Here is a 283,254-nt window from a genome sequence, read left to right as displayed (position 1 = left end):
AGTGGGTGAAACCGATGCGCTTCAATTTCTTGCATAAATAATAAATCAGAATGAACAAGCAAAATCCAACTGTCCAAATGGAGGATACATCTGATTACACTGGGAGATCTGTGCAGCAAATGTCCAACCGTGCAGGGTTGGTAGAGAGAAACACTGCTTCTCCTGAGGCAGCATTTGTCACGCAGGTAATTCATATGATGGAGGTGACCTAATAGAAGGCTTTTAGGTAAGATTTAGTTAGAAATTTGTAAGTTCTAAGTTAGGAGCAGCCACTATAGGGATTTACAAAAGCGGAGATTTATTTCCTAGTCTAAATCCCTATTGATCGACTACAGGGAGCGGAATTCACAAGACTGTCCTCTACTGCGCATACGGTGTTGCCCATTTCTCGTGCTGGAGGACAGACAACTACCACAGGGCTGACTGTGTCCTGCCTCAAAGTGCCCACTGTCCCTCCTACAGAAGCACCAGCTGTAACAGCTCAGACCGAGTCACTGCCGAGCAAAACAACAGATATGTGACCTTTCACAACTGGCATCGCCAACGCCTTCACCTCTTCTCCTGCGTACTACAGCAAGCCTGGCATTTTTTAGAGCACGCCTCACCACTTGATGTGGTGGGCTGCTCTAGGAGACCTACTACTGTGAAATGTAAAATTTGTCCTCTCTGGAGCCAAGCGATATCATTCAGTTAGTCAAAATTTGTTCTCAGTCAAATTCTAATTCAATTTAAGGACAATTAAACTTAAAAGTCAGGACAGAAATGTCTTGCCATCTGCTGTGAGGTTCTTGCCAGTAAACTCCAGCTGCAAACTCCATCACATCATATTTTGACACATACCTAATTATTACAAAGGCCACAGGACTTATAAAACAATTCCTTCAAATATTTATTGGATCAGCCTTGGACTAACAAGTCCCTGGTGAATGCTGATTGGAGATTAGAATTTATGAGACAACATAAAATGTTAGAACTCCCCCTAACTCCAAACCAACGCTATCTGTTCAGCAAAGCATCCTCCATAAGGCAGACCCGTGCAGCTGCCAGGCCCCTACGCGCGATTAACATCCTGTGAGAACCAAACGAGCAGCACAGCTGTGGGATATAAATTCACTAAACATGGGTGTCAGTGCTGTACGTGGCCACGTCTGAGCCGGTGTCCCTTCACAGTTTATAGTGACTGAGTCAACCGAGGGTAAGGAGGTGGGGACTCAGTTGATGGGAGGGCTGGAGCCCCTCTGCGGGGAGGACAGGCTGGGAGAGGTGGGGGGGTCAGCCTGGAGAAGAGAAGGCTCCGGCTCCACCTTATTGTGGCCTTCCAGTGCCTAAGGGGGCTCCAGGAGAGCCGGGAAGGGACTTTTTACAAGGGCATGGAGTGATGGGATGAGGGGGAATGGCTTCAAACTGGAAGAGGGGAGATTTAGATGAGATATTGGGAAGCAATTCTTGGCTGTGGGGGCGGTGAGCCCCTGGCGCAGGGTGCCCCGAGAAGCTGTGGCTGCCCCATCCCTGGAGGTGTTCAAGGCCGGGTTGGACGGGGCTGGGAGCAACCTGGGCTGGGGGGAGGTGGCCCTGCCCAGGGCAGGGGGTGGGACAAGATGGTCTTCAAGGTCCCTTCCAACCCAAACCATTCTGTGATTCTATGATTTATCTCGTCCTGAAGCAGACACCTGTACTCGGTCACAGGCTCTTGATTGTACCAACCGGATTTCCACTTTCTATAAAAGGAGCTCAGAGTAACTAGCTGACATGTAGACTCCTGGGAAGTGACTGCAGAGTGTAAACATCGGCATCTCGCACTAATCTGAACACCACACAGAAAAATGTCTTCAAGGGACATGCAGATCTGAGACAGGACATACAGAAGATTTCCATCTGGAGTGGCAGCTTGAAGCCAGCTTTGGTATCTAAATAACATTTAAAATGGCTCCAGGCGCATATGTTAAGGCATCTGAACTAACACCTCTATAACTGAAGTGGAAGCACAGTGCAGAATCCCACTTTGCTCAGAAGCTCCCAGCCAGTTGGGGCAGGAATGCTGAAGACAAACATAATGTACGAATAAGGTACAAGGAAGGAAGCTTCCTTGTTCTAGCTACAACTTTTCTGGTATTGAGCATAAACAGATTGAACTTCGTTTTCTCAACTCATTGTTTTTTCCTCCTTTTACATGCAAGTGCAACATTTGTTCTTTTCTAGTCTCTTAGTATCATCCCTTCCTTCCCCAAGCTGCTGAAGAAAACCGCTGTAGCGGTGAGGTCGCTTCAGGCAGTTCTTTTATGTACCCCTGAGGATGAAATTCAGCAGGTCCAGCTGAGCTGAAAATAACTGTCCTATCCAAAGAGTCTCTTGGCCCTTCTTTCAGTGCTGAAGGCTGAGTTCTTACCCCCTTGTCACTCACGTTAATTGTTCCAGTTTAGCGAAGAGCTTGGCGAAAACCTTCCCTGTTTGTGCCCCTCCCAGCGCAGATGAACCCATTCCTCTCCACTGAGTACTCTTCTGCTTTTTCACATCCCTCTCCTCACACACAAAGAGGTCTTAGACAGCCCACAAAAATAAGCTGCCTTCAAGGCTGGCTGACACTGCCTGCTTGGTACCTTTCACCCAGCGCCTGTTTCAGGGCAGGACACAAGCTCTTTGGAGCAGGTCGAGTCTACTCTGTGATGGGGACAGTGTGAATATGCACTAGAAAACTAAGGCAGTTTTCACTTTACCAAATTCCGCCTCTGACAGCAGTCACGCAAGGTGGCGAGAAATGAGAATGGTGGAACTAAATGGCTGCGCCTGCTCAGGTGTTCTGGGGGAAGGCACCAGTCTGAAAGGCTGCAGGGTTAATCCTGCACTGAAGAGCCTGGGAAAGGGCAGGAGAAGGGAAGATGCTGAAACCGCTGCACTGCCATCGCTCCTGGCCCTCTTCAAGCCCAATGTAACAGGAACACTGCTCTCGCTGTGGCCGGGAATATGGAGTTGATTAAACAGAATTAAGCCACTGGTTTATCAAACCTCAATGCTTTTTTTTCTGGCAGCAGCGATTACTCAAACAAATCACTGAAGAATCTTCCGATTTTTTCACACATTGCACGGAAGAAAAAGTCTATCCTGCTAGACATAAACACAGTATTTGGATGACTAGTCTGAATTACTGCTGGAGAGGCTCCCGACTGACACCTAGGAGCCCAGCTTCTCTCCACAACAGAAACCCCGCCGTACCTGCCTGTCCACCTCCGGCAGCAGCAGCAGCAGGCGCTGCTGGCATTCTGTAGGCAGAACAGAGAACGTGTGCTTGTTGATCAGCGCCCGCAGGTTTGTGTTCACGAGGATGGAGTCGGGAGTTTCCACATCAATTTCAGCACATTTTGTTCTCTTCAGCTGCCCTGCAATGAACCACAAAGACGTAAGTAACATCTTACCTACGAGAGGATTAAAGGTTCCACTGTACCTGAGATTTTCAAAATCCCACCTTAGTATTCCATTTCATACCTTGACTTGAAATATATGTTTTACTTTTGCACAGGCAGTTACAAACAACATGTGGGAGGTCCTTCCCAGCACAGAAAATTTCCATACCTAATATATTGTAGCCTGTGTCAGTTCACCTAACTTTTGGTGGAATCCTGGCTGTCTGGGGACTCGCAAGGAGGCTTTTTCAGGAGGGTTTCTAGAACTGCTTTTAGCCACATCAATTTTCTATTTTAAGCCTCTAGTTAAGGTCAGTTTGTTCCTCGGGATTTCTTCTTGGACTCTCCTACTTCATTCTCAGCAAAGGCACTTCAGAAAAAACCATCAGCTCATTGTGCTCGGGTAAAAACCACAAGACTAGACAAAGCAGTAAAAATGAGTAACTATTCTCTTTCCTTTTCCGTGTTTGAAAGCCAGCAAGTCCGGCATTAACCCGCATGTTGCAGCCAGCTTCACGTATGTGCTGCAAATTCAGAGAGGAATCATGAAGAAGGCATTTGTATTGTGTACTTTATTTCCTTTGGATTAATCTACCGTCTACTACTGGCAAAACACCGTGTGTTTTGAAGCTTACATTAAAAGTGCGTTCTTAGCAAAATGGGTAATACCAAGACAGACCCTGGCTCCCCCTGACTTCAGGGATGACAGCAATTATTTTTAAGGTGACAGCACCTAACAAAATAAATGCCCCCTGTTTCATCAGGGGAAGCTTGCTCTATTAGAAGTCATTCAGAAAACAGCTCTGCAGGTTTATAATCAACTGAAGTTGCAGAATTTCCTAGTTACAGGGGACAAATGAAACACTCCCTGAAAAGTGCTCGTTTTCACCAGTGACAAAGGAAATCTGGGATGATTAGCATAGACAGAGACCTCAGAATAGCCTTAAGTTCACTGAGGTCAGTTCCATCATTGGCATCCGTAAAAGAAACCACAAAAGGACAAGAAAGCTGAGAAAGACCTAACTTCAATAAATGGGCAGGAAGCCAAATAACTGTGGGGTCTGAAGTATAAAGATCTGGGAAGGAATTTCTTTTTTCTTTTTAATGTTATCAAAGTGTCTTAAGTACATTAAAAAGCCTGCTAAATAATGCAAGTCCTTTTTTGCTTCTCGAACAGCAAGCTGCAAATTCGCAGGCAGAAGCCCCTGATGACAAGAAATGAGAAAAGGCGTATTTGCATACGTAAGGTTTGAATTATTTATCCTAACTCACACAGCATACCAGCAGCACCTTCCAGAGTTGTCCAGAAGCCACTTCAGCAATGCAATTAATTACACATTTCACCCAATTTTGCTGTTTAGGCTTTTGTTCTGTCATCAGAGCAACCAAATCTCTGTAAGCAGAAAAATAAATATCTTACTTGCATGGAGCCTGTCAGATCTCTGGAATGGTTTCTTCCCCAGCCCTGGCAAGGAGTTATCAAGCTTAACAGAAGGAGAGGAACTGGAGGTGGAGTTCTGAGGGCTGCTTGACTGTCCATCTGACTGCTTGCCTTCCCAAGCTGCACAGGAAATTGAAACATTTAAACACCGGGACGTACAAAGAAATATCACACGAGACATCTGCTTGGACTGAAATAAAGATTCCTTAACGTGCACACCCTAATCCCAGCAGCTCTGGGACAAGCACTTCTAGGACACCACTTCTATTCTTGCAGCACTCAGTTCCCAAGGGGCTGAAAGTAGAAGACCCCTTTGTAGCTATCAGACTATCACAAAATAAAGGGACGGACGGCCATTTCATTTATGGTTTGAATCTATTTCCCAGTTAGCCCCATCTTATTTCCCACCCGTATCCAAATCCAGTAATGATCTTGTTAAATTTTCCCTTCAGAGGCAGCTTTGGTTTCTGTCAGAGTTCACTGTTAGGAAAAATCTTCATGTGTACTTTCTAAATTTTAACGTACTATTGTAGCTTCTCTTCTTTTAGGCCACCCTCAGTAATTCCTCCTCCTCTTTCAAATACTCAAGAGGTATTTTCACGTCCTCCTCCAAAGTCACTACTTAGCCAAACTAGACAGATTTCACCACTATGATTCCTCCTTACAAATCGCTGCCACCCACGTTCTCTTTTGTATAGCAGTATTTTTTCTGCTGTGGGAAGAGCTTCGTCCCCAGATTCTCCCTGCCTGCCTTTGCCTCCTCCTCTTCCGTGAGATGAATTAAGAACATGAGCTGGTCTTCGCTCTGCTCTCTTTAGGTTTACGTGTAGTAACAGGTACTCACTCAAGTATGGAAAGGTACTGAAGCCCCATGCCTCAAAAGAGAAACTCCACAATACACGTGATTAAGTCACAAAACAAACGAATGCTGGCTCTGATTAACGACTTGCAGTAATCAATTCCTTCACCCACTCTGTGCCAGATTTGTTCCCCATCTGCCTCTCTTACTCTCCTCTCTGCCTGGTTCTTTTCCTCTTCCTTCCCTTCCTTACGGTAACTGTTCCAGTTCTGACTAAATACATCCCTGAAATTGTGGAATCAGTGTGTTGCCTTCTATCAGAATATTGTTCTCTTTCCACTTGTATGCTTAATTTACTTCTCCATCTCAATATATCCCACTGTCCCAGCTGTGAGCTATTTCTATGTACTATCACGTGGACAGGAGCGGAGAAGAGGACTCCATGGATGCTGATGAAAAACATACAAACGCAGTTTGTTGCAGTAATATTCAAAGGCTTTTACAGTAATCAATTTACAGTCTAACCGGGGACTGCATAAACACACGCTGTTCCTACCCCACCTCAGCCGAATAAGGCCATAGCAAAAGCTGAGGAATACGGCTTTCCCGAGACCACACGTGAAATGAATGCGATCCTTCACTTCTTTCTGTCCCTCACAACATTTAAGGTAGGAGAGCTCTCACGGCTGGATGCTGGCATGGGTAGATACCAGCTCTTCAGGAGAGACAGGCAAGGGAGACGAGTCAAGAAGGTCGTCTCTACCCATACAAGCCTACGGAACAACACGAGTTGAACGCACGGGTCCTGGGGGAGCCCACCAGCATCCTTACACGGCCGCTCTACCATCTTTGAAAAGAAATGAAGATGGCAGGAGATTCCCCACAATTAAGAAAGGCAAATGTTGCTCCCACTTTCAAAAAGGGACAAATACACAACGTGAGAAAATATGGACTGGTTAGGCTCAATTTGCTCCCTGGGGAAACCACAGAGTGACCCCTCTTGGAGCACATTTCTGATCACACACAAGAGATAATGACGACTGCAGGCAGTCAGCAGGGATTTACCATGGGTAAGTCACGCCTGACCAGCCCGACTGCCTTCTGTGATCAAACGACTAGATTTATGGATGGGGGAAGAGAGACGGATTCCTTTGACATTCGACACTGTGTCCCACTATAGTGTGCGTGAGCTGGGACACTGGGGTCTGGATGGGTAGACAACCAGATGGGTAGGCAGCGGGTGAGGTGGCCAGGCTTGGAGTCATGCTCCATCCTCTGCCTGGAGGCTGTTAACGACTGAGCGCCTCAGGGTGCCGGTCCTGCTTCACACTGTTATTGAGGGAGGCAATGGAGCATTTGCTCAAGTTTGCAGGTAGTGCCAAATTTGCAGGGACCAGCCACTCCCCTTGAGGGCAGAGCTGCCACCAGCAGGACCAAGCCAGGCTGGAGGATCAGATCAGGCCAGCAGGAACCTTGCAAGGACAAAGGCCAACTCCTGCCCGTGGAGGGCAGAGCCCCTGGCAGCAACACAGGCTGGGGGCAGCTCTGCTGGAAGGGACGTGAGGATCCTGGCAGACACAAGCTGAACTTGTTCCCTGGCACAAAAGGCCAACAGCATCCTGGGCTGTAGGACCACAGCCAGCAGATGGAGGGAAGTGATTATCCCCCTCTGCTCAGCGCTTATTAGCCCACACCTCAGCTCCGTGTCCTGTCCCGGGGCCTGTAATACACAGAAGACATCAAAACCAGGAGCGAGCTCAGCTGAGGGCCACCAAGATGCTGAAGGACCTGCAGCGCTTGCCCTGTGAGGACCGGCTGAGGGACTGGGGCTTGTTCAGGCTGGGGAGGAAAAATAGGTAACCTGATAGCCACCACCCTGCTCCTGCAGGGAGGGCAGCAGGAAGATGGAGCCAGGCTGGTCTCAGTGGTGCATGGCAGGAGCAGAAGAAAAAGCAGGCAAGAGTCAGCCACGATACGAGGAAAAATTTTATCGCTGTGAGGACAGGCCGGCAGTGGAGCGGGGCCCAGAGAGGCTGTGCCACCTCCAGCCTTGGAGGTTTCCAAGAGCCGACTGGCCAGAGCCCTGAGCAACCTGGGGGAGGCCAAGCTGACCCTGCTGTGAGCCGAAGGTTGGACTACGGGCCTCTTTGAGGTCCCTACCAACATGAATGGTCCTGATTCTAACATATTTTTAGAGTAGTACTAGAAAGGCTGGGTAAGTGGTCACACAGAATGGACAATGCCTTGCAGCCGTAATGCAGCAGCAAAATATGGGGAAGACAGAGAGAAAAAAAACCCAAAAAAACCAATAAAAAAAATTAAATAGCGATGCTGGAAGAAAATAGTTCACCCATGATTAGAGTGCATGTGGCAATAGTTTGGGAAGCGTGAAATCAAAATAAGGAGAGCAATCGATACGCCGTGACCTCCTGCCCCAGAGGCCTGACACGCAGTGCCTGGGAAGGGCCAGCAGGTCTCCAGCAGCCCCATTCTGGCCATACCCGGGAAAGGCAAAAGCCTCATTAGAATCACAGAGAGACACCAAACAAAACTTTAAGTACTCTAAGTAACATGAGTTTGGATTGCTTACTCCATTAGTCTATTTTAGTAATTACTCTATGTTAGCTAACAATCTTACAAAATATCCTACCTGTTTCAGTCCCTCTTAGGTCTCCCCTGTTCCTACTTCCCTAAGTGGAGATGCAATTCCTCCTGGGGCAGGGAGCTCAGGAGATGGGGTCCTCCAGGAACGATATCTGCCTGTTGTGCTAATGAACCATTCAGGTTTAATCCTAGTCAGCAGAGAAATTGCAAAAGGCTTTTAAACTATCGTTTTATGCTAAAGACTTCATACACCCGCACTGCATTTTCTTAATACCGTCATGGGAAATGTGTAATTTTCTACTGGATTAATTTCTGCTTCCTTCTCAGACCACACCAGCCTAGGTGTAAAGGGCACAAGCACAGCTTAGGACTGAATTTCAAACAAGCAAGATTATATTAACCTTCTTCCCCTTAACCTTTTTGAAAGGGTCTGAGCTACAAAGCTGCCTGGCAACAACAGGCAACCTCATCAACTGTTCCATACCTACTCTGCTATTAAACGATGCATGAAGTACAGCTGATAAATACGCTTGTTCCTTTCAATTGGCTATATGGCGCACAGCCGCAACCTTGCATATGCCTGAACAGATGTTACAAGAAACATTCCAGCAGTACATAACCAGCAAGCCAGGACAGACTGGTCTAGTTTTGGTTTGGATTTGTTTAGAGCTATTTGGAAAGGGAGAATAAACAAACACACTGAAACAACCAAAGAATTTTATACTAACGAAAATCAGCATGAGATGAGGAACCATCTCCAATTATGTAAAAGGCAGTAGGGAGAAGAAATCAAATAACCTGCACTCTGTGTCCAGGGTGGATAAGAGAGGAAATCTCGGGTTTAAACCCAAGGAAGCAAGAAAAGATTCTGATGAGAGGCTAAGAAAAACATTTTAAGGATTAAGTTCACAAAGCAGGAAGGGCAAGACTTGCTGGGAGTTCTTGGTCTTTGCATCAGTGGCACCTCTCAGAACAGACTGAAGACAACATCCACCAGGAATGCATCGGAGCTCCTGCCCTGAGGAAAGGATGTAGACTAGATGAGCTCTCAAGGCTACTCCTAGGCTTAGTTTCTGATGGCTCTAATGACATTTCTTGACCTGACCAGTGAATTTCAGCCAAACATTCACATAATTACACCAAGAATATCCAAGAGCAAAATGTTTTCCATGCTAACATTGTCTTACGGCTGCTGTCTAATCATCTCTGACTACTTCTATTCTAGTAAACAGAACGGTGACAGCGTGCATTCCCCTGGCCCTAAGAACAACTGCCCGTGTTCACACCCTTATGCTTTCTGCCTCCCCCAGGCGGGGTTGCCCCTGTTCCAGTTGCCCGCAGGGAATGATGGTTGGCCTGTGCTGAACACCAAGCCATGCCAAGGACCGCCTAGGAGACTGCTAGCTTGTCCTGAGCCAAAGCGACGTCAAGGAATTTAGCAGAATGCACTGACTGAGTTCCAGTTCCTACGCCCATTACTTTGGTGGTGATTAACTCAGTAGCAGAGATGCAGCTTCTCCCTCTCCACCTGCAGGTGCCTCTTGTCCTAAGCACAGGCTTGTTGGCTGAAGTACTGGCTGTTCGGATGGGGAAGGAGTTGTGGGACTGGCAACAGCTGCTGCTAACAGATGCTATAAGAAGAAAGAAGGCACACCTTTGTTTGGTAAGGTAATGGGTTGGTATTACTCACGTTACCAAGCTTTACCAAAAAGGAATTTTTAAGACTGAAAATAATTTAGGATTTGGGGTTGGAAATTTAGTTTTCTTGTGATCTGATTGCTTGCTTTCCCTTTTCTTGGGCAAGCTTCGTGACTGGCCAGTCTCAGCCACTCCATCTGTGAGAGTACACCCGACAGAAGTCTTTTAGAGTGAGCATTCCTGCTGCACCTTCCCCAATGGTTACATTTCCATGATCATCATCTTGGTGGGATGAATCAGGGCCAGTCAAGCAAATCAAGCGTGAAGGATGGAGAAACAGGGTAATTATTGAGGGGGAGGGAATTTCCACCTCGTAGAAGGGCCTGAGTTTGACAGATAGCACTGCATTTTACCCATGACAATTAGTGTAACAGATGGGGTCTAAGGGACTTCAGAATTACACATAGCTTAAACGGACTGGGACTGCGTATGTGCTGCAGAAGACAGTGAAGCAGGACTGGAATCAGCAGGACTGTGAAGCAGAGAAGGAGATTGTTGTTTTTTGGAAGAGATCTCAGCCTCAAAAGGCCAGCCCTCTTTTCCTCTTGCACACAATGCTGTTGATCCTGCCTCTGCCTCTCCCTGCTCCGTACCGCATGTACTAACCCCGTGCACCTAAATTCTCTTTATTTCTAAGGTCCCAACACCTCCCCTCCCCATTACAGCTGCAGAAGGACTTAATGACAATGAATGGCTGAGCGATAAAAGCACAGATGTGATTCACTGTACAGAAATATGAAGTGATGTACAAAAAGTACTCCCCTAACCTTACATACATAGCCTTGGGTGCTAAAATAGGAAATGACAACTCAGGAAAGAGTCTCAGAATCTCAACAGTTCTAGGAAAATGCCTGCTCTTGGCAGAGTCAAAATAAAGCAAATTGAATGCTAGGAATTGGTAAGAAAAGATGAACAAAATATAGAACACCAAAATGATGCCATACAAATTCAGAACGCATCTCGCACCCTGAATACTACGTACAGTTTTCATTTGCTATTGCAAAAAGCATACAGCCTTCCATATGAGGAATGAGAGAACACAGTAGGATTCTTCAGATTGAAGAAGAGATGTCTACAAAAGTCACGAGTGGCAAGAAGTTGTTGAATAAACAATAGTTGTTTATCGCCTGTTTGATAATTAGAAGGAATCAAATAAAGGTATAAGGAACCTGGCTCAAACCAAACAAAAATTAGTGTTTTTTACAGCGTGGTGTTTGCCCACCCCTCCGGTTAGGCAAATCCACTGAGGAAAATCCCACCGAGTCTGTGAAATACAAAGGCACCTCCTCTTGCTTTGGAGGTCCCCGAGTACACCACACCTAATTCTGGGAGAGCACTATCTGTGCCTCACGCACTTCCTGCATGTGCCAAACGTGTTTGATTTGGTGTGAGAGGCCCACTGCTCTGATTTCTGCCATAGAGCATGAAGAAAAGCAAATTGGTGCTCAGTGATGTGGGAGACAGTACAGAGCCACTACTGGTAATGTTTACAGATGACTTGACAAATTGTGGATTGATAAAATAATGATGGCGTTAGTCTACAAAGTCATTTATTTGTACAACATGACAATCGGTCTATGCAAACAAAGAGGCATTTCTTGCATCTAAAAGCAAGTCACGCTCAAGTCTAAACTTGAGTCGTGCTCACAGAACCAGGAGCTTATAATGGAAATCAGTTACACTGAAAAGAATTTAGAGAAAACTAACTAGAAGTAACTACCAAGAATTTATGATAACCAGTGAAATGTTGCTGCTGGTAAGGGAGCTAATGCACTGCTGAATGAAGAGGAGAAAAGCAGTGATCTCATTAATTTCTACTGCAGCGTAAATGCTGGAAACCACTCGGGGATCTTTCACATCAGAACATTCTTTGGAACAAGACATGAAAGCCACACTACAGAATGAGGAGCCACTTTGGAAAGAAATGAATACTAAGAGAAACACCACCTGATTTGCTTAGCCATGAGAAGAACCTGACTGCAGCACACAGGCAACTACTGGGGAAGACATTTATCACAGAAAAAAGCTTTTTAACCAGACAGTGGCACAATAAGATCTATTCAAGATCTATGCTTAACTGAATGCTTTCCTAATAAAATCAAAGCCAGGAGAATAGAAGCTAGACTATTTCAGAAACAAAAAGAATGCCACAAGAAAAGAGCACTTTCTTCCCTCATCCCCTAAGAGGAAGAAAAGGCACGTTAGAGAGACAGGACAGTAAAGAACACATAGGAGCGTCACTGCCACGTACCAGATTTTGCTGAGGTGGAGTCACTGGCTGCCTTGACAGCCTTCAGAAGGACGTGCTGATTAGAGGACACGGGCATGCCGGCTCTGCATTGCTGCTGCTGTTGCTTTTGCTGCTGCTGTTTCAAGGCCTGGGGAAGAGGACAGAAAAACATGACCAAAGAGAAATTCAAAATATTCTTAGAAATTACAAGCACACAGTACAAACCGCTTGTTTAGAGCGGAGATACTTGGATTCCGATTCTAACCACGTCAAAAGTTCAAATGACTTTGAACACACATTCAGTTTGCGTGGGACACTGCTACTGTCTATGTAAATACTTTAGTACAAGTAGACAGATTCCCTACCTTTGCATCTAAAGCAAAAAGTTAATGGTTCCAGAATATCTTAAGTTGTGTCGTTTCATGAAAAAAATGATCTCTAGAGAATGCAAAGAGAAAGGATTCCAAATCCAGAGTTGGTTCAAGAAGTAATTATAGAAATAACTTCAAAGCACCGTAATATAAGTAATTTCCATCTCCTTGAGAAGCAAGTAGCAACTTACTAAAAAGCCTTCAACAGAGATGCTACTCATTAGGAAGGACTTTTTTAATTAGCAGAGTAACAGCAATCACAACACTAAAGGGAAGAAAATAAAATCCTTTGTTTCAGAAAAGACTGTTAAAGCAACCATAACACAGCCTAAAAGGCACACAGGACTAAGACAAGGAAGTAAGAAGGCATTTGGTTAAACTGCAGCATTTACCCAAACCAAAGTGTCTGTTTTCAAAAAATTAAATCCTAGCCCAAATAAACTGAACAGCAGAATAAGTTACGACAGATCAAGTATATAGTACGATTTCAAAATAGGAAGTAATGGGAAATATGCTGCATATACAGAAATGAATCATTGCTATCTTAATAACAACAACAACAACAATAATAATAATACAGTTAAAACTAGAGGAGAGAATAAAAATCTGCAGAAACTTGCAGAATCTGCCATATCAGGAAAACATAAGACAGACAGGCTTTCGGTTTGTAAAGACACAAATGAGGGAGACCGACAACAAGAGGATACAGATAACGAACGGACACGTTAGCTTCCTATTTTCCAATTTATTAAATAGTTCCTATTCAGCCACTTCTACCACAGGTTAAAAAAAAAAAATATTCAGCCAAACTGAAACACAGCAAAATCGAAAATCAGTAAGAGAAAGTATCAACACACAATTAACCTCCTGTTATTGAGGTCAAAACCTTTTACAAAAACAGAAAGATAAAAGACAGACCTTGCATTCATACGAGCAACAAACATCCATCAACAAGTTCAAGAAAGCTTTTACAAATTCTTCTTTGGTTTGAAGATGAACCGCAGGCAACAGAGAATGTCCAGAAAGTGTTGGGCTACGAAGACCACTAGTATGTTCAGGGGTTGTGTGAATCCCATACTTCCACTATGCAAATCACCTCAAATATTTAAGGTTTTGTGCATTCAGTTCACCCATTCTGTATGCCATTTCATTGCGGCCTTTTTCTCAGCTTAGGTAAAAGAATTCTGCTGTTGTTCATTGTGCCACCTCAGTTCTCAGTCACGCAGCACCTGAGGTGCCCACGCCAGTGGTGGCCGAGGCGTGTGTGGGAAGAGGAGGAAACAATTATTCATTAGACACATCTTTTTAAATTCCGCGTCAGCTTTGCACTTATGTTCTCTGTTATAAATTTTTGGGGGCTTCTTTAATACATCTAATTTATATTGAGCCTTGTCATAATCACAGAATAATTCTGGCGGGAAAGGACCTCGAGTGGTCTCCAGTCCAACCTCCTGCTCACAACAGGGTCAGGTCGGCCTCCGCCAGGTCGCGCAGGGCCCTGGCCAGTTGGGAGACCTCCAAGGATGGAGGTGGCACAACCTCTCTGGGTCCCTGCTCCACTGCCAGACTGTCCTTATGGGGATAAAGCTTTTCCTTATACCATTCAACTTCTGCCCATTGTTTCTCATCATCACATTACCGTGATGCACCTGTCTTGGTCTTCTCAATAACCTGCCTGTAAAGGCCCAGCTTCCCCGTAACACCCTATAACAGGTCCAGCTCTTCCATAACACCCCATACCAGGCCCAGCTCCCCCAGAGAAGCTGTGGCTGCCCCATCCCTGGAGGTGTTCAAGGCTGGGTTGGATGGGGCTGGGAGCAACCTGGGCTGGGGGGAGGTGTCCCTGCCCAGGGCAGGGGGTGGACTAGCTGGTATTTAAGGTATCTTCCAACTCAAACCATTCTATAATACCCCACACAGGCCCAGCTCCCCCATTAACACCCCACACAGGCCCAGCTCCCCCATTAACACCTCACACCAGACCCAACTCCCCCGTAACACCCCACACAGGCCCTCAGCTCCAGCCATGCAAGGCCCCACTCTCCCAGCCCACCTGTCAGGAAACAGCCAATCAGGAATGATAGAATCATAGAATTGTCTAGGTTGGAAGAGACCCTTGGGGTCATCAAGTCCAACCATCTACCCTACTCTACAAAGTTCTCCCCTACACCATATCCCCCAACACCACATCTCAACGTCTCTTAAACACATCCAGGGATGGGGACTCAACCACCTCCCTGGGCAGTCTATTCCAATGCCCGACCACCCTTTCTGGGAAAAATTCTTTCCTAATGTTCAGTCTAAACCTACCCTGGTGGAGCTTGAAGCCATTCCCTCTGTTCTGTCATTAATTACCTGTGAGAAGAGACCAGCACCAACCTCTCTACAGTGTCCTTTCAAATAGTTGTAGGGAGTGATGAGGTCTCCCCTCAGCCTCCTCCTCCTCAAACTAACCAGTCCCAGCTCCTTCAGCCGCTCTTCATAGGATTTGCCTGCGAGGCCCTTCACCAGCTTCGTTGCCCTCCTCTGCACTCCCTCCAGCACCTCCATATCTCTCTTGTATTGAGGTGCCCCAAACTGGACACCATACTCGAGGTGTGGCCTCACCAGTGCTGAGTACAGGGGCACAATCGCCTCCCTACTTCTGCTGGCCACGCTATTTCTAATACAAGCCAGGATGCCGTTGGCTTCCTTGGCCACCTGGGCGCACTGCCGGCTCATATTCAGCCGCTTGTCAATGAGAACCCCCAGGTCTCTTTCTGCCCGGCAGCTTTCCAGCCACACCTCCCCAGGCCTGTAGTGCTGCATGGGGTTATTGTGGCCCAAGTGCAGGACCCGGCACTTGCCCTTGTTGAAACTCATACCATTGATGTTGGCCCAGTGATCCCATCTATCTAAGTCCCTCTGTAGAGCTCCCCTATCCTCCTGGGAATCAACACTCCTGCTTAACGTGGTGTCATCTGCAAACTTGCTGATGATACACCCTATGTCCTTATCGAGGTCATCAATAAAGACGTTGAACAGAAATGGTCCCGACACTGAGCCCTGAGGCACACCACTTGTGACCGGCCGCCAGCTGGTTTTAAATCCATTGAGCACCACTCTTTGGGACCTTCCAGTCAGCCAGTGCTTGATCCAGTGGATCATATGCTCATCCAGGCCGTGCGAAGCCAGTTTTTCCACGAGAATTGTATGGGGGACAGTATTGAATGCTTTTCAAAAGTCCAGGTATACAATACCAACAGCCTTTCCCTCGTCCAATATTCTGGTTATCTTGTCATAGAAGGAGATGAGGTTCGTTTGGCAGGACCTGCCTTCCATAAACCCATGCTGACTAGGCCTGATCCCCTGGTTGCCCATTATGTGGGTTTTGATGGCACTCAAGATGACCTGCTCCATGACCTTCCCTGGTATCGAGGTTAGACTGACAGGCCTATAGTTACCTGGATCCTCCTTTTTGCCCTTCTTATAGATGGGTGTTACATTTGCCACCCTCCAGTCCATTGGGACCTCCCCAGTTAGCCATGATTTCCTGTAAATGATGGAAAGCGGTTTGGCGAGCACGTCTGCCAACTCTTTCAGCACTCTGGGGTGTAGCCCATCCGCTCCCATAGACTTCTGTGCATCCAAGTGGCATAGCAGGTCACCGATCTCTTCCTCTTTAATCGTGATGCTATGTCGGGGCACTCTCTCTCTCTGGGGGTCTCTCTCTCAGAGGGTCTCTCTCTCTTAGGGGGGGTCTCTCTCCAGAGCCCCCTGAGCACAGCAAACCCCACCGCCAGCGCCAGCCCACGTCCCTCCTCTAACCCAGACCTGCCTGCGTGGGTACTCCCCCTGGGCCCCTGTGCAGGGGCTCATTATTTTCATTTTGTTTGCCTTTAAGCTGTCCTTTGTTGCTGGGCCGCCCTCAATGGAGGGCAGATGTTCCTCAGCACAGGTGCGTTCACACAAAGGGCAGCTCTGAGGTAAACTCCCGCTGTCAAGAGCAGAAACCACCACTTTACAGAGTTGAAGAAGAGCATAATTCAAAATGGTGCCATTCAGTCAGTATCATCAGCACTGCCTTTAATTGTTATTTAAACAAAGACCTTACGTCAGCAGCACGCTCCTCCCTGCCCGCTCCACTGCGGGTGACGGCAGCAGGACCGGGAGCTGCTCCCTGAGCACCCACCTCTTGCTCTGCACCTGCCGATGGTCTCCGGTAACGACAGTAAAAACCCACGGGGATGCACTTAATGGGGAAAAAATCTGCATTGTACAGCAGCTCCCTTCTTCACACACAAGGTGACCAAGTGACCGTTCAGCGACCGGAGAGCTTTCGTAGGGTGCAGCCCAGCCCAGTCCCTGGCCTTAGTCGTTCCACGTATGCGGCAACAAATAAAAGTGTAGTGGATAATGATGAAAGCCAATGGTATAAACCACAGCAGAGGGTGTAATTTCTAATCTTAAAACACCGTGATGAGATCTGGATGGAGAGAGGGGACCCTCCCCTCTGCGAGGCCACCCTGGGGGTGGTGGGTCCGGCGCTGGGCTTCCCAGTGCAGGAGGGACATGGACGGACCGGGGAGAGCCCAGCGAGGGGCCACCGGGACGCTGAGGGACTGGAGCATCTCTGCGGTGGGGAGAGGCTGAGGGGGCTGGGACTGCTCCGCCTGGAGCAGAGCAGGTCGGGGGCTCCAATCCGTGCGGATGAACCCCTGCGGGGGGCATGGAGAAGAGGGAGCCCGGCTCTGCCGGTGGTGCCCGGTGCCGGGACCGGGGGCCGTGGGCACAAAATCAGAAATTCCATCAGAGTACAAGATACACTTTTATTATGAGGGTGCCCACGCGCTGGCACAGGTTGCTCAGAGAGGCTGTGGAGCCTCCCTCCTTGGAGATATCGAGAAGCTGTCTGGACACGGCCCTGCACAACCAGCTCTGGGTGACCCTGCTTGAGCTGGGGTTGGACCAGAGGGAACTCAGAGGCCCCTTCCAAGCCCAACCCATCGGGGTTTCTGTGATTCTGTGAATCCTGATGGCACTGGGATGGCTGCTGAGGCTAGGTAAGGATGGGATGAGGTCAGTGGATTGGAGAGGATCAGAGGAGAGAATTCGAGTAGTACCTGCATTTTCCACTGATGGGTGAGAAACCACCCATCTTCCTGGATCTGGATTATAAATGTCAGAGTCTCAGCATGGTGGTTTCTCGTATCAGCACACACTCACTGTAACAAAGGGGGTTTCTCCCCACGACTGTGGCACCTTCCCAGCAGGATGAGCACTGACGTGTCTCTGCCAATTTGGATTCAGGTATTTCAAACCCCTAACTTGGGATTTTTCCAAATGATTGTAGGAAATGCAGCCGTCTGCTTACTTACTGTACTGCGTGGTGGCGGCGGCACACCACTGCACACCATATTATTTGGCTATATTTTACAGTCTTAACTCTGATGGGTTTATGAACTAAATTCTGATCCGTATTTCTTAAAGGACCTGATACTTATCATCAGTACAGTGGCAGCATTGTGTTCCAGGGTTAAAAGTTCTCACTCAGAAATCTCTCTCTTCCCCCCAGTAATATTATCATCACTTAGCGCTGAAGACGGGAGTGCACGCTAGCAAATCGTCTGGGTCGCAGACATAATTGAAAATACAAAAGCTTTCTTTAACTCTCGCTTCCCTCAATATCTTATGTTTTTCCTACTACTCTACTCATAACACTGCTGTCTCCTTCCTGCTAGCTATATTTGCTCATTTTATCTACCTTTTATAACTTTTTCTGACCACAGTGTCAACCACGTTTAGGAAGAGGTGGAAGATGCGGTATTTGGTCAGAATGGCAGAATTCCACTAGAACTAAAATTAAGCAAAGTATTAGACATGCAACATTCTTAATTTGATGCAAAGCTCGAGCAAACTTTAGACAGGTACATTAGAATGACTGAGTGGTTATGGTGTTCTTCACCAACACCTTTTACTCCTGTGTGCCTAGAAGGCAAATTATTCACTATGCTACAATTTGATGCTCTACAGAAGAGTTGAGTTCAGGGAGAAGAGCTGTTGTGATGGAAGATGATGACCATCAGAAACAGCTTTCTGCTGTGCAGAGAGCTGCAGAACTGCTAAGTACAAACAGGTATGCTGTGCAGACATCAGGGCCTCCATGTGGTTCCCCATTTCTCTTTCAGGGTTTCTGACTTTTTCTCCCCAAACCAATGAGATTAACAGTGAAACTGAGCACGCTGTCTCAATTTTGGAACTCACTGTCTCTGACGTATTTCATTACACTCAGAGACAGTGCTGGGACAAGGATGCTGGGGAAGTAGACAGCTCGGAGTCGGAAATCTGGGGAGTAGAGGAAGGAGAGAGCAGAGACAGACGGGAATGGATACAAAGGTGGGGGAAAGCTGGTGGGAGCAGGAGCACGGGGAATTCATAGATGAAAAGCAGAAAATTATTAGGCATGTAAGGACAGAGGCTGGGAAGGGAGGACAAAAGTAGATGGAGTGTAGGTTTGGGAATAGTGTAGGTTTGGAAATGGAATGTGGCTTTGCTCAGAGGTCCCTTCCAACCTGTGATTCTGTGAAACAGGGACCTGCAGACCAGAGAGAATGAAGAGGAACTGCTGAGCACGAGAGGGGAAAGAGGACTGTTAATAACAAACCCTGAGTCTGTTTGATCACTCTCTTAAAAGAGAAAAGCCTTTGCGGATGTTGGAGAGAAATGATTGCCAGGCAGGCTTAAAGAGGGATGAGGAAGGGAAAGCAAAGAGTATAATTAATATCTTGCTGAATTAGTGAGAAGCAATTTTCTGAGGATTCAAATGAAAGTGGAAGCTTGACTCTGAACTTCAGAAGAAAATCAGCCTGAAGTGACAACACAATCTCGCTCCTTTATGGTGGCTATCAGCAGCATGCAACATCACGGTAACACCAACGCTTCTGTCAAGAAACAGCCAAGCGGGAAAAGAAAGAAGCGAGCAGATTCCCTAAAGCTGGCACCTCATTTTGACATCAACTCAACTCTCCCTTGCTGGAAACAAAGCTCCAGTTTGTCCAGTTGCCTAATCTTCCCCTGTAATTTTCTCCTCAATAATATGCCCTAATTAGACCCTTCTTTCTCACTGCAGACCCTTTTCCCAGGGCCACAGGCATCTCCGTTAGCTGAATGCCATCCTGAGTGCTGCTTCTCAGCTGGAAAAAGCCAGGGAAACAGGCTGGGCTGGAAAAGGTAAATCCTATCTGGAACACATCACGATTTCATCTGTCTGTGACAAGCTTCCGTAATCCCTAGGCTAGCACCTCCTCTGCAACTTGATTCCTAAGTCCTTACAGATTTTTTACTTTACTAAGGAATAAATCTAACCCTGATAAAGCATTTCCTTTCTGAGGATCATGGAAAACTAAACAATGCCACTGGGGAAACACCTGCAAGTAAGACACTCGGGGGACTAATTCATTTTGCATTTTTCATTAGGAGAAACGAATCATTTGAAGTACAAACCCTTACCCGTTCCATCCTGCGTGCACACAATTAACGCTATCTACACAACAGTCATTCCCCAAGCACGGGAAATAATCAGCCCTCTTTCTCTTGTGACACCCAGCAGAGGTGCAATGCAAAGCCAGCGTGCTCTCCTTCCCATCTTCCCTCCTTATACACACACACACGGCACCCACAGAATTCCCTGGGAGGGAAAGCATGCCGCTAACCAGGGGAAGAAGTCAGTGGATTTAATTTTTTTCCCCAAAAGACCTTCCATTTACTAAAATAGACTGTAGAACACTAAGCACATTCATCAAAAGGTTGGGAGAAAAGAAATATATCTGTTCTTTAATAATAATAATTAAAAAAAAATATCCAGATGCTTATTTAGGGAAAAAGCAGAGAACTAAATAGCACAATATCTTGAACCGCCTTTAAGAGAGAGGGATGTTTTAGTGAAACTCTGTTTACTGTGAGGCAGCCAGGAAGTCCTGACTTACCTCCCGGCAGAGCGCAGTTTCACTGAGCCAGGCGATTTACCAGAGAAATAAAATTACTGCAATGATACCCGAACCCGGTCCCAGACCAGGCTACTTACCTGTTTGAGTGCCTTCTTGCTGTGCTTCTGGGATGAGGAGATGACTTTGCCTGTCTGGATGGAAGGTGACGGGCAGCCTGACTGCGGGGAAGACGTCTGTGACAGTCTAGATGACACTACAAAAAGAAAAAAAACCATAATCCGACCTTTATCCATTTGCCTGCAGCACGTTAGCCAGTCCTCACCATTTCAGATCATCTCATCAGGCTCATGAAAACTGCACCTCTAGCAAATGTTACTTTTCGCACGAAGAACCATTCCTATCTCCTCCCCACCACCAAGGCAGCTGCTCTCCTCTGAAAGCCAACAGCAATTCCTATGACCATCTTCAGATTTTTCATCTCTTGTCCACCTCTTCTTTTATTCCTCTTGTAAATAGCTGATACCAAACAACACTGCAGCTTAAGAAAAGGCTTCAGGTTCGCGCAGGTTTAGCCAATTCAAATCTAACTGGAAATACAGACACGGGCAACGGTTGGCTTCATCTGGAACGCCCTGTGGTCAGACACCTAACTGACAGCAGTTTCCGACCAGATTAAATCCGAATCCCACGCAAGAGCGAAAAGATAAATGACATGCAAAGGAAGTGCAACTTGACTATCGCTTGCTCCTTTTTAAAAAGGACTATGGGAATACACAGGATATCCCAGCAAAGGAACGTATATTCTCAGTGGATGAGCCTAGACGCTTAAAGAAATCTAGTCCTAGCCACGCGGAGTCCTACAGCAAGGCTTCTCGTTTCAGGCCATTTCGACTTTTCAATGTTCTCATTACAACCACCAAACCGGGGGTGGGAATTAAATAACAGCGGGTCACGTGGCTCGAACATACCTGTTTGGCACAGGATACTCAAAATGCTCTGCTCTGGCAGCAGTGGGGTGATGGGACACCATTCGGTCCCAAACTCTCCCAGTCATTTGCCTCAACTGTCTTGGCAAACGCCGACCGCGCGGGCCAGCAGGCGAGGAGAACCCAGCCCGGGCACCTACGCACAGCCCGGTCATCAGCACTCACGGCTGCGCAAAGCTGTTTGGCTGCTGACACTGAGATAGTACAGCAAAAAAAAAAAAAAAAGATAAAAGCAAAACGACATCAATTGGAATGCCTTCTGTTGCACGACGGCCGTAACAAACCGAACACCACGTAGGCATAGCCAAGGGCATCAGTGCGACGCGGCTGCACCTGCAGTGAGCTCTATAGGTAAATCTCTGAGGCCGCCTACGGGGGCCGCCAGCTAAACACCACCAGTTAGCAAATTTGTGGTCTGTATTCATCTGCACATGAATTTGTACAGATAATAATGCCCCCTGTAAGCTCAAGGAAACAAAACAAAGAGTAAAAGAATGCTTGATCCCAGGGCAGGGAGAATCCCTACCACAAAAGATAATAGAGATTCACATGTAAACTATTTACATTATTGCTTCTTGAAGCAATTAGTTCCAGAATACATAAGGCTAAACTCGTATCCTTCTGCAACAGAAAGGAGGTAAGAGATGATAAGGACAGCAGCTCTTCGTTAACAATAGCCACAGTGTGATCCCGCTCGGTGTCCAGAGAAGGGACGCTCCCGGAACTAACGCAGTGACAGTAGGCGTCACAAAGCAACATTTCAGTAAAATGCACAGAATTAGTAACAACAAATTATAACAAGTAAAGTTCTCACATGTGACATGGGCATTAAACGAAAAGAGCAAGTTTTTTAGAAGGCGTACACCACAGAGATGAGCTAATAGCAGACTCTGAAATGTCATTAAAAACAACAACAATACAAAGGTATGGTAGGGAACCGGTAATGTAAAAGTCGCTGACGTGATTACCAGACCCAGATGGTCCACGCACATGACAGAGGTGACACAGTCGCACAGCAAGCAGAACGACCCCTCAAAAGACAAAAACCCCAAGCCTGATGTTATAGCAAGACCTGGAAAGCAAAGGTTGCATCTGTGCTTTGAAAGAGCAGTAAGAATGTAAACTCGCGTTTGTCTCTCAATTTGGCTGAAACTGCAGTTCAAGAAGAATAAGAAGAAGCTGGAAAGGTCTGATCAGCACCTGGAGGGGGAAAGCAGATCTCACAAACTCAGTGGAATTCTCTGAATGCATCGATAAAGAGAACTGGAAGAAAAGACAGCTTTTTGCTAAGAGTTCACTCACGCTTCCAGAGATTTTCAACAAAAGGCTTCTAAAAATTATTTGGCTATTGTTTAAAAACCAAAGAGCTGGCATAACTAATGCTGGATGGGACAGAAGGCAAAGAACAGAATCAAATGGTAATTGGGCAAGAAATCATCAAAAATTCTGCAAGGTCACGAACTAAGTAGGGAGCAGTTTAGTGCTTTGTGGCAGACCGGAAGGCAGGAAATGATAAATATTAAATATTTAGTTTAATTAAGATCAGACCAAATTGTGTGGAAATTCGGAGAAATATAATCCAGAGAACAAAAGACCAAAAATATGAAGTAAAACATCAGAAAAGGGGTAAGTAAAGTTTTGGAGGAGAAAACCCAAGATGCTCATAGGACCTGCCGTGATCTAAATTAACGGTGTCACGTTAGGAAAGGGATCCATTACGGCCGACAGGCAAATGCATACGGCCAGCGAGGCGACGCTACGTGTAAGGATGGAAAGATGAAGTACGTAAAGTTCTTACAGCGCATTCAGTTGACTGTCTCACATACTGTAGTGCTGATCACACGACACCAACAAAATCTGACGGCATTCAGGAAAGTAAAGAAAAGGGTTAAGGACACAATAAAACTACGGATATTGAGGGATTTGCTATTATTCTCAAAGGAAGGACCGCCAGTGAAGAGTACAAAACGAAAGGATGTAGCTCTGTGTCTGGACGCCCCGGTTGCGGGGGAGGGCCCTGTGCTCGCAGCCCCCGGGGGCCGCTGTCGTCACCCGGCGAGCCCGGGCACAGCCGAGCCACAGCCCTCGCTCCTGCCCGACCCCGGCACGTGCCCAGTCCACCACCGCTGCGAACGCAGCCCGCGGCCAGACGAACGCTGCGCCCCGTCCTTCTAAAGCTAATCCTTGCTTGGAGGTGTTAAACGCGAAGAAAAGACAAGTTTGGTTTAACATTTACAACGCAGGCAGAGAAGCAGACTGTTACTGGGTTTGAGACATTTGAATAGCGGGAACGTAAACCACATCCTCTTCGAAGCCTATCGCTGCCGAAACAACACGTTCCACGTCAGATAGAAACATTAAGCCAAACACAGGCTACTCTTCTCCAGCCTCATATTCTAGCCACATTTTGATTTTTCTGCTGTCTTTGGATAAAGAAAACTGATATTTTAAAACCAGGGTGGCAGCCCAGGCTAAACCCCACACCGGGGAGGACAACTCAGCCCTGGAGCAGATACAATAAAGCCGCATTAGGACACTTTGCGCATCCTCTGACGGTGTAAAAGCCCGTGGTGCCACAACGGCTGCTGTGTTGGTCCGACAGCTGTAACCACAACAGATTCTCAAGAACAAACCGGAGAACTTGAGAAAGGCAACCAAGTCACAGCTGCGGGCCCCCAAAGCGAAGGGGGGGAGGGATGGGAGGATAAACCTGCGCGAATACACCCCTGGGTCCTTGGGCCCAAAAGCTCTCAGAAAGGTTACAGCCTTCTAAGAACCCTGCAGGCAGCCGAGCGGAGCTCTAACACAAAGACATGCACGTGTAGCGAAATATTCAGACTCCCATAAGGACGAGGCTTGACAAGCTGGGTTTGTTTCCTTTAAGCAGAATTTCGGGAAAGTTTAGTTCTGCCTTCACTTCAGGCTTTCGTATAATTTGAAAAATGTGTGGAGCTGAGATTATACCTCTTCATTCCCTTAAATCCTAAGAGCACTTTTGGAGAAACTGCAGAAATAATTACAGACTGTAAAGCGACACCCGGAAAGCAGCGCATCCAATGAGACACTCTGGTGTTACAATAGTCGATGAGTTGCTTTGCGCTTCTTCTGTGTAAATAAGGATTTCCTTGATCAGCTAAAGATTAGGGACGACCAAGATTAGGGCCAGTATCTGGCAGAACCGAGTTTCGGTAGATTTGGTGGATTAGAAGCGGTAAACAGAATGCCCTCGTCCCAAGGAGGCATACGAGAGATGGGATGGAGACATCACCTCGGTAGTAAGTGGCAAGGACAGAAATGTGACTAAAGGGCAGTGACAAAAAAACCCTCGGGTATTTGAGAGCGCTGGCTCGGAGGAGCAATTAAACATGCACATCCATAGCCAGGACAGCTCCAAAACGAAGAAGTCTGCACGCTTGGCCCCAAGTCTCCGCGCCGGCTGGTTCCTTCACGCGGTTTCATTGCTTCCTGGCCGGGAGAGGAGTTTGCCAGGTGAAATGTTAACAGTTCTCTAAGACTAATGTGGATGAGATAAAGTGGAACATGTGGCAGCCAAACCTCACGAGCCCTGATTTGTTAGATAAACTACGAATGGATCCAATATAGTCCCATGTCCCAGCTGCAAGAATAAATCCTGGCGGAAGATCGTCTGCAGCCAATTACAGCTGTAATTTGTGGGACAGAGACGCCTTTACACTTTAGACTTACTTGAAGTGTCATTGACACAAGAGCATTTCTTCTGAGAAGTGCAATTACAACACAACTTTAATTATGTTAAAGGTCAATTGCATCAGAAATTTCAGTCTGGCAAGATCTGATGACTTTTGACAAGATATTGGGTTCCCTGAAGAGTTGCAAACCCTAAATCGTTGGCCAATCACTACTCTCATATACATTTACAAAGAAACTGTGCTAACAGCAGCAAAGAGAAGTATTAAGATTTATTTAACAATAGTTTATTGAAGGTGAGGATTGGCTAATCCTTTTCGAAAAACCGCAGTAAATTGCCGCAAATGTTAAATGCGGGATGTAGCCTCGGGACCCCTTCTCACAGGAATGGTCAGACTGCAGAGCTTCATCAAGACGCCGCCTCGTGCCTTTCCCTTTGGGGTCCCGATTCAGGTAACGCCGAGGACTTTCTGCGTGACCCTCTTGGATAAAGGAACGCACCGATCAACCACAGCCTCAGAAAAGGCAACTGAAGTAGGATTTGACCCCACGTCCACTTTAGCAGCGTACAACACCGTGTGTTTTCCCAGTGTTTCCAAAGGCAATGGTGGAAGGAACACCACAAGCCTCCCGACCCCCGGGACTGAGATCCCACCACGCGCTCTCTGCTGCCACTGCCCAGCACACGACCGGCCCACTGCAACGGGACTTTAGCCAGTACCCGGCTGAAGGCCATCCTACCACCGAAGCAGCAGCACCAAGCACTCATTCTCCTCTGGTGTCAGGTACCAGCACAGTTTGCACACTGCATGAGACCGAAAATAACAAAGGTGAAGATGCCCAAAATACTTTTTCTCTTTTTTTTTCTTGGATGTCTCATCTCGCACAGGTTATTTACCTTTTACGGTGTGAAAGTAGTGGGATATTTGTTTGAAATCCCTCTGGCTTCCAGTATACATCTGCTTACTTGCCCAAGATGATATTAAATAATAATATTCTGGCTAACGTTTGCTTCCACAAATAGTGTCAGATAAACAACAATGAGAAAATACACGGACACAGCTGATCCTGCTGCGGGGCGGCAAAACTGACCGTACGACTGTAATGTCCCTTTAAGCTCAACGCGTCTGTTAGACACAACTAGGGAGATCTTTGCTCACTCAGCCACTAATTTACTTTTTGATGTATTGCCTTCTCCTCCCTTGTCACCGCACGGAGCGTAGCCGGCTGCAGGACCGGGCTGTTCCCAGCCCAGCGGTTGAAGCCAGTGCAGGAAAACACCTGGCGCAGCGCTGAGCCAGAGAGGAGGGAACAGAAGAACAGAGGGAGATCGTACAGCGAAACGATGGGGATGATGACAGAACTCATACTTTTTTGGCAGGCACTCAGGCAATTCCTAAATCAAGATTAAGACTTTCCTAAACTGATGTAGCAGAAACGACTGCTGGGTTCCCAGGCTTGTTTCAGAAGAGATGCAGCGGACGCTGCCGAAGCGAGCAAGCGTAAAGGACCTTGCGTTTATCCAGCAGTTTTATTTCAGTGGCTCCAAAAGACAACTACTCTTAGTGTCAACCTTGGCAGTTCACCTTACAGAATACTGGCATATGGGTATCTTGACTAACACGCTAACTGTTTAACAGCATGGAACAAAATAAAACCATTAAAAACGCGCTAGAAGCAAAGCAAAAATATATCTGCAATTGTTGGGAGAATTTGGGAGTCAAAATGCTTCCAAATCAGAAAGGAAAAAAAGATATAACAGTTTGCAAAACCAAAATTAATCTGACAAAGAGTCTTTTGCTGGAGCAGTGGCTGAAGACAACCAAAGCCAACCCTCCCAAACGCTACCAGCGTAACATCTCCATACAGCTCTCGCCACTGCACGAGGCTCAGCGCAGGCACCGGGCGCAGCCGCCCGAACCCTCGCACGACAGCTCCTGGAACTGCGGGGTTTTACCGGGTCTCTCATCCTTTATCTTTTAAAGGTCAGAGCTAATTATAGTTTCAAATATACTATGTAATAAAAGAAGCTCTCATCTTTGGGTAAGCGGAATGAAACTATTTTGGACCAGTGAAACCGTTTTGCTAAATTTATACTCAGAGCATTAGATTAAAAAAATCTACCAGGGCTAAAAAGCCTTTTGCTGGCTAAGTGCTGCATGAGCGTCACCTAACAAACTGCTCTGGCTGCACGCGCTGCAGAAATCAGTGCCGTGGTATGAATGGGTAACGCATCCTGGTCATTCATTCCACCCATGAGGAGTCTGAAATCTGTAATCCCGCTGCCAGCGTAAATCTGATTTATTATTTGGCGCAGAAGCAGCGCTCTTCCGTACAGTCTTCAGGCACGAGGTATTCACTCTTTGCCTTTAACAAGGACCAAAACGCACATGATCTAGAAACAAGCCACGTCCCAGCGGCAGGCGCTGCCGCCAGCCCCGCGCCTGCTCTCCTCACTCCTGCGGCAGAGCTGGCGCAAAGCCACGCGGGCACACGGACCAGGTACTCACCTCTGCGTCCCGGCTGGAGCTCGGGGGCGGGAGCTCTGCGGGGGGACTGTCTCGGATTTTGTTTGGGCTTGGGGGGAGTACAGTATGAAAAGAAATTCATAGAGCAGATCCAGAGTTCCTGCTCACGGGGCGGCACGCATTTCCACGGGGTGTTCTGCCCCGAGACCTACACGTTCACGATGAAAAGGCCGCACTTTACTCACTTGGAAAGAAAGTACAGTCAAGCTGAACTAAAAATACAATATTTCCCCCTTCAACTATGTGCAGTCATAAGCTTAAAATAACCCAATTTTCAACAGCTAATGGGATCCAGATGTATTGCATGAAAAACTTCTCGTGAAAGAGAAAAACACGTTTTGAGAAGCACAGAAATGTTTCCTGTTAATCCAATGCCCTTCTTTTCTACAGGCATGGAGTTTGCCGGAACGAGAACAGGAACTCGACCTTGAATTCCTATCAAAACTGTATCTAACTCACAAGTGAGACAACCATTTTAAAAGAGTTCTCCCCCACATGACCGTTCCTTGCTAAAACGAAGGAAGAAATAATGCCCCAAAATACCGTCCAATTGCAAGTTCCCAGAACTCCCCCTCCGGCACTTACCCTGGGTAAAGCTGGAACTTGCACTGCTCTGACGAGGATTATGCATTCCTGTTACCCAACTGTGTTTTTATAAACATAAAAACATCAACCGCTTGCTTCGTATGGAGACTGGAGCGTAACTTGCCAGTGCAAGAGAAAGCTCTGAGAAAACAAACTCAACGCGCCTGTGTCTGATCGCCCACACGTCTCCAGGCTCCGACGATCCCACCTAAGCTCTCTACCCTCATCTACGAGGATGATCCGAGGGCTGGAGCACCTCTCCTATGAGGAGAGGCTGAGAGAGTTGGGGCTGTTCAGCCTGGAGAAGAGAAGGCTCTGGGGAGACCTTCTTGCGGCCTTCCAGTCCCTAAAGGGGCCTACAGGAGAGCCGGGGAGGGACTTCTTACTGGGACATGTAGCGATAGGAGGAGGGGGAATGGCTTTAAACTGGAAGAGGGCAGGTTCAGACTGAACATTAGTTTTTCCCTGTGAGGGTGGTGAGGCACTGGCGCAGGTTGCCCAGAGAGGCTGTTGCCCCATCCCTGGAGGTGTTCAAGGCCAGGCTGGAGGTGGCCGTGGGCAACCTGGGCTGAGGGGAGGTGTCCCTGCCTATGGCAGGGGGTTGGAACGGGATGATCTTCAAGGTCCTTTCCAACCTAAACCATTCTATGATTCTACTCTCTTTCTCTCCCAGTATAAAGCTTTCTTAGAGTAAATTTATTTATATGTGATTTCTTGGTTACGCTGGGTAGTTCCTCCACTCTAGGAAACGATGCCAACTACACACTAACAAACACCTTAAGAAAGAGGAGGGAAGAGAAAAGGAAAGATACACCTCTAAAGCTCTCTGCTCTGCAGAAGAAATGAAGTTGGCACCAATCAGCTCAACACCATGAAGAGTTTAGTATTGGATCGCTTAGAGAAAGGTCTGACAACCTGAGCTGCCAACAGCAGCCAAAGACTCTACATCAAACACCAGAGACACTGCCACCAAGACCTCCTCTGCCTGTCCATGACGGCCCTTTGTCAGAGGGACGGGTCAGTGGGACACAGGACCAAGCACAGCGCTTCCAAGTGGCTGCGGCACTCCCCAGCCTGGGCACGGGAACATCCATCAGCACTGCAAACGTTTCAGACAACACCTCCGCCATAGAGCCTTATCAGCCACGGAGATCTCCCAGCCAGCAAACCCCAGGCTGACCTAAATGACACAGAAGTAGTTCTGGTTTCAGCCCAGGCACGGGGCGGGCACACGCCCGGGGTTATTGCTCGCAGCGCGCAGCACATCCAGGAACAGCAGGCACGGGCTGGGAGAGCCTGCTGCAGAGAGGGTACGGGCCAAAGGAACGAGCGGCCCCCAGCCCAGCAGGCTCGGGACCTCACTATAAAACAAAGGAAACTCAAAGAAACAGTAAAAAGAAATGCTCGGTAATTTCTACCCCTATCTCTTCCTAAGCCGAAGCATTTTCAGGTTTCCTGGAGGACACGCGGCGATGACAAAGGCAGCCAAAGGCACAGCTCTCTGCGCGTTCCAGAAGTCAATCCATGATCATCAGAATGTTCTGAATTTAGAGGGATTTTACTGATCCAAACAACAGTTTTTCAGCTGTTGTACTGGAAGAAAGAAGAGAAAGTATTTTACATAAACTCGTTAAAAAAAATTACAGCTATAAGTGCTAATTACCTCAGCTGACATCAAACCAGCCAACATCAATGAGCTGTTCTGCTGTTTGGGTTTTTTTGTTAAAAAACAAGCATTAGAGCGGATGTGAGCCCGTAGGAAGAAGTCAAGACTGTAAGAGTGAGTGGAAATGCGAGTTACTCACGACAGGCACGACGGTAGCCCAGGTAGCCGACAGAAGCAATCGGTCATTCCCCCCATGAGAAACACCCAACGCTCACTGGAAGTCATTTGACAACCGACCTTGGCAGCTGCCGCCTTTGGTCTCAGTACATTACTGCAGATTTCAGTTTTTTACTTTACCCAAAATACAAGTCTCTATGTCAAGAACACTTCCCTAAAAAACACCTTTAGAGCTCCGAGTTCTTAGCAGTGCACCTAAACTTCTCTCTTCTTGGACGCTGAGAAGCAGAAGTTAAATTACTCAGGTCGAGGCCAGTTGTGTAAAACCAAGAATTGAATCTCGTGGTCCATCCCATCAACGCTTACTGCCGCAGAAACTTCAGGTACTTGTGTTTCTGGTGACAGCAGACGGGTACTTCAGGCCCGTCCCTGCAGGTCACCACAAAGGCAGTGGAGAAAACCTGTCCCAAATGTGTAAACGATGCCTGTGCAACTCATGGTAAGAGTGAGAGCTGGAAACGCAGGCTGTGAATAACAGCACTGACGAAGAAAAGAGAGACCCTGGAACGGTGGAGGAGCTGTTTTCTTCACAGCCACCCATCCGATGAGCAAAGGCAGCCAGGTGACTCCTGCTGTGAGGTCGTCACGGAGAGACGGCCACACTCCATGAGTGCGCTGGACACCAGCGGCCGATGACGGCCTGAAACAGAGAATGAGGACACGTTGCCCCACGAGGAAAAAATCTTGTTATGCGGATGGTTTTATCTGATGATGCAAAAATGGGCAGAAACACCTACGTTAAAGCGAGGGAAGACAGGAAAATCTTCCTCTCAGCACACCAGTGTAAGAATTATTTTGTAAAAGGCCAATATTTTATGCTCTCGCACCAGAACACTAACATTTTTAGGGACATGGTTTAGTCGTGGTCTTGGCAGTGTTAGGCTGATGGTTGGACTCGATCTTAAGGTTCCTTTCCAACTTAGACGATGCGATGATTCTCTGATTCAGCTACTAAAGCAGCCAGTTTTGACGTGACCGAGACCCAAATGAGAGCACTCACTCTCCCGGTACCCTTCTGCTGCTCAGTTTGAACACGGCACCTGCTTCGAGGAGCCTCTAAAGTGACCCTCGTCGTTCCTGGCAGGTATTCTCTTTCTCTGGATGATGTGCCATAGCCCGGGAACAGCTGTCATTTCAACAGGTTGTTCCTCGAGTTCTGAGTCCTTTAGGAGGAAAATTTACAGCAACCTTACAGGCAGCGAGCTGAGTAACTGCAGGTCAGGCAGGACACGGACTTTACCGTGGCAGCACCTCCTGCCGTCACGCACAGAAGGGCAGAAGCAGCAGCGCATCTCTTCTCCCTCACTTTTCAGGCATCGCAATCAAAAAAGGGGCATGAAAGGTATTTCCGTATCAGACGTGTGAAGAAGGGGAGAGATTAATTGTGCAACAACACGCCCACTCAGCGGGTTCCCGCTGGCTGTCAGGGCCCGCGAGGGGAACCGCAGGCAGGTCACGGCCACCTCCGGCGCACCGAGCATTTGGCAGCTCTACAGACACGGTCACTCAAAAGCCGGCAGCCTGCGCACGCGAGATACAGGCTTCGGAAAGACTTCTTCTCATACGTCCTCAAAAGCAAGGATGTGAACTGAAGCACAGCATCAATAAGGCACCACGGAAGCAGAAGCGGAGGCAGATCTACGGCGAAGCAGGAAGCAGCACCAACGCAGCGCTCTTCTTGCGCTCCGTCCTGAAACGTTCACCTTGCAACGCAGTTTAACCCTCTGACTTGCAACAGCAACACCAATTAACAGCAAGAGGAAACAGAGAAACTGATTTGCTCGAATGAAGCGGTACCAGTGCGTGTGCCTGCGTTAGTCGCTGCTTTCCTAGGAACGCAGTATTTTATAATATATATTTTTAAAAACACACAACAGAAATTGCAGCACACACAAAAGACACCAATGGCACTCGCTGTTGAGTACCTTTTCAAGCAGTGCCACCTCCCTGAAGAGCTTGTCAGGACCCAAAGCTTTACCTCACGGTGCCAAGTGTGAGATGCCCACAAAGCTCCAGGGAGCTTCTATCGACTGCCGTGACCGGTATCGTTGTATTTTTAATAACAACCGTTTTTTAAGAAAATGCAGTTTCTATATAACTCATTCTGTATGGGATTATTTGCTCTGAAGAATGAACACACCTGCAACCAAAACACCCGCCCGCGCAGCTCGTCCCTTGTAAAGCAGCCCCCTTTGGGCAGCGTGTGGTTGTGAAGAAACCCCCGTAAGCTATAGCGAGGATTCTTCTTACGCTTCTTTACAGAATCCTCCAGTAAAATATCTTCTTTTTTGAGTATTACTCGTGACTGCCTACTAACACCACAGCACCCTGAAGGCACGGCTGTCCCTGAGCCAGAACAACGGATGCGTTGTTTGAGGTACACAAGCGACAGATGTAATGGTTTGCTGTCACCAGAAGGAGGTCTTACGCCCGTCCCTTCCCTGGACGGTCCTGGCACGCATCAGGTCCTTCCATGAGCTGATTCAAATTGCTGATCAAGTCCTTTCACGGCTAGGTTCATTTTCCCAGGGCTGGCGAGGCGTGCTGGCTCACAGCGGGGCCCCGCGGCTGCCCAGGTCTACGCGGGGTCAGTAACGAGAGGGCAGAGACCGGCGTGCTGGGCAGAGGGAGTCCCCTGAGCAGCTCAGCCGGCCCTCAGCCTCTCTGCCGCAGACACTTAGAGCCAACCTACGCGGGACCGTATGCTTCGGGCGCTTTGTTTTGGGGTAACAGAACACGTTTCTAGGTTGCTGACTCAAACAGAGCCGATTAGAGGTGGCCAAACATGACCCATATAGGAAGCTAACGTAGGCGTTCGAAGAGGGGAAGATGTGGTCACGTTTCTTTGAATTCCCCTCTGGGCTTCGGCGTGACTGCATCGGGGCTGCTCTCCCCCAGGCTCAAGAGCTCCGTACAGCTCATTAGCTCTCGGGCCTCTTTGATCGTTGTTACTGCAGCTTGCCTCTGCCAATATACATTCTAATAAAGGAAAATAAGCAGTTTAAAAATCTCATCTCCTTATGACAGAGGATCTCCAACTCAGCAGCACAACCTGGAACCGGCAAAGGTTTGCAGGTCGCTCTCCCAGCGACCACCCCACCGGTGCTGGTGGGGCGTCTCACTGACTCGTCCACCTAAGGAGGACTGCGGGATGACTCACCGACTCGTCCCCCTAACGGGGATTTGTTGCCAAGATACACACGCCTGAAAACAAGCCTCCGAGGGCAGCATGAGCGCCTGCCAGAGGATTATTTGATTACTGTGTGTTTCAGGTGCACGTGAGAGGGAGAAGCCGTTGTGCCTGGGCTGTAGCAGCATTTACCGCCGAGACGGCACGAGCACAAGGGTTTAACTTTTTAGAGGAGAACCATGAATTACCCACTCCACTGGAGCTTCCTGGTTTCCCCCCTGTGAAGTAGTGGGGTTTTTTTTCACTGGTGAAACCACACAGTTGACCTGGAAACAGTTGACTTAAGACAATTTAGGAATTCGCGACATAACTTTTAGGCAGAGAAACTGCTGAAGATAATACGACGCTGACGAACACATTTAACAGCAGCTCTCGGGTACTTGGCTGAAGCACAGGCTGAGAGTCTTAAATTAGTACAGCCAGTATAGATGAACTGAAACTGCTCCCTGTCTTCCCTTCTCTGCATTTACCTACTGGCACTCGAGTGACACGACCCCAAGCTCCCCGGGGCAGGAATCCTGCGAACAGCATCCAGCACGGCGGCCTCTGACCATGCCAAAGCAGGGCTGTAACGTGCCCAGCCGAGCTATCGGACTGCAGGAAACTTAGTGAAGATTAAACTTAGTTTCTTCTCTGCTGTTGAGAGACCAGTTTCTACAGACCGCTGTCAAAAGATATCAAAATGAAGGTATTGCAGCTCTTCCTCGCAGTTGTTTGTGATTAACTCTTCCTGACTCTCTCCGTATGGGAATGATCGCTCGGGAACAGCAAGGTCCGCATGTGGAATTAATTGTCGGCAGCACTGCCAACTCGCACCCCAAACCAATTTTCATTAATTTGCAAACGTATATCAAAAATAGCCGAGAAACGTTAAATCTTGTCAGCCGCAACCCGGGAGCGCGTGGGGCCCATGGGCAGCGGGAGCGGAGGCCGCTGCAGCGGCGCAGCCAAAAAAGCGACTCCCGCTGTGGATTCCACAGCTCTGAACTGAAAACAGAGAAAGAGCCACGCTGAGATACTTACAGCTCCGGTGAAACACAAACAGCGCTTAAAAACTCGCCTCTCCATCGACCCCCAGGCTGCGCTCCCCGTTGCCGTTGTTGTGCCCTCGCCCATCGCTGCAGACCGGCTCCTCCGAGCGTCCCGGGAGCTCCGACATGCAGACGCAATGGCGCAGAAACAAAAAATTGTTGGTCTTTTTTTTTTTTTTTTTTTTTTTTCCCCCAGCAAGAAACTACGCAGTCAAATTTGAAGTCCTGGGCTGAGGCACGGCCGTGGCTGTGTATTACACTGGCAAAATAAGGCTTTTAAGAGGACACAAAAAATCAATCTCCCTGCACTTTATTCTCAGGAGCAGTTGAAGAGATCCTGCTGATGTGAAGGACACCCCCCCTTCCCCAGGCAGGCAGACAACCAAGCTCCAAAATTAAAGTTTGGCATGTGAAAAAGCTCTTTAAAAGCAGATCGCTGGGCAGCCTGAGCTACAGCCCCCCGTAAAGAGGAGGCGCTGCTTGCAGGAGGACCAGGCGAGACCCCCGCGTCCCCCTGACTGCCACCAGCCCCCCCGGACAGGCGCAGGGACGGAGCGGAGGGGCAGGGAAAGCGTCCTCACCACACACAGCCGTTTGCTTCAACTGACACAGATCTTGTTACTCGGAGTGACCGCCTGCTTGGGAATCAAGGTGGTAACCGGCGGGTGAACCTCCTCCATCTGTCTATGATATACGGAAAGAAACTGCAAAGTCTTAAAGACATCAGCGCACGCAGCCATGAGACCATCAGCAAAAGCTTTAATGCTTCCAAAAACTAGAAAATTGCTGTGGGCCATGTTTTGAGGGGAAAAGAATTAACTACCGAACTAGAAGACGGCACACTGCTGAGGGCACAGGGAGCGTGGCCGCATTGTCGTCAGTAAGGAGAGAGACAGCCTGAAGCACTGAGACACGAGACACGGACTTCGTTTTAAAAGATCTGATTTCCCACAAGTGATGAAGACACGAGCAAATCTGGTAAGAAAAACGTTGCCGAGAAAGCAGAAGTGAAAACTGCAGATCGTTAGAGAGATGTTCATTAGACCATCAGTAAGTCACAGGTAATTGCATTACCCATTGGAAATATGGAATAGGATAATTCTTCTCCTAGAGGAGTAGTGAAGGAAGCAATTAAAATAAGAAATGTACTATATATTGCTACGAGTCCTTCACAGCTGAAGATGACTACCAAGCTGTAGCAACCACTGCAAGTTCCAACTTTGCTACTATTGACGCTGAAAACACGACGAGGTGGTTACGTGGCCAATACTGATTTGGAAAGCAAAGTGCAGGGAAAACGCCAGTTCCTCTGCGGTAAGCACAGGGCACCGCTACTGAGCTGGGACTTTTAGAATACATGTTATCCAGTTCTTAAAAATGACATATCAGTATGGCTAAAAACATTTTTATCCTCTATTGGATGTTTCCGGTCAGTCTGGGCAAACACTGTACAACACCCATCAACGGCGAGGAAGATCCCCCACCCCTGCATTTCACCAGTGCGCGCGTGTATGGATGGTTTATACACGGTCGGGCAGGAAATTCAACCAAATTCAGTGCGCTTACGACAAACACCATAACACAGTCAGGTCCCGTTAGAGACGCCTCATTTGCACGGAGCGGGTGCTGCGGCCGCGGCCCGACGCGCTGGTGGCAGCGCGCTTCCCAGCCGAGGCGCAGACGCTCCCGGCTGCCTCAAACACAGCTCGCGCCGCGCAGATCGACAGAGCCCCCGCCGGCGGCAGCGTCTGCCCCGCACACCGGGCACTGCCGCTGCTCTGCCGACGGGGTTTCGCGGGCACGAGCCATTTTACTGCAGGAGACGGTTCATCTCCTTGGCAGACTGACTGGACAGAAACAGCGCTGTGCTTGGTCCTCTAATCACTAACACATTGTTTAACCTGGTTTCCCTCCAGCAGTTCCGAGTTACACAGTGACACATCTCTTTACCACGTCTCTCTGGAAACTTTTGTTTTTAATGGTTTTTGCAACGGCGACAGAAGGAAGCAGAGTCTGAAGATGTCTCGGTCCGCCGGCCCGGCTGAACGCCACCGGACCTAACCGCTGCGCACCACGCGTCCTGGCTGCTCCTCCCGCGGCCTGGTCAGCAGCACGCTACTCCACGTGTGGAGAAAAAACCTGTCTGACAGCAAAGAACATCAGGAGGCTGTCAAGATATCCAAGCAGCGTGTTCATAAATTGTCTGGAAAAATAAGCAAACAGTGAAGTGGCAGAGTTCACTGATGACACCAAGGAGTTCAGGGAAAAATACCTGGGCTGATGGACAACTCGTACAATGACCACAATGAACGTTATCCAGTATGACAATAAACACTTGCACAAAAGCCTCAGGTCAACAGTGGTCAAAGCGAGCAGAATGATAGGAAATACCACAAAAGAAATACCGAACAGAAACGAAACATAAATGCATCTACTTCTTGAAGGCTGTGTGCCATCTTCATACTGGCTCTAAGTACATCTGGGTGAGCTAGAAAAGCCCAACAAGGATGGGATGGCGCTTACACGAGGAACAAGAAGGGTCATTCACCCTGGAAGAGATAACTGACGAGCGATATGATGAGTGTGTAAAATCCTGGATGGCACGGTAAAGCGAACAGTTCCGACTCAAACACAAGAGCCGGGGAGCATGAAAGCAATTTAGACAACGCTAGGTTTTAAAATCCAGCCCAAGCAAAAGGAGATACTCCTTTGCACAGCACCTCAAGCAGCGGAAACCCTCACTGCGGGGCAGTGCAAGTGCTACAAATGTACAACACGTCAAAGAGGCGTTGGACCGACCCATGGACAGGCATCAAGCGAAAGACAGCCTCTGCGCCCAAAGTCCCGGAGCCACAGACCGACGGATGATGTGAAACCCCTTGTGATGTTCTGGTGCTCTTTTTGCACCTTCTCTCTGGGTTACCGCTGTTGATCAACGCTGGAGCAGACTACCGGGCTACGCAGGCCTGCGATCGGACTCTCGATTGCCGTTCCTGAGCACACCGAGCTTCAATGAGCGCAACGGAGACTGAGCTGGAGTCTTCATTCCTACGACCTCGAGCTGTCAGACTGCCAGTGCTGCGGACTGTGATTTCTGCCTTCAAAAAAACCACCCAGCAAAGTTTCTTCTGCATGCAGACATGGAAGACACACAACCTCAGTATCGCAGCACACACAGTTCAAAAAACACCCAGTACTGGTTCAATACAGAACAAGTTTAAGATGAAAGGGAATAAGGAAAAAATAGATGCAGAGAGGTGAAAGCAGGATCCGGTCATGGCAGTGAAACGAGAAATTCAGGCTTTATTCAGAAACGGCTTCACGTGCAGAGAGATCAAACATCTCCTGAACAGGCGTTTTGCTTTGAAGAACGAAGCAGGTCCTCGGCTGGCAGAACGGGCACTGAGGTGCCAACCACACAAGTGCCATGGGCTGGGAGGCCGGCAGCCCTTCAGCCCACCACTCTCAAAGCAGGAATTCCCACTGGGTTTTCCTAGTGAGTGGCCCTCGAGCCTCTCCCGTGCCCTGGCAGCGAAGGGTGCCTCCAGGGCAGGCGGCTGCCCAGCTCCCCGGCAGCTTTCCAGAGACCCGCAGGAATGCCCGGGTGGGCAGGGACCTCAAAAGATCATCTGGTCCAAGCTTCGTGGGCAAGGCAGGCCAGGTGAGATTACCCAGCACCAGTGATAGGAGGAGGGGGAATGGCTTCAAACTGGAAGAGGGCAGGTTCAGATTAAATATTAGGAAGAAGTTTTTCCCTGTGAGGGTGGTGAGGCACTGGGACAGGTTTCCCAGAGAGGCTGTTGAGGCCCCATCCCTGGAGGTGTTCAAGGCCAGGCTGGATGTGGCCGTGGGCAACCTGGGCTGGGGGGAGGTGTCCCTGCCCAGGGCAGAGGGGTGGAACGAGATGATCTTCAAGGTCCTTTCCAACCTACACCATTCTATGATCCATTCACCCCAGTTTGTCCCCCCAGTTGGATTCATGCCATGCATGATGAGCGTTAGAAGCGTTAGATGGGACACCAGGAACTCTCTGGAGGTGGAGGATGTCCAAGTCAATTATTTTCTCTCCCAGGAATTTATCCTGTTTTCATCAGGAAAATGCTTTTGTTGTCGGGAGAGTGGCCCGATGAAGCAGAGGTACATTATTACCCACGTAAACTACCCGCTCTGCCCCCCCAGCTCCTCACAAAGCCCGCCAGCTCCGTAGTTCCCACCCTGCCCTCAATTACACATAAGCCTGATGGGAAACTGGACGATCTTCAGGGTCGCTTCCAACCTAAACCATTCTATGATTCTATGATTCTCCAACTGCATCTTGAAAGTCCCCAGTGGGGGCTCCACCACGTCCCCGGGGAGGTTGTTCCAGCATAGATTGTTCTGACTGTAAAAAATGTCTTTCTTATGTTGAAATTGAGTCTCTCCTGGTTCAACTTGTACTCATGGCCCTTTCTCTTCTCCATGCAGCTCCTTGAGGAGGAGTTTGTTATTTCCAAGTTTCTGTTCTACTTCTACAACAGAGCTTAGAAGAGCAGCAGGTCACAGATGACCTTTTTTCCTAGAGAGGAAAGGCACCCGGCATACGTTTTTGTGGGTAAAAATTGAACATGACACTGTATGTGAGGCTAAAATGCAAAGTCACCGAGATGTTGTTTGACAGGGAACGACAGAACGAACTGCAAAAATCTCAAAGGCCAGCCAGAGAAGTGGAAGCAATGGAGACACAACCCCCGATGAGACAGCTCATTCACAGAGCAGCCCCCGCCCAGACAGGGCTGCACGCGCTTCCCTTTGCGTACCCACGCACGGCTGGTGACAGGAGATGGGACACAGACTTGTAGAATCATTCAGGCTGGAAAAGACCCTTAAGATCATCGAGTCCAACCATCAGCCCAGCTCTGCCCAGCCCCCCACCAACCCACGTCCCTCAGCACCACGGCTGCCCCTCTGTTAAACCCCTCCAGGGACGGCGACTCCACCACGACCCTGGGCAGCCTCTGCCAGTGCTTCACGACCCTTTTGGGGAAGACATTTCTCCTAATCTCCATCCTAAACCTCCCCTGGCGCAACTTGAGGCTGTTTCCTCTCATTCCATCATGTGCCACATGAGCCAGCCCATCCTCTGCAGGTACTGCACAGCAAATCCTTCCCTGCTCCGCGTGCAGCCTGGTACAACCAGCTCCTGCGCGTCCTCGCAGGCCGGCACCGAGAGGAGACTTCATCGCTTTGAATAAGAGCATTTCCACCGCTCTGGGGTCCTGAGGTCGAAGCAGGCTGCCCCTCAAGCCTGTCAGTGTTCGTCTCCTACCAGCCGGAGACCTCCTGAGCGCAGAGAAACGCCTGGAGGCGCTCCTGCCCCGTCCCGCACCGCAGAGCCTGCTCTCGGGCCTGCCGGCCAGAAGGTTTCTAGTTGTAATGCAATATAGTTGGAAAGTCCGGATGAAATAATACATCGACGCGCAGCGACTCGTAACAAACATGCATGCGCCGGACCTTCCTAAGCCTCCAGCTCAGAGAAGCACCGGAGAAACCTGCTGAGCGCCACCAGAAAGCATCAGGACAGCAAAGCGCAGGACTGGGACAGAAGGGGTTTGCTGTTCCTCCGCCCGCCCCGCGCAGCTGCAGCCACACGCAACAGCTTCCAATTCCTCTTTGCTCTCACACTCCAGCTCGCTGGCTGACTCCTTCCAGCTCATCACGCCTCCAGTGCACATGGATGTCCCCGAGGGCGCAGGGACGGCACTGCGCGGGGGGACCGCTGCCAGAGGACCGGGCACCCTCCCCAGCTACCGCACGCAAGCGGCCGAGCTCCCGCAGGGCTGATGCTGCCCTCCCAAACGGGCACCTCTGGGGCCAAACACCCCTGAGAAAACTGGCTTTTTCCAAAAAATGCCTGCCGTATCAAATGGCTGCCCACTCTTCAGCCGTCTGCAGAACAAATTAGGGACTTACAAGTCACGTTTCCTTGCATTTCAGCGGAAATAATTTTGGAGCCATACAGTACCTTAGAAAAACTGTGCTCATGGGAATAACCACCCCAAAAGGGCTGTCCTCCCCACGTCGGTCGGGGACAGAGGGCAGGAGCGATGCCCGAGGCTTCTCTGGTCCCTGCACCGAACAGCCGTACGATGCCACCTGTTCCGAGCACGGTGTGGTTGGTCCCAGCCCGTGAGCTGAGCGTTGGTTAAAGTGCTGGGAAAGGACCCCAAAAGTTTGCTCGGTAAAAGCACAGACTGAAGGTGTCCCGCAGAAAAGCCACCAGTCCTTCCTTCAGGAAGCCTGAGGATTTTTAGCTGCTGAGGAAAACTCCCGCATGGGAATCTCCATGCAAAAAAAGTCTTCTACTGTAGATTTTAAGTTTATAACCCATTTTTCTACATGTCCAAAATGCCTCCCAAAGGCAGAGCCACGGGGAAGCGCCTGTGACCACGGCCTAATGACTGGTGCTCACACAACTTAAAAAATACGGTGAAGCCTAATGGAAATACAACTTCCTGACTGCTCCAGAGCAAGCCCTGGGAGGCTGTATAGCCCATTAAGAAAAACTACAGCTCACTCAAAATCTGGATACTATGGAATACTAGCTTCAATAGAAGACACACTAACTTAAATAAAGGCAAAAGGAACATTTTTGGCTTCGCGTCTGCAGATTCCTTGGTAAATTGCATAATGTGATACTCGGGAAACAGCTTCCTCGTGAGTCACGAGCGCAAGCAGGAATCGGCTGTATTTAGAAAAGCTGATATTTCTACCAAATCTTTAGCAGGAAGAAACAAAATGACATAACCCAAACAGAATTCTTTTTTAAGATTTTTTTTTGGCAGCCGTTAATGGGTGCACGGCAGCAAAGCGCTTTGTGAAGACAGTGCGGTGATGAGGCCGGGGCTGCTAATTACGGAAGCTGAGAGCCACCATCACAGCACAGCTCTTCTAGTAGAAGCAGATCACACCCTCCAACTGTGAACTGGTATTTTGGCGCGTCCGGACTCCCGAGGTTTTCCTCCACACTAAGAGATAATGCACAAAATTTTAGGTATAGAACAGTGTTTTGTTTCTTATTCCTATTTTCCTAAGCATAGCCACTGGCGGTGAACATGGTGTAGAAGTTTAATTACTCCAGATATTCTCCTTCATTGTCCTATTTAAGAAGAGTTTATGGTGATATCCTATTTTAACCTTACTAAAACCTTCTGATCTATTTTGGCATCTAGCCAAACATAGTTCCTTTTCACTAGAGGAGAGCTCTCTTACTGCAGTGCCTCTCCCAGCGGTGTCAGTTCTAGAAGCCAAACAAGATCCTTCTCTTTCAGGATGACTCGGATTAGAAAGGGTACACCAGGGACATGGCACAAATTATAGGAAAATCCAATTTTGACAGCCATTTTCCTTGCCAGAAGCCGTGAAGCCTGGGCAGCTCTATACTGGAACCAAGTGCCTTTGCTTTCTGGTACCCGGTTGCAGAGCCGGTGTAGGCACTCATCGTGGTTCCACTCCAGTCAACTGAAGCTTTGCAGCTGACTGCAGAAACACGACTGTGTCATAGGCGTTCTGTTTCCAGACAGGGTAAGGACAGGCTGCATTAGCCTCCCTGAGCCCAGAAAGAACCCCGGCTGCACAGCCGAGGCGCGCACACGGACAGTGGCACCCAGCAGCTGCCTTTCACCGTCACACAGTGCATTGCAACAAACTACTTGCAAGTTGTCCTACAAAGTGAAATGGTGATAAAAGCATCTGGAACGAGGCATTTACACCGAGTTTCGGGATGATTTAACCCAACCCAGAACCCAAGGAGCCTTGGCGGCACCCCTCCACAAGCACCACACGCAAACAAAGCTTTGCTTTTACTGTCAAACTCCAAAGGCGACAGCCGAGTAGCTGCCTCAAAGCCAAAGGAAAGGTGTCCGTCTCAGCTCCGATGGGCAGAGGGACCCCCCGCCAGGAGCGCACCCGCTTCACTCCCCAGAGCGAAAACCTGCCGCAGCTGCCTGCCGAACCAACCGCATCTTACCTTCCCGCGGAACGGCACACAGCTGCTCCATGAACATCACCGCCGCCGCTCCGCCACCGGCGCTGCCCCTGGCGCCCTCCCGCCGTCGGCGCCCGCCCGCAGGTACAGCCAAGGCCGTAGCGGGCTTGGTTTTAAACTTTTCCCCCTGTGCTCCTGATTGGTCCTGTCCGACGCCCATGTGGGTCTGCCAACGCACAAAGGTTTCGATCCTCTCTAAAATCAAAGTGTCAGTTTTGCTGCTGTCAGAGCACTTTATTTTTGTACATATAAGGAAGTGACTGTTGATGTTATCTGAACGCGCTTCCTGTTTTATATGTATATGAGCAAAAATAATGTCTCGTTAAGCTAAATTGCAGTCTCCAAGAGCTCAAGTCAAAGCCTCCAAGCAAAATAACACGAGCAGAGCTCATCTGTTCGCTGTCTACCCCAGTTTGCGCTCACTTTGTTGATTTTTATCAGGATTCTGTATTCTCACAATAAAACCTGTCCTCCCCAGTCCTTGCCAAAAAAAGAAGCTGCGCCCTGCACTAACGCCGCTTCCTACCGAGGCTCTGGGGATCGCCCAATTCCAACGGCCTCGGTGGACGCCGACACCTCACCCACCACGTAGGTGACAACACGGCCAGCAGCCACGCCACGCCACGCGACAAGTCTGGCTGAATTTGGGCTATTCTTAAATTCAAGTGACTAGATTTTTTCGTTAATGAGGAAGGAGGCTTTTGTGTGTTTCGTGTAAGCACAGACAGCCCAGGAAGCGGCCGTGTAGGAGTGCTGCATTCCAGAGCTGATGCTACACAGCTCAGCGCTGAGGGAACCTTTCCAATTGGAAATTCATGGTTTTCCGGTTACTTTAAAGCAGAGTAAGCAAAGTACCAACTGCAAATAAAACCTGTTTCACCGTAGAAACTCTTCTACCCCTGTAGAAGCAAACAGCAGTAAAAGGCACAAAGGCACCACGGAGGAGAGCTGCCTGCATGAGCGCCGTGTCTCCTGTCCCCCGGGACCAGGACTGTCCCCCCCGGCGGTGCCGCGAGGGGCAGGTGCTGCCGCTGCCGCCCCGTCCCTGCGACCGGGAGCGGGTTACCAGTAAGCGGGTTACCAGACCCAGATCCACAGCGCCGAGATGACCCGCGGCTGGGAGTGAGCTGAAGCCCTTCGCGCTTTCTACTTTCATCGCGCTTTTCGTGGCGGCTCCTTGGATATTAAACGCAAGTCAGTTTTTATACGCAGCACGGGTATGAAACTTGAGGTCGTGCTGGAGGAAACCAAAAGAATCTTTTCGGATGCATACAGTGAAATACTGAAAATGAAAGAAAGTTTCCTTCCCCGTGGACTTCAGAGCCCAGGGGTTTTTATATATGCCTGAGACTGTCGGCTCTGCGTACAGCTGGTCTGCGCTCTGAGAAACTTGAACTGATGGAAGTGTAGGTTCCACTTAGAGAAAATGACTGTCTCCAAAATAACAGTGAGTTACAGCCTGTGACCTAAGACAGATGTCTTAAAAATATTAGAATTTAAAAATGTTTCATGCAAAGATTTGTTTTAACCATTTACCATCATAGTGCCTTATTTTATCTCATTAAACACTTTTGGATCACTTAATTTTATTGCAAAGTCACATGGGTGCACCCAAGAAATGGCTGTGGGAAGATAAACTAAAGGGGCTACAGGAGAGCTGGGGAGGGACTTTTTACTGGGGCATGTAGCGATAGGAGGAGGGGGAATGGCTTCAAACTGGAAGAGGGCAGGTTCAGATTGAACATTAGGAAGAAGTTTTTCCCTGTGAGGGTGGTGAGGCACTGGCACAGGTTGCCCAGAGAGGCTGTTGAGGCCCCATCCCTGGAGGTGTTCAAGGCCAGGCTGGAGGTGGCCGTGGGCAACCTGGGCTGGGGGGAGGTGTCCCTGCCTATGGCAGGGGGGTGGAACTCCATGATCTTCAAGGTCCCTTCCAACCTAAACCATTCCATGATTCTACGAAACTAGGTGCCTTATTTAGTGAGAGAAGAGTGAGAGCTGCCACAGCAATACGAACTCACGAGCCCTAGAACTAGCAAAGTCCAATTTGCTGGACATTATGTCCTGGCATCGATTGATTTGAATGTCTGCAAACAGCCAAGCTCCAGAAGTTTCTTCTGCAGCCGGGGCAGCTGCATCGCCCTTGCGGATATCCACACGTCTACTAAAGCACGAGGAGTTCCAGCTACAGCTTTTGCACCGTGGGAGCAGCTCCGGCGCCTCTTCCCCCTTCCCAGCCAGCGAGCATTGTGAAAAGCAGGGACGGAACGATCTTTTTAACCCCTCCAGCTACTCACTGAAGTTTGGGTGAAATTAGTTTTAAAAGCTACAGTTCAAAACCAGACCAAAAAGCAAGAGCCAAATCAAGAGCCAAGCCTTGTTTCCAAACCTGAAAAAAGATAACATCATGGGTGCACCCAACCCTGGACATGCCGCAGGACCAGCTCGGTGGAAGCATGTGCGTTTCTGCAGCCCGTGACAGAAGATGACGGGATCAGCCTCACGTTCAGCCACCTTGAATTTCCCAGAAAATGAGCAGGTTCCCATGTGCTGCCTCACCCGGGATGGCTTTTGCCGAGAATCCCTAACAAAGCTCTCTCCCGCACTTCAGGGCTCTTCATAGCTCCTCCGCTGCGTGGCACAGCTGCACCAACATCAAACAAGCTGCCTGGGAACAGAGGAGTCAATCCAGACATTCACTTAAATCTGCTGTTGTTAAGCATCCTTCAGGAACTGACGGTTCCCCCAGAGCAGCGTGCCGGTGCCAAGCTCTGCGGCAAAAGCCTCTGCCGCTAACACGGGAGCCCTCACTCTGCCCGTGTGCCCCTCCGCGGGCATACCCGGGAAGGGAAAGGGGCACCATAAATTTGTAGGGTTTTTGGAATTTAGTGTATCTTTTCCTTTTTTAAAGACATTTTTTGCAAAGAAGTCTCTTTTGTTTATGTATGTCCTTCATTACATACTTCTAAAATCCCTCACGAAACACGTGGACTGACACAACACCCACCAAGTGTCTCGAACCCAGCGGTCAGGATACCGTTCATTCAAAGTGAACATCAGACATCTGACGGCGTTTATTTATTAGAGTGCACCATATGTGCCTAAGTTTTTCAGCTTTTGTCCTTTCATTTTAAATGTCCAAAGCAAACCTACGCTGCGGGGGAAAAAATAAAAGAAAGAGATTGAGAAGACATTCCTCCTGCTTCTTCTGGAGGGTTTTTGCTTTTGGAAAGGTGCTCGTCAGACAGGATTCAAAGTACTGGAGCTGAATGGGCACGTGAGTGCCAGCAAGTCTCAACTATCTACCTTAACAAAAATAAACCAAAATGAATTGCTGTCTTCTTGGATACCAAAAGGATATGCTCATTGGCGAGCGGCACTGCAGGAGTCCCCGGGGACCTCTAAAGCACTGTGAGCGGGGTGGCAGAGGTGGCGCCTGGGGACAGTCGAAGCGGCACAGCACCGCTGCTCTCCATCCTCACGCAAAGCGAGAAAGAGGAAATACGCGCTGCAGACCAAAAACTCAAGAAGTGGCTGAAGCAGCAAAGCGCCCCTGGGGAAAGCCCCTGGTGCGGTCGCTCCCTTTCCCCGGCGATGCCTGACACAGCAGCACCCACCGGCACCGAACAGGGCCCGTCTGCCCCGTGCTGAGGGACAGCGCACGGCCACGCCGCACAAGCCCATCGTCTCGTTTTGCTGTAAGACGGAGCTTACCAGGGAAGTCCCGACAGCACACGTTTCCTGACTGGAGCTAACCCCGGCAGCTTCGGGGGGCACTGCCAGCTGTGCTCCTGCTCGCCCCACGGCCCCCTGCCCACCGCAGCAGGAGGAGGGGTGCTCAGAACTGGCAGGATTGGACCTTTCCTCAGTGAAATCCAGCTAATATTGCAAGCCAAAATCCCAGCTCTGCAAAAAAACAGCCATCCATGAAAGGGCCCCGGAGATGCTGGGAGGGCTGAAGCATCTCTCCTATGAGGACAGGCGGGGAGAGGTGGGGGGGTCAGCCTGGAGAAGAGAAGGCTCCGCGGAGACCTCCGAGCCCCTTCCAGTGCCTAAAGGGGCTCCAGGAGAGCTGGGGAGGACTCTGGGTCAGGGAGGGGAGCCGTGGGACGAGGGGGGACGGTTTGACACTGGAAGAGGGGCCATTTAGATGAGATATGAGGAAGAAATTTTTCCCAGTGCAGGCGGTGAGCCCCTGGCGCAGGGTGCCCCAAGAAGCTGTGGCTGCCCCATCCCTGGAGGTGTTCAAGGCCGGGTTGGACGGGGCTGGGAGCACCCTGGGCTGGGGGGAGGGGCCCTGCCCGGGGCAGGGGGGTGGACTAGATGACCCTTAAATGTCCCTTCCCCCAAAAACTACTCTGTGATTCAATGAACTTAGCTCGGTACTTGTAAGAACAGTTGCAGAAATGCTCAATCATTCCAGCTATGCCAAGGAGCAGTTAAGTCATTACACACCTCTCATCCCGCACCTTCCAAAGGGTGCAAACACGGCATCTTGTCTGGAGAAGGCAACAGTGGAGCGGAACACGCAGTTACAATACGTTAGCATGTTAAGAGAAATTTCCATTTTACTTGGGAATTTTGTCAGTGCAAAGCAACTCGTGGGTGATTTATGTTTGGAAGCATGAAATTCAGGTTTGGCATCTTTGGCAACTGACCTCTGAGACCCAAACACATCCAGAAACATCACTTTTCCTTCCCAGTGTGACATGGGGAAGTACATTGTAACCACCCACTTCTTGATCCTACTGTGAACCAAAACAGAGGCGGGTGGATGCCGAGCTGTCCTGCAGTGGAAAACCTCCAACAACGTGATGTTAATGTCCTTCTCCCCACTGGTGGCTCTACTGCAGCACTGAGCAGTCACTCAGTTTGTTGGTTAAGGACACAGTGCAATGTTCTTGGGAAGGCAGGGGGGCGGCAGAAAAACCTGGAAGAACTAGATGCACTGCTCCTGGGTGTGCAGCACAGTCCGCTGGTCACTGACCTGCGTAAAGGCCTTTTTACACCGAATTACAGACACCTTCTCCCCTTCGCTGCCCACAGCAGTAAAATAGCAGTGGCGTCACCAGTTCAATCCATGCGCACAAATGGTACCGGCAGATTTTAGGCCACTGTAACAGCCTGTCTTTATAAGGCAACAGATGTGATGGAAAAAAAACCCAAAGTCCTTCACAGACACAGATTATGTTAAAATCATCGCTCCTGAAAAGGAAATTACCTTTCCTTTTCCATCTGCTTTTCTTCCCATCTTTGTTACTGCACCCGTCGCTGCTGCTGCTGCTGCTGCTGCAGTTCTCAGAGCTCTGAGAGTCGGACTGGGCATCGCTGCTCTCCTCTGAGCCATCCGAGAGCTCCTTCAGCCCGTCTGGAACATCCTTCTGCAAAGGGAAGACACAGAGACAGTTACCCAATCCACAATAAACTCTTCCAATTAATAAAACACTTAGAAGTAGCAGTTTTATTTACCAAGCACCGATTGTGGATGTTTTTTGTCAGAACTTAAACACTCACGCTGTCTTCTGTGAGTTCATATAAAGTATTTACCATCTTTTACACCGCCCTCGCCATCACTTCACGGGTACGCCCTTCCTTACGCACCCGCGTACCCCTACCCTAATCACCAACTCCAACGCGCTCCGGCTTTACAAACGTCCACTCAAGTTTTGAACTTCATAACAGAAGAACAGTTGGACGGCTCGGCGTCCCACCGTCACAGGCAGCATTATTTTCCAGCCAGGTCCTCCGCAGCCCCTGCCCTGCCGACACAGGTCCTCGCAAAACCAGCGGCCGGAGCGCAGGCTGGGCGGTGGGGCTCCACGCACCCCGGGGGTTTCAGCCCCGCAAGCGCCAGCGGAGAGAACCCCAGCGGTTTTCGCCCAGTCCACACCTAAACCCAGACTGCCCTCTAGTGATTATCCCGCCGGATTCAGATTTTAACCTACACTGCAGGTTAGTGCTAATCAGTGCCAACACACTGTTTTCTGCGGATGAGGTCTTCAGCGTCACCACTGCCCAACCGCCCAAAACCGCTGGGGACGCCCCGCAGAGGCGCTGAGCCAAGGTGGGCAGGACCGCGGCCGGAGGCAGCAGCTCATCCCCACCCGACACAGCATCAGACAGCACAAAATCCTCCTGTTATACCCACTGGAAAAAGTAAATTTAACCACCTCTCCCTTTAACCAAAGACAATCGATTTCTTGTCCTTTCTCTGGAATAAGAGCAATGACTAATTTCCACGGGTAGTGCCAAGAAGTACCTAAGACAACACAAGTGTTATCAATTTAATTAATTCCAGACTTCTGCCATCAGCAAGGTGGACTAATAGGTTCAGGTATTCAATTGCATTTCCATCTGGCGCTTCACAAATAAAGTTATTTTAACTGCACATTAAAAGTTACTTGTAAACTGCAGTGGAAGAGAAGATATGACCAAAAGCAGGAAAAAATCCTTTCTTCATCAAGCGCCACCGAAGTCGACAAAGATTAAGCTTGTGTATTCCTACTGCTGACACTCCCTTCATTACACCCCCTGCATAGCTTAACCTTCGCAAAGATAATTTAGTCACCTGAGATGCAGTAATTACACATTTATCTATTCCTGTTTTTTCAAGGTGCCTCTTTCAAAGTCTTCTGCTGAGAGGAGAGGAAGCCCCGGCGTGGGGTGCCTCCCCCTCCTGCCAGGCACCGGGAACACACGTGCAGCTGGAAAACCTGGACTCCTTGGCTTTTCCTGACCTGGCATTTCTGGGGGAGGGGGTAAAGATGATGGGGCCAGACTCTTCTCAGTGGTGCCCAGAGAAAGGGAGAGAGCCAACAGGCACGAACTGAAACACGTAAATTCCACCTCCACATAAGGAAGAACTTCTCTACTGCAAGGGTGATGAAACACTGAAGAGGCTCCCAGAGAAGCTGCAGGTCTCCATCCTGGGGGTGCTGATTGACGAGAAGCTCAGCATGAGCCAGAGTGTGCGATGGCAGCCCAGAAGGCCAACCGTACCCTGGGCTGCATCAGAAGTGTGGCCAGCAGGTCAAGGGAGGGGGTTCTGCCGCTCTGCTCTGCTCTCATGAGACCCCACCTGGAGTACTGCCTCCAGCTCGGGAGGCCCCAACAGAAGAAGGACATGGACCTGCTGGAGCGTGTCCAGAGGAGAGCCACAAGGATGATCCGAGGGCTGGAGCACCTCTCCTATGAGGAGAGGCTGAGAGAGTTGGGGCTGTTCAGCCTGGAGAAGAGAAGGCTCCGGGGAGATCTTCTTGTGGCCTTCCAGTCCCTAAAGGTGCTACAGGAGAGCTGGGGAGGGACTTTCTACTGGGGCATGTAGCGATAGGAGGAGGGGGAATGGCTTCAAACTGGAAGAGGGCAGGTTCAGGTTGAACATTAAGAAGAAATTTTTCCCTGTGAGGGTGGTGAGGCACTGGCACAGGTTGCCCAGAGAGGCTGTTGAGGCCCCATCCCTGGAGGTGTTCAAGGCCAGGCTGGACGTGGCCATGGGCAACCTGGGCTGGGGGGCGGTGTCCCTGCCCAGGGCAGGGCGGTTGGAACTCCATGATCTTCAAGGTCCTTTCCAACCTAAACCATTCTATTATTCTATGATCCTTGCAGGAATTCAAAACTAGACCATGACTGAACATGATCCTGAGCTACACGCTCTAGTTGACCCCCCCATTAAACAGTGAGTTGGACAAGATGATCTCCAGAGGTCCCTTCCCACCACCACCACCATCCTGCGAGTCCAACCTCCCCTTGCTTCTGCAGACAGCAGCCCCGATGGCTCACAGAGGCCGTACAATGTCAATGGCTCTCACAGAATCATAGAATCGCTGAGGTTCGAAGGGACCTTTAAGATCATCAAGTCCAACCACTAACCTACCCTGACAAAACCACTTCTAAACCATGTCCCCAGGTACCACGTCCACCCTTTTTTTAAACACCTCCAGGGATGGTGAATCCACTCCCTCCCTGTGCCAATGTTTGATAACCCTCTCAGTGAAAAAGTTTTTCCTAATATCCAATCTAAACCTTGCCTGGCATAGCTTGAACCCATTTCCTCTCATCCTGTCACTTGCCACTAGGTAGTCTCCTTCCAGCTGGGCCTCTTCCTCCCAGTGAAAGGTCTTCACCAGTATCTTCTGATGTGGTATCCAGTCTGCACTGTGGATCCTCCGTTTTCTCAAAGTTTCCATGCAAGACGTCAGTGTAAGAGCTCCACTAACACCAACTCCGTGTGTACCTGCAGCTCACTCTCCTGCAAGTTCTGCTTTCGAAGCAGAAGTGAACTCTCAACTGCAGAACCATCTTCTCTACACTATACTTCTTCTTTCAATAAGTGAACTTATTCCTTCTAGTGAACCATACTCAATAATCACATAAAATTTGGTCCCTTAGCTGTCAGTCCTAGAAATGCAGCCGGTGAGATGGCGTGCACTGGCTTTAGTATCTGCGGTAAAAGCTGAACGAGTCAGACTTCTCCAAACATCACGTTAAAAGTATTCCTCCAGACCGGAATCTTCCAGCCCGCTGCTCAACAGCAAATCCACCGCACAGCGGGGAAGACTTCAAAGGTGAATGCCCACGGGCAGAGCTACAACACCTTCACCCAAACAGGGACAGATGCTACTTCGTATTCAATGTCAGCAATGACTTTGGGACCAACAAACCTGAAGGTGACAGAGAGAAACACACTTGGAAATCATCATGCGCAAAAACTCAGTTGGGGTGAGAGGTCTACCTGAAGGTCAATGAACTGACGTACTGGACTTCTGACTCGGCACGGCGGGTGGTTGCTGGGACAAAGGCAAAGCTCAGTGCAAGCAGGGACCCCGTGGGCGCTGCCGTGCCACGGGACGGGGAGCTCGCGGGCTGCCCCAAGGACAAGCGTGGCTGAAGGAGGGGACAGGGAGCACCTGCAGCCGCCCCACATCCCTCCTCGGCAAAGGCACCCCCAGCGTTCCCCCGCCATGGCAGCGACGCAGAGGAATCCAGGAGAAATGAGGCCACCCAGGAGTGAAAAAAGTCTAAGGCAAATAGACCCATTGCGTGTGTGCCTCGCACGTCGGTTTTGATTAGATTTTTCGATTTTACTTTTTACTTCTTTAATCTTTTTTCTCTCAACCTCTTGCCAAAATGACTCCCGTTTCTCAGCGTCAGCACATCAATTTTCAGTCTAAATCTTACGAGGGTACACGGAAAGCGAGAGCATCAGCCCCACTAACATCACCCACTCACGGGTCTTTGCAACACAAAGCACAGGGGGAAGCAATAAATACAAATACGGAGACACAGACCGGCTAAGTGGGGGTACCAGGGACAACGCCGAAGACCAAGAGGCTCCAGTCACTAACTGATGGGCCACCCGCCCCCTCCAGATGCTCCAGAGAGGGCCAACATGAACTTTGGAAGTAATACGATGGGGAAATGGAGGAAAATGAGGATTTGGGATATTGGCGGGGGGCTGCTATGGGATGATGCAAAGCTTAGAAAGGAAAGCTGAGGGGAAGGGGGTGGGGGAGGATCCAAGTGGGGGAACAAAAAAATCAGCCCCCCCAAACTCACCCCGCACGCGCAGCCTTCACAAGCCATGAAAAATACCAACTACAAGAAATTCAAATATGAGAAGTTACCAGAAATTCAGCACTTTTGCTACAAGTCCTTAAAGGTCACGGCGATTTGTTTTATTCTGTAGCATTTAGGAGTACTTGAAGTTCATCTTCCCCAGGGGACCAAGCAGACCGTCCCAGCTGGATGACAGGCCACCAACACATCCTCACTGGGGCAAATGCAGCTCACCTTGAGATTCAGAGCCGCCGCAGCGGATCACCGCTGGCTGATTTGGGGTGTTACACGGCCCTTCAGCAGCAGAGCAAGTCTGGAGCATCTAATCATTTTTAAAGAGATTAAATGTTACTCTTTGCTTCCCCCTCCCCATGCAATCACGGAATCACGGAGTTTCAGAGTTGGACGGGACCTCTCGAGACCACCCAGCCCCACTCCCCTGCCACAGCAGGACTGCCCAGAGCACATCCCTCAGCACTGCATCCAGGCGGGTCTGGAAACTCTCCAGAGAAGGGCACTCCCCCCCTCCCTGGGCAGCTGTGCCCGGGCTCTGCCACCCGAACCGGAAAGAAGTGTTTCCGTGTATTTGAACGGGACTTCCCATGTTCCAACTTGTGCCCATTGCCCCTCGTCCTGTCACTGGGAACCATTGAAAAGAGGCTCCATCCTCCTTCAGCCCCCCCTTTAGATACTTGTACGCCATAAGAAGGTCTCCCCTCAGCCTTCTCTTCTCCAGGCTAAAGAGTCCCAGCGCTCTCAGCCTTTCCTCATACGGGAGATGCTCCGATCCCTTCGTCATCTTCGTTGCCCTTCGCTGGACTCGCTCCAGCAGTTCCCTGTCCCTCTTGAACTGGGGAGCCCAAAACTGGACACAGTATTCCAGTTGTGGCCTCACCAGTGCCGAGTAGAGGGGGAGAATGACCTCCCTCGACCTACTGGCCACACTCTTCCCTGTGCAGCCCAGGATTCCATTGGCCTTTTTGGCAACAAGGGCACATTGCTGGGCCATGGATAATTTACTGTCTACCACAACCCCCAGATCCTTCTCCTCAGAGCTACTTCCCAGCAGGTCCGCCCCTAACCTATACTGGTGCCCAGCGTTCTTCCTCCCCAGGTGCAGGACCTTGCACTTGGTTTTGTTGAACCTCATTAGGTTCTTCCCTGCCCAGCTCTCCAGCCTGTCCAGGGCACGCTGGATGGCAGCACGGCCCTCTGGGGTGTCAGCCACCCCTCCCAGTTTGGTATCATCAGCAAACTTGCTGAGGATACACTCTGTCCCCTCATCCAGGTCATTAATGAATATATTAAACAAAATTAATAGCAATGCTTGGCTATTATCTCTAGACCACTGAAACAGTCATTTTGGGGTTCAGTTTGCTGCCTGTATCATTACTGCCAGGCGTGAGCTTCTCCCAGGTTGTACGTCCCCCGCAAGCACCCTGCTTGCTGCTGCCCAAAATACACTGTGCCTTGCCGAAGACAATCCTGTCCACCAGCTCGGGACCTGACCTCAGCCCTCCTTAAACAAAGCCTTGCAGCTTAGTCGGGAAAGCAGCCGCGCTGGTCGGGGGCCGCGAGCCACGCCGTGTGTGCTCTGCCTTGGCTGAGCACCCGCTCACCACCACCGAGGCACGCAGTGCGCGCCGCAGCGCGGGTCGCTTCTGATGACTATAATTAGACAAGGTTCAGGGAAAGGAGAGGGTTAGGGGCTTGGAAACAAAGGGACGAAAAAGAGGAACAATAAAACCACGTTAATAAAAATTAATGTGAAATTTAGTTCAATTGCTAGCTGCCATTAGCAGACCTCCTCTGGAGCATCTCCCGGCCACCTGCGCTAAGCGAACACCTCCAAAACACCCAACCCTTTGAATGTTATTTCACAGAGCTGACGTACCCCCTGGGTACGATTCTCCGATCTGTTTTACGTATCTTGATCATCAAGTCTAAGAAAAAAAATGAAAGGAAGATGCCGGCAGCGCACCAGCATCCTTCCTACTGCGTTCGGTGCCCGTAACCCAGCTCAGTGAGGCAGCAGAAATGGAAGTGCACCTTTGCTTCTCCCACAAGTCCTTTGCCATCAGCTTTCTCTTCTCGGAAGTGCGATTTCCGGGACACCTGGCTCTGCTTCACCCCGCGGCGCCGCAGCAAGGGGAATGGTCAGTCCTGCTGGCCAAAAGCTTTCTAATTGCTACGTAAGCCATCGGGTTTTGTTAATCCTGGATCCTCCACAGGATTCCTCATTCAACGCACCCTCTCCACGAGGCCCAGGCCCCTCCTGGCGCTGTGCTGGGACGGAACGCGGCACAGGGGACGTGGCACTGGTGCAGCAGGGCTGAACCTCTCCCTCGTCCTGCCATTCTGGGTCTCTCGCTGCTCCGTAGGTTCCCACCTCCAGACTACACAGCCCCAGGGAAGGAAAGATGACAACAAAACCGCGGTGTCTTTAGATACGCAGGATACGATATGCCTTTGGAGAAGTCGGCAGCCAGTCTACCCTCCCCATTAATCCAAATCATTACATGTAATCAACTGACTCCTACACTGACTTAAATAATGTTGCGGTTTTGCTGAAGTTTAACATTAGGAAATATAATCAGTCTTCAGTTGCAGATGTCATGACCAAAACAAACTGAGCTACCACAGTAACTCAGACAGCCCCTCGCGTTGCTCAAATGCACGCTTAGCCTTGACTTGGCTTAGATTTAACCTCCAGACACTGACTTTGCCTATGATCCACCCCGCTACAACGTGCTCGCAATCTTTCAAACGGGACATTTTTTTTACATCGTGAATTATTTTATTCTTCTCTGAAACTTTTCAGCACAGCTTTGCCACATCACAACACAGAATTCACTGACAGTGACTCGATTACTCCCAGATCACAATTTTTTTCCAAGTCACAACGTTCTGAAAAAACACTCCTTTCCCAGTCCGGATTTAGGGCCTGCGTTCTTTATTCCTAAAATCTAAAACTTTATACCTCCCTGTAGGGAAACAAATGGTGCAAGAATTAGTCCAGTTCACCAGCACACAGATAACTACTTTCCCTTCTGTCTCTGATAGTCCTTACCTGAAACATACATGTTATCGAAATGGAGCTTTACGTATTTTCACTGTGGTGCACTGAAATCAGCTCAGCCTCTGCTCAGCACGATGACGCTCAAAGCAGGAAGTTTGCCGGATGCCTCGCGATGGCATTTTTGGAAGCTCTGAAAACGTTTCACTCCAACAGCACATCAGCACCAACGCACCGCCCCCAATGGGGCGTCCTCTGTTGTCACGTTACATACAAATACCCAGGGAATAACGGGCTTTTACAGGGTGCAGGAGACAGCCAGAACAGGGTTCAGCTGAGCTCAATTTTGGACAACGAGGACATCTTTTTCTGGGCAAGTCGTAGTCGATTTCCTTGGTAAACTAACCGGCACTTGTAAAGCAGTTTCTCATATATTTTGAATATTTAAGGATGAGATGAATCTCCTCTTAGAAACTATTATTTCTCTCTATTGAGCATGGAAAGCGGTTCCAGGGGAGATACCTACACTGGAGAGGTCTCCGTGCAGGGAGAGGAATCCTATCTTATGGAACAGTCTTCCGAGAAAAAGTTACAGAAAATCAAGAACAGTGTGAGCTGGCTTCCTTCTAGTAGTTTAACTGGGGGGAAAGGTTTCAAATAAAGATTATTTTTAAAGATGTTAATCAGATAGATCAGGGAATCCACACTTTTCCTCTACAAACGTTCTCTGCCTACTATTAATAGACTGAGGATAAGGTAATTTTTCATTTCCAGAGACGAGTTGAGATCAGCGACGATGAAGTTACCCTTTTAGGGCTAAAATTTCATCACAATTTTAATTACTCTTTTATTTCTGGGATAGCAATTAATATCAGCAAACCACAGCACTGAGAATAAACCCAGCACCTTCAGCTGTACTTTCAGCACCCAGGTGCTCACCAGCAGCAGCACGAAGACCCAGTGCTTGCATCTGGAAGGAAAGTTTACACTACAATTCATGCTAGTGAGGAACAGTTCCTTCTTCCCTCTATTAGGATGAAATTTTTCAGGGTGAGGGTGGTGAGGCACTGGAACAAACTGCCCCGAGAAGCTGTGGCTGCCCCATCCCTGGAGGTGGTCAAGGCCGGGTTGGACGGGGCTGGGAGCAACCTGGGCTGGGGGGAGGTGGCCCTGCCCAGGGCAGGGGGGGGCACTGGATGAGCTTTAAGGTCCCTTCCAACCCAAACCATTCTATGGTTCTGTGACTCAGGGTTATCTTTATCCAGCGGATTTTCAAATGGATAAAAGTCACCTGAGCATTCAAAGGAGATTGCCCAGCCAAGACACTTACCTTCAGAGTGTAGACTCCCATGCGCCCCGGGACCTTATAGAAAATGCCCTCTTCCCCTCGGGAGTTTGTATGTAACATAGCATTCAGGCATGCAAGAGGAGAGGTCCCACTGAAAACAAAAACACGAGGTTAATGTTTGAATGTATTTGGTCAGCGTTAATCTGCTGCTGGGAGACAATCACAGCCCCTCGCCCGACCATCACGCATGCAGAGGCAGAAAGATTCCAGATCCAACTTCTATTCTCAAGGAGAATACAAGTTGAAGCTGCCGTAATAAGCAACAGTGAAACCAGTCCCATCCATGTACCCACACTCCAGACCCAGATAAAAAAAAATCAAACAAAAAAACCCCAAGTTCAGGCTCTCCAATACTTTTTTGTGGAACATCAAAGCAGTCATACATTTTCAAAGCTCCACATAGTCAACGTTGCTCGTCCGAAACTCAGAGCAGGTTTGTTGTGAGTTAACGACTGACTGCAGAGCTCTTTAAAGTTTGGGGGGTTTTTTAAAGAAAACCCACAGCATACTGAAATGAGAGTTGTCGGATAAAGAATGGAAACCATTTATGCAATTTTCCCTGAAAAGAGCGGAGCTCTTCGATCCCGGCCAAAGAACCGAGACAGAAGACCCACCGCTTCACCGGTGCTGGTGGGGTTTCTTTGTTTGGTTTTTTCCAACCCATCCCGCTGTAGACAGAAGCAAAATCAGGTGGACATGGCACGGCACGTGACTTTTGCTCTCGCTGCAGGGTCAGGCTGATCGCCCCTCACAGCAAATAGCTGTCCCTGCTCGTAAAGCGTATCGGGGTCGAGCACAACCCCCAGACAGCGGGAGTGAGATTGCGTGAGTCGTTTTTGCCCCCCAACAGCCTGCCGCAAAGGCTGGAACCAGAACCACCACATTGACTAAAAACCTAAATTTGTGACTGATTAACTGAAATCCCTGAGCGGGAGATGCAGCTGTTTGTCTGTAGTAAGTTTTGCTGTGAACATTCAAATAAATCCCATCAAAAGCGGTGGAAGAGCCCCTGGGAGGGAAGGGGGGTAAAGGCGAGGACGAGCACAGCCCTCCGCCGCGCCGGCAGGGCACACGCGCTCCAAGTTCTGCCTAAGAGCAGCAAAACAGCTCAGTTCATTACCGCTGCCTGGTACAAGGAGAAGCCGACATCCCAAACGGGTCTGGGACCTGGACCCCAGCGCCTACAAGCTAACGGGCTGGGGACCCTACAAGGAACACTGGCCAGATAGCGTCGCTTGTGAGCTGCAGGAGAGACCCCGTTCCGAGGGGAGCGCTAGTATTTCTGTGGCTAGACCCAATGCCATCTCTGCTGACCGTCACACAAATGTACAGCGAGACACCGGTCCCCATGGGAGGCACCGCCGCTGGCGGGGAGCCAGCAGGGCGCCGTCCTGGTCCTCCCTGCCCACAGCACCGCAGACCGGGATCCTGCGGGCTGCTCGCTCCTCCAGTCAAGAAACGGGCTTAGAGGAGTACTGGGAACTCTGGGGGAGCTCTGGGGTCACGCTGGGACACCCCAGAGCTCGGGCAGAAGCCTGGGCAGGGGCGTGCAGTTGTCCTCCACCAGCAGAGCTGCAGCCCACAGTCAGAGCAGATGACCCCTTCAAACCCACGTTACTCCGTGCAGGGGGCGGAAAACAGCCTCTACAGCATCTCTGCTCTGCAGGACCTTGTGCTTTCTGAGTTTTTGCCCGCATCGTTTGTTAACAAATACTAGCGAAAATGGTGATGAGGAAGGAATTTTCCAAACCCCAGTCCAAAGCTCATGTGACCGCCTTCGCAGACGGCTCAGCCCCACACTCAAGCGAGACGCAGCGGCGCTGGAGGAAGGAGCTGAGCCTCAGGCACGCCGGGGACCCCCCGCTCGGCCCACTTTGGTTCTTACGTGGCAAAACTCAGTGTCACTCAGGTACTCCTACGCTGACCCAGCGACTCCTCTGGCCAACAAACGTCTTTTGGAGAGACAGCCAACCATGGCACAACAGAGAAATCGGTAACGTCAGCGCCTCGCTTCGACCCCTGCTGTCTTCAGCCAGCCCGGTTGGCAGTCCAGCCGGAATCCCTGCCGCTGATATAAGCTTCTCCTAAACACAGCCGCATGCCATACACAACCTCTCCTCATCGCCTCTGTGACGGACCCCACCGAAACCAGCTCTTGGCTCCCGCCGCTCCCTCGGCTATTCCGTGCCCCTTCCCCAGCGCTGCACCAACCGCTGCAAACGCCAATATGCCACATCTGGGAGCAACTCTTCTCAGACCAGCTTCTCCGAGGCTACGCGCTAACTCCACGGGGCTGACCCGCTTCTCCAGAAAGCCACGGGGTCTCCCTGGAAGCTCTAATTCAGTGTGATTTCCTACAGCGACCCCAAATTCTTTCCAAAGGGTACAGCCTTCCACTCTTCTCGCCTTTGCTCCTGGCTGTGGATCCTGCGCACAAGTTCTACGCAAGAACTGCGCACAAGTACACTTCATAGAGGCCCGGCAGCATCTGGCAGTATAAACCATGTACCCGTCCTTCTCCCATCTACGTTCGTCATCGCCCCTCCTATCACTACATCTAGAAAATTATCATTTTATGCTTCTTCCCAGATCACTACTAGCGCTGGAGGCACCGAGGCGTTCCCATGCCCGGGAAGCTCCGGGGCAGGGAGGAGAGCTCTGCCACGTACCCGACCTCTGGGTCACGGAGGACGTTCTTTTTAAAAACTGTATCAGAGCAGAATATCAATGTTAAGCCAAACATTTCACAAAAGTCTCGGCAGAGCTGCAGTTTGGAAGCTCCCCAAGGAACGAAGCCTTGGCAGGACCGATCTTTACAAAAGCTGTACTGGTCTGGCACCGACACTGCTCCTACTGAATTGATTCCATTGTTTAACAGCTTAGCTGCTATTTTTGCTTCTTTTTTCCTCGTGTTTACCCATCTATAGTTACGGCTCTTCCTCTACAGACTCTTCTAAGCAAGCTGGCACAAACCTAACGCCATTCTAGGCTTTCATAAAGCTTATTGTGAAAATTTTAGAAGCAAAAATCAGTTGAAAGTCCCACTTAACTTTCTTTAAGAAAAAAGGGGGGGTTGCTTCTTTTTGGTGTAAGATGCATGGTCTTCACGTCGTATCACATCCTTTCTGCCTTTATGAGCGAGTACTCATGAGCACTCGAACCTTTCCTCTACTTATTTTGATGGCTACCGCTCAATTTAAGGCAGCGCTCTGGGTGCGGGGAGCAGTCCGTGCTTCCGAGCAGTGTCCCCCACGGTCACCACCCCCACCCCCGACCCGCAGCTCTGTTTGCTAACAGATCAGTGTGCCGTGAGACTGTGGTTACCTTTATTCTCGGAGAGGAAACTTGTTCTCCTCCAAAGGGCAAGACCTCACCCCTCGCTGTCCTCTGCTGCCCTGGGCTCAGAGCACCCTTCTCCCACTCCCTGGGTCCTGCACCCAGCCTACCTTCCGTTGTTTTAAATGCAATAGCTGCCTAAAACTAGCCTTAGGAACCAGACGTTACTATGCCATTTATTTTATTGCTGGTGGGTTTTTTTTTAATAATGAAGGCCATCTCCGTTTGGCAGGAACATACACCGCATCATCAGCTCCACCTGATGGTCCCTGTCACTCCACCTCAAAACCAGTAGCTCAAGCAGCAGACGAAATGAAGGGGAGTTGCTGCCCGCTCCAGATTCATCATTACCCACTATCTCACTTCCATCCCACCCAAATCCACACTGCGCTGCACGCAGAGCCGTGGTCACTATCCCACACCGCTGACCATCAGCTCCTACCAAGGTGATTGGTATGGGATCGCCCTTCTGGGGGTCTCAGAACAGGATTTGTCCTTCAGAAAAGACGAAGTGGGGCTCAGCAGCACCACGACGTGACCAGTTTGTAACTGCTCTGTTCCTTCACGTCCCCTTTTGGGAATCTGTAGCAGATCTGTTAGAGCTCAAGCCCCTCACTTGATTTCTAAAGCTTCTGAACGGAAATGTTCCCCAGCTCCGTGACCATGGTCGTCGATCACCCCGGGCTCTAGGTAAGCTCAAGTTGTGGTTGTTGGTTTGAAGATGAAGGGTGTGAGGTGCAGAAGCACACCCCTTCTCAGTTTAGAGAGGTGGGAATTATATTACTGCTTTTGAGGGCCATCTCACAGCAGGCTCCTGTTCTACCAGTCCTACCAGACCTACAGCAAATGGGCTCACCAGCTCATTGCAACATGGACAGACACCACAGCACAGTTACGGTGGGAGGAGAAGGAAGAAAGGTATAGCCACACTTGTTAGCGTCAAATTCTCCCAAAGGGACCTGAACAAACATTATCCCTTCTACCAGCTCCGCTCCACCACCTTCCCCAGCTAACGCCCGCCGTCCACAGGCTGCTTTGCCCCTCCCCGTGAACAGCTGTTTTCATTTGATTATTTAATTAAGGATCTTCCAAAATGAGCCAGAGCCCAATTATTACTCTTCCCATTACGTTACATTGCCGTATTCCCCCGTTGTCACCCGACATTAATGATGGCCCCAGAGAGGCGGTGGGCAGCAAAGGGGTCTCACTCTCAGTTAAATACAAATTAAAATATTTGGCCAGATGCTGGCGCTTTGGGGCAAATGCCGGCTAAAAGCAGAGCTATTCCCCACGCTGGCTGTTGGGGTACAGAGGCTGAATGTGAACGCAGGCAGCAGAGCCCCAGCGCCCCTCCGGGGCTCCCTTCACACGGGGGGGAGTGTGGGGGGCGTTTGGGGAGTTCTGTTTGTTTTCAAAAACAAGGGAAGGCTTTTGAATCAAAATTGCATTTTCTTCCACCACTGCAGTTTGTGATGTTCCTATGAGGGACGCGGTGTGCCCTGTTGACCAAAGCCGCAGATACAACCCCAAACGCAGTTTTACGGCACCCAGTCAGAAGTTTTTTATATCACCAAACGCACTGGAATGAAGCTGCTATGAAGCTGCTCCATGGGGACAGGGCACACTGCGGACTGTACCGAGTGAGCCGCTAGGGTTTCCCCCAAGAACCACCTACCGTACAATGAGTTAGACGTGATGTTTGATTAAAACATGATGTCACACCCTGCATATGTACAGCTGATTAAGCAGAGTTCCAGTGCTCGTTCCAGCCAAGGTTTTCAATAAATATTTTTACATCACACGTGCTTAAAAAATAGTGTGAAAAACATAGTTTCCCATCAGGCTTATGTGTAATTGAGGGCAGGGTGGGAACTACGGAGCTGGCGGGCTTTGTGAGGAGCTGGGGGGGCAGAGCGGGTAGTTTACGTGGGTAATAATGTACCTCTGCTTCATCGGGCCACTCTCCCGACAACAAAAGCATTTTCCTGATGAAAACAGGATAAATTCCTGGGAGAGAAAATAATTGACTTGGACATCCTCCACCTCCAGAGAGTTCCTGGTGTCCCGTCTAACGCTTCTAACGCTCATCACGCATGGCATGAATCCAACTGGGGGGACAAACTGGGGTGAATGGATCATAGAATGGTGTAGGTTGGAAAGCACCTTGAAGATCATCTCGTTCCACCCCTCTGCCCTGGGCAGGGACACCTCCCCCCAGCCCAGGTTGCCCACGGCCGCATCCAGCCTGGCCTTGAACACCTCCAGGGATGGGGCCTCAACAGCCTCTCTGGGCAACCTGTGCCAGTGCCTCACCACCCTCACAGGGAAAAACTTCTTCCTAAGGTTCAACCTGAACCTGCCCTCTTCCAGTTTAAAGCCATTCCCCCTCCTCCTATCGCTACGTGTCCCAGTAAAAAGTCCTTCCCCAGCTCTCCTGTAGGCCCCTTTAGGGACTGGAAGGCCGCAAGAAGGTCTCCCTGGAGCCTTCTCTTCTCCAGGCTGAACAGCCCCAACTCTCTCAGCCTCTCAAGAGGATTCCACACTGCTGCTCTTTCCATGCAAATATTTTTCAGAATTTTACATTTCAGGTGCACACGTACATGAACTGCATTTGTGCTTCTGTGAGCGAACAGGATTTTCAGTTGTATTTTCATTTATGCGCTCACAGCAACGCGGTACCTAAACTTTTTATTCCGCTAAGGAACGGCACGTCAGCTGACAGCTACAGCAAAAAAGCAAACCTGTTTTAGCTATTGTGCTAATAAGTGGGACGCTCACCTTTATCAATTAGCCCGTGCTCCGTGCCACCCCCTGACAAATAAGCAGCACCGTTGGGGAAAATCAAGAGAAATGTGCCTTTGTTTACAGTGGTTCACATCCCAGCGGAGGACCGCTTCTTGGGGTGGTGCAAACCAGAACAGAGTTCATTACTCTGATAAATTCAGCTGATGCAAACAGGCTGTGCTCATTGAAACCAGCTTGCATTAAAGTTAAAAAAAAAAAAATCTATTTGCAACAGTTTAGAAGCTGCAAAGGTAACTATAACAACATTAAGCAGGATTAATTTGGTTTCCATAGCGTTACAAGTGCATACTGAAACCTCCTAGGTTGTACTTCTCAAAAAGCTAAAAATACCACAGCCCTTCTGTAAATCTGCCAAAATCCGGGCAGCAAACTCCGCATCAATAGGAGTCCCGGCGCCAGTGCCGGGGTCACAGCCCGAGCTCTCGTGCCTAGCCCCGGGACCTTCAAGAGAACTGGGAAACACCAATTCGTTCACCATTTGAAGTTTTAAATCGTGTTACTTTCCCATACCTTGCCCATTACCCTCACTCACAGCGTATTTCACCTCGAGAAAAATTAGGGAGTCACAGCCACCCACTCACAGCTACTTCCAGCAAAAGCAATGCTTTAGAAGTGCTGACATAGGTTTTAAAGCACAGCATCAAGAATATTTTCATTTTCAGATGCTGTCGAGAAGAGAGCCAACGCAAGTACGTACCATCGATACCTCCTGGGTGAGCATCTGCCGACCAGACTGAGCAAATCCACGTTCTGAACCCCCGCCCCGGGCAGAGCCGGCACCCACGCTTCAGCCCCCCCTCGCCAGCGGGGTCTTAAATACGCTTATTTTGTCGGACAGAAGTGTGGTACTTTAGGAGCCTCTGCCCGAACCACGCCAAGCATACTGCGTTGTGCCCGTGAAACGGCTGTCTGGGTTACGGACTCGGTTCCCAACCGTTCTGCTGCTACTGCTGCTCAGCAGCGCTGCTTGCCACCGAAAACGGGGTTTTAGTAATTATTCCCATCCTACACTGATTTCCCAGTTAAAAACAACCAATTTAACAGCTTGCTGGAACTTATAAACCTGTTTATACTTACAAACCTATGGCTGCAACTATTTTTTTTTTTTTTTTTTTTTTTTTTTTTTTACATAGTTGACTAAACGAGGGGGTTTGGTAGCTTCTAAGTATCTATTCTGTTTTGAAAATTAATGTTTTTCACATCTGCACTTCCATTTCAGTAGTAAATCAGGAAATTGATCTCCAAGTGATCAAGTGACAGCCCTTCCACATGTGGGTGCAGAACACCCACATTCTTTACCTATTTTATTGGATCGCTGAAAGGGCTAAACCAGTATAATTGTCATTTTCGCAGTGAAGAGGTCATAAGGCCAGTCAGTGGCGTCCCCAGGAACGCCTATTCTGAGCTCCTGCCCCCCCAAGAGTTTCCCTACGCTACCTGATGTTTCAGACAGACACGTACATACCAGGTTTTCCTTCTGAGAGCTGCCAAGTTTAAGCCATCCTTAAATCATGGCATTTTAAACTCTGCATTAAATTCAAAGCTTCTTCAGACTGAGCAGGAAAAAAGGGGTTTGAGAGCGGCGAAGGCACAGAAGGCTGAGGGGAGCGCTCTCTACGCTGAGCAGCTGCCGGCTGAAGGGGAGGAAGGAGGTGGAGCGCTTCCTCCCACACTTGCAGTCCCGCTGGGGCATCCCTTCCCGCACCCGGCTCCGAGCGCGCAGGCACCGATTTGAAGACAAAGCCTGACCGAACCGCTTGTGTTCGGCCGCACGTGGCGTGAGATTTTTCAATCGTGCAGCATTTGAAGGGACGAACCTTGCCCTCAGAGCATCGCGCAAGGTGCATTTATCCATCAAAAGGTTACTTTATATTAAAGCTCAATTTTTTATTCGGTTAGCAGCTTTTACAGGATTTCTCCGTGTTCAGAAGCCTTCCCTTGTTTCCAAAAACAAGCTGGGGGCAGAAACGCCGCTCGGCCCTCTCTGGGTCCGCTCCACCCAGGCGCCGGAGCACGCAGCAACCTCGGCACCAGAGGAGGGTTAATTATTGCCTTCTGCTCTAAATGGAACCTTAAAATAAAGTGCATCCCACAGCGAGTGTCTTCATCCCACATCGCCACTGCGCACTGTCGTAACTGGGTAAAAACGCCCAAAGGAAGGGTTTAAGGGTGAGGGGTTTTCCCATTTTGGTTTTGTGTTGGTTTTTTTTTTTGAGCATCCCCTTCTTCTCCACTTTCCATTTGAATCAGACATTCACACAAATAGCTTTTTGTTTATTAGTATATTAAAATATGATGGTTTAAAAAAAACAAACAAGTTTCAGATCTACAGAAGCATCAGAGCAGAGCGATACTGTAAGCAGACAGCACCATACCAACTTCAAGCTTGTTAAGCGAGTTTTTGATTTAGAAAAGCGGCTTATTTGACATGTTAAATTTTGCTTCACCCAACATGCACTGCCAAGTGTCCCCGAGACAAAAGATGCACAAAAACACATCATGCAAGTCAAGCATCACCCTCCCCTCCCCGAATCGGGGCCGGCAGAGCACAGGGTTAGGGTGTCAGAGGCCAGCGGTCCCACGCCGTCCGCCTGACGTTTTCCACAGACTGTACAAACAGATTAAGAGTTCAGGTTTGCATCGCACTGAAGCGCTAATGCAAACGGCATGCAGGAGAGGCAGGGTGAGGTAACAGCAGCGTTAACGCTAGATAGACTGGCGTTACTTGGTTTCTAAGTGCGTGAAACAAGCGGTTGCTCTTAATCAAGGCTTTTGCAGCTCGCGTTAATAGAGAGGAGTAGCTTTAGAACAATCAGCAGTGGTTCTTACCTTCTGGAGTTGGAGTGCAACCCAAAAAAAGGAGAGAAACACCCCTTTAAAAACTTGAGCAAAACAATTGTCTGATCATTAATATGAACCCTCCCCCCCCATCCACCAGAACCGAATTCAAGAAGTTTGGGGCAGATCTGCGGCAATACTAAGACCAGGTTATACCAAAGGAAAGACACAGACCACTCAGGTTTTTCCAGCCTGTTTCTGCAGGAGCTGGCCTACAGCTGCCAACCCCCGGCAACTCCCAGATGCATTCATTTCAACCTTCACCAGTTAATGAACTCTGGGTAAGAGTCAGGCGGACCCTTAGGAAATCGCACATGGGGGCAGACAGCAGTATGGGGATATACTTCTCTTACTCTTTCACACCCCCTCAGCACTACTCACCGCTGCGGGTAAGACATCAGCCCCCACCCAGAGGGGCGAGACAGAGCGCCAGCAGCTTACCGAGGCCAACAGTCCCGGTGCGGGAACGAGCACGGGCTGCTTCCATCACCCCTCCACGGGGAAGGCATTCATGGTGCCAACCTCATTTATGTATTTCCACAGCAGTGGCACTGGGGGCAGGTAACGCGTTTGATGCTATGAAGCGGATTTTAACACACCGGTGCTCGAAGTTCACAGGAACTTGGGCAAGATGAAAACACGGTGATGGCAGCAAGCTGCGGCGGAACCGCGGGGAGCAGTGTGTGCCGGGGCCCAGGAGCCATGGGGAAGGGGGGGAAGATCAGCCTGGAGGACGCTGCAGAGCTCTTGGGCACACGCTGAAGCTGGGCTTTACTTCCAGCTCTAATTAACGGGCTACCAGGATAACTGAACCTGACCTGCGGGAACACCAGTAGACTCTGACTGCGAATGCTGAGCCCTGCGTAAGACTAAAAACCCTTGTAGAAGTCGTCTGACTGTCCTAGAGGTGGTTTCCAGATGTAAGCAATACCTTCAGGCTCACAGCACTCGATTAGCCCCGCAGCATCCACAGATAAGGCACCTGTTTATGTGCTGTTCACACCCTGGAGGGACTACGCAGAAATCAGCATTTTCTGGTTTTAAAGGAGGAATCCAGACAGAAGTACCTTCCTCTAAGGCTTTGGGGGCACAGAGCTAAAACTGCAAAGGTTTTGAGTTCCACCCCCCTTTATTTCGGCTACAGAACCATCAGCCAGTTCAAACTGGAGATAAATCCTACATCTAGGTATTTTTTGAGACCTCGGCTCTAGCATTTTTTAGAAGAGAGTCAACCTGTTTGATTCCTGCAGCGCTCATCAGCAGAGCATTACACCCCACGTTTCTCCCGGCAACATCTAATATACTCTTTCATGTGATGAAAGCCAACATGTAATTTTATTTTGAGGAGACACCAAAAACTACTACTACTGCAGTCTCAGGGTTAGAGGAGTATTTTGTTAGTCCCAGATTTGACACCTTTATACAAGGGAAATGGGAAGAGGCACCTAGTCAGAGCTTCTCCTACATATAACAAATGCATTTAACACTCCCTGCTAATGGTAACTTATTTTTTCAAACCAACATTTTCCCCTACATGTGTCATCTATGGCATCCACTGAACTTATCTCCATGTTTTTGTACAGACACCGAGTGGTACAGAAACCTGTGGCTACTTCAACTTTTAGTTGAGTCAATGCTAAGGAAGCACTGAAGACCTGCCGTGTCCCTCAAGAAGATGAGCTTTTCATTCTGTGGTCTACAGGGGAACCAGCACGGCCCCCCATGGAGTACGGGCACCATCTGCAGGCAAAGGTTCCTGATATGGAACCAGAAGAGAAGGTGGCCTGGAGCTGGTGGTTGCTCAAGGGGCAGAAGTTGCGTCTCCAGCTTTTCCTCCCTTCAGGAGAAGCCCTGGTGGGGAGCCTGTGCCGCATTCGGAGCAGAAGATCCTGAACAACAGGATAGTCATGAGCGTCCAGAAGAGACACTCACCGAACATGCCGCTAACCTCGTTAAACATTAATCTGTAACTGTCACTGTGACTAATACTTGACAGCTGTTTGACCCAAAATAGCTTTAACCTGGACTTTACACCAGAGACTTTACACACAAATTCCACTTCGATACAAAGACCTCATGAAGGTCTCAAAGAGAATACCACGTTCTGGTAGTCTTCCATTAAAAATGTAAGTTGATAACAGTTTTATTTTCTCCAGAAAGAGCCAAATCCAATTTTCAGCTGACTAAAGGGAAAAAAACCTGCAAGAACTTACTGCACCAGCATTTACTGACCTTTTCTGCCGTCAGCCCCTTCTCCTGAAGGCTTACAGAAATTAGTGGAGCAATTACAATGCGCAGGCCTGTGAGGCTGGCCCTATGGCACCACCTTCCAACAAATGCCCCTTTCCCATCAGCAAAACATTGAGAAAGAGCCCCAGAACCCCAGCTGCGAGGGGTTACAACCCCAGGAGGTTAGTAACATCTTTATGGACATTTTAAGACCCGTCTTCCAGCAGAGCAATGATATCTAACTAGAAAGAGCAGAGATTTGAGGTAACCCAACCCTGGTGGTCCTTAAGTGCGGATGCCCCTGACCTATCCACCCCAACACGCTCAGTATTATCAAATCCATGAGACCTGAACTCAAGGTGTTCCAGCTCCTGCAGCTCATTTGAAGGTTACATGGATTAAAGAATGCATAAAGTAATTTAAATGTTTGTCAGCTGATGGCTTCAGCTAGCTACAGCATCTTCCAAGCCAGCTCATGATTTGCAACTTCACACCCCGAGAGCAGGGAAAACCAAAGCTGCTCTGTGCTACCAGAGCATGACCTGTTTGACGCGCTGTACCCCAGCGGCACAGACTGGGAGCAGCCCTGTTAACTGCACTCCCTGCCCGCAAATACGTCTATTAAGGCTTCGAGGTACTGCAGTGACTCACAATCTTACAGGAGGCACTGCAGCCACAAGGTCCTCACTGAGGACCAGGAGGCTGGGAACCATGACAGAGTCCTTTAGATGGGGAGGAACTTCTGGAGGTCACCAGTCCAACCTCCAGCTCAAAGCAGGAGCAGCTACATCAGGTGTCTCAGGGCTTTTTTCAGTCCAACCCTAAATACCTCCAGCAGTGGAGGTCACACCACCCTCCCTGGTCCTGCTCTAGTGTTTTATCACCCTTATGGTGAAAAAAAAATTTCCCCTCATATTCTAATCAGAATTTCCCATCTCACAATTTGTGTTTTTTGCCTCTCAGCCTGGCACTGTGCACCTCCACAAAGAGTCTGGCTCCATTTTCTAGAAGCTACTGGTAGAAGTGAATGCTCACCAGAAAATGCTAACCACCAGATTACAAAAAGCAGATTTAAATACAGCAACTTTAAATACAATCGTACAAAGAGGTCAAGCAGAAGTCTCCTGGTGTGGTTAGCTACGGACTGCCAGAGCAATGAGTAGCTTCAAATATTCTAGACCAGTCTAGACAGAAAGGTGGTTTTTTGGCAAACGTTGTGTTACCTGACCTCCTCACTGTGGGATGACACAGCTCTCACTGGGCAAATCTGATCACACATATTCTTTTAATAAGCTGTGAAAAGCTTTACTCAACTAAGTTAACACTGTAAACAAGCCAAGGACAAGTCCTTCCAGCGTCCCCTCCCGACGGGGCGCGGGCGAGGGGCCATGATGCCCAGGCGTCAGCTGCTGCCACCAAAGTCACTCAACTTGTCCTGGGATGCAAACAGGAGCCTTTGGGGAAGGCTATATGGGCACGGGTGGTGTAAGCTGAGAGGAGGTGCCTGACGGATTGTTCCCTGCAGTCCCCTTGAAGACAGAGCACTTGCTGCTCCCACCTCCAAACAGCTCCTGTACGGAGCACTGGCTGGTCAGCACAGCTGGTGGTGTGGAAAAGCCTGCTCGTGCGACATGGAGATGCTACAGATTACAGTCTTTGCCGCTAGAAGAAACTTGCTGGTGTGCTTAATTTGTACTCAAGAAGCCACGTGGTTAGCCAAGGTCAGAGAATACTATAGCAACACACGTGTCCTCTTGAGGACGCTTTGCTCTTGGGCCATCCTGAAGCACTTCTGGCAGGTTCTCCCATCCCCGCTGTTCCCACCTCCGCTACCCCACTCCCACCAGGAGTGGCAGGAAAATCAGCTTCAGACTGGTTTTCTCACTTCAGCACAGTATTTCCCAGCTCCCTGCTGTGGCGAGGAAGCAGGAGGCAGTGCATGTGAGTGGAAAACACAAGCCTGCAGCAGGTCCCATCACCACCTCAAGAACCTTCCCCTCCTGGGTCCTGCCTGAGCAGGTATTTTCCAGCCAACAGCTCAGATGATCAGAGGATGCCGAGGAAACACTAAAGATGAGCTCACCAGCATGTCAAGTGGCCTGAAGCCATTTTAAGAGCGACACCATGAAGGTTGCTCAGACCTGTGATTTCCTTCATCAAAATTTGAGTTCCAGGTAATATTTAAGTCACTAGTAAAAATATACCATCTTCAATACAGAGACAATTTCAAGTTGCCAATGCACAGGTAAGTCATTAAAAGGAGACAGCAAGCAGACTGCAGAGCCAGAAGTTGTTTCCTTCGCATTTTGACTACAGACATTGAGGATGAAGGCAAAACTCTGGACACACTTACTCCACAAGAAATTACCAAAGGGACTATCAAGTATTCCACCAAGATAATGCTGTATATTAGCCAAGCATGGCCAAAAGGGGGACAGTGGTCTACATATGTTCTTCAACTATAAGGTCATGACCTGAACCAGACTGAGCTGGTGAAAATGCTTCGTTTCTTAAAAGCAAATGAAAATGTCCAGAGCCATTACGGAGTTTGCTGAAGGATTCGGTCTATACTTAATGTCCTCCGGGCTTGTGAAAACGCTGAAGAACTGGAGACTACAGAGGAAGCGAGTTAGCACAAGATTTGCTTTTTGGGAGGTAAAATTACATTAGTAGACTCAAACCCAAGATTCAAACTCTCACAGCAGACTCAGACCAGCAAATCTTCATGCTGAGTTTCGCAGAGGCACCGTTCCTGCAGGGACAAGGGCCCGGCTGGGACCCCTGTGCAGTGGCACGAGCAAGAGGAGAGACTCGCCCGCTCTCGGCCGGACACGGGATGCCCGTCTCTTTCATTGCTGCATAGTTTGTTTTACCATTTTCCTAATGTTTTTTAAGATAGAGAATATTTTTCACTGGCTATCAATTTCATTCTCTTCACCTAAATGAGATCTATTTTGCCCGGGAGAGCCTTTTATTGTAGACCCATCCCGGCTTTAAGGAGCAGCTTTTACAAAGAGGACAGTCTAATAGTTTGGATAGAGGCAGCTTTTGATTGCGAGAGGGAACCCTGTAAGAGAGAACCTATGCTCACACCCAGTGTCAGTGGGAACCTATATCAACTTCATCCTTTTCAAAATAATTTAAGAACCCTGCATATCCTTTTGAAAGCCCACCTTCCACCCCTGCCCTGGGGCAGTGTTGGGTTTGTCGTTTTTTGGAGAGGAGTTATGGTGGAGGAAGAGTGGAGCATCAAGCTGTTGAAGTGCTGAAGGAACAACTGCTCTGAGAATCCCAGACTGGTGAGGGCTGGAAGGGCCCTCTGGAGCTCCCCCAGTGCCACCACCCACCAGAGCAGGGGCACCTCCAGCAGTGGCACAGGACATGTCCAGGCGGGCTTGGAATGGCTCCAGAGGGGGAGACTCCCCCCCCTCTCTGGGCAGCTGTGCCAGTGCTCTGCCACCCCCACAGGAGAGAAGGTCCTCCTCAGGTTGAGATGGAACTTCCTATGGTCATGTTTGTGCCTGTTCCCTCTTGTCCTGTCACTGGGCACCACTGAACACAGACTGTTCCCATCCCCCGGCACCCGCCCTTTGGGGATTGATAAGCATTGATAAGATCCCCCCTCAGCCTTCTCTTCTCCAGACTGAAAAGCCCCGAGTCCCTCAGCCTTTTGGCATGGAGGAGTGTGCAACTTAGGTCCCCCAACCCCATGTTACTCACTAGCTCTGCAGCGGAAGACAGGGAAATCAGAGTACTGAGGAACAGCTGGGAAGTATTTTGGTGGCAAAGCCTTCTGCCAAGAATGGGGAAGGCTCACTTTGTTGGTCCCTCAACTCAGTCTGAGATGCAAGGACATCCCCGAGCAGGCAGCAGCCTCCCTCTTCCTACACACAGCATCACCTAGCCCAGAACCCAGCCTGACCTTTGCTCGTATTTCTGAGCCAAGTCAACGGGAGACTATTTGCCTTTTAAGTTCATCCTCTGTCCTCTTCCAAGACAGTGACCAAGTATAGAGATTTTTCCCCACTCCGGCAAGATCCTCGTTTCATAATACACAGGCTACTGGAGGAGTGATGGAAACGCGATGCTGCTCTGAACCGCGCAGAAGCTAAAAGCCCCGTGTTTTCTTTCCAGACGAGGGCAATCAGTGTCACTGCACTTCTCATCGCTCAGGTGAGACAGACTGTTCCCATAACCAGACTCGGAGCACAAGCTAACCGCAGAACTACAGCAGGCTTCTGATTTGCAGCTAGCTAAGGGGAGGAACGTAGGAAATTGGTTAAGAAACCTTATGGAAATCTAAAATTACAGTGCTGGCAGCTCATTTATACAAGCATCAGACCGAGCAGCTCCAGCCCCCTTCACATAACCACCTCCTTCTCAGGAAGGAAATCACGTCCTCAAGGATGCTCCGAGCTGGATGCTCAGAGCATCTTGCAAGGAATTTGGAAGGACCAACTTGCCAGTGAGAAGCATAAATTAGCCACTGCCTGGAGGGCAGCTAAAACTTGAAACCAAACTGGTAATGACACACTTATCTCTAGTCCAAAGACGACTACTGAAAATGGGACTCTGGCTTCTATACTTCTTTTTTCCTCCCAAAGTGGTTTAAGAGTCTTTTTTGGTTTATGTTAGAAATCCCATGAATACTTGAAATAAAAGTAGCCAGCTCACCACATCTGTTTTCATTTCCACTGTGACTGAGCTAGTTTCACGATGTATTTCCTGGCTTAATTAGTCTTTGGGCAAAAAGGCTAATTACCATGTTTGGACAGAGGTTGACAAGCTAGTATTTTACACAGCGTCCCCTATAAAACCCAAGAAAAACAGAACATTCGTGGCTATTAAGAGAGAAGACGATGCAAGATATCTTTCAAAGATGCTAATGCTTCAGATACTCTTACACTGATTTTAACACACCCAAGGGGAGATTAAAGAAATCCAATTACAAGTTAACAATTGTGATTTAAAAAGCACAAACGCGACTCTCTCTTGCTAAATCTTGATGCCCGTCTATCCCATGCATTCAAGTTTAGGGAACTCTCACAGCTGGCACTGCTTGGATTAACACCATGACCCCCCCGTGCGTCTTCAAAGGCTCATTTGGAAGCGTAAGTGTTACAGCACTCTCAGACCTCCCCAGGCTACGCTGCCACCAGCAATACAGGACACTTGACAAGTCTTAGATATGGTTACGCTGCCAATTCCTCAAGTGTTTATCCACATGTATTTTATTTTCACAGATTGCAAGCAGTGACCTGTAGGTAGGAAAGGATCTCATAGTGTTTGGGCAGCCTGTCAAAACAGGCAAAATGAGAAAATTAAGATGACATCATGTGAAAAGCACAGTTCTAGCTCTAGGATGCCCCAGGTCTCCAAAACTGACACCTCAGACTACTGGTCCTGGGCTGACCCTTAAAAATTTCACGATTAAAGTTACTTATTTGAGTATTAGGATAAAATTATTAATACAAGTAAGATAACTGATCAGTATCACCCCAGGTTTCTGTACTGCTAAAAGAAACATCTTATGAAAGCTCTAGCCTTGTCCAAAAAATAGTCACACTGGCCTGCACGAAGCAGAAATCACTGTCGCTGGTTTTTCCACGCTCATCTCAACTGCCACCTTTCTTCCCTGCAATTCCAGATGCTCTACAACAATACGGGTGAGAACTCTCAACTCTTCCAACATGCCCTCGAGCTACCTCCCAAAGTGCTGGCCAAGGGCAGCCCATGCCAGGACTCATCAGAGCAGAAGGGAGGCGGACTGGCCACGCGGCCAGACAGAAAAAAGCCTGTGGACACTAGTGGGGCTCCCCATTCTCTCTGCCTCATTTCAGCGCATCCACAGGAAAGTAGTTTGTCACTTCTAAAACCATTCTCTATCTGGAAATCAGAGATTTAAAAAAAAATTGATATATCCAAGGATGTGATCCTGAATTAAAAGCAGTGCTGCAATCAAAACTGAGAGTTGAAAGATTGTGTGGTTTGTGTAAGTAGATTAGTACCAAAAAAACCCCTGCCATTTTGGTTATTAAAAAGAAAACTGCACTGAGAAACAACTTAAGACTCCAATACCTTGACACACACTAAAAGAGAAGCCCAGGTCCCGCCTGCGAACCTACGCACCGTGTCGCCAAGCTCCGAGCTCGGTGGCCGCCTGCTGCCTCGAGGCAGCCCAGGGCGGGGAAACCGCTGCCGTCTGCTGCCAGAGCCTCCACGCAAGAGAACTCAAACTCCGGTGAGCCCAGCATGCTCATCCGGCAGCTCTTCTACCTTCTCTAACATCATTTTTCTTCTAATACGTGCTGGCTTATGTTAAGCCCATCTTGTCACAGGCTAGGACTTACCGGAAGCCCAATGCAGCCATAAACACAGTACTGGCGCTAACTGGAACTGCACTGCTCAAGAACTGACAACCTTTTAGGTCTTAAACTAAATAAAGCTTTATTACACAGGCAGGCAGAAAAGCCAGGAGGCCTGCATGGATGAACAAGGAGCTCCTGGACATGACCAAAAGGACAAAGGAGGCCTCTAGGGAGTGGGAACAGGGGTGGGTAGCCTGGGAGAGACTGGGGAAACTGTGGGCCCTCTCCGGAAGGAAACGCAAGAACTGGTTACCCGGGACAGAGACAGAGCTGAGGTACTCGATTTTTTTTTGCCTCAGTCTTCCCTGGCAAGGACTGCAGCCACACTGCCCATGACGCAGAACACAAAGGCGAGGAGTGGGAAAATGGAGAACTGCCCGCTGTAGGTGAAGATCAAGTACCAGACCACCTGAGAAATCTGAAGGTGCACAAGTCTATGGGACCTGATGAGATACATCCACGGGTCCTGAGGGAACTGGCAGATGAGGTCGCTAAGCCACAAGCCATCATATTTGAGAAGTCATGGAGGTCTGGTGAGGTTCCTGCCAACTGGAAAAGGGGAAACATAACCCCTATTTTCAAAAAGGGAAACAAGGCAGACCCAGGGAACTACAGGCCAATCAGTCTCGCCTCTGTGCCTGGCAAGATCATGGAACAGATCCTCCTGGAAACTCTGCTGAGGCACATAGAAAACAAGGAGGTGATTGGTGATAGCCAGCATGGCTTCACCAAGGGCAAGTCATGCCTGACAAATTTGGTGGCCTTCTACGAAGGGGTTACAGCGGCAGTGAACAAGGGAAGACCAACTGATGTCATCCATCTGGACTTGTGCAAAGCATTTGACACTGACCCACACAATATCCTGGTCTCTAAATTGAAGAGACATGGATTCCACAAATGGACCACTCTGTGGATAAAGAACTGGCTGGATGGTTGCACTCAAAGAGTTGCGGTCAATGGCTCGATGGCCAAGTGGAGAGCAATGACAAGTGGCGTTCCTCAGGGGTCGGTACTGGGACCAGTACTGTTCAACATCTTTCAGTGACATGGACAGTGGGGTCGAGTGCACCCTCAGCAAGTTTGCCGATGACACCAAGCTGTGTGACGAGGTACACACGCTGGAGGGGAGGGATGGCATCCAGAGGGACCTGGACAGGCTGGAGAGATGGGCCCAAGGCAACCTCATACAGTTCAACAAGTCCAAGTGCAGGGTCCTACATCTGGGTCGGGGCAATCCCAAGCCCAACTCCAGGCTGGGCAGAGAATGGCTGGAGAGCAGCCCTGAGGAGAAGGCCCTGGGGGTGCTGATTGACGAGAAGCTCAACATGAGCCAGCAGTGTGCGATCGCAGCCCAGAAGGCCAACCGTACCCTGGGCTGCATCAGAAGTGTGGCCAGCAGGTCAAAGGAGGGGATTCTGCCCTTCTACTCCACTCTCGGGAGACCCCACCTGCAGTACTGCATCCAGCTCGGGAGGTCCCAACAGAAGGAGGACATGGAACTGCTGGAGCGTGTCCAGAGGAGAACCACAAGGATGATCCAAGGGCTGGAGCACCTCTCCTATGAGGAGAGGCTGAGAGAGTTGGGGCTGTTCAGCCTGGAGAAGAGAAGGCTCCGGGGAGATCTTCTTGTGGCCTTCCAGTCCCTAAAGGGGCCTACAGGAGAGCTGGGGAAGGACTTTTTACTGGGGCATGTAGCAATAGGAGGAGGGGGAATGGCTTTAAACTGGAAGAGGGCAGGTTCAGATTGAACATTAGGAAGAAGTTTTTCCCTGTGAGGGTGGTGAGGCACTGGCCCAGGTTGCCCAGAGAGGCTGTTGAGGCCCCATCCCTGGAGGTGTTCAAGGCCAGGCTGGACGTGGCCATGGGCAACCTGGGGTGGTGGGAGGTGTCCCTGCCTATGGCAGGGGGGTTGGAACTCGATGGTCTTCAAGGTCTTTCCAACCTAAACCATTCTATGATTTTATGATTCTATACCCAGAAATGTTAGACAGGTGAAGACCACCACACAGCACCCCAATGTAGCTATGTCAGTAAGGTGGATAGTTGAACAAGAGAAATCGAGTTTCACGTGTGTCTGCTCCCACCAACATCCCTTTGGATTTAAGATCCTGAGGAGTTTGCGCTGTTCTGATGCTCAGCAGCAGCTCTTTTAGAGAGGGAAATAACTGACTACCAGCTCAGGCTAAATCCCCAAATCGACTCTAAAATGAGAACTTGAGATCAAGACAGACTATATGGCAGCATGGCATTTCTGTTCTGCCTTTTTTTTGGCTGCTCAGTCTAAAATCTGGCCTGGGCAGCCAGAGACTGTTTCACACCACATCTGAGTACCTGCCTAAGGCTCTGCCTCAAAAAGAGCACTCAATTGCTAAAAAGGTTCACCACATCACCACATGGTGATGGCTGTGGATGTTATTTACCCGGTCTTCAGTAAAGCCTTTGATACTGTTCCCCACAGCATTGTCATGAAAAAACTGTCTCCAAGGCTTGGACAGGCGTATGCTCTGCTGGATCAGACACTGGCTGGGTGGCCAGGCCCAGAGAGTGGTAGTGAATGGAGCTAAAACCAGTGGGCGGCCAGTGACGAGTGGTGTCCCCCAGGGCTCAGTGTTGGGGCTGCTCCTGTTTCATATCTTTATTAATGATCTCCATGAGGGGATCGAGAGCACCCTCAGTAAGCTTGCAGATGATGCCAAGTTGGGCAGGATTGTTGATCTGCTGGAGGGCTCTTCAGAAGGACCTGGCCAGGCTGGATCAATGGGCCAAGGACAATGGTGTGACGTTCAACACAGCCAAGTGCTGGGTCCTGCCCGTGGGTCACACCAACCCCATGGGTGCTACAGGCTTGGGGCAGAGTGGATAGAAACTGCCCAGCAGAGAAGGACCTGCAGGCGTTGGTCTATAGCAGCTGAACATGAGCCAGCAGTGTGCCCAGGTGGCCAAGAAAGCCAACAGCACCCTGGCCTGTGCCAGGAAGAGTGTGGCCAGCAGGACTGGGGCAGTGATGGTCCCCCTGTGCTCAGCACTGGTGAGGCCCCACCTCAAGTGTTGCATTCACTTTTGGGCCCCTCATGACAAGACAGACATTGAGGTACTGGAGTGTGTCCAAAGAAGGGCAACGGAGCTGTGAGGGGTCTGGAGCACACGTCTGGTGAGGGGCGGCTGAGGGCCCTGGGGGTGTTCAGCCTGGAGAAGAGGAGGCTGAGGGGAGACCTTCTTGCTCTCTACAGTGCCCTGAAAGGAGGGGGTAGCGAGGGGGAGGTCAGTCTCTTCTCACAAGTTACAAATGATAAGACAAGAGGGAATGGCATCAAGTTGCACCAGGGGAGGTTTCGGTGAGACATTAGAAAAAATTTCTACACTGAAAGGGTTATCAAAGACTGGCACAGGCTGCCCCGGGCAGCGGCTGAATCACCATCCTTGGGTGTATTTAAAAGCCGTCTAGATATGGTGTTCAGGGACATGGGTTAGAAGTGGGCACAGTAGAGTTAGATAACAGTTGGACTTGATGATCTTAAAGGTCTCTTCCAGCCATAATGATTCTATGACCCAAGTGCCTGGATGTTTGCTGGACTTGTGCGTTGCCATCAGTGAGCCCACCAGTACACACAGCCGTGTTTCTGTCCTTGGGAGCATAGGAGGGGCCGACGGGGACAGTTGCTGCTTGCAGATACACCGCAGATGGACTAACAGTATTTAACACAACACTGAAGCTGCCCTAAGGCTGACTGACTGTAGTACTGCCCCAAAGCGAAGTGCATCCTCAGGGCAGGGACTAAGCCCCACTTCTGTCACCTTCCTAAGGCCTAAATGAGTGTATTTGGTTTCCTTACTTTGAGATAAATTGACTTTTCCAAAAAGGAAACAACCTTTGTGTTATCCAGAACTTGAGTGGAAGATCTTGTTATCGTCAGCAGAATTTCTGCACTTGGGCCCTTGAATATTTCTGTCAAAGCAGATGGATGGCTGTATTAAACTGGGAAAATGGAGTGGAGAACCTAATTAAGTCAAATTTAGGATGGTTATTTCGTTCCATGATAGATGAACTGGCAAATCCAGTCACCTTCCCTCCCTGCTTTTCTGTGCTCTTAGAAAACAGAAGTATAAATATTTTCTTCTTCATATGGATAGTTGTTCCCTATCTCAACAAATAAACCTGTCCGTCTCTGAGAAATACACATGGCTCAAGAATTAAGTTATGGGAATGCACTTCAAGAGTTGTGATCCGAGTTGCTCTGTTTCTCTAAAGCACAGCAGTACCACTGAACCCTTTGCCCAGCACACCAAACACTCACTCTGCTCCTTGGGGGAAGAGGAAGATCGCTAGAGCAGAACCACACACTCCTCCAGACAATACTAAGAAAATAGCATGAGGCATAAAGTTTCTGCAATAAAGATTTGTAAGTGAGGCTGCTTTTTTACTTCCTGGATATATTTAAGTTTAGGTCCTTTCCATTAAACTGACTACTAATCTTTTTATTTCAGCTTTAAAAAAAAAAAAAAAGAAAAAAGTAATGAAGTCTGAACTACCTGATGAGGTCCAGTTCACCTTACACGAGAGCTGCAATAAGAGGCGTGCAGCTCCTCCCTGGAAACCAAGTATGACCCCTGCCTAGTTTTCTTGGTGAAGAGTACCAGTGACTTGAGAGCTTGTTTGCAAACAGGACCTAGAGTCCAATTCTGCAGCTATTTAACATTTCAGTCCCCCAAATACTTATGAGATAGGGGTTAACAGTAAACTAAACTAAGCTGGAACCAAAGTATGAAGTACCCACACCAGTAAAACACGTTAACTCACCTGATTTCTTTCAGTCCTTCTTTCTGGATAACTTGAAGGATCTCTTTATGGCTCATAGGCGTATTAGGATATTTCTCCAGGACCTGGCAAGCAAAAACAGATTGAGAGGAAGTTACTTGTTTGCATTCTCACCTTAATGTTCAACTGCACAGAAAACTACATTTATTGGTTTGGATATCTCCAAGGATACAACCAAGGGAGAACTACCAGCCTTCTCGCACCTCACGAGCTCCCATTCCACCTGAAGAATATAGTGAGCAAAGAGACTCCAGGAGACTGGCAAAAGTGCAATTCCCAAATTTTATTTCAAAAGCGTTGCCCCTACATAACATTTCTTAAGGAGAATGAAACACTCCACAGCAACATGGTGGCTTCACAGCCATCAGCATCACCAGCACAGTGCTTCAGGAACAGCTGAGGTATCTCAGACACAAAACTTCCAAAACCCAAATCCTTAATGTTTGCAGAGCTGAAGCAAGTACCGCTCAGATTGGTTGTAAGTACTAAAGAAGTTTAGGGAAATCTGGTGTTTAATACTGCTAGGGCTGTTTGAAAACCTCTGCACGCAATTCAGGCTTAAAGTTCATAACTATGGTCTACGAAAATGGTTCCTACACCAAATTGTCAAATACACTCGAGCTCCTTCCAAAGCCTTCCCTGTGCACGTCCCAGTGCCTAACCAGCACTCACCTCCCTTTCCAGAGGGCTACGATGCAAAAGCACAACCCACAACAGCAGACAGAGATGCTGTAGACTTCTGAAGGAAGATGCCAGTTACTACACGTCATTTGGATATTTTAAGCAATATTCGTGCTGGGGGGCTGGGCAGGAAATGCCTCGTTTCCTTCTTAATCATCCGCTTTTGACCCATGCCCAGCACATCAGCCCTCCAGCGCCGAGTGACGTCTTCAGCCAGAGCACAAATCCGCCGTATAGAAACCCACAAGTGACTTCGCCGAAGAAAATAACCAGTCTGAATTTCCCTGTTCAGCAGCTGTGCAGAACACACGGCCTCCCCCAAAGCCCGGCTCCTCACTCCCTCCAGGAACACCCCAGCTATCCCCACGGCTGCAGATTTACCTCTCTGGGAACGGACTCTGAAAAGACCTTGCTGAACTGCAGCATCTCGCTGCTTAGAGAAACGAAGACCTACCATTAGCACCATCTTTAGCTTTGCAAGCCCCACCCGATGTCCTCCTCTCGGTAAAGTCTCTCGTTAAGTGACATTAAAGCCCGACTTCCACAGCCACTTAACCTACCCCCAAACCTGCAGGTGACTGACTGCGAGGAGGCAGGCTCTGGAGCACAGCATCCGTCTTCAGGGATTGCTGGAGTAGCGTGTGTATAAAAAAAGCGAGTTTAAAACAGATTTAAGTGGGATTTGTTTACACTTCCTCTAGTATCAGCCTCGGTGAGTCATTCCGCTTCATTTCTCACTGTACTGTAACTAAGGATGCCCACAGCAAAAGGATGGGAAATAAAGGTGGCTGAAGAGTGATTTAAATCAGGCTACCACAGGTTATGGATTTATATCAGCTCCCAATTCATGTTCGCTCAGCACTGCCAAGAGCCAGTATACATATATACCATTAACCAGGAACAAAACCCGAAAGCTTGTCCTGCAGTGTGCCGAAAGCCCTCAGAGGGCAAGAAGAGTCAAGGCTATCTCAATTCCCATCTGTGGTGTCACCCTCGTCATTGCAGCTAGCAAAACAAATTAGGAGAAAAATAAAGTAGTGCCATGATTCCATTAACAAGGAACTTTAGGGCATTTGCCTTTTCTCACAATTCTATATGTGCATTTTTCTTCTTGGGCACTGGGTTTTCCTCTTGACTTTCACTGCATAGACTCAGTCTTGACAAGTCTCATCTCACTCATACCTATAGAGGCAACACCACATTTCATTAATATTTCATTAATATTTCATTAATTTTTCACTAAGCAGAACTGCAATGCAAGCTAATACCGTGTTCGGCCACAGAGCCTCATCATTAAGAGCAGAAAGGAAGAAAAGCTTTTCTAATTATACCCTTGCATGCCCACAGGATGCTTTAAGTATTTCTCCAGGTAGCCTGTTCCCACATCTTCCTTCCATAGGACTTTTTCCTGTAGTCGAGCTCAGCGAGATGATCAGTCTGGCCTCCTGCCACACCCGCTCAGCATCCTGCAAATCGTGATGGACCACTCCTGAGCTTTGAGAAGGTTGCTCTTGAAGATCAACCAGCTCTCCTGACCAGGCATTTTTATCCTTCTGCTCACTTCTTCATTTCCCACGAGATCTTAAACTCTCACTTCACAGTCACTGAAGCCAAAGGTGACACTTGTGCCCCACTCTTCATATTCCCAATGAGCTCTCCTCACTCTGCCAGGTCTCCTCTAGCCCAGTTTGCCCAGCACCTGGCTCAAAAAGTTGTCCTGAAGCAATTCCAGAGGTCTCCAAGATTGTGCCCTAGGTCGTGCCCCATTAATACCTTGTGCTTCCAGCAGATGCCGGGGCAGAGTCAGAACCAACCCTCCATTCATACGGCTTTATCCAGTTGTCTAAAGAGGGTTCATCCACATCATCTCCCTGATCAGCTGGTCTGCAGCTAACATCCACCACCACCTCTGTCCCCTTTGTCACCCTCCCCTCTGAACTTAACTGATAAGCTCCCAATTGAGTCATCACCAGTTCTACAGCACAGCTCTGCACATTCCTAAAGCTGCTCTTTAGCACAAAAGGTAAACCCTTCTTCATTTCCACATCTCTCCTTCCATGCAAAGCACTCAAATCATCCATCTCTCCATGAGTTTAATCTCACCAACATCATAGCTCTGCATGTAACAGGAACTAATCAAGAGGGAACTACATTACTTGTATCAAAACTGCACCCAGACCTCAATCCCTTACATCCCATTCTGAATGCATTTACAAAAATGCATTTCAGAGTGGCCCATGGGTGTGCTGAGGAGGTGCAAGAGTTTCTCTGCAGAATTGGAAGCAGCTTCTTTGTCACAGACCCCCAGGTGCCTCCCTTCATCCCACAAATGTGTCTCCCAGTTTCAGTCTCAAACTCACAACAAACTTAGTTAAAAGCCTCCACACACTGTTAGCAACCATGGTGGCAAAGACGTCCTTGCCCTTCTTCATCAGATGGATCCTATCTCCCGCCAGCAGTCTCCATTCCTTCAAGAGGCCCATGCTCATAAAAGCAACCAACCTGCCTACAACCCCCACTGTGCAGGCAGAAGCTGATGCTCAGAAAGGATCTGGTTCCTGCCCAAGGCCTTTCCATTCCCCACAGGATGTAGGAGACCACCTGGGTCCCCAGATCTCTCACACTTGCTCCCAAGGCCTGGCAATGACCTTTGATCTGCTCAAGGTCTCCTTTGGGAGATCTTTTTCTTTTTCTAATATAGGGACTACGCTGATTAATTGGGGGGAGAGGGATAGAGGCAGGGGAGCGTCAGCAATAGGCCCCCCAATATGCTCAGGGGGGTAGATCACTTCCCCTGTAAGAAAGCTATGGGATAGAGGACTTCAGCCTGGACACTGAAGAAAGCTGAAAGAAAAAAAAAAAAAAAAAAAAAGGCTGAGAGTCAGACGACATAAAAGCCTTCCAGTACCTGTGAGGTTATAAAAATGGAGCCAGACTCTTCACCATGGCACCTAGTTGGAAGAATCAGAGACACTGAGCAAGAGCTGAAACAAGAGAAGTGCCAAGTGAGTACAGGGAGTAACACCCGCACGATGAGGGCAGTCAAGAAAACATAACAGGCTGTGCTATTTCCATCCTTGGAGATTTTCATCAAGACCTGACTGGATAAAGCCCCAAGCAATGTGGTCTGACCTCAAGCTGACTCTGCTTTGAGCAGAAGATTAGACTACGGCCTCTCAAGGTCTCTTCCAACCAAACTATCCTTGATCCTACAGGTGCCCATGGCAATGTAGTAGTAGGGGTAGTAGTCTACAAACCGGAAGAACTCTACCAACTTCTCTGCAACATCCTGGATCCAATGTCCTGGCAAGCAAACTTCCCAAGGCAGCAAGTCTGCTTCAGGCACAACTAGCCCAAAATTTGCCAGTCTGTCAGAACCCAGTGCTCCTCTTGGGGTGCCAGAGCCCTATATTTGTTCTCCATCCAAACAGCTGCAGGCAGAAGTCATCATAGAATCAGTGAGGTTGGAAGGGACCTTTAAGATCATCAAGTCCAACCGTTAACCTACCCTGATAAAAACACCACCACTTCTAAACCATGTCCCTAAGCACCTCATCTACCCTTTTCTTAAACCCCTCCAGGGATGGCGACTCCACCCCCTCCCTGGGCAGCCTATTCCAATGTTTAATAACCCTTTCAGTGAAAAAATGCTTCCTAATATCCAATCTAAACCTGCCCTGACATAACTTGAACCCGTTTCCTCTTGTCCTATCACTTGTCACCAGGGAGAAGAGGTCAGCTCCCATCTCTCTAAAACCTCCTTTCAGGTAGTTGTAGAGGGTGATAAGGTCTCCCCTCAGCCTCCTCTTCTCCAGGCTAAACAACCCCAGATATCTCAGTCGTTCCTCATAAGGTTTGTCCTCCAAACCCTTCACCAGCTTTGTAGCCCTTCTCTGGACATGCTCCAACACCTCAATGTCCTTCTTGTAGTGAGGGGCCCAAAACTGAACACAGTACTCGAGTCTTTTTGCTGCTGAAAATAACCAACACTTCCATCTTCAACATTGCCCCTGACTCCGTAACACAGCTGTTTTATAATCTCCTGAGCAGTGTGGGGCCCCGGCTCTTGCCCTGCAGCAACTCTGCAGATCACCAGATAGGCCCCCCTCTGTCCTCCACAGTCTGCTCACCCCTCCTCCTACAGGTGGTTCACCCATGCTCCACTGGTGAAGCTGCCATCATCTTCAACCCTGGCCTCCAGGAGGAGCACCGGGCACTCCCTGCAGTCCTGGACCTCCTACGTGTCCGGGACAGGGCCTCTCTGTACGGGCGGTGGGGTGTTCAGCCAGTGCAGGGACTGACATCCTGCGGTGTCCACACCACACCGCTGCTGTGCCGACTGAAGAAGTAATCTGCTATGAGTAAGCAGAGACTCTTTTTGCTGGCTCAGCTTGATGCTGTTAGAGCTCCCGGGGTCGAGGCGAACTCTCTTTTGTAAGAATACACCAAAGAACACGAGATAGATCAGGAAGATGACAGATTAGAAATAAAACTGATTAGAGGTGCCCCAGTAGCAAGGGGGCCCACATTATTTTTTCTTCTTGCCTACAGTTACTCGTCTTTGAGAACACGCATGAGTAACACTAGGCTGTAACAAATACGGCACCAAATGAGAGACGACCGATTCAAGGGGTGACACAGCTGCGAGCACCCTTGGAGCAAGCTGACAATGGGATTTGGGCTGCTCGTTTTCCCTCCCCAGCTTGAACATGCTGTTTCTGAACAGAAAGCCCAAAAGAACAAAGAACATATTAACAGAATCACCAAAAGGCAATCACGTGTCTTGCAAAGGAAGCTCATAGCTCTGCTGGGTATCTACAGACCAGCTTCATGCACCCAACATAGATTTTATTGACTTGATTCACCTGGCATTCTACTCAGAGACGCCTTACAAATTCTTATCAGCATCCTTGAAAGATAGCTTTATCTGCCAGATCATAGTGCAAACTCCAGCTTATTTTGCATTGGGCAGCACGTACAAGAATATTCACCCGAGGACAGGACTCTCGGGTGGCTTCTAAGTATAGAACTGCGGCATTCTGCTGGAGCCACTACTGTAGTGCCACCAGTCTGGGTACTGCGAGAACAGATCAATACCAATTGCTCTGTTCTCAAATGCACAAGAAAAGTGTTTTAAGTCCATAATGCCGACTTCAAAATAATGCAAATTCTGTACCTCAAGACATTTACTCAGGAACACACAAGTAGCCAAAGAGGTTGCTCGTCCACTGGGAGAGAAGACTGAGCCCTCAACATCTAGACCCTTCATTGACTCTTGACCCCAGAAGGTCAATAGATGGATGAGAAACTTCACTATGCCCCTCTCCCCACCCCACAACACATCAATAAAGACAAACTGTGTCAAATTAATGCTGCTAACAACACAGCTTGAGACTTTTAAGGTGTTGCTTTGCTCACAAAAACCAAACCAAACTGGCCACGTCCACTGAGGAAAGACTTTTAAATAGTCTTCATAGACACGATTATCTGCTATCTGATTATCTGCCATTTGGCAGTAGTAGTAAAAAAACCCAACCTTCAAAACATTGGGGCTGGTACTGGGTCCAAAACTGTTTTCCATTAATGCCCAGATGACAGCACAGAGTGCACCCTCAACAAGTTCACAACCGATACAAAACTGGGAGGAATGGCTGACGCAGAAGATGGCTGTGCCCCATTCAGAGGGACCTTGACGGGATGGCGAAAAAAGGCAGACAGAACCTCATCTCAAGTCCACGGGGAAAAGCCAAGTCCTGCAACTGGAGAGGAACAACCCCTTGTTGACCATGAGTGCGCCCCTGAGGCAAAGCGGGCCACTGGCACCCTGGGCGGCCCCAGGCAGGACGCTGACAGCAGGCTGATGGAGGTGATCCTTCCCCTCTGCTCAGCACTGGCACCTGAAGCGCTGTGCCCAGTCCCCGACTCACCAGTTCAAGACAGACGACTGGAGGAAGTCCAGCAAATGGCCACAAAGATCATTTTAAGGGACAGGAGCACCTTTTGTATGAGGGGGGGTGTGAGAGAGCTGGGGTTGTTTAGCCAGAAGAAGGCACGGCCAGGGGATCTTATCAATGTGTATTAGCACCTGACCAGTTTAAAGAAAACCAACCTGGACTCGTCAGTGGTATCCACTGGAAGGACAGGAGGTAGTGGGTACAAGTTGCATATGGTGATCTTTGGGTTTTTTTTCTGTGGTTTTTTTTTTTTTTTTCTCTCTCTTCTGACAGTGGTCAAACACTGGACAAGGTTACCCAGCACAGTGGTGGAGTCTCCATCCTGGGACTGGACAATGTCCTAGGAACCTCACTGTCAGCAGAGTGGTTGGACTAGACAGTCTCCGGAGGTCCCTTTGAACCTCAGCTATACTGTGATTCTATGATATAGACCTTCCTCAAGTAATCAAAAAAGTCAATTTAATCACTAAAGAACTGAAGTTCGGTATGACCATGTAATTTTATGTTCCCCGTGCTTTCCAGCTGACCAGGTTAAATGCACAGGAGGCGTTTCCCAAACAAGGCTGTGAACCACTTTCCACAGACTATTGCGAGTGCTCAACAATGCATGGCTAGGAATGCGGAAACTGCAGCAGTTCTTAATACAAAGTCAACACCCTCAGTTTAGGAACTCCACTCAAAGACAGCTGGGAGAATATTTTGAGGAAACCAAAACAAATCAAGAATCACTCCACACTTGCCTTTTTTTTTTTCTAAAGAATTTTCCTTAGCTATCTGTTATTATCTATTGTCAAGACACTATTTATAGAATCATAGAATGGTTTACGTTGGAAGTGACCTTAAAGACCATCCAGTCCCCCCCCTGCCCCGGGCAGGGAGACCTCCCCCCAGCCCAGGTTGCTCCCAGCCCCGTCCAACCTGGCCATGAACACCTCCAGGGATGGGGCAGCCACAGCTTCTCGGGGCACCCTGCACCAGGGGCTCACCGCCCCCACAGGAAAGAATTTCTGAATATCTAATCTAAATCTCCCCTCTTCTAGTTTGAAGCCATTCCCCCTCGTCCTGTCACTCCATGCCCTTGTAAAAAGTCCCTCCCCAGCCCTCCTGGAGCCCCTTTAGGCACTGGAAGGGACTCGGCAGTCTCTGTGGAGCCTTCTCTTCTCCAGGCTCCCCACCTCTCCCAGCCTGTCCTCCCAGCAGAGGGGCTCCAGCCCTCCCAGCATCTCCGGGGCCTCCTCTGGCCCCACTCCACCAGCTCCACGATAGATCAATTTGATTAGATAATACAGATATTCTTAAGATGATAGAAATAGCCTTCAGAAAGTATCTATAGAAGTAGTGATCCACATAATCTAATCAGCTACAGAGCAAGAAGGAATCTCAGACTTTCACTTATAACTGGAAACATGGGAAGGAGGGACAGAAGGATGCAGAAGGGGAAAACTATTCGAAGAGCTCCTTCACCTCATAATAATGGAAAAACTAGCACATGATGTTGCAACTCTAACAGAAAGTAAGTTACAGTCAGGAAGAGCAGTACAGATCCAAAGTTTTATGGATTTTGGTCTAAATAGCTACCTGTAACTTGGACATAAGGCATAACTGCAGAAAAGGGTCCTCAGATTCACCCGTCCTATCCTGTAAAATAAGTATTGAAAACCCTTTCATCATCTGCAAGTTCAAGATGACATCTATCAAGGAAAAATAAAACACCGCCACTATTGCAAAAGCATGAACAGAACAGGTCATTGTCAAAAGGCTTTTGGATCACTGAAAACATCCCATGAATACTGAGCAATTATAGAATCTTAGAATGATCTAGGTTGGAAGGGACCTTTAAGATCATCAAGTTCAACCATCAACACAACACTTCCAAAACCAACACTAACCCATGTCCCTCAGCACCACATCTGCCCATTTTTTAAAAACTTCCAGAGATGGCAATTCCACCACTGCCTTGGGCAGCCTGTTCCAGTGCTTGACAACCCTTTTCATGAAGAAGTCTTTCCTACTCCTGTCCCCCATACAATTCTCGTGGAAAAACTGGCTTCGCACGGCCTGGATGAGCATACGATCCACTGGATCAAGCACTGGCTGACTGGAAGGTCCCAAAGAGTGGTGCTCAATGGATTTAAAACCAGCTGGCGGCCGGTCACAAGTGGTGTGCCTCAGGGCTCAGTGTCGGGACCATTTCTGTTCAACGTCTTTATTGATGATCTCGATAAGGACATAGGGTGTATCATCAGCAAGTTCGCAGATGACACCAAGTTAAGCAGGAGTGTTGATTCCCAGGAGGATAGGGGAGCTCTACAGAGGGACTTAGATAGATGGGATCACTGGGCCAACATCAATGGTATGAGTTTCAACAAGGGCAAGTGCCGGGTCCTGCACTTGGGCCACAATAACCCCGTGCAGCACTACAGGCCTGAGGAGGTGTGGCTGGAAAGCTGCCGGGCAGAAAGAGACCTGGGGCTTCTCATTGACAAGCGGCTGAATATGAGCCGGCAGTGTGCCCAGGTGGCCAAGGAAGCCAACGGCATCCTGGCTTGTATTAGAAATAGCGTGGCCAGCAGAAGTAGGGAGACGATTGTGCCCCTGTACTCAGCACTGGTGAGGCCACACCTCGAGTATGGTGTCCAGTTTTGGGCACCTCAATACAAGAGAGATATGGAGGTGCTGGAGGGAGTGCAGAGGAGGGCAACGAAGCTGGTGAAGGGCCTCGCAGGCAAATCCTATGAAGAGCGGCTGAAGGAGCTGGGACTGGTTAGTTGGAGGAGGAGGAGGCTGAGGGGAGACCTCATCACTCTCTACAACTATTTGAAAGGACACTGTAGAGAGGTTGGTGCTGTCTCTTCCAACCTAGACAATTCTATGATTCTAATATCCATCCTAAACCTCCCCTGGCACAACTTGAGGCCATTTCCTCTCGTCCTAGGTACAGCAAAATCATGACAAATGTCCAAGATTTAGGAAACTCGCCCAATACTTAAAGTCAGTCTAGACAAGCTCATCTAGAAAAACAACTTTTCTGGTTGAGCAGTTATGGCTTCTTCCAACAGCAGAAAGTTTGCACAAGAATTTAGAGATTTGTTTACAGTGGTCAGATGCTTCCAAAAAACCTCAAAGTGCACACATCTCCTGTGCAACTTGATCCCCAACCAGACCCAAGGACAAAGGAGAAATGAAGAGGCTGGACAATCCACCCCTCAAAGTGGTCAGGGGGCTCCGAGTCACCAGTTCCGTCTTCTCCAAAGGCATGCAGCCCCCCATCAAATAACTTCAAACAGCATGCCAAGCGCTGCAAATACTCCAAATGGGGGTAACAAACATTTACATCTGCAAAAGCCACAAACTGGCACACTTTTATCCACAACTGCCTTTAAAGAAGAGGCGGAGAGGCCAACAGCAGCCCAGTGGCATTAACCCTGGCACTGCTCCACGGCTGTTGTGGCTCACTGTGGTTTTGCTAATTTTAGCTAATCCTGCACTGTAGGATCAAAGTTTCTTGTGTTGGGCAGCCACCACCTAAGGTGAAAGCGATAGAACAACTAGCGTTGGCTACACAGGAGCAAGATTAATGCGCACTATCCCGATAACAGTTATCATCTTGAGTTAAGAAACACGTTTAATACTAACTCTCAGCCTACTTAGATAAGCAAAGCAGTTCCCACCTTCAGATGCAGTAATAACTCTGTGCTGCTTTACAAGCTGCTCCAGAAGAACCAGGTACAAGGATTAAAGAGACTTAAAAAAATAGATGCACCTTAAGTACCTTCTCCTGTCTCACCTGCCCTTTTAATCCCATATCAAATCTTTCATTTGAGTCTTTTTTTAGTTCCTGTGTGTAAATAAATAAAACCTACTACTACTATCTGCACAGAAGTGATTTGAGAAGCATTTTAAGCTTCAGAGTCAGGATTTATAAACTACCTTTGTACTACGCTCAGCATTAACCAAGATGAATCCAAAGAACAAACCTCCAAGTGCCAACACCAGTTATTGAAAGAAACCTCAGTACTTGAACCTAGCTATTACTGCAGAAAAGGGTCGGCGTTCAATATAGGTGAAGCCGTATACTTGAGATGGCGTCACTGATGCTCAAGTTATGCCACCTTAGGTGCTGAAATATTCTAGTTGGCTCACTGTTAACAAAGCCCATTAAGAGTTATCTATTTTATAGTCCGCATAGGACAGCTTAAGGGCGCAAAGCTGAGTTCTGCAAAGGTTTCCAAGAAAACAGGATCATCAGAAGAAAAGATATTTCCTAATTTCACATCTTGGAAGAAAGGCAGCCTTCTTAATCTTACACTATTTATGGTGTGAAAGATTTGTTCACACCACCTGCAATCAAATTGAAAGCACTACATTTCAGAGGCAAGGTAGGTTTTGCAAGTCTCCAGCAAAACATGTTAAAAACCTTTGCTCTTCCAAGCAGCTCAGTTTTTCCACATTTCCCATATATCACAGCTTTACAAGCATTAGCAAGAGGAGAAGATGGTGTCACACCTCAAATCTACAGAATAAGCAAAACCGCATTTTCCCCAGGCTGTTACAGAACAAAAACATAAGCTTCAATTGATCCAAACTGTTGAAGCAGACATTTGACATGTTTTTTTCTTCCTTAGCTAAGGGGAGAGAAGCAAGGGGCGGTTTAGGTGTTTCAGAGACCCACCGTAAGCAAGGGAGTAAAGGGAGTTGGGGCTCTTGCTGCTGCATGAAATCCTTGTCATTACAGTATCCCTTTAAAACAGAAGTGCAGTTCTGGAATGTGTGGTAAAAACAGGGAAACATCTGAGTGGAAGATGTTTCAAGGCAGGAGATACTGTAAAAGAAAGCAAATTTGACAAGAGAAATTACTTCAAGGCTTATCTCTCTTATCATGCTTTTGCTGAACTCAAGCTCAAAGTCCATATTCTGCTTCCAGGTCAAGCTACTGCAAGAGGATCCAGAAGAACGCTCAGCTCTGGCCGTGCTGCCTACCAGCATTCCCAACTTTCAGAATGAAATGCAGGCTCAAGGATTCCCAACACTTTTCCATCACCTCCCTATACGGCAAGGATTTGCCCATAGGCAAGTGCCCTCTTAACCTTAAAGGAACATACTTCTACTACAAATCTGAACTTGCTGCTCAAGCCAGTTATGAGGACAACCAGGTCCCAACCAGCAGGACAGAGGAGGAAGATGGATGGGGTTAGAAGTGCAGGCGAAGGGGGGGCATACCAGCATGCATCTGCTCATGGGTGGCCCAGCCCACAGTTGGGAGCAGCCTCCACCCCTGGCGTGGACCTCAGAGAAGACCCGCGGTGACCAGCAGTGATGGCTTCGGTAAGGCTGGTGACCCCAGCAGGGAGCTGCGGGACAGGAACCATCAAAATCAAAGAGCTCACGTAATAAAAGTTTACAAGAATCAGTGTGCCAATATATCAGCATTAAGTGCAAATGGGAGGGGTTTAAAAGTTAAAAACAAACAAACCAGCCTCTGAACATGATTGCCCGGGGTTGGCTGCTTTGGGAGTAGTTTGGCATGCGTTTTCCAACATTGTTGACGCCAAAACCCAAAACAATCTCATCTCTACATCAAAGCTTTCACCTTGTTTTTAGAAATCTTTTCAAATGAAATCAACAACCCTTCTCGCTCTAAGCCCCACGAACAGCAGTCTGTCCTCAAGGGGAACTCCCCAGAGCTACGGCAATTCCCGGGTGTTGCAAGGCAACACACACTCATACACGAGAGAGACAGACTGAACAGGAGGGATGACTGTCCACACAATTGAATTTTTTGGTACTGGACATTGGTACAGCCAAGGTTTCGCTCTGAAAATTCACCAAACACTGACCCGCATGTCACGGCCACAAACCGACCAGTGTTAGCAATGCTATTTAAATGGACGCAGTGAAGAGAAACGTGTCTTGGGCCACCGTATCTGCAAAGAGTGGGACACTTATCTCCTCTGAACCACACTCCAAGACTCTCTAGTCAGTAGAGATCTTTGGTTACACAGAGTCACATCTTTGGTTTAACAGAGTTAAAACTGTTATATCTTCTCATACAACACCAGACAGACCAGATAATCTCTCCATTTTGGAGTTCATTCCTTTCTTCAATCCTTTGACAGAAGAGGAGGAGGGAAACTACAGGAAGATAATCTTAAAGCATAAGCGCAAGACAAAGAGCTAGGATTATATTGATTGACTGATGATTAACTGAAAACAGCTTAGGAAGAAAGCAATGAGAACCTCAACTCTCACACCTTTGTGTTTGGTCTGCAGTTGTCAGTAAGAGCAACGGTGCTGACTTGGAGATGTAGTCAGAAGCTGGAGACCCAGGCTTAGCTTCAGAGGGATTTCCACATATACTATTTCATCCAGATTCTTTCTAAAAAAAGATGCAGACTAAAATTATGGTTCCTTACATTCTACATTCTCCTACAGCTTCTTACTAGGAAAAGTAAAGTTACTCTTCCTTTCGAGCTTATAATGACACTGCAGTGAACCCCCTCATGCTAGCAAAAGGTGGAAATTCACTAAGCCCACCACTGCGCTTCCCCTTCCCAGTTTCACCTGCTCTCAGCTCCCTGTGAACAACGCTCCAGTTAGTGGAGATTTCCATCCAGAAAGCTGGACCATTAGGTATCACTTAACCTCTGCTCTCCTGATGTCCCAATACACCACATAACAATCCAAACAGCACCAAGTTGTTGGGAATCAGATACTTCTCTCCAGCGAAATACTGGAATACATCACTTGGCTGCATGTCCCTGAGCACTACTGCTAATAGATGCTTCTCAAATGTTTACCCCCAGTATGACTATCAGAAGAAAGCCCACCACCAAACACACGTCGGCTTCCTTGCACTTAGTCCTGGAAGCAGAGTGGCTTGATGCAAATCCATACAGTATGGCCTTCCTCCTCCCAAAGCAGGACTGGCAGGGAGGGAAGGACAGAGGTAGCAAGTTAACTTTTAAGAATTGAGAGAATGATTCTAACCGAATTTAAAAAACCAACTCAGCTGTGATGAAGTTACCAGCTTATTACAACTCACACTGTTCAACAGAATATATTATCCTGAGCACCTCCTGTAGTTATATTTCTAGGGAGGACAAGTTACAGTATGACATCTTTGTAACTCAAAGATAAAGAATTGATTATTCAGAGGCAGGAAGACTTTTAGGTGGTAAAAGTTGTAAAACTGTGAGAGAGACCACAGGCAGCCAAGTCTGCTTGAAACAGGAGGTAAGACAGGATCTCCATCTCCTAAGCAGCTCTGGAACAAACAGGTTTTTCTTTAGCTGAAAAGATGCCGGGTCTTGGCACCAGCAGTGGTCTCGGTGCTGGCTCACACATATGGAGAGGAAGAGCTACATCTTCCTCCCCTCCCCACTCCGTGGCTGTCACCTTGGGAACCCCTGAAGCTCTTCTGCTTGTTCTGAGCCCAATGCTTGCTTCTGCAGCTGAAGTGCAGGTCTTGGGTCTCCTGCACGCAGCCGTGAGCCGATCAGAGAGATAGTGTTACTGCTGCACGAAGCCCGTGTTTGACAAGCTTGCCCAACATCCCAGTGAAGGTTGTAGTGCTTTCGTAACACAAGGAGCTTCTACTGTTCCTTTGGCTGGTGCACACACAACATTTCATGGCTCACTTAAACAAACATACCATAAATGCAGATGCACACAATGCAATCCTGTTTGGTTTTCACCCTACCAGTGTGCCCGATGGGGATCAAAGGAGAGAAAATGCAGTTTCTGGGTACACTCCACCCATACCTATCTCACCTCTTAACTGCGTAAGGGAAAGCTCAAAACAACCAGAGTACCTTTGGGACATCCATGTGGGAAGCTTTGCATCTTACAATACATCGGCCAGTGTTTAGGCCTATCTCATCGAGCTGCATCATTTGCAGCAAGTTCTGCCAAGCAGCCCTATTCCCACCTCAATACTCTTTAATTACCAGTACTTCCAACAATTAAGTGAAACTTTCTGAAAAAGGTATCTGTATCATTCAACTCCACATGAGTCAGTGCTCCAGAGTGCCACAGCACCACCGCTTCGCTGTCAAGGCACTGCCCATTCCCTCCTCTCTAAAGCCACCGGATTGTAATTAGGCTAAAATTGATGCAGAAGCAATCTATGATTCCTAATTACCTGTTGCTTGTTTCACATTGCAAGCCCCTATGTTTTGCTGAGAATAAAACTGTAGCACCTGGGAATCTGACCGTCTATACCAGCAGGAACAGCGGAGCAAGAAAAGCAGTCCTGGCAAAGCCGTTTCAGTCTCATCTGTCAGCAAATCCTCCCCCGTGCCTTTTCATAGCCCCGCCGCCTCGCCTCGTGATTTGTGGCTCTTGAAAGTTCAAAGGATGGGAATTTCTCAGCTCAGCTTTCACCAACTCTTCTGTCTGAAGAATTTCTACAGTTCTCCTTATGGTCTGGTATTTTACTGACAAAACAGAAACATTACGTTTCAGCAGGACTAACAGCATCCATATTAAGTTTTGTTGAAGCAGTACACGACCATTTCCCCCACCCCAGAAGTGCCACACCACCAAGCTATCTGCCTCTCTCCATTACATCGCTGCTTTTCCCTCTTTAAACACCACAATGACAAAAGCTAATAGAAAACTAAAACGTACTGTTAGAAAGTACGAGCTGGAAAGAAGGCTTTGAACGCTTCCACTGCCGTGTCCCTTCCAGCAGATTACATCAGGAACAAGCTCCTTCCAGGGAGTTCCAACGCCAGGCCCTCGGGAAACCCAGCAATTGCTGAACAAAACCAAACGTTCAGTGTCGATTGCCAGGCAAAGAAGGATGAACATTATGACAGGGAACCCACTCATTTATCATATGAAATTAATCAAGTCCTTCATTCGTACGTACCAGGGTTCGAGGCTAGTTAACAGCTTCAGAGCACTCTCAGGGCACCAAATTAGCATGCACCTCACTAAAACGCAGTCACACCACGGGCAAGCAGCTCCTTCGAAGGCTGCAATGAATCATTCATGAATACGGGAGCTGAAACCCTCGTTAAGGGAATTAAAAAAAGACATCCCCTCCCCCAGATCCATCCAGCACAAAACGACTCTCACTGGGTGCTACTGTTAAGTTTTCTTGTAGAGCTCATGCAGTGCCAGCAGGAAGAGCTGGCCGGACTTTTCAATTTAGGAAAGCTCTAAGTGATCAGGGTAAGTTCTGCCCATGGAACTATGACAGTGTATCATGCCACTACTCAAAATTACAGAGGATAAAAGCCTCATGGAAACTTGTGTTTCAAATGGTTGGGATTTTTTGTTTGTTTTTTGTTGGGTTGTTGGTTTTGGGGTTTTTTGTTTCTGTTTTGGGGGGTGGGGTGGGTGTTGTTGTGGTTTTTCTTTTGTTGTTTTGTTTTTTAAACAGCAATCTGTCCACCAAGGTGTAGAGTAAGAGATTCTCCAAGACTGGATATGAAAGAGCACTTTAATCCACTCAAAGTTTTCAGCAAGCTTTGGTAAAAATGCACTTTTGAATTCTTGCTATCGATTATTCCCTTATATAAAGGAGGAATTAAAATTGGGCAACCTAACGCTGTAAAGGTAACCGTCACTTACACTTGGGCTTCTTCCTGGAAATAGAATTTAAACTTCCTGAGAGCCATGAACTCACAGCAACCTGAAGAGGCATTAGCTCACCCCCCCGCGTGCTCTGGAGGCCGGCAGCCGTACCTGCTCGTTAGGCTACACCTCAACCTCACGCTAACGGGCACCGCGTACCCTCCGGCCATGCCGTTCTAGCGGGAGAATCCCCGCTGCAGCGACAGGCACCAGCCATAGCTGCAAATTTCCTTATACACTCCTTCAGCAAAAAATAATCTTTATGCGATGCAAACCTTCTACAGAGAAGTGGGTCAGCTATAAAAAACCCAAAGTGTATGTGAAATTCCTTCTCAGTCAGTCACCGCAGAGCAGCGCTGGGCAGAGGCAGCGTGCAAAACACCCTTCCACTCCGGCAGCAGCGAGAGGAGCCAGGAGGGGGCTGAAGGACTTGACCTAGATCCCAGTATCTTTTCTACTCATCCAATTAACCAAATGCTATTCGAGGCTTTAACCAGAAATGAGGTCAAGAAGGAATGGACAAGTCCATGTTATCAGAAACCAAGTGCCGTCGAATGGCAGTGCATGTTGTCATTTTATGCAGCATTTGGGACTGTAGCATGTCACGCCATCTTTACGTGTGTTTGAACAGCAGCGTGAAGAGGCGAGATCCAAGAGCCAGGTTCCACCTTGAGGACCCGGTTAGGCAACTGCACAACTGGGAGCTCCACATGAACTTGGAGGAGGACACGGGAGGACACCAGGCCACACTGCCACAGCAGCTCCACGGGTGCTCGCTGCTTGTTTCTGCTAAGATACACCCCTGGAGAGGAGAGGCTCAACAGGGGGACAGGTCTAAGAAGTCGTACACCACTACTCAGCAGAGACAGGAACCAAATCGTCTGTATTTGTGACCGTTTCATTTCAAGGATACGGCTGAGAGGAAACTGAAGTGCTGCTTCAAATAAACCATTTCTGGATTTGTGAAAAACTTGTCCGAGGAAGGACATGACCCCTCTGCAGGCCACCCCGTGCTCCCACCAATGTCCACAATTCCCACGCAGAAGCTTGATAAGCTCAGCTTTAAGTGAAACAAAGAACAGTTTGAGAGAAGTTTGACAGGATTATATCAACCTCAAAGACTGGGAGAAAAGTTTGCTGTCTACGATTTGAGGGCGGTGAGCCCCTGGCGCAGGGTGCCCCGAGAAGCTGTGGCTGCCCCATCCCTGGAGGTGTTCAAGGCCGGGTTGGACGGGGCTGGGAGCAACCTGGGCTGGGGGGAGGTGGCCCTGCCCGGGGCAGGGGGGTGGAAAGAGATGATCTTCAAGGTCCCTTCCCACCCAAACCATTCTGTGATAGATTTTTGTGGGCATAACTAAAAGCACCCATCCCTACAAAACAAGTCAAAGCTTCTGGACTTGGAGGTTACATCCCTGAATTTCGGTAGCAGCAAACAAAGTGCAACAGCACCTCTGAGGCGAGGGCTTGCGCACAACACACCTTTGGCAATAACACGCATATGAAGTGGGAGAGAGGCCGAAGTCTATAGGTGGGCACTAACAGAGTGACCTTTTCCAAAAAAAAAAAAAAAAAAAAAAAAAAAAAAAAAAAAAAAAAAACAACAAAAAACCAAACCACCAAAAAAACCAACACACACCCTTGGCATTACCTCTCAAGTTTTGAAAAGGCTGAGTTACACAGTAGTGATCCAAAAGTGACATGAGAAGCTCACAATTATTAGCAAGAGACAGTTATTAAACAAGACTTGCTCAACTGCTCCTGGCTGTACATTTTGCCTCCCCCACGCAGCACAAGAGTTCAGGATTTAGATGCAAAGTACTACAAAGTTGTCATCTGTGCACATATATGCTTTTTTTTTTTGAGTATAAATGGTCTTAAGCTCCCAATAGGTATTTGTGGAAACAAAATTAGTAAGTTTAAGCCCAGTAGTTGTGCCTATGTTCAGCTAGTGAAAGGAGACCGCGGGACAGGCAGCGGCGGTGCTGGTCAGGTGCAGATCACTGGTTCCCAACCAGAAGGTAAATGGCAACACAACTGGAGACCAAACACAGAGGAGGTCAGAGTCCCAGAAGCCGTGTGTGGCCACCCAATGAGGAAGTCTCAGGAATAAACAGCCTTCAGACAGCCACCGCTGGCAGAGCGCTAAACCGAAGCCAGCTCCTGAATGAGGTGGCACACCAGCCTGCGAGGGGGAGCTTTCAGTGTTTGTATATGAGAGCACGGGCACACTAAACCCAACGTGACCAGCTACTAAACTTAGACAAGTTATTTCACCTAACTTACTGCCAAGAAACCGCATTTGTCTCAAATGACTGAACGTCCTATTAAAGCACCGAACTTCTGCGAGCCGAAGCGTCCACGCTGATGCTGAAAGATGGTCCCGCACCTCTGGCACATCTCCCTTCCTCAGGGCTGCACGGCCACGTGTGCTGGCAAAGTGGTAAACAAGATCAGGGATCTAATCCCAGCTAAAAATAATCTTACCTTTAAAAAAAACACCAAAGCAAAACAAACACGCAACCCCACACAGAATGGTTTTACAATTGAGTTTGCCAAGGAGCTTCACGCAGCCCTGTGGGACCAGAAAGAGTCCAGAGCTGACACACGCCTCCCCATCTGGCAGCAGCTGGAACAGTCGTAACAGCCGTTGACCGGCCAGCACACAGGACCTGCAGGAAGGAGGTAACGGCATCTCCTGCAGGTGCCAGCCTGGGATCCTGCCCCGGTGCATCCTTCTACTTAGGTAGGGAGAGTCCAAAACAGAAAGTATGAAACAAGCGTTCATGACAGCACGTGGCACAGACAAAATCATCCTGTTGTATGGTGTGGTTTTATGGATTTGTTAACTTTTGCTTAGAATACAGTACTTCTCTTTAAGTTTTACCATCTGGTGCAGTAAGGTCTGAATGCAAGATGACTGTTCGGCACCTCAGGCACACATTTGCCGGCTGTTCTTCAAATGCAAGGAGCACACCAGGAGCCAAAGCCACCACAGCTATTGTCACCCGGTGCATCAGACCTTGGGCGCCTGTGCTGGGACGCATGGGGACAACCAGCATCTGTTCAGGATGATCTGGAACCATCAACTTGATTTGCACTCCTGGCTGCCAGAGGCGAGACAGCAAGCCTTTTAGCAACAGCACTGACAAAAGCCATGGCAGACTGTTCCCACTGGACAGGTATTTACAAAGTCTCCAACTGAAAAGTGTCCTTAGCCATGAACACTATTGCGCCAACAATACTTAAGGTTGTTTAAATGCACTAGCTTAACTAGAACATGCACCAATAGACTAATACTTACTACCAACTATGAGAAAAACCTTTGTTAAAGCACCATTTAAGAACTCCACCTTCTTCTAATAATTAAGAGTAGTTTTAAGTCAGATTACCAGAAGAATATCAATGCCACTTCAACTTCTAAAATTTGTCCTTGGAGGCAGGATAGGATTATCAACCTTTATTCCTGTAGTAAAACAGTTACCACCTTTCATGTTCTTTTACTGCTGCTGGAAAAAAGGACTCTTCCTCATTTCAGCTTTCACATCAGTCAGAAAGCTGAAGCAGAGACACCGTGGGAAATTTGCTGCCCACTGACCTGACGTGAGAACTAATGCTATGGGCCTGCACTTGAATTCAAAGCTGATGTGGAAGCTATTCACCTAGCTCATCTCCTCTTCTGAAGAGAAGAACAGCAGAACAGCAGCTCTTAGAGCTCCTCACAACCTCATGTGAGTACAGTTTGATAGACCTTGAAATGCAGAAGTCTCTCTTGTTACCATAAGAGAGAGTTGTTGGGTGTTGGCGAGATATTCACACTGCCTGGCAGAAAACCTCAGCGGCTGCTCTGAAGTCAGTGCTCAGACATGTCTATCTTACCCCAAAACCGCTGCTGTGTACCTCCCCACCTGGCTGGGGGAGCCAGCAATGAGAGGTAAGGTTGCTGAGCTACGCTGGTTTTTGTTGTTTTGTTTTAAACACCGCAACCAAGGCTTCTGCATTCCACTTCACCCATTTTGCCACTGGTAGAGGAGGCACACAGCAGAAATGCTTTTCACCAAATCCTGCGTGTCAGCACTGGTGAGTGCTCTTTGAAACAGACTTGGGGTTTAAATACAGCTTTAAAAAAAAGTAGACATACAGCAGGGAGGAGCAAACTTCTGAATCTGCCAGCACAGGAGGAGGTGGCTTCTTCATAGAATGGTTTGGGTTGGAAGGGACATTAAAGATCACCCAGTCCCACCCCCCTGCCCTGGGCAGGGACACCTCCCCCCAGCCCAGGTTGCTCCCAGCCCCGTCCAACCCGACCTTGAACACCTCCAGGGATGGGGCAGCCACAGCTTCTCGGGGCAACCTGTGCCAGGGGCTCACCGCCCACACAGGGAAGAATTTCTCCCTTAAATCTCATCTCAATCTCCCCTCTTCCAGTGTAAAACTGTTCCCCCCTCATGCCATGGCTCCCCTCCCTGATCCAGAGTCCCTCCCCAGCTCTCCTGGAGCCCCTTTAGGCACTGGAAGCGGCTCTAAGGTCTCCCAGTTCCGATAAGCCATGGACAGAGTTTTTACAAGCCACTAGTCAAAGCTTCCAAGTGAAGTGGCATGTTTTACACCAAGAAATTGTATCTCTCCCACCTTTCTACTCTTCTGTATTCCTGTATGAGTGCCACACAAACAGCGATGCTCTCCACGTGTGCTGGCACAAGACAGATCTTTCACAGACTTCACTCCCCCCACCATATCCCTTCAGTTCCATGGCAAAAAAAAACAAACAAAAACACACAGCAGAAATGCAGGAAAATTCAAGGCAGGACATACAAGAGGTTTCTTGGCAAGAGGCACAGAGGGCTGAGCAGATTTCCTGCACGACCCCAGTATCTCACAAGCCTTCGCTGTACAGGCCAAGGGGTGGGAAGCCCACGGGGACAGAAGGCAGGAGGAGACGCAGAAGGCGAGGGGCCATCGCCCGCTTCCATGCGGATGGGGCAGAAGACAGTAAGGTCACTGCAGCTCCAGCTTTTGAAACACCCACAAAACAAGAAGATAAAGAGATGACCCCGAAAGTCAGGGCTAACTGGAGCCATCAGATTTCCATGTTCAAGTAACCATGGAAGATACAGGTAGATAACAAACCAGCGCAGCTCTTTTGAAGGATATTGGTTTTTTCTACATTCCTTCCCCGGAGCAGAGAGGAAACCTTAACGCTTGTCCTTTCAAGACTGAGAAACACTCAGCGATACACAGCTCTAGAGGAGACATTAGGTCAAAGATAGACAGGGAGCCTCAGCAGCCTGAAACATCAAAATAAAAGGCATTTGAAGTACATTAGCTGCTTGGTTACCAAAAGTACACTATTTGCAGAGAATTGTGTAAAAATTAGTTTGTTACTGGAGCTAAGGGCTCATCTACAACTCCAAAGCTTCATCAGAAAAATTAACAGATTTTTGCAGATTTTATACTTGCACAGCAAGGAGCTGAGAGCCTCCAGCAGAAGCCAGGGAAGGCAAGGTAACCCCCGCAAACACTGTCAGCATAAGGAAAATCAATATCTTAAGTGTTTCAAGTAGCACTCCAAGATTTAAGACAGCCACTGATAACAACCAGGGCTCTCCGTGGGTTTCAGGTTAATTCACCGTATGTCCCAAAGCAAGAAGGTGAAATGCAAAGATGTGGGTGTTATTTTACTTCCAAAACAGATATTTACTTCGTGGAAGAAAAACCACCCAAGTTCAGACATGAATGAAAATCTTCCCCATTAAGGATAAACCCACTATTGCAACGACACTGCTGATAGGAGACGATTTTCTTCACTATTTTCTGAACAACTCTGGTGTTCAACCTTCCAACAAGAACCGGGATCTGTGAGTTCAGATGGAAACAGTTGCAAGGAGGTGAGCAGAGACCCTGAAGACCTGTACCTGCCTTTTAAAGGCTTTACACAAGAGAAAAGCAGACTTTTCAAGTGTGGTGTGCACTAATACTGTAAAACAGGGATTATCTAGCTCAGTGAGACACTAATCTTGGTTGAAACCCTTAAACCTTACTATTCTAATGGCAGACAGTCGTTCACACAACCTGCACCAGGAGTGTTTCATGTCTTCCTGCCCACTGGCTGCTGAAAGATAATTAAAATGATGTTACAACAGTACCATGAAACAAACACTGACTCTTTCATGGCAGTAAAGATGGGATCTACCCTTCAGTGGGGGTTAAGGAGAGCTGAATTAGTTCTGGCTGATACACCGATGGGCGCACTGGGGACAGGGCAAAGATTGTGCCATTTTAGTTCCATGACAAAGTGCTTAAGAAGTTATTTGCTGACCTTCCACCACCCAAAAAGCTATGTCCGCATTATGTAAAGACAAAGTAAACTTCAAATTCAGTAATTCCAGAAGTACACTGACATTTAATAAGACTGTGTAGGAGAAAGCGGAACTACAGTCATACTGCACACACTACAGGAGCCCTCTCAACGCTCGCTCAGTCCCACGGTGGCTTGGTAAGAAGGAAGAAATGCTGAGGACGGGTGCAAGTTAAACACTGTCACCGAAAGTGGGCATAGTACAAACTGTGGTGCCTTTCAAAGTATTTGCACCATGCACCAAGTACTGGGCTGGAGCCGACTCCGGAGGAATCCTGCCTAAAAGCCCACAGGCTCTCAAGACGACAGCAATTAGCCATTTTCACCCCTTTGCCTTGCTCTGTGAGTGATTTCTGCAGAAGTTCCCAGAAGGAGTTGTAAGACAGAGCTGTGGCAATGCCCAAATCCAGGCTGGCTCGTTCCAAGCGCAGCCCGAGAACTGCGAGCTCTAGAGTTGATGTCCCGGGTGACAGTGGAGCAAAGCCCTCAGAGGCGTATGGGGACACCATCTGCCACCAGACGGACGGCGCACAAGCCCCACGCACGCTCCCAGCTACAGCAGGCAGGGTCCAGCCCTCTGAGGCACGATCGGCGAGGTTTGCCAAGGGCTTCATGTGTGAAACTCTCCTTAATGCCAAAGCGATGGTCATTTTCCAATATGATTCTGCTGAAGTGTCCACCGCCTGCCACAAGGAGACAGGATCAGTGCAGGCAGTGCTCCGCGAGTAGCACTGACCATTCACTCCCTAACGTCTTTTTAGACTGCACAAGCCACTGCTGCCAGGGACACCAACCTACCGCAGCTTTTCAGTGGCCATAAATCCCCCAACGCACCCTGTTTGCGCATCACATGCCAGAAAGCACAGGGGAAAAGAGGAGTAAACAGGTTTTGTTGGTCTCGGGGGATGATATATTGGGACAGAGTGTAGACTGCGCTCAGAAAAAGCTTCCAAACAGTAAAACTGCAAGCCATGAGAGATAATGCTTATTCCTGCGTCTTCTAAGAGGGTTAAGAGTAAATTCAAATTTCCCTACGTGGAAAGCGGGGAAGAATTCTTCCCAGCAGAACACAAATTGCATGACTGGCCAGAAAAAGAATAGGGACGTTTTTATGAAGCGATCTTATCAAATTAATTTTGAATCCAGAATCCAGGAAAACACAAGTAGGTGCACTCAGACTCCAGCGGAGCCAGTGCGGGTTTTAGAAGGAAAAACAGTGTCCAGTATCTATAAAGCCACTGAAAACAGTTTTAGAAGAACATATCATTCTCCGCAGTGGCACTGCAGTATTTTGTGGTCTCAAAAACAAAGTTTTAATCCGCTCCAAAAAGAGAAGTTCAGTTCCTGCCCCAAAGCTGCATCATCACAATGACATCAGTAGGGTGTCCTGGTTGGAAGCAATCAGTAGCCACATGAGTTTGGCCTGGAGTGAACAAAAATGTATTTAAGCAAGGATTCCTTTGGATGTTCTTATATGGAACTACTGTAGAACCACACACAGTCAGAATATTGACCAGATATGAGGCAGAGTGTACACTACACGGGTACGGCTGTTGCTCTTAGCTTGACTGAGCTCTCCTACACTCTCAGGTTCTTTCAGTTGAATTTACCTGAAGACAAAAGCATTCTGAACCTCCCGGAGAGCCGGAAACAAAGCCCAGTCCTGTTGATACTTTTTTTTTATGCATACTTCAGCAAAAAAAAAATTCTTGGGATTTAAACAAAATGCACATACATACATAACCTAGCTGCAGAGTCTATAGGTATATACTTGGTTTTAACCAGGCTAATGATTTAACACTAATTTGAGAAGAATTGGGAAGTTTATCGTGCACATTTATAATCACATTGTGCACTTCAGAAGAGTGAGCACTTAGCTACTAAAAAACTAAATTACATTTCAGTATCTAAAAGATACCCAGCTCCTAAAGAATTGTCTTAATGGGGCTGTTGCTTCCCCTAATAGGGACTATGATAAAGTCACAGCCGCTGTTGAAGCACTTAAACATGTCACACTACGGCTACAACAGACAACACGGAAATACTCCTGCAGCACAGCAATCCGAACCATGCTTCGCAACGCAGAACACGCTACTTCCCCAGTTTGTTCTAAACGCAGAGGAAGGACAATAAACTTGACCGCCCACAGACAGTTCCCTAAGTCACCGAGCCCTGCTGACGGACAGATTCGGGTTCCAGCCATCACAGCAAGAACCTGCAGTGCACATCCCAACGCTGACACAAAGCATCAGCGCAGTATCATTCTCAGTGCCAAAACCCGAGGACTGCCACTGACACGCGGTGGTCGCGGACCTCGCCTGGCCGTCCAGGCAGTTCAGCACCAACCTTGTCACCTGCTCACCCAGCCTGTGTCTCACCAGCTTGGTCATAAGGATACTATGGGACAAGTCACACCAAAAGCCATGTTAAAGGCAGGGTAAACACCATCCACTGCTCTGTCCTCCACGGAGCCAGCCATCTCATCACCTTGTGCAGCAACAGTTTATCTTTGGTAAATCCACACTGGCTGTCCCCCAAAAACCATTTTTCTCCTATGCGCACAAGAAAGCGGCTTCCAGGAGGATTTGTTCCATACCTTCCCGAGGACCCTGACAAGGATGACCAGGCCTACGTCCCCACATCCTCCTTTTCACCCTTTTGAAGATGAGCATGACATTTTCCCTCTTCCACTCACAAGGAGCTTTCCCCAGTCACCACAGCCCTTTAAGGACAGTAAAGAATCAACTTGCAATCATGTTGGCCAGTTCCTCCAGCACACCAGGAACAGCTTTTGTTTACACAGAAAAGCAGGAAACCGTTCTAGTGGCCCGAAGTTGAACTCAAACACCAGTCCATACAGGGCCACAGCAGATCTCGACGGACCTTCTTTCTGCACGACCCTCTAGCCTCCCAACATCCCAGGAGGCTGCTCTCCCATTCTCCATGCTTTCAAAATAAGACGAGTTTCCAGTTTACTAAGGTAACATGCAACAGATTTCCACAAGCCCATGCAAGCCTTTAGCACCCACAACGTCCTACAAAATCAAGTTCCACAGCTTACATCTCCTCCTGCGCTCTGCAAACACGAGGCTGGCAGACAGCACTTGCTGCCTCTTGGCTTCTGCACTGAAACAGAGTGAACGCTGCATCATTGGAGGCTTTTTCCTTTTTAAAAAAATAGAGATAATTGTGTAATCTTACTGCCACAGCTGTCAAGTGATAAGCTCACACGCTTAGACCTCCAAATTTTCATCTCTACTCACCTCCACAACAGTAATACTGAGCTCCTTCTCAGTAAAGCTGAGTTCTGTAGCATCTGCAGAACATAAGTGATAGGCATGATCACTCAATTTCTCACATTTCATTTGAAAGGCTATTCAATAACAGTGAAAGTATTTTCAACACATCCAACCAAAGCTGCCTCATTTGGGAGATGAAGTCAGATCAGACCTCAGAGAAGATCCCACAGCTGGTTACAGCAGTGATGTTTTAGATACACAGGAAGAATTAGATGGAATGTCTCGACTGTTCTTGGCCCTCTATTTTTACTCCTCTGAACAGTTTAGGTTAACCACATAAGCACAGAACCTGACAATCATAGAAAAAAACAGATATATCAAGCATCCGCTTCTGGTGGTTTTAATAGGCAACAGACATACATGCAGAATTGAACCAAAAAGCCACAGGGTGATCTTCATTCAGCAGTGGCATATTTGGACAATGACACCTCCCCCCCGTCACAGCTACATTATTCAAGTTGTATAGCTCTGATGAGGAGAGCACTGGCGATGCTGGCTCTCAACTGTCCCCACTCACCGTCCTTCAGCTCACTTTGCAGAGCAGCGAGTGGAGAAGGCACTGGGTTCTCCTTGGAGGAAGCCAGAGGAGCACCTTTGGGCTCAAAGCGCACCCAGTACGTGACAGGCAGTAGGAAAAGTTTAGCCCTGTGGGTCAGACCAGAGCTACCTCGACGCAAAACCCTGCAGCAGACATAGCACCGATATCAACTCCTCCTCGCCACCAATTTCCCTCCGCAGGGTGATTTTATCACTGTGCTACTTGCTAACGCGAATAGCACTTGGTACATGCAAACACAGACCATGTGGCATGGATTTTAGGCACAAAGTATTGGAATGTCCCTCTTTTTATAAAAGAAGCATGCATGATACTCAGAGTCCAACTACATTTTAGTAAAAGATGATTCTTCCATTTCTTTAGGACACTAGACAACCCATTGGTTACTACACAGCTGTTAGGTTCATTTTAACCATCTTCTGCAGATGCCACAAAAACTATATCCGGGAAACAAAACTGGCTTTTGCTCTCAAACATCCTCACTTGGAAAAGCCTTGCACAAAAAAACGCTCAAGACACGCTTGCACGCCTACATTTCTCAGCTGGTTCAATAGGAGACCACAACTTTTGCAGAAAAGCCATTTCAGTGCTTTTGCAGCTTTAGAAGTGAGCTCGCTCAAGGAAGTCCACATGATACCTTTAAACCCTGTCGTGCTAAAATAATGTTAACACAACAGACCAAGCAAAAGCGTATCTAAGCTCTGTATTAAAATTAATATCGAAACTGCATGTATTGCTTTAAATAATAATAGAAATAAAGAAAACACGTTCAAGATCCTTCAGTACCGCTGCAGTTTCCTGCAGGAACACAGAACAAGGTGAGCATATGCCCACAGCTCCGACGGCGAGCCTGGGGCAGGGCTGCGATGCTCTGCGGCTGCTGGGGATTCCCCGCCTGGCACCGCCGCTCTCCGTGCCCTCTTCCGCGTTGCGCTGCCCAGCTGGGTGCTCCCACGTCCGCCCCCACCCCGCTTTGCAAGGGGGGAGATAACACTCCAGGACTTTACCAAGTGCATTGCTGCTTCGGGACAGAGGGACTCCACTGCCCTCAAGCCAAGAGCCAGCACCCGCAGGCAGCTTTTAAAAGAAGTTGTCCTAATAGCAGCAAAATTAACTGCCCCTTTGAACAGCCTTGTGTCCTCAGCCCTGTGGATCGGCTACGAAGCTGGCAAATGCTCCCGCCAGGGCAAGCACAACTGCGCATCCAAAGCAGCAGGTATGTGTAACAAAGGCATCAAAATCCCTATGAGTTAAGAGGTTAAAGTTCCAAGCAGGAACACAAGGTAGCACTTGGAAGTTAGTTTTTAAAACGGCAGGCAAATAATTGGAATACTGTGATGGGAAGAAGGGCAGATTCTGTAGCCTGCCCATTTGCTACAGCGCTTAAAGTGGATTACCCTTCCACCTCACCCTTTCCAAATTTTATTGCCATATCAGAACAAAGTTTTTTAAGCCCCCATTTGTCTCCTATGGATTCCCAAGAGGAGTTTAAGGCAGCTTTCAGCTCACTAGAAGTTCCAGCATCCAGAAGAGCAGATACCAAAAGATACAACTCATGCTGGGCCAAAACAGAGTTCACATTTGCAGAGCAATTACTGACTCTACAGGAAAATTCTTAAAAAAAAAAAAAAAAAAAAAAAAAAAAAGCAGGAAAAATACATCCAAGTGCTGTGGTCAATAGAAGATGCATATGAGTAAGTGGCGAAGAAAACTGTGGTTCTCTATGAACACGTGACAAAGTTTGTGCCAACTTTTGTTCGTCTTGTGCAGCCGTGAGTCTCTTTCTCCCAAAACACTGCCAAGGTATTTTCCTGGCTAGCAGACATGTAGACGCGTCACGTGGCAGAAGGACACCGTACGATGGCTTGGTCACCAGAGCGGTGGCTACCGACTGCACTGCGCCCGTCCTGCAGAAGTCTCTGCAAAAGCATTTAACAGACACAGTAACAGACCGACCTTCGCCACCGCTTCTTGTCCTCAGTGGAAACAGCTCTTGTACCTGGACGCAGACTGAGAACGGGGAAGGAAGCGCTGATAATACTTAGGGGATTAAAAAAAAAAAAAAACAAACCAAACCACTACCAAAAAACCAAACACACCACAACAAACAAGTCCCTCAAACAAAACAACACAACAAACAAGAAACCTTACCCAGCTTCAACAATGAGCTCATTTCACAAGCTTTGATTAATCATTTAACCTTCTACAGTGCTACCTCACTCAATACCTTCCTGAAAATTGAAAAGCCAGTTCTCGGGTTCACCAGGAAGCGCCTGCTGTGCTCCAAATCATCCTCCAGGTTTTTTTCCGACAGAGCGACCAGACCTCCAAAGGACTGGTGAAATGAAGAAACCCATCTCAGACATCACGTGCATTTGGTACCCAGTTAAACCAAGTACTACTCTTCTCTCAAAAAACAGTCTGCAAGCGCACACACTTCAGCTCTGTGCACTTATACACTGAAAAGCTGTAGTGGGGCACTTGAAATATGTAGTAGTAAAAATAACAGCATCATCTACCAGGCTGATCAGTCCCTCAAATCGATGCTTTACAGAATCCTCTGAATTTCTGCATATTTTTGCAGCAGTCTTGGAACCTTTGCAGATTTTCCAGTTTGTGTATACGGGTGAGCAAATGGACTCAGGTGCTTGCAGACAAGTGGGTAACTCCTATGATTTGAATCCTTCCACCCACTCTTCGGTGCACATCTTTTAACAGAGAGCAGGGACACCCCCCCCCCCCATCACTCCCCAGAAAACTGCACCTTAACGAAAAGGACAGTCTTAATAAAGCCAACTTGCAAAAAGCACGCCGTTTGTTTTCCTAATAAATCAGCTTTCTACTCAGTTTTGCCTTTTGACCTCACTACAGTATCTCCTGTTTGACACAGCAGATGGGCCCACGAACACCGGATCAGATCGTATGTTCTGCACTATCAGTTTCTGAGATGGCACGTCTTTTCATCTTAATTCTTCAGTTGACACAAGCGATGCAAACAAACCCCTACAGCAAGCAAGAAGCCGAGATCACATCACAAGAGCTGCACAGCAACCCCCAGCATCAATCATAACAGGACCTGTACTTGGACATCTATGCCTCTAGAGATGTCCACCACAACATGTTTAGGCTCTGTCTGCTTTCCCAAGGGCATTCTCCCACTGGATTTCCACCAGCCAAAGCCAGTTCAACCCAACAGGAAATCAGCACACACGAAAAAACACAGCTGCAGCAGCTCCCTCTTGCAAACAGGCAGCATTAAAAACTGCATTTTGTGTTCCTAGATGACCCGGCCAAGGAGCATTTACAGAGACCACCTCCAGCCCACATTCACACGGCCCCTACGCCTCGGTACTCAGCGGCTGTACAGCAGAAAACTGTTTTGTCAGGTCACACACGGGGACTTCCTGTGAAAAACAAACACCAAATGTCTTCAAACTTGGCATGTGACAGCTTACATTTTCCTCCACGCAAACAAAGCACAAAGACAGCCTGTTTGTGGCTTCTGTCCAGCGACGGGACTTCTTGTCTGGATCTAAACAGGCCACCAGCGCACCACAACAGCCCGTCCGTTCGCTGCCGCATGTCACCACACAGCAGTGCAGCAGCAGGAAGATGCATGGAGCATTCGGCTGTGCTCCCGTCCCACTCGGTTTTGGAAAGCGGCATCACAAGGGCTGTGTTAAACAAGAGCAACAGCAACAACTCAGGGACCTGAGCAGTCAAAATGAAGCGCAGAACTCCTCAGACTAAAGCAAGTACTACTGAATATTTGTTCTCATCTGCCTGCACCAGCTTAACAGGCACCAGGTACAGTTTTCTGACCACCACTGGATGGCCACAGCCATATGTTTAAGCTCAGCCACAGCAGGGCACTGCACAGGCACCAGCCTGGCTGTCCACACTGTCAGGTTAGTACAGGGTCCCTGGCACAAATCCGAACACAAGATCGCAGGCTGAGCCCAGACACCAGTTTACGGCGCAGCTCCAGAATGAGCACAGGCCAGCCTGCCACAGGCAGTGCAAACCCAGTCACCCAGCTCAAAGGATGGAGGTTCAGCAGTACAGATGCATATAGATTCTGCGAGGTGGCCCTGGGGGACAGAAAATAAGCCCTAAGTCTCCAGTTTACCAGGACAGATGTAATCTGCCAGTTCTAGTCTTCAGCAGAATGGATAAGTCATCTCTTTTCTTTAGACACACTGTCCCACTGGGTGTCTCTCCAGTCTGGTTGCTCCACAACAAGACTGTATCTGAAGAGTATCCTCCAGGTTAGAAACACGCAGTGTATTTATCTTAAAATTGTGTACTATTATCTTAAACTTTTGTACTATATAGTATCAGCTTCTTACCTTAACAAAGCTTTTTACTTTAAGCGCAGGGACACCCAGCCGTTGTCCCAAGAAAAGTCACAAGTTAACAGCCATCTGCAGCTGCAAATTTACTGAATGAGCCAGGAAATAAGAAAAAGGTTGTTTATCAACAGTAACTTCCTCCCTGAGCGCGCTGCCCGCTGGGGCACCCTTTCCTTCCTTCACACTGCAGTTCTGCTCCAATTGGTAGTCCTATACACCTAAGAGCAAGTATAGCTTGGGTCCCACTGAATCCACCTTCTCCACACACCTACCCAAGGTCCTTCTATCGAACGGAAAGGCCACGCTTCTGCTGCTCAGCACCTCGTTTCCTGCTAACGCTGAACTGCTACAACAGTAACAGTAGATATTACCTGGGTGCTCTCCCTTCCCCACATTCCCATCACCTCCCTTGCACTGGAGGACACCTGATCCCACGTACCTGGTTAAGAAGACTAAACTGGCACGAAGCCAGATCAGCACCCTAATAATGACGATGTTTTTTTCCTGGTTTAGCTCCCTGAACTACCTAGGAGCACCAGCGGCAAGGTGACAGAGTGAGCAAGGAGGCAGAGGGGGGACAGAGTCACCATCAGCTGCGGTGACCTTACGCTGCAGTTCAGGGCAGTTTGCCAGGACAAGCAGGTCTACAGCCAGCTGCCACCAAATCCCGCAACCCCAAGGCCTTTCCCCTGCAGCTCCATGCTGACCTGTGACACTGGGGCTCACTCCACCCCATAGTGAGTCGGCTTAGAGAGCTCAGTGTGTGAACTAACGCCGCAAAAGATCGGAGGGATGCAACACTACGCTGGAGACAAAATGGAAGGTTTCTCAAGCTTGAGGAAAGTTTTATGTTACCTTTCAGAAGCAGAAGAATAGGGCACCTCAGAGCTGCTGCATTTCTTAATATGGTTTTATAATATACCCTACAAATTTCAGCCACCAGCAACTGAGAAGCCAATACGAACACACAAGCTAGGACAAGAATCAAAAGACATTATTTCAAACCAAAAACACAGGAAAACTTTTTGAAGATTGGAGTTGGAGTTTGACCAGAACATTTTAACATTCCCGCTGAATACACAAATAGAAATATTTGCCAGAACTGAGCAAACTTTTGGCAAGCTTTTACTCATCTTTTCCTAGTTTTGGCTGCCTCTGCCATGAATCTAGGTACACAGCCCAGGGTAATGTGTAACCTTCAGTTTTGATAGTTTTCAGTGCAGCTTTTCTAAAGATGTGTTTTCGCCTTTAACTGGATTCTGGAAGAGATCAGTGGATGAGCAGCAGTGCACATAGGCTGAAAATGAGCTGGTCCCGCTTATGACCTACACTGGAGATTCTTCCACTCTTTTTTCAAAACAAATTGTTAAAAAAAGATACACAAAGCCAGTGTCCTGGTTTGAGGTGAAACAGAACCAATTTTGTTCAGTAACTTTGCTTCTTAGCTAGGCCTCTCTATACAGAGAAACCAAAGTGTCCACCCGTGGAATAGCTTTTTATATTCTTAAAATAGTTAACCATATCTCCTGAAAGAAGAGCAGTTATTTTGATGCCTTTCAAACTGTAAATACAAGGTTCAGATAAATTACTATTTATTAAAATAGTGCTTGCAAGTCTCAGCCGCAGATGCCTACTTACAATTTGCTTTCCAGCCAGACTTTAAGTTCTTGTTTTAACAAGACTCCCCTTTCAGAATGGTTATGACAGAACCCCAACTCCTCCCCCTCCCCATTAGGTAGATTTGGATCTGCACTGCTAATACAGATCTCAAAAGCACATGCTGTACTTTCACAGCTCAACACTTCTGTTCAGCTCCTGCAGGTTGCACTTGCTTTTAGTTTCCTCTCTCTCACACTTGTCCCACTACTCAACTTCCCTTTTCTTTTACCCACCCTCTAACGTGCCTGCCCCGCACAGAAACTACAGTAAGTCCATCTTGAAAACAGTACAGTAACAAAGATTGCCAGAGCTGAAAGATAAAAATTCTCCTTTTGGGGTTCACAACTCGCTACTGACTACTACCTGAGACAATTCAGCAACTCCTACTGCAACAAGTTCTGATGCACGAAAGACACTGATACACTGAGAATACTTAAAAAAAAAGCACTGTGCTTGTTTGCTAATATTGTTTACAGCCTCATTAATCACAGCATTTTGCAAACCTGAAGAAGTAATCCCTCCCCCACAAAGCCTCCCATATAAATTTGTACCCAAACCATTAAGCAACTAGAGAACAGGTCAAAAAAAATTTAAAAAAACTAAACAAACAAACAAAAAAAAAACACAAAAAACCAACAAACAAACTACCGATGCAAGTGCGCGGCGTGGGACCGAAGCGGCCGGAAGAGCCGGGCCAGCAGCGGGCACACCCCGGCGGCACCTCGCCCCTTCCCCCCCGCCCGGCCCGGCCCGGCCGCCCCCCGCGGCCCCGCAGGCGCGGCCTGCGCCCACCCCCCGCTGCCCCGGGCTCCGAGCGGGGCCCGGGCGCCACGGGAGCCGGCCGTCCCCCCGCAGGAGGGAGCCCGCACGACCCGGAGCGACCGGGAGGCCTCTGACCCGCCCCAGCGGCCTCCCCCGGCCGCAAGGCCCAGCGTACCGTCCGGGCGGCCTCTGCCCAGGTCCTGCCCTTCTTCCTGCGGCCCTTCTCCCTCATGTCGGACGCCACGGGGCGCAGCTGACTCCGAGGTACCCTGGGGGTTCCGTCCGCCCGGGAGAGGAGGAGGGAAGGGGGAGAGCCGGAGCGGGCGGCGGCGGCGGCCCTAAGAGCGGACAGCCCCAACCGCAGCAGCCCCTGCGCCCGCCGCCGCTGCCATATTGGGATCCTACTGTAAAGGGCCCCGGTCATGTGACCCCGCCCGCGTGACTCCACCTACTGTACGGGCCGCGAGCGGGGGGGAGGGGGCAGAGAGCCCCGCCCCCTCGCCCTGCGCATGCGCACTGCCTGCCCCGCCGCGGCTGCCAAAGGGCGCGGTCCCGCCCCTCCCCGCGCCCTGAGGGGGAAAATGGCGGCGGCGGTGGGGTTTCCTCAGGGCACCCGCCCTCTCCGGCGACAGCGACCCCGTGCAGCCACCAGCTCTCCTACCACCCCTCCGACCTCCGGCTCCACTTTCCGGTGTCTCCTTCAGCCCCAGTCGCCCACCCCGTGGCGCCCAAGGTGGCCAACTGCCCTGCTGGCGGCCTGCGCCCGGGTGCCCGCAGTAAGCGGTCGCCACGGGTGGCCACCACCCACCCCACACCCCAGTGCCATCACTGCGCCCCGCCTCCCGGTCTCGATGACCGCCCCACACCTCATGCCAGCCCCTGCCCTAGCTTACACCCGAGTTCAGCCCCTCACAGGCCATTGCTTCAGAGCTCCCTGTGTGTCCTTACTGCTCGCCACCACCCAGCTGGGCAGCCGCTTCCTGCTGCTGAATACCCCAACTAACCACGCACCTGCCAGCCGGTAACTACCAGCCGCGTTCATAGAATCATATGGTTTGGGTTGGAAGGGACCTAGAACACCATCCAGTCCCACCCCCCTGCCCCGGGCAGGGACACCCCCCCCCAGCCCAGGTTGCTCCCAGCCCCGTCCGACCCGACCTTGGACACCTCCAGGGATGGGGCAGCCACAGCTTCTCGGGGCACCCTGCGCCAGGGGCTCACCGCCTGCACAGTCAACAATTTCTTCCCAATATCTCACCTAAATCTCCCCTCTGTCAGTGTCAAACCATTTCCCCTCGTGCCATTGCTCCCCTCCCTGACCCAGAGTCCCTCCCCAGCTCTCCTGGAGCCCCTTTGGGCACTGGAAGGGGCTCGGAGGTCTCCGCAGAGCCTTCTCTTCTCCAGGATGACCCCCCCCCACCTCTCCCAGTCTGTCCTCCCAGCAGAGGGGCTCCAGCCCCTGATCATCTTGGTAGCCCTCCCCGACACCATCACCTGCAGTCAGAGCTGCTGTCCCCATCCTCTGGCATCCAGCTCCCTCCACTCTGGGGGAGTCCCAGGTGCCATCTTCCTCTGGTGGCACCTCCACACATCCACATGCATGGCTGCTGCCGAGCTGCAGCTCCCTTTGCTCTTTCCTGCAGCCTCCCCTATCTAACCACCTTCTCCCTCACCATGGCCATTACCTGCTCCCATCCACGCACTGCCACGACAGGCGGTCCCAGCTGTGGGCCGTTCTCCTCCTGCACCGCTGCTCCCTGTACTCCCAGTCCCCTTTTCAGCACAGCTGTCCCCTCATCCCACCTCATCCTCCGGAGCTGCAGTCCACTCCCATCTCCTCTCAACCAAAAGCCACTTCTGCCCTTGGAAGCCCCAGGAGTTCCCAGGTGACACTCGCACCCCACCCAGACTTGTGATTTTATTTCCATCTTCTATTAAAGGAGGAATATCGCTGTCTGGATAGAAAAATGAATTATCGTTCTATTTGAAAGCCAGCCCTTGTTACCTGCCTGCAAAGGATGTATGTCTATGCAGCATCTCAAATAGTTGCTCTTTCCATATCGTGATTTCATAGAAAAATTAGCAGCTTCTCACAGCGTGCAGCATCATATGTCCCTCTTTCTATGGGAGGAGAATGTAGATCGTAGTATGTGTCTGTATATGAAAGCCACTGTCAGTGAATGCCATGCCAGGGATGAAAGAAAGTTAAGACCAGTGTCCTTCAAGGTGTTTATACACCTTAATTCTCACAGAACCTCCAGTGGAGTGCAAGCTTGTGTACAATGGTTAGACAACGAAGCCAAAACAGAGTAATGGGCATAAATGTACAGCATAAATGATCATACAAGACAATGCTGAACTGAGCATCAAGGGAAAGGAGCAAGTTCTCATTTTGAACGAGTCTTTGAAGAAAAATCACTTACCGAGGCTGTGAAAGAGGTAAACCAGGGCAGGATCTAAGATTAAACACTTCTCCACCTCCTAAGTGAATCTCAAAGGGACTCCCAGAATTATAGCTTGCTTCTGTTACTAAAAGGTAATATGGGATATGCTCCAACCCGTGATGTTAGAGTGGCATGGTGAGTCATAAAGTGGTCGAGGCCTTGGCTGGAAGAGACATCAGGAGGTCTCTCATTCAATCTCACCTGAAGCAGCACTGCCAGCAGCGTTAGGCTGGGTTAACTGCGGCTGTGTCCGGCCGTGTCCTGAAATCATCCAAGCTTGGGGATTCCCCCACCTACCTGGCTAACCTGTGCTGACCTCCTGGGGGAGGGTTTCCTGCTGTCCAACCTGAACCTCCCCACTGCGGTTTGAGCCGCTGCCCCTCGTTATGCCCCAGCACCCAGAGCAGTTGGGCTCTGCCCTCTTCACCGCCGTCCTTTGCGTATTAGCAGGCTGCTGCCACAGCCTCTCCTTGCGCATCACATGCCCCAGGACCTCAAGCATCTCCGTAGTCCTGTACTGGCTCTCTCCAGTTTCTCCCCATCCCTCTTGAACTGGAGGGAGCCCAGATTAAAACTTTATTCAACATGAGGCCCCAACAGTGCCAAATACACAGGGAATAGTGATTTTTTTCTCCCATAGCTGGCATGCCGCCTGTCCAGTTTGTGGTGAGGTTGCACCACCAGCTCATACTCAGCCATCTGACCTGTTTCTCTGGGCTCCACGTGTCCCCATGTACCTGGTGAGATGCCTTCATCATCTCTTGTGGCTTAGCGTTGTTAACCATAACTGTGAACTCTCCAGGGAGATGAGTTAGAAAGGGGACCGTGCTAGTGGACATTCTGCTGTCTATCCACACTTCACTCTGGCTTATTTAATAGTAGCTTCCAGGGTTTTCAAAAAGAAAAAGTGCACAGTTTGGATAAATTAAAAGTATATAATTCATCCAGTAAGCTACGGAAATATTTGTGGTGTAAGATAGTCACGTACCAATTGACTCATCTTAAGGACGTGAGCCATCACGGCATTCCACTCAGGATTTACAGTAAGCCTGGAGTTCTGAATCTTAAGTTACCATCTGAAGGTCATTTCATTTCCAAATTGGAATTCAGACAAGCTGGAAAATATTAATCACTGTCTTTCTGATTGACAAATGACATGGCTACAGCAGCAAGCAACCCTGTCCGATAGCAACTGACTGCAGGAAAGGACAGAGTAGGAATAGAAACATTTTCTGCAAAATTTTATGCAAAACATGAAGCTTTTAAGAGGGTTGGTGAGGGGGGCACCTATCCCAGATATGCAAACAGAATTTAAAAGTCTTTATTGAAGAGATTTTATGTTATGACCATTATACTCTTTCCACACATCAGCAGCTGGGAACCATCAGCAAGAAACAGAGGTTATCTGCGCCAGTTTTAGATGTTCTGCCCTCTTTTGCTGTGGATTAATGACAAAGATTCTTGCAGATCCTTAAATTCTGTAGTGATCCACCTAGCAATTAGGGCATACAAGTGAGGTTCAGGTACCAAAATGCCTTTCAAAACCTGAGAACTAAATCACAGGCCCATTTAGGGCTTTCTCTGCTCTGACAAAGAGGCCAGATTCAATTAGCAGATGTGAGTTAACTCCGTCTCATCTCCACCTTGCCTTGACTTAGACAACATCTTTAAGTGTAGGGCATTCTGGTCCAAGTCAGCCTCCTATCATCCTATCCTGTCCTCCTGAAAATAGACCAAAGATACAAGATATGTGCTCAGTGCATAGAAACAAATACCAAGATCATATTTTATAAATATTTACTCTTTACAAACAAATTCATTTACTTAGGTATGGTTGGCAATATGTAATCGGTTTTATAAATTACTTTTATTTAACTTAAACAACCAGTTAATCAAATAAAATAAAAACCCCACAACACGTGCATGCTTCAAAAGCTCAACACACCATTAATTATAACTCTGTCTTTTGAAAGTACCCCTAATGTTTCCAGTCTGTCCCAGGGTTTGTGCTAGACTCCATCCAGCTGCAGCCGTTCAGAGCACTGTTCCGCAGTCTCGGGCAAGAATCCTGTGTGTGGCTAAAAATGCTAGAAAAATCAGGTCTGGCGACAAAGTGTCCTTTGCAACTTACTGTGCCATTGAATTCAATATTTCTGGGGAACTCATCTCCCTATACTATCAAGTTCTTCAAGTAAAGTACGTCAGCCCATACAGCCCTCCTCTGAACGGGTTGAATCTATGCGTCATGCTGGAGCGCATGGCCTGAATTCTCCCCTCCTCATTTGAACCCTGCTCAGGGTGACCATTCAGAAGTTCACAAATGGCTTCTGAGCAGAACAGAGTATAATTTGCACCTTTGATGTAAGAACCCACTGATGCAGAGACCTTATATCAGCAGATTCTAGGCATGGCAGAATTATACATACCACCTTCATCAGGAGGGATGGTCGTGGGTGGGTAAAATATCTAATATAGCAGCTTTCCTCTCGATCAAATAGAAATCTCATCCAGGCTGTCACATACTGTACCTCAGTTACTGCAAAACCCTTCTCTGATGCAGTCATGCCCTGATTAAATCTGTCTGTTTTCATTTCGTCATTTTCTAACCCAGAATTGCTCTTCCCCATGCAGCTCTTCGCTGGCTGTTCTCATCTTAAAAATGAGATCCCCTCTCTTCATTTCCAAAAGCTTTCATATCCTACCCTACTTAGCATCTAACATTCAGCTCTATTCCCGAATCCACTCAGCTTATGATGCGAGCCGCCACTGTCCACTTGGCCGATTTTCAAACCAGCATTTGTCTATGCCTCAAAACGTTACCTTTGTCTCCCGTAGCCATCCGCTGTCTCTTCTTTTATGCTGCGATAGTCGTTGCCCCCTGCACGCGTGCTGTATCTCCGAGCTCACGGGGAGATTCTGCTCGACGGCTAAGAGGTCTGAATTCTACAATGTGAGCAGCAAATGCTTATCATTTGAGACCGAGCGTTGGAAAGCCAGCCCTTAGTTTGTGTTTCTCACGGCGCTGAGTTGCCATAGCCAGAATATTCATCTCCCGATTTTCAGTCAGCTGAAAGCTGGACACTGCCGAGCCAAGACCTCAGCAATTTTCTCTGGCACTTCTAGTTCCAAATCAGGACCATAAAGTTCATGGTCTTCCTTTCGTCCTAATCAGTTCCTGTGGCAGAACAAATCTACATTTTTTAAATGCTAGGAGAGACACAATTTGGCATCAAAATTCCTTTCAGAAGACACTCTTTCTGCTTATAAGTCATGAAAGCACAGCTCCCACAGCTGTTGTCTACCACATTCCCCACATTATTCCTTTTAAAGTATAAAATCAAGGATAAGTTTGTATACTGCCCTGTTTAATCCCCCCACATTGGCACCTGGTGGTGCACACGAGAGGAGGCAAAGTTTGGACTTAGCGTGCTCCTTCAGCCTTGGGTCTGAGCGGGGAACGTTCCTCCAGGAAGAGAAACCCCTGTAAAGCTCAAGCAGCCGTGGTCTGTGTTGCACTCTGGGGCCTGAAAGCTCATATTCCAGAGCAAAAATAAGGATAAACAGGCATGACTCACAAAGGAATATATTTTTTATTATTATTACTACTACTACTACATCTACTGTACCATAGTTTCCTTGTTCAGAGGAGCGTATAAAGCACATAAAGCTGGTTTTAGAAGTAAAGCCAGTAGCTGTTATGACGAAGTAATGTAAAAAAAAAAAAAAAAAAAAACAAAACCCAAACCCCAAAAACCCCCAAACAAAGGTCCTGGTCAGCAAGTGAAGAGGGAACTCACTGCCCAGGGAGTCTCGGTGCATCATCAAGGCAGAACAGCTCTCTGCGCTCCCCAGGGAACACCTACAGCTGCGCTCAGGACCTCCCGCTCCGCTGCGTGCAGGGATGTGTCAGTTCACAGCTGATACCAGTAGCAAACTGGGTCTGTTTTTCAAGCGCTTCCACTGAGGCTTGCACAAAACTACCCGAGCCTTTCCTGGGAAACCTGGGGAAAAGAATATGCTCCATGGGCTTTCTTAACAGTGAAGGCTTCCCTCTCACTCTTCCCACACAGAAGAGATGAACAGAAGAGAAAAAAACCAACTAGGCTAGAAGAAACAGTGACTCGGTTCAACTTGGAGCCTGCTAGATAAAATTCTGTCCCTCAGTGTATCTTAGGACGGGCTTTATATTTACCATTGCCTTATGCATTTGGTCACCAGGACAACACATATTAGTGCGCACCATTCCTCTTCTCTTTTGTAGAATCACAGAATGGTTTGGGTTGGAAGGGACCCTAAAGACCACCCAGTCCCACCCCCCTGCCCTGGGCAGGGCCACCTCCCCCCAGCCCAGGTTGCTCCCAGCCCCGTCCAACCCGGCCTTGAACCCCTCCAGGGATGGGGCAGCCACAGCTTCTCGGGGCACCCTGCGCCAGGGGCTCACCGCCCTAAGAGTGCAAAATTTCTTCCTAATATCTAATCTAAATCTCCCCTCTTCCAGTTTGAAGCCATTCCCCCTCATCCTGTCAGTCCATGCCCTTGTAAAAAGTCCCTCTCCAGCTTTCTTGTAGGCCCCTTCAGATACTGGAAAGCTGCTGTAAGGTCTCCGCGGAGTCTTCTCTTCTCCAGGCTGAACAACCCCATCTCCAATTGTACCCCATTAACAATTTGCTGTAAGGGTGGGGTGAAAACCACCATTTTTCTCCCTTGCAAGAAAATCTGCTTGGGGCATGACCTTATCCCACTGGGTAAAAGGTGGGCAGGAGTTGGGCGCTGGGAGCCCCAGCTGCAGTTGGAAGGAGATCATCGTTTTAAGCCAGCTGAGAACTGCCTTTGCTTTAGTCTGATGCTCCAAACATGCTCAGAAACCCCCCATCTGCCAGTCTAACAAATTCTATTCCAAATAATTTTGTTTCTCTTTGCTCCCACCCAAAGACGAGTACCCCATCTCCCTGGCAGTGCGTTGCAGCACGGGGCAATGCGCGCAGGCTGCCGGGAAGCCTGCTCTGATACCGCATTGCAGGCAACTGAGACACGTTATTTTGGCTTCTTTTACCTCGAATGCCTGCACTCTGCAGGATCATTAATGCGCCTTGAGTGCTATAGCTGTACCCACAGACTCTTCCAGGAACAGCCACGCTACTCACCCAACTCGCTTTTCTTCCAGTATTGTATTTGACTTCCACCTGCTTTTAACAGCACGCACGCGGGCGACTTCAGTTCTGCCTGTTACAGTGGCCATGGTTAATAAATTTGCATACAGTGCTCTCATCTGAAAGTTTGACTTGTCCTGGATTTGCACCTGCACCAAGCTGAGCGTAAAACACTCCTGAATCAAGATTTTGCCTTTTTAGAGACAGAGCTTATTCCAGCAGGGTTATCTGCAAAAAACTAACGAGAAAGAGTCAGAAAACCAGCAGCCTGCTAAAAAGGAAACAAGGCTAAAATTGATTTTTTGTGAAGTTTTAAAATGCGCTTTGGGCATTTTTCAACTTTGTCCCTGTTATTTCAAGGGCTATAAAATTATTCTCGTAAAACAAATTAAAATATTAAAGCTAAAATTATTATCCAGTCTTATTCTTGATGATGATGGGTTTTAAGAGTACATTTGAGTGTTGTAAGGCTTAGAACCAGTTTGTGATTAGCAAACTAACATTCGTTTTTAGAAGTCACTTTTTTACCATTACCATCAAAAGGCAGTAGGAATCAAGAATCTTTTTTGCTCCATATCCATTTTTCCTTGCTCCTGCTTACTTAATAGAGAGCATCCAGAGAGCGCTTTGCCGGCATACTGCCCTTGCTTCCCTGAAGCAATCACAGGGTGGTGGCGATTCAACGTTCAGAAGTTGTTGAGTATGTTCTTGAAGATACTTGCTTACTCTCTCCTGTGGGGACAGAATGAGTTTGACGCTAAAGCTGTCCTGCGAAGGGCAGCCCTGTTCCGCACCGTCCCAGAGGGGCCGGGTGCTTGGCAGGAGTTAGACCCGAACACGCAATGGCGGCACTGGCAGTGCTGGTAGCTCAGAGCTGCACAGGCCAGGCTGTCCGGTTCCAAACCTGCTGCGGGAATCATGAGCTCAGGGAATGCCACACCACTACTCTTTGTGCGCCATAGACATATCTGAACGCCTCTTGGAGACCTGAGGAGATCCTTACCTGTTCAAGAAGGACAGGGAACTGCTGGAGAGGGTCCAGCAAAGGGCTACGGAGATGATGAGGGGACTGGAGCGTCTTTCTGATGAGGAGTGGCTGAGGAACTTGGGGCTGTTCAGTCTGGAGAAGAGAAGGCTGAGGGGGATCTCATCAACGCTTATCAATCCCCAAAGGGAGGGTGCCGGGGGATGGGAACAGGCTTTGTTCAGTGGTGCCCAGTGACAGGACAAGAGGGAACGGGCACAAACGTGACCATGGGCAGTTCCATCTCAACCTGAGGAGGACCTTCTCTCCTGTGGGGGCGGCAGAGCACTGGCACAGCTGCCCAGAGAGGGGGGGAGTGTCCCCCTCTGGAGTCATTCCAAACCCGCCTGGAGGTGTCCTGTGCCACTGCTGGAGGTGCCCCTGCTCTGGCGGGGGGTGGCACTGGGGGAGCTCCAGAGGGCCCTCCCAGCCCCCACCACTCTGGGATGCTGGGATTCTTACCAGAGCAAAGCAGGCTTCTTTGTGCTGTTTCCAATATTATTGCCCAGTATTCTTCTCCTGCACTCGGAGAGCCCTACACAGAGAAGTCCCTGCATGGCAGATAGCGCTGAATGCCCACTACCTCAGGGACTGTTCTCTAGTCCGGGCATGTCAGGAGATGGAGCAAAGCCCTACAAGTCAAGCAGGAGCTACACTCAAGTGGATGTTTGCCCGGCATGCCAGCGCCTCCAAGGACCCACGCTCTGGACAGGTCCGCCTTTCAAAAGCAGCTGCGTGAGCCGCAGAATTGAACTGTCGGTATTTATTTCAAAAAGATATCCCTCAATCCTTTTTCAATTTATCATTTATCTAGCTCGCAGTGTGGCAAAAAGTGTAATGGCTGCAGTACAAATTACAGCCTATTAGAGCCGTTTCAGAGCAAGAGGCTCGGTCGGCCAGCTGCTCTCGGGGTCATGCTCCTCGGGTCTAATTTTATCTCTTGAAGCTGTATAGGAGGAAGTGAAGCACAGCTCATCGTAAGGGGATCAGGTCGTCCCCGATGGTAAAAGGAAGGACTGACCTTATTATAGACGAACCCAGCACTATCCACTTTGTAAAAATCAGAAGCAAGCTTATTATGAGCATTTTGCTTTAAGCTTAAATAATTCATATTTATTAAATGGGAATTAATGCTAAAGCAGCATTGGTAAGTCTGTTTAAATCCTGTTTCTAAACTCAGATTCAAAGCAGGCAATGAGCTGGCTGCAGGTTGATACTTCCAGCCAGGAAAAAGAACATGCAAATATCAAATTGCTGAGCTAAAACAATGAGCAGATGGCCTTTCTCGGGGGGGAGGGTTATGGGGCTACAGCTTCACAATAATTATTTTAAGTTCTGAAAGTGAAACAGAAACCAGGAACCCAAATCTTTGTGCAAATCAATGAATGCAACCTTGAATGAAAACGGGACACTTCACAACAGGGTGGTGCGTTGGCTCCTTGACTCTCGTCATGCGTTGGCAGATGTCCGGGATGCTGGGAGCGCAGGCACCTCACCTGGGTTATGCAGAAGCAGCTCAGGTCCCGCAGGACTTCTTTGGTCAGGCAAAGCATTATGCCCGTGAAATCTAAGCAGGCCTGTTGCCAAATCAACTCAGAAATCTCCGCACGCTCCTCAGCAGTTGTGTTATTACATCTGATATACGTGTGATGGGATGAACCACATTGCCTTAGTCCATGTACTGCTTCTGGACTTGAGCTGACACATGGTACTTTCTAGAATATGAAACAGTTGGGAATATGGTGCAGTGGCAATCAAGCTAAATATTTAGGAGCCAGTTTTGCTGCAGGAGGAGTAATGTCTGTATTACATATGTAGATGTGGTGCTGAGGAACATGGTTCAGTGATGGACTCGGCAGTGTTAGGTTAACCATTGGACTTGATGATCTTAAAGGTCTTTTCCAACCTAAAGTATTCTATGATTCTGCTTTGAATTTGTCACTGTTCATATCCTTACCTTCCATTACTTCTGATGGTGAGGACCTGATTGTTCTTCCCAGGCTCAAGGAAAGATTTCTGGCAGCATTTCTCTCTTGGTCAGTGACGAGCGTGAGGATTACTTCCTACTGCCACGAGGTATGTCTGCGGAACTCCCATCACAGACACAACTGGATCAGCAAAGCCGTACCCCTTGCTTGAGAAAGCCGACGTTCCTGTGTCAGGAACTGCAGTCTGCAGGTGGTGGGGAGATGAGGTCCTCAGTCTTTCCAGTGGCCCTAGCCACAGGCATGGCCATAAGCTGCTTTGAGAGAGGCTCATCAGAGCTCCGAAATACTGCTATGGGCACAGCCCACGTGCCGTCTGTACCAGGGCAGGGCAGAAGACAAGCTCCTGAAGCGTGGACTTCCCTCACCACATTTGGTTTGCTCAGCGAATCCCAGACCGTCGTGTTGGCATGTGCGACCAGCTCTGGTGCTGCCTTCAGAGCATCCCCTTTGGTGCCCACACTCAGTCCAGTGAGGCTTCTGTAGGTCACAATCACCTGGCAGCGTCCCTTACGGCTCCCTTGCCGCTGCTTCCCAACCGATTACCCTCCTTCGCTGTGAGGTGCTGGGGATGCGCCGGTGTCCTCAGTGCACCATCACTCCTGAAACTTGCACTACCGGCAGAGTTGTCAGGAAAAAGAAGAATAAACCCAGGAGCAGGCCTTTCATTGCCCATCAGTTCTTCTACCTCAGCAGACATACAGAGAGGGGCTTTCTGTCTCCCCGATGAGTGCCTACGGAGGGCATCTTCGCACTGTAAGCAGCCTTATAAGGCAGTTAGAGGCTCCTCTTGGCTTCAGTCCTCATGCTTTCCTGGAGATACATACAAAGAAAAGGAGAGCGTTCCCTTTCATAGAATCACAGAGTGGTTCTTCCCAATATCTCATCTCAGTCTCCCCTCCCCTCTGTCAGTGTCAAACCGTTCCCCCTCGTGCCATGGCTCCCCTCCCTGACTCAGAGTCCCTCCCCAGCTCTCCTGGAGCCCCTTTAGGCACTGGAAGGGGCTCGGAGGTCTGCGCGGAGCCTTCTCTTCTCCAGGCTGACCCCCCCACCTCTCCCAGCCTGTCCTCCCAGCAGAGGGGCTTCAAAGGAAAGACTTTGTTTAGTGCTAATAAGGGAGAATTTGTTAACTCAGCTTTGAACTTGCAAGCTATCTTATGATCTTCTGGGCTCCTCCCTTTACCTTGCAGACATCTTACCATATCTCCATTGTTCACCAAACGCCCTACACCTCTCCCTGCCTCTCAGCATGCACCAGGAGCTCCTAAAGACATTGTGCCATTGACAAGTGGTGTAATGACAAATGGGCCCATTCCTTTGGTACCTCACTCCTCCATAGCAACAACCTGAAGTTACGCCAAGGGTGCAAATGAGGATGCAGCCCTCCTACCCACCATCTCCTGGGCTCGGTTAGTCAGGAAAAAGTTTCAGATGATGAACTGTCCTGGCAGTCTGCTGCCTTGAACAGTTGGGTACCAGGACTCCCCAGCTGAGGGTACATCATCAAATCCTACAAGTCCTCCCATTCCAAACCCCTCTTTGATCTCTTCCAGGGCCTCTTCCCACAATGCCTATTTCAGGTGAAAGTCATTTTATCCCAAGAAATTACAGAATTTTTCTCTATTTCAGGAAGAAAGAGTCTTGCCACAGGCCATTTCCTGGTACAGCAGTGAACAGCCGTTGGGGATTGATTCTGGCCTCGGGGAGGCTGAGCCTCTTTCTTTGGAAATTCCAGGGCAGAGTGGTGACACAGCCTGGGGCTCAGGAGGAGACACATGAGAAGAAGTGCGAAAGAAGGGAGCAAAGAAAACACATGGAAGGCAACATTGCTGGGGACACAGCTGGAGATGCAGTCTTGGAAGGTGGCACTTTGTGCCCAAGGAGGTACCTCTGACAGCTCTGCGGTGTGTGGATAAGCCGGGCCGGAGCAGGGCCACCCCCAAAAGGACTGCAGCTCCCACAGCAGAGCAGGGGAGGTGCAAGAAGCGAGGGGCAGCAGAAGAAAAGAGTAGGAAGCAAGGAGCGGTAGACAGAAACCGTTAAGCACTGACCCCAACCTCCTGTGTTGCTCGTTGCCTCACCAAAGAGAGTGAGTGCAGTGTGCGGAAAAAAGATGGGGAGCTGAGATGTGCAGGGAGAAAAGCTGTTGGACTGAACTCAGCCCGCGGCAGGGGGAGAGCAACGCGCCCGAGCTGGTCTCAGCCTCTCTATTCCTTCGCAGGGACTGGGGATGCTCGGGGTCACGATGGTGAGTGTATTATGGAGACTGGTAATGGGGATCGTAGAATGGTTTGGGTTGGAAGGGACCTTAAAGACCATCTAGTTCCAGCCCCCCGCCCTGGGCAGGGCCACCTCCCGCTAGACCAGGGGGAATCATGTTTGTGTTGTGATTCAACGGTATACTGCAATTGCTGCGTTCTGCTAAGTATGGTTTGTACTCGTATTGAGATTTCGGTTCATTGCTGCACCACTCTGCTTAGTCAGAATCACATGTAACATCAAATATCTTCAAATAAGTAAATTTGGTATTAAACATTAAACCCTCCACGTGTGGAATACGTATAAGATCCTGTTCAGAGAGCACTGGGCTCTGACAGGCTCCAGGTGAAGCAGTTGGCTTTGGTGTCCGGAGTCACCGAGCTGTCTGTAGCCACACGATCCCTCATGAGGGACTTCACCTGATCTCCACAGGTCTCACTCTGTTTAGTATAATTGTCCAAATGTCATTTAATAACCACATGTTCCTTCAGACAATCACAACTGTCTTTGCTGAGGGCACGTCTAGAACAAGATAGGCAACAGGATGACTTTCAGTGTGTGGCCACGACCCGAAATGACGGTGAAACGTGCTGTAACGCTCGGGAGTGAGCTCACTTCCACGGTGTGAAAGCTCAGAGCTGGCGATCTCACCTGTCATACAAGATACATCGGCATCCTTGAAACCAGGGAGCGATGAGAGCAGCAGGTCTGGCGTTTCGCTCACGCACACAAGATTGTCATGCGCGATAAGGAACAATAAGATCGCTTTGTTCTATTTCCGTGAAAAGGATGCAAACTTCATTTCCCTTTCCTTGGGAAGTGATGCACTAAGCACCGGGTGCCACGCTCTGCAGCCTGGGCTGCGGGACGCGTTAGCGGCCGGGTCGCCCCGTGCAGCTGGGCTGGGAGCCGTCTGCTGCGCTGGAGTCTCCCTGGCCGCCTTCGGCGTGCGCGGGGGGAGGAAGGGCAGCCTCCAGAGCCAGGCTGCCAGGGGGGCTGCCTCTCCCTTTGTAGGGGAAGATGATGTGCTGCTTTTCGCCTCGGTTCCAAACTTAGCTGAAGGATAAGGCCGGGAGCAACGTGACTCATCGTTTTGGTCTCTGGTGGTCTGACATCGTCGCAGTACCCGGAACCCCGCTGACTGGCTGCTCGGCTCGGCTCGGCTCATCCGTCTCGGTTCAGCTACATCTTCCGACAGCTCACAGCGGGGTGCCGCAGGCTTTTGTGAGCAGAAAACATTCCCATTCCAGTGGACATCTAACCAAAGGGGCTGGAATGATTTCCCGATGAACATCCACCCTAGTGGCCTCCACTCAACTCATTCCACCTAACGTTTTAAATGACTGCTGGGGCTGCAGTACTCCGAGATCTTCACCGGCCTCCTGCGATACGCTGGGTGGCTGTATCCGCCCCACTCCCAGGAGGAACGTTCCTCTCTTTTTTCCATGTTTACGAGTTTGATATTCCTTCAAAGGTTTCCCCTCATTACAGGCAGAATTCCTTGGTGGCGTTTGAGCCTCACCTCGTTTCCTCAGCGGAGCCGGCGTGCAACGCCGCCACTGAGAGACGGGACACAGCTTGATGCGAGCAGAATGTCTCTTTATTGTGTACAACCATCTGGTTGTATACGATCACTTGGGCTGTGGGTCGTCATTTGATTGGTTCTTTTAAACATACACTACACATTTAGCTACTTCTGATTGGTTCGCGATAACTTCCCCCTTAAGCAGTAACAAGAGGGTTACAAGGAACTCCCCGGTATTTTTCCGCAGCCCCTTGTTAGCTGCCTGGGGAGGTTTGTGCCCTATTTCAACAGCCTGGTTGTGCTCAGCTGCAGCAGTTTGTGCTTTAGCGGTACTTTGCCAATGACCGGTGACCCTCTGACCCTACCATGGTTTAGAGCCCGCAAGCTCCAGCACGTCTCCGCTCATCACTCGGGCGGTGCTCGGGGTCTTCTCTTTTAAACCGTCGTCTTTCAGACGGTCGTCCTTGAGGCTCTGTACCGCAGTGCAAGCCTTTGGCTGTCCACCGTCTTCATCTTTCAATGACGACAGACTTTCTGGTGGCTCTCACCACCGACAAGCTGAAGGGGGTGATTAAAATCTGTAGGACTGACTCTTCTGTTGCTATCATTTGGGACAATATTACTGACAAAATTCAACCTAAGTTTTCATCCAAGGGTTAGTCTGAATCTCCCCTTGTCAGAATATTGACTATTCTTTTCCCCCAAGCTGCATACACCTACGTTTGATGTTCTCCCCGTATGTAGGCAGGTGTCTCTTCTGTAGCGTGGCCACCTCAAAGTCTCTCCACATTTTAACTGAGCCCAATACCATTCATGAGGTCTCCGGGTACGTTGCTGTTGTTGGAAGGATGGTCCTCTGAAGATGCTGATGCTCTTGTCCTAATGCCTTGCCACGGAAAACTCAGGTGCTCTCTTCCAGCAATTTGTGGGGTTCGGGCGGTGCTGCTCACATTCGTAGTGTGAACTCACATGGAGATGAGCACTCATAGGAGAAAGAAAGTTTAATTCCTACTTCTTCCCTCCCCTGAGTATTTCTTCTGAGTCTGAGGGAAAGGAGGAAAGTACTTCCCAAGTGCAGACAAGTGTGGAATAGCGTGGGACGTTGCCGTGTGCCCCCACCAACATTGCTCTTCGAGGATCAGCGCCTGACTGTGAGTGTACCCACCCTGTGAGTAAGCGTATAGGCAGCACAGCTACAAATAGTTAATATACCCTTCTGCTGGCATAGAACTTGGGACCGAGGGGACAAAGGACGAGGATATTCTTCCAGACAGAGTCTACATCTGGGGAAATTCATTGTGGAGGAGGTCTCCAATCAGACAGATCGCTTGGAACATCTGAAACCTGCTGCCGCATGGCACTATTGCGGTGGACCGTGCTGGGTCATGGAGAGGTCGAGGTCACTCTGCCATCTAACTGCAAACCAACAAGCGTTAGCAAGGCAGCAGTGCACAGGAACAGTGTATGCAATATTAGTGGCGCGGCTCCCTTGCTAAAAGCCATTAAAGACTGAATTAACCGCCTAAAGAAAAAAGTCACCAGCGAAAAATGTAGGGAAATGGAGTAGAAGAGCCATTGGGGAGAAAAAGAATGAAGTTTTTGGGTCCTTGCACAGCTACAGTAGTACAGGGACAAGTCCACAGGGTGTCATCAGAGTATCAAGGAACACCCAAACCCCAAAAAACCTCTCTGGAATAAAGGCTTCCTGCACAGCTTTTGTCTTGGGAAGACCATGCAACATATTTATAGTGGCTGCAGTCACCTTTGTGCTGAAATACTTCAAAATCTGCTCAGTAGTGAATGCATTTAGCTCTTTTGCAACATCTTATGACAAGTAAATCTCAAAGTACCTTACAAAGATGATAATAAGCTTTAGCACTAGGAAAATCGGGATTCAGAGCAGCTCGCTCGTCATGACTGAGGGACAGGGTCAGGAGGAGAGATGAGCTCTCCTGAGAGCCGGGAGTCCTGAGGGTCTTTGTGTCCCCTCTGTACGTGCTCCTGGGGCTGCAGAACCTCTACCAGAACCATCAAGAGTGGCAAGGTAGGGCTGAAAGAGAAGCAGGGCTCAGGAACAGAAAATCTTACCAGTTTTCTTGAAGGAGACTGAGATAGAAAACGTTTGGTAGACCTTGCTTTGGCCACCCTTGTGCATCTTAACCACACCTCCAACTGTTTTGGAGGCTTCAGAGACAAGTCACTGTCTGGGTGGCTCATTCTTCACACACAAGAGGAGAGCACGAAGAAGAGGCACCAGGAGCTGTATGAATGTCCCTGAACACATCCTTCTGTCCTTGGCATGGGAGCCTGAGGGGCGGCCATGTCACTCCCCCGTCTTTCCCAGCACAGACGTCGTTTTGATGACTCTGGCTCTAGCACCCAGTTCTACTTCAGACAGAGTCCTAAATTCACGTCACTGACCACATGAATGCTGTTCCTGTAAGAGTGAACATGGTTCAGAGACCAACGCCACTAGAAACTGCTCTGCAGCTGCCCAGTTACAGCAGTCACCGGTGGTGGAGTAACCCAACGTATTTCTTGCAGAGTTCTCCACTCCAAACCTCTCACCCGTGTCTCACCGCAGGGAGCAGCAATGGCTGTGCAACCAATCACCCCTGCCCAGCAGCTCTGGGCCCACTAAAACCATCTTCTAACCATCTGCAAGCAGAGCTGGATGCTCTTCAGGGAGATGTAATTACTTGCAGGCTGTGGACCTTGCCTTGTCAGCCATATGCCTTCGTCCCAGCACACTCGCCCTCCGTTAGAGTCACACAAGCTTCTCGCGGGTTCGTCTGCAGCTCTTTCAACCCGTGTCTTCAAAGGGATTTCCATCTCCGGGAGGATCTGAACACGGGGGGTCGTGTCAGGATTTATTTAACTTCCGAGTAGCTGCCCTACTTCTGTGGGCCCCTGATCTTCACCGCAACAAACTGGCCACCCAAGCGTGTACGGCATATGTTGTGTCTTTGCCGGTTCAGCTCCTACCTCTCTTGATTCCCCAGTGTGTACCACGCTGGTGGCTCTGGGGCCCCTCACGCTTGTACTTTTCTGCGCTGTACCTGGACGTGGCAGTGACGGAGGGGCAGCCAACCTCCACGGGCACTTTTCTTCAAAGGGAGAAGGGGGGCGGTGTCGATGTTCGGCCCCTTTAAAATGTGCACTTATGCTCATCATTGAGGATGTAAATAACGGCACATAGAACCATACAAATCTTAAGAATAAATTTTAGATTTATGACAGAAAAAGCCCTATCCATTGTAGTAAGAAAGACACCAGAACCGTTAGAGTGAATTTACCCTACATTTTATACATTTCAGTTAAAAAAATCTGTCGGTAGATGGGACATAGCTCTTCAAAATCATGTTTCTGTAGCCTGGTTCGATATTATCATAAAAACTGCGGGGTTCTGTGTAATCCTGCGTGACTGTAAGGGCTGGCTGTTCCAGGGAAGCAGAGACGCCTTGCATCTGAGAAAATATTCTCCTCGCTGCTAAAGCCACTGAATGTCGCCGTGGAGGAAATCGCAGCAGACGTTTTGTAAAGAGACACACCGGCCCCAAAGAACAGGCGGGCGAACCGCAAAGCGAGGCCGAGCTAAGCTGGAAAACGCAGACACTCCTGGGGACTTTCCGCATTGCAAATGTTATGGACTGGGATCGCCGAAGTTCGTGCCACGCGGGAGCCGCGGGCGCCCGAGCGCTGGGCGGACCTCGTGCCGCTCTCCGGGCGCGGGGCAGGAGGGGGAAACACAGACGGAGGGAACGCCGGCGTTGGTGAAGCCAGACCGGTGGCTGCTCTCCTGGTGACGCTCTCCCGCTGGTGTAGGGGAAACAAAACAGCCCCGGGACTGTACCATCGTGAACCAGCACCGCGGGATCTGCAAGGGAAGAGTACTGCCGGTGACCGGAGCGTTTTCACCTGCCTGAAGTCACCTTCTTGTCCCGTGGGACATACCGTGTGCGTGGCCAGAGCTGACGTTTCAGGATAGTTTTGGCGGTTATGCTAGGCGTGGGAAAATCCTTTGCCCTTCTCTGCACCGTTCACGCATGGGTTCTGAACGCCTTTGGAATGAGTAGAGCTCCTGACTGCGTGGCAATACTTATAATTTGTCATTTTCCCCCTTTTAGTCTCCCTGTGTCACCTCCAGCCCTCACACTCCGACCGGCGCGCAGGCTGCCGGGGGTGGTGGTGCGGAGATGAACTGAACACGGCAAAACCCGACTTTCTCCCTTCCTCATCTCATCCCTCTCCGTTTCTTCCAGCTCTGCCCCGGGTTCGGCTGTACCGCGCAGTAGTTTCAAACCACAGAATCACAGCAAGGAGGATTGGAAGAGGTGGTTGGGGGTTGTCCCGTCATCCTTTGCCCTCCGGCGTGATTAACTGCCTCATCAACGGTTCTTGACAGCCGTCAGTCTAATCAGCTCTTAAAAGTCTCCAGTGGAAGCAGTTCTGTATCGTACACGTGTGAACTGTCCTAGGGCCGTGTTATCCTTGGGGGCTTACAACAGTTTTCCCAAATTCTAAACTAAATCTTTCTTGCTGTGTTTTAAGACCAGAAATTCTTGTCCTGTCTCCTTTTGGCAGCTGAAACAGGATAATCTCTTCCTTTCGCAGCAGTCTGTTTCAGTATTTGAAGATCGTGATTACCTCTCTCCACAGTCTTCTAGCCCTCGGTGGAAACCACCCTGTTTCTTTCAATCTTGCAAGTTTTCGCATCATTCCCATTAATTTCTCGCAAAATCTTTCCAAATGGTCCCATTCTTGGTTGGAAAGTGGTGCCTGGTGTGGCGCACCCATGGAAGCGCTGGGCCAAACCAGAACACATCATGTTTCTGTCTCTGCCTCCCTACAGCCCGTTGCTTTTGGAGAATCCTGCCCTTGTTAACTCCATCTCACATCAGCGAGCCCATCAAGCAGTGACACCAAAATCTCTCAATATATCGTAGTTTGTGCCTCCTCCATATCTGCAAGGCCTCACAGTGGAAAATTAGGTTGCTTTGATGAGATTTGCTTTGGACCAAAGGGAGAGGGCAGAGTGTATCCTCAGCAAGTTCTCTGATGATACCAAACTGGGAGGGGTGGCTGACACCCCAGAGGGCTGTGCTGCCATCCAGCGTGACCTGGACAGGCTGGAGAGCTGGGCAGAGAAGAACCTAATGAGGTTCAACAAAAGCAAGTGCAAGGTCCTGCACCTGGGGAGGAAGAACGCTGGGCACCAGTATAGGTTAGGGGCGGACCTGCTGGGAAGTAGCTCGGAGGAGAAGGATCTGGGGGTTGTGGTAGACAGTAAATTATCCATGGCCCAGCAATGTGCCCTTGTTGCCAAAAAGGCCAATGGAATCCTGGGCTGCACAGGGAAGAGTGTGGCCAGTAGGTCGAGGGAGGTCATTCTCCCCCTCTGCTCTGCACTGGTGAGGCCACAACTGGAATACTGTGTCCAGTTTTGGGCTCCCCAGTTCAAGAGGGACAGGGAACTGCTGGAGCGAGTCCAGCGAAGGGCAACTAAGATGATTAAGGGCTTGGAGCATCTGCCTTATGAGGAAAGGCTGAGAGCGCTGGGACTCTTTAGCCTGGAGAAGAGAAGGCTGAGGGGAGACCTTCTTATGGCGTACGAGTATCTAAAGGGGGGGCTGAAGGAGGATGGAGCCTCTTTTCAATGGTTCCCAGTGACAGGACGAGGGGCAATGGGCACAAGTTGGAACACGGGAAGTTCCGTTCAAATACACGGAAACACTTCTTTCCGGTTCGGGTGGCAGAGCACGGGCACAGCTGCCCAGGGAGGGGGGGAGTCCCCTTCTCTGGAGAGTTTCCAGACCCGCCTGGATGCAGTCCTGAGGGATGTGCTCTGGGCAGTCCTGCTGTGGCAGGGGAGTGGGGCTGGGTGATCTTGAGAGGTCCCTTCCAACTCTGAAACTCCGTGATTCCGTGAAACCACCTCGGCTGTTGCCTCCCACCGTGTTCTCCTGTCGATACTTGCAGATGGATTTGGTTGACCCATTCCATATCTTTTCAAGAGGTGGGGTTAGGCTGAGTATGTAATTCCCCAACTCCTCCTTCCCCCATTTTAAAGGTATTCTTTATGTTTGTCCTGTTCCTGTTTGGACACTTTGACTGTTCTTTACGAGTTGTCAAAACCCCTCACTGGCGGCTCTGAGGCTGTTTTACCAACCTCCTTGCGTACATCGCTATGAATTAAATCAGACCCGGCCAATTTGGAAGCATCCAGCATGCATAAGAAATCTTCAACGTACCATTTTCTTACTTTAGCCTGAATCCTCAGCCCTTTTTTTGCTGACATTTATTGCTCGCCGTCTGATCGCAGCTGACCTTTTAAATGAAGACTGAAGCAAAAAAAAACCCTGATTGCATGCTTAGTTTTTCCCTCTGATATTACCATTCATCCCCCGGTGCATAGTGAAGAATCCCTCTTTCATTTTTCTCTTACTACCAGTGCACCTACGGATCGCCCTCTCGTTTCCTTCCTTTTCCTTCTCACTGTGTGTCCTGTCCCTAGCTTTGTCCTCGCCCCCGTGCCCAGGCGACCGTGGGACGAGCGTGCGGGGCAGGTCCCAGGGAAAGGCCGGTGTTCAAAGAGGCTGGGGAGCAGAGGGAGCCCCGAGGGCGGCCGTGAGTGGTACCCGGCGTCAGCTGCTGCGCTTCTGGAGCGTCCTGCGGGTGCCAGGACAGGTCAGACTGCCGAGGACAGCCTCAAAGCGCGGGAACTCAGCGCTGTTGCAGTGTTTTCTGAGTCAGAGCTTTGCTAATGCGTAAGACGTGGGAATTTTTTCCCATTTTGCAATGGCGCGGGAAAAACGCAATGGCACTGGGGAGGAGAGACGAGCAGCCCCTTCCCCGCTCGCTCTTGCTGCTCCCTCAGCACTGTTTCACCAACCAAGAATCCCATTGGCATCAGTGGTTTTGATTCACTTGAATGTCTGTGGGTCCTCCCTCGCTCTCCCCGTGGGCTGTAACTGTCCCGGTTCGCTTACCTCGTCTTTACCCCCACGCTCTTCGCTCCTTCCTCTGCCAGAACCACCCTCCCCACGCCTGTGACCGGGGCTGCTCCTGGCCAGCGTCCCCTGTGCCACCCTCCCGCGCTCGCCGGCGGCGGCTGCAGCCCTCGCTGATCAGCCCGGCCGTGCCGGGGCCCCTTCTGGCCTCAGCATCACTAAGCGGGAAGGATGCACGTAAAACACATAAAATAAAATCCCTCCCAAATTAACTTCGCAATTTTACATAGGCACGCTCTTGGAGCTCATACAACTTTTATATAGAGAGGAACCTAGTGAAGTTCACCAAGGGCCAAGGGCAAGCGTAGGGTCCTGCACTGAGGGAGGAATAACCCCTGCTGGGCTGGGGGCTGACCTGCTGGAGAGCAGCTCTGCAGAGAGGGACCTGGGAGTCCTGGTGGCCAACAGGATGCCCACGAGCCAGCAATGTGCCCTGGTGGCCAAGAAGGGCAATGGCATCCTGGGGGGCATCAAGCAGAGTGTGGCCAGCAGGGCGAGGGAGGTCATCCTCCCCCTCTGCTCTGCTCTGCCCTGGGGGGGCCACATCTGGAGCACTGTGCCCAGTTCGGGGCTCCCCGGGTCAAGAAGGACAGGGAACTGCTGGAGAGGGTCCAGCAAAGGGCTATGGAGATGATGAGGGGACTGGAGCGTCTTTCTGCTGAGGAAAGGCTGAGGGACTCGGGGCTGTTCAGTCTGGAGAAGAGAAGGCTGAGGGGGATCTCATCAATGCTTATCAATCCCCAAAGGGAGGGTGCCGGGGGATGGGAACAGGCTTTGTTCAGTGGTGCCCAGTGACAGGACAAGAGGGAACGGGCACAAAGGTGACCATGGGCAGTTCCATCTCAACCCGAGGAGGACCTTCTCTCCTGTGCGGGCGGCAGAGCACTGGCACAGCTGCCCAGAGAGGGGGGGAGTCTCCCCCTCTGGAGCCATTCCAAACCCGCCTGGACGTGTCCTGTGCCACTGCTGGAGGTGCCCCTGCTCTGGCGGGGGGTGGCACTGGGGGAGCTCCAGAGGGCCCTCCCAGCCCTCACCAGTCTGGTACTCTGTGGGAGCACGCTCGTACCCAGCACAACCCGCTTTCGCTGCTTAGGCCTTGTCCTAGTGAAGCCTCCTGCAAATTACAGTTGGTTTAGTACAAACACTCCATGTCACACGGAACAGGAGAAATACACGGAGAAGTCCGGGCGGGCGGGCGCCGGTGCCTCTGTTCGCACGGCAACAGGAGCCCAAATCCCAAATCCTCATCTCAAAGACACGCAGCCCTGGGTCCCCCCGAGCCGGGCACGCGGCGCGGCGCTTAGATTCATGCCCCGCGGCGCCAGCGGGCTCCGGCCGGAGCTGCGGATGAACGAGGCGGCAGACGCCCTTTGCAATGATGCTCATTCCTTTATTGGTGTCGTCGCCAGTTTCCTGGAGGGCGCTGGCGCTTTCTGGTCGTTCCCAGCACTGGGTCAAAGCTACATTACAGCATATTGAAGAGGTGTCCATCCAAAGCCAGAGGGAGTGGGAGATTAATGACCTCTCTCCATACAGTATGTATAATATATATATATTTATAATATGTCCTGTATATTCATATGTATAGAGTGACAAGGATGGGCCACCGTACAGTAAACTTTTGATTTCTAAATAAATCACCAGAGCAACAGGCATGAAAATTTGGTCCTAATCAAGGCCCTCACCTTGTCAATCAATCCGAAACAGACCCGAACCCACCCCCTCGCAAAAAAACCGTATGTCCAAACCTGAAACCCAAAGTAACTAAACAAACAATTAAACCACAAAAAAAAAAAAAAAAAAAAAAAAAAAAAAAGCCCCATCCCAGCCCCGTCCCCCCCTCTGGGATTCGCCCCCTGTACAGTCACTCACATCGACGGTAAATAGATCCCTCGGCTACACGCGCGCGCCCACACACACCTACACACACCCATAGGTAAATACACACGCACCGACATACAAAGACCAAAGAACATTACAAATATACATCTGAGGTTGCTGCAGCGATGCGGAGAGGCTGCGGAGCCACCCGAGGCAGAGGCAACGCGCCGCCGCCAGCGCGCCCGCGCTCGGCTCAAATCACCGGCGTCCGCTTACAGCCTTCCTCGGGTTTGTGCTAAGGAGGTCGGGAGGTCGTCGGCAGCGGTGGGGAGAGACGGAGCGAGGGCACGGGGGATTGCCGGGCCCACGCGCACGACAGATGCGATACAAACGGCACTTTGACGTTGAAAGCGGCTCAGCCCATCCCCGGCACCGGGTGTTCGCACGTCCGTCCTGGGCTCTGCTGGAAGGGCTTCCACGTGGATCCCACCGTGACCACAGTCCTGCTGGACCTGGACCTGTCCTTTGCTGTGACACAGATGGGGACCAACACACGCCACGGGTGACCGGTGTGGAGCACATCCACCCTTTGACATGGTGCTCCATGGCCGGGGGCAAACCAGGGGGAAGGAGACACCATCAGCTCTTGAGCTTTGTCTCCCGTGTCCTGGGTAGAGAATGGAGGTACGAGAGACTGTCACCAGTTCACCACCTCGGGCATCCACAACCTGCTCATCTGGCTGAAGATGAACTTGGGGCAATCAGAAAACAAGGAAGGGATGAAAATATATTCCCGCAGGCCACCCTGCAGAGAGCTGCTCCCCTTTCTGAGGTCTGCGCTTCCCAACCCTGACTCCCAGACGCTATCCTGGGAACGAAATAAAGAACTGGGTGTCTCATCCACCAGGATTCATGGGGCCAGAGCCAGCTTGCTCTGCGGAAAGCCTATGGATGCATGACCAACCAACCCCCTGGCTGCCGGCGGTACCCGTGGGCAGAAGGAGCGCACCCCAAGCCGTGGAAGGGACCCATCTCTCACTCCTGAAGCGCCCTTCCTCCTGCACCTCCTCCCCAGGCTGAGCACAGCCCAGACCTGGCTGCTGCTCGAAGGGGGTCAGCTCGCTCCTGGGAGCAACCTACAGCTTCCAAAATCGCCTACAAGCCAGCTGCTGGGGTGGGGGAGAAGCGGACCAAGATTTCGGAGAGGCAGAAGGTGTTATGGGGCACAGGTGGGGAAGGGAAGATGGTGGCAACAATCAAGAACACGACACAGGACAATGTTAGAGGGGATGGGGAGAAGACCACCCCACGGCAGAGCAGGGGATGTGTCAGGAGATGGGTGGGAAGGTCTGTGGATGCCCCAGCCCACCCACATGGAGCATCTGATGGGACATTCCTGTTGGGTGGGACTCTCACTGCTCTGAAGTAGACACAGCTGATGCTTCTGCTTCTGATGTTTCTGCTCTGTGCCTCGTTCCCTCTCCCTCCCTCACCCTGGGTCCAGCGTGCAGGAGTCATCGGGGTGAGCGGTGACCAGTCCTCCAGTGGAAGAAACTCTCTTCATTGCCACAAGACACAGTCCCAACCTGCAGTCTTCCCAGATCTGCCTTCCCAGGGACTGCCCTCAGCATACATCCCTTTGAAGACCCGTATCCTCCCATGGGAACCGGGGGTCACTCCCTCATTCATTGGGATCTGGTCACACAGATGGATCTTATCCACCTCTGCACATCTGGAAGCCATCCCAGGGAAACCACAGCTGCTGGCCGGGCACTGCCAGGAAAGGTCCGCAGGAAGGACCCACCTTCCCTCAACTGAATTGCTGAAAGCTGAATCTCTCAGGAACACCGAGCGATGTCCTGGCACCTTCGTGTGTTGCTGCCTGGGACAGGTTTCAGACCACCAGAGTGGCCTGATGGCTTGTCCCTTCTCACCCATCACCCGTTTCATGCCCATCCCTCCACGACCCACGCAATCACCAGTAAAGTTCTCCCACCTACGAGGTGACCTCCACGTGGCATTACCCAGCCCAGAGGAGAGCAATGTTGACATCGCTCCTCCGCGCATCACCATCTTGTCCTGCATTTCTTCACTGCCTTGAGTTGCCAGGATGGTGGACGCTCTCTCCTCTGGTTTCACTCAGGTAGCATTGCTCCCCAGACTACGGGTGGCTTTGGGAGGCGTGGGTGGAAGAGGACGCAGATTTCCATCTCCTGTTCTTGCTGTAAGGAGTTAAACACCCACTTAGCCAGGGACGGGAGCGAGCTGGGTGTCAGGCAACCGAAAAGGACAGGGCCACCATCTCCAGAGCATGGCACGGGCGAACAAAGTCCCGGTACCACCGGGACTGACTTGGTTTGATTAACGTGCAAGCCCTCTCTGTGGATGGAGCTGGCGTTCCTGGAGTGACAGCCATGCCCAGAAGTCAATGAGATGTCACTGCTGCCACCAGTGTTGATGCAGGCTGGAGAGTCCCTCTGGGCCTCCGAGAAGCCCAGCGCCAGGTGCTGCCACCACGAAGTCTCCACATCCTCGTAGAAATCGCCAAATTCCCTGGGATCCAGCAAAGCAACTGCAGCACCAGTGTCCAGGGCTGCCGCACCTTCTGCCAAAGCCACCAGAGAGGGGCACGCGCCCTCTCCTGCCTGCCCTGCGGAGCCCGACGGTGGGCAGTACGCCAGTGGTGCCCACCCCGGTGGTGTCCCCGTGCCCTGTGCGGGGGCTGCGGTGGCGGCGGCGTGGGGAGGGCCGGGAGCTGAGCGTACGTACGCGAGGGGCGGTCGGTGGTGGTGCCCACTGCCCGCCTTTGGGTGTCCTCCAGTCCGAACGCGCCTCCTGACTCCGCGCATCAACCACTCCATAAATAAATACGTTAAATAAATAAAGTGACAGATCCAGATTGGGGTGGGGGGTGGGGGTGGGCAGAAGGAAGGAGGGGGCAGCTCCCCTCGCCCCGGGGGCTGTTCGTGAGCGTCTCACACAAACACACGCGCACACAAAGTAGCTGACGACAAAGACGAACTGGGACCGGTGGAGATGCTGCCGGCTGGAGCCCCTTCCTCGCCCGTCGGCAGGGCACAGTCCTCGCTGCGAGGCGGTGCGGGGGACGAGGGGGTCCAGGACGTCACTCCTGAGCTGGCATCGTGGCGGCGCGCGGGGAGCTGGAGGTGAGGGAGACATGCGTGGTTGAGGATGGCAGTGACCGCGGCGTCTGGCACCTGGAGGGGGAGATGAACAGAGAAAACCTCGTTTCCTTCTCCTTCCCCTTCCCCTCCCTCCCGCTTTTCCCGAAATCCAGCCGTTGGCTCAGCTGTTTGCTGTGCAGGCGGCACCAACGGACACCCAGCGCTGGGCAGGACGACACCCTGAGTCCTACCATCTGCGACATACGTATATCATCGAATCACAGAATGGTTTGGGTTGGAAGGGACCTTGAAGACCACCCAGTCCCACCCCCCTGCCCTGGGCAGGGCCACCTCCCCCCAGCCCAGGTTGCTCCCAGCCCCGTCCAACCCGGCCTTGAGCACCTCCAGGGATGGGGCAGCCACAGCTTCTCGGGGCACCCTGCGCCAGGGGCTCACCGCCCTCAAAATGAAAAATTTGTTCCTAGTATCTAATCTAAATCTCCCCTCTCTCAGTTTGAAGCCATTCGTCCTCATCCTATCACTCCATGCCCCTGTAAAAAAGTCCCTCCCCAGCTCTCCTGGAGCCCCTTTAGGCACTGGAAGAGGGTCGGAGGTCTCCGTGGAGCCTTCTCTTCTCCAGGCTGACCCCCCCACCTCTCCCAGCCTGTCCTCCCAGCAGAGGGGCTCCAGCCCTCCCAGCAGCTCCGGGGCCCCCTCTGGCCCCGCTCCACCAGCTCCATGTCTCTCCTGTGCTGAGGTATTTATGATGATATGACATCATCACCCTGGTTTTAACACTTATCTAACAACCGTTACCAAAGCAATGTCAGCCATATTTTAAAATCTGATCACCCCCCGACAACTCGTGGCCAGTTTCGACCCCAAAAGGAACGGGGGGCTCGCAGCTCCGCCGTGACTCCTCTGCCCATGCCAAGCGCCCACGCGGCCCCCCCGAGTACCCCGGCCATGCCACAGCCCCATGCAGCCCCCCCTGCGCTGGCACTCACCAGGAGCGGGACTTCCTCACCCGGGAGGCCGCTGGCCGCTCCAGGAGGCTGTCCAAGTGCATCAGCCTCTCCAGGTGCAGAGCGCGGGGGTCCTGCTCTGCCGGGTCCCTGCTCCGCTCAAACTCGAAGATGGCCGGAGGGGACAGGTCCAGCTCCAGGAACATGATGTTCTCAGCCTACAGCCAGACAGGGAGAAGAGAAAGCCAACACGGGGAGTCACCACATGGCAGAACATGGCACCAGCTCCGGCACGTCCCCACTGCCCAGAGAAGCCGACGGGCACACCGGGGAGCGGCACCCTCCTCCGGCTGCCGCCGCCACAGGGCAAGCTCCATCCTGGAGCACAGGCTCCCCGCTCTGCTCAGGCTCTCCTGGTCTTTCCTGGGGCTGAGTCCAGCAGGCAAGGCTGAATGGTCCCGTCCTCTCAAATGGCAGGAGCGAGCAGCGCCAGTGGGCCAGCAGCTCAAGGACCGGCTGAGCGCACGGCCACCGATCCTGCCAAGTGGCAGGAAAGAGCTGCGAGCTCGAACTGACGTATCCCAAATCATCGTGAGCTTGTTTACTCCATGTTCTCTCCCACTGTTCATCCATCCATCCATCCATCCATCCATCCATCCATCCATCCATCCATCCATCCATCCATCCAACCTTACAGCCACCCATCCACCCAACCTTACAGCCACCCATCCACCCACCCATCCGCCCATCCCATTTAAGCAATGACGTCTCGCCTCCCCGGCACGCACCGGTGCTCTCTCACTTACCCGGTACCGAGGATGAGAGCCCATGGCCATGGCCACACGGGCGTATTGGCTGATGGGTCTCTTGTACCCCACCGCAGAGGTGGGCCGCCTCTTCATTTGGTTGCTGTTTCTAAAGACAGAAATTGAGAGGAACGTTTATTAAAGAGAACATAAATTCCTACTAAAAATGCCTCCAAGCAGTGATGAATGGAGCTTGTCTAGAGTGAAGGGCGGTCATTGCCGGTGGGGCTTGGCTTGGAGAGGGTTTCCACCCGTAGGCACCTGCAAGCATCCCGGGGTCGCTGACGCCCCCCCAGCCCGGGGACATCCCCGCCCTGCAGGCAGGGGCTTCGTGCCCGCGGGTCGGCGGCGCTGAGGCAGAGCGTGGCTCGGGGCCGGGGACGTACCCTCCGGTGGGCACCAGCGGCTGGAACTTCCACTGGTCCTCCTCCCCGTCGAAGTACAGGCGGTTCATGATCTTGTTCTTCTCTTCCGGTGGGATGAAGTTCTCGATGATCAAGTACCTGAGCGAGTGACCGGCCAAGAGCGAGGCGGAGCGGGAGCAGGCGGGTGGGAAGGAGCAGGAGGGGAAGGCGTTACCGCGACGAGTCACAGCAAACAGGTCGGAAAGGGAGAGGAAGAGGATGTCAGGAAGAGAGGGAGACACAGGGAAATGGGAAAACATCCAGAAGATGGAAACAGGACGGAAATGGAGAGGTTGAAGGGAGAGATGCAGCCGGCAGAGGGGGGAGGGAGGCGGGAGAGGGAGGGCAGAGGAAGAGGGTCATCAGAGAGGAGCGAAGGCAGCTCTGCGACTTTCCCTCCCGGCAGGAACCCCCTCTCCTCTCGGCACCGTCTGCCCCCACAGCTGCCCCGCCAGAAAATAAAGGAAAACTCAGTGATGCAAAATGGACCCCAAAGGGAATCTTTTTTTCCCCCCCCCCCGCATTTTTGGGGGCAAAATTGAGCAGCTGCAGAAAATGGGTTTGAGTGGGTGAGTCCCGTCAGCGAGTTGCCGGCTCTTACAAAGTTCGAACCACGTTCGAAGGGAAAGGTAGCAAAATTTGACGTGAAATTTTGTTCCCAGTAAAAGTATAAATATTTTATCATGAAAATACTAATAGATATATATATATATGTCTGGGTGGGATTTTTTAAAGATATTGAATAAGATTACTGCTTGAAGTGAAAACAAACCCACTAAAGGTGGTGGAACATCAGCTGCGTCTCCTGCTGGGAGGTTCCCGGAGGGAAAAGGCTGCTCGGCTTTGCCGGGTGCCGCTGCTGTGCCGGGAGCTCCCGTGGGACCGGGGCTCCCCCCAAGTGCTCCCGAAGCTGCTCTTCCCCCCCAGTGACGGCGCTGGGGCCGGAGCAGGTCTCCAGGTGCCCTCGGGGGACGCTTACCTCCAGCCGCCCCACCACGTCCCGGACCCCAGCCGCAGCCCGCGCCGCTGCCGCGCGGTCGCTTCTGCGTGTGTGTTTTCTGGGGTTTCACCTTTCTCAGCAACTTTTTAATCCTCTCCCGTGCAGCTCACCCAGCTCCAGAGCTTTAAACGTGTTTTACACCTTCTGCCACCGCTGATGGGACAGGAGGCTCTCGGTTTTCCCCATCAGTGGCTGTATCGATCCTTCCAGCTCTGCTCTGTGCACCCCAAATCTGCTCTGTGCACCCCAAATCTGCACTGCTCTGAGCACCCAAATCTGCTCTGTGCAGCCATCTCTGCTCTGTGCACCCTAAATTTGCTCTGCGCACCCCACATCTGCTCTGTGCACCCAGGTCTGCTGTGAGGACCCCAGATCTGCTCTGTGTACCCCAAACCAGCTCTGCGCACCCCAAACCAGCTCTGCGCACCCACCTCTGCTCTGAGCACCCCAAATTTGCTCTGCACACCCCAAATCTGATCTGTCCCCTAGGGCTGCTGTGAGAACCCCAGATCTGCTCTGAGCACCCCAAATCTGCTCTGTGCACCCAGGTCTACTCTGTGCACCCCAAATCTGCTCTGAGCACCCCAGATCTGCTCTGTCCACCCAGGTCTGCTCTGTGCACCCCGCTACGTGCACCCCAAATCTGCTCTGCGCACCCTGCACAGCTGCACCCCGGCGTGGGGGGAACGCACGACCACCTACTTGAGCTTCAGCTCCCGCGTCTGCTCATTCTGCGCCTCCTCCAGGTCCTGGCGCACGCGGATGTACTCGTCGTGCTGGTCCTGGATCTCCGCCTTCACGGCCTGCAGCTTGGCGTACAGCTGGGGGGGAGGAGCAGCCCTCAGCCCCGCGGCTCGGGGGGCTGCAGCGAGCCCCGCGGCTCCGGTGGCCGGAGGGACGGTTGTCCCCACCCGCCGCGCTCTCACCTTCTTCAGCTTCTTGGTTTTGATCTCCACCTCCTGCTGCAGGGAGGTGTAAGTCTCCCGTAGCTCCATGGTCTCCTCGTCCCGCAGCAGCATCTCCTGCTGCATCTCCCGCTCCCGGCGTTTCTGCAGCGCGGGGGGAAACGCTCAGCGCCGGGAGGGGGAACCGGCCCCCCCCGGGACGCCCCCGCCACCCGCCTAAGCCGGGTCAGGCCCCCGCGCCGTTACCTGCTCGGCTATCTCCTGCCGCTTCAGCTCCAGCATCTTCTGCTGCTCGTTGGTGTGGTCCACGATGGTCCTGCCGCCGATGAGCAGCTTGCTCTCCATCGCCTGGGGGCCACAGCGGGGGGGGGTCAGGGCATGGCCCCATGGGGTTTGCCCCCACCGGGTGGTCACCCCGTCCCTGGTCCCCGTCCTGGGCTCCCTGTCCTCACCCCTGGCTCCTGGGGAGGCGGGAGCTTTCGGGGTGGCACATGCTGATGGGGGGGGGGCTGCATGTGGACCCTGACCAGCTTGGGGAGGTTCAGCACCCCCCCATCCCACCGTCTCCCACACCGCCCCATCCCACCCCACCCCATCCCATCCCACACTGTCACCCTTACCCCTCCATCCCCCCCTCTCCCATCCCACCCTGTCACCTTCACCCTCACACCCCCCAGTCCCACCGCATCCCATCCCACCCTGTCACGCACACCCTCCCCATACCACCCTGTCCCGTCCCATCCCACCCTGTCACCTTCACCCTCCCCCCCATCCCACTCCATCCCATCCCACCCTGTCCCCCACACCCCCCATCCCACCCCAGCTGCTCCCTGGGGAAAAGGGCTCCCCCCGTCCCACTGCTGCACTCACACACACACACGCGTATCGGTGTACGTGCACAACCCCCCCATATGCACACGCCTGTGCGCAGTGACACCTCCTGCACGCACACACACACGTGCACGCACATTTCTACACGCACACCCATGTGCAGATGTTTGCGTGCACACCCTCCTTTACCCCACGCGCACACGCTTGTGTACAGCCCCCACGCACGCACACGCGAGTACACTGCTGCATTGCACACTCGTGCGTGTTGCAGCCTGCCCCGAGCAGCTGTGGCTGCCCCATCCCCGGGGGTGCTCAAGGCCGGGTTGGACGGGGCTGGGAGCAACCTGGGCTGGGGGGGGGTGGCCCTGCCCGGGGCAGGGGGGGGACTGGGTGGCCTTGAAGGTCCCTCCCACCCAACCCCCTCGGTGTGTGCCGTGACACGCCAGGAGTGTGCACACATTGAAGACGTGTGCCAGCACATGTACAAGCGCCGTGTGCCCGTGCACTCACGTGCAGGGTGTGCGCACACCGTGTTCCCACGTCAGGGTGTCAGTGGGACAGGGTGGCAGCACCAGTGGGAGGGGACAGGGTGGGGGGGACACCCTGCGCCCCCCAGTGCTGCAGCTGAGGGACGTGAGCGGGGACGGCTCCAGACGTCCCCACGCCCCCGCACACGGCTTTAAAAATTAATCTGCCAGACACAGCGCCAGCGGCAGCACCGCTCGCCGCCGTCCCCGGGGTGTCCCCGCCGGCCGCTGCCCGCCATGCCGCTGCCCTCACCGGCCCCCCCGCGGCCATAGCCAAGGCTGTGCCCGGCAGGATGGCCGTGACGCCACGCCAAGGGGGGACGCTGGCACCGGGGGGCACACGTGGCATTCATCGGTGCCACCGACACTTGCCCCACGGCAGGGCTGTCCCGGAGGTGCTGCGTCCCCCCCGGCCGTACCCCGGCACCACCCTGGGCACGGGGGTGGGGGCTCAGGCAAACCGCGTCCCCCGCTCACACCGACAGCTATCTGGGGCAACACGCTATTTCCCCTATTTTTCCCCTATTTTTTCCCCGTCCCAGCCCCACGCGGGACGGCTGTGGAGGTGCGCACTGTGGGGTTTTAGAGCAGTGTGAGCAGCCCCCCCCGCACCCGGGGGACAACCCCCACGTCTGTACCACCAGCTCCCACCTTCCCCCCCCCCCCTCCCCCCCCCAGGGACCCTGGCAGCCGTTCAGTGCTATGGGGCACATCCCCCATGGGTGCCCCATCCAGCCCCCCCGGCCCTGCTGCGCCCCCGAGACCCCGACACCAGGGATTCCTCCATCCTTCCCCCCCCCCCCCCCCGCATTGGGCAGAGGGCCGCCCGCTGGCCGGGCGTTTTGCCGGGAAGCCATTCCCGTGGGGGCTGAGACCCCCGAGGGCAGCCCCCCACCCAGCCCCACGCCATCCCCTGCTGGGATTTCCCAGGGCAGCCGGGGATGGGGGCACTGGGGACACTGGGGCACTATGGGTCCCTCATGCCTCCTCCTCCAAACCCAGTTCTTGGTCCTACTTGCACCCCGTGATGGTGAGTGTCCCCAACACCCTGCTGGGGTGCGGGGAGGGGACCAGGCGGGCGCTGGGATGATGCTCGGCCACGGCGCGGTGGTGCCACCACTCCCTGCGGGGTTCACCGCCAGCTACCGCCTTCGCCGCGGGATTATGGTGTTTTTAGCGCTGCCGTTTTCTCCCAGCCAAAGCGTTTATTCTTTCTACGGAAGACGACTCCCAATCTCCTTTAGCGCGTGGGACAGACTGAACACTAAGCCTCTCACGGGAACTCATTTCCGGCACCCAAATAACTTCTCCGGCACTTTCCCACCCGCTGACCCCAGCCTGGACGCCAAGGCGCACATCTGGGCACCAAGGTGCACATCTGGGCGCCAAGGCGCACATCTGCCGGGGCGGGCTGGCCCCCGCCTCTCCCAGCTCGATGCCACCCGCGCGTCCCAGCCGGACGGTGGGGCCGGGCCCCGGCTGTGCCGGACGGCAGAGGCAGAGCCCACGTCCACGAGTGTGACGGTGAGTCGAGGTCCAGCCCGCGTCTCCCACACGTGGGGCACCCCGTGCCCCCCAGTCTCTGCGGCTGCCTTTGCCACAGTCACTACGGAGCCGTTGAAGGCGTGAGCGGGACACGGGGCTCTTTTCACGCGGGTGCCTCCTTGCCCAGCCCCGCTGCGTGGCACAGCTGCCTGCGGGCACCGGGAAGCCACCCAGTGCCCCCCGCTCTGTCCCCCCAGGCAGCCCCTGGCAGTGCCCGTGGGGTGAGGGTCGTGGCAGGCTCTGCCCCTCCGTCACTGGCACAGGGGGGATTTTTGCCCCCTGGGGCGATACCTCGCTGGTGTGACCGCACCCTGCCCCCACGGCCGGAGGGCCCCGGTAGCTCCGAAGGCCACCAAAGGGGATGCGGCATCATCTCCCCTCTGGCCCTGCCACGTTACTCAGCAGTTACAGGACACGGCGTGGCCCCGAGCCAGCCCCGCTGCGCCGTGCCGGACGAGGAACCGCGCGGGACGGCTGCCAGCGACAACCTGCACTCCACCGTGGCGGCGGGGGGCACCGGCGGGGGGAGCCCACCTCCGCCCCGAGCATCCTGCTCTGCCGGGGCACCCATCATGGGACATCCGTCATGCCAGCTGGGGACCGGTGTCCTCCCCACGGCTCTGCCCCGGCGGCACATCCCACTGCGAGCCCGTGGGTCTTTGTGCAGGCATCCAGGCACGGCCACGCGTCCCTGGGCATGGCCACACGTCCCGGGGGCTGCAACAAACACAGCTCTGGCCACGGAGGAGGGTACGAGAGCATCACCCCGCTCAGACCCCGAAATCCCAGGCAGGGATCGACTACCCAGCCACGTCCCCGCCTGGGGGGCTCCGTGCCAGCTCTCCAGCCCGGCCACCGCATCCGGGCCACCGTGGTGATGGAGGGGCCATGCCGGAGCGTGATGCAGCGGGGTCAGGGTGCCAGGGCTCCCACCGCCATGACCGTCGTCCCACCTCGGTGCTCACGCCGGCCCCGCAGCAGCCACGGGCAGGCAGGAGGGGGTCCGGACCCCCCAGCCTCACCGGGGACGGACGCAGGGCTAGGGAGAGGGGGCAGTGGTGCAGCCCCGGACCCCCGCCACGGCTGCCCGGGGCTGGGCTGGGGCTGCCGCGGCCCCTCTTGCGCTCAGCATCCCCGAGCATCCCTCAGCTGGTGGCTCGGAGGGTGCCAGTACCATGCCCCCACCCGCCCCGTCCCAGCCGCAGGGTGCCGGGAGGGATTTGAGGCGGGGAGGGGGTTCGGGGGTCCCCGCAGAGCTGCGGGCTCACAGCCCTGCCCCCCGCCCCCCCGAGCCCTGCTGGCTGGGCGGGAGCCGTGGGGCTGGACAGGCCCGGGGGGCAGGCGGTGGCGCATCCCCAGCCCTGGGCGTGTTCCCCGGGCCACCGGGGACCGGTCTGCAGCATCACTCCCCCACCCCGCCGCACGCTGCTTTGTTGTTCTGAGGGGGACAAGAGCTGAGCACAGCAAACTCGTGCCACCAGTGATCCACTCCCCCATGGCCCTTCCCCACCCCGCGCCCCCAGCAGCTCCCACACAAGGTCCCCGCGCAGGTCCGTGTCTGAGGATAACCCCAGCCCACCGCCGCACGGGGCTGCCCTGGGCGTCCTGCTTGGACGCCTCGCTTGGGAGCCCACCTCGCACGGGCACCCTGCCTGGGACCCACTCAAGCGCCCCACAAGGGGCTGGAGGCACAGCAGGTCTTCCCCCGGCGTCGCTCGTGACGGCGCGTGGCGACACGTACCTTGTACTTGGTGGCCAGCAGCTCGGTGGCCTCCTGCTCCTTCCGCAGATCCTCTATCATCTTCTCCTTCTCCTGCAGCAGCTTCTGCTTCTCCTCGCTCACCAGGCTGTGGTCGTCCTGGATAGCGGCTTTCTCCTCTTCCAGCCTCTCTTTCTGCTCCTTCAAGTAATTCTCCATGTTCTTCTCCAGGCCGTCCTCGTTGTCGTCCTCGCCTTCGTTCTCGGTGGCACTTTCTCCATCCACCGCTTTCTTCCTCCGGCTGCTCCTTCTCCTCTTCTTCCCCAGCATGCCGCGTTTCTCCAGCTGGGCTTTCAGCCGGACGATCTCCTCCTGAAACTCCCGCAGCAAGGTGTCCTTGGGGTCCTCGTTCACCCGGGGCTTGTTCTTGATGTTCTTGGCCCTGTTGGCAAACCTGAGGGTGGAGAGGCTCTCGTCGTAGCTGTGAGAGGCCGGGCCCAAGGTGGCCACCATGATTGTCTTGGCGTTGCCCCCGAGGGAGTCCTGCAGCAGGCGGGTCAGCTTGGAGTCCCGGTAGGGGATGTGCGTGCTCTTGCCGTCCACGAGGGCGGAGATGACGTTGCCCAGGGCGGAGAGGGAGAGGTTGATCTTGGACGCTTCCTTGGGGCGCTCTCCGTGGGCCCCCATCTTGCTCTGGCGTTCGCTGCCGGCCAGGTCCACCAGGTTGAGCTTGCCCACGCGGATGTGCTCCTCGCCGTCTGGCCCCGTCTCGCTGCACTCGATGGTGATGAGGAAGATGGCGTGGGAGCGGGAGCTGTGCTCGTTCATGTTGGTGCTGCCCACGGAGCGCGTCTGGCTCCCCAGGTTCATCACGTGCTCGATCTCCTTGACGTTCTTGGTCACGAAGGAGGAGAGGTCCTTGATGTACACCCCCGTCTCGGGGTTCTCCTTCAGCTCCAGCTTCTTGCTCTGGTCCTTGGCGAGGAGGTCCCTGATCTCCTCCTGGTAGATCTCCAGGTACGAGGCCCTCACCAGGTACTGCTGGTTCTGCGAGCGGGAGATGTGGGTGAAGATGTGCTCGAAGGAGCTGGGGATGATGCCGCGCTTCTCCGGCTCCGCCCAGGCGCCCTGCATGGTGTAGGTCTTGCCGGTCCCGGTCTGGCCGTAGGCGAAGATGGTGCCGTTGAAGCCCTGCAGCACGGAGTCTATGAGCGGCCGCACGGTCTCGTCGTAGAGGTCCGCCTGCTTGGAGCTGGCGTCGTAGACGGCGTCGAAGGTGAAGGTCTTGGGCAGCTCGCCCGGGGCGGCGCGGGGGTTGCGGATGCTCACCTGGCCCAGCTTCACGTCCAGCTCCAGGACGCGCTCGTAGCCCGCCGCCTCCTCCTTCCTGCTCATGGGCCGGCACCGGGCCACCACCTTCAGCGCCTCGCAGCCGCTGCGGGACTTACCGGCCATGGCGGCGGCGGGCGGGGCCGGCGGCGGCGGGAGCGAGGGATGGAGCGGAGTGGTGCGGGGAGCGGGGCGGGCGGAGGGGGGGGCTCAGCCGCGCCGCCCCCGCAGCATCCCCCGGGCCGGGGCCGGGGCCGGGGCCGGGGCCGGGGCCGGGCGGAGGGTGCGGGGGGCCGGGGGGCGGCGGGGGGGCCCCGCCGGGCGCTCGGTCATGGCAGGCGGCGTGCGGGGCCGGGCGCGGCGGGGGCGGGCGGCGCGGCTCATTGGCGGCCGCCCCGCAGACGGGCAGGGCCGGGGCCGCCCCCCGCCCGCCCCCGCCCGGCACGCCGGGAGCTGTAGTCCGCCCTTTGTGCGGCGCGGCGCAGCGCAGGGGCGGGCGGCGGCGGGGGGCGGCATCGGGAGGCGCGGATGGGCGGCGGGACGAAGGATGCGGGGCGGGGGGGCGAGATGGAGGATGCTGAATGCAGGGCTGGGATGTGGGATGCGGGGTTGGGATGCGGGATGGAAGATGCTGAATGCAGGGCTGGGATGCAGGGCTGGGATGCGGGGTTGGGATGTGGGATGCGGGGTTGGGATGCGGGATGGAAGATGCTGAATGCAGGGCTGGGATGCAGGGCTGGGATGTGGGATGCAGGGCTGGGATGTGGGATGCAGGGCTGGGATGCAGGATGGAGGATGCTGAATGCAGGGCTGGGATGCAGGATGGAGGATGCTGAATGCAGGGCTGGGATGCAGGGCTGGGATGTGGGATGCGGGGTTGGGATGTGAGATGCGGGGTTGGGATGCGGGATGGAGGATGCTGAATGCAGGGCTGGGATGCAGGGCTGGGATGTGGGATGCAGGGCTGGGATGCAGGATGGAGGATGCTGAATGCAGGACTGGGATGTGGGATGCGGGATGCAGGATGCAGAATGGAATGGGATGTAGGACTGGGGTGTGGGATGAAGGTTGCAGGATTAGGATGCAGGGCTGTGATGCGGGATACAGGGCTGGGATACAGGGTGCAGGGCTGGGATGTGGGATGAAGGATGCAGAATGCAGAGCTGGGATGCAGGGCTGGGATGTGAGATAAAGTATATGCGATTGGGATGCAGGATGCAGGACTGGGATGCAGGGCTGGGATACAGGATGCAGGCTGAGATACAGGCCTGTGATGTGGGATGAAGGATACAAAATGCAGGACTGCAATACAGGGCTGGGATGTGGGATGAAGGATGTGGGATTGGGTTGCAGGATATAAGACTGGGATGTGGGATAAAGGATGCTGAATGCAGGACAGGGATGCAGGGCTGGGATGCAGGATGCAGGATGCAGGATTGGCATGCAGGGCTGGGATGTGGGATGCAGGATGCAGGGCTGGGATGCAGGATGCAGGGCTGGGATGCAGGATGCAGCATGTAGGTCTGGGATGCAGGTCTGGGATGTGGGATGCAGGATGCAGGATTAGGATGCAGGGCTGGGATATGGGATGCAGGGCTGGGATACAGGATACAGGTCTGGGATGCAGGATGCGGGATGCAGGATGCAGGACTGGGATGCAGGGCTGGGATGCGGGATGCACGATGCACGATGCAGAATGCAGGACTGGGGTGTGGGATGAAGGATGCAGGGCTGGGGTGCGGGATGCAGGATGAAGGTTGCAGGATGCAGGATGCAGGATTTGTATGCAGGATGCAGAGTAATTTTGTGGGATGCAGGCTGCAGGGCTGGCATGCAGGCTGCAGGGTACATGGTGTGGGATAAGGGATGACGGATTGGGATGCAGGGTGCAGGATGGAGCACAGAAGAGGGCAGGGGGAGGTGCCCAGCCCCAGCAGGGACACAGCTCTTTCCTCGGGCCTGGCAGCTGGAACAGGGCTATCTCCCTCCACCGCATTGCCTGCGGGAACAGGGCAGTGTCACCCTCGTCACCCTCGCCAGCCGCCCCTGCGGTGTTTCGGGGTCACTGAGCTGCCCCGGGCCGTGCCTGTCCCTCACCGCAGCAAACCCCGTCCGCCGGGTCCCGGTCCCCAGGCCTGGCCCTCTGCCAGCCCCAGCATGGCTGGCGTGTCCCCGCATGGGCTCGCCTGCAGCCCAGCAGGAGTAATCCCCCGCGCCTTACGGGAGAGGCAGCCCGGGGCTGCAGTGGCAGATTAAACATTCTCGTGGTTAATCGAGTCTCAGCAACCGCCCGCTCCCCGGAACCAGAGATTATCCCATAATTAATTAATTAGGGTATTTGCTGCCATACGCAGGACTGCCGGGCGCAATCCACGGCCTCTGTCTCCGGGAGGAGCTTCCAGGGGGAGGCAGCCCCCCTCCCCACAGGCACAGCCCCAGCGATGGAGGGGGACGAAGGGGACAATGGAGGGGGGTGGAAGTGGGATGGGGGAGAATGGAGGGGGGATGCAGGGGGGTGAAGAGGATGATGGGGAGGGTGGAGGGGGGTGGAGGAGGGATGGAGAGAGGATATAGGGGGATGGAAGCTTCAGTGGAGGGGGGTGGAAGGGGGGATGCAGCAGCAAGGGAGGGAGGGATGGAAGGGGGATGGGAGGGATGATGCGGGGGGATGGAGCGGGATGGAGAAGATGATGGGGAGGGCAGAGGGGAATGGAGAGGGGGTGGAGGGGGATGGGAAGGGAATGGAGGGATGATGAGGGGATGGAAGGGTGATGGGGGGTGGGGGGGGTGGAGGAGGGATGAGGGGGGGGACTATGTCGGGGGTGACTGCTGGGGCCTGTGTTGCCCGATCCCAGTGCTGGAGGACGAGGACAGGACACTGCAGCACTGGGGCTTACCCCACACCAGGCTGCAGAGTGGGGCCGGGCAGCACCGCACCCCACATGTGTGTCTGGGGGGTCCCACCGGGCTGTGATGCCACTTCTCCCCAGGGATGATGGAGGGCAGGACAGGGGTCTGCTCTAGGGCCACCTCCCCTCTCCTGCCCTGTCCAGGGGAAGGGTCTGTCCACGGGGCCCTGCAGGTGCCCCACGCTGTGAGCACAGCCATCGGGTAGGGGTCAGCCCCTCCATGGGGCCACACAGGCCTGATTGTCCTGTCCCTCCCAAATCCCTGTGCCACGGGGCAGGGACCCTGGTTCTGCCCAGCTCTGCCTGTGGCACTGGCCCGGTGTCCCCAGGGTGGATGGGTTCAAGGACACCCTATCCCTGCTCCCCCAGCAGCCCCCGGCTGTGGTGCCCCTGCCCCAAATCCCCCCCAGGACCGGGCTGCAGTGACGGGTAGGGGTGACACGTAGGAAGGCAGTGATATTTAGGCAGGGCATGTCGTAAGAGCAAAGTGACATAGAGGGACAGGGTGACATGTCAGGATGGGGTGACCTGCAGGGACAGGGTGACATAGGAATGGGGTGGCATGTAGGGGCAGAATGATATGGAGGAACACAGTGACATGTAGGGCAGGGTGACATGTAGGGCAGGGTGACATGCAGGGCAGGGTGACATGCGGGGCAGGGTGACATGTAGGGACAGTCCCTCACCCACAGGTGTCAGCACCAGACCGGACCGTGCTGCTGGTGGCCGGTGGCCTCTGGCCTGGCCCCAGGGCTGTCCCCGGAGCGGTGGGGCTGAGGGGGCTGCGGACCCTCATTGTGCCCCTCCTGTGCCAGCTGTGGGGTGTGCGAGCACTATGGGGCACGGGGTCACCTGCCCCACAGCAGCCCCCAAAGCCACCTGTGCAGAACTTTGAGCCCCTCACTGCCCCCCCAGCCTTTGCTGCACGGGGGGATATGGTGTATATAGGGGGGTCACACAGTGGCCCCCAGGGGACCCCCACCACCGGCTTTACCCCATCCATGTGCGAGGAGGGGGTGTGGGTTGGGGGACCCCGGGGCAGCCCTGGCTGGGTGGGGGTCTCGGTGGCATGGCTGGTGATGTCCCGGTGTGGCCGGCGGTGCGGGATGGTGCGTGGGCGGCTGAGCGCCCGCAGGGGTGGATTGCCGGGCCCTGAGTCACGGGGTGGGGTGCCGGGTGAGCCGGGGCGGAGGGAGCCGCATGGTGACTCACGGCCCCACTGCCCCCCCCGGCAGGTCCCCGTGCGGGGTGAGGGGGGCACTGACCTGTTCCCACCCAGACGGCAGAATCTGAGGGTCTCTATGGCCCCCAGGGATGCTGCCCCCTCCCTCGTTTGTTGCGGGCACCACACCGGCATCAGTGCCATGGCTGAGGAGGGGCCGAGCATCCCAGGGGTGACACTGGGCTGGCCGGGACAGGGGACACGGTTTGGGTGCCACATGGGGTGGGGTGCCATTAAAAGCCTGACCGCGAGCCTGGGTCAATCCCAAAACACTGCCACTGCTGCAGAGGGGCTGGGGCATCCTAGTCCCTGCAACCTCGGCTTTCCCGTTCCTCCCCGTCCCATGCCCCCATGTCCCACAGCCACACCAGGACATCGCAGCCATCCTTTGGGCATCGTGGCTGCTGCTGGGACAACACAGACACCTCTGAGAGGCCGTATGCAGCCCTTGGAGATCTGGCTGGCTTTGGGTACCATGGCCACACCTGGGACACCACTGCCATCTCTGGGACACCATGGCCACCCCCAGGACACTGCAGCCATCCCTGGGACATCACAGCCATCTCTTGGACACTGTGGCCACCCTTGCAACACCACTGTCAGCACCATGGTCACCCCTGGGCCATGAAGACTGTCCCTGGGACAGCACAGTCACCTCTGGGACACTGCAGCCACCCCTGGGACACTGTGGCTGACTCCAGGACACTATGGCCATCTCTGGGACACCTCATTCTGCCCCATCCTGGCCACTGGTGTTCCCTGGCCCTCGGGATGCTGAGTGGAGGGGCGCTGGGGGCAGTTTCTCCTGGGATTTCTTCCCACCCTGCTACTCTCCTCCTGCCCCCCAGCCCTGCCTGTGCCGGGGTCCCCGGTGCCACCGTAGGGGGAGGTGGGGGCTGCCCATGTGGCCAGCGGCAGGGACCCCGGCATGGGAGGCTCTTGCCCTTGTCCTGGCCGTGCCGGGGACCTGTGCCGGGTATGGGATGAGATGGGAAGGGGCTCCAGCCCCCTGAGCCCCTGATGCTCCCATGGAAACACAGACAAGTTCTGTGCCAAGGAGACTCTCCGCACTGGAAAAAATGCTGGAAAACATCAAACAAGCCAATTCCCAGCTCTCGAGGGTGGCGGGGGGGGATGGGGGGGCTGTGGTGCTGTATCTCTCCCCAGCCACTGGGACACTCAGCACCCTCTCTCCTGGGGCAGCCCCAGGGTGAGACATCCCCTGTGGCTGGGGGGGTCCGGGGCTGCCCACACTTGGCAAAGCCGTGGGCCAGAGTTGTTAAGGAATTAATGGGGAGGGGGAGGGAAGCCCTGCCAAGCCGGGCAGGTTTCTGGCACTGGCTCTGGCCAAATCATGCCAGCGTCACTCAGTGAGGCCGGAGGCTGTGCCAATGAGGGTGGCAGAGGTGGAGAACCCTCCAGCTCAACATCCATGGCACAGTGATGGCGGGGCAGCAGGGACAGACGGGCAGCAGGGCCCTGCCTGCACCGGGTGCTGGCAGCAGGGTGGCCAGAGACCTTGCAATGTCCTTTCCATGGCTGCCTCGGCCTCTTGGTTTTTCCTGGCTGCCTGTCCTGGGCAGCAGTGTCAGCAGGAGCCGGGCAGATGTGGAAGGGAAGGGACACCGAGTGCCCGCGCTGGCAGTGATGCTCTGCCATCCACGCGACCCTGCAGTCCCGTCACAGCTCCTCCAGCACCACGGTCCCTGGGGCAGCTGGGCCATCCCAGACTCTCTGCCAGGGCTGTGCATAAGGGGAAAGGGTGCCAGGGATGCGCCGGGACCTGGCCCATGTGCCCCGGTGCAGTAGCTCCCCCGAGCCACCAACAGCCCTGTTCCCCCACGGGCAGACGGTGCTCAGCCCCTGGCTGCACCCGGCGTGGGGCTGGCGAGTGCCACCAGCTCCCTTCTCCCCAAACCCTTGGCGGAGGTTGTCTCAAAGTTGCCCTGATCATGGCCTCAGCTCAGGGCCACAACACAGAACGGGGCTGATGGCACTTGGCCTCCACCTTCTTCCTCTCAGCTCCTCATCATCCTCAGGGTCCCTCATTCCCAGGTCCCGTACAATTCAGCGCGGCTCGCTGCCACCGCCAAGCCCTGTCGCACCTTGGCTTTCCTTAAACCAAGGTTGCAGCGGGAGCTGCCAAAACCCTCCTACCCCGGCTGCCACAAAAAAAATGCTGCTGGGACTCAAAGACATCTTCTGGGCAGGGTCCTGCCACAGCCAGGAGGTCCCTGGGGGGGATCTCAGCCCTCTGCAGATGCTGCTGCGGGGACAAATAGAAGTGCACAGGTTGGAAGCGGGGACATGGGCTGGGAGCAGGGACACGGCTGGGAGCAGGGATGCAGGCTGGGAGCAGGGACAACGCTCTCTGTGCTGGCAGCATTGGATTGACATTCCTTAGGCTTTTTCTTGAGGTTTGACAAACTGGTGTTGGCGTTGGCTGGACCAGCCCTGGAGAAAAGCCCATCCTCCCTGATAGGGAAAGGATACATCCCTGTGTGATGCTGTCCCTGGCTCAGGCAGCAGCTGAGAGACTGGATCCTCTCGCTTGCCCCTCAACGACTGCCCTTCTTGCTCTCAGCTTTCTTCTCTTGGCTCCTACAGAAGGAAAGGGACATTGGGGGTCTGGCAGGCACTTGGCCACTTTCCCCCAAAACCAACTCACCAGCATTCCCAGAGATCCACTGGATTTATTTCCCCATCTCCCTCCTCTGTGACAGTTTTGTGGTTCAGTTTAGCCGTATCCCCATCTGCTTGTGGCACTCCTCGTCAGCCACGCTCTCCCAGCTTCCCTCGTGCCGCCCCCCATTTCGACGTGGCAGGTCAGTGGTGGGGAATCTTGTGAAGCAGCGGAGTCTCTCTGGCTGCTCCTCTCCTCCCGGCACTGCCAGGGAGCGTGGAGTGTGTCCGAGGAGCTGCCCATCCCAAATCATGGACCAGGCTGCCACCACCTCCTGCCCACAACACGGATGGAAAGAGGCAGCGCAAGCAGCAGGGTCGGTGCGGGATGGGCTGGGGCAGCCAGGGGCAGGGGAAGGCAAGCTCTGCTGACGGGGACCGCGGGTGGCTGCCATGAGTACCCCTGGCGTCAACCGACCGTAGCCTCGGGCTCCAGCCACCCCTTGGGCTGAGATCAGAGGTTTTCAGGCTCTTTTGGACTGTGACCTGAGCATTCGTAGAGCAGCAGAGACTGCCCGGGAACGGCACGGGCGGGCAGGGAAAGGGGAGCTCCCACAGCCACTCGGGAAGGCAGCAAGGGAATGGTCCTGGTGCAAGAGTCACCCCATAGCGAAAGCGGGGGGAGCTGGAGGGGCAAGTGCAGCTCATACTAAGCCTGGATTTAGGACAGATCAGTTTGCCGGCAGCTGACTCCTCTATAATTAGATGGCAGCGGTGGCATGGGAGCCAGCTCGGGGCACAGAGCTCCAACATCTTCCCATCCACAGGCGTGCCGTTAAAGGAAACCACCCATTTTCCAAATGACCCTCAGATGCTTAAAACAGCCGGGTGAGCGATGAGCTGCATCGCCTGACGAAGGCAAGACAAGGAATAAAAGTTATTGCAAAGTGCTTGCCTCTCCTGCAGGCCCTTGGGGCTGCCCTCGAGGAGAAGACCCTCTGATGTGGCCCCAGAGGATGAATCCCATTGGGATGCAGGGCTGGGTGGCTTACAGGTGTCTTGTGCCACTTCGCTGATCACTGGCCACACCAACAGAGGGCTGGAAGGAGCTGCAGCCCCCCCTAGCTTCAGGGGCTGCAGGCTGGCAGCCTACATGTGCCCAATGCCCCTTGTCTGTGGCCCCTGAGCCACGTCCCGGCTCTGCCCTGACTCCTGCGTCACCTGGGGAAACTCTACGGCCACTTGCCAAGGTCCCACAGCCCCAGGCGGTGCCCTGATGTCCCTCTTCCCATCTCTGGCCTTGTCCCATGGGAGCTGAGGGGGGGGGGGGGAAAGGGATGGCTGGCAACCACGTGGGTGGCTCCAGGCTTTTATCTTGCATCCGGGTTTTCAACAGATGTGGTGTGAGCAATGTCTGCAAGGCAACTAGATCAGCATCATTGCTCGGAGATTAAAGGATTTAATAATCTGCTGGCAAGACGTAATTGAAAGAGGCAGAGCTCTGGTTGTACAGCGCTCAACAAATGCACTGGGGCGTTCCCACGCTCCCCGCGAGATCCCTCCAAATCCCCAGGGTGTGTGGGGCAGGCCCTTTCTGCACGGATCCAGGGACTGACGCTTCCTCTTCCTTTGTAGGTAACTACTTATTTATCGTCAACATGCTCCGTGAGCCCTCCATTCGGTGACCTTTAGCTGCTCCACAAAGAATAAGGAATTGGAGGTGGCATTGCCTCTACGCCAGGTACGCGGAGAGTCCCCGGGTGCCGGGGGGAAGCGGTGCTGCCGCTTGCCGGAGGTCAAAGCATCATTCAGCGATGGCGGCGAGCCGGCAATCGCCGCTTCTCAGTCCCTTGTTCTAATCGCTGCTCCACTCCCTGGTGAAAAACCTTTGAAAACAAGGCAGTGACTGGCTCTGCAAAGCACTGACGACAACAATGCACAGCTTCTTCCCCCGCTCACCAGCAGCGTGGGATCATGACCCAGCATTATCATAAGCAAGTGATGCTGCAACTGGAGGGCAGAAACTTTTGGCAGCAGAGGCTGAACCTCTTGGAGGGGGGTGGCTGTCCTGGGGGGGGAGAGGCATGGGGGGACTGAGGTCCTTAAGCATTAAACCAGGGGAAGGAGCCCCTGCGAGTGCGTGGCCGAGGTCTGCCCCCAGAAGGCTCCTCGGACACGTCCAAACGTGCTGCCCGTCGCCGGGCAGAGCCCTGCTGAGCCGCCCATGCTGGCGCTGCCCCACCAGCAGCTGAGCCGGGGTGACTGTGCAGAAATAAGAGATGTGCCCGGCACACCGAGCCCTCTGCCAAAGGCGCTGGGCTCAGCATGACCTTTGCATCCTCCCTGCGCCTGGAAGTGCTGATCAAGTCCTTCTGCTCTCAACGGGGTGGTGCCAGCTGGAACAGAAAATGGGGGAGAGGGTCCCCGTTTCAGGGACGTGGAGCTGCCTTTCTTGTTCCTCTTATTCTCTGGCTGCCCATTACAACCCTGCCTGGGAGACAGGTGGGGATGTGTGATCCAAGCTAGTGAAAGCCCAACTTCACTGCAGCGGTGGTAGGAGCTGCTCCAAACACTGGCCTGTGGCCTTTTGGAAGCTGCTTGGTCCAGCTGTGCGGGTCAGCTGGAGGCAGGAGGGTGGCTGGGAAGCCTGGTAGGACCCAACACCACGTATGCAAGTAGCTACAAAAGAGAAAAGCAGTGTGGGGTATCCTCCCTGTATCACTTTTACTTCCCCTCCTCAGGAATTCCTCTTTCTGCAAAGCCTATTTCTTATATTGGCCTCTCCAGGGGTGTCTTAAAAAATTCACTCAGCTCCCGGGCACAGTTTGGTATTTATTCATTCTGAGTTGCCCTGCCTTGAAGACAACAACAGCGAAATCAAAAAGGCAGCTGGGCGCCGCGTGTGCCTACAGCCGGAGGGGTGGCTGGAGCTCAGAGCTCCTGGCCTGGCCGAGGGTACCTGCAGCATGGACCAGGCTGTGGTGACCGCTGCTAAGAGGGATGGTGTCATACGGCAGCACATGGAGAAACTTTAACACCTTCTCTGTTCCTCCTCAGACAACATGCTGGGCACCTGGGGCTGCTACCGCCAGCTCCATCGGGGCTCTTGTCCTTACACAAGTTTTGGGTTCCAGCTGCTCCTGAAGCAGTGGGAGCTGGAGGTGACCAAGGGCTGGGAGGGTCTGTGCTCCATGGGAGCTCATCCCTCAAGGTGAGGAACCAGAAATGGTGGGACCAGAATCTCCGCCCTGTGCCTGTGGCGGAGCAGCGGAGCCCCTGTCGCTGCCTCGGCTGGGGGAGGAGCTGGAGAAAACAAAGCTGTTGTTCCCTGCGGCTGCTGATGCCTCCTGGATGACAAAGATCTCTTCCATCCCTGTGCGCACCAAGGGCTTGGCCCCGCTTTATGAGAGGATTTGAGTAACCAGCAAGCCCAGCATGTCACTGCTCTCCCCAAGCAAACCTCCCCAAACTTAAATACTGTTGCACAACTCCCTCATGATTCACTTTTCCCCTCCCCGTGGTGAGATCTGGAGGGCACACAACCACGGCGTGGTGTTGCAACCCCCACGGCTCAGTTGTTCCTGGCAAGCTGGCTCTGACAGCCGGGAAGAGGCTGCCGGGTCCTGCTGGCTCTCCCCTCCCATCCCAGTCCTCCTAATTTGGTAATTACCCCTCATTACATCAGGTCAGTGCCCTCTTGAGATCAGGACAGAAGATCCTTGGGAGGATGTGGTGGAGAGCTGTGGGAACCATTACACCTCTCACCGAACATCCCCAAAACAGCTACCAGCGAACCATCTACCAGCCCTGCGGGGATGGTCTCCTGACTGGGACTTACTGAGCAACCAAGAGCAAGGGCGCTGTTGTCCTCGGTGGGGTGTCTCCTGCGGGATCAGTTCCCTCAGAGGGTAACATTTAACATCAGGGCCAGTCTTAGATGTCAGATGGAAAATACTCTGTCTTGTTTGCAGCGGAATATGCGAGACTTCGTATTGCTTCCTCTCTAGGATCCTGAGAGATAAACTTCTTTGAAGTCCATTAACAAACTCTCTAGGACAAAAGGTTATTGTAAACATTGGTGCAAACATCTAGCGATGTGCTTGTGCTGATAAATCCATGGGGAGCGACTGGAAGCCACCAGCCCGTGGGTCCCCTGTTGGTATCTGTGGCAGCGCCTTCACCGCGGAGATCTCCATGGATGCTGGCATTTTTCTCCTTATCTGCTCAGTTGTAGACAGGAAGCGTTTCATACGGTGCCCTTAAACCGATCCAGCAAAGCACTAAAAATAAACCTTCTTTGTGAAGCTGCAAACTCGTGCCCTATCTGCTGTGTCAGCTCCTGGAGAGAACCCGCTGTGAGAGCCCAAGTTTTCCCGAGAGAGAAGCCTGTACCCCACCGGTCGCGGGGGAAGCATGCCTGTAAGTGGGAGCCGCGAAGGCCGAGAAATCAAAATACAAAGGAAAAAAGCTGAGTGTCTGTCTTCAGAGATGTGCTAAGCTGTACTTTGGGAGGGGCTGGGTGGGAGGGATATGAATTGTATTAAACCTTTTGAGGTAACCCATCCTGCAAACAGCGGGAAATTACCAATTGCAGAATACTTAATTATGTAAGTGAATTGCAATTGGCGTGTGCTGGATCACACCGCGGGACAGCTTGCATTCGACCATGTGCGAGTGCTCGCTTGTTTAGAAAGGGTTGCTCCTCCCCACATTGAAGCGACAAGTTCTCTAACAGCCCCCGTGATGGGGTATTTCAAGGGCCTTCAATGGTGACTTCCCAGCTTGGCTCTTACGGGAGGGTACGCTCTCCAGTCTGGTACATGCAGGAGCTGTGATTGAATGCCCAGTGTCCAGGTAGCCACCAGGAATTATCCTCACTTATGCCAGCAGTGTGACACGGCGTCTACCGTGCAGCAGCCCAGGTCCGCTGCAAACATACCACATGCAGGAGGTACCTGGGCTCCCTGCGACGGCTGAGTCACCCTCTTCCAGCCCATTGGTTAGTCTGCTTTTTGCTCCCCACTTCATAGAATCATTGAATCACAGAATGGGTTGGGTTGGAAGGGACCTTTAAAGGCCATCTAGTCCACCCCCTGCCCTGGGCAGGGACACCTCCCCCCAGCCCAGGTTGCTCCCAGCCCCATCCAACCCGGCCTTGAACACCTCCAGGGATGGGGCAGCCACAGCTTCTCGGGGCACCCTGCACCAGGGGCTCACCACCCCCACAAGAGACTTCCTAATATCTAGTCTAAATCTCCCCTCTTTCAGTTTAAAGCCATCACCCCTTGTCCTATTGCAACAGGCCCTGCTAAAATGTCTGTCCCCATCGTTCTTATAAGCCCCCTTGAGGGACTGGAAAGCCACAATAAGGTCTTCGCGGAGCCTTCTCTTCTCCAGGCTGACCCCCCCACCTCTCCCAGCCTGTCCTCCCAGCAGAGGGGCTCCAGCCCTCCCAGCATCTCCGGGGCCCCCTCTGGCCCCGCTCCACCAGCTCCATGTCTCTCCTGCGCTGAGGCCCCCGAGCTGGAGGCAGCACTGCGGGGGGGTCTCCCCAGAGCAGAGCAGAGCGCAGCAGAGGGGCACAACCCCCCCTCGCCCTGCTGGCCACGCTGCTGGGGATGCAGCCCGGGATGCCGGGGGCTCGCTGGACTGCCAGCGCACGGTGCCGGCTCCTGGCCAGCTTTCCCCCCCAGCACCCCCAAGCCCCTCTCGGCAGGGCTGCTCTCCACCCCTCCATCCCCAGCCTGTGTTGGCACTGGGGGCTGCCCCCTCCCCCCGGGTGCAGGACGCTGCACTTGGCCTGGTTGGCCCTCAGGAGGATCACATGGGTCCATTTCTCCAGTCTGTCCCAGTCCCTCGGGATGGCATCCTGTCCCTCTAGTGTGTCACTGCCCCGCTCAGCTTGGTGTTGTCTGCAAATCTGCTGAGGGTGCCCTCAATCCCACTGTCCATGTCATTGATGGAGATATTGAACAGTACTGGTCCCAGTATGGACCCCTCAGGGTCACCACTTGTCACCGATCTCCATCTGGACATTGAGCTGTTGAGCACTACCCTCTGGACGTGACCATCCAGCCAATTCCTCATGCACCAAGAAGCCCACCTACCAAATCTACAACCCTGCCATTTAGAGAGAAGGATGTTGTCGGGGACCGTGCTAAAGGCCTTACGGAAGTCCGCACAGACAGCACCTGTAGCTCTTCCCTCATCCACTGATGGAGTCACTGTCAGAGCTGATGTCCGGGCTCTGGTACGCCCCCTGTGCTCTGGCAGCGGTGCCATGGCGGTGCCTGTCCCCGGCCTGCGCTGGGCCCAGCCCGGCTCTCGGCAGGCGGGCAGGCGCTGTGGGGCTGTGCTGGCCGCCCCTCGCCTTCTCCGGGGGGTGCACGGCCCCGGCCCCGCGTGTGGGGCCCGGTGAGGCTTGGCCGGGACTGGCGAGTGCCAGGCCTGGGGAGGCCGCCGGCTGCAGCGGAGGGTCCCTGAGAGGCCTGGGGCCACGGCGGGGCCTGGGGGCACGGCGGAAGGGCTGCGAACCCAGGGCCAGGACGAGCCGGGCCGGGGGGAGGGGGGGGGAACCGGGGCCGGGGTCCCCGTGAGGGCGCGGCCTCCCCGTCACCCCGCCCGCCGCCAGGGGGCGGCCTCCGCCCCGCCTCCTGACGTCACCCCCGGGATGGAGGCGAGAATGACGGGCGAGAGCAACCAACGGGAGCCCGGAGAGCAAGGCGCGGGGAGGCGGGACTTCCGCCGGCCGGCCGGCCTCAGGGTGGGAAGGCAGTGCCACCACCCCATCGTCCTCCTCAGGCCCCGCCCCCGGTGTGCGTGCTGACGTCAGGGCGTGCGCGCCCCCGCCTGGAGGCCTGCGCGGTTACCGAGCGGCGCGCGCAGCCTCGGCAGCGCCTGTGAGAAGCCGCCGCCGCCGCCGTCCCGGGGAACCGGGCCGAGCCGGGCAGAGCCGAGCCCAGCCCAGCCCAGCCGCGGGGTTATGAGGCCGGGCGCCGCCGCCTCCCCGTGAGGAGCAGCGAGCCCGTGGCGGCGCGGGGAGCGCGCGAGGAGCCGGGGCCGCCCCGCGACAGGAAGCCATTTTGTGGGCCCCCTTCTCCTCCTCCTCCTCCTCCTTCTTCCTCCTCCTCCTCCTCCTCCTCGCCGCCGCCCTCCCGAGCGGCGCGGCCGGTGCTGCCGGCCGGGGTGGGCGGGCGGAGCCGCGGTAGGGGCGCCCGGTGAGCGAGGGCGGCGGGGGGGGCGAGCAGGGGGCCGGAGCGGGCGGCGGCGGCCGCCGCGCCTCCCCATGGCGAAGAAAACCTACGACCTGCTCTTCAAGCTGCTCCTCATCGGGGACTCGGGGGTCGGCAAGACCTGCGTGCTCTTCCGCTTCTCCGACGATGCCTTCAACACCACCTTCATCTCCACCATCGGTCAGTGCACCTCCCCCCCGCTTCCTCCCCCCGGGGCTCCGGGGCCCCTTCAGGGTTTTGGTGACCCTGAGGGACCTTCCCTTTCCCTTCCTTGGGGGTTTCGTTGGCAGCTTGTCCTCTGCAACCCTCTGCCAGCTGCGGCCATGGCTGCCTCCATCACCGGTGGGTCTCTCTGCCCCTCCACCCGTGAGGGAGGTGGGGTTGCCATCACTGCACACTGTCTTCGCCGCTATTGATGTGGCTTAGCAGAAATGATGACACTCGTGGGTGGGGTCTGTGTTCTCACCCAACAGAGCTGTCCTTCCCTCGTTTGGGAGCAAGCCCCCGGGCTTCTGGCAAAGCTGACTTTAGCCCTTCATCGGTGTGCAGTGCCTGACTACGGTAGTTCCTTCCACATCATTCCTCCCAGGTTACCTGTAAGAATCATAGGATGAATCATAGAACCATCATGGACCTGTTGGAGTGGGGCCAGAGGAGGCCCCGGAGATGCTGAGAGGGCTGGAGCCCCTCTGCTGGGAGGACAGGCTGGGAGAGGTGGGGGGGTCAGCCTGGAGAAGAGAAGGCTCCGCAGAGACCTCCGAGCCCCTTCCAGTGCCTAAAGGGGCTCCGGGAGAGCTGGGGAGGGACTCTGGGTCAGGGAGGGGAGCAATGGCACGAGGGGGAATTGCTTGACACTGAAAGAGGGGAGATGATTGAGATGAGATATGAGGAAGAAATTTTTCAGTGAGAGGGCGGTGAGCCCCTGGCGCAGGGTGCCCCGAGAAGCTGTGGCTGCCCCATCCCTGGAGGTGTTCAAGGCAAAGTTGGACAGGGCTGGGAGCAACCTGGGCTGGGGGGAGGTGTCCCTGCCCAGGGCAGGGCGTGGAACTAGATGAGCTTTAAGTTACCTTCCCACCCAAACCATTCTGTGATCATGAAGGAGAGATGTGTGTTTTCCTAGCCTTTCCTCTTTCTGTTTAATCTACACTGCGAGACAGGCCTTGTACCTAACATCCTTTCTCCCTAGGTTTATCACAGTGTTTTGTTTTTCTTCTCCTGAACACCATCTTGTTTTGCAGATGAAGAGTTCAGGTCAGCAGCTACTGACCTTCTTGGTGACTAACTGGCAATTTAAGAGAATTCTTGTCTCTGCTTTTTCTTGCAGCACCCACTGGTGTAGCGTGCATATACCTACCAAACATCTGGATAAAAGAAAATCTTTTTTTGGGGGGGTTGAATTGTATCTGGCTTTCTGTACTTGATATAAATACCTTAAATGATTGTCCATACAGCTGTTCACTGGGGGTAGGAGAATGTAAAGCATCAGGTAGATCTGAGTGCTAGTGTAGGTATGCTCCTGTGTAATTCCTCATCAGTGTCGAAATGTCACCCTAAAAATTGCAGCTTAGACTACAAGACTTAAAAAGAAGCTCTTAAACAGGCCTTGGGTAATTGGAAGTGAAAAAAAGTATATTTGAGAGACAACTAAGTGTCAAGACACATTGGTTGCCTAAAAGCTTTATAGGCTTCAGCTCAGGGTTTTGCTTAATTGTTCTGGGGGTGCGTGTGTGACAGTTACTTTATTACGTCTCTTAACATCGCATACCTTGACTATTGAAGGCTGTATTTATTTTGCTGCTGTGGCTGTAGTGTAATTCTGCGCTGCTTGGCAAATTCTCGCCTGGATCACATGGCGTTTGTTGCTTTCTAAGTTCGCTGGGAAGGTTTATTTCAATTCTCAAAGTTAAAAATAGTCAATGTCTTAGTTGAGAAGTCAGTGGCTATATGGTGGCTCTTGTTCCAGAGAACTTGTTCTTTTAATCATCAGCGATTTTCAGTAGTTAGTATTACTTCTTGGTCTAACTGCAGTTTTTGAGCATTCAGGTAGAGTATCATCAGGTATAGTAGCAAGTGTGCACATAGAGAGTTTGGTAGTGTTTCTGAACAGTCAAACCAATTTAGGCCAGTAGATACTAATTTCTGGAGTACATAAATTGTTTGTAGTGCATGTGCACTGGAAGGCAAACAAGTTTTGTCTCCGAAATTCTGAACTAAATGTCTAGTTATGGTATCTGAACACCACTTGATGACTAGCTGGTTTGTCAGGGCGTGTCAGACGTGCATCTTGACGGTAGAATTTAGCAGATCTTGGGGTACAAATAGATTTTCTCTGTGGTGCTGAATTCCAGGTGCTGAACTGCTCAAAGATGTCTTAAATGTATTGTTTCCTTAGTTCTTCTGTAAGTAATTGGTTAATGAGGAAACCTGCTGGGAAAGTGTCCTGTGCAAGCAGTGTCAGTTGAAAGGGAGACTCTACGTTGGCACCTTTTAAAAAGCAGCTCATCTGTGAAGGAGAAATCTTGAACTGGGTTACAACACCTGTCCACTTAGTTGTTCTCTGCATTATTACAGCAAAGCCATTGAGTAATCTGTCTGAAAATGTTATCTCAAATTACCACCAGTACCTACAGTTTTTAGACCTCCTCAGGTTTTTCCCCGCTGCAGCGGTGAGGGCAGCAATAGCAATCCAGCAACGTAACAGGGAGCCTGAAAAGGTGCTTTGCCTGGTGGTACCTGCTGTGATAAATCTCGCTGCGGTAGCTGCACAACTTGGGCTGGTTTTGCAGCCGGAAGAGGAGAGTTTCAGGAAAAACCTCAGATGAAGTCTTTGACCTGTAGCAACAAGGAAATACTATTTCCAAAGCACTTGTGTACACAGTAGATGACATTGAAAGTGACTGGCTTATTGGCCGAATCTCTCATTGTATTTAAAAAAAATAGTAATACTTGGTAGCTTGTTAGCTCTGATTCATGCTTCTGTGTTTACACTGAGCTCCACCAAGAACCGGAGATAGTCAAGCACGTAAAGTGTACGGTAGTATAGGTGGCTGCTAGCAGGGACTGGTTCAGTCTTTCTAGTCTTTATAGGAAAAGATGGGTCACAAAGAATATTGAAAATAGCCCATGTATATAAAAGATGGGGGGGGAGGGAAGTCTTTTAATGCTATAAAACCAAAGGCTTGTCTGCATATGTAAGTGAAGATACAATAATAATGCATTTCTACTTCACATTAGTAACTTACGTTCATTTGCTTTTATCTTTGCACATATTAAGGACTTATTAGGCCTGATCCATGATGGCAGTTTGGATATAATTTACTGTATGTGTAATTTGGTATACTCTCTTTAACATTTGACTTTGAATCACTTCAATCTAATATTTCCTGCTAAAACAGCAGTTAAGCTTTTGGATGTGATGAGGTGCCTGTGTGAATGATTTCATTACCCTGTCTAAAGGTACTATAAATAATCCAGATGGCTGTTCTGTAAGAATCCCTAAGTCATCATAACCTCCCTGGAGAGAGCAGGGGCCTTGTCCTCAAATGCTATGTTGCTGTTTCAGGTAGAAAGGGAATAAATTATAGAAGACTTAGCCTATCACAAGCTGGTTTTATTTTTAATGGCTCTTCAGTAATCATGTAATGCAAAAATCATTTTTATGGTATGTTTTTTTTGAGAAATTGTGGTGACTCTTTTCAGTTGCACTCTCTGGTTACTCTACAGTTGGGTCAGGTCTGTCGGTGGTAGCTGTTCCTCTGGGCAATGGTGTTGCTCCCTGGTGTTCCCGAGTACTGGGTTTCTCTTAACGGGCTGCTGCCGGGTCTCCCCTCTCCCCAGACACTGCTAACTTTAGCAGTTTCTCTGCTGCCGCTCATGCTACCAGCAGATTTCCTTTATTGTTAATATTAGAAATTAGTGCAAGTAGCTTCCAGTCAATGTATGCTTGAGATCTTAATTTTCTTTCGTAAATTTTTTTATTGGCATTCAACATGTCAAGTTGATGACAGCTTGAAGTGAACCATCCAAAAATGATATGTGGGAGCTCTGCGGGTGCGCTTTGTGAAGCTGCTCAGGGTCAGCAGGTAAAGCACTGGCCTTTGCTGCCTGGGCAAGAGCAGGTAGGGAGGGCTGTCCGTGCAGGGATGTCTGGCTAAAAATTTGAATGTCAAAACCGAACTCAAGCGTATAATTGCTATTGTTTGACTAAGTAAAATGCAAATTAAGATGAGTCACAAAAAATGTTTTCCCATGAAATCTGCCTACCTCTAGTAATGCACTCAAGAGAACAAAGCGTGTGTAATCATTGTGAGATTTCCTCTAAATGCTCCTGATGTAGGTAAAGCTTTCAAGGCTCGTAGACTGTACTGAAGATGCAGTTGTGTTCTGACTGCAACTCTACAGATCCAGAGAGAGGGAGAAAAAGCAGTATGACTTCTGAGGTTTGATCACCCCATAGTTTTTTTTTTCTGAACACAGGAAGGTCGTGATGCCAAATCTGTGCTAGAAGTGTGCAAAACTGTACTGTTTTAAATGCGAAGGTATATCAAAACTATTTTCTGATTAAATTCTTTTACTCAGGGTTTTTTTTTTTATTTCTCTGGCCTTTATTAGAAGTGGGTTTGAGTTGTTAAACACTTGCTTTGGAATCATCGCATATCGGTACATTTAAGAAGTGAAATTTTTTAAAATCAGTCCTCGGATATAAAAAATAGTAAGTACAACAAGTTTTCTGCTACATCTTGTGAGGATTTGTTTGCCCATTCTTGTGATATATTAATATTGGGAAGAAAGGAGTCTCACATAGAGAATAGGGAAAAACTCAACAGATTGTGGGAAGACAAACTAGGCAGAAATAACATTTTGAATTGAGAAAATGCTTTTAGCTGTATGGTGGTTGCAATGAAATTGGAAAAACAAGTAGTTTCTGGGGTCCAAAAAAAGAGCAGTTGAAAGTACTGGCTTGCTTTTTCCTTACATACCTTTTCTGTCTCATCTGTAGTTTGTTGGCTTGTAGGAGCAGCAAACAGCTTTGAGTTCTGTTTATATTGTGCCTAGGCGGTGGATTCAGTCTCTATCTGAGTCCTGGCGTGGGGCAGGTGAATTAGGAAAAAAAATTAAGTAATCGCAACAAACCACACACCCCCCCCCCCCAAAACCCCACCCCAACTCCTGTTCAGCCTTTCTGTGACATGGGGTCCAGAAACCATCAGGCAGCAAGAGATGCAAAAATCGTTTCTACACAGAGGTAATAGAGCTGTAAAACTTGCTGTCATGGGAATTTTTGGAGGGGAAAACATAAATGGGTTCAGAATGAAAGTAGGAAACTGAAGTGGATCCATCGGTGGCTGTTGGACGTGATGCTCTGGATGCAGTCTCGAGCTTGGGAATCCCCTCAGCTCTTGGGTGCTGGGTGTTGAACATGTATTGTTTGGCCTGGAGAGAGTGGTTCTCCTCACCTCTGTCTGCTGGGACATCCAGGAGAAGGGTTACAGAGCAAATTGGACTCACGGTGTGATTGAGGGTGTTTTGGTTTTTGTTAATCTAGGGCCATGGATAACAAGCAGCAGTTTTGCTTGTGCATGCCTCGCAGCGCTGATGAGAAACGTGTGGATGGCCGTGTGGTGAAGAGCTGAGGAACTGTGAGGAACTGAGCTGGCTGGAAACTTTTAAAACATAGCTATTTTTTCAGCTGAGCTGAATCAGTTCCCTGAACTGGCTTCTTGTGTTACCATATAAATCTGTACTGGCAGAGTGCATGGGGCATCTGGGGACGTGCAAACACCAGAATAGGTGGCACTTGTACTGAAAATTCACATTTAGGGTTGCGGTTCCACAATAGAAAGCGCTTGGCAGCAGTGCCATTGCCTAGTGTTCCCTCTTCCTTGCCCCCAGTATGAGGCAAACCCTAAACTGGGCTTGCTCTTCTCCCTGTGCTGCTGCTGTCACTGCCTCGGGGCAAAAACAGTTGGTGAAGGCTGAGAACGCTGCTGAACTCCTTCCTCGGGCACATACCTGTGCGCTGGCAGCATGGACACGTAGCCCTGCTGCTCCCTTTTCTGTTTGTCCTTGCACTGACATGCTATTTCTGTTCAACTGAAACTAATAGGCAGCTGTTACCTAAATGTGCTAAGCATGATCAGAAGACGTGGAGACGAATGGGAAGGAGCATGTGGAGGTTGGCTGCTGCAATTAAGCCAGCGCTGTGTCCAGGAGGAGACTGAACTGTCGCTTCAACAGTAAGTGGCAAAGATAAAGAGTGGATGAAGTTGCTGACGTTTTCTAGGGTAAAGTGTGTTTCAGATTGGGAGCGCAGGCCTGTAGCTGCTTGTGACAGGCTGTCCCTATAATCCGTGGTCTGGTCTTGATTTTTACAAGACCAAATGAAATGCCTGTTGACGTTGGTAGAAAACTTGCTTGGGAGCTGCTGAGCAGGGATGCAGCCTTTGTTTTAGAAACCAGGGACAGTTTTTTAGTGCCTTGTTGAGTGATAAGCGCAACTGTGGGGTGCAGAGGAGTGATTTCCTCTTGACTTCTTGATTTACCTCTTAAGAAAGAAAATCTATTACTCCTCTCTCTTTATCCTGAGAAAATGCTTAAATCTTTTCTGCCCTTAAAGTTAACAGTGGTATTTAATTAGTGAATCAGTTGAGAGTCTATTGATAAATACTTCATCAGGAGATAGAAACCAAAAGATCTGAACTTGAAGGGTTTTTGTAGCTAGTGCTAAGCAGATGTTGCTGCCTCTAGTCCAGCAGTGCTGCGTGTGGGGCTGTGTCTTGGCAGGCCACGCTGGCTGTACCTGCTCCTGCAGCCCTCGGGAGCAGGGTGTGGGCCACTTCCACCGCTCGGGTGGCAACGGCTTGCTCTTGTCCTCCTCTTCTCTGGAGCTGTGGAAAGGCAACATGTTCTTGCTTGTTAGTGGCATCGTAGAGGGAAGAGCAGGAGAATCTCGGGAAGGATGGTGGCTGGGAGCAGGGTGCTCCTGCCAGGAAACTTCATCCTGCCTGGGGTTGAGAAACAGCTGGGAAAGACATTGGATGAGAGCAGGTTGCATGGATTCCCCTGGCAGCGGCAGCCGGCGCCTGGTTTGCTGTGTGACCTTCTGATGACACATGGAGAAGGGTTTCAGCTGGTGTTGGTTTTGTGTAACCCTTGCTGAGGGGGTAAGGTACTTCAGAAACGCTTTGTGAAAAACAGGCTTGTCAAATTCCCAGTGCTGTGGGAATTCCCTGTCTGGCCCTGGGGAAACGGGAAAGAGACCAGAGCTGCTGCTGCAAGTGGTGCGTGTTTAGTGTTTCGGTACAACTTAACTGTGTGGGCTTTTCTTTTCTGTGTGGGTTTAACTAGAAGTCTTGTGTGGGTTTAACTAGAAGTCTCTGCATGTTTTTGTTCTTTTCTGAAGCTAAAACAACTCGAGGCTTTCTTTCCCACTGGGACTGTGACTGTTTTATACTGTGTAACCTGGAGAAATACCCGTTTCTGTCTTGCATTTCCAAAATCTTACTTAATGCTCCCTGAGAGAGGCCTGCTTGCTTGGTTACAGTGTTCTTTCATACTGGTACTAATGGTTAGCTCTACATATACCAGATATGCTGAAGCAGTTGTTGGATTGGGGAGAGTGCTGGAAACAGTCTCTTCCCGATAATGTGGGACTGGTCTGGCATGCTGTTTTATGAGATGGGAGTTCCTTTAGTACTGCCGTCCTACAGGGCTGTGATCAACATCATTGAATCACAGAGTGGTTTGGGTGGGAAGGGACCTTTAAAGGCTGTCTAGTTCCAGCCCCCCTGCCATGAGCAGGGACATCTTCCACTAGATCAGGTTGTTCCAAGCCCTGTCCAAGCTGGCCTGGAATGTTTCCGGGGATGGGGAATCCACCACCTCTCTGGGCAACCTGGGCCAGGGTTTCACCACCCTCAGCGTAAACAATTTCTTCCTTACATCTAGACTGAATCTCCACTCTTTTAGTTTAAAACCATCACCTCTTGTCCTATCACTACAGGCCCTGCTAAAATGTCTGTCTCCGTCTTTCTTATAGACCCCCTTTAGGCACTGGAAGGGGCTCGGAGGTCTCCCCGGAGCCTTCTCTTCTCCAGGCTGACCCCCCCACCTCTCCCAGCAGAGGGGCTCCAGCCCTCCCAGCATTTCCGGGGCCCCCTCTGGCCCCGCTCCACCAGCCCCATGTCTCTCCTGTGCTGAGGCCCCCGAGCTGGAGGCAGCACTGCGGGGGGGTCTCCCCAGAGCAGAGCAGAGCGCAGCAGAGGGGCACAGCCCCCCCTGGCCCTGCTGGCCACGCTGCTGGGGATGCAGCCCGGGATGTCGGGGGCTCGCTGGGCTGCCAGTGCACGGTGCCAGCTCCTGGCCAGCTTTCCCCCCTGCACCCCCGAGCCCCTCTCGGCAGGGCTGCTCTCCATCCCGCCATCCCCAGCCTGTGCTGGCACCGGGGGCTGCCCCCCCCTCCTCCCCCCCCCCCCCCCCCCCCCCCGGGTGCAGGATGCTGCACTTGGCCTGGTTGGCCCTCAGGAGGATCACATGGGGCCACTTCTCCAGTCTGTCCAGGTCCCTCGGGATGGCATCCCATCCCTCTGGTGTGTCACCACCCCGCTCAGCTTGGTGTTGTCTGCAAATCTGCTGAGGGTGCCCTCAATCCCACTGTCTCTGTCCTTGATGAAGATATCCTTAGTGGGAGGCTGTCTTGGCCCAAGATCTGAGCTTCAGAACCCTTAAAAGACCTGGTAACAAAGTTGGGGAGTACTGTGGTAGTTTCAGGTGTTTACCCATTTTAGGTCAGGGTACATTAGTGCTTGCTTGCCTGTCCTTTGATGTATGAGGCTATCAGAAGGGTCATTAAAGCTGGCCTTGTCAGACTGTTTCATCTGTGGCTTATGGGATCAAACTCTGGTCTTTGTTCCATGCCAATATGCACTGAACAGTGTGCACCTGGTTCTGAATAAAGTTATTCTGTCCTCCGAGGTGGTTATGTCTTAACTTGGTCTCACCACCATTTTAGTCTTCTAGAGTAAAGGTGATTTTTACATTTTACTTCAGATGTTCAGTTATGAACTTCAGGCATCTGCGTGTATGAATTAAGCTATTGATGTCTGAGCTGTTGATGTGCAAAGTGCCACCTCTCCTGCCCTTCTAACCGTAGGCATGTTACCTGCTCTTTCTCACCACCAAATCACATTGGCAGCTGACTTCCCTGTAGGTAACTAACTTGATTGCACTTCTTAAACACTTACTGTTGCAGATCTATAGCGAATATCTGAACTTTGATAAATAAAAAATGTTGAACGTGTTGGTAGAAGTATCTAGATGTTTCCAGTTCCTTAGGTAGCTATCTACATTTCACACCTTGCAAGGCTTGCTGCAGTCTGTGTCTTATCCTCTTCCCTTCCTTTTCTGAAATGGTGTTTCTCTAGCAGAACTAGCTCGTTAAAAGCTGAACTGTCAGCATGGGCTAGCTGTCTAGGCTCCTTCTGTAAGTGGGGCGAAGGAAAATAAGAAACTCCATCCGTCTGAACATGGCAGTACGTACATGTGCCTCTCTGTCACTTTGGAGGAAGCTTAGATGTGTAGCTTAAATACAGCTGTCTAATTGTTGGTTAAATGAAACCCACCAACGCTTCTGTTTCATTAAGCATGCTGTGAATTGCTTTCATCTCAGTGTAACTTTTTGATCTTGCCAGTAAACAACAAAATGATTTTTTATTTTTTTTAGCTGTTCAAGTTTCTGGCAAAAACAAAGATCCTACTGGCTGGTTCTTTGGGTTTTGTACTTAACTTTGGTATCTCAGGGACAGCATGGACCAGAACTGTGAGTTCCCTGGAAAGTCTGGTGCTTCTCATTCCTACCTTAGTGAGCAGGACTGGTGAACAGAAATGCTGGTGGTTTGCATGGAAAGGGGCTCAGAAACTCCACCTGCGAGTGTTAGGCCATTGATGCCTGCTCAGTCGTGGTGGCCACGTGCCACAGGGCACGTGTCCTGGCCTGCTTGAGACCTTGACCCAGCCGGAGAACCAGGAGGATGTGGTGCTGCTCAGGCTCAGGTTCAGGCCGTGGGCATTTGCTGCGGTGCTGCCAGAGGCTGCTGCTGAGGACAAGAAGCAGTGGACACAAGTCACAACAGGGAAAGCTTGACCTGAGTGTTGGGAAACAATTGTGATGAAGGTGGTCTGTGACTGGAACAGAAATGCCGAAGGTGATGGGATTGCCATGTGTGGGGTCATGAAAATATTTCTAGAGGACACCCCTGGCAAGCCGAGTTAACGTGGCCCTGCTGTGGGGTGCTAGAAGCACATGCTCCATGCTCCACAGCCTGCCTCAGTCTCGCTGTTGGTCCTGGGTGCAAGGATAGGACCTACCTGGGTTGGGGGTCCAAATTCCCAGTGTGTATCAGAGCTGCTGCTGGATCAGATCAAAAGCACTGCAGTCTGGAGAGATTCCTGCTGGAAGTCTCCTTTTGATCTTCAGAGCATTAGATAATGGCCACCAGCTTTGTAAAGAGCTTCTAACAAAGTGGTTTATTAAGAGGTAGAAGAAACCACTGATAAAGAAGGCGTGTGATGTCTTGCTCAGAGCCAGTTAAGGTGCTCCTCGGCTAGCTTTTGCAGGAGCTTCAGTGCTGCTGCTGAGCTCTGAGCAGGCGCCTCTTTGCACAGAGCTGCTGTCAGCATTGTGGTTTCTTGCCCTGTAACTCGCAGTGCTGCTGGTTCAGCCACTGCTAAAACTCTTCTTTAACCTCAGTTCTTTCCATGTACATCATGGTGTCATTTTCTAACATCAGCCCCTTCGATACTGTAGTCAGATGCTTTGTTGCAGAATAGATGTGGGATAGAGGGAGTTACAGCAGGTCCTTGGCTGAGGTGGGGTGGCTGACTGCGTACCCCTCCGGGCTCCCTGCAGCGCGAAGGGAGGTGGGATTATTCCATGAGGATTGAAACCAGGAGTCTCTGTGGCTGCCTTGCAAGTGAGCGTCTGTTCTCATCCTCTTGAGGCACAGTGCCTTTTCGCTGGAGTTGGGAGTTGGCAAGCTGCTAGCTTGAGGCTTTTTTCTGCTTGCAGGTGAGGTGTAGCTAACCTCGTTGCAGCGTACAGCAAACGAAAGAATCCAAAAAAGTCTTATGACCTCCAGTGCTGCCTTGGAGCACTGCTGGCCAGTGTTTTTAGGCAGCAATAACTTTTGATTCTAGGTGTGTTGTGTGACACTCTTCCATTTTTTTCCAGCCTTCCAAAGGTACAAAATTCCTGTTCCTCCAGCTCTATGCATTCAATTTGAGTGTCACAGTATCAGTAATAGCTAAAAAAGGTGACAAGACTTACTGACAAATGTGATGCTTCTGAGCAATATTGTAGCAGTAGGCCTTTTTTTTTTTTACTTCAAACTTTTTTCCTGCTAATTAGTTTGACAACACTACCATTCATCTTCTCAGTTGCTGGAGAACTTAGAGGTTGGGTGGAAACGTCTGGTGTTGGAATACTTGATCTTCTCCAAGAGTAGGGAGTTGGAGGGATGTTCGTGGTCACACTGTGCCGTATCGCTCCAGGTGTGGAAATTGTCTTGCACGTTCCCAGAACTTGGTTTAAACCAAAGATAAATACCCGCCGCCGTGCTTTGACTCTGTGAAGTCTCTGTTTCTTGCTGATGAAGGGCTCATAAATTAAAGCTTTTTACGAAACTTGGGTATTGGAGTATATGTATAAGTTGATATTCCGTAACTGAAAACATCCTAAATCACATGGCAACTGCTTCAGTTAAATATGTATTGAATTGCAGCACAAGCAGTGGCGCTTCAGAGTTGAATGTACTATATTTAACACCAGATGCAGTGCTATTCTTTGGAGTCTGTGTAGGAAATAATAGGTGTGTCCTTTACCAGCAATTCTGTCGTGAAAATTTCACACGGAAAGGGCCGGGCCACAGGTTATCTCCAGCCCTCACGTAAAGGGGAGCGATGCCTCTGCTGCAGTGCTCCGTGCAGCAGCAATGTCAACGTGTCTCTAATGCTGACAATGACAAAGCGTGGCTTGCTGCTGTAGTGTGGTCTAGGTAGCTCGAGTTAGGGTACTTTCATACATAATGGCAGTATTTTCTGTTTGTAGTGAAAAAAAACCCTGGTTTTCCAGCAATAAGTATTCACTTAAAAGCACGTGTCTTCTTTCCAGTGAGTTGGGAAAGACAGCTGGTAGACCGTTTCACCGGAGAAGGCGTTTAAACCTGCGAGTGCAGTAACCGCCTAGCCCTCAAAGCTGCACTGACTGAAAATCTTTGAAAAACTTAAGGGTGTAAAGCATTGCAAGCTTTAATTTCTCAAATATTAATTGTGACTGCATCATGCAAACAAATGTTCACACCCATTTGGAGATGCTTGGAGAATCTCCGGCTCCCCAGTTCTGCTGTTGGAAGTTTGAAGTCCTTGTGAGCACCTGGGGGGTGTTTCAGCGCATTTTGTCTCTCATCTGCTGGTGTGGCTGAAGCTAATCAAATGTAGGTCCGTGAGTTGTGCTGAAAGTGTCCGTTCCAACCAGTTGTCTGGTCTGAAAACGTAAGTGAAGGTCTCTCCTTCCTTTCCGTGGCAGTTGCAGCAGTAAGGAGTTCTAATTATTGAAACAAGTAACTGGCCTGAGTTTCTGCGCTGCAGTCAGTCGTCGTTACGGACTTTGGGATGGCAGAGAGCTGCTGAGCTCTTCTGGAGCTGCTGACTATAACGGCTTGACTGGCTGAATCTTTTTAATGACCTCCAAGGCGCAGTACCTGCCTCTTTGACAAACCTAGTGCTTTTCCTGAATGAATCGACTTCCCTTCCTTTATGTATTATCTGTCTTGTCAGTCTGCTGGGTACAAAATAGCCAGGGCAAGTGTTAATTGAGTTTTTATTTTTATGTAACTTGAGGACAAAATTACTGTTACAGAAAGTAGTGGCAAATTTTCTGTTTCATAAGTAGAAGCAGTTTGTGCGAAAGCAGATTCATGTACTGTATTTATTTTCTAGCTAAGAAATAGAAGTAGGCTAAGACATGCATGAAAACTGCCTTAATCAGCTGTAATTGAATTTGAACATACTTAGCGCACGTACTTGGTGGTTTAGAGTAGAATTCCAATTAGTTATGAATTTTTGTGCAGACTGTCGGCTTGCTGGAGTCCAGCCCTTTCCCTGCGGTGATTTTGGGTATGGGACCTAATGGCCTTCAGTGACAAAGGGCTCACAGGGAGGTACAGCTGCTTCGTGTGATGCCTTCTCTGCAAATATGTGCTGGTAAAGGTGGCCGGCAGAGCTCTGCTACCTGGGCCAGAAGTGTATTGAGTATATTAGAAAATGAAAGATGTAATGGCAGAGAATCAGCCCTCAAACCTGGAATTGACTGACACGAATAGAGGTTGTTGCTGCATGGGAAGAACTCTGAAGTGAGTGCTGTTTCTTGCTAGAGCTTCACTTCCTTTCTTTTTTTTTTTTTTCCCCCCCCCCTTACTACCTTGTGAATAAAAACCTTATTGTCTCTTTTGTCTCTTGGTATGCATAAAACATCACTAAAATAGTTCCTTTGTTCATTTTCTTTTGTTTTGTTTGTGGGAGCCCTGTGTAAGGTTAGCTGCTGGAATAACAAAATGATAAAGTTTCTTTTTTTTCTGGAAGAAGTAACTGCTTGTGTTGAAACTATGCGTGGTTTCATAGACCTCAGTGGCTGTGTAGGTGGTGTCAACAGGAAGCTTTAGTTTTCTTTCTGAGCAGAGATTTTTTTACATGTGAATTTGAACTGTACTTTCACGTGGCTTCTGAAATGCCTTCCCTGGCAGGAGTCTGGTTAAGAGAAGAGAGATCCTGCGGGACCCTCGCGGGCTGATCTGCTCGTGTTCTGTGCCCACCTCGGATCTTCCCACACAGCACGCTGTATCGAAGGCTGCCTAACCCTGGGTGGCACAGGCTCTATATAGTTAGATTTCATTAGACAAAAATTGCATCAGTGCTTATAAATGAGATGAAGGCAGCTGGGGAGGAGAGATGAGAGGGCTTCACAACTTGTTCTGGCCTGAGAAATGGCTTCTGTCCCTGTTGTATGTGACAGCTTACTTCCACCAAAGGGAGACTCTCTGAACCTTCGCCATTGTCTGGGATCTCAATTTTAGCCTGCTTGGTGTGAACGTCAGGTAGATGTACTGCACCCAAAATTCATGGCAGCTGTGCTTTGAACACGTTTACTGAATTGATGCTTAAGTTAAACGTGCCAGATTCTTGACCGTTGGAAACAGCTGTCACTTGATAACCAGGGCAAGGACCATTTCCCAATAAAATGGATGCAGACACTGGGTTCTGGCTATCTCCTGAACTTTGCCCAGGCCGCGATATGGAGAGTGCTAGCTCTCAAATCAAAACCGTGAGATCAAACCTGTGCCACGAACGCGTAGCCCACTGGCTGACGTTCTGGCCCTGGGAACTTCCCTTGCCGCCAGCTGACTCCCTGCTGGATGTGGCCGTAGCGTGCTGTTCGGCGTTTAGTACCCTGCAGGGTTCACGGGCGCAGCTGCGGCAGTCAGAGCTTGCCCGAAGTCTCCTACCCTCTTGCTTTGGCAGAGGTAGGAAACTGTGTTGTTCTTTTGTACTGCCTCGGCCGTCTCCATCAATTTAAATCACCAGCGGTGCATTTGTTAATCACCCAAAAGTGTGGCTTGAGTTGCTGAGGCATGAATGCCTGTGCCGTTGTCACTCCCTCTGAACACAGAGGAGGATGTGGTGCCTCTCTAGGAAAAGTTACTAGAAACCAGGTTGTTTTGAGCTCTTCTGGATTTAGCTTTAGTTCGTTAAAACACCTTTCCCTACAGACCTCCAGTCAGGCACCTCTAATGTTTTTAAGCTCCTGTATCTTAATTCCTCCCTTGGAGGAGTCATTATTTTCACTTTACAGGAAAGTTGCATTTTCTACTAATCTTTGCAAAGAAGCTTCGTTACTACCTTTTTAGTTTACAGATCAGTATTTAAATGTATGCAGTAAGGGAGCTGGCACTTGAAAAATATGTGAAATTCTTGGTTAATCACAGTCCATGTCACTGTTGAATGAGGCAGTGCTGTTTTTAAGTGCCTTCCAAGCGGGTACATGTGATGGGACCTCAGCTGCGACTGTGCTGAATGGTAACGGTGCCTTTCTTACCTCTGGTTATTTGGATTTGCTGTTTTGATTCCAGGTATGGGGATGAACAGCACTTCACGTTGTAATCAATCTATTAAACATCTGAACAATGCCACTTGAGGAGAAGCAGCTTCGTGGAATTCTTGACGTGTTGATACCGTTAGCTTCCTTACATACGGCCTTGTGGCTTCCGAGGCCTAAGTGCATGGGCATTTTAAAAAGGAAAAGTCAAGTCTTCCTGCTGGTGTTCCAGCTAACGTAAAGAGTTAAGTCTGCAAATATCCAGTGCGTAGTGGCACAGTGATGGACTTCTCTCTATCAGAGGGGAGTGAGGTGGAAGGAAAGAGACCTCAAGACTTGTTTCTGAAGATGATCAAATTTTTAAGTATAGGTGACGAGAGTTGTGTAGGTGCAGCAGCGTGGTGTATGGAGAGCAGACAACTCACAACGCCTTGTCTCCTTGATTATTTGATTTAAAAAAAAAATAAAAATACACCACCCCCCCCCCCCCCCGAGTCCTCTTAAAAAATTTCTGGTAGCAATATTGACTTCTGTGATGGTTTACTCCAGAATTAACATGTAGATGTTAACTTGTGGTTTTAGTATAAATCTCTGAAGAACAATCGTTGAGGAGGTTTTGAGTGAGGCTGGTAGTGAGAGAAAATTTTTGGTGCACTAGAAGGCTGTAGTCTTGACCTAGATTTAATATACATCCTTGAAACGAATTGATGCACAAAGGAAGCTTGCATGCTTACGGCTTGTCTGCCCCTTCGAAGGGAAAGAGGAACGCTTCAAAAAGAATTTCAACTTGGGAAAGTGCCCTTCACTCTTGTAGTTCCGAATCTGGTAATTCTGAAGGTTGTTGTTCATCTCTGAACTGGCTGGTGGCTGCAAGCGGAATACGAGGCAGGAACTGGAAAGCTCTGGCGAGGTAACTGCAGATGGGAAAGCAGCAGTGTGGCGTGAGGATCCCCCGTTTCTGCAAACAGTGAGGATGTGAATGAATTCGCAGTATGTGGCCGTTCCCAGATAAGAGGTCAGGCTGGATAACAATAGCCTTCTATTGTTTGGGGGGGATTAAGCCAGATATTTGGGGGGATGTAAGCCACAGGACTGGATTTGTCACCAAAATGAATATTCAGCTGAGTCCCCCATATCAGTTAGTCAGTGTTGATTTGCATAAATCAACCCTGCAACGCCGAGGCTTATTGCAGTTGCTGGTTTGTTTGTGATGTGTGACAGCGGTTGAAAGCACAATGAATGCAGGCAGCCAGAATGGAAGAATGTAGGTCACACTGAGAAGCTGCCATCTCACAGGATTGTCATCTGCTTCGTTAAGAATAGATTAATTGGTAGGAGATGATCTGGCAACAGTGCTGCTGCTAATGTCCCACCTTCTCCCTTAACACGACCAACTCTGGAATTTGTCTATGGATATGGTATCAGTAAAACTTCGCCTGTAAAGCTAGTTTTATAAAGATACTATAAAATCATACTGAAAAGCTGCAGATTGAGGACAGAGCCGTGGGGATGGTTTGGAGGGACTGTTAGGACTTGATCAGCCTATTGAAGATGAAAGACTTTCTTTTTTTTTACAGAATGTCTAGTTTAGTTGTCTCTCATGTTAAAAGCTAAAGGTGAGTTGATTGTTTGGATTTTGAGAATCTGCCTCATTACTGAAAATAGATGCTGTAAGTAAATGTGTAGATTGTTAGGATACGCTAGTGAATATCACTGGTTACGAATCTTTAGTTTATCACAGTATCACAGTATGCTAGGGATTGGAAGGGACCTCAAAAGATCATCTAGTCCAATCCCCCTGTCGGAGCAGGAACACCTAGATGAGGTTGCACAGGAAGGCGTCCAGGCGAGTTTTGAATGTCTCCAGAGAAGGAGACTCCACAACCTCCCTGGGCAGCCTGTTCCAGTGCTCTGTCACCCTCACTGGGAAGAAGTTTCTTCTCAAATTTAAGTGGAACCTCTTGTGTTCCAGCTTGAATCCATTACCCCTTGTCCTATCATTGGTTGCCACCGAGAAGAGCCTGGCTCCATCCTCATGACATTCCCCCTTTATATATTTATAAACGCTAATAAGATCACCCCTCAGTCTCCTCTTCTCCAAACTAAAGAGACCCAGCTCCCTCAGTCTTTCCTCATAAGGGAGATGCTCCACTCCCTTAATAATCTTAGTTGCCCTACGCTGGACTCTCTCCAGCAGCTCTCTGTCCTTCTTGAACTGAGGGGCCCAGAACTGGACACAATATTCCAGATGCGGTCTCACCAGGGCAGAGTAGAGGGGAAGGAGGACCTCTCTCGATCTGCTAACCACCCCCCTTCTAATACAGCCCAGGATGCCATTGGCCTTCTTGGCCACAAGGGTATCTTTACGGAGAGAGAGAGGTGCAGTCATAATTACTTTCCTTGATACCTGCTCTACAAAAATGCCAATTTCCAGGATACTTCAGGTACCATGGATCCCTAGCAGTCGAAGATACAGCTATTCCTCTGGTAGTTTCTCTGCTTGCATTACTACAAATGCTACAAAAAACCCCAGTAAGTGTTGCTGTCAAGGTGGTGTGAATTGAAGCTGGTGACCTCAAGGCAGAGGAGTGAATCATAGAATCGTCTAGGTTGGAAGAGACCCTTGGGGTCATCGAGCCCAACCGCCTACCCTACTCTACAAAGTTCTCCCCTACACCATATCCCCCAACATCACATCTCAATGTCTCTTAAACACATCCGGGGATGGTGACTCAACCACCTCCCTGGGCAGTCTATTCCAATGCCCGAATGTTTACCCAAGTGATAGTTCAGGAGGTACTAAACGAAGGTGTGCAATGGGCCGTTTAGGGAAAGGGCGACTAGTAGAGCGCTCGGGGAAGGAGAGGCCTCTGGGTGATAGACTCGGTCTGCCGGTGGGAGGATTGACGCCAGGGACTGGATGTGTGGGAATGAGAAGGGAAAAAAAAAAAAAAAAAAAGTAACACTAATCACATCATCGTTTGTGGCTGGTGGAACTAAAGTAATTAAATCACATGTTTCTGTTACCATTGTCCTCCGGCACTTAGCTCGATCAAACCAGGCTCGCAAACAGGACCCTTACCTTCCCGCATGTTTTCTCTTACCCAGTTGCGGTGGAAGTTTCCTAGACTACGAGAGTTAACTATGTGTACTTTTCCTAAGGCTTCATGTAAGGTATGTGTTACTTTATTTAGATGCAACTTCTGGTGCTCTATAAATGCTGAATTGTCACGACTTGAAACCTTGCAGAGCAGGAAGAGTGAGTTCGTGTAGCTGCTCTCGTTTGTGCACTCTGCACTAGGAAAAGCTTACTGCAAAGAAGATGAAAATGAAACATGTGAATACACTGAATTTATTTCTTACTGCTGCACAAATCCATAGTCTGCTTGTATCTCCAGCACTTTGTTATGCTCCTGGTCACTGAATGTAAAAAATAATGGAATTAAAGGTTTGGAAGAGGACAGCAAAGACACCTGAGAGGCCATTTCAATGTCAGCAGCTCTGAGATAGCCGATTGTCCTGGTTTGAAGTAAAACAGAACCAATTTTGTTCAGTAACTTCGCTTCTTAGCTGGGCCTCTTCTAACTACTGAAATTACCTGCATATTGTGCAGACAGTGTTCACTCTCTGAGTGATCAGACCAATGTTTACAGCTGATGCCCAGGCATGGGATGCAGAGAGGCTCTGCTTATACTCATTGCTATAACCCCCACGGCCAAACAACTTTGTGATTTGCCCCGTTGGAGGGTCGGAAGCGGAAAAGCATAGTGGGGTCCCACCTGCGGGGAGGAGCGACAGGACAGGTGACCCAAACCTGACCAACAGGGTATTCCATCCCATCTGCCTCATGCTCAGTATAAAAGCTGAGGGATCAAAGGGTCACGGGCTCTTCCTTCAGTGGCCGACGTCTGAGGAGGACTCTGTTCGTCTGCCTGTGATCCCCATCCGGAATCCATTTCCGGAATCCAGTTCCCGTCCGTCACTGAGTCCAGCCTGGGACTGCCCCAGTGCCAGCCGGTGATGTGATTGTCATCTCGGGAGCTTGATACGGTTTTGTATATATTTCATTATTTCTTTTTATTTTATTATTAATATTTTATTAAAGTAGTTTAGTTCCCTCTAAACTCACAAGTCTCTTTTTCCTCCTCTGCCTCTCTCTTTGTAGAGGGGTAGAGGGGAGCATCTGTCGGTCCCATCAGGGGTCCCTCGGGTCCCCAGTGGTGGATTTGACCTAAACCACGACACTGATACCCTCCATGTTGGTCCTGGGGGGCTTCTGCTGGCTGTCCCTGTAGCCTTCTCCGGACGGTGGCCATGGTGCACTGCCTCAGCTCATTGTCTGAGGCCCCTCTGCTGCGGCTCTGCTCACCACTCCCAGCCCTGGGCTGCCCTGTCTGCACAAGTTCTGCAGGTCCTCCCTCGCCTGCGGTTGAGTAGGTGTCCTGAGTCATTGTGACTTCGGAGACTGCAGGGAGACTCTCGTGTAAGTTTGTATCTTGAAAGATTGTGGTGTGGCTTTTTTTTTTCTTTTTTGTTAAGAATTTATTTTAGTTCTGACCAGTGTGGTAGTAGCCTTCAGTTAAAATGAATGGGAATCTGCAACGTGGTCTAATGTAACTGCTAAGCGTTGTCTGTCATCTGTCTGCAATGGGTACCCTATGTTATTTATAGTTTATTTTGTTTTGCGGCAGTTTGTATGGAGTTACTTTAGGCTAATAGCAGCAACCAGGTTGCCTGGCTGCCTCTGTTCTCCATCCGCATCTGGCTGTGTTGTTTGATTACACTGCTTAGCTTAAATTTCTGGAAAGCAACTTACAAGCTTCTTGCTGCGTTAGGATATAGAATTCTGGTTTAGCAGTGAACCTAAAATTACCTTGAGGGCAGATCAATACCTCGGTCACTGACTGACAGTTGCTACCTGGTACAGTTTTCTTCTCTTGTTTTTCCTGTCCAGTCCCCTCTGCTAAGCAGAACGGGCAGGTTCAGAAACATCTGGTTAGTTTTTGAAAAAAGTTCTATTACTCTATTAATTGTTACATTTATTATTAATTTGCTTTCATATGGGCACCTCCCTTTTGCTGTCTTACAGCTGTGTTTGCTTGTAGTGGGTAATGTCCCTTCAGCTTCTGGAGTCACCTGCAGTAGTTGGTGCACTTGCAGGTTTTAGTGTGAGGTCAAGAAAAATGAGACAAAAGCCTTGAGTCTTGCTGGAGAGTGTGTGGAGGACACAGCACGGCCAAGCACCGGGCTGAATGCTGAGGTCGCTGGCTCCGAAATGAGCCACCTAAAGATAGTCCCGACCCGAGGCCTCCGTAGCCAGCACGGGCTGTCTGACCTGATTGTGCGTCCTGCGGTAGGCTGGTGTTGTGGTGGGTGATCCGAGACCGACCGCAGCGCTCCGGGAGAGCTACGAGAGAGGTCAGTGGGGCTGGGACACGAAGAGGCCCTGAGGACTTGTGGGATTTTGGCACAACTTGCATTCAGTCGTCTTGGTTTTCACCTTTCCAAAGCAAGAGGGGAGCTGTTTGTTTTACATGGAAGTTTGTGTTAAACAATGCTATTTTTTTTTTTCTATATCTTCAATGACTTCATTGCTATAGGTAGGTGTAGAAAGGATACATACAAGTACATACAAGTATACGTGTACGTATATATGGGAGGCTGGAGATATGGCCGTGGTGGGTGGGTGTGTACACATAAACAAAAGAAAATCAGCAGATAAGCATGCATGCGAAGTAAGCTTTCTCCTGAAAGAGCGCGGCTAGCTGTCTTATTTACTTAATTACAATCTTGTTTACTCATGAGATTAAAAGTATTTGGAAGCTGGAGAGGAGGGTAGATTCAGTGCCGTAAAACCAAGAGACGTGGAGCTGCCATGATAACTGTTGGTACCTCCTCCTACAAAAGTATGAGCAAAACTAGTATTGCCCGCTCCCTTTAGACTAAGGGCACTGTGTGTTTGCGTCTTGTCAGACTCTAAAGCATCAACAGGCTTCTCGTTTTGATTAGATAGCTTGTTTTTTGTTGCTGGCCACACTGCCTTTTCCTCTCCACCGTTCCTTCCCAAGTAGGTGACCATGCTACATGTGATCGGGGCTAAAGAGAAGGAAGACTTCAAGTGCTGTGTAATCCCTCACACCTGATGAATAAATGTCTTGTTAGAGAAAGTAGTTATGACCTAAAGTATCGGTTCCTTACTTGGATCTACAGTTTCTCAATACTGCCAGGCAAGGTTTAGACTGGATATTAGGAAAAAATTTTTCACTGAGTTATCAAACATTGGCACAGGCTGCCCAGGAAGGGGGTGGAGTCACTATCCCTGGAGGTCTTTAAAAAAAGAGTGGACGTGGTACTTGGGGACGTGGTTTTGAAGTGGTTTTGTCAGGGTAGGTTAATGGTTGGACTTGATGATCTTAAAGGTCCCTTCCAACCTCGGCAATTCTATGAAAGGAAGCCAAGTAGTCTGGGGTTTCGGATTTCCTTCACCTCTATCTGTCTGATAATATCATTCAGACTCGCTTTAGTGAGCAAGAGTTAGAGACTTTGTCTAGTGACTCCTTTATTGTTTTATTGCAATTTTCTTGTAAGGAAGATTTCAGAAGGGATTAACAGACACAGAGATCCACCTGTTAGAGAAGTTTGTGAGATGTAAGCCACAAGCAGTAGGGGAGGATGATGTGAGTTCCAGCTCCTCTTAGAGACCAATTACTAAGGGTTTTCTCTCCTGTGTTGCTGTATGCCATGCTTTTTGCCAAAGGTAGCAAATCTGTATTTTGGAAAGAAGTGCCATGACTGTAGAGGCTTGTCCAGCTAGCCTAAAGCTTCCTCCTGTTCATTACAGAGTCATTTGAATTTTGCTCTCTCTGATAAAACTTACGCTTTCACTCAAGCTTTTGCCAACGAGTGAGTCTGTGAATAGCTTGGGTTTCTCTTCCAGAACAGTCTGGATGGCGATTAGTTTGCGGACCTCCAAAGTATTCTGAAACACTTTATCAAAAAGTTGAGTCTTACAAGTGGCGCTTATGTGATGGGCACCTGTTCCGTTCTTATCTCTGGTGGGCAGGTGGAAGGAGACATCCCAGGGAGCTGCAGTCCCAGGGAGTTGCAGCGAGGCCGTTGCCATGCGGCAGCCCTTGCTAAGAGTGAGCCCGGCAGCCTGGCAGGGCACTGCCGCAGGCAAGGCGAGACACCGCCTGGGGAAAAGCAGTCCTTGGATTTCCTTGTCACTGAGTCACAGAATGGTTTGGGTGGGAACAGATCTTTAAAGGCCATCTAGTCCACCCCCTGCCCTGGGCAGGGACACCTCCCCCCAGCCCAGGTCGCTCCCAGCCCCGTCCAACCCGGCCTTGAACCCCTCCAGGGATGGGGCAGCCACAGCTTCTCGGGGCACCCTGCGCTGGGGGCTCACCACCCCCACAGTGAAAAATTTCTTCCTCAGATCTCATCTCAATCTCCTCTTTCAGTGTAAAACCATTCCCCCTCACCCTGTGGCTCCCCTCTCTGTAGAGCTGGGATCGAGCGGTGGCAGCGTGCCCAGGCACTAAATGATCACCTGGCCTGGGCTTTGCTATTGCTCCTCCAAAATCAGCTTTTCGGTCCCAATCTCGTGCTTCGAACACCTTCCACACTCAGTGCAAAGCATTGTCTCAGCAAAGTCCCGGCCCCCAGTATGGAGTGTGACACCTGGAAAACCCGGGGTTGAGACTTTGTTCTGTGTTGAGGGTGTGAAGAAGGGAGAGAAGCTTTAGAAATCTAATTTATATAAAGCCTCTGAAAAATAGTATTTGTACTTAAAATGTTGAGTGTGGTTGGGAATGTTGTATATTCATACTGTGTAGGTATGCATACCTTGCAGAATAAATATTTTGAAAGACCTAAGTAGTATCTGAGATCACTAAGAGCTTAATTAAAACCAGAACTCTCATCTCGTGCCTGATGCGCTGGTGTTGGGCTTACTTGGGAAGGAGAAAGTATGTTTACATCTGCAGCTTTCTTGCAAAATATTTGGTCTTAGCTGCTTCATTGATAACAAATGTTAATGTCTGTGTATTAGTAAAATAACATTCTGCAGTATTAAAGCTTGTATGCTTATGTGGACTTCGGAGAGTTTATAATTCTGGACTTGATATGTTTGGACAGGTTGTTATTGGGAGGGGCTACAGGAATCACCTTTTTATTAGTGCTACGCTCGAGATATTAATAACCTTGATAAAGCAGTGTTTGTGTAGGAGTTTGTTTCAGAAGTTGTCTTCTGCGTTAAGGTGTTAAGCTTAAGAAATCTTATAATATTACAAGTCTGTCTCGAGAACTGAGGGATCTCATAACGGGGTAGTTGTGTAAAAGGACTAAACAAAGCTTTACAGAGTTCTCTGCCCCAAAGTTAATTTTGTAATTTTAAAAGCTTCCAGGCTTAGTTACTGCTGTATTTTCCTGCTGCTTGGTGAGTTTTCTTCTACTGCACTTTTGCTTATTGAATAAAAGCATTTTAGGGCAGTTTATTGGACCCTACTGTAAGCTGTACACATCTGAAGGATCCCAGTTTTCTCTGTGCTTCTGTGGTGGCGTTCTTCTGCTGATTGCTATGTTTGTACGCTTTGTGTTATGTGCCGTAAGTCATGTGGCCGTGTTCCTTCTGACTTTGTGAATTTGAAAGTTGTTAATTCAAAGAAAGATAGGAGATGGATTTCTTTCTGCCTAGTCATCTCTTTCTTTACTTAATGCTGGAATTTCTAAAAAGTGAGGTTTATATCCTCTTGTGGCTATTAAAGCACTTGCAAGAGCTCCACCTCACTGGGGTGGTTTGGAGTGGATTAGGGAGGGATGTCACCTTTAAACCCCCGAAGAAAGTGCTGTAGCTCAGGCTGCGAACCTGACTGTCTCCAGGATTGGTGGCCACTGCGAACCTCACCTTCTTCAGGATCGGTGGCCATCAGTAGGAGGCAGAAGGGACCGTCCCGCTGTTCATCAGAAAACTGGAGTGTGGCCCGAGTTGTGCTGTGTTGAGTGTTGAAGCTGCAGTGCTAAGAAGAACGCTTGCTGTTGCCAGAGCCTGTAGCAGCACGAAGGTGGGCAGCTTGAAGATCCAAGACTTAGGAATTTGTGCACATTTGCTTTTCTTTCCCCGAGTGGAAAATATGTAGCGCTGTTAAAGGATATTTGCAAAGCAGTTCCTAGCAAATGAAATACAAGTGCACTGTACGTGATGTGAGGTGCAGGTTGGCCGTCAGGCTCCTGGCGCTGCAGCCTTGCCCCTCTCTTGCCCTACATCCCGCTTCCTACCGCCCCGTGTCCTCACCGAGCTGAATGCTGTCTTTGTTTGGAAAGAATGCAAACAAAATTCGTGCTGTCTGAAAAGGGCTAGCTCATCATTCGTAGCTCTGAAATGGACTGGAAAATAACTTTTTCTCCCCCCCTTGTACTGATGGCGTTCTGTCTTTCACTTCTTGAGAACAGTTGGTTTGCGATTTAGCAACACAAGTGATCTTTACAAAACCTGGGCAGGGGCTTGGGAGGGTGTAAATTGATATATAACTGTTTGGATGCAGTGATTATGGATTTAAAGCACTGTTCTGCTGACGCAAGTCCTGGGTCTTCATTAATGTCTTTTGTCCGAGAGCAACGGAAACTCAAAACCGTTGAGCAAATAGTTCTCTATTCACCAAGACATTCAGATATTTAAACGTACACAAATAAAGCCGGAGTGCTTTGTCGGGAGTCCCTGACAATAACCTCTGCTGATGCAGGGACGGAGGAGCCTGACTGCAGTGGCCCCGTGCCCACCCTGACCTTCCAGCCTCCGCAGCTCCCCTTGGTCTGCGTGTTCACGGTGGCTGGGCAGAAGGGACTTTCAGTGTTTGTGTAAGGGCAGATCTTGTTTGCATGTACAGTGAGATCAACTCGTGGTACTTCTTAAGCCTCGATACTCGAAGATGAGTATCCTAAAAAAATCCATAAATAGCTTCTGTCTTTTTTAAAGCCATGAGTTCACTTTTTGGTCAGACTGGGCCCGTATATTGCTATAGGCAACTGGTAGAAGGCTTGAATTGGAGGGAAAACAAGAAGTGAGCCAGAAACTGGGGGCGATCGGTTGGTAAGGAGGCGTCATGGTTAAACGGTGTGAACTATACTGAAGACTAACAAACATTTCCAAATTTCTATTTGAAAGTGTGGAGTTAGATTAAGTGTTTAATAAGCTGGCAATATACTTCCGGGTTTTTCTGTGAATTCCAGTTTGCCCTGTTGAAGTTGATGAATATCTTATCGACACTTAATGAGGGCGTAATTTCATGCTCATCTTTAATTCATTAGTTCTGTCATTATCCTCCTCTGATAGTAGAATGGCATGCAGAACAGACATATAATTTTTATACCCGTTACCCTCTTAAATTCTTCCCTGAGCTTAATGTTACTGGAAACTCCCCATACCTGTAATCACTCCTCTCCGGCGCCTTTGTGTTTCTGCTGCCGCAGTGTCGCTGGTGACTCCTCTGGAAAGGCCGAGAACCGAATGGGCACTACAGCGATGCAGAAGTCTACTTTTTCCAGCCTGTTAAAACTGCTTTGAAAGTGTTTAGAGGCAAATAGTGGTTGCTATTTATAACAGTCTTTCTGTATAAGGCTGAAGTAGTATTATATTGTAATTGGAATGGAAGCGGAGTATAACATGGGATTAGAGATTTATTTTATCCCCAAATACTAGAGTTGGCTAAATCCCTCTCAGTGCAGAGAAGAGTTAATTTCCTTGGCTGGGTTAATAGCTTACTTTATCTTAACGCGTAAAAAGTGGCTGTCAAACTTCCTGCGTTATCTGGGCAGAACCTAAAAGTAAGTGTCGCTGTATAAAATACTTTTATTTATGATCTCTTGGCAAATGCTGTGTTCATTTGTTCGATAGCGTTGCTGTGGAGCACTACATCATAGCAAACAACTTGGTTAAATGCGACAAAACGTGGGGATAGTTTAAGTGTATTTGGGGCTATTTTGTATGTTGGCTATTAATCATTTCGTGGGTTCATATTTCAGACGCCATACTTGTGATACTAGCTATATTGATTCATAAATTTAACTTGAGTGATGAAGTACTGCTTTGGCTAATTTGAAATAATGGAGTGCTGACCTGAAACGGAGGTCTGAAGGTGCCAAGCTGACGTCCTAGAATTAGTGGACAACCTCTGCCTTCAGTCACTGTACTGCTTTAAATCCTCACAAATGGGGAATTTTACCCCTTTACCCTCTGGTTCCTGTTTATGAAATACTTGGTAACCGTAGGAGGCTCCGTGAGGAGCTGCGTTTGGTGTTCATTTAAGGGTTGTTCTCCATTTTCCTCATTGGCCACACGTGCGGTAGGTGTCCAGCGCCCGGTGCCGTCCCCGTTCTGCCCCTGCAGGACACGAGCCTGTGGGGAGGCGCATGCCACTCCCCCACCACCCAAAACTGCACAGCCTTTCCCAGAGAGGCTCTGGCATCCTGATTTTTATGTGAAAAGATTTTACTGAGTTAATATTTCAATGTTAAAGTAGTGTGTGCAGTCCGTAGAGCTAAAAGGAGTGGGACTGGTGGAGTTTAAAGCAGACTTCCCGTGTAGACTTCTTACATAATAGTGTGTTTCATAAATTCTATTTAATCTTGCTTGGTATAAAATGACCTTGTAGATTTAGGAGGGAAGTTTGTGATTGCAGCTGCTGCCTTTTAAAAAGTCTAAATATAAACAGGTTTTTTGGAAAGCATGAAAAACTATCAGTGGTGTTTCTCTGGTTTGAATTGAAGGGCAGAACTGGCATCTAATTAGTGCCGGAGCATTTTGAGAAGATGGCTTGTAGTGTTCCTGCTCCGCTGGCTGGAGGCTGTGCTAATCGTTCTTGCAGGGGGTTTTGGGAAGAGAAGGTTGAAGCGGCGTGGTCCTCGAGTCTCTTCTGCTGTGGAGGAGCTGGCGGGGGAGGTCCCCATCCCGGTTTGGTGGCCACGGCATCTGCCTCTGAGCCTGTCGCTTCTGGGGAAGAGCGAGTAGTTTGTACCCGCTGCACAAACGAGGTTTCACCAAGGTCTTAAACACCGGTGTTCCTATTTCCCTGCCTGGGCTGGAAACGTCTCGGCAGGTGCCGGCGAGGCTGTGTTTGCCTGTTGTAGGGTGGCCTCTCTATCAGATCACAGCTACTCCCTGAAAGTAAAATGGGGATCCCTCGGCCTTCCATCTGTCATCTTTGTCATCTGAAAACAGCTGCGGGTTCACAGAAGAAATGAAGAAATTCTTGGGTAATGGGCGTGTAATGTTGGATTTTGTACCGCTGACGCCCGTCCCTTCTTTTCATTCTGTCTTCAAGATTATCAGTTTCTTACTTTAATTGTCCTTTGTACAGGGCCTCTCGCTCTTGTAAGCAGTAGGCTTCAGATAGGACAATTTATTACATCAGAATTAATAAGGAAAACATTTAAATAGTGGTTTCAGTGTGGTCTCAACTAAGGATCTGTCTTCATTTTGATGGTTTCTTCTTTCCTAAGTCTTTTCAGGACAGCTCTTCTTCATCTCCTCTTCAGTCAGTCCTTGCAGATCCCGTGGACAACTAACTTCCTCGCGACACCGTTTCAGCATTGCCACAAATTAACATGTGAATTATGTCATATGAGTTGGTATTAAAAGTAAGAACCTTACTCATGCTCTCCCGAGATGGTTTCTGCTCACTCGGGGTCTTGAGAGTTGCGGTTACACACTCTGCGTGTACCACGTCAGAGGCTGGAGCGGGGCCGGACCCGGACGCAGAGACGTGGCGGTCGCGGGCCGGCTTATGCTCATAATGTGCCTTTTATTGCTGGTTGAAAGCTTCGTGCTGCTGAAACCCTTCCGCGTACGTTACCGAAGCCAGAGGGTGACTGTCTATAAACCACGCGGACGTGTGTTTAGCTCAAGACACAATTTAGGGTTTCTGCTGCTGGTTTCAAGGGTGTGAAAAGCAAGGTGCCTATTTTTAGTAGCCTGGAGCCTGGTCACGCGCTTGGGGGGGCTCCACTCGCCGCTTTGAGTTATGTTAAACAGGCATTAAGATTTCTGTAGTTAATGTTATTCTTCCAGGTAGGTTACTTGAACAAGACTAATGGAAAGGAGGGTTTTTCGAGAGGTTTCTGAAATGGTGTCACAAGGATTAGGTATAAGGGTAAAAAAAAAAAAAAAATTAAAATTTACAGTATTTCCACAATATTCTGTACATGCTGAAAAATTGTGTTTAATCATTTTTGGGAAATAATCTTTTTTTAAAAAGCAAGAAGAAAGCTTGCTATTTTGTTTAGGATGCTGAAGATTATACCCAAACTCCAAATTTCTTCCTTGTGGAAGTTCTCCAGAAAAATTGCAAAAACCTGATATTTTTCTTTCTTAAAAATAAGCGAGAAACTTAAAAGCTTTCACAAGCCAGATCATCTTATCAGTGTTACCTGAAGGTGTCCATTGCCCGATCGTAGACGTTGAGGCCCCGTTTGCGTTGGTGGGCATGCTCCTCTTGCGTTCCAGCTTACTCCGACATCCCTGCTTTGCCTGGCGATTCAGTAAAGGAAGAAAAAAGCTGTTCTTCTGACTGGAGCAGTTGTGAGTTGATGTGGAATTGCTTTTTTGTAAATAGGTACTAATTACTTATTTATGTGTTTGTTTATTTTAGGGATAGACTTCAAGATTAAAACTGTTGAATTGCAAGGAAAGAAGATCAAGCTACAGATATGGTGAGTGATACGTTCCTGAGAAGCTGCGCGGTGGTGTCCTTCTGGAGGGCTTCTTTCAGAGGCAGGTTTTCCTGGGAAGAGTTTACTCTTTCTGACATTACATTCGGGTGTCTAATTTTGTGACTGTTCTGTATTTTTCCCTAAACGTTTTTTAAGAAACGGGGAGGAGATCTGTGTGTTGCGTTTATAACGGCGGTTACCCACTGCTCCCTTGGACAGGCTGTTGGCAGGTCTCTGTTTGGGAGGGCAGGATCCTCGCAGGCTGTGATTTAGTGGGCAGTGTTTTAAAACTGGGATTTTTAAATTAGGAGCTGCCTCAAGTTTATGATTGTAAATTGACTACTAGCCTTGCTGTGCATCAGCAAGAAAGTGCAATCCACGTCTGCACTTATTTTATGTTTTTCCGCAGTAAACCGTGGAGAGTTTCTCAGCTGGCTGAAGGCACGACTGCTTTTCTGTAGGAAGGGCTAACGTGAGGCAAAACTTAAACTCTTTCCTTTTAGCTTGCTGTGCATGTCTAACTAGAGACTTTTCTTCTGTTTTAATAGCCCTGTAACAAGTCAGGTCAGGAAAGCCGAGGGCTGCTCCTAGCCTCTATTTTTGTTTAGACTCCTCCTCAGCCACATACACGTGTTGCTGGTGCATTCTCCGGCTCTACTGAGAGTTCAGAACTTGCATTTGCCCATTTTCTCCCCCACTAATAGAAAACTTTTATGGCTTGATAATGTTGACGTTGGCAGATGCAGATAGATGGGTTCCGGTTAGAAGGAAGCTCCGGTCTTCGTCTGGCTGGGCAGTTGTTCCAATGCCGCAGGACCTGCTGAATGATTATCTTTCCTAACGAGTGCATTCTGAATCCTTCTTGTTATCAGCACTCTGAGTGTGCACCTTGTCTCCTAGTTGTTTCTCATGCCCAGTCCCATGAGCACCTCCTGAGCAGAAGTTGGCCAACTTAGTTATTTTGGCTTGTGCCCTGCAAGGGAGAGTTGTCAAAGTTGGTTTTGTTGTATAAACTGTGTAGCCGGTCGATGAGGGAGCACTTGGATGATGAAGTAACTCAGCGCGCTGGAACGCTTTGGCGGGGAGCCACGAAGGGTAACTGTCTTCGTGAGGGCAGTGTTTTAGCCGGAGCCGTCTGGGGAAGGATGGGCGCAGATCAGCTGGGAACCCAAAGCAGAGCAGCGAAAGGAGGGAACCCAGAAGAGTAGCTGAGGAGGCAGGCGGGTGGAACGCAGCTTCCTGGCTGGGCAGCTCCCGCTGTACGAGCTCACCAGACAGTTAACGTTCAGCTTTTCAACCCAGATCAAACCATAGCTTCTAACAATTGTTCTGTGTTGTATTTTTTACCCCAACAGGGCAGGTGCTGTGTGTTACTGTGGGATAGAAGGGTAGAACAGGACATTGGAATGACTTAAAGTGCTAGGTTAAACTTAGGAAAAAGCCATCGTGAAATGTAAAAACTGAAAATATGGAATACTAAGGATGTTTAATGAGTATATAGGTGAAGAAGCAAGCCATAATGAAGCTGTATGCGTTGTGGGTTTTAGTGGCTTAGGGAAACGAAGAGGGGTTTGCGTGAGCTGAGTTTTATGAAACTGCAACTTTTAAACGTTGTACGGTTGGTAGGTGGTTGTCTGAATCTGCTTCTTGTTCCTGCCAGTTTAAAATTGCACCTTTGAGACAAAGCTTGCAAAGCAGAAAATGAAGTTCCTATGGCATGCACTTTTGATGGGGGGGGGGGGAGGGGGGAAATCTAGGCTTTGTAGTTTCTAACTTTTCCTGTACGAGGAGTTTTGCCCAGCAGTGGTTTGGTGGCTGGAACAGTAGTGTCTTTTGGTGAAGATACTTTGTGCAATGCATCTATATTTAACCACCGCTTCCTGTACTTAAACTCACCCTGCACTTCTAGGAGTTGTGTAACACATTTTCAGAATTACACTTCACTCCCACTGCAGCAGTCAGTAAGGAAGGGACAGAAAGAAGGGGTTTCCCTTGTAAACCTGAGACTGTTCTCGTAGCTTTGCTTGCGTCCAGAGTATGGGTTGTGCTTTTATAACTGGAGTAAGCGCACAGGAGCTAATGCAGCTGAATCGACAGAACATCTCTTCTGAGTCGTAGGTAGCACTTCCACTGGGATGCAGCTCCATACTCGATTAACCCGATCAGAAGGTCGCAAAAGACATGGTGAAGAGAGAGCAGACTTTTGGTTAAGGTCAGGCGATGAGACCCTTGGCACCAGGGTGCTTTCCGTCGGTATTGCGTTGCAGGTGTGCTTACACAAATGCAGCATGTCCATGCTTGGAACGGAAAGGAGGAATGACTGCTGTTTCCTTTGTGGGGTTCCCTCCCATCTGAAAGCTGTTGTCCCATCTGTGAGATTGCCCGTTGGTTTGCCCCGTTTCTTGTACGCACGTCTGAGCTGCCTCTGGTGGCTTCCGGGGACAGGGTACTGGGTACGGTGACACTGGCCCAGTCCATGAGAGTAAGTCCAGCTGCAGCTCTCTGAAGTACCACCGTACCTTTGCCCAGCCTTCCATAATGCTGTTTTCTTGCTTCCTAACAGTCCCTTTTGTTGTTAGAAGCAAAGGCAGTTTTCTCTTGTCATTGTTGCTGTTGTTATCATCATCATTATTATTGGTGCTTATTCATATTGAAACCTCTTTTTTTTTTTCTTTTTTTTTTTTTCAGAATAGAGGCATTCAGCTGTCTGCAAAATGACAGATGGTGACAGAATTTTTTACCTTAATGAACTTATTATGTGTTAGCCATTTCCCAAACGTGATGGAGTCTCTTTACAGAGAGTTGCTCAATGTTTATGAAGGAGCTGTGTTCAGTCGGCCATTGCTGGTGACAGTGATGGCTGCACAGACCCGTCCCTTACAGAATAAGGTTTCTACATCGGTGGGAGTGGTTAAGGATTATGTAGCATTCTTTATTTACATAGGTGAAAAGTGTATTTTTTTTTTTTCACATGCAGAAAGCAATAGAAATAAACTGTTCCTTAGTTTTAAAATTACTATATTGACCTGCCTCTTGCTGATCGGTATAATCCTCCGTCACCCACGTATTAAATCTTTCTCACGCTGTTGTCCTGGTGTAGGAGCTGCTCTCTGGCTGCCTGCAGAGCTGTGTCACTGTGTTTTACTGTGCCTGGTGCTGGCTCTTCTACTCCTCGGGGTGGGGGTGCAGTCTCAACGGGCAATTAGTTTTACTGAAAACGGGTAAAACCAGCACTTTCTAATACAGCTTTGCTCCTTTCCTACACAGTGGGATAGTTCCCTACTGCCCTTCCTGGGCATGGAAGATGAGCAGACGTGGCAGTGTCTCAGTCATGCCTTGACCTCTGAAATATATATATAGGAGTAAAGCAAGAATATGAAGGTCAAGCTGAGTTAAACCTTGCCAGAGGTGACAAGCAGCTTGATACTTCATAGCTATTAAAAAGCGGGGTTGCCGTAAGGATCAAGCTGGGATTAAAGCATTTTCATACTGCTCCAAATCTAAATGTTGCAAAATGGTGTTGAAATGGGGAGAGGGGAGGTTGGGACAAGAGGAGGTGGAGAATGGTGGGGTTGGGTCGCAAGCGGGACGATGTCCATGTGCAGGGAGCTTGTGGAGAGCCTCAGCTGGGCTGAGCGAGCCCGGTGTGGCGCATGGGCTGCGAGCGAGGAGGAGGATGGGACACAGCTCTCGGGACTGGCCCTCTGAAGGAATGAGCTTGTTCAGGGCACATCCATCAGGGGGACTACTGGTATGTCAAACTCTGGGTGGAAGCACCTAGAAGAATCGAGTGTCGTTGTGGTTAGGTTATTGTACTACTTGTCTGTTCAGAAAAAAATGTTGATGTGACAGTATATGATAACGATGCGCTGTGGAAAGTCACCAGTGGTGGGCCTAGTATAGGATTTGGGAGAAAGGAGTTAGAATAAAAATTTGGGAGTAGAAATACAGAGGGTGGGGCCCTCTGTATCTGCAGAAAGGGTGGTCGGGCATTGGAATAGACTGCCCAGGGAGGTGGTTGAGTCACCATCCCCGGATGCGTTTAAGAGACGTTGAGATGTGGTGTTGGGGGATATGGTGTAGGGGAGAACTTTGTAGAGTAGGGTAGGTGGTTGGACTCGATGACCCCAAGGGTCTCTTCCAACCTAGACAATTCTATGATTCTATGACCTGCTGGCCACACTTCCGTTTACCAGTTTTCATGCAGATTGCTTTCCCGGCAGCCTGTCAGGGGGCAGCGTGTGTTGTTGACCATTTCTGATAGAGCGAGGTGAATGGCAGTAGGTACAAGTTAGGAAGGTGTGTGGTTCTCGTGTGCCTGGGGCAGGCTGGGTTGCAGAACTGCTGCCCCAGGAGCATCTGCAGGTTTGTCGCAAGGCGGTGATGTGCATCGTTAAGGCCAGAAAGTTGGGGTGTAAAAGGCTAGGGAGATCCTGAGGAGCTTCCAGAGCTGGGTAAGGCAAAGGATCCCTTTTTCTTAACGGGGAAGTTCTCTTCAGTGGTGTATGAAACAGTCACACTTGATAGTCTGGTATTAATACGGAAACCATATGATGACAAAATTGCTTCTGTAGTAAACTGAAAAACACATAACTCAGAGATTCGAAGACATGTAAATTTTTCCCCTACTTGGCTGCTATGCTGACCCTCCTGCCTTTACATAAAATTTGTATGTCGGCCTGTTTTCCTACAATCTTGTTGACTGATTCCAAGTTTTAGAAACAGCCTTATTTTTTTAGTATGCAGCTCTTAACTGTGTAGGAGACCATAATGTTTGCTGGGAACACATTTTTTTCGTGGCTAGAAAAGTGTCCTGAGAATTTTGCTTTTATTCAGCATTGGGCTTGTTGCAAAACTAACCATCTGACCGGGAGGGCACAGCAGTCCGGGTGGAAGAAATGTGCAGCAGCACGGCTGTCTGAGGTAGTTCCACGCGTGGAAATGCCGCGTTATGCGCAAGTTCTTGCATTTAAGAAGTATGGTGGTGAACAGCCAAAGCGGCAGACGGCACCACTAATTAGGGTACAGTCAGTCTCGTTAATTTTTGCAATTACCCTAGGAACATCTAAAAGTTAACTCTTGCTGCTGAGAGCTTTTGTGACCATTCACCACACGCATAGCTCAAGGTGGAAGGGACTCTTTTTGGCATGTCACTCTGACTTCTAGAAAGCAAGTAGATACTTCATTCACAGACTTTTTTTTTTCTGGCTGAATATTTTTCAGAAAAGCTGAAATTTGCAAGTTCTGAAGTATCTTACAGATGTTCCTCTGTGAAGGAAAATCTTGGACCCAGTCGCTAGAGCTTCCAGAGTGCGCCTGATGTCAGCAGTACAGTTCCTTCAATGCACTATTCTGCTGCGTAGTTTTAAAAATATTACAAGAAGAAACAGTGGGACAGTAATAAAATCCTTAGGATTATTTTGCTAGGAATTATTTGGTTTAATACATTGAAGACCTGTATTTTGAGCTATGTGGACTGGAAGGATGTTCACAGATCATCAGATATAATCTCTTCTTGTTGCATCCGTGTAAATCTTTCATAAACAAATCATAGTGCATTTTTAAGGTTTCTTTAGTCTCTGCCAGGTCAACCGGAAAGCTGTCCCAGAAATTCCTTTCTCTGTTGGTTAAACCTCTAAGATGATACAGCTTATGCATACTTTAATGTAGGCATGAGAATAACTTAAATAGATTTTTCACTTTCCCTGTGCTTCTTCTTTCCCGAGTCCCACAGGACGACCTTCTTTGTCTTCATTTTGCAGCTAAACAACCCAAGTTCTCTCAGTTAGGGCTTCACTTTCCTTGCCTATCGTAATAGTCCTTGTCTGCGTTATTTTAGCTTGGAGAGCTAGCTGCCTTCCACAAACGTTTTTGCCTGCATCAAGGATTTATTGCACACCCATGGCTTTGGAGCATATTCTTACATCCTAGAGGTTTGAACAAGAGTGGAAAGCCTGCACAGTAAACAAGGCAGGCGGTCTCCGACTGTCTCGTGCCATTTGCTCAGGGTGGATTCATCAGTCGTAGGCAGTTTGAAAACCATAACTCATTTCCTCTGTTTGCTTCAGTCACTTCTCTAATCTCGCATCCATTAAGAGTTATCTCTGAATAATGAATGGAGAATCCATTAAGAAGGGGAAAGGGCAAATATAGTACCTATTTAAAAAAAAAAAAAAAAAAGAAACACTCTGGGTTCTTTGGTTTTTTTTTTTTTTCCCTCTCCAGCTTTTGTTTCATCCATTAGCTTGGCTTCAGTTGCCAGAGAAAGCACTGGAGGAGTTAACTAAGGAAGTTAGGTCTCGGTGCTTAGGACGTGGCGAGCAATGAGTAACAGCGAAGTGTTGCCAACGCCAACTTGTGTAAAATCAATCCAAATTCTTACTGTGACAGCTACTGGCCTTGTCAGGAGGGGAGACATCACAGATGCCTTGATGTTTTTGGTGAGGCTTTTCTGACACCATCCTGCTTGATATAAGCAAGTTGGGTGGAAATGCCGTAGGTGAAGGTGATATCAAGTGGATACAAAACTCATGGCAAGAGAAAATAAATGGTGTTTGAGTTCTGTTGAGACATTTTGCAGGAGTCTGTCCCGCGTTTCATGACCGGCAATGTTTTCTTTAATGGTTGAGATAAGGGAATAGAGAGTATGGTTATTATATTTAAGCTAAGCAGGAAAAGGTGAAGTTGCAAAGTATAAATTGTATAGAGGACTGGATTATAATTCAGATTTTTTTCAGTTACACTTCTCCAATCGGTCAAAAGCAGTCCTGTGAAATTCAGTAGAGGCAAATGCAAAGTTGTCAAGTTCAGTATGTGTAATCAATTGCTCAAATGTCAGAAAAATCTGCTTAATGGCGAGGAAAGGGAGTGGGATGCTTAAACAGGCATGCCCAAGTCTTCTAGCAAATATTCCTGTATGAGGCTGGTAAGACTTCCGCTGGAGCAGCGTCCTGGTGTTTCCGTAGACATGGGCGAGCTGGAGGGAGTCCAGAGGGAGGAATAGGTGAGGCTGTGTCTTAGACCTCTGGCCGGTGAGTAAGGTCTAAAGAGCTTGAGGTGGCATGAGAGGATTCGGAGAAGGTGCAAGAGCTGTGTTTGAGTATGCAAAAAGTAGTTGTGGAAAGAAGGGAAATGAACTCCTCTGCCTATGAAAAGTAAGACGAGGATTGACGGCCTTAATTTGCACTGAGGGAAACCCAAGTGTGCCATCAGGAGAACCTTCCAAATGGGACAGACAGGAAATGAGAGAGTGGGATTCAAGCCAGCAATCGTCAGAGGTCTTCAGCAGAACATCAGGCATCTCTGAAGAATAACGTGGGTATCCCCCAACGTTTTGCAGAGCCAGGGAATGGACTAGATCGTCTCTCAAGACTGCTGCCAGCGAGCCAGACCCCGGCGCAGTGCGGCCTCTTAAAGCATCTCTGAACAAAGTGGTGCTCGGGTTTGGGACCTGCCTTCTTCCCGGTGTTTGTCATCTCCTAGGAGGAGATAAAATCTTGGGAGCAATCAGCCTCAAAACCGTGATCTGGGGTCTGAGCAAAAGACAGAAGGAATTTCATAGAGCATTTCCTCTGCATCTCAGGAATTTTTCCTTCATGGCATCTTCAGATTTTGAGGCTTTTCGTTTACTCCCCATTTGCCAACTGATACTTGGCTGGAAATCTGACGTGTGCTTAAACAAATTGATTTGGCAACTACAGTCAGCATTTGTTGGGTCAACTGTAGGTGACGGGATGGTGGGGAGAGCCGAGTTTTCACAGGACTCGGTGCCTGGTGGTGTCTGTGTCCTGCCAAGGCATTTGCTGTGACCTTGGGAACAGTGGAGAGGGAAATGAGTTGAACTAGTTCAACTCCAGTCCATGATCTTTTCTGAGGTTACTGGTTTAAGAGCGAGGAAATGTGGGTCTGTGGGTCAGAGGGGAACCCTGTGCCTTTCTGAAGGCGATTAGGGAATGTTCAATCTCAATTTAGACCCGTTTAAATTTGGAGACACCTTTGATTCCACCTTGTGTGAATAGTGTCACTGAAAACTGTCTGTGAACGCGTCTGTTAGGTTTCTGTCCTCTGAAAGACATTAGAATATGCAGTTAATACTTAATTCTCAGCTTAAGGGCATGCAAGGCTGTTTAACCAAATCTCACGCGTTCCGTTGAAGATCTCGAAATTAGATGGGAGAATACATACTGTCATTAATCTCGCATGATCAATTTTCAGCACATTGCTTATAGAAACCGACAGTTTAATGTTACAGTTACCGTACATCTTCTAGATTTACTTTTCATACACTTTGATCTAAATTTTCAGGAATATACATTTGTAAGATCACATTAAAGCTTTATAAAACTGATCAGAAAAAAAAAATTCTTCTCTGTTTTAAGTCTGGGTTCCAGAAAGTGGTGAGTGATTGTCTCTGTGGCTGCTCAGCAGCTGCTGAAACGGAAAGGGTTCTTCTTGGGCGTCGTGGTGGTGTTGACTGGCTAGTTGGGTCAGGCCAGCGCCGGCCACAGTTCCAGTCTCTCCTGACTTGGACAGTGGCACTGCTAAACAGCCTACAACATCGTGGGAACTTCGACAGAAACTTGAGTACTGAGTCTGCTGGGTTTGTGCGGTGTCTAATCAGGCTGGTCAGCAGTTCTGGTGTGTACCTTAAAAATTGTAGATGGAGTTTTAAAGTGGCTTATTTTTACGTTTGTTCAGGAAGAACTGGTCAGTAACAGGAGAGAGTGTGTGGGACAGCGATGTTTGTGGGGTTGTTCAGACCGTCCCACTGCTGGAGCTCACAGTCCTGTCAAAGTGTTGGCAGAGCATTTCTTGCTCCTTTTCCCCCCCTATCTGCTGCTGGGTTCCACCGAGGCTCAGAAGTCTGAGACACTTCCCTGAGATAGGAGACTTGGAAATAAAATTATCTCCTTTTGGGTGCAAGTTTCCAGTTGTCAATAAAAAATACAAAGTTTAAAATTAACCTGTTTCTACCATGACTTGATACTGGGTTTGTTTAGAGCCGCAAGGATGATCGAGGGCTGGAGCACCTCTCCTATGAGGAGAGGCTGAAGGAGTTGAGGCTGTTCAGCCTGGAGAAGAGAAGGCTCTGGGAGATCTTCTTGCGGCCTTCCAGTCCCTAAAGGGGCTACAGGAGAGCTGGGGAGGGACTTTTTACTGGGGCATGTAGCGATAGGAGGAGGGGGAATGGCTTTAAACTGGAAGAGGGCAGGTTCAGGTTGAACATTAGGAAGAAGATTTTCCCTGTGAGGGTGGTGAGGCACTGGCACAGGTTGCCCAGAGAGGCTGTTGAGGCCCCATCCCTGGAGGTGTTCAAGGCCAGGCTGGACGTGGCCGTGGGCAACCTGGGCTGGGGGGAGGTGTCCCTGCCCATGGCAGGGGGGTTGGAACTCCATGATCTTCAAGGTCCTTTCCAACCTAAACCATTCTATGATTCCATGATTGTGGTAAGATAGCAGAAGTCCTACTGCACCTTACCACTTTTGCTGTTCGCCACTGTGCTGTTCAACAGGTAGCTTCATCTGCTGCCACCTTAGTCGGGTGAGCCTGCTTGAACAGTCCGGTGTCTTCTATCTCTGTCACAGTTGACTCTGAAATGTCTTTTTATAAAAACAATCCCCTTTAAAGTAAAACTCAAAAGAGAAACTTCAAAATCTCGGCTTCTGTACCCTTTTGAGCCTGGCTTACTGATGCTTGCCCTTTTGTTCTCCAAGTGTTCAGCTGCATCTGGGAGGGAAGGAGCCTTCCTAGAAGCTGCTGCTGAGCACGTTGGAGCATGTCCTACTGTTCTTCGGAAACACTGCACATCCCTCAGTAGCGGTGCGATAGAGCACCTACCGGGCCCTGTGCACTTGTCTAATAGATACACCGTGCTGGTTGCTTCAGAGCTTGCCGCTCATCTGTACTCTTGTCTGTTTTCTGCAGGGACACAGCGGGGCAGGAACGATTTCACACCATCACCACCTCCTATTACAGAGGTGCCATGGGGATCATGCTAGTATATGACATCACCAACGCCAAGAGCTTCGAAAACATCAGCAAGTGGCTCAGAAACATAGATGAGGTGAGTAACGTCTGTACGATCCCACAGTCGAGCTGTTTGTTGTGACCTGTAGAGCACGTGAGGAGTCCCGCAGAACTCGGCCTCTGGATTGCAGCTTCTGTACCTGCCAGAGGGTGTAAACTAACACAGGGTTTGGGTGTCTTTCTTTGGCTGTCCTGTGTTCCCTCCCTCAGCTCTCCCTCCAACAATGGCGTGAAGGTTCACAACACTCCACAGGGGCTAGCGGTGTCCTCAAATGTTGAATTCATACATGAACAAACATCATTTCTGTGCTGGAGAATACTTAGAGGTAGGGAATACATCTTGTAGTAACTGGGAGTTGCCGTTTTCAGGAGGAGCTGCCGCCACAAGGTGGTGTGCAGAGGAGCAACACTAAGCCGTAAGCTGTAGAGTAGCTATAGGATATGTCACTTCTAGTACCAACCTATTTTGCAAGGACCACTATGTAAATCCTCACAGATAACTAAATATGATCACTTCTGCTCCCTCAAAATTGATGTTGGGAAGTATTTGCAAGTTTATCGTGGCCATTGCAGGTAGTGTGGCACGCTGCTGCTGTTGGATGTTAGCAAACTGCTCAAACCTGCATAGCTGATTTTTGGCCTTGTTAGAGGTACAACAACAAGGAGCTTGCTAAAATTTCAAACAAGGTCAAGTGAAGTGGAGGAAACTTGAGGTGGAAATATCCAGTTCCTGGATCCCCAAGGGCTCATTCTCCAGGAGTTCTGAGATGTTAGAGAGCAGCACGACTGTTAGTTCTTGCTTTTGTTCCCAAATGGAATAAATGTTTGGATTTTCCAGCTTCATTATTTTCCTAGAAAGTGTGAAGATGCCCCTGCAGAACTGAGCATCAGCAGACAGGTGCTGTCAGGCATTGCTAGTTGAGGCGTTGGGGCTGGTGAAAGGTTCTTACAGAGCAAAAATGTAGTATTGGAACTTTAATTTCCTAGCATGAGAAATGGGAAACTATACCTTCTATGGAAAGGTATGTGTGGTGGTGGGTACAGAAGAGGGGGGAGTAAGGCAGCACAGGAAGAGGCTTGGCAACGAGTTGAGTGTAAATTTGAAACAAAAGCCTTTAGGTGCTGCAGTTGCTTCGTTTGAAACATTTCAGTAGTATCCAGGAGGCTGAGTAATGGATGTCGTTCATCCCATTGTGCCTGAGAAGGGAGTGGTTTTGCTGACCTCGTGTTTTCAAATCTGTGTCACACAAACCTCCGCAGCTGATTTCAGGTGCGTTGTGAAGGCTGCATGGTAACTGCAGTTGTATAAGGGATGTTTGACACCTTAGGAAGCTTTTTTATTATGGAGGAAGCTCACTAACAGAGTGCATTTACAGAAATGATGGGTGAAGTCATCCTCTGAGATTCCAGATGCAGTGTTGAGGCTTCTCGCTAAAATGTGTGCAGGTGTTACCCACTCAAGTACAGGATTATTGCAAATGAGAGTTGTGAATGAAGTAACTAAGTGCTTTGCTTTTACAAGGAGTTACTATTGCCAAGGATATCCTCTCAAGGAGGAGAATTTTCAGTAAGCAAGCCTGAGTTGCTCTTCTGTGCGAGGAGGCTCTTCTACAGGATACAGAATCACAGAATCATCAGAGTTGGAAGGGACCTCTAGAGATCATCTAGTCCAACTCCCCTGCTAAAGCAGGATTGCCCAGAGCACATTACTCAGGACTGCATCCAGGCGGGTCTTGAAAATCTCCAGGGAAGGGGACTCCACAACCTCCCTGGGCAGCCTGTGCCCGTGCTCTGTCACCCTCACCGTAAAGAAGTGTTTCCGTGTATTTGAACGGAACTTCCTGTGTTCTAACTTGTGCCCATTGCCCCTCGTCCTGTCACTGGGAACCACTGAAAAGAGGCTCCATCCTCCTTCAACCCCCCCTTTAGATACTTGTATGCCATAATAAGGTCTCCCCTCAGCCTTCTCTTCTCCAGGCTAAAGAGTCCCAGCGCTCTCAGCCTTTCCTCATAAGGCAGAAATACTTAAGCCTTGATTTAGAAATAGCTGGGAAACCTAGAGATGTTACACCTTCATCCTTGCTAAATATTTAATTAAAGTTCACACTTTCTGCAGAGGTGTACTATGCCGTGCACTTTTGCTTTGGGCTAGTAGGAATTAGTTGAGTTACTCAAGTGCACGGTTTTGTGTGTTGGGGCCGGCTATATTTGAAAGAAGTCTGTTGCTGTGTTAGCAGGTCTGTGTGCGTGCATGAAAAGCTAACGTTTTCAGAGCCTTATTCTACATGATATCTTAATCTACCTTTGCTGTCTGGTTGCTCTTCCTCCGTGTGACCTGAAGGAAAAAAATCTGGGGGTGGTTCTCCTGGGGAATGTGAAATGGGTTATTTATTACTGTAAGCAGGAGTACTGGGTACGTGGATCTCTTGCCTCTGTACTTCTATTAGTAATGCTACCGTAAAGTAGTATTAAGCCTGTTGGAGTGAAAGTAAATTCAGATTAGACTTTCCGAGAAGCTTCTCATGGCAGGTTTCAAAGTACTTCGGTTATCCACTTAAGCGATGCTTTGTGCTGTGGCTGCTGGAACTTTTCTGCTGGTCTGGTGGATATCTTTGGCATATGCTTTCCTTACTATGATGGATATTGGCAGGACTTCAATAACTGAACAGCCAAGGGCTTTTTACTCATGCAGCATTCCTTGAGAAAGCATTGGCACTCGCATTTGCCTTACAAAGGTCATTCCCTGCGTATGTGGTCCTGCTTTTCTTTGGATCCTGAGCAGTAGCGTGGTGCTCACTTCAACTTTCCCTTTGTGATGTCCTGTCTGTGTTCCCTTGGTGCATGGTCTGCGTGCCACTTCACTGCACAAGTTCCTCGCCTTCTGCGTGAAGTCCTTAGCAGATAGCAAGACCACATGCCAGCTTTGTCCTTTAGCTCTCTGACGATTGCGACATCGGAGGAACAGCACGATGCTAGAGCACTGTAACTTCCCTTTGTTAGTTAACTCGGTAACTCCTCTAAAAAAAATTATGGGCAAAAAGGGTTTTTTTACTAACTTCCTGCTTATGGGGCTTTGCGGTGCTTGAAAGCATAGTTGCGATTAAGGAGACTTACCAGTCTACAATAAAACTATGCAAAGGACCCCTTAAACCCCCAAAAATGTAGTAGCGTCAGCTGGAGCCGTTGGAGTGCATGAAGCTGGATTGTTGGCAGCTGTAGGTGTGGGGCTCTTTTTGTCCTTGTCATGTTTTGTGGCATCATTTTTATAAGAAGGATCTGGGCTGCAGAACAGCACTTAGTGTTTGTCAGAAAGCAAGACTTCACACTGAAACTAGAGAAATAAAAAGGAAGGGAGGAAACAACTGGCGTTGGGATGGTGATAGAGCTGTGTCAAACCCACAGCTCTTGTCTCATTCCACTTCCAGGGTATATGAGCAATTTAGTGTAAAGGCGCTGCCTGAGGGCTGCTCTCCAGCAGTCTTTGTTAGGAAAGTGCAGGACACGGAATCACGGAGTTTCAGAATTGGAAGGGACCTCTAGAGATCACCCAGCCCCACTCCCCTGCCACAGCAGGACTGCCCAGAGCACATCCCTCAGCACTGCATCCCGGCGGGTCTGGAAACTCTCCAGAGAAGGGCACTCCCCCCCTCCCTGGGCAGCCTGTGCCCGTGCTCTGCCACCCGAACCGGAAAGAAGTGTTCCCGTGTATTTGAACGGAACTTCCCGTGTTCCAACTTGTGCCCATTGCCCCTCGTCCTGTCACTGGGAACCACTGAAAAGAGCCCGGCTCCATCCTCCTTCAACCCCCCCTTTAGATACTTGTACGCCATAAGAAGGTCTCCCCTCAGCCTTCTCTTCTCCAGGCTAAAGAGTCCCAGCGCTCTCAGCCTTTCCTCATACGGGAGATGCTCCGATCCCTCCATCATCTTCGTTGCCCTTCGCTGGACTCACTCCAGCAGTTCCCTGTCCCTCTTGAACTGGGGAGCCCAAAACTGGACACAGTATTCCAGTTGTGGCCTCACCAGTGCAGAGCAGAGGGACACCAAGACCCGTAAACGTTAGCCTGGACTTCTAACAGTCTGGAAATACAACTGTGAAGTAGATATTTACTGCTTGTTGGGGGAGATGTGTAAATCCGTGTCTTGTCTCGTTTCAGCATGCCAATGAAGATGTGGAGAGGATGCTGTTAGGAAACAAGTGTGACATGGAAGATAAAAGAGTTGTCCCTAAAGCAAAAGGCGAACAGGTACGCGTCGCACAAAAACTTGCTTATCAAAGTAAGCACATCCATGCCAAGACCTCCCGCCATCTCCGGGTGGTTGAGGTGCCACAACGGGATGTGCCAGGGAATGAGCAAGGTGGTGGGATTTGCTAATGGTTTGTGAGTCTCGGGAATGTGTTCTCAGAAGTTGCAAAGAACTGCCATGAACGGAACAAGTTCGGCTGCCGTTTGTGCTTGCTTTGATAACTAAAGTTTTTCAGGCATCCTTTAAGTTACTTACTGTGTGACAGGCTTGTATGGTATCTGTCGTCTTATGTTCAGACATTGACTTGTGATTTAATACACTTTAATTGCTGTTTCTGAATCATTAAGCTCCTAATCTTCCTTTGTGATGTTTTGTCTAGCTCGTACTTCTGATGCCTGCCATGGCTGAAAGAATATTACGTGCTTATAAATGCCTCTAATCCTTAAATTACAGCAGCACCAACGGAGTGACTTTACAGTAACGCTAACCTCCTTCTTTCTTCTTTGGTTTAGATTGCTAGGGAGCACGGTATTAGGTTTTTCGAAACTAGTGCAAAAGCAAATATAAACATTGAGAAGGCATTCCTCACATTAGCAGAAGACATTCTTCGAAAGGTACGTGCTTACAGGTTTTTTTGGAAAAAAAAAAAAAAAAAATCCTAAAATTTCAGCTCCTGTTGCTTTTGATGTTTACCTGAATTGTTGCAGCTTTTGACTTTGGCACGCTGAGACAAACGAATCCCTGTAGGAGGATGACTACATCTGAAGCTTCTGAAGCTCGTTTGATGTTTCATTATTGTAGGGATACTATCTAGAGAGAGGAGTATACATCAAAGAGCCAAGGAACGTAAACTTGTAGTTGTTCGGCCCTTAAACTCACGGTTGTGTCATACGTGTGTATGTATGACATTTCACTTGGCGTGGAAGAGAATTGTCCTTCCCCTGCCACCATCTCCATCGATACACAACATCCTCTAAAAAATCCTCAGTGCCTGTTGGGGAGAGTTTAGATGTGGCTGATGGAGCAGATGAACGAGATCTGTCACTTCCTACCTTGTTTCCAATGATTGGCCCTCTCAGCCTCCGCGTTTCGCTGGAGATTTATTGGAAGGTTATATTGCAGCTGAGAGAAGAATGTGGGTCCCAAACATGCAAAAATATGTATTTGGCAGACAGGGATCATTTGATATCTGTCTGAATTATATTTGAGCATTAGAGTGGTAGTCTTTAACTACTACCCTGTGCAACCTGCTGGAGGTGACCTTGCTCCGGCAGGGGGGTTGGACTGGATGGTCTCTGGGGGTCCCTTCCAACCCTGACCAGTCTGGGATCCCCTTCCTGGACCATATAGCGTACCATAAAGACAGCTGCCCTTCCTGTGGCCTGCACCCCAATCTTTGTATGCCTGGAGCTATGTGATACCCCTATACGTGCATCCCTGATGTCTTTCCTGAGTAGAAAATGCATCAGCTTCCAATAGCTGCCACCATTTTGCTGCAGGGTTGGGCTGGGTCGCATAGGTGGGTGGCTCTGGGGCCGGTTCCAGTTAGCTGATGGGCTCCCATAGCTGAGGACTGGGTTTGCAGGGTAACCCCTGTGCTAGCCCGTTGCTGCTGACGGCCGGGTCGTGCCTCTCCACTGCTGAAACTCTGTGGAGCTCCGGAAACGCGGGTTGGCCAACTCTAGCAAACGTGCTGTGCTCCTGAAGGAATGACCCCACGTGTTTTCTCTGTGCTCCGGTGTAGCGGTAGGGACTGCCCCGTACGGAGACCGCCTCCATCGCTGTCTTCAGCCGTTCTCCTGCATGAATGTGATTGATAACATCATCCGAGTTCATTGGTTAGAAATTTAGTGCAAGGTCAATGCTGAATTGTTTCCCAGCCCTGCTACACACACATCTGCTCAACCATGTCTGGTTCGCCCTTGTACTTCTGAGTTGTTTCTTCATCAGTTTTTGGCAAGCTTTATGTGAGACGCTGGATGGAAATCCCTGGCCTCGGGTACGCGGGAGCTCAGGCGAGCAAGTCTTACCGACTCGTCTGACCTTTACATTTTATTTTGGGCCTCAGTGTATTTATCTGAAGAATGGGGGGATTTGCTTTTGGAAGGCTGTGCCAAAGAGCATAAGAAAAGGAACAGAGAGATGAAACTGCAGTGTTCTGGTGAATGTGCAGGTTAGCTTCCAGACAGCCGAGAGGAGATGTCAGCGTCCGATTGAAACCACTTGACTTTGATTTTTGCTTTGGTCTACCCAAGTTGACATCCCATGACGCAGACCAGCCTGCTTTGTCCGCTGCCTCGGAGACTGGTGTCCTGGTTAACTGGAAGGCAGATGGTTTTGAACAACCCCTCTTTATCCCTAAATTACTCTGTGGGTTTTTAAGGTCATTAGTTCACGTAATTTAACTTCTGCTTGTGTTGTATGCTGTGACTGACTCACGGCCCCGAAGTCCAAGTGTCAGTTCGAAGAGCAGGATCTAGAAATAGTTTGAGTTTACTTTGGGGTGGTCCAAGTTGAGAAGTTGGTGGTTTTTCCAGCTTTCCGGTCCTTGTTTATTTAAAACGAAACAACAAAAAAAGCCCAACCTTAAATTGGTTTTGCAGACTTACTGGAGGGAGGAGGAGGGTTCCCTACATCCCTGTGGAGCTCTTTGCCCATGCTTTATTCGTAATATTATGTGGTGATGCAAGTCTCTTTGTAAGCCGCTATGTCTTCAGCTCTGAGTACTTTTTTCAGAATGTCTCAAGAGTCATCTAACGTTGTTTTTTCCCCACTTGTTTCATTGCAGACCCCTGTAAAAGAGCCCAACAGTGAAAATGTAGATATCAGCAGTGGAGGTGGGGTGACGGGCTGGAAGAGCAAGTGTTGCTGAACGTTCTCCTATATCACCAATCGCCATCCACCGCCCCTTTTTTCTCGCTGCAAAACAAACCACTCTGCCCGTTTTTAACCTTAAACCAATGTTTTGTTACTCATCTTAACAAGCTCCTGTCTCCCTTTGGTTTTCCGTTTAGGCCAGCTTGCGTACTATAATTTTCTCAACAACATGTATAGGAAAATCATCTCTGTGACTTCATTTTTTTCATGTACCTGCTCAACTTACCACTACGTTTTGGTTGTATTATAGTCCCGTTCCTCCTGACATTAAAACATATAGCAATCATATTCAACTCTATTCTGCAAATTGTATAAGAATAAAAGTTAGAATTAACAATTTATTTTGTACAACAGTGGAATTTTCTGTCATGGATAATGTGCTTGAGTCACCATATTCTCTAGATGCATCAGCAAAGAGCCAGGAAAACACTCATTTTCGCCTTGAGTATGTGAGTGGGGTTTATTTTGTCCTGTGCCTTATGTGGAAAGGAACTTTAGTTTTCACTTTCTTTTTTGTTTTAATTTCTTTTCTGGTGGAAGCATGTGCAGGAGACATACCATCCATACTTGGCCATTTTAAAATACTGAACTCTTTTTTTGTGATTGCTTTCTGTAACTGTTGGTGTAATGCATCGAGGACAAAGGGTGGTGCAAAAAAAAAAAAAAAAAAAGGATATTACATTTAATCTGCTGTGTCTCCTTTTTGGTGATCTAGCCATTCAGAACTGTTCCTGCTGCCATTTTTTTTTCTTCACTTGCAGCTCTTTCCTTTTGCCTGCATGCTGCTTTTATTTGCATTTCTTCATGGTGTGATGTGTTAATTAAAAGGATGGCAACGTGGTATGTTTGCCAAAAATTTAATACAAAGCACTGATTTAGCTTTCAAGGTAAAAATGGTGAAGATACCTACTAATTTCCCTCTAGCCAATGTCGGTTCACTAGTATACCTTCTCTCTCCTCCTGCATAGCCGTTGGGTTTTATGATATGGAAGAGTTATTTGCATGCACTAGTTTTCTATGGAGGGTGATGTGGTTGTCTACTTTCTGTGTATGAATATAACATGCGATTCCCAAACTGACAGCAGTTAACATGAACTCTTACCTTCTCTCTTACTCTCAGCCGCTCCCGCGTGCTGCTCGGCAGCCTGGCCAAAGGCTGAGTGAAACCAGAATTCGAAAAAGAAAAAAAGTTGGCAGTTTTAATTTATTACCGCCCTGAAAACTTTCCATTTCCCTGTGTTAAGAGCCGAGTCCGTGGTCCTTGGCTGGCTCTGGTCCTCGCTGCGGGGCTGTGGGACCGGGGCGGGGGTCCCCGCAGCGCTGCCCAGCCCCCCCGGGGTTACCTGGCTCTCCCGGCTCCAGGCACGGCTCCGGCGTCACGCGTGGCTCCGTCCCTTCTCAAGGGAAGGGGGTTAAGGACGGACAGTCCCGCGTGGTGGACTGCTCCTGCCGAACCGGGCGTTCGGTCGCGGGAGCGGTCGTACGTTCATGTGCATTTACAATACCGCGTAGGAGAGCTGCTCTGGCCAAGGACACAAAGATTGTTAAATAGGCGCTTCTTCCTCCCCAAGCCTCACCTGCTCCTTTAACGTTGGACGAGCTTGTGCCTCGCTCTTGTCCGCTTGGGTTTTGGACTGTCTCCGGTAAATAATTAAAGTAGTAAATAACGCTGATTTAATTTTAATGAAATGATGGTGTTTTAACATGGAATTTCTAGTTTTGAATGGCTTCCTTCCCCCCGTAGTGACTTGACCGAGGCGTCTCCCTTGTGTTTCGGCATTTTTGTCTCTGTGTGCGTTAACCCTTTCCAGTCGAGTGGCCGCTGGGGCCGGGCAGGACGCTGGGACCGGCGGGGGAACGGGCACCGGGGCGTTCCTGGCGGCCGGCGCCTGCCGCTCAGCGCTGTAAATAGATACGGCTACCTTTTGGTTAAACCTGCACTTTCTAACCTTATCAAAAAGGGAAAAATGGAGAAATATACATCAAGGTTGGTTGGGTTTTTTTTGTCGTTGTTGTATAATCCTCGTTTTAAACATGAGCTTTTTATTTGCTTCCAGGGGCTTGGCTCCCTCTGTGCAAACCCCTCGGGATCCCGTGTAGGCGCTGTGTTCGTTGCAAGCCGACAGGTCGAGAACAGGCCACTCGCTGGTACTCCTAGCTCCCCCCCCCTTGCCTATTCTCCTTACCCAGTTAATAAACTGAAATATTTCTAGACGGTCTACTTCTGTTCGTATGAAAACCCCTGAGTTTTAACCGCGTGGCTTGGCTTTGTTGTGTGTTGTGGAGCGCGAGACCCGGCTGCGGAGGAGTGTGCAACAAAGGGCAATGCAGATGCTAAAAGGAAAAATAATAATAATAATGATGTTGGAGGAATTTGCATAACTTTATTTCTGCCGGTATTCTGCGAGCTAGCGAACTAACTGCTTGTGAAACCTCTGCTCGGAAGACGCCCCTGCCCTGCGCTGGTGGGGAGCGAAGCCGAGGAGCAGCCCGGAGACCGTGCCAAAGCGACCGCCCCTGCCCAGCCCTGCCCCCCCCTCTCGCGGCAAAAAAAAATAATAAATGTAACTTGATTAAATTGGTGATGATAAATGAAAACCCAAGGTTGAATCTCTCCTCCAGGGGTGTTAACCCGCTCTCCGGTCAGGGCTGCCCTGGGGCAGGGGGACAGGCGGCGCTTCGGACTCGGATGGTGGAAAAACAGCATCAACTTAAGGGTCTAGGATTAATTCCCATGCCTACAATTTTTTACTTAATCTTTTAATATTTTTGCTACTCCACTCTGGCTTTTTATTTAAAACACATTCTTTTGTACCACTTACTGTATCAAATTGTATAAAAGATCACTGTCCCATTCTTGGTCATACCAAGAGCAAATAAAAGCTTTTATAAACTTGCATTGGTTACTTCCTCGGCCCCGTTAAATTCCCTGGAGGATTTATTGATAAAACCTGGGAAGCACAAGCTGGGCTCAGCCTTGCTGGCACGGTGTGCCTGGGGGCAGAGCTCTCACTTTTTCTGTCATTTCTGCAGAAAAGCTCCAGGCTCTCGTTTTCCGAGGGCAGGATGGCACCTGCTGCAGCGACGTCTGCCCGGTCCCGGCGTGGAGCCCCACGGGTGGGGGTACCCCTGGCTTTGTGCCCCCTGGCTCCTTGCTCGGGACATTCTGGGAAAGCGGCTGTTTCAGCCCTTCCCTCCCTGCACCCCCAGGTCCTGCTGAGGACGGGAGATGCAGGTGGGTTTTCCAGCACCCCCCAACCCCCCGCACCCCCCGGCTCTGCTTATTTCTGCCTTTTCCCACTCAGCAGGACCCATTTGCCCTCTCCTGCCCATGGGGAGCGGGTGTCCCGGGGGTGTCCCACAGCCCTTGGGGACATCAACCCCTGCAAAAGCTGGGCAAGGGGCCTGTCCCCATCCCTGCGGCGTGGGATGGCAAAGCAGGGACATACTTCTCCTTCCCTCCCCCTGCCATGGTGCCGGTAACCGGGAGAGGGTGTTTTTGTGCTGCTTTCGGTAATAAAGCTGCCGCTGAGGCTGTGAGGGTGTCGCGGCAGCAGCCCCGGGGTCCCCGTCGCAGGGGGGTGAGGCTGTGGGGAAGCAGCTCAGCGACCCTCAATGCTCCCCATCCCCGGGGGCTCCTCGGCATTTCGTGGTGGGGAGCGAAGGGCTCGTCCCTGCCTGAGTCACTTTGGCTCAGGGGCTGCTGCTGTGGGGAGACGGGGCCTCAGCACCACGGCGGGGCTGGGGGGTCACAGCGGGGCACAGGCCATCACCATTGGGGGGGCGGCAGTGCGAGGGGATCCCGGGAAGGGGACCTGGCAGGGACCTCCCTTCACGGACACCGTCCAGCAGCTCTCAGGGTCCCACTGGTCAGCGTCATCCCTGGCAGAGTCTCAAGTTTTTCCCTGTCCTCCTGCCACCGTATTGTCCCTGCTCCTTTCCGTCCCTGCTCCTTTCCCATTCCTTCTCCATCCCCATCCCTCATCCTTTCCCATCCCTTCTCCTTTCCCATACCTGTTCCATCCCCATCCCTGCTCCATCCCTGCTCCTTTCCCATCCCTTCTCCTTTCCATCCCCACTCCATCCCCGAACCTGCTCCTTTCCGTCCCTTATCCTTTCCCGTCCCTTCTCCATCCTCGTACCTGCTCCATCCCCAAACCTGCTCCTTTCCATCCCTGCTCCTTTCCCATCCCTTTTCCATCCCATCCCTGCCCCTTCCCTGTCCCTGCTCCTTTCCTATCCCTTCTTTCCCATCCCTGCTCCATCCCCATCCCGGTTCCATCCCCATCCCTTTTCCTTTCCCAAACCTGCTGCCTCTGGCAAGTTTTTTGTGTGTTGGGGCTTTGCCCCAACTGCTGCTGCTCCGATGGCACCTTTGGGTCCCCGTCCCATCCCCCCGTTGTCCCCCCCCCGCTAACGCGCACCAGGACCCCCCCGCACCGAGTCACCCCTCGGGGAGGGGTCGGGCTCTCGGGCACCATCGCCGGGGGGGGGCGGCGGCACTCCCCGCGCTTTGCCGGGGGGTCCCCGCCCCGTGTGCCGGTGCCACTCGTGCCTCGGGGCTGTGGGGTGTCCGGGGGGGGTCCCCGCCGGGGGATCGGGGCGTGGGGCGGCTTTGGGGTCTTCCGCACCCCCCTGACCCCCCGCAGCTCCCACCCCCCACCTCTCGGTCCTTCCAGCCCCGCTGTCTCCTGGGGAACCCCCCGGCGCCCCCCGCCCCGCACGGCCCCCACTGCGGGGGGGGCTCCGGGTCTCCTCTCGCCCCCTCCCCCCGGCGGCCAAACCGACCGGAGCCCCCCCGGAGGGACCCGGAGCGGCGGGGCTGAGCCCCCCGCTCCCCCCGGGCGAGCGGCGCTTCCCCCGGACGGCGCCGCCCCCATCCCGGGGACAGCGTTCCCCCCCCCTCCCCCGGGAGCAGCCCCCGCCTCGGGGGGACCCCGCCGGGGGGATGCCCCGGCCGAGGAGGGGGGGAGCCGCCTCCCCCCGCCCCCGCCGCCGGTGAGGGGGGTCCCGCCTGGCGGGGCGGGCGGGCAGGAGGGGCCGGGGGCGGGCGGGGGGCGGCTCCCGGCTGCCCCGCTCCCCGCCGCACCCCCGCCCGCCCCCGGCCCCGGCCCCGGCGGCGGCGATGGAGCCCGGCGCGGCCGCCCCCCCCCGCGGCCCGGGGCCGGCCTGAGCCGCGATGCCATGGAGAAGCTGGCGGCGGGGCTGGCCCGGCTCCGCTGGAGCCCCGCCGCGCTGCCCCTCGACGCCATCGTCAGCCAGTGCCGCCTGCCCACCCTCGTCTGCCTCGGGCAGGGTGAGCCGCCGGGGCCGGGGGGAGCGCACGGGGGGAGACGGGGGCTGGAGGGGTGAGGAGGAGGGGGGGGGGACGGCTGGAGGGGTGAGGAGGAGGGAGGGATGAAGGCTGGAGGGGTGAGGAGGAGGAGGGGGGACGGCTGGAGGGACCGGCAGGAGGGAGGGAGGCTGGAGTGATGGGGAGGAGGAGGGATGAAGGCTGGAGGGGTGAGGAGGAGGAGGAGGAGGAGAGAAGGTGGCTGGAGGGACCGGGAGGAGGAGGGATGAAGACTGGAGGGATGAGGAGGAGGGAGGAGGACAGAAGGATGAGGAGGAGGAGAGAAGGCGGCTGGAGGGACCAGAAGGAGGGAGGGAGGGAGGGAGGCTGGAGTGATGGGGAGGAGGAGGACGAGGGAGGGAGGAAGGCTGGAGGGACGAGAAGGAGGAAGGAGATGGAGGTTGGAGGGACAAGGAGGAGGAGGGATGAAGGCTGGAGGGGTGAGGAGGAGGAGGAGGGATGGCTGGAGGGACCAGGAGGAGGGAGGGAGGGAGACTGGAGGGAGGAGGAGGAGGAAGGAGGAGGAGGATGAAGGGATGAGGAAGGAGGAGGAGGATGAAGGGATGAGGAGGAAGGAGGAGGATGAAGGGATGAGGAGGAAGGAGGAAGGCTGGAGGGAAGAGGAGGAGGAGGGAGGATGGCTGGAGGGACCAGGAGGAGGGAAGAAGGCTGAAGTGATGGGGAGGAGGAGGAGGAGGGAGGAAGGATGGAGGGAGAAGGAGGATGAAGGATGAAGGCTGGAGGGGTGAAGAGGAGGAGGGATGAAGGCTAGAGAGACCAGGAGGAAGGCGGAAGGCTGGAGTGATGGGAAGGAGGGAGAAAGGAAGGGTGGAGGGAGGAGGAGGGATGAAGGCTGGAGGGATGAAGCAGGAGAGAGGCTAGAGGGATGTGGAGGAAGGCTGGAGGGAGGAGGAGGAGGGAGGGATGGAGGGCAGAGGGATGGGGATGAGGTAGGGAGGAAGGGAGGTGGGGAGGAGGGAGGGGGAAGACTGGAGGGGTGAGGAGGAGGAGGAAGGAAGGCCGGAGGGAGGAGGGAGAGGGGCAGGGCAGAGGGATGGGGAGGAGGGAGGAAGACTTGAGAAGTGAGGAGGGGGGAGGAAGGCTGGAGGGATGGAAAGGGTAGAGGGAAGAGGAGGGAGGGAGGTTGGAGGGGTGAGGAGGAGGAGGGAGAGAGGAAGGCTGGAGGGAGGAGGAAGACTGTAGGGGACAGGAGAAGGGAGGGCGGCTGGAGTGAGGTGGAGGAGGAAGGAAGGCTGGAGAGGGCCCAGTGAGACGTGACGGGGGTGGGTGGGGGCCCAGGCTGCCCCCCACCCCGTGCCCGGGCCCCGGTTGCCCTCCTCACCCTCTGCGGGTGACGCGCTGGAGGTGGTGGCACCAGGCTGGCAGGGGCTCGGAGCCACCGTGTCCCCTCGCCACCCTCCGGGGACACAGCCTGGCTGCGGGGTGGGGGGCGCCTGGCTGTGACCCCCCCACGGGCGGGGGGAGCAGGGGGGTGCGGGGGAGTGGGGTGCACTGAGGGGTGCACAGGCACAGCCCGGGGTCACCCCGCAGGGGCTGTGCAGGCAGTGCCCCCCCCTCTCAGAGCAGGGTGCTCCCCTCCGGAGCAGGATCAGTCCCTCCAGAGGGGGATCCATCCCCCCGAGCTGGGTGCTACCCTTTGGAGCAGGATCCGTCCCTCCAGGACAGGATACATCCCCTCTGGAGCAGGACCCATCCCCCCCAAGAGCTGGGTGCTCCCCCCCAGGACAGGATCCATCCCCCCAGAGCAGGATCCATCCCCTCTGGAGCAGGACCCATCCCAACCGGAGCTGGGTGCTCCCCTCTGGAATAGGCTTCCCCCCTGATCTGTCCCCTCCAGGACAGGATCCATCCCCTCCGGAGCAGGATCCATCCCCCCAAGCTGGGTGCTACCCTTTGGAGCAGGATCCGTCCCCCCAGAGCAGGTTCCATCCCCGTCCCGAGCTGGGTGCTCCGCTCTGGAGCAGCATCCATCCCCTCCAGGACAGGATCCGTCCCCTCCGGAGCAGGATCCGTCCATCCCTGGGGAGCAGGCTCCATCCCCCCGTGCGGGGTGCTCCCCTCTGGACTAGTCCCCCCCGGGGGCGGGGGGGTGCCGGGGGGTGCCAGGGGGTGCCGTGGCGGTGGGGGCCCCTCCGACGGCCTCAGCTCAATAAACTTCTTGTTTGCGGCGGTGGCGGCTTTTCAGGGGGGGACAAAGAAATTGTTTCCCGGGCAACTGGCGGCTCTTGGCAGCGGGCACCTGCTCATCCCGCCGTCCCCCCGGCCGTCCCCCCAGCCGGCTCCCCGATGACCACCCCTGGGTGCCCCGGGAGGGCGGGGGGTGTCCCGGGGAGGTGACAGCCCTGTCCCCCCACAGGCGAGCGGGTGGAGGGGGTGAGCGCGCAGGACGTGCTGCTGGTCCACTCCTGCCGGCAGTGGACGACGGTGACGGCCCACAGCTTGGAGGAGGGACACTACGTCATCGGCCCCAAAATCGACATCCCGCTCCAGTACCCAGGTGGGGGCGGCCGGGGCGCGAGGGGCGAGGACAAGGGGCTCCGTGTCCCCTGGGGCATCAGGGTTTGGGGTGTCCCCCCCGCCTCCGGCGGCAGAACTGGGGGTGCTCCAGTATGGCCCAGTCTAGAGGAGATGATGCTCTGGTTTGGGGGCTGCGCTCTGCCCCTCCCGCCCTGCCAGCGGCCAGCCCAAAGCCGGGGGGCTGCGGGGGGCTGGCAGGGATGGGGGGAGGATGGAGGTGGGATGGGATGGGGTGGGATGGGGATGGGGATGGGGATGGGATGGGATGGGATGGGATGGGATGGGGATGGGATGGGGATGGGGATGGGGACAGGGATGGGATGGGGATGAGGGCAGGGATAGGGACAGGGATGAGGACAGGATGGGGACAGGGATGAGGATGTGATGGGGACGGGGATGGGATGGGGATGGGGGCAGGGATAGGGACAGGGATGAGGACAGGATGGGGACAGGGATGAGGATGTGATGGGGACGGGGATGGGATGGGGATGGGGGCAGGGATAGGGACAGGGATGAGGACAGGATGGGGAAGGGATGGGATGGGGACAAGGACAGGCCTGGGATGGGGACAGGGACAGAGATGGGGATGGGAACAGGGATGAGAATGTGGAAGGGATGGGATGTGGACAGGGACGGGACAGGGACAGGGACAAGGACTGGATAGGGACAGGGATGGGGATGGGATAGGGACAGCGATGGGAACAGGAATGGGGAAGGGATGGGATGGGGACAGGGACAGAATAGGGACAAGGATGGGATAGGGACAGGGATAGGATGGGGATAGGAATAGGGAAGGGGAGGGATGGTATGGGGACAGGGATGGGATGGTATGGGGACAAGGACAGGGTTGGGATGGGGATGGGGACAGGGAATGGGGAAGGAATGGGATGGGGACAGGGATGGGATAGGGACACGGATGGGATAGGGACGTGGATGGGGATGGGATGGGGACAGGGATGGGATGGGGACAGGGATGGGGATGGGATAGGGACAAGGCTGGGACGGGGGTTGGGGCTGGCGATGCAGAGGAAGGTGCTGAGATGCGGCGGCCGCTGTAGCGAGAGCCTTAATGACCCCTCTAAGTGCTCGCCACGGCGGTAATGAGTCCCGCTAATAAATAAATAATGGGAAAGGGAGCGGGGGAGGGGGTAATCGCCAGTCCCAAGGTGGGGGGCGGGGGGGTAAGGAGGGGAGGGCTGGCAGCGTGTTAACCGGATTTGGGGGGCTGTGGCACGGCCGCTCCAGCCTGCGGGGCTGCTCCCGGCTCCAGCCTCGAGCGAGTCCCGCGGGCACGCTGCCGCCGGCGCGGGCGCCTCGGGGGATTAATATTCCCCTCAGGTCTGTCCCCGCGGAGGCGATGCCAACGGCGGCGGTTTCCCTGCCAGGCACAGCCCCCCCGCTCCCCCCTTCGCCTCCGCCACCGCCGTCCCCTCCCCGCGTCCCCTCCGCGGTGGCTCTCCTGGCATGGGGCGGAGTTGGGGGGTCCTGGCGGGGCTGGGGAGGGGTTCTGGGGGGCAATGGGGGGGTGGGGGTGTCCCTATGATTTTGGCTGCTCCGCTGGCTCTGCTCCAGGCGGGTTCCTCCGTCCCCGGGGCCGCGTTGGGGTGGTCCCTGCAGCTCCCGGGGGCGCCGCAGCGGCATTGCCGAGACAGCCCACGTGCCCGGGGGCCCGTGCTTTGTCCCACCCAACCCCCCCTTGATGCTGCGTGTGGGGTACGGGAATGGGGGATGCGCTGGTGTCCCCTTGCAGCACTTGGCCACACTGGGTGATGCCCGCAGAGTTCCCCCTCCCACCCCCCACCCCAAAATGTGACGGGGACCCCAGGCCAGTCTCAAGGGCGGCTGCCCCCCACAAAGGCCGCGGCGGTGGGCTCCTTTCACCACCGTGGGGCTGGCTGTCCCACGCAGGGAAGTTCAAGCTGCTGGACCAGGACCGGGACATCCGTGAGCCCGTGCAGTATTTCAACAGTGTGGAGGAGGTGGCCAGCATCTTCCCGGACCGTGTCTTCGTCATGGAGGCCATCACCTTCAGCGTGAAGGTCTGTGTGGGGACAGTGGTGGGATGGCAGGTGAAGGTCAGGGAGCGGTGGTGAGGCAGCAGAGGACAGTGGTGGGACATTGAGGGTAGTGGTGGGACTTCAGGGGATGGTGACGGGACATCAAGGGTAGGTCATGGGACATCAGGGGTAGGTCATGGGACACCACGGGATGGTGATGGGACATCAGGGTAGTGGTGGGACATCAGGGGATGGTGATGGGACATCAGGGGTAGGTCATGGGACACCACGGGATGGTGATGTAGTGGTGGGACATCAGGGTATGGTGGTGGGATTCAGGGGATGGTGGTGGGACATCAAGAGTTGGTGGTGGGACATCAAGAGTTGGTGATGGGACATCAAGAGTTGGTGGTGGAACATCAGGGGATGGTGATGGGACAGCAGAGGTAGGTTGTGGGACAGCAGAGGTAGGTTGTGGGACACCAGGGGATGGTGATGGGACATTGAGGTCGGTGGTGGGACATTAGGAGAGAACAGTGGGACAGCAGGGGATGGTGGTGGGACGTCAGGAGACAGTGCCTGTGCAGCGGGTCCCATGGTGGGGCTGTCCCGGGGCAGGTGGTGTCGGGGGAGTTCAGCGAGGACAGCGAGGTGTACAACTTCACGCTGCACGCCGGGGACGAGCTGACGCTGATGGGCCAAGCGGAGATCCTCTGCGCCAAGACGGTGAAGGAGAAGTCGCGCTTCAACACCCTCCTGCGGAAGCTGGGCAAGGCGGCGCCGGCGGCGGGGGCCCGGCAGGTGAAGGGCAAGATGCCCTGCCTGATCTGCATGAACCACCGCACCAACGAGAGCCTCAGCCTGCCCTTCCAGTGCAAGGGCCGCTTCAGCACCCGCAGCCCCCTCGAGCTGCGGCTGCAGGAGGGCGAGCACACCATCCGCAGCATCATCGAGAAGGTGCGGCTGCCCGTCAACGTGGCCGTCCCCAGCCGCCCCGCGCGCAACCCCTACGACCTGCACGCCATCCGCGAGGGCCACTGCTACAAGCTGGTCAGCATCATCTCCAAGACGGTGGTCTTGTGCTGCATCCTCCGCCGGGACGAGCTGGTCCCCTTCCACTTCCTCCTGCTGACCGACATGCCCCGCTTCCAGCTGCCCGAGGGGCTCCTCGCCGGGGACCCCCAGCTGGAGAAGCTGCTGCGGGACAGCGCGGCGTACTGCCATGACCGCTTCAACCCCGACGAGTACTCGCGGGCGGTGCGGGAGGCCAAACCTGACTTTTCGGAGGAGTGCGCCAGCCCCCGGCGCCTGCGGCTCTGCCTGCCCCCCTGCGCCCGCGAGGAGCTCAGCCAGCCCCTCCAGCGCCTCTCCCTCTGCGCCTGCGGCACGGGGGGCCCCCGGGACCCCACCGCCCGCTGCCAGGGACCGCGGGGCATGGCGGGGGGCACCCCGCGCCCGCCGCTGCCCGACTTCCCCGACCCCGACCGGGAATACATGACGCCCGACTGGGCCGAGCCCGAGTTCAGGACTCAGGAGCCGCTGGAGATCCCCTACGAGGAGCTCTGGAGCAACACCGGCCCGGAGGGATGCTGCGAGCCGGGCAGCGGTGCCGGCCGGCAGGACCTCGTCTCCTTCGGGGCCCTCACCCCACTGGGCTCCCCGCGTCGCCCCGGCGTGCCTGGGGACGAGCCCCGCGGAGACACCCCGCCTCCTGTGCCACCCAAGTCGGAGGCGGTAAGAGCTGCGGTCCTGTCCCTGGGGATGGGGAATGATGTCCCCGGGGACGGGGAATGGCACCCCCGGGGGTCCCACCTGCTGCCCTGGCCGGGGGCGATGCAGCGGGGTGGCCGGGCGGTGGCCCCGGCATGGCCCTGTGCCGCGGGCAGGGGGTGCACAGCCCGGGGCCACGCTCTCAGCCCCACGGCACGGCCAGCCTGACCCCCACCCTGGGTGCTGTGGGGCCCTGGGCTGGGACCCCCCCGTCCCCTGGCTACAGGGGGGATGTCCCTCCCTGGCTCTGTACACCAAATGACACCAAATCCTCTGGACACCACGGGGTGCTCAGTTCCTCGGGGATCCCCATCACCAGGAGGTACCCGAATCCTCGGGACACCCTCGTACCATGGGGTACCCGGCTCCCCAGGGCTCCCTGCGCCACGGGGTACCTGAATCTCTCAGGCTTCCCAGCACTGCGGGGGTCCCCAAATCCTCTGGGCTCCCCTGCACCGCGGCTTTTGGAGTCCTTTGGGCTCCCCTACACCATGGGGTACCCAAATTTCTGGGAACCCCATACCCCATACTGGGGTACCCAGTTCCCTGGGGCTCCCCCACCCCATTGGTACCCAGAACGTCATGGCTCCACTGGGTCTGGCTGCCCCGAGCCCCCCATCACCCCCTCCAGCCGTGGGGTCCCAGGGGCAGATCCTCTGGCACGGGTGACCGGGGGCCTGATGGTGCTCACCGCCCTTCCAGGTAAAGGAGGAGTGTCGGCTGCTGAACGCACCCCCTGTGCCGCCCCGGGGCAGCCGCCCCCCAGCCCCCTGCAGCCCCCCGGCCCCCCTGCACTGCCCGAAGCTGGCACCCACCCCCTCGCCCAGCCCCAGCCTCTCCTACTACTCCGCGGGGCTCCAGGACGGGTGAGTGGCTCCAGCGTGGCTGGGGATGTTGCGGTGGGGACAATGGGGTGGTGGGATGTCCCCGCAGGGATGTTGGGATGCTGCGGTGGGGACAATGGGGTGGTGGGATGTCCCCGCAGGGATGTCGGGATGCTGCGGTGGGGACAATGGGGTGGTGGGATGTCCCCGCAGGGATGTCGGGATGCTGCGGTGGGGACAATGGGGTGGTGGGATGTCCCCGCAGGGATGTCGGGATGCTGCGGTGGGGACAATGGGGTGGTGGGATGTCTCTGCTGAGTGGGGAACACAACCGCGGGGGTGATGGTGATGCTCCCCTTCCTCTGGCAGGTCGGTCCCGCGGAGTGGCAGCGGCTCGCCCTCGCCCGACGCCTACTCCCTGTACTGCTACCCCTGCACCTGGGGCGACTGCAAAGCCGGGGAGCCCCCCAGGCGCCCGCTGCCCCCCACCTCCCAGCCGGCCCCCACCTCCTGGTCGGACCCCTGGGCATACGTCGAGGCAGGTGCTGGGGTGGGCAGCGGCTGCTCGACCCCGCTGCCAGGGGCTGAGCCCCCCCTGAAGCCCTACCGCAGCTGCCCCCGCCTCAAGCCCCCGCACCCCCAAAAACGCTTTGCCCCCTTCGGGGCGCTCAACCCCTTCACCGGCCCGGCCGAATGGCCGGAGAACCCGGAGTGGCCCAAGCCACCTTCTGCCCCGGCCGCCCCCTCCTCCTCCTCACCAGAGCCCTTCGGCCCCGTCGAGGAGCCGGCGCCCCCTCCTCGCCCACCCAAGGGCTTCGAGGGGGACAGCATCGTCATCCGTGGGGCAGCCCCGCTCTCGCCCACTGTCCTGCGAGGGGCTGAGGGGGGTGTCACCCGTGTCTACCTGGCACAGGGTGTCATCGAGGTGCCACCAGCGGCGCGGGGCGACGGGGGGGCCCCACCGGCTGTCCCCCGTCCCAGCGGGGACGGTTCGCCCTGGCTGCCCCCCGCCGACCTCTCGGCCCTCTCGCTGGAGGAGGTCTCCAAGTGCCTGCGCTTCATCGGCCTCTCCGAGGACGTGGTCAGCTTCTTCGCCCGCGAGCGCATCGACGGCAGCATCTTCGTGCAGCTCAGCGAGGAGATCCTGGCTGACGACTTCCGCCTCACCAAGCTCCAGGTGAAGAAGATCATGCAGTTCATCAAGGGCTGGCGCCCCAAGATCTAGCCGTGCACTGGGGACCCCCTGGACCGTGTGTGGGGGGTCCCCCACAGCCACCTGGACCACAGCTCTGGCTCTCCCCGCTCCCTTCCCCTGCCCCGCTGCGGGGTGCCCCGATGCGGTAGTGCCTCTGCCCCACGGGCTGTGGGGTTTCCTCCTCCCCAGCAGGGCGGCCCCATCGCCCAGCCCTCCCTTCCTTTCCGTTTTAACACTGGACGGTAATTTTGGCCCAAATGGGCTGGAAAATACTGGAGTTTGCATTGACTGGTTTAACTTAATCCTTGTGGATTAGTGTAATAAACATATGGGAGAAAAACGAGCCACTGGAGAAGCCCCTTGCTCAGGGAGGAGTGGGAAAGGGGCTGTTGGCAGGGACGGAGGCTGCGGGGGTCACTCCCATCCTTGCATACCCTTCCCATGAGATGGGAAGGGACCTGTGACCTCTAGGCAAGGGAAAGGAGGGCCCCGGAGATGCTGGGAGGGCTGGAGCCCCTCTGCTGGGAGGACAGGCTGGGAGAGGTGGGGGGGTCAGCCTGGAGAAGAGAAGGCTCCGCGCAGATCTCCGAGCCCCTTCCAGTGCCTAAAGGGGCTCCAGGAGAGCTGGGGAGGACTCTGGGTCAGGGAGGGGAGCCGTGGGACCAGGGGGAATGGTTTGACACTGACAGAGGGGAGATTGAGATGAGATATTGGGAAGAAATTCTCTCCTGTGCGGGCGGTGAGCCCCTGGCGCAGGGTGCCCCGAGAAGCTGTGGCTGCCCCATCCCTGGAGGTGTTTAAGGCCGGGTTGGACGGGGCTGGGAGCAACCTGGGCTGGTTTAAGATGTCCCTTCTTCAGGTGGGTTGGATTAGATGGCCTTTAAATGTCCCTTCCCCCCCCCCCCCCATTCTGTAATTCGATGTTAGCACTACTCTCGGAGCTGCTCCAGGCTGGCTGCGCCCCAGGGTGACAGCAGGGTCCTGGAAGGAAGGTCCCCTGCCTGAGGGTGAGGTGCCCCAAGGACCCCCGAGCTCCTCAAACCACCCCTCGATGGGGCCACAGCAACAGGAGGGTCTGGGACCAGACCCCCCCCCAGCTCCGACTCCAGCCCCTTGGCCAGGGGGGTGCCCGGGACATGGCTCACACCCCCCAAGCACAGCTCCTACACAGCCCTCCAGGCAGGGGCGGGTCTGGGGGGGCTGCTGCACCCCCGCAGGGAGGGCTGAAGGCAGGAGAGGCAGGATGAGATGATGTCTCAGCCCAATTCTGTCCCAGTAGCTTTGAGAAACCAAGCACAGAGGTGACACAAGAAGAGCAGCACCACCCAGGTGCCGGCCCGAGCCCTGGCAGGGCGCTGGGAGAAGGCTGGAGCGCCGCTCTGAAATTACTGACAGGTGCACAGAGATTTAAAGCCTTTTAGTTTAAACCGAGCTCTCCCGGCGGGGGGACCCTTCTGGCCCTTCGGCTGCTTGATTCGCAATTACAGGCGGGGCCATCTGCCAGGATAACCCCGGCGGCAGCGCTCGGGGCCAGACAAGAGAGCCGGAGGCTCCTCACAGACCCTGATTGATGGCAGAGGTGACAGAGACGGTCTTTGTTCCGCCGTCCCCTGCCTTTCCCCACCCTGCAGCAACCGCCCGCAGCCCCTTCGCGGGTCTCCCAGCCTGCAAGCACAGAGAGGGGCCCAGAGGATTGCCTGAACGCTTTATTTCCGACTGGAGCGGTTCCCTTCCTCGGTGCCGAGAGGCGGCTGCCCCAGCAAGACGGGAAGAGAAGCAGGCACGGAGTCCAAACCCAGGAGACGGGGATTTATTTTGTCGGAGGTTTACGGAAAGGCAAGGCCTTAGGGCCAGCTGCGTGCTGGATACTGCCTGCCAGCCCGGGAGCTCTGGAGGTCGCAGCATGGAGGTGAACACAGAAGAAAAATCTCTCTCCCAGCGAGGAGCCGCCAGGCCCCTGCCGGCAACGGGACGGACGTGCCCAACACACAGTAGCTGATAAGGCACTTGAAATGACTACAAGCCACGAGGCAATCCGCTGCCACCCTCCTTCCTTCCCTGCCTCCCCTGGGGCGCTTTGCAGATTAACCTACAGAGAATGGGGTGTCGCTGGAGAGCCGGCGGTCCCGGCTGGAGCTGTCGGTGCGTCATGGGCGGGTGGTGTTGGGCCACACTCACTGGTGGAATTTCTTGTTGGGGCTGTTGGCGTAGTCCACCAGCAGCTGGCACGGCGTGAACTGGCAGCCGTAGACGGCTTCGTACTTCCGCAGCTTGTCCACCAGCTGCTTGGCTCCGTATGAGTCTGCGTACCTGAAGGGACCTGCGGAGGACAGGGGGACACATCTGTGCCAGGGAAAGGAGAGGCACCGGGGTGCCTGGAAGAGTGAGAGCACTGGGTTCGGCCCATCTGTCCTTCTCTGGAAGACCCCCTACAGCCTCTCAGACCCTGCTCTCTGCCTGCACTGAGCAGAGGTAGACTGGATTGCTGCAGTGGCCAATTTTGGGATGGTCCCAGTGCGTGTCGGAGCCTCTTGCCCGTCACAGCCCAGCTGCTGAGAAGCCGGAGCCAGACGCCCATCCTTCCCAAGCGTGACCCCAGCTCCGAGGGGAGCAGAAGCTCGCTGCCACCTCTGCTGGTGCTTTTGCCTGGTCTGAAATGCCCATCCTAAAACTGGCAGCAAAGCCACAAGGGTCCCCACAGGCCAGGGAGGACACGCTGGGGCTAGCACAGGCTGCCTGAGCACACGGAAGGAGACAAGCTGGGGCATAGATAACCGGGATTCCTATTCCAGCCTGAGCTTGCCTCAAGGAGGGCAAGTGCCAGGTACTCAGCAGAAGCACCACCTCACGCCCCAGCGCCCTTAGTATCCTTCAGTTGTGACCCAAACCTCAGGTCGCGGCTCATCCACTGCCCAAGCCACAGCCACGGCCCTCCAGCCAGCTCTGTGAAACAGCTGTACCAGCAGAGGAACTCCACTGGGTCCTGCCACAAACATCTCACAGCAGCTCTCAGGCTCACTACCACCTCTCGTGGGATGGGAACACCGGAGCAACCTCTCTGGCTCAGGCTTCGCGTGGGAGAAGGACCCTCAGGCTTGTCAGACTGCAGCTCACACAGCTGACTCACCTCTGGTGGCCAGAGCCCACGAGGCAAGGCCACCACAAAGCTTCTGAGCCAAGCCAAAACCCCAGCTGAACCCACTTACCTCCCAGGCACGGCGGGAAGCCTAAGCCGAACACAGCACCAATATCTCCCTCCACTGGGTTGCTGAGGATCCCTTCCTGCAGGCACATGGCTGCCTCGTTCACAAACCTCGTCACCAAGCGCATCTGGATGTCCTCATCAGTGCAGCTGCAAGGAAAGAGCCTGTAAGGGCTGTGCAGGTAACACAGCGGCTGGAGGGAGGAGCACGTGAAGCCAGCACAGGTGGGGGACAGAGGCAGGCCTGGGGTAGGGCAGAGAATCGTTTCTCATTGAGAGTGTCTCTATTCGCTGGAGGATAAGGACTAAGTTCTGTGTTGTGACCTGAGGCAGGCATGTAAGAACGGCAACGGCTCCATCAGCCCAGACAGGGAGCGCTCCGGGAGCTGTTTCAGTGCCAGGCTGTACAACAGCTCCAACGCCCCGAAGGTCGCGGCAGGGGCTGTGCCAACCCGCCAGCCCTGACAAGCCCCACCACAGAAAAAGCTTTCTGCAAAGGTGCTCAAGCAAATGCTGATAAATTCAAGGATGCCTCATTCCTGCTAGCACAGGCTCTCCGGAGCCAACAGCCTGCACTGTACACGCCAGCCGGGAGCAGCCAAATGCCATCTGGAGTGACTCCATGGTCAGCAGTGTCCTCCAGTGCTGCCTGGTGCAGCCCCCATGCTCAGAGGCAGGAGAAGAGCTGGGCAGGGGTGAGCCAGCCGACACCACCGCTCAGCACACACAGCTACTTACACTTCAGGTTTGGCTGCCACTTTGAACCGTGCCAAGATCTCATCCATGCCAGAATTCACGCTCCTGTTCTTCACCCCCTCCTGGTAAACATAAAAGCCTTTCCCTGCCTTGCGACCTGCCAGGGAGAAAAAGACATAGCTATATCCCACCACGCGTCCTGTTCGCTCGTGACACCTTCACCTCTGATCTTCTTGAGACTCTGACTGTGCTTCTGTCAGCACGAGCAGATCCTCCCGGCACAGGCAGCTCCTCTGCACTTCAGAGCGAGCCCGTCTGCTGCCTCAACAAGGACAGAGGGAAGGGGGCCCATGTCCAGCTGACTCCTTGGCAAGATGCTGCTACTGTGCCAGGCCCTAATGCCTTCACTATGTCCAGGGAACAGCCAAATAACGCCAACATTTCCATGGCTACAGCAGGAAAAAGACACAGTCCCTGGGAGCAGGGGACAGAGACAACAAGATCTCCCGAGTAACCCTCGCTGCCAGGGGCCGGGCACAGCAAGGGTCACTGGAGGGTGAGAGCTGTCATGGTCCAAGCGCATGTCCCACCGATGGACGCTGCTCCGTCCTGGCGTGCTCAGAGGCACAGCTGCCTCTGGCACCCAGTGCCACCAGGGCACAGCTTCTATCACATGGACAGACATAATTTTTCCTTGCACAGAGCTTCCAAAGCTCAGCTCAGGGCTCATTTTACTCGAGCACATTTATTTCCAGCCACTTGCTCCGCACGTTCCAGAGTGCTTGTGCAGGTTTCACACAAAGGGGCCAGACAGAGGTTCACGAGAGCCTGTGGGCTGCTTTTGCCCTGGGCACATCTTTGCCTGCTGCTGCTGTTTCTGCAAAGAAAGGTCTGGCTGCAGCCAGACGTCCACCCAAGGTACAGCTGGGAGAGATTCCCAACCCATTCCCAGGGCTGTTCTCTGACTGCTCTCACCTGAGGCAGAAGAGGCTGATAGATGCTAGTGCTTTTCCTGGAACAAAGGGGAAACCTGTTCAATTAAAACAGCCTAGTGTCTCACCTAAGAAACCTTTTTCAACCATGAGCTTGAACAACTCGATGCTGCCTCCTCCAAAGCGCTCGCCGAAGGCCTTGCCGAGGTCCTCAGCCACGTGCGTGGCCACGTCCACCCCCACCTCATCGATCAGCGTGGCAGCACCCACAGGAAAGCCAAAGGCAGTAGAGATGGCATCTATTTTCTTTGGGTCAATGCCCTCCTGCAGGAATGGAAGGGGAAGCAATGATCTTTCTGGGTGAGGGTCCTGGAAACCCAGAGTGGGGGCAGAAAGCTGTTGCTCATCTGAGGCCACAGAGAGCCACCAGCCTCGTTAGCCATTTGAGTATAGACAGCAGCAGTGTAAATGGGCTTGCACCACTCCTGCCTCTCCCCTGGTGCCTTATGGGGAGAAAAGAACCTCATCGCTGCCTGCACCAGGTCTCATCAGACCACAGCTCAGCCAAGAGCAGGCTGGGGACAGCCATGGGCACCAGGGCTGGTTACCCACCTCCCTTCTTAGCCAGGGCTGGAGTCAGCCTCATCAGGGCAAGGAAGAAGCAGAGTTTACATGAATATTTGGTGGATGCTCGGTAGCCGACGGGATACACACCTGGAGAACTCGGACCACTTCTGCCAGCATCGGTCCCAGGCACCTGGTGGTGTAGAAGCCCGGCCCGTCCTAGGGAAGAGGAGTGCAGCAGGAAGGCAGGTGAGGACAAACTGCAGGAACATCGCCTCTCTCGGCAGCGCAAGAACTGCGTTTCACAGCCCAGGCTGCAGCTCAGGCACCGACGTGCAGGGCAGATACACTGAACTCTGTTTCTAACAGTATGTTATCAACTGCTAGAATAGTTTTTTTCCTGTAGGGCTCAGCAGTGTTTGAAGACTTCCATGAACTTACTGCCTGGAAGTTCCCACTAGAGTGTTTTTATCTGCAATTGTGCCTGGAGGTCCCAAGCAGGCTGCAGAACTCCCCTTGCTTCACCAAACACAACAGGCTGACAGAGGAAAGCACAAGTGAAACAGGCATAAACCAGTTGTTTCACCTCTGGTATTGCTCGCAAAGTCAGGAAGCAACAGATTAGCTGCAAACTGCCATTCAGGGAAGCATCTGATGTGGGGATGAGGGTTAGAGAAGCAGCACTGTGTCTCCCCTGGCCCGTAGAGATGCCTAGATCACTTTTAGACAAGCCAGTTTTCCCAGCGCCACAGGAGAGACCTGCTCGGCATCGCTGGCAACCTCACACATCAGTGAAAAGACCAACCCCAAAATACAAACTGCCCTGAGCCTACCAGCTGAACCTCCCACGCAGCTGAAAGGGCATCACCAATGCTTTCTACGACGGAACACGAGACCAGCTCTGTTTGGAGAGCCACATGTTCAACAGCAGCCGTCAGCCTAACAAACCACTCAAAGCCCGCGGCTTTTCTGAGGCTCTGCTGCCTCCTCCTAGAGACCGCAATAGTTTGTTTTCAACTGCTGCCTCGCTGTGCTGTGCTCAGCCTTCTCCCTCTGCTTGGTGTAGCTCTTCCCCTACACTTGCACATGTATTTCTGCACTCTCTCATACAAGATTTAAATCCAGAAAGAGGAGGGCTACTGCTCACAGGCCCCTCTGTCCTTGCAGCTTGCCAGGGAGAAGAGGTGGTGAGAGTCCTGCCCAGACTCTGCTCCGTCTCGGCTGCCACTACAGACTCCGGCCTCCTGGAAGCTGTGTGGAGCTAGACTGCCTGCTCCTCGTGCTGGCCGATCAGACTGTTCCTGCGCCTTCTGGCCTTCCACGGCTGCTTCAAAGGACACTTGAGTGATCACTTGGGCACCTGCCTTCTTCTAACCTCCACTTTTACTTCTCAGTGCGAGTAGCTAATACCAGTGTATTCACAGCCACGTTTCAGCCCTCTCTCAGTGCACAAGCCTGCCCTCTTATTTACTATCCCAGCTCACACTTTGTGCAGCGTCCCCTCACCTTCACCACGATGACGACCTTGCCCTGTTTGAGGCCAACAGCAACAGCGGAAGCAGCGGTGTCCTGCGACGTTTTGTCCGTGGTGATGATTTCCAGCAGCTGCATTTTGTCAACAGGGGAGAAGTAGTGCATCCCGATCACCTAGGCAGAAGAAGAGATCAGGGTTAAGCAGGATTAAGACAGACTTTGGCTCCCACGGTATTCTGCTGGGCCAGTCAAGTGCCCAACTGCAGAGGGAAGCAGGCCAGCACGGGCTGCGGCACCCACCAGCACAGCGCAATACCCGTTCAGCCACACACTCCACTGTATCCCTCCCCGACAGGAGTGCTCGCTCTCTCTCTTTCTCTCCTTGGCTTTCCCAAGGACGTCGTAGCACATGCCCCACAGCTCTTGCCTCAGTGAGAATTTCGGTATAATGCTTACAGGACCAAGAGCGCTCTCTGTACTTGTTAGCAGCAAAACCTGTCTGGGAATCTTAGCTGAGCTCATTCCGCGGGCGAATTACAGGCACTGCATGGTCCGCAGGTACTCTCTGCGCTGGCAACGCAGCCCCGCGCCTGGGCAGTGCTTCTTCTGGGCTTTGAGAGTGGCACAGCAGTCACTGGGACAGATGCTGAGCAGAGCCCCTGTGTTCTGCTTGTGAATGTTTTCTTTTTTTTTGGTGATGAAGTGAATTTAAGGATGAGAAGGCACGTTTCCAGAAACTAATTACAGAGGCAAGTGCAGCCTTCTTCTGGGAACAGCATTTAAGTAGAGATTATTCAGCTGTGTGCCTCACTTTCTTAACACGACCGTGTAATCAGCATGTCACCTTCGTGCCTCCTGGAAGCTACACTTGGCACTAAGATCTGTATAAGTCAGAGGCACCTTGTAGGAGAGTTGCAGACTGCAAAAATAATTAAAAGAAAATGCACTAATTAGTTAACTGATTTCCTATTAGTTTCCCTATAAAGAGCCATTACACAGGGAATTTATACAGCAAGAGGATGTTATTTGCAAGTACGAAGAAAAAAGACTCAGTTTGCATTTCCGATGCAACTAAGGTCCGACAGCACACCGGAAGAGGCTCATGAAGGTCACAGGAACCTCCAGCTGTGGGGACACATGCTGTTACTCTACAGCCTTTCCAGATGTCCACAGAACTTCTGCGGGAACACCAGCAGCAGAGGCAATGCACTGCCCTGGGCAGGCTTGAGACCCTTGTAGGAGTTTAGGGAACCAGCCAAGGGTACCCATGCTTTGCATTTGGGTAACACCTTCCAACTGAGCTCCAGAACCTCCCTCTCCTTCTCCCCAAGCTGCTACTGCCTCCCCGTTCCGCCTTTTTTAGAGAGGGAGATGGGATTATCTCAAGCTGCTTGCTCTTCCCTGCATTTTCTGCAGCCCCCCGTAGGCAAAGCTGATTCCTCAAACGAGGGAATGCTTTTCCCACTTTTTACATCAATGCTGCCCTAGACTGATGCTTAGCCCTCAGGAGGTGACTCCACCTGGTCAGGCAGATCCCCCACCTTACTTCAGATGCTGCGGTGTCATGTCTGGTCTGCTGCTGCTCCCTGAAGGGTGCAGGTCTCCTGCAGGGCCCATGTCAGATCTGCCAGCCTCACGCTAGCACATACCACAGGTACCCTTGGTAGTCACAGACAGCAATGCAAACCAGCACGCAGCTGACTCCTCCCAGTCCAGCACATTCGCACCCCTCAGACGGTAACTCCACTAAGCCCATCCCCTAGGGCAGGCTGCTCCACGGGAAGCAGTGTTCCTCCTCAGCTGTGCTTGCCTGGGCTACCTACAGAGTGAGGATGCAGCTACTTTATACGCTGTTCAGACTTTAAGCAAGGGGATGAAGAAGTCCTCTACTCCAAACCTCTGCCACAACCTCTTATGTTGCTCTTGGCACCCTGTTCACACAGATCACTTGGAGTCACAGAGAAAACCCCACCACCCTCCAGGACCTGATCCTGTGGCTGTCCAAGGCTTCAGTTTCAGCACCTCCGAGTTCAACTTCCAGCCACTGACTTTTCTGCACAGCATCCCAGAGTGGTGGGGGCTGGAAGGGCCCTCTGGAGCTCCCCCAGTCCCACCCCCCGCCAGAGCAGGGGCACCTCCAGCAGTGGCACAGGACACCTCCAGGCGGGTTTGGAATGACTCCAGAGGGGGAGACTCCCCCCCTCTCTGGGCAGCTGTGCCAGTGCTCTGCTGCCCCCACAGGAGAGAAGGTCCTCCTCAGGTTGAGATGGAACTGCCCATGGTCACCTTTGCGCCCGTTCCCTCTTGTCCTGTCACTGGGCACCACTGAACAAAGCCTGTTCCCATCCCCCGGCACCCTCCCTTTGGGGATTGATAAGCGTCGATAAGATCCCCCTCAGCCTTCTCTTCTCCAGACTGCAAAGCCCCGAGTCCCTCAGCCTTTCCTCATCAGAAAGACGCTCCAGTCCACTCATCATCTCCGTAGCCCTTTGCTGAACCCTCTCCAGCAGTTCCCTGTCCTTCTTGAACCAGAACTGGACACAGTGCTCCAGACGTGGCCTCACCAGGGCAGAGTAGAGGGGAAAGATGACCTCCCTCACGCTGCTGGCTACACTCTTCATGCACCCCAGGATGCCGTTGGCCTTCTTGGTCACCAGTTTTTGCTGCTAGGTTAGTTCCCTTCTCCTTGAGGAGGAATTTTCCCACCATGGCAAGTCACTCCTATATCTATCAGTTTAATCAAAATGACTGAAGTCTTCTTGGCTGGAATTCTCTCAGCTTGAGTCCTTCCATAGCTTCTCTGCCCCGCTGCATGCATTAATGTTTCCTGAAGTGCTCTCACCTCCCTACTGCACCCTGCCTCGCCAACGTCACACTGGGGGCGAGTCCACCTTCATCCCCTTCCCACCTGCCCAAGGACCACAAGTTCTTTGGTCATAGTTTGCACTGGGTGCAGGGGATGAGCTGTTTCGTGTTCTGAGGAGGAAGCAGAAGATCCCAGCGCTCACCTACAACACCAATTTGCCACTAACAGGTAGCTCAGCGCAGATTGGGCAGATGGCACCGGATACTCACCTTCTCTGGCCTCTTGCTTACAGCAGCAATTTGGCTGATTGGGAGGGCAGATGTGTTACTGGCGAAGATACAGTGAGCAGGGATCACCTGTGGCAGGGGGTGGAAGAGACAGTGTAAACGCACAGGCTCCAGAGTGAGATCCAGAGCGCGATGCGCAGAGCCCTGAGAGAACAGTACCACTACCTGGTAACCATGACAACCAAGGCAAACCTGACTGTCTCTGTCAGGGCAGACAGCATTAGAAATCAATTCTAAAGCAGCACCCCGAGTCAGCCAGATCTGTCTTCCCCTGAGCTCTCCCCATGTCTGCAGTATTAGTCTCAGAGCCAGACCATTGCAACCACATTAGACACTGGGGGAGGCCCAGGCCAGCTCCTTTACCTTACAGTTATTTTCCCAAGCGTACTCTTGAACAGAAAAGAGCAGTGGCAGCAAGCTAGAGATAGCAAGTAAAGGACTATAAGTTGTGGGGATACCAAAGGACATTACTGTCATATCAATGTGCTCAGACAAATGGAATTGTTTTTGGAGCGGCTCCCCGGAGTCAGGGAATGTCAGAACTGCCCCATTCAGCTAAGAACTAGTGACTTCTTACAGAACAGTGGATCTCCTTAGGGAACAGGAAGCCTGCCCTTGACACGCACCCATGTACTGACAGAAATAACTTGCACCAAGCACCAAACTGCAGCACAAAGGAGATGTGACAAACCCAGCAGCCCAGGACAGGACACCATGAGTCTCCACAGGGGCCACATCTAGCACAACTTGCGCAGAACTGATACTCACGGCCTCCACTTCCTTCAGCACTTTGTGCTTGATATTAATGTCCTCGAACACAGCCTCGATCACCATGTCTGCCTTCTCAAAGCCCTTGTAGTCGAGCTGGCCTGTCAGGTTGCTGAGAATGAAGTCCCTCTCAAACGATGTCAGGCTCTTCTTCTTCACCTTGCCGTTCAGCCTAGGGAGGGAGAGCTCTGTCACATCACAGCTCCTGGGCAGGACAGCCCAGACTGCTAGAGGTGCACCACAGCACCAAGGGCATCCCTCCCTCCTGGAGCTGGGACCCAAAACACCACCTCCAGTCCAGCAGGACTGTCACTCTGCCTACTGGCCCCTCCTTCCATCTGGAAAAAGAAGAGCCATGCTCACACAATTCAGCTGGTACACATTAGTTTGAAGGTCAATCGCTGACATTCCTGATGATGCACAGCTGAGCCAAGAGGACAGGGGAAAGAAATCCAGCTTTTCAGAGGTCTGACCCAATGCCTCCCCTGACATGGGCTTTTAGGCAGCCAGGATTACTCCCTCCCCCTTAGTTCTATAAGCTACTGCTAAATCTAAAAGCTGAAGCAATCATCTGTTAGATCATCTACCTACCTAAGGAGCTAAGGCTGAATACACTGGGCCTATTTCGTAGCAATATCCCAGCACACTGCATAGGGCAACCTTAAAAGAAAGCATTTCTGTGACATCTGATGGTAGAAGACTCCAAAGGAACCGAAGTGTCAGGACCTCCTGACTGCCTGAAAGCAGAGGAGTACTTTGACTAAAGGCAGCCCCATCCCATCCCCAGCAAATTCCTTTTAACTCGCGTACCCCTTGAAGACTTGCTGCTGTCCTCTGTCCAAGCCCTTCTGTGCTGTGTCCTTCAGAATGGTCTTCATTCCCTTATCCACTGAAACCTGTGCGATCCCAGCTCCCATGAGCCCAGCTCCCAGCACTGCCAGCGTCCTGCACAGAAAAGGACCAGGGGACACATTCAAAGCTAGAAATAGCTGAATTTCCGTTGCTGCTGTCAGACTTGCGCAGATCCCGTCCACTATTTTAGCAGGGTCACAAAAGAAGACTTCACTTGTGGGTGAGACCTCCAAACTGCAGAGGATTACCCTTCTGGAGGCTGGAAATCTCTCTGCTCTGTTTCACTGCTTTTCACAGCTCTAGGCCACTCGGTCCCAAGAGCCTTTTAGCAGAGGGCCTCCAACTGCTCCTCAGGCATCCCACACTTGCACTTACTTGACCTCTCGCTGAGGTGCTCCAAACTTGTTCTTCTTGCAGCGCACCTGCCCGTGGTAAAGTCCAAGCAGCGCCTTGGACTCCTTAGTCATCGCAAGTTGGCCAAAGCTCTGGAAGAAAGGGAAGAGGGAAGCAGAGAGTTTGGCAGTTAACAGCTGTCTTGCTTCCATCACATACACATCGAAAACATGGTAAGGGGAGAGCACAACCACTCATGCAACTGCACAGACTGACGCATCTTCTGCAGAGAGGCACCTTCTGTGCTAAGCACAGCCCGCTCTGCACCACTACCTCCTGTACCGGTTGCCAGAACGCAGTAGGAAACTGCTTGTTCAATGTCCTTCCCCATAACAATATAATTTAAAGCATCTGGAAGAGTGTGTACCTCTAACACTCATGTCTGGAGGGGCAGGGGCTCTGCCCGGGGAACAAGAGCAGCCACAGTATTTCCATGTCCATCCCCTGCCTACCCAAGAAACCGTTTGCAGCTCATTTTGACGCTCCCAGCACAGCTTTGGGAGAAGCATTCCCTGGCAGTTGACTGGTGTGACGGTAAGCCAGAAGGGACGCGGCTGCCTCGGCCAGCCAGCAGCTGCAGGGTCCTGGGAGATGAGCGCAGAAGCCACTTCTACTTCCCCAGTGGCAGGACTGTATTTCTCTGCCATGGCATCCTTTCTCCCCCACGTGCATCCAGCTCTACCTGGGGCCATCGCCCCAGTGGCTTCCAGGCAAAAGGGCTCTGCCCTCACACTTCGGGAAAAATCTTTACGCAGGCCAATTCTCACCAACAGCAGTAGGCCGACACTATTTTCGGAGTATCACGGACCAGCAACAAAATCAAAGGCCTGCATAACCTCCCAGCACACGGCATGAAACAGGAAAGCAGTCAGGGAGACAAAAGACAGCGTAAGGCAACAGAAAACTAACGTTGTCTGAGCCAAGCCAGCTAAGGAAAGCCGCCACGCAATGGAGTCTCAAGCAGGCTGTATCTTCCTTCACCGCTGTCCTGTGAGTTAGAAGCTTGTTAAAATATCAGAAACACAAAGCCTAGAAGAGAATCCACAAGTCTCCTATCCTAGGGGAAAGAGGGAGGCATGAAAAAAAGACACGACACTGACACTTATTATTCTTCAGAGGGTTCTGGGAAGATCTCCATCCTGCTGCTATTCTCAGGAAAAACAACATTCATTCTTTTCTGTAAGGAACAGAGTAACCCAAGCCTTTTATTCAGCACCAGACCAAACGTGGGTGGAATGCATAACCAGAACAGATGGGGTAGAGCCGGGAGGGCACTATTAAGGTAGGAGGCAGACAGCTACAGCTCAGAGCAGGACCTTGTCACCAGGAGAGGACAAAAGGAGCTACTACACACGGCAGGAAAGACTGCGGGATGTGACACAGAGCAGCGTGAGAAGCTGCTGAAAGCTACAGAGAGTACTGTGGGGGACAGACAGATTTCACTGGTGGTTAAGGGGCAGTGACATGAGAGATGATCCAAATGCAGAGATAATCAGATGGGAGTGTTGTGGGTCTTCTGGGGAGTCAGGTCTTGCAGATGCAGCAGTGCTCAGGTAACCACACCAGTGACATGGGGCACAGCCAGAATTACCTCTTCAGTATCAGAAATAACAAATTTGAGTACAGATGTAGTGAAACTGGGACCAGTGAGGAAAAACTAATCAGGGGCAGGTTGTTTATTAAGGCAGAGACAAGGGCAGAGAAAGGGAGGGACCAAGATGGCTGAGGATGAACAAGCACGGGAAAACAAAGACTCTGTGTGCAATAGAAGAGTCACGCTGAGAGCAAGCCGCTGGTGAGTCTACTCGCCTGCTCAAGCCCTGGACCTGCCCACGACAGTCTGTGCCACCTCCGTATTCAACTCAGTGCCTGTTTTCCAGAGTATGTCACTAGCAAACCTCAGGCAGGACTGGATGGCGTTTAGAACATGAGGTCCACGTGCCAGCAGCTGGTCAGACTTGGGCCCTGTGGCCAACTAATTGACAGATGAAACATCTACCGCCAGTTACTAAAGGGGGTGTGAGTGTGCGTATGCACACATGTGCACTTATTGCCACACGTGAACTTCAATTCTGGTCAGTCAAACCAGGTGGAACAGCAATCACCCATGTTGGCCATGCCTGTGAGTGGTTTGTGTTCACGTGGGTGTCACCAGTTAAAGGCACTGCGCGGTCCGTGCAGCCAGCCACGCGTGTACTCTCTGCTTGTGAACAGATGTGTGCGTGTACCTACACCTCTGCGATAGGACACCTCTTCTATGACTCTAATACCCGCTCAGCCTCACCACTGGCTGGACCTACGATGGGGAAAAGCAGCAAGCAGAACAAGAGGTGAAATCTTCTGGGTGTTAAAAATGCAAAAGACTTTACTTCATGGAATCACGGAGTTTACTTCCCTTAACAGTTGCTATTGGTGCTAAACTGCCTGTGCCAGGGAACTAAAGAACTGAAGGGAAAGGAAGAATGAAACAGGTTTATTTCACAGAATCACAGAACCACCGAATAGGTGATGTTGGAACAGACCTGTGGAGATTGTCTTGTCCCACCCCATCGCTCAAAGCATGGTCAACTACAGCAGGCTGCTTTGGACTGTTCTGGGTTGGGTTTTGAGTACCACCATGGAGGGAGACTCCGCAGCCTCTCTGGGCAACCTGTTCCAGCATTCAATCACTTTTACAGTAAAAAAAAAAAGTTGTTTTGCATATTTAAGTGGAATTTCTCATTTCAGTTTGTGCTCATTACCTCTTATTCTGCCACTGTCTACCACTGAGAAGAGTGTAGCTATGCCTTCTTTACTGCTTCCTACCTGGCATTTATACACATTGACAAGATCCCCCCGAGCCTTCCCTTCTCCAGTCCCAGGGCTCCCAGTCTCTCCTCGTGTGTCGGATGCCTTTAATCATCCTTGTGGCCCTTCGCTGGACTCTCTCCAGTCAGCTGGCCCCCAGCCTGTACTAGTGCACGGGGTCATTCCTCCCCGGGGCAGCACTTGGCATTTCCCTTTGCTGAACTTCACGAGGTTCCTGTCTGCCCAGTCCTCCGGTGTGCTGAGGTCCCCCTGAACAGCCAGTACTAGCCAGTACGCTGACTGGAGTGGCTACTAAATAGGTAAGTTTGACCATGGGATAAGGAGAGAGAAGTCCTGCTCTGGGTGAGAAACCACTACTAAAAAAAACCACCTAATTTTCAGAAGCAGCCAAAATTATCAACGGGTAAAAAAGGACCAGTGCAAAGAACCCGGACTAGAAAACAGGACAAAGAGCAAAACAAGAATAATGGAGAAGCAACAGCCTGAACAAAGATGATTGAAAAAAGGTGACAGAGTAAATAGAACACAGGTAAAAATGAAAGTTAATTCTTCAAAGAAATTATTTGTTTGCACCAAATTGCCGGGAGACACTGATGAGACTGACAGCACGGCACCCACAGCTCTAGGTTATCCTGTGACTATCAGGAAAAACAAACGGTGCCCAGACACACAGAGACATCAAAGTCCTGTTCCGTGAAACCTAGATCAGTGAACTCTGGTTATTCCCCACTCAAAAAGATAACACAGACAGGAACGAGAAAAGGCACAAACTGTTTTCACAGATGAAGAACGCTGACAAACAGTTCTGTTGTCCAAGACGGGCCTTTTTCACAGCCCCGCTGCCAGCAGAAGGCGCAGGGAGCGAGACACCACTTTCAGCAGCCTGTGACAGATATTATTCTTTGTGTGCAACTAAAAACAAATCCCCCCTGACTACACAACGTACCGATTACTATGAGGGATCTAATCTCCTTACCTGGGATTCAGTGAGGTATCCAGCGTCACGCCCCTGATCAAGACCAGTCTTTACGACCTAGTCAAAGAAGAACAATAAAGATACGCCGCTGTCAAGTCACGTGTGCCAATTGCTACTCCAACTGCTATGAGAGTCCTTGTTTAGCTGCACCTCCTGTTTTCACCAGTCACCCCTCCCCAATATTCAAGGCACACTTCAGACTCTCTGGGTCCTGTCCATGCTGTTCAAAACAGAGCTATGAATCACCTTGTACTTCCAGCACAGAATAGCTACGATGGCAAGGAATTTTCTATCAGGTTAATTTTTACACATAACTTGTGGTTTCAGGAATTGTTTTCAGTAGGACAGTGCTCCTGCAATGTCATTGCTCTCGGAATCAGAGGCGGGGCATCCCCAGGTTTTAGAGAAGTCTTAGCAACAACCTAAATAGTGAAAAGTCACTTTAAGGATTCAACCATGGACAGTGTCTGTAAGTAATACAACACCTGTGTAACTCAGGGGAATAACTTTTAAAGTATTGCATGGCCAGTGCTGTGAAAACAGCAATTTATATTTTCCTGACTTCAAACATGTTAACCCAACTCTTTAGAAACTGTACAGGAAACCTGGAAAAACTGCAGCTGCAAGTTTCACGGACACAGTATTCCAGGCAAGCTTTTCCTTGATTGGGATTCTTGATCTTCCCCTTACTGGTACCAGTATCACAAAAATTGGTGATCATATTCTGGGAAGCTATTCCGCCTTTTACCACGCTTGCTTGATACACCACACAGCTAGCACTCATCAAGACTGATTTGCTGTGAAGACCAGGGTGTATGGCTTGACCCAGAGGAAGGAACCACCTTCCCTCTGTCCGTTGCCACGTTATCCCACAGATCCACCTTCACGGTAGTTTCTTGGGCCTCGCAGTGGTGGTTACCTCAATGATCTTTAGCGGAGCAGGGTAGAGTCCTTTGGTTTGCTTCTGAACTTTGCCCTCCACTGTCTTGTAGACTTGCTGCCTCACGAAAGGAAGAGCCATAGCATAGTCTGTTATCTCTGCAAGATGGGACAAAACACGTCTCAGCACAGTGCTATATGCACAACCAGCCTTTAAATGATTAACTGGAAAGATAAAAGTGTATAGGTCTGAACATCTGCAATAGAAACATGCACCTCAAACTCAGCTAGCCACAAGTAGCACGGTCTGCTCAGAAGGGCACCCATGGCTTGTTACACAGATGAGTCTTATTCAGGGCTACAGTACCCTCCTACTCCAACTGGTGACAGACTGAGCTCTGTGGAGTAGAACTCACACAGAGATGTCATCATTTTTGGGCTCTGCAACTGCATGAGGGCGCTGCTGAAGAGGATCAGTGCAGAGCAGACCCACAGAGCTGTTATGCCCACAGACTTACTCTGTATTAGCCCTTTCGATCTTTTGGCAGACACAGTTCTGTTGGCCAGTCCTCTGGCAAAGCCAATGGCTACCTCCTCCAAGTACTCAATTGTTCGTGCTTCTGGAGTCTTCACACCTGGCCCTGTGAACAAAAGAGAAGTCTTGAGGAAATGCAGCAGAAGTTATAGAATGGTTTGGGCGGGAAGGGACCTTTAAAGGCCATCTAGCCAAACCCCTGTGCCATGGGCAGGGACACCTCCCCCCAGCCCAGGTTGCTCAGAGCCCACATCCAGCATGGCCTTGAACACCTCCAGGGATGGGGCAGCCACAGCTCCTCGGGGCAGCCTGCGCCAGGGGCTCACCACCCCCACAGGAAAGAACTTCTTCCCAGTATCTCACCTAAATCTCCCCTCTTCCAGTGTCAAACCGTTCCCCCTCGTGCCATGGCTCCCCTCCCTGATCCAGAGTCCCTCCTCAGCTCTCCTGGAGCCCCTTTAGGCACTGGAAGGGGCTCGGAGGTCTGCACGGAGCCTTCTCTTCTCCAGGCTGACCCCCCCACCTCTCCCAGCCTGTCCTCCCAGCAGAGGGGCTCCAGCCCTCCCAGCATCTTCGGGGCCCCCTCTGGCCCCGCTCCACCAGCTCCATGTCTCTCCTGTGCTGAAGCCCCCCGAGCTGGAGGCAGCACTGCGGGGGGGGGTCTCCCCAGAGCAGAGCAGAGCGCAGCAGAGGGGCACTATCCCCCCCCCCCTCGCCCTGCTGGCCATGCTGCTGGGGATGTAGCCCGGGATGCCGGGGGCTTGCTGGGCTGTAGCACGCGTTGCTGGCTTGCGGCCAGTCATGAGCCATATCCACTGATGGAGTCACTCCATCATAGAAGCCCCCTGTGTTATCAGCCAGGACTTGCCCTTGGTGAAGCCATGCTGGCTGTCTTGAATCACCTCTCTGTCCCCCATGTGCCTTGGCATAGCTTCTAGGAGGATCTGTCCCATGATCTTCCCAGGCACAGGTGAGGCTGACAAGTTGGTGGTCCCCAGCATCCTCCGTTCTACCCTTTTAAAAAATGGATGCAATATTTCCCTTTTTACAGTCACCGAGGACTTCTCCTGACTTCCATGATTTTTCAAATACCACGGAGAGTGGCTTGGCAACTACATTATCACCGATGGATGATGATGTAGAGAAGCAAGGATGAGACAGCAACATGTTCCTTTGAATTGCTACCATGCTATCCCCTGCTGCCTGTTCGACGTTTCTTGATTATGAACAATGAGGGAAAGGCTCAACAGGCAACTATGTGAAGGCCCCAAGGCATTTAATATCCCCGGCATTATGCAGAAAAGCCAAAATGCCAGCTCCCAATGGGAGTAGAGAGCTCCTTCAACTTCAACATCTTAAACTTAAACATGCCACTTAAACATCAACACCACTTTCATGGAGCCATGGGATAGCTTTGGCTGGAAGGGACACCATCCTGTCTGACCCGCTGCTCAGAGCACAGACAAGTTCAAAGTTAAATCCAACTCTGAAATTAGATCAGGTTGCTTAGGCACATGTTCTGCCAGTCTTGGAACACCTCCAAGGATGGAGGTCCCATCACCTCTCTAAGCCCTGTTTCAGTGCCTGACTGTCTTTTTGCAAATTGTGCCCTTTAGCCCTCACCCCTTCACTTTGCAGAACTGCAGGCACCACTGTATCTCAACACAACTTAAGTGTTCCGCCTGCCCTCCCTCTTGTTGCACCTCTCCTTTCTTATGTGGTACGGTGAGTCTGCACAACTAAGTCGTACCAACACTGTTGCTATTAAATATATAGGCAAGTTATGAAGCACTGTGTCCTTGAAAATTACTTGTACTGGAACTGATGTCCAACGAAACCTCCACCTTTGACCTCAGGTGCAGGAAATCTCTCAGCTGGTTTAGCTAACACCACACATAGCAACTCCCAGCCAGGCTCCAGGCGGTGTGCCATCCATCTTCTGGCCCCCCTGTGCTAACTTAAAGCTGTCCCACAAAGAACGAAGCAAGCCACCACAAAATGAGTTTTAGCAATCTCTGGGGCTGGGTTGCACAACTTCCAAGCACAGGACTTGTATGTGCAGTACAGGAGGATAGAGTGCAGGGCTGAAAAGACAGTTGTGTAAAGCTGCTGGAGGCAAATACAATGAGTCATTAATGAAAGAGCAATGCCCAGCAACTCTGCACAGGGCCGCCAGCTAAACGTGAGCCTTGGGGCTGCCTCTGAACTAGCAGAACAAACCTGATGAGGTTACAACTCTGCATCCTTATGGCTGGGCAACCTCTTTAACCTTCACTATAAACTGCTCCAACCTCACCCAGATGCTGCACAGAGTCCTTAGAGCTAAGAAAACACCCAGCAGACAGTTAAAGAACAAAAACAAAACAGGGAACTCCTCCTCTTTCACATCCCACTACTCTCTCCCTCCACCAAAAGCTGAGATCTTCAATTCCAAGGTTTCACCTCTCTTTGCATAAAATCTTGAGAGCGTACTCTCAGCAAACCCCAATGCTGCTGCCTGCTGGAGGGTCTCTCGGCAAGAAGGATGTACATTTTGACCAGATCATGAAAGCTCACTGTTCAGAAGTCTCACTCATGCCCTGGCAGCATGTCAGAGCCATTCTAGAGGGAAACAGTCCAAACAAAACAACATATTTCATTTTACAGGCAGCTCAGAAAACTTAACCCAGAGCTGCTGCATAATCGACATTTCAGCAATGCCCAGTAGGTTTTAGAAAATTTACTGGCAATTTGAGAGCATTTGGGATTTCTGAGTTCAAACCTTACCAGCTTCCAAATTCTCTTCCCACCACTTCAAGGCAACAGGTCTGAGACCTTTCAGCTTTAGTGACCTGATGTGCTAAATGACGTGAACACTTGATTCCCCCTTTCCATTACCTTGGGTGTTCAATGCCAACAAGCACTGGACTTTGACACTACAGCTGAAGAAAAGAGCTGTTTATTTGTAAGTCTGAGCTATAAGAACTATTCAGGCAAGGTGGTCAAACCCACGTATGTGGGTTTACTTTACTCGCGGTTACCTCCCAACAATTTGTAGTGTCCTAACCCAGGAGCTCCAAGCTGTCGACTCACATCTGCTTTCTGATAAAAAAAGGCACACGCCAGAATTAGATCTGGGCACAGTAGCAAATAGATCAAGAGAATGCTGTAGAGTTCTCTACTGAAGGAGAACTGATTGCACCCCATGAAATTGCCTCCTGATTAATGCTGTCTCTCTCCTTCAAAGCCTTCTATAATCAGCTAAAGCATCACCCCAGTCAAAGCTGCTCTCCCCCAGACGTTGAGAATGAAAATGAGAATACTCAGCAGAAGGCCTCCTGGCACTGGCTGCTATTTGAATGAACAAGGAATGCCTCTAATGCTTGCACAGAATTTGTTTTTTGTGTTCCTCCTATGAGCTTATCTGGTCTGAGCCAGGATTCCAAACAGCTCTTCAGAAAGTTCAGGTTTCCTTTAAGCGAGCCAGTGTAATTGTTGGTATCAAAAGCCACGTTTGCTGGCTCTTAAAAGCCAATTCACATTTAAGCAAGTATACAGTCGTAAAGTTTATTCAGGCAATTTTAACTTAAGCCCGGGTACCACTGATCTGTTTTATAAGTGAGAATACGATTAAGGATATCTCATCCAGCTGAACGCTGGCACGTGAGGCAGAACTGACACAGGCCTTCCCTTGCACTTCTCAGGGTAGGCAGCAACATATTTTCTTTTTGTTTATTTTATTTTCTTCAAATTCAGGAGCTAAGGGCCACCAGGGTACTCTGGCCACGCTATGCCTGGGGAAAACAAAGCTCAGCACAGTGCAACTGGGTGGCAGTACCAGCTGGCACAGTGGTTTCCATTCTAATTCCTGGCTGCTCACACCTTTCAGAGGCGGCTGCAGAGGGTTTGCCCCTCCATTTAGTCACCTTCCAAGAAAGCCGCCCCTAGTGAAAGGGCAGCAGAAGCAAGAAATTATTGACTAGCCCACGCAGCACTTGGAAGTGCAATTTGGTCTGCAGTTCGCAAGGAATTTCTGCATCCAACTTCAGTCAGTTGGCAATTCAGAGCGCCTACGCCGTGGGGGTTGGCTTCTTCTCAAGATCTTGTCACAGAGATTAACATCTGCAGGCTGCATAAATGTAGACATCGGTCACCTATTCTCCTTTCGTTATGGGTTGCAATCTGTCCCTCTGACATGATAAATGAGGAATGCAGGTTCTTATCTGTATAATTAGCTTATGCAAGAGAGCCAGCAGGCCTGCCCTCTATGCTAACCTTTCCCAGTTCACTTAGCTCTAGCAGGAGCCTGACATTTCAAGGTCCCCATGCACATGCCTCTAAGGTGGGAATGGAGACTGCACTGCAGAGCACGGTAAGGACTTTGCAGTCCATATGCTTTGCCCCTACCAGACTGCTGACTGCATCAATGGCTTCTCCACCCATTTCAGCAAGGCGGAGGGGTTAACTGACAGGCAGCGAATCAAGCAACTGAGAGGTGTCATGTCTGACCTAGTGGGTCCACCAGCTGGTCAACCAGACCCATCTTCTTTGCTTTGTCAGCACGGATGTTCCTTCCGGTCAGCATCATATCAAAGGCAGCAGGAAGTCCCACCTGGAAGGGCAGAAAGGGGACTTCAGAATGGGAGCACGGCGTGCAGCAGAAGCGGCTATCGAGTAAAGGTTTTCTCCTGCTTACCATCTTTGGCAGCCTCTGAGTACCCCCTGCCCCTGGCAGGAGACCCAGCAACACTTCAGGCACTCCCAAGACTGTTTTCTTGTCCTTTGTCGCTATTCTGTAGTGACAGGCAATGGCCACCTTAAAAAAGGAAGAGAAAACTAAAGGTCTCCCTGCGAAAGGCCACAGACGAACCGGACGTCCATCACAAAAGTCTTTTCTACACGCTGTTCCCGACCCTACCCCAAAATTCCCTAATTCAACTGCCTAAATTCCCTCTGTGCTCACTGATGGCTTCTTCCAGCAAGGGAAGCGCACACAGGCAGATCACAGCAAGCAGCTATGACACGAACACGAAACTACCAAACTGAGGCAAGCTATTTTAAAATCTCATCTAGACCATCAAGGGCCAAATTCATTCACTACACTGAGAGCATGGACCCATTTACAGATCAGCCGTGACACTTGGTTTATCACCTGGTCACCAAGTTCAGATCTGTGACCACAGTGCCTGTAAAAAGTTGTGACTGCTTGAGAAATCAGTACCCAACTGAAGAGACTCCATTCCCACAAGGTTATTCGGTTTTAGTAACAACTTTGCTCCAGGAATTACTACAGATTCTTTCAGTTTACAAAATCCTAAATGGAGATTACGAAGCAAACGCTGCACCCAGCCAAAGCGGCAAGCAACAGAGCAGAGTACGCCGGCCAGGGTGGAGCCTGGCCAGGTTCCCCACACTCATCCCTCTTGCAACAACTTTTAAAAGAACAGAAGTTGCTGGGATACGAGACTCAGTTCATCTGAAAAGCAACAATTTCCAGCCTGGACTCTGCCAGCAGCATTTATCCAGATCCAGTGCCTGCCGGAAACAGCCGGTTTTCCCTGGGACACTCAGCTAAATATTAGCCTGGCCCACAGAGATTCATATTCGATTAACTCTCTTTCAACAGAAACAGAAAATTTAGTATGGCAGAGCCCTGAAGCACAACCGAGCCATTAACTTGTCACAAACTCATTTGAATGGATGTAACGAACCCACATCAGGTCTCCAATCCCTCTCACACTAAGTAGTCCTGCCGGCATCATTTGGCTGGTTTGGAGACGCAGCACTATCAACTCCCACTGCTGCTTGTCAGGCCCAGAATTGTTCAATACCTCCAGTCCTCCTCCCAGACAGGAGCCACTGATGGCAGCAACTACAGGCTTTGGAGACTGCTCAATTTTTTCTAGCATCTTCTGTCCTTCCTGAGAGAGCTGAGTCACTTCCTGAGAAGTCTTGCAGGCTTCAATCATGCTGCAGTGAGGCAGAAAGGCTGATCAGAATTGGAAAAGCACTGAGAAAACAGTAGTAAAACAGAGAGTGCTTCAAGGAGTTTGTTCCCCTTTTCCCACAAAGCTCCAGTGACTGACAGACAGGCAAGAGCTATTTAGTCCCCCGCTCTTACACTAACAGACAACACAGGAAGACTACTAAATTCAGTGGGTTAAATCACTTCGTGGTGACACTGGGCTGCGCCTGCAGGCAGTGAATGAGTTTCCTTGTGTCAGAGCTCTGAAAGCCTTCGGGGGAGAGGAGGAAGGGTCATAGGAAGCCTCAAAGCACTTGCCAGGAAGGGTGGAGGGGAGAGCCCAGGATAACTTTTTAGAGGAGCAGATGGCCAGTGCTCTGATATTGCACTCTGCCAATTAGAGACTCTCCGTGCCAATTATTTTCACGGAGGCTAGCAGCGTTTGCCAGGCAGGCGCAATTTGGGAGGCTTGTAGTGTTGAGACCAGCAGACACCTCTTAAACACAGCTTTGCTCTGCTTACCAGCTCTAGCCACTGCCTCCTTCCCACCCCAACATAGATCAAGTCTCTGCCCCTGCACAAGGCCAGCCAAAAAACTAAAAAGGTTTTGATGGGCCTATCTGTAATTCACCTTCTTTCCTCAGAGCTTTCTGGCTTTTCATGCCTTTAAACAACTATTTTGTCCTGGTCAATGTCAGGACTGGAAGCCAATGGCACTCCAGGTCCCAGTGCGAGCACCCACACGGGTCGTCCTGCATCCTGCAGGAGTCACCCACGCTGAATCGCCTGGGAGGCAGCTCAGATGCTCCGCGTGGCCGAGCGCCAAATCCTGCCTAACCGAGGGGCCACGCTGGCAGACTGCCAGGCACTCAGCTTAAATGAAGTCCTGCATGTAAATTATCTGCTCTTGTCTCCCAGACCAAAGGACAATGCTCACCCTGGAGCCAGGAAGGGTTTCCTTGGCTGCCACCCCAGCACGCAGGAAGGAGTGACCAAGTGTTACTGCCAAATTGGGTTTAGTGACTTGCCGTGTTCCTCTTTATCAAGGTCCTAACTTCATTTGAGCAAGTTAGGCATCCTGTGCACATGGATTTCATTCCCAGCCTCTGCCTCACCCCTGGGGAGACGTCAGTGACAAACTGCTCGGACTTCACAGTGCACCGGACCGCTGGCCCTGGATGCTGGACTTCAGAGAAAGCTCCAGCAGCGTAACTTCTAATGCCCCCGTACTTACTCGATATCTGCTCCAGCAATGAAAGAGCCTGGCTTTGAAGAGATGAGGACGGCACTTTTGACAGCTTCATTGGCCCAGATCTCATTCATTACATCAGTAAACTCTGCGTTCAGTTGTTTGGATAGAGTGTTCACCTGAAGGCAGCAAATAAGCATTGTAAATAGGGAGCCCAGCAGACAGCGGAGTTTAACCTCTGATTAAGTACTGGGCTCAGCCATCCTATCATCAGAAAACTTGCACAGAAGACAGACTGACAACAAAAAGCCAAAGCCAATGGTAGGTCTGAATGGGTTTTCTGATCTGTGTGAGGCCAGGAGCAGCAGTAGCTTGACAGCATTTCAAGATCTGCTTTCTGCAAAGAAAAGGAAAGGAATTCGCCCAACAGCCAGACCACTGCTTGGCACGATTATAATGCTTCTGGGACACTCAAATTGAGCCCAGATTTGCTATAAAAGTTAGTTCATCTTGAGTCATAATACGGTGAGAAAAAAAACTCCAAGATGAAACCTGGCAGCAGGTCATCAAGTAATCTGTTATTAAGAAGTTCGTCCTTAACCTCACCAACAGTGGGTTTGTGACCTCAAACACAGATTTCATGAGCTTCTAAGCTTTTTTTTTTTTTTCTATATAATGGACACTCTACTTAACCACCTTGAATCCAAGAACTTAGTAAGATTTAGTGCTACCTTGTGCCAGTGAGAGACAAGTAAGTTTAGTACATATAAAATACTTCCATGAGGCACTTTCAGATGTCTCATTAAACACCCAAATGCTCATTCTCCTATTTCGACTTTGTTCACAACTTTGAAAGGCTGCTGGTTAGGAAAGTTCTTAAGTCTTAAATTAGCATTTTCAATGCTTTGTGCATACAACTGCTGTTCCTGCCATTTCCACTTACACATCTATTAACCACAGGCAGCTAAAACAGTACCTTTGAATTTGGTGTGTTGAAGCGTACAACAGCGACATCTCCTTTGATATCACAGCTAACATGGGTTCTATCTGGAAACGAAGAGAAATGTGTTATCAGCTTATGCTCAGTGGATTTTAAGAAGGAAAACGAACTCATGTAGAAAGGCTTTACACTTACTCTGAAGTGCAGTGGAGGTGGAGATGTTACAGCAAGCATAACCTAAAGAAAAGATGTTGCAGATGTTAAAGAAATTCTCAGTGGTCTCAGCTTAATTGTCCTTTATGAATGCATCCTCCCATCTCCCCTCATGTGCCGAGTACAGTGTTTTGGAAAATCCCGAATATGAGCTAGTTCCTTCTCTTACGGCTTGACCTGTGCCACCACCAGAGTTCAGCAGACTCCACGCTATTGAAGTGACCTTCACAGCACAGATTCCACACCGCAGCTTCCCAAAGCAGCAATGCCAAACTGAGGGCAAAAAAATCAAAGCCTTCTTCCCAAAGAGCTGACAAGAGATGGAGCAAGCAGCACACAGGGGTGTTTTGCCTTTATTATGCACATTTCAACACTTCTTCACACCCTAAACCGGAGACCTTGCTGCACTTCGGAAAGTTTCAAGCCTGCAAGTTAACTTCGGAAATCAAACATAACTGCCCTGGAATATTTCTGTAAAAAAACGCTCTTGTGCCAGTGAGAATGTGTCAGAATGGTGCCACCCCCAGTATTACTTCACAGATCACGGGCTTTACATCTGGTGAGCCACAAAAAGAGCACACAAAATATTTATTCTTGCCTCCAGCTATCAACAAAATACTAGATCCATCTCTACTAATTACATATGGAAGCAGCTAGACAAACTTGTCTTGTTTCAAAGCACTCAGAAAACTCAGACCAGGTATGAAGAAATTCTGTCCACAAGGGAAATGCCACTCTTCTGACTCATAAATCCCAGATCTCCTTTTTCTGCTGGGAAATTGTAATTGGCCTGATGATCCCTCTACACGAATGAAGCCCAGTTCTATTCAAGCGACCTTGATCTTGACCGAGAGGATCCTCTAACACAGATCTAGGCTGAATCCCTGCCAAAGCTGCTTTAAGTCTGAAAGCTAGTAAAAGCGTTACTTCTTAAGCCCCACAGGCACATTTAGCAACTGGAACACAGCCATTTAGCTAGGGGAGGGTTGCTGCTCAACACTGATAAAATGTTCAGGAATGAAACATTCCCATTCCCAGCAGCAAGAGGGCAGAAAAGCCGGTACAGGGAAAACAAGCTCAAAACCTCAGCCTGCACCTCATCAAGAGGTGCTTCCCCCTCCCGCAGTCCCGTGACACCGGCACAGGGCTGGAGCTCCACTGCACTTTGCCCCTCTTTCCACCTTCTCTCTGGTGCTGGCAGCAGGGACTGACCTTTGCGCTCCATTCCCTGAGCCCAGGATACACGGTGCGACGCTGTGGGGATGGAAATTCAGTGTCAGTCTGTCCCGGCAAACAGGTTTATGTGTGCATGTGTGTGTCATGTGCCCACAGCACCACAAAGAGTGAACTGGTTTCCACTCCAAAGCTACTTTAAAGTAATTTTTGACTAGGACAACACCCAGATTGTGATTGCTGTAGCCAACATTAATTTCCCTAAACTTTTTGTATGCTAAAGCTGGTACTCCTGAAACTAAACGCCAATGCTCATTTCCCACAAAACCGAGCGTGGTCTGAGAATAATTTCTCTGCTGACAGATGCTCCTCAGCAGAATATGACATGCTTTTAATGGCAGTATTTTAACCTGACAAAAGCCACACAGCTCAACTACTTTAAACAGAAGGCAAGGACTGAACCGTCTTACCGAATTCATTCACTTCAACGCCGTGTTGCTGCACACGGCTAGGCACAGCAGGAAGGAGCATTAGACCAAATAAATCTCAGCTGCAAGGCAAGTGATAATGTTTTCCTTCCACACTCTCAGTCAGGTGTCTGCTAAGGCCGGGATGTGGGAAGCTAAGCAGCACGTCACTCTCCAGCCTTACTGAGAGCAAGGCACTATGTAGTAAAAACTACATCACATGCAAAACACTCAATCTCAATTAAGAGTAAAACCAGAACGGATTAATTAACTTTGTTCTCCTTCTGTGGTCTAACAGGCTTTCCTCTGCCATAGCAGTTCCCAAACAGACTGCTCCCATGAAAACCTTGAATTTCACTTTGCCTTTCAGTTCTAGCAAAACAAAAGATATGAAGAAGGGAAAAAAAAAACACCAGGGGCATGACTGAACAAATCTCACTCCATTTTAATATAAACTGTTTTGGGAAAGGTACTGTCATCAGAGTAACAGCTGCTTAATATTTCAGTGAGGTTTCTTCAGTCTGACAGACTTTAGAGTCTAGAATACTTGCGGAAAAACACATCTAAAACTAAAAGCACATTTACTTGGTCACAGTCACAGCACATCTGCTTTAGGCATTGATTCATTCAACAGTACAATGGTAACTTGCCAAGATCAGAGCCAGAAAAATCCTCCTTTAAAATAGTGGAGAAGCAGCAGCAGGCCACATGTATGCTTCTGCTGTTTCACTAACATTCACTCCAGAATTAAAAGCCCTGAATATCGATTCCATTCTCACTACTTCACTCACTCCAATTAAAAGACCATCTAGAGACAGGGACACCAATAACTCAGACAGTTGCTCTCAGGACTTTGCCGAGAACTAGGACACAGCAGAGAATGGAGACGACCCCTTTCACACAGCCCAGCCATGACCTGTTCCTTCCCACTTTCTCTTTCCTCTGTCATTTCCTCGGCTGCTTCCATGTCCAGCACTTCCTCTTCCCACCCTTCCACTCACCCAGCCGCGGCATGCCACTTGAAGTGGGAACAGCATCCATGGATGGTTCAGGAGAAAAGCCTTCTTGCAGCCCTGGACCAAGCCAAGCACCAGCAGATTGAGCCCGCTGAAGCTCAGGACGACAACCGCCCACACTTTCAGCCCGTACCTGAGAGCTGATGGCACAGAGCGCCAAACTGCGAGCTGTGAGATGGGAAACTTTTGACAAACTGAGCTTTCCTGTCCCCTCTGGGAACCTGTTAGCACACAGCACGTGGCCCAACAGGTAGAGCCAGCTCTCAAGCTCAGACTGCCTTCTGCAGGCTCTTTGGCGAGGTTCGCATCTAATTTAACAAAAACTTTGTTATGGCAGAACAACACTATTAATTACAGCGAGTGACAGAGTCCTCACAGCAGCTCCAGGACTGTTTGTGATGAAGAATATTGCCGGTTATAACAAGAAATCCAACCAACGACAGCCTGAGTGATGACTGGAGTTACCACAGTTGTGCTCGTCATCTATCGCAGTGCCCTGCTCCTGGAGCAACCGGCTCACGCGCAAACCCGCTCCAACACTGCATGTAAGACAGGTATTAGGTTTAAACGAAATGCTGCTAGATTTCAGCTCGACATCGATACTGGACCCTGAGACCCTTTGAACCACAGAAATAAAAACTGGTTTCCGATGCCTCTGAGCCTTGCGCTTCGGCCTTCCGAAGGGAACCTGGTGACTCCTTGCTTTGGCAGCTCTGTGAGGAACCACCACGACCCAGCGCTGCAAACACTGCCCGGCTCAGCACATCATAGGTGAGCATTAGTCAAAGGCTGAGGCGCCTGTATATCAAAATAAAGACAGACTGGGGCACCTGGAGGCGCAAACACACCTGGGGGCATTGTCCCCACCCTTGCAGGGACACCCCCTTCCCACAGGCACACCTGCGTGCCTGGGGGCAGCCCCAGGATCCAGATGGCCAAGGACATGGGGACACCCTCCCCTGGGCACACACACAGGCATGGGGGGCACACACGTGTGTAAGGACACTCTCTGCCTGTGGATCAGCTCATGTGCCAAGGACAATCCTGCGTGGAAGGTCCCCTCCTCAATGCAGGGTGACAGGGACCCCCAGACCCATACATGGATTCCCAAAATGTGCCCACGTGCAAGGACACAGGGACGGTGAAGGCCAGACTGGCGTGGGGGCATCTCCCCCGTGGGGGCACAGCCCCCGTGGACCCCAAAACAGGGAGGGACAGACCCCTGCCCTGGGGGAACCTTGCCGGGGGGGAGGCAGGGAGACGCCAGGGAGCCCCCAGCACGATTCACAGGCCGCGGGGGTAACACCCCTCACGCGGGACACATACACACGCAGGGACCCCTCCCGAGGCCACACCGCCCGGTGACCTCCCCTCCGCCGTGACACACTGCCCTCGCCCCCCCCCCAGTGCCACCTTCACGCGTAGGCACCCCGCCCGCTGCCCCTCACCGCCCCACCGCAGTACCCCCCCCCGCCACCCTCACGCGTGGGTCCCCCACCCAACCCTGAGAGACCGCGCCCATTCCACCGCCTGCCCTCCCCATCTCCCCCCCCGGCGCAGGAGGCGGCGGCGGCAGCTGCCGCCACCTCCCCGGAGGCTCCGTCTCACCCGCGGGCGGTGGGCGGCGGGACAGGCTGTACTTAGAGGCGGCCGTGAAGCGCCCCAGGCTGCCGATAGCGCGCACCGCGGCCGCCATCTTTGCTGCGCGCGAGGTCGAATGAGGGAGAGGCCGCCCGGGGGCTTGGCCACACCATCCCCGCCCGCCTCGCCCCGCCCGCGGCTGCCCGCGGTGCTGCCTGTCCGCTCCGCCGCCGTCGCCTCCAGCCTCCCTCGTCTATCTTCGCGCACCGTAGGGGCTCGGACGTTTCTTGTTCTACGCCGAGTTCTAACGACGGGCGGGGGAGGGCGAAAACGCGGGCAGGGGCTGCGGGGCGGGCGGCGGCCCTCAGGCGGGCGGTGGGGCAGCCCTGTGGGAGGAACGGGCTCGGGGTCCTTCCTGAGTGGCGGCGCGGCGGGCGGTGGCGGCGGCAGTGTGGGGCAGTGCAGGGCGCAGGCGGAGGTGAGGGGGCGGTGGAGGAGCCTGAGGGGTGGTGGGGGCTGCTGAGGGGGAGCGGGGACAGGCGACAGGCGCAGGCGGCGGGGGGGTCGGTCCCGGATAGCGGGGGGCGGTGAGTTGTGGTGTACGTGAGGGGCAGGTGGGAGGGGGCGGCGTCGCTTAATTTTTGGAGGGGACTGGTGGGGTCTGTGAGGCCCTCTGAGTGTGTACCTGAGGGGGGCAGCCCGTGCGTGGCGTGTGTGCGGCAGAGTGGGTGCGTAGCGGCTCTGGGCTGTGCGTGGAGTGAGGAGAGAGCTGTGGGGTTTTAGGGGGAGGTGGGGGAGAGAAGTGGGTGTGTAGTGGGAGGAGTGTAGCTTGTGTGCCCTGTGAGTACCCGGGGTGGATGTGTGGTGTGCGAGGGTGTATTTGAAAGGTGTTACGGTTTGTACAAAGGTCAGGGATGTTGTGTGAGGAGAGAGGTCGGGGAGTGGGGGCGGTTGTGGAAGTGGGGCAGATGCTGCAGGCTCTGGAAGGAGCTTTAGCCGTATTGATTTGTGTGTGTGTGGGGCTGTCTCGTTCGGGTGCCGGGGGGGCAGCTGACCTCGGAAAATGTGGGGGATAGTGCATGTTGTGGAGGGCGAGGTCAGTGGGTACGTTGTGAGAAGAGCAGCTGGGTAGTATGCAGGGCATGGGTCTGGTTTGGGTATCTGGGGGATGGAGGGATGGGGCACCTGCCGAGAGGGGCTCAGGGGTGCTGGGGGGCAAAGCTGGCCAGGAGCCGGCACCGTGCACTGGCAGCCCAGCGAGCCTCCGGCATCCCGGGCTGCATCCCCAGCAGCGTGGCCAGCGGGGCGAGGGGGGGTTGTGCTCCTCTGCTGCGCTCTGCTCTGCTCTGGGGAGACCCCCCCGCAGTGCTGCCTCCGGCTCGGGGGCCTCAGCACAGGAGAGACATGGGGCTGGTGGAGCGGGGCCAGAGGGGGCCCCGGAGATGCTGGGAGGGCTGGAGCCCCTCTGCTGGGAGGACAGGCTGGGAGAGTTGGGGGGGGGGGGGTTCAGCCTGGGGAAGAGAAGGCTCCGCGGAGACCTCAGAGCCCCTTCCAGTCTCTGAAGGGGACTTACAAGAAAGCTGGTAACAGACTATTTAGCAGGGTCTATTGCGATAGGATGAGGGGTGATGGCTTTAAACTGAAAGAGGGGAGATTCAGACTAGATATTAGGAAGAAATTCTTTCCCGTGAGGTTGGTAAGCCCCTGACCCAGGTTTCCTGGAGAGGTGGTGGCTGCCCCATCCCTGGAAACATTCCAGGCCAGGTTGGACGGGGCTTGGAGCAACCTGATTCTAGTGGAAGATGTCCCTGCTCATGGCAGGGGGGTTGGACTAGGTGGTCTTTAGTGGTCCCTTCCCACATAAACTCTGTGATTTTATTTTGTCTGTTGGGCAGGGAAGATGTGGGGAAAAGCTTCAATCAGGTGTGGGGAGGGAGCTTGGCAGAGATGGAGGAAGAGCACTTTTGCAGAGGGATGACACGGAGAAGGATGCTGGGGAGGAGGAGTTCTGTTTTCTGGACTTTTACTGATGCCAGGAACCTAGGTTTGGTTTGTGGGATGCCAGCGTAGCCAGAGCTGGCTAGTGAATGAGGAATGCTGCGTGGTGTGTTGCAGGTGTGGAGCTGTAGGGTGTGAGATGTAAACGTGGAAGGGGGTGGCTGGCAGCTTACGGTGAGTTTTGAGAGGCAGTAGAGAGCTGCAATACCCGAGTGGGCTGGGCTTGGGACTGCAGGAGTTTCTCTAATCCTCTAGGGAAAATGTGCGTATTTGGGAGACAGCTGTTAGCTTGAATGCTAAAAGGGTGACTGAGGTGAACGTTGCTGTGAAGCAGCCAAAGAACTGCAGCTGAGATAATCATTTTTTGCCCTGGGCAATAAAAACTGCAGATGAGGATTTGTTTGTAGGGAAACCCTGTTTTGGAATGAGCGTTGGGAATGCTACAGAGAAAGTTTTTGGGGTAGTAGATACCAACTTGTTCTGCTTCCCATGGGGATACACAACGGAAGTTACTGATGTTAGCATCAACAGTTAAAACGAGGGGTAGTGGCATGAAATTGTGCCAAGGAGAGTGCGTCAGGAGAGTCACACTGGCAGCGAGATTGGCTGGGCACTGGGACAATTTTCCAGTGGGGAAGTGCTGGAACAGTTATTGGGAGGAGAATTGAAAGCTGCGCTGCTGCTGTTGGTACGGTGCTGGGTCACTGGGGAGATGAGTATTTATTTACAGGAACGTTTGCAGGCCACAGTCATAAGCCAGACTCCTCGTGTTCAAAAAGTGTAATAGGAAGTAATTCTCTGTACTGCTGCCCTTCGCGTGTCTTCTGTTTCTTCACTTTTTTGGCTCTGTGTGAAGCAGGCAGATCGCTTACCTTGAAATAGTTCCGAATAGGCCAGATCGGACTAATATCAGTCTTTCTCCAGCTCTCTAGATATCAAAATGACTTCCATGCTGAGCCATGCCATCAGAAACCTCCCTGCTTCCTCAGCATGGGCTGCCAGGGTCTGTAAGTATCTTCACATTTATTAAAAGCTTGAAATGGTAGGTCGTAAGGTTCTGTTTGAAGTGTTGGGTTTGGAAGGGATGCTTGTATCTGAATCTCTGTTCCATTGCCATCTTAAAAAAGGTGACAATGTTGTTTTTAAAATAACTAATTCCATTGTTGCCATATTTGTCCCTTCCCACATCAGATGTGGGAGAAAACTGATGTTAATGGGTAGTACGAATGGTGTCATTTTTATGAGCAGAGTAAACTAAGAAATACCTCACAGATGTTCAGGTGCAGTTGTCTTAATATGACATTATCTTATTTTTTTAACAGTTCTTACATAAACTAGAAATGTTTTTAACGTTTCACGTTTGATAGATTCTACTTCTTCGTTTCTTGTTTTTCAGTTGCTCGATCGCTCAGCTGCTCTTCCCAGTTACAAGCCGCAGGTAAAGTGAAAACACCAGGAATCTCAGTGGGACTGTGCTAGAGAAGACTATTTTTGAAGCTGCCTCCCTTTTCCAGAGTTTTGGTCAACATAAATCTCGGAAATACAGTGCAAACAGCCTTAGTTGAAGAAAGTTGCAAACAAATAAAACTACAGGCAAACCACTGTTTGGAGCAGAGTCCTCTCAACCTCTGAGTATCCCTCACTCCCAGCAGCTATGCCCAGTCCAGAGCTCACACCCCGTTGTCACCTGATAGATTGCTATTTCTAGAATCTAAACAGAGAGGCTGAAGTTTACAAGCTCTCTGGGCCTAACCAGATCGCTTGCCTAGAGGGGAGGGGATTGTCCCTGACAAGGAGAAGCTTGTGGAATTAGCTCTGAAGTCCAGTGAGACCAGTAAGAGGCTCAGGTCTTGGTGGAGCCACTGAGCGTGCACAGTTATGTGGGTTATTAGCTGTGGTCCTTAGTGAGCAGTTGAGGTGATCCGGTGTTCTGGGATTCATTGTGGAGGGTTGCTCAGGTGACTAATGCTTTGAGCTGCCTGGGTTTTGGAAACTGGCCGAGGCAGCAGCTCCCCCTCGACTCCTTGGCTTTGGGCAGAAAGCCTTGTATTAACCCGAGAACAGTGCTGCAGTTTCATCCTGCAGCTTGCTTGAGTACAGTATTTAGCTGGGCTTAATCTGATTTTACGAGTCTTTGTCCTTTTCTAGCTTGTAAAAGGAGCTGCCCCATGCTGTCATATGTGCTCATTAAGATAGGCAGGCCTGACTGCATTAGGAAATTCTCATTGAATTATTTGTTAATCATCACTCCAGAAGAGCTCTGACAGTGGCCTGTTGAATGATACTGTATCATGACGTGCTTTGTCTTGAACTGGAGATGCTCAGGCACCTTACAGCAAAGTAGCAAGTTACCCACAGCAACTATATGCTCTCTTCTTGTTACTGCTTTCCTATGGGAGTGAAAGCTCGTTGACTTCTTGAACTGAGTTGTGATTTACCTTGAATTATCTCACCTTCACTGTTCAGTAAGAGCTCGTATATAGGTGGTTTTAGAGGTGTATCTTCCTGCAGCATTCTTCTCAGTGGTAACAGAGACTGGGAGTTATGTGCCTTTGTTCTCAACTGTACCATTGCCTCAGTGTAGCTGTAGATGACTCTGCTGATGTAGGACATACTGAGTTGTTAAATCACTCTTCACAGATCACATAATTAGCCAGACAGAGACAAGATTACAGCTCAGGTGTCCTATCTGCTCTGCTTTTGACTTATGCACCAAAAGAGAACAATTTCCCTAGTTTTCTAGTACATTTTACGAGGTCTTTAAGCTTGGTGGTGTTCTTGTTAACATCCCTTCTCTCTTAGCAGTCCAGCCTAAGAGTAAGAAGACCTTGGCCAAAAGTGGTGTGAAGAATATCGTTGTGGTAGAGGGTGTCCGTATTCCATTTTTGCAGTCTGGCACCTCGTAAGTATAAAATAAGAATACATGCTGCCTTGGTAAATCATAGAATCTTTCTGTGAAAAATGTTGGCTTACTTGTTCATATTAATGTCCTTTTTCTTATGCCTAAAAGTACTGAAGTGGCAATGAGTTAGGCTGCTACAGTTATTCCAGGTTACCTAATGAAAAAACGTGGTTTGAAGAAGATTGCTCATGGATATGAATTCTGAGAAGAATTAGGATTTATGCTGCACGTCTAGTGGAAGCTGCTGGTGAATCTATAGCAGATAAAGCAACAATTTTCACAAAACTAGCAGGACAGGTGCAGGGAATCTGCTGTAGACTCTTCTTGCTAGACTGTTATGCCACCAAATTCACAGCTGAATTAGGACAGGACCAGACCTAACTCTTAGTTAGGATGGATTATTCTGTTAGTGCTGACCTATACACAGATAGTCTTCACAACCTGGGGTGTGAAATATTTGATTATAAATGCAATGTGTTGTGTTAAACTGTTAAAAAAAAATTGAGCGTTTCTGGTATGTCACCAGTTCTTTGCTGCTGATGTGCGCTTACTGTGCGAAGCAGACATCTGTATGGGTTTCTGACACCCCTAAGTTTCTGCCTCTCTTCTTTAACTTCCAGGTATGCGGATCTTATGCCACATGACTTAGCAAGAGCAGCACTGCAGTAAGTAAACTGAATACTAGAAGGGCCCAGAGAACTCATTGAACTGCTGGGGTCCCAGTGTTGGTGTGGTGGCTTCAGCAGATTTGGAAGCCAAGGCTCTAGCTTTGTCTCTGAACGATACGATCCAGGTGCTTCGTTTTTCATGGTCTGCCCCCACCTTAGTAGGTGGCTTAAGCAGTAGGGTTTACAATAGGCTTGCGTTAAAGTGTACCGTTACACAGAGATTGCATTGTTGTCCTGCTTGACAAATTGTAGTTAATTTGAATCTTGACTGCACGTAGTTTTCTAAATGCAGAGATCATAGCTGCTGTTGAGGTGTGCTTACCGTTCATGGGAAAAACAGTCTGGGCGATGCGGGGAAAACTAAGTGACAACAAGAATAACAAGTTGATTCTGCCACCTTGCCTGTCCCTTCCATTCTGCAGCGATTTGACAAAAGCCGTAGGTTTGTTTTGTTGAGAAGCAGAGCAAAGTGTAGTTGAAAAGAGAGAAGGCTTTACTGGGAGTTGGAAAGGAGATTTCAAGGCCCAAGGAGAGATGGCGAGGTTGGGTGCAGTCATGTCAAATCTGAATGCCACTTTTAGCCAAGGCAGGCCGATTTAGTTGACTTGCAGTGTGTTAGTCGTGCGTGAGGGCCGTGTCCTGGACATTGAGGGGCTTTTAGTGTGCTGTGGAAGAGAATTTACTGATTGAGGTGCCTTTAGTTTCATTTTTATTTGGTGCTTTGCAGTGCATGAAACTACATTTGAATCCCGGTGGCCTTAAATTGCCACCTGCTATGGGATTTGCTCTGCTGGCATGTTTGTCAAGATGTTCTGCCAAGTTATGCAATATATTTTTCTAATGAACTCTGAAAAAGCACTGCTAATTTTCTGTGTGTCTTTATTGAAGTTTTACATGTTCCTACACCAAAGGTGATTTGCTTTGTTTTCTCTTAAGGCCCTCTGCCATTAATTTTGATGTCAGAATACTCCAAACTGGGGAGGATACTAACAACTGTTTGAGGGTGGTGGTGGTGTAGAGTAGTTGCGTTCATGAAATTATGTAACCATGTATAGTGATATTATTACCACGATTATTTGCAGACCGTAGTCAGTTATGCTTTTTGTTAGGTACGTATGCACTTAAGACTTCTTCTGAACTCGGGGCAGAAGATGTGTCTCCGTTGTTGCCATGTTCTCCAGCCAAGCTGGTGGAGAGAGGGTGTTTAAGGACTGTGGCAAGGTCATTGCTTATATGGTGCAAATTCTGTTCTGGTCTTCTCCTTAGGGGTTTGCTGAACCGGACCAGTGTCCCAAGGGATGTTGTTGATTACATTGTTTATGGCACAGTTATCCAGGAGGTGAAAACGAGTAACGTTGCCAGAGAGGTGAGTTACGTGCAGCATTTCCCCTGTGAGTCTGATTTCTGCCAATGGTATGAAGATGACAAATACTTGGGGGGGAAAAAAAGTTTCATTTAAATGTGATTTGGGAGTATGAACTAGTTGTGCAGTAATGTCTGTCAGATAACTGTATGGGACTCTGCCTCCTGTTGAAATCTGCCATAGATCAAGTGTATTTTAATGCTGTGAAGCCTCTGCTTGATTCTTCCCTGAAAGGGAAGCTTTTGTTAACGCTTGCTGATCACTCTAACTGCCAGTTGGACTCAAATGCTGGCTTGTCCAAAATACTTGAGAGGTCCAGAGCATACTTTGATAGAATGCTGTAGTATTTATTTTAGCTGGCTGATCAGATGCAGCTTGTGGATGACTTTAAATGGAGCAGCTTAGCTGTCCTTCTTTCTGGCAGTCAGAAAACACAATTTATATATTATACACAGAAAGAAGCTGGTCCACTGAAGTAACGTTACAGGGGCGGCATGTGATTTTTCTGTAATCTGGAGCCTCTGCTGTTATCCTCTGCAACCAGGCAAAACCGTGACGTAACCTGGGCTGGAAAGACTTAGGAGGTTATGAGGCTCTTCAGTTCCATCGGCAGTTTTAGCCTTGTGTATGCAAATACTTGCTTTGGTCACCTGCCAGTCAGATGAGGCTGTGGTGTAATTTTAACTTGGGAACAACTGTTGAACTTTAAACTAGTTGGCCACGTCTCAACTAGGGAAGGTCTTGCTGTGAGCAGTTCTCCCGTGATGGGAGGCCGTGCTCTCAGCTGGCTCAAACGAGATGCTGCTTTCTGAGCTGCAGGAAATGTTCTGTTCTGTGTAAAGCAAATCACGGTTCCTTGCACGGAGGGGTCTAAATAATTCCTTTCACGTGCTGCCGTTGCACTTAAGGTGAAGCAAAGATGATGTTGAGTAGCTGGAAGCTCTTTTGAAATTGTGAGGTGTGTGATTAGTTTGTCCCTTTATTAATGGGGGGCCAGCGATGCTATGCATAATGCGATTGAGAGCACTGGCAGCTGGGCAGCTGCCATCTCCTCCTGTTTCCAGAGTCTGGGGAGGGGATGAGCTGCTGCAGTAATTGCCTGACTGGAAACCTGATGTACTTGTTTTCAGCTTAGTCTGCAAAAGTGTGTTGCTGGGCAGATGGTGGCTCTGACCCTGTGGAGCAAAAGGCATAGGTTTTAACAGTCATTCTTTGTTGCTCATAGGCTGCGTTGGGAGCGGGTTTCTCTGACAAAACTCCAGCCCATACAGTCACCATGGCTTGCATTTCTTCAAACCAGGCTATGACCACAGGTATGTTGGCCGGAAGAACAGCTGTGGGTTTGAGAAGGAGTTTAGCAACTCTACATCCCTCATCTAACTCGCACTGCTTAGTGAATATAAGTAAACATCTGAAGAATCATAGAATGGTTTGGGTTGGAAGGGACCTTAAAGGCCATCCAGTGCCACCCCCCTGCCCTGGGCAGGGCCACCTCCCCCCAGCCCAGGTTGCTCCCAGCCCCGTCCAACCCGGCCTTGAACACCTCCAGGGATGGGGCAGCCACAGCTTCTCGGGGCACCCTGCGCCAGGGGCTCACCGCCCCCACAGGAAAGAACTTCTTTGTAATAGCTCATCTAACTCTCCCCTCTTTCATTTTAAAACCATTATCCCTCATCCTGTTGCTCCACTCCCCGATACAGAGTCCCTCTCCAGAAAGAAAAAATCTGGAATGACAAAGGAATTCTGGACTGGGAGGAAAGTTTTTGAAGCAACAAAATACAATATGAATCGAGTGTCTGCTGTAGACCTGCCAGCAGCTGGATGCCCTTTGCATTCAGTGATAGTCTCTGCTCAACGTCCACGTTAGCTTGGGAGGTAAAGGCTACATCACAATAAGGAAGTTGCTGCCTTTCAGGCTACTTTTGTCTTTGACTTAGCCTAAACAGCCTAAAAAAAAAAAAAACCCAAACCTGAGACCCCATTGCTGTCTGGAGTCACTGAGGATATTCTTTCCCAACTGCTATGTGTGACAAAGAGAAGTGGAAGCAAAGTTACAAAACTAGCATGATTCAGAAAATGTCTGTTCCACCTGCTCAGTCTGTGTTAAGCACATGTTGTATAACTCGGCCAAAGCCGGAGGCTGGGGGAGGAAATAAAATGTAGTAGTGTCCAAGGCATTGATGGGGTAAGTGTCGCTTCTCCCCACAGCTCTCACGGGAAACTGTCTCGTTCTGCAGGCGTGGGTATGATTGCGGCTGGGCAGTGCGATGTCGTCGTAGCGGGAGGTGTGGAGTTGATGTCAGACGTTCCCATTCGTCACAGTCGGAAGATGAGGAAGACTATGCTCACTCTTAACCGAGCCAAGACCTTGGGCCAAAAGCTCTCCCTGATTTCCAAAATTCGCCCTGACTACTTTGCTCCTGAGGTAATTTTTTTTCAGGCATTTAGATATTTAAGCCAAACTGTTGCATAAGGAGTGGTCAAACAAGTTGGCTTAGGTGATTTATTTATTTATTTATTTATTTTGCCTCAGTGGAGGAGACTTAAAAAGGGGGAGCTGGCTGCCTGTGCCTCGCTCTTCTTGGATCTCTGTCCTGTGCTTTCGGTTAAAACTGCAGTTGATTAATGCATCTCACAGCAGTCCTGACTTTCTGTTTCATTTTCTTACATGTTATATTCTTCTTCAATAAGCCTAACTTATTTCAAAGCCTCCCTCTCCTTCTGCAACTCCTAGACAAACTGCTGGAGGCTACAAAGAAGCTTTTTTCCATCAATAGAAAACTTGTGGAAGGGTCCTAAAGGCTCAGAAGAATTTTTGTTTCTTAAATAATTGAAGTAACGTGCTTAATATCAGAGAGGAGCATCCTCAGTATGTTAATATACTTGTTGTTTGATTAATGCATCTTAAATATGCCTTATGATTACTGCTCCTGGCCACATCCTGCTTGAACATGTTCAGCTCCCGTGTTTGGGCCGCGATGAGGGTCAGCAGTCTGCTGGTTCATGTTCGGACTCTGCTGCAGAGGGAGCCACTCTTTTCTGTTTTGGAGGTCATGAGAGAGGTGAATTATGACATGGTGGAGACCGGAAGGAAAAGCACTTCCCTCCTCGCCGCCACCGAGCTCTGCACAAGAAAACTCCGCGTCTGTGCCACTGCTGGCTGCCTTTAGCGTGCGTGCAGTGAGGCACAGCGAACATGAGACCCACAGTCCAAACGAGAGGAAAATTGCAAACTTAAAGGCATGCAGGGATTTCCTGTGCTGCTGGAAGAAGAAAAGCTAAGCTGAAATCATTTGCTGTCTCTGGTTTTGCTTGCGGAGGTATTTGACAAGGAGTTCTAAGGTGGCAGGATATGTCCTTTCACCCTGGCCCAAAAAGGCCGGTCACCCTTCGCAGGGGATTCCTTGTTAAAGGCACAAGGCAGCTGCTCTTTGTCTGCGTGTGCAAACGCAATACGGTTCTTCAACCCCTGGAGTAAGCAGCAGTCCTTTTATCCGTTTTTTTCTAAAAAAATCTTTGAAAGTGATGGTCCCTCTAATATGTTTGATGAAGTCACTTCTGGTACGATGACCACGTGTTAATTGCATAGCTCTAATATTAACTGCTCCGCTTGATAAACGGAAGGGCCTCACTGGCTGACTGTGCAGGGCTTAACCACCTTCTGAACTTTGCGTATCTGCCCAGGGACAGGTGATTTCGTGTGCTGCCTTTATTATTCTGTTTTGTAGCTCCCAGCTGTGGCAGAGTTCTCCACCAGCGAGACTATGGGGCACTCTGCCGATCGTTTGGCTGCTGCCTTTGCTGTTTCCCGTTTGGAGCAAGATGAGTATGCCCTGCGGTCGCACACGCTAGCCAAGAAAGCCCAGGATGGAGGCTTGCTACTCGATGTGGTACCCTTCAAAGTGCCAGGTAAAAGTGCATGTGTTTCATTGCTAGCATACGGTAGTTCAATAAAGAAATATTTTATTTAGAAAAGGAATTGAAGTATTTGGGTCAGATTCATAATGTTCTGTGTCTCTGATACAGATTTTAACTATTTGAACTGCCACCTGTTTCTCCTTGGAAAACTACTGACTTAGGAACATGTTTTTAAACATTTATAAACATATCCTTACATATCTAAATTTTGTTGTACCCACCTCATGTCCATGCTAATGTGGTGATGCAGCAAGGAAAATCGGAACGGTTGGACCAAAAATGCCCCACCTCTTTCAGTCAGGCAAAAGAACCCATCTTTATACCCCAAGCTATGAACAACAGATAGAAAGCCTGATTAAATCCTGGTCTGATGGATCAGGTGCTGGATAGGAAGAGCTGAAATGTGTTCCGCTTGGTACGCTCTGGTTCACCGGGCCTCGCAGTCACTGCTCACGTACGAAACAGTTCGGGGAGAGACTTCAAGCTGTCCTTTCTGTGGCCTGATTTCCACCCGCATCCTCCGTCAGCCAGTGGGCGTGCTTTGGTGCAGCTATTAATTTTGGGCACTTTATTTTGGAATTAGTTTCCTAGAGAGACCTTGCTTTTATAGATCCACAGTTACGTATAGTCTTTATACTAAAATTGGTACTTTTTGTTGTCCGGCTTATTTAAGGAGGCAGTATAGTTGAAGATACATATATTTTGTTCTTCGCAGTGCTCTTACTTCCTCAAAACTTGGCTCGTAAGTGTGTACTGATTTAGGCCCAGTTCTCCAATTTAGGGTTTGCGTTTTCCATGTAGTAGTTTCTTCTTATGGTAAACAGATTGCAGCACTTCATTTTTGCAGTCTTCAGAGAGAAAGTAATATAGCTTTGATTTTCTTTAAGTGCTATTTTTTAGCCTTGTTAAATATCCTGATACTATGAGCGGATTTTCCTTTTTTTCCTCCTCCCACTTGTCATAAAAAGCACAGTTTTCTATTTCTTTTTTTTCCCCCGGACTTCTGATGTGCAAATTCATGTATGATCGTAGAATGGTTTAGGTTGGAAGCGACCTTAAAGATCACCTCATTCCACCCCCCTGCTCTGGGCAGGGACACCCCCCACCAGCCCAGGTTGCTCCCAGCCCCATCCAACCTGGCCTTGAACACCTCCAGGGATGGGGCAGCCACAGCTTCTTTGGGCAACCAAGAGAACCAGTGTTGCTGACTTTCATAGTTTAAATATGCTTTTTTCATCAACAGGCAAGGATACAGTTACCAAAGATAACGGGATCCGTCCTTCCTCAATGGAACAGATGGGCAAGCTGAAGCCAGCTTTTGTCAAGCCGTTTGGAACTGTCACAGCTGCCAACTCCTCCTTCCTGGTAATGCCTTTTCCCATTGCTGTGAGCCAGAGGGGAAAACTGTCCGGTTTACCCTCTGCCTCCCATGGGCACGTAGATCAAGCTGGTGTAGTCTGTAGGAATGAGTTATCTCCTTTGTAATATCACCTGCTTTTTCAAGGGTAACTTTGAACCGCATTGTAACCTGGCGAACCTGGGTACTGGATTGTTTCATTTTAAAATTAGAGCTAAGCCTCTGAGATTTTGGTCTGTCTTACCTGTTTGCTTTTCTGTAGCTGCCTCGTGAGGGCTGATCGTTCAAGGGCATGTGTAGAAATTTTGTCCCAGGATGTGATTGCTCACAGTATAAGTCTAGCAGTTAGTAGTTTTAGTCTAAACTTGTCAATTTACAGCTTGCCCTGTAATCCACAGAGGGGAAGGAGAGATTTCTCTAGCATGTGTATGATGCATATGCTCCTCTTTCTCTCTTTAGCGCTTTTAAAGGAAGATTTTTGAGATGCTGAAGTCTAAGGTAGTTGTGTAAATTAGGTGAGGTGTATCCGAGCCCCAGTTCTTGAGACTCGGTGGAAAGTGATTGCCACCAGCAGAGGGCTTGAGGTGACTGTCCTGTTCCTGCACACAGCCCTGACACATTCTCGTGTGTTTAAAAGGCTGTTTGTGACAAGCACTTCAAAGGAAGCAAATAACTATTGTTGGGGCTTTTTCAGCAGCTATGATATTTACTCCTTAGCATTCCTGGGGATTACAGAGGCTGGTGATGCCACAGCCTTGGTGTTGGGGACAGTTGAGACACTGTTGGTATGCTGTCTGCAGCAGATCTGTAGGCCAGCTGGGCTATTATCCAAGAAATGAGTGATCACGTGCCGGGGCCGTGATGTTCATTTTTGCAATGTGGTATACCTGTGGCTTGTCATCCCAGAATTATAATCAGATTTGGGATGGAGCTGAGTGGGCAGGCGAGTGTTTGGGGCAACCAGCTTGTCCTCAGGACTGACAGGGCAGTTGGGCACCTCTGTCCTCTTTGAAACCGGAGGAGTTGTGGGGCTGGACCGTAAGGAAGGGCTTCAGCAGTGTGTGTACTAACATCCGTGGAGATCATCCATCCATCAGCTCAATCAAGCTGTCAGGCTCCTTTTGTGCGCAGGGTGTGCTTGCTCTTCAGGCAGTGACCTCACTGGGTTTGTCTGCCTGTTTCAGACAGATGGTGCTTCGGCAATTCTGCTCATGTCTGAGGAGAAGGCGCTGGCAATGGGATACAAACCGAAGGCCTACCTAAGGTAAAAAGGGACTGCTCTGCGTGGCCTCTGAAGTCTGCTCTTGCTTCCTTCTGCTCCTCTTCCTGATACTAATAGCATTTCTCCTCTGCAGGGACTTTGTGTACGTGTCCCAGGATCCAAAGGACCAACTGCTACTGGGGTAGGTGGTGACGATCAAGAGCATCCCCTGGCAGTCCGTACTAGCACAGCTGCCTTGACTTGCCATTACATGTTTTTTTTTGGAAGTATCTCATGAGATATTGCATCTCTCCAGACCTTCTCGCAAAGGTGCGAGAGCCAGTGTGACTCAGGAGGGGGAGGTGGCTAACACGGGAGAGCAGCCATGGCAGGAATACTCACCCTGATTTGCTGGGGGGCATCTCAGCCTGTTGGTACTGGCAGCAGTTACCTGGGGTTGTGTTTCAGTTGGAGTGGGATGGGCAGGGCACTGTACCATTTAAGCCCAGAGAGAAGGAATGGACGTGGGTGGCTGTGGAAAAAGGGGGAGATGATCTGAGGAAAGACATTGATGCAAGACTTGTGTTTCTTAACTCTTCCTCAGTCCAACGTACGCTACTCCCAAAGTGCTAGAGAAGGCTGGGCTAACCATGGACGATATCGACGTGTTTGAATTCCACGAAGCTTTTGCTGTAAGTATTCTGAACACTAAGGATGCCTCTAACTCTAAAATGCCATTCTGTAGGCGTCTGGTTCTGTTTTGGTGAAAGCACTTGTTAAGACCTTCACTAAACATAGACTGGTGTAATTCTACATTTATGTCTATAGGTAAGTACTGTATATATTTTAAATATATAACACTTTTACAGTGACACAATCCATGTGAAGAGTGGCTTATGTTGCTTGAAGTCAACAAAGGAATACAAATTCTTCTAAAATAATACATAAAAAAATAATAATCTTTCTTACCCGAGACCCTTGTATGAAAGAAACCACTTCTGCACATCATCTGCTAATTAAGATGGGGATGTGTGTTACCGCAGTGAGGTGGCCTGTTAATTGGATGGCATCTTTTTCTAGCGCAGGTTGAGCTAACGCTGATTAACGGGGCTGATCCTGTAAAATGCTTTTTTTGGTTGGCTGTACTCGTTTTGTGGCTACAGCTGGTCTCAAGAGATCTCTTTACTAGCACTGTCCATAGGCTTTCCTTGAAGTCTGCTGTGTCCATGTTAACTTTGCCTTAGTCTCCTTCCTTCCCACGGAGGAATTACCCCCTGCACCAGTACAGACTGGGGGCTGACCTGCTGGAGAGCAGCTCTGTGGAAAGGGACCTGGGAGTCCTGGGGGACAACAGGATGCCCATGAGCCAGCAATGTGCCCTGGTGGCCAAGAAGGCCAATGGCATCCTGGGGGGCATCAAGCAGAGTGTGGCCAGCAGGGCGAGGGAGGTCATCCTCCCCCTCTGCTCTGCTCTGCCCCGGTGATGCCACATCTGGAGCACTGTGTCCAGTTCGGGGCTCCCCGGGTCAAGAAGGACAGGGAACTGCCGGAGAGGGTCCAGCAAAGGGCTACGGAGATGATGAGGGGACTGGAGCGTCTTTCTGATGAGGAAGGGCTGAGGGACTCGGGGCTGTTCAGTCTGGAGAAGAGAAGGCTGAGGGGGATCTTATCAATGCTTATCAATCCCCAAAGGGTGGGTGCCGGGGGATGGGAACAGGCTTTGTTCAGTGGTGCCCAGTGACAGGACAAGAGGGAACGGGCACAAACGTGACCATGGGCAGTTCCATCTCAACCTGAGGAGGGACTTCTCTCCTGTGGGGGCGGCAGAGCAGTGGCACAGCTGCCCAGAGAGGGGGGGAGTCTCCCCCTCTGGAGCCATTCCAAACCCGCCTGGAGGTGTCCTGTGCCACTGCTGGAGGTGCCCCTGCTCTGGCGGGGGGTGGGATGGGGGAGCTCCAGAGGGCCCTTCCAGCCCTCACCAGTCTGGGATGCTGTGATTCCTTTTCAGGGGCAGATACTGGCTAACCTCAAAGCTATGGATTCGGACTGGTTTGCACAAAACTACATGGGCAGAAAGTCAAAGGTAAGACACAGCCAGGATGGTTTTGTCGTTAGTTTAACTTCAGGATTGATTGAATTCCTCGTTGCAGCAGGGCACGCTCATGCTGCAAAGCGGGGCTTTTGTGATGTCCTGTGCGGAGAAGCAGTGCTTCTTCAGCTCCGGGTTAGCAAATACCAATGTTTAGCAGTTTCTTCGGGAAGGACGACATTCCCCTTGTCAGTAGGAGGTGGAGATCTACAGCCATAATAGTAATTGTTGGAATTAAAAACAGTGGGAGGGGCTCAGCCCTGCATGTTTCCTGACAGCAGGGGTGTGCCTGTCTGACTGCAGGGGACGCAGTAAAGCCTTTGGTGGGGTTTTGTGCTGCCCTCAGTGCCCAGGGCCACTTTATGGCGGTCCGGGCTGGCCGTGTCAGTTTGGTGTTGTGGTGAGGGCAGTCTCCTTCCAGGCAGGTGGTGATGGTGTGTGTCCCGCGGTGTGTTCTTGCAGGTCGGGGCCCCTCCGCTGGAGAAGTTCAATACCTGGGGCGGCTCCCTCTCGCTGGGACATCCTTTCGGTGCCACTGGCTGCCGTCTAGTAATTACTGCTGCCCATAGGTTGAAGAAGGAGGGAGGCCAATACGGGCTGGTTGCCGCCTGTGCTGCAGGAGGGCAGGTAACGATGCTGTGTGGTGGCACTGTCCCCTCTGAAGAGGGGCAGTAATTGCCTTTTCCTGTTGGTGCTATGAAATCCTGTCCAGTTACACCAGGTGTGGGGGCACCTCTGGTGGCCCATGGCACGGGGTGTTCGTAACACCCTACGGCTTGGCTGGCTGCCCCCTTACTGCAGCTCAGTTCCACAAGCTCCGTCCGCTTCAGACACTCTCCCGCCCTTCTCAGTTGTCCCTGGGCAACGGCGACTGCTGCCTGGCGCTGCCCACGCGATACGAAAGAGCAGGAGAGGTTTCTGCTGTGTTCCGAGGGTTTTGTTTGGTGGCTCTCAAAGCCTTCCCAAACTGTGGCTTGCGAGTGTCATTCTTCCACTCTTAGGAAGAAAGTTCTTTACAAGAAAAAATGGGGTGAGGCTCTTCCTACAACCCGTGAGGCTGCAGGTGGGAGTTCTGTGGGGACATAGCAGGGCTCACCTTCTGGAACTGGGGGTGCTGGTCCTGATGTTGCCTCCACCCTGAATTCCCAGTTTGGCCCTCAGGAGAGCCTGGTGTGCTGGTCAGGGCGGGCTGTGGTGCCTTGGCCAGCCTGAAGCACGTCTGTGCTGTCCCGAAGCCATCAAACCACTCTCTGCAGAGTCCTCTGAGTGAATCGGCTCTGGGCTTTCATCTCCCCTTTTATCACAGAATCACAGAATCACAGAATTATCAGAGTTGGAAGGGACCTCTAGAGATCATCTAGTCCAACTCTCCTGCTAAAGCAGGATTGCCTAGAGCACATTTCTCAGGACTGCATCCAGGCGGGTCTTGAAAATCTCCAGGGAAGGGGACTCCACAACCTCCCTGGGCAGCCTGTTCCAGTGCTCTGTCACCCGAACCGTAAAGAACTGTTTCCGTGTATTTGAACGGAACTTCCTGTGTTCTAACTTGTGCCCATTGCCCCTCGTCCTGTCACTTGGAACCAATGAAAAGAGCCTGGCTCCATCCTTCTTCAACCCACCCTTTAGATACTTGTATGCCATAATCAGGTCTCCCCTCAGCCTTCTCTTCTCCAGGCTAAAGAGTCCCAGCTCTCTCAGCCTTTCCTCATAAGGGAGGTGCTCCAAGCCCTTAATCATCTTAGTTGCCCTTCGCTGGACTCGCTCCAGCAGTTCCCTGTCCCTCTTGAACTGGGGAGCCCAAAACTGGACACAGTATTCCAGTTGTGGCCTCACCAGTGCCGAGTAGAGGGGGAGAATGACCTCCCTCGACCTACTGGCCACACTCTTCCCTATGCAGCCCAGGATTCCATTGGCCTTTTTGGCGACAAGGGCACATTGCTGGGCCATGGATAATTTACTGTCTACCACAACCCCCAGATCCTTCTCCTCCAAGCTATCTCCCAGCAGGTAAGCCCCTAACCTGTACTGGTGCCTAGCATTCTTCCTCCCCAGGTGCAGGACCTTGCACTTGGTTTTGTTGAACCTCATTAGGTTCTTCTCTGCCCAGCTCTCCAGCCTGTCCAGGTCACGCTGGATGGCAGCACAGCCCTCTGGGGTGTCAGCCACCCCACCCAGTTTGGTATCATCAGCGAACTTGCTGAGGATACACTCTGTCCCCTCATCCAGGTCATTAATGAATATATTAAACAAAATAGGACCGAGTATTGACCCCTGGGGGACACCACTGGTTACAGGCCTCCAACTAGACTCTGTGCCGCTGATCACAACCCTCTGAGTCCTGTCCCGCAGCCAACTCTCAATCCACCTCACTGTCACCTCATCTAGCCCATACTTCCTCAGCTTCCTAATAAGGATGTCATGGGAGACAGTGTCAAAAGCCTTGCTAAAGTCAAGGTAGATGACATCCACGACTTTCCCCTCATCCAGCCAACCAGTTATAACATCATAGAAAGCTATCAGATTGGTCAAGCACGATTTACCCTTGGTAAATCCATGTTGACCACTTCCAATAACTTCCTGTTCCTCAACGTGATTGGAGATGACATCCAGAATGAGTCGCTCCAATACCTTCCCAGGGACAGAGGTGAGACTAACGGAGCAGCTTCGCCTTTATTTTAAGATGGTTGGGAGATGGGCGTCTCCTGTTGAGTGCATATTTGTGATAATTAGCCTTTTCTGTGACCATCCTCTGTCTCTTTCTCTCTCCTTCCAGGGGCACGCGATGATAGTGGAGCTTTACCCCCAGTGACAGGACAAGGGACTGCTGAGTGGGTATCCATATGTCCTGTGCCTGGCAATGCCATTTCAATGCACCAATAAAAACATACATACAATTCCTTCTCGGAAAGGATTTTTCGTGGCCTTTGTAAATACATTTTAGCTACTCGGCTGGTAATTTTCAACTAATGAACATGCTCTAAGAACTATTCCACTGCCAGGAGAATAAAAGTTAATGTGGCTCTTAGTCTCCCCAGGGTCCTCGTAACCTCTCTGATTTCCACTGTAACTCTTCAATAAGCAAGATGTCTGCCCCCGGAGAAGAAGAACGATTCCAAAACTGTGTTCAGAGAATGAAGTTTGGGAATAAGGAGAACGTAAAGTACTGGAGGCCGCTGGGCTGAGGTGTGAGTTAATGTGTCTGTGTAGGGAGTAAAAACTGTTTTCAGAACCGGGTTCAAACTGAGTTGGGTGACCTGCTGTGTACGGAGGGAGTTTGCTGCACCACGTCCAAACAGCATTGGAATTAGCAAATTGCTTCTGACAAACGAGTGTCGCTGCTGGTAGCCACAATAAATCAGGAAAAAGAAAACCAGTCTGGCTTTTTTCTTTCCCTCCCTTTGCGTGAAGTATGTTGGAGATGGTTTCTGGGGTGTTTGTCACGGGGGCTGCGTGCTCCGAGGTGGCACCAGGTGTCTGCTTTCTGAAATGGGAGACTGCTGCTCTGAAATCTGCCCAGAACACACCTTGGGCTCCAGAGCCCCAGGGACTCATCAAAAGACATGCTTTTGAGACTCTTCTGGTAACTCCTGCTTCTCTAAGGCACCTTGATTACACGCTTTCAATGCCTGGCATTTTGAAAATTCAGAAATACAGGGGCAGCGTAATGCTTATGCAGAGCCAAGTCACTGATAAGCTTCAGGTGAGCAGCCTTGGGGTCCTTCCAAGATTTTGGGAAGACGGACAGTTGGATTTCCCCTTTTGGTTAATGTTCTCGGTTATTTTCTCCACTCGTCTCCTTGTGGTTGTGTTACGCTGAGGCTGGCTGGTGGAACGGAGTTGCTTCCAAAACAACCTGTAAAAACTTTCGAGTCCTTTGTATGAAAGCAACGGCTTCCGCAACCCACCAGCTGCTGTACGGCCCCGCAATTCAGGGAGGCGACCCCGAGATAAGGGATGGGTGTGACAGGGTGGTGGTTGGTGGTTCTTGGTTGGAAATCTTGTGCAATGCAGCTGCGCTGCGCGGGCGGCAACGTGGCGCAGGGAGGCAGCTGCGAGCGGGGACCGCCGGGCCCAGGGGAGAAGGCGCCTGTTGGGATTTTCATGTGCGAATACCCCTTATGTTTCCTGCTCAAACACAATGTGGGAATGTGCTCGCTCTCCCGCTTCGCAGCGGGTGGAAGTCCTGGAGAGCTCAGCAAAGCTTTAAGTGGCGCCACTGCGCTTCCCATTGTTCCCACGTGTGCGAGAGCCCCTTCCCACGGCCGGGTCAGTGCTGTGACTTTGTGTGACCCTGCTTTGCAGGAGGAGTTGAGTAAAACAGTCTTTAAAGATGACGTAGCACCACGCAACAAAAATGCGTAGCTGCTTGCTTTGGCGATGAGGCTAAGCCCGCTCATCCTGCCTGTGTGGGCAGACCGGGCTGCAGCGATGGATGGACAGTGGGGACAAGAGCACCCCGCTGCGAGCCCGGGGACTGTTGTGGCTGTGCCAGGGGAAATGCTGTGGCTGTGGCTTGCTGCAGGGACCAGAGGGAGCTGATGTTTGTGCGCTGCTCGGTGATGGTGTGATTAGGGCTGGGAAGACACCCAGGCCGGGTTGGACGGGGCTTTGAGCAAGCTGGGCTGGGGGGAAGTGACCCTGCCCATGGCAGGGGGTTGGAACTAGATGAGCTTTAAGGACCCTTCCAACCCAAACCATTCTGTGATTCTAAGATGCTGTTTGTACTCTGTGCCGGGAGGTGAGCTGGTACGGTGTGAAATATTTCCACAGCTCAGGTGCAGGCGTGTTGCCCTTGCAGCGCTGTGACCCCGTTGGACCATTCTGGGCTGTCTGTTCCCTGGCACATCGCTTTCACAGTTATTGCATAGAATCATCAAATCACAGAATGGTTTGGGTGGAAGGGACCTTAAAGACCACCCAGTCCCACCCCCCTGCCCTGGGCAGGGCCACCTCCCCCCAGCCCAGGTTGCTCCCAGCCCCGTCCAACCCGGCCTTGAACACCTCCAGGGATGGGGCAGCCACAGCTTCTCGGGGCACCCTGCCCCAGGGGCTCACCACCCCCACAGCCAAGAATTTCTTCCCAATATCTCATCTCAATCTCCCCTCTGTCAGTGTCAAACCGTTCCCCCTCGTGCCATGGCTCCCCTCCCCAATCCAGAGTCCCTCCCCAGCTCTCCTGGAGCCCCTTTAGGCACTGGAAGGGGCTCAGAGGTCTCTGCGGAGCCTTCTCTTCTCCAGGCTGACCCCCCCACCTCTCCCAGCCTGTCCTCCCAGCAGAGGGGCTCCAGCCCTCCCAGCATCTCCGGGGCCCCCTCTGGCCCCGCTCCACCAGCCCCATGTCTCTCCTGTGCTGAGGGCTGAGGCCCCCTCCAGGCTCTCGGGGACGGAGCGGGGCTGTGGGCTGTTGCAGGCGGTGGTTGGGTCCCTACACGCTCGGCAGGGCAGGGCTGCAGCTCTTTGGGATGTGACTCATCCTTGAGGCTCATCCTGCTCCTCCTGCCTGCTCTGCGGGTGCCGCTCCCGCCTCCCTGCTGCCCACCGAGACCCTCACCACCATCGTCGTAGGCGAAGCTGCTCCGGTTGTCCTGTGCCGGTCTGTGCGGGGAAGGTGTTGGGGGCAAACGGGGTGGGCTGGCTGCAGCGAACTGGGAGGGGAGATGGAGGAGCCTTTGCAGAGCTCCTTCACTGCTTCTCAGTATGGATAGAGCCCGGCTCTGCTCTCTTCTGCCCTTTTGGCTCCCCGACGTGGGGGGGGGGTCCCTGGCAGGCTGGCGGTGCTGTTTGCCGGGGGCAGCCGGGCTGTCGGGGCGCGCGCGGGGCTGTGCCCGCAGAGGCAGGGCTAGGGCAAAGGTTTATGGTTGGACTCGATGATCTTCAAGGTCTTTTCCAACTGAAATGATTCTATGGTTGGCAGCGACGCGGGGCAGAGGTGGGGGGCGGAGGGTGCTGGGCGGGGGGGGTCAGGCTGGGGAAGGGGTCCCGGTTGGGCTGGGGACCGTGCCGTGCTGGTGTCACCCCCCAGGCTCACGGAGGCGGCAGACATGGGCGAGCCGGGGCTGATCTCAGCTCCTGGGTGTGCCGGGCTCCGCATGCCCACGTGGTGGCACGGGCAGCTGGGCCGCGGTGAGCACCCCCCTTCTGCTGGGCAGGGGGGGAACACACCTTGGGGCACAGACCGGGTGGCATCAGGGAGGACAGCCACCCCCAACCCGCATCTCCCCGGGGAGGTGGCGGCAGTGGGCAGGACCGTGGGATGTGGTGCTTTGGCATGGTGGGGGGGTGGCAAGACATGGGGGGCTGCCCCGGGGGGGGGGATACCGTGGGGTCCTGGGTGATGAAGTCCCATTCGCAGAGAGCCTGAGCTGTTCCCTGGTCCTCATGGACACCCGGGAGGAGGATGGGGCTGAGGCACCGCTGGAGGGATGTCCAATGTCTGAGGTGAGCGTGGGCGGAGGCTTGGGGGCTGCAGGCACCCCACAGATAACTGGGGCTGTGCCCCGGGAACTGCGGGACCCCCACAGGTTAGGGACCCCCATGGGTTGGGGGACCTTCACTGGTTGGGGACCTCCACGGGTGGAGGATGGGGATGCGGGTGCAGCCACCGGCGTCAGCGCAGGGATGGGACGGAGGGTTGCAGTCGGGCTGGCTGTGGCATGGAGGAGCCTGCAGCTTCCGTGGGGCTGGGGGACGGGGGGACACCCCGGCTCACCCCTCTCCTCCCGGTGCAGGCGCCGTGGGAGCAGCGCCCAGCGGGGCAGTGGACGGTGGCGGAGGTGGGCGCCTGGCTGGCGGCGCGCAGCGGGGCCGGGGAGCTGGCGGAGCTGGCACACCGGCACGCCGTCTCGGGCCGGGCACTGCTGCGGCTGACGGAGGGGACCCTGCGGCGTATGGGGGTGTCCCCGCGGAGCCGGCGCCGGGGGCTGCTGCGGGAGCTACTGCGGCTGCGGCTGCAGCAGGAGCTGGAGGAGCTGCTGAGCATCGTTGGGGGTGAGCATCCCCCCCACCGGGGCCATGGGATGAGGGCGGGCGCCCGCCGTGGCAATGCCACGGGGTGCGTGGGCTGGTGGTCCCTGGGCGGTCTCCATCACCTCTCTCCCCCAGAGTGAAGATGATGTCCCTGCAGATGTCCCGCAGACAGAGTGCTGACCCCACGGAAGGACAAAGCAGCCACTGGAACTGAGCACCTGAGGCAGGAGTGGTGCTGGAGGAACCCCTGAGGTCGCCATGGGACACTTGAGGTCACCATGTGCCCCCTGAAGAAGCCCAAACCTGGCCGGTGACACAGGGAGCAGTGGCCACCAGGCCCCGGGTGGCACAGACTGAGGGTGGCGGCCCCTCGTGCCACCCCACTTGGCTGGCCCACTGGCTCCAGTGGGGTCCCACTGCCTCTGGCAAGCTGGGGGGAGACCTACAGCCCCCCCAGGATCCTGCTGCAGCCACGGGGCAGCCCGGCCCCAGGAGGGACCCTCCAGGGACAGGGCACAGCGGCGCGTCCGTCTGTCCCTCCATGGGATGCCAGGACCGGTGTGGGGAGATGAGTTCCCAAATTGCTGCGCTGGGGAAATCCATCGTCCCGGTGGCCGGGGATGGCAGGAGGAGCGCAGAGCCTCAATAAACACCTTCCCGGTAATGACAGAGGGGTCCCCACTCCCAAATTTCTCTCCCCCCTGGCCCGGTACAGCCGGCACTAGGCAGGCTGTGAGCTGCGGGGGCACGATCCGTCCCCGGCACCTGATTCCCCAGGCAGGAAGGGGGGGTGAGCACTCCTTCCCCCTGTGTTACCCCCCCAGGCACCCTGAGTCTGGTGTGCTCCGAGGGGTCCCGGGGCTCCAGCCGGATCCTGTCCCCCCCTCCAAAGAGGGAGGGGGTCCAGGAGGGGGTGTCCATGGGCAAGGGGGTCTGGGGGGAGCAGGTTTGGGGTGACCCTGGGTGCAGGGCCGTGGTTGGGGGGTTGATGCCCATGGGGTGACTTTGGGATCCCCCCGAGGCAGCCCCGGATCAGCGGTGACCATGGCGGGGGGCCCGGGGACACAGCCCCCGAAAAAAGGCTGAGCACCCGAACAGTGTGCCCGTGCTGCCGCTCTGTCCCCTGCGGGAAGACGGTTTGCACAGGGAGACGTGCGGCCCCTTTAGCTCATCTCAATCTCCCCTCTCAGTGTCAAACTGTTCCCCCTGGTCCCACGGCTCCCCTCCCCGATCCAGAGTCCCTCCCCAGCTCTCCTGGAGCCCCTTTAGGCACTGGAAGGGGCTCGGAGGTCTGCGTGGAGCCCTCTCTTCTCCAGGCTGACCCCCCCACCTCTCCCAGCCTGTCCTCCCAGCAGAGGGGCTCCAGCCCTCCCAGCATCTCCCAACATCTGGCCCCGCTCCACCAGCTCCGTGTGCACACGTGTGTGTGCATGCATGTGTACATGCGCATATGTGTCTCTGTGTGTCTTTACACGTTTGCATGTGTGTGCACTGCCCTCCTGCTGTGGGCTCTTTGCTGGACCCTCGGGCCACTCCGACACGCGTGAGCCCCCATTCCCGGGGGGACGCGGAGCACCCTCTCCCTTCCTCCCCTCTGCCCCCCACCCCAAACCTCGCCTCCCCCCCGCCCCGTGGCTCCCCACCGCAGGGAGCTGACTTGAGCATGGCCGACGAGCAGCCGTCCCCGTCCCTTCCCTCCCCTATACCCGGGCTATGGGTCTGGCTGCCCTATACCCTTCCACTAGAGAGGCAGGAGGAGGCACCGAGCATCTCCATCCCCTCGTTGGGACCTGCCATGCGCTCCCTTCCCCGCTCCTCGCCACATCCCGAGCTGCCCTGCGTCCGCCTCCCGCGTCGGGGTGTCGATGGGGCTGCCCTCCTGCGATTCCAAAGGGAATCGGCCCGACCTCCCCTGGGCTGGGGAAAAGGGCGATGAACATTTGGAAGAAGCCTTCGAGAGCCCCCTCGGGCTGTTGAAGACCCCCCCATCCTCATTAATTGCCAACGGGGGAGGCTGTGGGTCTGCAGCCGTGACCTCGGCACAGGCTCCGGCACATTCAGAGGAAATTTCTCTCTTCCCCTCTGGCTCGGGCTCAGCTCGGCTGCCGCTCCCTTTCTCAGAAATCAGAGCCCTTCTGGGAGAGGGCACAGGCGGCCCATGGAACCGAAACTGCTCATGTGCTTTTCAGGCAAAAAAACTCATTTCTCTCTTCAGAGAATTATCTAGGATGGAAGGGACCTCTAAGGTCATCGAGTCCAACCATCAGCCCAGCACTGCCCAGCCCACCACCAACCCACGTCCCTCAGCACCACGGCTGCCCCTCTGTTAAACCCCTCCAGGGACGGCGACTCCACCACTGCCCTGGGCAGCCTCTGCCAGTGCTTCACAACCCTTTCGGGGAAGGAATTTCTCCTAATATCATAGAATAATAGAATGGTTTAGGTTAGAAGGGACCCTGAAGATCATCGAGTTCCCACCCCCTGCCACGGGCAGGGACACCTCCCCCCAGCCCAGGTTGCCCACGGCCACGTCCAGCCTGGCCTTGAACACCTCCAGGGATGGGGCCTCAACAGCCTCTCTGGGCCACCTGCGCCAGTGCCTCACCACCCTCACAGGGAAAAACTTCACAGAATCACGGAGTTTCAGAGTTGGACGGGACCTCTCGAGATCACCCAGCCCCACTCCCCTGCCACAGCAGGACTGCCCAGAGCACATCCCTCAGCACTGCATCCAGGCGGGTCTGGAAACTCTCCAGAGAAGGGCACTCCCCCCCTCCCTGGGCAGCTGTGCCCGTGCTCTGCCACCCGAACCGGAAAGAAGAGTTTCCGTGTATTTGAACGGAGCTTCTTCCTAATGTTCAATCTGAACCTGCCCTCTTCCAGTTTAAAGCCATTCCCCCTCCTCCTATCGCTACATGCCCCAGTAAAAAGTCCTTCCCCAGCTCTCCTGTAGGCCCCTTTAGGGACTGGAAGGCCGCAAGAAGGTCTCCCTGGAGCCTTCTCTTCTCCAGGCTGAACTGCCCCAACTCTCTCAGCCTCTCCTCATAGGAGAGGTGCTCCAGCCCTCAGATCATCCTCGTGGCCCTCCTCTGGACACGCTCCAGCAGGTCCATGTCCTTCTTCTGTTGGGGCCTCCCAAGCTGGATGCAGTACTCCAGGTGGGGTCTCATGAGAGCGGAGTAGAGGGGCAGAATCCCCTCCCTTGACCTGCTGCCCACACTTCTGATGCAGCCCAGGGTACGGTTGGCCTTCTGGGCTGCGATCGCACACTCTGGCTCATGTTGAGCTTCTCATCAATCAGCACCCCCAGGGCCTTCTCCTCAGGGCTGCTCTCCAGCCATTCCCCGCCCAGCCTGGAGTTGGGCTTGGGATACCCATCCTAAACTTCCCCTGGTGCAACTTGAGGCCGTTCCCTCTTGTCTTCTCAGGTAGAGTTGATTTTCCAAACCCCTCAGCCACATGGAGGATGCCAAGAGGCACCACTTTGACAGGAACTCCTGCAGGAACCAGAGGGCCGGGGGCTCCCAGCGCTCCTACAGCCCCTGGGACCAGTGCCTGCGGGGCTGGAGCATCTCCTGCAGGGGCACCCAGAGGGATGCAGCGAAGCACCCGCTGCTGCCAGGGCCTGACCCACGCATGGCCAAGCCTGGAGTGAGAGGCAGGTGGCCCCGGGGCAGCCGGCCAGAGCCACTCTTCCGCGGAGGCAGAGGGACCCCTCTCTGCTGCCGAGAGCTCTCCCTGCGGTAGCTGAGCCCCCCCGGGGCCGCCCCGAGTGGCTGCGGTGTGAAAGTGGGACAATCCGCGTGGAGCAGAGGGGACGTGGGCTCGTTGGGATGAGGATGGGTAAACCCTGCCAGGCTGGTGGACTGGGGGATGCAAAGGGGAACACTGGGGAGAGGGCACTGGTGATGCAGGGATGGGGAAAGGAGGATTTGGGGTGGATTTGATGGACAGACTATCCTGTGGATGAGGAATTGGCTGGGCGGTCACATCCAGAGAGTAGTGGTCAACAGCCCAATGTCCGGATGGAGATTGGTGACAATTGGTGTCCTTCAGGGGTCTGTGCTGGGACCAGCACTGTTCAATATCTCCATCAATGACATGGACAGTGAGGGCACACTCAGCAGGTCTGTGGGCGACACCAAGCTGAGCGGGGCAGTGATATGCCAGAACGGTGGGATGCCATCCCGAGGGACCGGCACAGGCTGGAGAAATGGCCCCGTGTGATCCTCCTGAGGGCCAACCAGGCCAAGTGCAGCATCCTGCACCCGGGGGGGGGGGGCAGTTCCCGGTGCCAGCACAGGCTGGGGATGGAGGGGTGGAGAGCAGCCCTGCCGAGAGGGGCTCGGGGGTGCGGGGGGGCAAAGCTGGCCAGGAGCCGGCACCGTGCACTGGCAGTCCAGCGAGCCCCGGGCATCCCGGGCTGCATCCCCAGCAGCGTGGCCAGCAGGGCCAGGGGGGGTTGTGCCCCTCTGCTGCGCTCTGCTCTGCTCTGGGGAGACCCCCCCGCAGTGCTGCCTCCAGCTCGGGGGCCTCAGCACAGGAGAGACATGGAGCTGGTGGAGCGGGGCCAGAGGGGGCCCCGGAGATGCTGGGAGGGCTGGAGCCCCTCTGCTGGGAGGACAGGCTGGGAGAGGTGGGGGGGTCAGCCTGGAGAAGAGAAGGCTCCGCGCAGACCTTATAGCAGCCTTCCAGTCTCTGAAGAGCGCCTACAAGAAAGATGAGGACAGACTTTAGCAGGGCCTGTTGCAACAGGACAAGGGGTGATGGCTTTAAACTGAAAGAGGGGAGATTCAGACTGGATATTAGGAAGTCTCTTGTGGGGGTGGTGAGCCCCTGGCGCAGGGTGCCCCGAGGAGCTGTGGCTGCCCCATCCCTGGAGGTGTTCAAGGCCGGGTTGGACGGGGCTGGGAGCAACCTGGGCTGGGGGGAGGTGGCCCTGCCCGGGGCAGGGGGGACACTGGATGGTCTTTAAGGTCCCTTCCAACCCAAACCTTTCTGTGTCTTCACGACTCGGGGGTAAGAGGAGCAGGTCAGGGGGTTCCAGCCATGACCCCCAGCCCCGCTCAGCCTCTGACGCCCATCACCCAATGGCCACTGGCAGCAGCTTTGCCATCACCCCGCCACTGCTGGACGGGCGCCCCGGGGCACCACTGTGCAGAGCCCGGGAGAGGTTTTGGGAACCCGGTGTTGGTTCCCCGGGGGGCTGCCGCTGCTTTCGGAGGCTCTGGGCTCAGCTCCAGCGCAGGCGACAGCAGCCAATTTCAGTTTCACACTATTTACAGACAATGGTCTGATTTCCAGGAAGGCAGAAGCCGTCCTCCCTGCCTGTAAACAGGAAGCATCGACCCACCAAAGATACGGTGGGGGATATAAAGGGGGTTTTGGGGAGCTGCCGAGCACCCCAGGCAGAAGGTAGGATCTCGCCGATGCACCGGGAGCCGGGGAGCAGCCCAGAGCCGGGAGCTCGATCGTCTTCCGCTTCATATTTCGGTGTTCTCCCATCTCTCGAGATGTGCTGGGGGGGGGGCGAAAAGGGGGTTTTAGGGCAGCGGAGGAATGGTGCGTGCCCTGAGCGTGGGCTGGGGGAAGCAGGCTGGGCTGGCCAGACTCTTGGAAGAAGCCCAAGGAGGCTGCAAGGGGCACGCTGGGGGAGGTAGGGGGGGTCAGAGCAGGAGCATCTGGGGGGGATTTAGGGGGATTCGGGCTGATTTCCGCAGCGGTGCAGAGCCGGGCTCCAAGTGCTGGCAGCGGGGCTGCACAGGGAGGGAGCTGCCGGCAGCTCTGGGGACGAGATCCCGGGCTGGGAATCACTTGCCTTGGCCAGGATTTGTTCGCTCCGGCCAGCGCTGAGCCCACCCAGCCCCACGGTGGGTCAGGATGAGTGCGCTCGGCCGAAGTCCAGCCGTGGCGGCGGGGAGGGGCAGCGCTGTGCCTGATCCTGCACCCCGATGCCACCCACTCGCCTGCTCTGGGGACAGGGGACGGCGATGGGATGTGTCAGAGCGGGACTGCAGAGCCAAAGGGGAGGCGGGACGGCAAGCCGAAACGGGTCATTTGGGGGACACCATGGGTAACGACCTTTCCCGTGGCACGCTCTCTGCCAGCGTTGACGGGGGGTGCGGAAGCGGTGGGTGCCGGGGTGCGGACCCCGGGCTGGCGGCGCAGGCAGCTTGGGTGGTGGTGCTGCCTCTCGCCCGTCTCGTTAGGGAGCGTGGCGGCACTGGGGTAACGAGCAGCATTTGTGGGACTTCCTGGTCCGTCCCCAAGCCTAGGGGGAGCACTTTTCCTTTTCCTTTCCATGGATCCTCGGTGACAAGTGGTGTTCCCCAGCGCTCGGTACGGGGCCAGTCCCCCTTAATATCGTTATCAATGACCTCGATTCGTGGGGATCGAGTGCCTCCTCAGCAAGTTTGCAGAGGACACCAAGGATCACTGGGGCAGTGACCGTCCCCCTGTGCTCTGCACTGGTGAGGCCCCACCGCCAGTGCTGTGCTCAGTTCTGGGCCCCTCATCACACGACAGACATTGAGGTGTTGGAGCGTGTCCAGAGAAGGGCAGCGGAGCTGTGAGGGGTCTGGAGCACACGTCTGGTGAGGGGCGGCTGAGGGCCCTGGGGGTGTTCAGCCTGGAGAAGAGGAGGCTGAGGGGAGACCTTCTCGCTCCCTACAGCGCCATGAAAAGAGGGGGGAGCGAGGGGGGGCGGTCTCTGCTCCCCAGGAACAGGCGATGGGACAGGAGGGAACGGCCTCAAGTTGCACCAGGGGGGGTTTAGGGTGGTGATTAGGAAAAATGTCCTCATGGAAAGGGTTGTCAAGCACTGGCAGAGGCTGCCTGGGGCTGTGGTGGAGTCGCCATCCCTGGAGGGGTTCAACAGAGGGTCAGCCGTGGTGCTGAGGGACGTGGGTTGGTGGTGGGCTGGGCAGTGCTGGGCTGATGGTTGGACTTGATGATGTCTAAGGTTTTATCCAACGTAAATGACTGCGATTCAGTGGTTCTACGGCTGAGCCTGGCCAGAGAGCACAGACGTCTGCACAGCCTGGGTGCCTGGAGCTGGGATTTTTCCATGGTCTCCAGGCTTTGCTCTCACGGATCAGCCGACTGCCCATCCTTCAGCCTGCTCTCCACCCTTCCACACTCCCCCCTGGGAAAGCAGGCGTGAGCCCCGCACCTTCCCTCGCTGGTGGCTGCAGGGTGGTGCAGCAGGGCAGGGTTTGAAGGTCAGCAGGGAGTAGGGCACCGGAGGATCCTTTTTAATCAGATTGAGCTCTGACTTCACGTCCAGGCTTGGTCTTCCTCCCCGCGATGATGCTATGGTGTGCAAGTGTTCAGCCCTGTCCTGAGTTGCTCCTGGAAGAGACTCTGAAGGCAGGAGATCCGTGCTTTGCCAACTGGGCTAACATACACAACGGGTGTGTGGGTTTAGGTCCCAGGGGAAACCCTAGTGTGGCCACCACCCCAAAAAGGCCCTGATGAGCCTTTGCTGGCTGGGCAGTTGTCGCTGGTGGAGAAGGGATGGCCCCCACCACTCCCGGCAATGAATCCTCTGCGTTGATGGGTTGCCGTCTCCTGACTGTCTCGATTTCTCCTTTAGGATTTTGGGCCTTTCCTTCCTGGTGTTTTTCCTCCTGAATTGCTGAGGTGGTCTCCATCTTCTTCTTAACACACCATCCTTGCCTACCGGGCCGGCCGTGTGACAGCGTGCTGTCTCCATTGAGCTGGGGACCTTGCCTGGCTGCGTCCTCTGCAAAGTCAAGTGTCTGACCAAAAAGAGCATCTGCTGTGAGGTGAGGTGAGTCAGACCCCAAATCCATTGAGCGTATTGCCTAAATCTTCACTGACTTTAAAGGAAAAGCTGAGAAACCCTCCAGAGCGTTTTCCCCAGGGGAACTGGGGAAAGGCTCTGAAAGGGTCCAAGAGCCCCGTCATAAGCACTGTGGATCGATACTGGTCTTGGAAAGGATCAGTGAGAGTTCTGTGTCATTGGTGGGATGAGATCTCAATGCATAAGATGGTTTTGGGCACTGAATAAACCTCCACAGTATCCAACTGAACTGAGAGAAAGAAAATTATGAGGTTTGTATGATAGTGTAAAAAAAAAAAAAAAAGTGTAGAATAGAATCATAGAATAGTTTTGGTGGGAAGGGACCTATAAAGGCCATCTAGTCCACCCCCTGCCCTGGGCAGGGCCACCTCCCCCCAGCCCAGGTTGCTCCCAGCCCCGTCCAACCCGGCCTTGAACACCTCCAGGGATGGGGCAGCCACAGCTTCTCGGGGCACCCTGCGCCAGGGGCTCACCGCCCCCACAGGGAAGAATTTCTTCCCAATATCTCACCTAAATCTCCCCTCTTCCAGTGTCAGACTGTTCCCCCCTTGTGCCACGGCTCCCCTCCCTGATCCAGAGTCCCCTCCCAGCTCTCCTGGAGCCCCTTTAGGCACTGGAAGGGGCTCGGAGGTCTGCGCGGAGCCTTCTCTTCTCCAGGCTGACCCCCCCACCTCTCCCAGCCTGTCCTCCCAGCAGAGGGGCTCCAGCCCTCCCAGCATCTCCGGGGCCCCCTCTGGCCCCGCTCCAACAGCTCCATGTCTCTCCTGTGCTGAGGCCCCCGAGCTGGAGGCAGCACTGCGGGGGGGTCTCCCCAGAGCAGAGCAGAGCAGAGCGCAGCAGAGGGGCACAACCCCCCCTGGCCCTGCTGGCCACGCTGCTGGGGATGCAGCCCGGGATGTCGGGGGCTCGCTGGGCTGCCAGTGCACGCTGCCGGCTCCTGGCCAGCTTTCCCCCCCAGCACCCCTGAGCCCTTCTCCTTGGGGCTGCTCTCCATCCCGCCACCCCCAGCCTGTGCTGGCACCGGGGGCTGCCCCCTTCCCCGGGTGCAGGACGCTGCGCTTGGCCTGGTTGGCTCTCAGGACGTTCACACAGGCAAAGTCACGTGTAAAGGCACATGTACAGTGAGCGTCGGCTCCATTGAGGTTACCAGTCAAGGACCTCCCCAATGCAGATTGGAGACAATGCCAAAGACCCCAAATCTCCAGTCACTAATGATGAGCCAAGAGGATGCGCCCGGCACATCTCTGGATAGGGACAACCTGGATCGCCAGCAGTGTGCGATCGCAGTCCAGAAGGCCAACCGCACCCTGGGCTGCATCAGAAGTGTGGCCAGCAGGTCAAGGGAGGGGATTCTGCGCCTCTGCTCTGCTCTGGGGAGACCCCACCTGGAGTACTGCCTCCAGCTCGGGAGGTCCCAACAGAAGAAGGACATGGAACTGCTGGAGCATGT

General features: G+C 51.6%; 7 protein-coding genes across 10 annotated transcripts in view; 4 read left to right on the top strand and 3 right to left on the bottom strand.

Moving 5' to 3' along the window:
- Positions 1-112,219, bottom strand: part of ASXL2 (ASXL transcriptional regulator 2) — a 122,366-nt gene extending 10,147 nt beyond the window's left edge. The window contains exons 1-8 of the mRNA XM_082480783.1: positions 112,002-112,219; positions 78,609-78,691; positions 56,217-56,325; positions 47,537-47,696; positions 20,604-20,719; positions 12,192-12,318; positions 4,819-4,959; positions 3,211-3,374 (exon numbers count right to left, since the gene is read on the bottom strand). Of these exons, the coding sequence (XP_082336909.1) occupies positions 3,211-3,374; positions 4,819-4,959; positions 12,192-12,318; positions 20,604-20,719; positions 47,537-47,696; positions 56,217-56,325; positions 78,609-78,691; positions 112,002-112,058 (957 nt within the window). The 5' untranslated portion in view covers positions 112,059-112,219. The remainder of the gene's footprint in view (positions 1-3,210; positions 3,375-4,818; positions 4,960-12,191; positions 12,319-20,603; positions 20,720-47,536; positions 47,697-56,216; positions 56,326-78,608; positions 78,692-112,001) is intronic.
- Positions 112,220-138,005: 25,786 nt separating this feature from the next.
- On the bottom strand, positions 138,006-148,306 carry KIF3C (kinesin family member 3C; the record flags this gene model as incomplete). The annotated part of the gene is made up of 8 exons (XM_082481313.1): positions 138,006-138,262; positions 139,177-139,352; positions 139,941-140,049; positions 140,327-140,443; positions 142,047-142,165; positions 142,271-142,393; positions 142,496-142,597; positions 146,894-148,306. The coding sequence occupies 8 exons, from the start codon at positions 148,304-148,306 to the stop codon at positions 138,169-138,171; spliced, it is 2,253 nt and encodes a 750-aa protein (XP_082337439.1). The 3' UTR covers positions 138,006-138,168.
- A 13,496-nt stretch (positions 148,307-161,802) lies between these two features.
- On the top strand, positions 161,803-208,508 carry RAB10 (RAB10, member RAS oncogene family). Its single transcript, XM_082481513.1, has 6 exons — positions 161,803-162,345; positions 190,957-191,017; positions 200,942-201,080; positions 205,200-205,289; positions 205,803-205,904; positions 208,079-208,508. The coding sequence occupies exons 1-6, from the start codon at positions 162,219-162,221 to the stop codon at positions 208,160-208,162; spliced, it is 603 nt and encodes a 200-aa protein (XP_082337639.1). The 5' UTR covers positions 161,803-162,218; the 3' UTR covers positions 208,163-208,508.
- A 4,843-nt stretch (positions 208,509-213,351) lies between these two features.
- On the top strand, positions 213,352-221,853 carry GAREM2 (GRB2 associated regulator of MAPK1 subtype 2; the record flags this gene model as incomplete). Its single annotated transcript, XM_082480652.1, has 7 exons — positions 213,352-213,463; positions 215,877-216,017; positions 217,096-217,134; positions 217,946-218,076; positions 218,653-219,768; positions 220,507-220,670; positions 220,998-221,853. 7 exons carry the CDS (start codon positions 213,352-213,354, stop codon positions 221,851-221,853), a joined length of 2,559 nt encoding a protein of 852 aa, XP_082336778.1.
- Positions 221,854-223,617: 1,764 nt separating this feature from the next.
- On the bottom strand, positions 223,618-251,640 carry HADHA (hydroxyacyl-CoA dehydrogenase trifunctional multienzyme complex subunit alpha). The gene is made up of 20 exons (XM_082481820.1): positions 251,545-251,640; positions 247,263-247,304; positions 247,104-247,174; positions 246,173-246,306; positions 244,805-244,943; positions 243,670-243,789; positions 243,483-243,585; positions 238,978-239,100; positions 238,500-238,618; positions 237,581-237,637; positions 233,779-233,888; positions 233,362-233,496; positions 232,552-232,723; positions 231,766-231,852; positions 228,724-228,864; positions 227,368-227,436; positions 226,782-226,977; positions 225,764-225,878; positions 225,030-225,175; positions 223,618-224,143 (listed from the first exon to the last, which is right to left on the bottom strand). Exons 1-20 carry the CDS (start codon positions 251,630-251,632, stop codon positions 223,998-224,000), a joined length of 2,313 nt encoding a protein of 770 aa, XP_082337946.1. The 5' UTR covers positions 251,633-251,640; the 3' UTR covers positions 223,618-223,997.
- A 322-nt stretch (positions 251,641-251,962) lies between these two features.
- Positions 251,963-269,922, top strand: HADHB (hydroxyacyl-CoA dehydrogenase trifunctional multienzyme complex subunit beta). 4 transcript variants are annotated; one of them, XM_082480167.1, is made up of 16 exons: positions 251,963-251,995; positions 254,440-254,522; positions 254,912-254,953; positions 256,321-256,417; positions 257,038-257,082; positions 258,352-258,451; positions 259,674-259,761; positions 260,686-260,873; positions 262,177-262,357; positions 263,610-263,731; positions 264,908-264,987; positions 265,079-265,126; positions 265,529-265,616; positions 266,933-267,007; positions 267,476-267,640; positions 269,787-269,922. In XM_082480167.1, exons 2-16 carry the CDS (start codon positions 254,456-254,458, stop codon positions 269,820-269,822), a joined length of 1,422 nt encoding a protein of 473 aa, XP_082336293.1. In that variant the 5' UTR covers positions 251,963-251,995; positions 254,440-254,455; the 3' UTR covers positions 269,823-269,922. The 4 variants fall into 4 exon arrangements, with proteins under 4 accessions (XP_082336293.1, XP_082336290.1, XP_082336292.1 ...); XM_082480164.1 differs by having other exon boundaries at positions 256,318-256,417; XM_082480166.1 differs by lacking the exon at positions 251,963-251,995 and adding an exon at positions 252,070-252,073 and having other exon boundaries at positions 254,438-254,522; positions 256,318-256,417.
- A 3,160-nt stretch (positions 269,923-273,082) lies between these two features.
- On the top strand, positions 273,083-274,583 carry LOC309669882 (protein aveugle-like). The gene is made up of 4 exons (XM_082480679.1): positions 273,083-273,136; positions 273,366-273,451; positions 273,742-274,000; positions 274,115-274,583. Exons 1-4 carry the CDS (start codon positions 273,103-273,105, stop codon positions 274,117-274,119), a joined length of 384 nt encoding a protein of 127 aa, XP_082336805.1. The 5' UTR covers positions 273,083-273,102; the 3' UTR covers positions 274,120-274,583.
- The last annotated feature ends 8,671 nt before the right edge of the window (positions 274,584-283,254 follow it).

Source organism: Vanellus vanellus (genome assembly GCF_965231255.1).
Source record: "Vanellus vanellus genome assembly, chromosome: 3".
In the NCBI taxonomy this organism is placed as follows: Eukaryota; Metazoa; Chordata; class Aves; order Charadriiformes; family Charadriidae; genus Vanellus; species Vanellus vanellus.
This window is presented reverse-complemented; position numbering and strand designations above follow the sequence as displayed.

Coding starts and splice junctions, on each gene's coding strand:
- RAB10 (XM_082481513.1), top strand. CDS start 162,219: ATGGCGAAGAAAACCTACGACCTGCTCTTCAAGCTGCTCCTCATCGGG. Junction 191,018..200,941: donor AAGATCAAGCTACAGATATG/GTGAGTGATACG, acceptor TGTTTTCTGCAG/GGACACAGCGGGGCAGGAAC. Junction 201,081..205,199: donor GGCTCAGAAACATAGATGAG/GTGAGTAACGTC, acceptor GTCTCGTTTCAG/CATGCCAATGAAGATGTGGA.
- HADHA (XM_082481820.1), bottom strand. CDS start 251,632: ATGGCGGCCGCGGTGCGCGCTATCGGCAGCCTGGGGCGCTTCACGGCC. Junction 238,619..238,977: donor ATCGAAAGGGCTAATACAGA/GTAAGTCTGTGG, acceptor CCCATCTTGCAG/AGATAACAGACTATGCTATG. Junction 231,853..232,551: donor TGCTGAAGGAAGTGGAGGCC/GTGAGTATCAGT, acceptor CCCCTGCCACAG/GTGATCCCTGCTCACTGTAT.
- HADHB (XM_082480164.1), top strand. CDS start 254,456: ATGACTTCCATGCTGAGCCATGCCATCAGAAACCTCCCTGCTTCCTCA. Junction 254,954..256,317: donor TTCCCAGTTACAAGCCGCAG/GTAAAGTGAAAA, acceptor CTTCTCTCTTAG/CAGTCCAGCCTAAGAGTAAG. Junction 262,358..263,609: donor GGTACCCTTCAAAGTGCCAG/GTAAAAGTGCAT, acceptor TTTCATCAACAG/GCAAGGATACAGTTACCAAA.
- LOC309669882 (XM_082480679.1), top strand. CDS start 273,103: ATGCCCACGTGGTGGCACGGGCAGCTGGGCCGCG. Junction 273,137..273,365: donor GCACGGGCAGCTGGGCCGCG/GTGAGCACCCCC, acceptor TCCCATTCGCAG/AGAGCCTGAGCTGTTCCCTG. Junction 273,452..273,741: donor AGGGATGTCCAATGTCTGAG/GTGAGCGTGGGC, acceptor CTCCCGGTGCAG/GCGCCGTGGGAGCAGCGCCC.